The sequence below is a fragment of the Pinus tabuliformis genome, chromosome 4_2, assembly GCF_031772625.1.
Source record: "Pinus tabuliformis cultivar Carrire ecotype Pingquan chromosome 4_2, CPIR1, whole genome shotgun sequence".
Taxonomy (NCBI): domain Eukaryota; kingdom Viridiplantae; phylum Streptophyta; class Pinopsida; order Pinales; family Pinaceae; genus Pinus; species Pinus tabuliformis.
In genome coordinates, this window is record NC_142304.1 from 133,760,995 (window position 1) to 134,049,352 (window position 288,358).

General features: G+C 40.2%; 2 protein-coding genes across 6 annotated transcripts; one reads left to right on the forward strand and one right to left on the reverse strand.

The window, feature by feature from the left end:
• Nucleotides 1–45,763: 45,763 nt before the first annotated feature.
• On the reverse strand, nt 45,764–233,500 carry LOC149168589 (GTPase activating protein 1-like). Of its 5 annotated transcripts, none has more exons than XM_089428322.1 (4): nt 233,478–233,500; nt 232,979–233,108; nt 183,862–183,957; nt 45,764–46,309 (listed from the first exon to the last, which is right to left on the reverse strand). In XM_089428322.1, exons 2-4 carry the CDS (start codon nt 233,096–233,098, stop codon nt 45,992–45,994), a joined length of 534 nt encoding a protein of 177 aa, XP_089284448.1. In that variant the 5' UTR covers nt 233,099–233,108; nt 233,478–233,500; the 3' UTR covers nt 45,764–45,991. The 5 variants fall into 5 exon arrangements, with proteins under 5 accessions (XP_089284448.1, XP_089284447.1, XP_089284446.1 ...); XM_089428321.1 differs by lacking the exon at nt 233,478–233,500 and adding an exon at nt 233,376–233,419 and having other exon boundaries at nt 232,979–233,106; XM_089428320.1 differs by lacking the exon at nt 233,478–233,500 and adding an exon at nt 233,192–233,354.
• A 5,528-nt stretch (nt 233,501–239,028) lies between these two features.
• LOC149168590 (uncharacterized) lies at nt 239,029–240,060 on the forward strand. Its single transcript, XM_089424930.1, has one exon. It carries the CDS (start codon nt 239,029–239,031, stop codon nt 240,058–240,060), a length of 1,032 nt encoding a protein of 343 aa, XP_089281056.1.
• The last annotated feature ends 48,298 nt before the right edge of the window (nt 240,061–288,358 follow it).

Genomic DNA, 288,358 nt, shown 5'->3' on the forward strand with positions numbered 1-288,358 from the left:
CATAGTACCCTATAACCCTATTTTGAAGAGCTACCCAACTAATCCTTTCATTAATCATGTGCATACTTGTGAAGGATGATACAGGAATCATCAACCACCGAGATTTACAGTTCCTACACCCGATGGTACAACTAGATACGATATTAGACATCCCTTCTTATTTGGCATATTCTATTAACCTCCAATTTCAAAACTTCAACATATTAGGGTATTTTAGATATCCATCTTTGTTAGTCTACCTTTTCTTATACACTCACGATGATCAATTTAGTGATTTAGGTTTAAGTATCTCTGATTCTAATAAACAAAAGAAGTTTTTGATTAACTAGACCAGCATTGTCAAGTTAAAGGAAAATATGAAGGATTCTCTTATTATATATTTTCCTTTATGTCTATAGTGTACACGATTATGAATAATCAACATGCTCCTAGAATTCTATCATAGGAAAAATCTTTGTTGCAATTAAATAAAGATACGAGGGTTGGGGACTGGTACATTTTTTAAGATTACTTGGAAATAAGGTTGTATGGAGCAGAGGACCCCACCTTACAGGTTTCCTACATTTGTACCCATGAGAATATTTTCTTTGTAATTCATCAAAAAGAGTTTAAATGTTGAGCAGGTCCATTTTGTTCAAGCTCGTAAAGGTTTTTTGTTCAAGTTACCTAGAACAGTTGGCCCTTTCAATATAAACAACAAACAAGTTGTACAAGAATTTGAAGGGATGATGAAAGAGTTAGGCTTTGGACAAGGAGAGAATTGGAACTACGATCCTCAACATGTCATTTCTAAAAGAAGAGTAGAAATAACTTGAGCGCCATATACTAATCTGGAAAAAACAAAGCTAGAAAAGTTGGCAAATTTGGATACAGACTTCCACAAAGATCTGTCATCCTTCATTGGCCTTAGACATGATTTACTTACTTGCCTCAAACCTCAAATGCTTGCCTCTATGGAACTTCGGGCTTATTCTTCTATGAATTTAGTGCACATTGGAGCACACTCTTTCCACAGTGTTTTGGAGTAAACCTTGTTACTATTAGGAGAAAACAAGTCTGTGACATTTCATGACACCCTGAAGCAGAAATTCTAAGCTATCTTATGGCACTTTGAAGCAAGTTCTTTGTGTTTATTTGTAATTTCTTGGATCATTTGAACTGTCCAACCCTCACTGTTATAGACATATTTGGGCACTGCAACCCCAATCACATATTTCAATAAACCAAGGGCTCTCAAACCCCTAAAAGTGTTGTTTCATACCCTAAAGGATCAAGGTCAACTGATTACATCATTTCCCAGAAGTTCTCCCTTAAAAACTGCTCAGAACTAGTCAAAACTGGACCATACAGACTGCTCCATGCTGAGGGTGTGATGCATCTCACCTGCTACACACAAAGGGTGCAATTCATACTGAAAAGCCCTTCGATAGGGTGCGATGAGTGAGAGCAGACAAATGGCAGAGGTAGTTTGCTAGGTGGAAACTCAGAGAATCTTCTAGAAACTGCTCATATGACACTTGCCTCTCTGAATTTGGCTAGAGATGAGTAAGAGATCATGAAATCTCCAAGTGGAACCAAGAACTATCAGTGAAATGACACTAATCAAAATCCCAAAAGCTGACTCACTCCCCTACAAAAATCTATATATGGATTCCTCATCCTAGAGATTCAAAGGATGGAATTTTGTAATTTGTAAGGAAGTGTTGTTGGTTTCTCTTTGAGAAATTGTATTGTTGGGTGATCTTGCTTTTCATGACGTGAAGAGGGCTTTCATGCTGGAAGGATGATGCTAGATCAGACATCTGGGTTGTAATCCTCTCTTCTACTACTTTTATCAATAAAGCTATTTGAGTTTTCCTCCATATACTTGTATATTTCTTAATCTTGTATTTGTGTATGCATTTGTATGGTTAATGTACATCTAATTCTACATTGTTTATGGTTATAGATCTCTATGCTTTGATGTTATTTTGTTGCTTTGACTCTATAGGTGTTCTTTGAAGCGGGACAAGTGAGAAAGGAGTGGCGAAGCTCTATCAAAGGAGAGAGGAAACAAGCAAGGAGCCAAGCGAAATACTGAGGTTGGTACTCTCTGTTTTTCTCTCATCTATCTCTCATAAAGGAAAACACAAGTTACTTTGAATTGTTTGTTTCTAAGATAACTACTCGTCTTAGTGGGACTAGCAGCTCTGAATGGACACTAGTTTTCCTGGAAACAAAATGGCGACTCGACTGGGGAACGAATAGTTTGTTTGTTTATTACTATCGTTTGCTTTATAAACCACAGATGGAGCCTGAAGTTAAGCCAGCTAGCCTTCGAACTGCTTTTGCTATGCAACTGCAAAGTAGATCAACGTTGCTTCAATCAATCTCTGGGTTGGTTTATGAACTAAACATCTAACTTGCAAACATCCTAAGTGCCCTAGTGGTAACTCAATAACCTCATTAGATCAGCCCCTATATTTTGTGTTTACTGTCTATCATAAGCTCAACCTAAATCCCTGAACTTAGCTGCAAACTGTGGGTGAAAACCAAGCTCAGTCTCGTCCCTGGACCATCGCACTGTCTCTCATTGGCAGTCTGGATGCATCGCACCTCCCGTGTGCTGCAAGTGAGATGCATCCCTGTTTTCCTTAAGGACAGGTGCGATGATTGAATGAGACTGTTTCTACCTCCAGATTTTGGTTTTTTCTTCATTGTTTTCAGCTCTATTCAGTAGTTTTGATGTCTATGATCAATATATCACTGTTGAAACCTTCTTCCTGCACATTATTCAGCCTACATTGATAAGGAATTGTGGATCTTTTTTATGTATTTTTCATCATTTACAGTCTCCTTTGCAAATAGTAGCTTAATCGAATTGTCATCTTTTGATTTGAAAGTGTCGCAACTGTCGTTTTCAGTCAAGAAAAAGAGTTTCGTAAAGTCTTCCTCTTTTAGATAGTCGATTACACTTTTGCCATTATATTTGATTTGAATTATCAATTCTTTGAAGTGTCGAAAACAGTTTTCCATTCAAAAGAGAAAGTGTCGTCTTAGTCTTCCTTTCGTTTTTTTTTAAAGAAATTGTTAAAGTGTCGCTTTGAGGAAAAGTAGTTCAGATTTGTACTTAGTTTTCTTTTTGTCATTCTCACATTAAGGGAACTGAAAAACAAATACATGCATGTGCATTTGCATTTAGACTGCATGTGGAAATTGATTTAGGAAAAGTGCATTTAGTGTGTGCTCTCTGCTCTATGTTGAAAGAATCATATTTTTCTTTCCTTAGTAGCTAGGATTTTCATTGCTAAAAGAAAATAAACGACTGTTTATCATTTTAGATTGCATATTTAGGAGTTGTACATCTACATCATGCGGTGAACCTTGAAAGGCAAACTTCTTAAGAAAGATCAACTATAAAATAAACCTCAATGAACATAAAAATGCTTTGGAACCTAATGCACAACATCTAGAAGTCTAGGCTAGAGACGTATTCCGGCGTCGTAAAGCCTGGTAACTATTGTTTTCATTGTAGATTGGGTGATTCCTCCTCTTTGATACGACAAGTGTCAGTACGGACTTGTGCTCCTACGTACCGTTGAGTATATATTGGGAGACCACAATAGGCTGATATCCTTTATCCTTAGGAAGTTGTGTCTGCCGCCCTATCGATCGCAATGCACTGAACACAGCATTCGGGAAGATTGACTGCCATACATAAAGTCCTCGATAATTTCTCTATAATTTACCACCGAGGTGTATATTGCAGTTTTGTGATTGGTTTGGTAATCCCTCTATCTAAATTTCCAGAGTAGTCACTTTCGTTTCTTTTCAGATTCATTAAAATAAAAGGTCCATCTGAGCACTTGTCACTTCGTGCTCATTAAAAATTGAAGGCGACTAGAGTCATCTTTAGCTTTTTCTCGACTCTTAAAAATTGAAAAAGCAAGTTGTGTCAAAGCGTCATAAAATTCATTTAATTCGGAATAACATTTTCCCCCTTTTTATTTTGAGTTGATCGAGTAATCCACAATCGTGGAAGAAAGTCAATCAAAACCCCGTGTTCAAGGAGACTAACGAGTCAACCGTCTTTGACTCTGAAAACAAAACCATTCCGGGCCAAGCAATCTCGTTTAACTGGGTCGAAGTCTCTTGGTTTATTTGAAACTTGTGTTTCAACATCCTCAGAGACTCTAGTTACTCCAATTATTTCTAGTACCCCTGCCTCTACAGAAGAAGTTCCACAATTACAAGAGGACATTAGAACTAATCCTAGTTAGGGAAAATTTTAAGAACGCCCCCTAAATTTATAAATATAATAAATGGGCGAATCTCCATGGTATATAGGAAAAATGAAAGGCGATTTTATCAATAATATAATATGTATATATAATTTTTTGGCGAATCTCTCACCATGCATGGCGAATATTTTACTCAATTATAAAATCTTGTAAGATCTTGGCGAGTCTTTCACTAAATAATAAAACTTTGTAAAGTCCTAGTGAATCTTAGCATAGGCTACATGCTGATTTAATTCCCCCATTTAAATAGGCTACATTCCAGGTGAATACCATGGGTCAATACCATGTGCCATTTTGGTGAATACCATGGGTCAATAACATGTGCCATTTTTATTTTTATTAATTCTAATATTAGGGTTAATAATGGTTTTTTGCATGGTATTAATAATAATCTAGTTCATGGTATTTGTCCCATAGTATTTTGGCCATAGGTTTCACCTAAATATAACCCATTTTTTGAGTGTTCGTAAATATAAGGTGACTTATGGAGTAAATATAAAAAAATGTTTTATTTGTTTACCATACCTCTCGTTTATTTATATTTTTATTAATTTACCATACCTCTTTTACAAATATGGTATTTGGCCCATAGGATTCACTTAAATAAAACCTCTTTCTTGAGCCTTCATAAATAGAACGAGGGTTATGGACTAAATATAAAAAGAGGTTTTATTTATTTACGATACGTCTAGTTTATTTATATTTTTATTTATTTACCATACCTTTTGAGTAAGTATAAAAAGACGTTTTATTTATTTACCATACCTCCACTTTACTTATATTTTTATTTGTTTACACCCTTACATGTATATAAGGTGACTTATGGAGTAAATATAAAAAATGTTTTATTTATTTACCATACCTCTCATTTATTTATATTTTTATTAATTTACCATACCTCTTTTATAAATATGGTATTTGGCCCTTAGGATTCACTTAAAGAAAACCTATTCTTGAAAATGGGCGAATGGATTCACTTAAATAAAACCTATTCTTGAAAATGGGCGAATGGAAGGTTGTAAGTCCTAATTTCAAGGGCTAAATTTACCTTTTTTACCCTCTCCCTTAAAATAAGGTGGGCTATTTGAGGTGATTTGTAAAAATGTACTATGATACAAAATATTCACCCACTAAAAATTTAAAACCCCTTAATTTCGCCAAAGGGCGAACATTCACCCCTAAAATTATCCTTGATCCTAGTGTAACGGTAAACACTTCTATTCCTGAACCAGCTCCATCTAGGGCTGATTCGGAAGGTGTCACCCCTCCAACATCTATCACTATAGAGTCTATACCTTCTTCGACACCAGAAATATTTTATAAACATGACGGTCTACCTCTTCCACTCGAACTGATTGCTATAGAAGAAATTGTGGAGGATCTTCCATCCAGTACCCCATTGCATTTTGGAACTGGGATCCACCTATATTCTTCTACCATAGAAGTTAGTTCTTTTGATCACCCTTCATCGCAAGTTCCTGTCGAATCACTAGGAAATATTTTGGATAGACTCAATATGTCTGAACAACCATCGACATCTAGAACTATGTCCTCTGATACAGCAACAGTAGAACTTCCTACCGCTACTTTGACAATGTTCGTTGGTATACCATCTGTCCCAACTAGTTCTCAACCACTAGATGGAGTCCACCCAGGGACTATTTCGACAGCATGGTCTGTTCCTATTTGTTCATCTGGAATCTTATCTGGAGTTTCTTATGTTGAGACTCAACAAATTGATCCTTCACATCAGTATCAATTTGGGCAGTCCAGTCTCCAAAGACCAATTTACCCTTTGAACACTGGATTGCCACCATATGGGGGGCAGTATGCCTTTTCATTGTTCCCTCCGGGAGAGCAACCATATGAGAGTTTACAACAAAATTCGGGTCAAGTTGGAATTACACCTAGTGATTGGGTGCTAATAATGCCTCAACAGCCAAGAGTTGTATATTCAATACAACAAAATCAACCTGTGTCGAACATTCCCACTACACCGGCTATTGTGATGGTGCCGCAAGTACAATCATTGCCTGTTGTATGTCAACCTCAAGTCTCTCAGGTCATAATACAACAACCTCTTGTCCCCACGACTCAATCCCAACCGCTGATTAGTGGCTTCTTAACTTAAGCGACTCAGGCTCAAACGGGTACTATCACCCCTCATCTTGGTCAAACATCCAGTATTGGACAACAGCAAATGGTCTTACAGCCATGGTTGGTGCAATATCAACAACCGTAATTCTAGCAAGCTTACCGAGGACCTGAGCAACAAAGCTTTGCAGGTAATGGGCAGCCGTATATTCAAAACGGTTACCAACAATCATATTATAATGGTTATGCCCATCAACCTATCAAAGTTATCAGCATCAAATACATTATGCTGGTATGCAAAGACCCACTGCTTATGCGATCCCATCTTATCCTGGGTATGCTTCGCCAAACCTAAACCAACAGTTGCCCTTCGTAGAAACTTTAGAATTACCACATCTGAATCGGCTAACAAATGATCCAATTGCTTACGCCCCTTGGTGGCCAGCAATTCCTCATACACTTCCGTCATATATTCCTAAATTCAATGGAAATCTGGGTGAAGATCCATCGAATCATGTGATGACATTTCATCTATGGTGTCCGTCCAACACCCTTATTGATGATTCGATTAGGCTTCGCCTTTTTCAGCAAATGCTAACTGGTCCGGCAGCAAAATGGTACATCGAATTGCCTAGAGCTTCATTCGATAACTTCAACGCCCTTGCCACCACCTTTTTAACCCATTTTCAGTTACCCATAAGGTATGAAACAGGAACGGAACTCCTTACCAATTTTAAACAGACAACAGCCACTCACATATCTGATCATATTCATGAGTGGCAACGTCGTCGTCGAATGGTAAAGACATATGTTCCTGATCAGCTTCTAGCTGAATGGTTTATTAAGTCATTGCTACATTCTATTACAGAAGATGTGTCCAAGGGAGGAGTCGTCACTGAGTAGCAAGCCATTGCTCGTGCACAATATCTAGACTTGATCTATACTCAGTCTGGCATGCTCTATGACAAAATTCTTGATGCTCCTAGACCAGAATTTTCCATTCCTCCTCCTCCTAAATCGAACAGGGACTCTCATGCCAGTGACGGCGTGATTGGCACCTCAAGTACGCAAACCGCAAAGGCCCCATCTGGTAAAGCCCTTGCAGTTTCCAGTAAAAAGGAAAATGACAAACTTCCTGCCTCAGAGGTTAATGTCGTGTCGACCGACAAAGGCAAAGAACCGAAGCAACTAGGGGGCAAGAAGAAAGGGAAAAACAAAAAGAAGAAACAAGAAGATTCGACTCCTGAAAAATCTTCTGGAAACCCTTCTGGGCAAAAGAAACCTAATCGGCCATGTCTCATATGCGATGAGGACCATTGGACGAAAGATTGTCCGCATAAAGCTAAGATTAAGAAGTTCTTTAAGAGTTCAAATACCTCAGCGGTGTTGACTAATCTGTTTCCAAACCCAGAAACCAATCTAGTTGCTAGCGACAATGCTTCCCCATCCCAAGTGCTTATGTTGTCCATTTCGAAATAGCAAAATGATGCTTTGATATCAACAAGGAATAAAGATTATGGGAATCCACAGATGTCGAACAACAAGGCTACAGATCAACCTAGTAGTTCGACAACAACTTTGACAGAAGTTGTGCCACCCATCATTCCTGAGCTAACAATAAAGCCACCAAAGGGAGTAGTACACAAATCGACATTTAATCCTCGTTCTCGAGTAGCACAGAATTATAATATAGTAGAGGATCTGGCCCAATCACCATCTGCTATGTCGACGCTTGAAGTACTGCAAAATTGCCCCTCCTAAAAGCAGGCTCTATTATCAGCAATAGGTGGGATTGACCCAGCGGATTCTAATCTTGTGGCCTTTAATCATAAAGGATACGAACCTCAGTTACCAGCTCAACTCGTTTTTCTCATACAAGTGAAAGCCCTCAACAAAACTGTTCATCGAACAATTATTGATGAGGGGGCATCTACCTGCATTATGTCGATGAGTTGCTGGAAAACTTTAGGCTCACCACCCTTGTCAAGATCATCAACGACATTAAAAGCATTCGATGGACGAACATACACCCCGTACGGGATTTTAAGTAACTTGCAAGTTGAACTGGGGGGGAAAAAAGTAGAAATTGACGTCGAAGTTATCAATGGAAACCTCGATTACAATATCCTACTCGGAAGGCCCTGGATTTATGCTATGGCTGCTGTTGTGTCAACATACTTTAGAAAGATTGCATTTCCCTTTCAAGGAGGAATTACAATCGTTGATCAACAAACCTTCCTCCCCAACAGTTCACAAGTTACAGGAAGCATTCCAATGATCCATGGAAGCTCTCATTCGCTTCAAAATGTCAGAGTAGGCCTCCTAAAAGACCCTGCCTTAATGGGTACTTTTGCCTTACCGCCTCCAAGTAATCTGGCGAAAGTGGCCACGATGGAAACCTGCAATATGATATCTTCCATATCTACATGGATTTAGAAGATTTCCGAACATTTTGTTAGCATGGATCATCAACAGGTATTGCCTCCAAGCCCAATAGAAATTTTGTAGCAATCAATTTTCTTGGCCTGGGCGGCAAACCCAAATCAATGCTCATCGAGTGTTTGGATAGATAGGTCTAAGGAATATGGCACCTCTTCAGATCCTTGGTTGCATGTACATTCTACAGACGAAGGAATTATTCAGTCGATGATGATAGGAGAGGTACCATGGGAAGATTACCACCATCATTCCCATCTTCTGGATTACAACGAAGATTATTCCAGCGACCTTAATCATCCTTCAGTTTTTTATTTTCTATCAAATACTGTAAATATGGTGGATTCCGAGTGAAATATGTCCAATATTGAAGAAACTATCACCATAAATATCTCGACCAAACCTAATGTTGTAGAGAATATTCATGTCAGCAAATCTTGTTCTTCTGCAGAACTAGAAATATATTGCGCTCTCTTTCGCGAATTCAGAGATGTCTTTGCATGGTCATATGAAGAAATGCTAGGCATAGACTCAAGTATAGTTGAACACGAAATCAATATGTATCCAGATGTCAAACTGGTACGACAACGGCTTTGGTAAGTACACTCGAAGAAAGCTGTTTCCATCAAGGCAGAAGTTGAAAAACTTTTACATGTTGGTTTCATTTACCCGGTTCCTCTAACTGATTCGGTATCGAATATTGTTCCTGTGATGAAAAAGCAAGGAACGATTAGAGTGTGTGTCGATTACAGGGATGTAAATCAAGCTTGTCCAAAGGACAACTACCCTACACCCTTCATCGACCAGATAATTGATCAATGCGTCGGATGCGAAATCTTTTCATTCATGGATATATTTTCCGCGTATAATCAAATAAATATCCGCCCATAGGACCAGTCGAACACTGCATTTATATGTCCGTGGGGCACATTCGCGTACCGCAAACTACCTTTCGGTTTAAAGAATGCAAGGGCAACTTTTCAGAGCGCTATGAACCATGCCTTCCATGACATCAAGAACATCGTTCAACCATATCTCGACAATCTACTAGCTCATTCGCGAAAGTGGACTGACCATCTGCAGCATTTGAGAGCTATATTTATACGTTGCCGACACTAAAAGATACGACTCAATCAGCACAAGTGTGTGTTTTGTGTCATTTCTGGTCGTTTACTTGGTTTCGTGGTTTCTAAGCATGGGATCCAACTCAACCCATGTAAGGTTCAGGCAATCATCGACATGCCTCCACCTTCAAATTTGCTTCAGATTCAGAAACTCCAAGGGAAAGCAAACTTTCTGAGGAGGTTCATTCCAAATTACGCTGAACTTGCTAAAGGTTATACGCGTCTTTTGAAAAAAGAAGTGCCCTTTAACTGGGATCAGGTTGTGCAAGCTTCCTTTGATGCTCTAAAGGAATCCCTAATAAAAGCATCATTAATGTACGCTCCTGACTATCAAAAAGACTTTAACCTGTATCTAGTTGCAGCAGATATGACCATCACAATGGTTTTAGTTCAAGAAGACAATGGAATCGAACATCCTGTCTATTATTTAAGTCGAAACTTAAATGATACAGAAAGCAAGTACTCCTATGTTGAAAAGCTGGCTCTTGCAGCTGTTCAAGCAGTACAGAGATTTCGACACTATATCCTCTTTTGCAAAACTACCATTTTGTCAGATTGCAACCCTATGACTTACATTCTGTCGCGTCAGTTACTTGGGGGAAAATATTCGAAATGGATAGCCATTTTGCAAGAGTTTGATCTGGAATTCGTAAAATCCAAATCAAAGAAATCTCTAGTATTCACGGAGTTACTATGCGACTTACCATCGTCGTCCAACGATTCAACATCCAAAGCATCAATCGTGGATGAATCTTTGTTTCTGATATTGTCAAGCGATCCGTGGTATGGAGATATATTGATCTATCTCCAAACCCAAACATTTAGGCCTAATACCTCTCGCTCCGAACAACGACATACTCGATACCAAGCAAAAGACTACATGATCGTTGGTGATACACTTTACCGTCGTGGTATCGATACAGTTCTGTGAAGGTGCCTCACCCATGAGGAGGCCGAAAAAGTCCTGAATGATTGTCATTCAGGCACGTGTGGGGGCCATCAATCTGGTTACGCTACGGCACAAAAGATCTTACGAGCAGGTTACTTCTGGCCTACTATGTTCAAAGATTGCATAATCGCAGTCAGAAGTTGCCATGCTTGTCAAATCTTCGACCATAAAACCAGACTACCACCCGCACCTCTGCATCCAGTAGTTGTTGTTGGGCCATTCGCCAAATGGGGCATAGATTTCATGACATGTAACCCCACCTCGGCCGGGGGGCATGGGTATATCATAGTCGCAGTTGACTATTTTACAAAATGGGCCGAGGCGATGCCTACATTAAACAACAGCGGTGAAACGGTTACTCTTTTCTTTTTCAATCATGTAGTCTCTGGATTTGGTATTCCACAAGATATAGTCACAGATCATGGATTGCACTTCCGCAATCACATGATGGTTGAATTGGCTACCAAATTAGGACTGTCCCATGACTATTCTACTTCGTATTATCTGCAAGCTAACGGACAAGTTGAGGCCATCAACAAAGTCCTGAAGCGCATGCTGCAAAGGATGATTGGAGTCCACAAATGGATTTGGCACCTAATCCTGTACTCGGCCTTGTGTGCATATAGGACACCGGTGAGAAATGCAACCAGATTTACACCCTTTCAGCTGGTGTATGGCCTAGAAGCGGTCTTACCGGTTCAGTGTCAAATTTCATCTCTCAAGCTCGCATTCGACCTTCTCCCCGGAACTTCAAAGGAAGAGGCTCGTTTCTTGGAACTAATCCAACTGGATGAAACCCATCGTGACGTCGCCTTGGCTAACGAAGCTCATAAGAAACGATTCAAGGCGCAATTTGACAAAAATGTCAAACCCCGTGTCTTCTCAAAAGGTGACCTGGTCTTACTTTACGATCAAAAATTCGATAAATTGGGAGCAGGTAAGTTCCAATCATTGTGGATGGGTCCCTACATTGTTAAGCGAGTATTAGCAAAAGGAGCCTATGAGCTAGTAGATTACGATGGGATTCCACTGTCGCAACCCCGAAACGGGTTGTACCTTAAGCGTTACTATGCTTGATTAAATATAGTAATCTCTTTATATGCTTTTGTTACGTTTTTGTTTTCGTCCAGAGTGATCATTTTTGTTAGGTAATCCACTTTTAAATTTGTTGCAGATGTCGAACCTATTGGAATCATTTGTTGGATATGCCGACGGAGCTAGTCGTAGTATGCGGAACCTATCTTCTGTAGCCTGGGCTATTTTTGATCCAAGCGGTGAGTTAGTAAGTTTTAGAGAGGTATGTATTGGTTAGTCAATGAACAACATCGTTGAATACAACGCGTTGATAGAGCTTCTCTCTGATGCCATCACACATGGCATACGCCGACTTGTTGTCAGGCTAGACTCACAACTCATCATCCTACAACTTACTGGCATCTATTCCGTTCGGAATCCAGCTATCTATCGTATGTTCCTAAGGGTCAGGATTTTGAAAAGGTAGTTTGATTCTATTCAATATCAACACATTTCCAGAAACTTAAACACATTAACTGATTCATAAACAAATTATGTGTTAGATAGACATTTGCAGCATTTATAAAAGAAAAAGCATGTCAATCAACATTTGCATCAGGATCATATAACTTAACCAAAATAAAGCTCCGAAAATCAAAAATATATATAACTGTTTATAGTCTTTTACAAAATGTTCTGTGTCTAGGACAAGATCGGTCATACGACCCAAAAACTCAAAAATGTGGGGAAGCACCCTAGACTAATGGTGCTGGTGATAACAAGTCATCACCGTGCGATCATATGTAAAAGCCTAGTCCATCGACTCGGCACGCCAGTGGTATGGCACTGTAATCTCAAAGATAACTCGTCGGTCCTCACATCCTGAATAACAAGGGTGAGACCCTCGATCTAATCCTACAATACTGCAAGGGTCTCTGCTATGTCCAGATCGCAAAGGACAACCCTCCCTACAACCTCTCCTACTGGAACGGCAGCTGCTACCCTCGGACGCGCTACTAGTCGCACTGGTCCAATATCTGCACAAATATATGGGTTTGATTAGTCTCGATAACATTTAAAATACACGAGAACATTATAAAATCAATAAGCAGAGATATGGTCAGATCTTTTTACCTATAACACCCCACTGCTCGCCAGTCGACAGCACCAAATCTGGGTCACCCCGGAAATCCATCCCAACATATGGGTACTCGACAAAGACCATCTCCTAACGGTTGAACGACTCAAAGAAGGCATCAGAGAATGAAATCTACGACTGACCGGCATGTCTCGCCATGAGATCGACCCATCTCTGCATCCGTGGTTCCCTCGGCGCTGGCAGTCCGAGTGAAATGTATTGTGGCTGCATCAGTGGTATCCTCTCCAAAGCGAAAGCGGTCAAAATGGAACCATAACCAAAGTTCTTGGATCTTCCATTCTTCACCTTGGAAAGTTGTTCTTTTATAACCGGAAGTACTGCATCACACTAATTGAATACCTTTGGTTCAAGGCATTCCAAAGCATACTGCATATAGGACCTATTGGCCAAATGAAGAGCTGCACTACCAGCCAATCTAGCGAAGGTGAATAAGATAGTCCTCAAGGACCGGTCAGTGACATCTCGAATACTGATCTTGTCGTCCCTGCTCGGCTGAGATCCATCTCTACAGAACCGGTGAATATAATCCCTCACGGATTCACCCCCACGGGCAGATCCTGATAGTGAGAGAGGGGCACCACACCTCGATAAACCGGTCAAGAAGTAGATATCCTCAACTGTCAAAGGGATGGATTTACCTCGAATCTGGAACACTTGGTTGGTAGGATCCCATGCATCGAGAAAATATTGCAACAAATTGATTTGTTGCCTCATGCTGGATATGCGGAAGAATTTGAGCAAGCCACAGTTCCGCAATGCAGTCACCATACCCAGATCATGTAAGGCAATCATATCCTCTTCTTCATGCTCGTGTTCACGCCATGTAACGACCATCTTGATCCGATGAATCTCTGAAAAACAAACAAGAGAAGAATTAGGATCCTGATTTGGGCAAAAACAGGCAAAATTTCCATGAAAAAACAGTGCATAAACTTTCCTCCTTGCGCCCATCGCACCCTAGCTGTGTACTGGGTGGGATGCATACTGATTGGCCAATGGCCAGCTCAGTATGCATCGCACTTTTCAATGTATACTAGGTGCGATGGGGAGAGAACGAATTGTTCAAACCCCTGAGGCCCAAAAAAACAGGAAAAGATGCTCAGAATTAGAAAAGGAAAGAATGCAATTGAAGAGCTCAGGGTTAGCTCCTACCTGGTCCAGACAGCGCCAAAAATAGTCCACCAAATCTCCCGGAATCAACTGATGAAAATCGAGGGGGAAAACACCTCCAGAGCTCCAACAATCCCAAATTTGAATGAAATGGTAAAAATGAGAGGTAAAAACTACTTTTATGTTACTATTCACGTAATTCAAGTAAGATGTTGGTGTTTAACTCATTTTTCAAGCATGTATTTACATTTCTAATCAATTTTATGGAGCAATTGAATAGGCAGTATGACTGTCAAGAGAACATAGTGTTAATGGTGAATTGAACATCTCTGACTATTATCATGAGCAATGTTTCCGCAAAGTTCAAGCTCGTTAAAAAATAAATCCAGCAATGAGCATATGTTCCCCCAGAGTTCAAGCTCATTAAAAAATGAACCCACCTTCGGTAAATAACCTTTGTGATCGCATTGCTATCAGCTTTTGAGCCTTGGTCGTGTTCTTACCATCACCTCCACCTTTTTAGTCGATCATACGCCTCCAATTGATTGTTTACCCTTTTGAGGAACAGATGCGATGAGTGATTCTATTAGCCACCTTCTTTACACTACTGTGATTGAAAAGTTCCAAACTTACCTGGAACCAGTTGCTATCCGAAAACATCACTCGTTCCTCAAAAATGAGTCTCCTTTAAGCTCTTTTTAGACTCGTAAAATACGAAAAGATAGCCGAGCAATTGGCCTCTCCAACTCATTAAAGTGATTGGAAGTGCCATCCCTCCTCTATATTTTAATCTTTTTGGACCTGAGGGATCATTACACAAAAAGATCGAGCACTTGTCTTTTTCGGCTCGCTAAAGTGATCGGAAAAGTTATCCCTTTCGTATTATTTTATACTTTTTCGGACTTAAGGGATTATACTACGAAAAAGGACTACTGGAGTTTCTTTTCCGTCTCTTTTCAGACTCTCTAAAACGTAAAAGGATCGTGTTATATTTGTCATTAAACTCGTTAAAACAATAGCGACAAACTTGTCCATACGGACAAGAGCAAGTTTCACTGTCGCTAGACTCGCTAAAACATAGCGACAGGTTTGCCCAAAGGGCAAATTGTAGAACAAGCATATGTTATCCTCTTCAAGCTTGAAAAAAATAAAGAGGTACTGGTCAATAATGACTGGGGAAAAAGGGAAGAAAACTTGGAGAACTTCATTAGTAGAAAAGTGGCTCTTGAACATGACACTTTCACTCCATCACCATGATTGAGTCGAGTTGGGTTATTCCGTTCACTGGTCATATCACCATTGGTCCTCCGTACCATCCATTTTGGGGTTAATGCTACCAATCCATTCCAGTGTCTCCGATATGTTCAAGAGAAGTTGCTCAGAGAATTCACCAACCTAGTTAACACCTCATCCGCTGCAATACCTTCAGTGCTCCATTTTTCATGACCGCCACCCTAAACCTTGTATCATCAGATCGTTTTCACCTCCACAAAATAATTTGCTCCATTCCGTATCGTAGGTGTGGGATTCATTAAGGCCCTCCTACGACGGGTCACTTTTTGTCGACATCAGCTTATTATCGAAGAAGTCGACTTAGGAACAACCCTTTCAGTACTTTGAAGCTTGCATGCCTCAATGGCAAGTTTCTCACTTCCGGCGATAGGTTTACATCAATGGCCTTCGACCGAAAGATTTTATGTGGTGTTCGACATCGACTCATGTATTCACACCACGTGAATTGTACTGCAGTACCTTGAGGGTCATTATCATTATTAGTGATTCCTCTCACGCCTGTTAACAGCTTATATAATTGGCTGGTAATCAGGCGATGTCTTTCCATGTTCGACATCAGAAAATCTTTTCACATGGATTGACTTGTACATCGGGCAAAGATTGAACGAGTTTGAAGACCCTAGATCTAGTTTCATCCATCCGGGCTGTGATACATTTGGGAAAATAAAAACATCAAATATACTCCATGGCTGCACAGATAATCATCCAAGCTAAGAGATGATGGCTCTACCAGAATCATCAGTCTGCCACACAGACGATTGTTTGTCCTATGTACATGAAAATGAATTTATAACGTTGAGCATGGCAATGCTTGCCTCAGCTAGATCATGAAAATAATATGAAGATAATGTATTGTATTGTATTTTATACAAGTCACCTTCCAGTTTGAAAAACCTTGAATCCTCATGATAAAGCATTTCACCCGACATCAGAAGATTTACGACCTCATGCTTTAGGGGGCAACTATTATAGACATATTTGGGCATTGCAACCCAATCACATATGTCAATAAACCAAGGGCTCTCAAACCCCTAAAATTGTTGTTTCATACCCTAAAGGATCAAGGTCAACTGATTACATCATTTTCCAGAAATTCTCTCTGAAAAATTGCTCAGAACTGGTCAAAACTAGACCATATAGACTACTCCATGCTGAGGGTGCAATGCATCTCACCTGCTACACACAAAGGGTGTGATGCATACTGAAAAGCCCTTCTGTAGGGTGCGATGAGCGAGAGCAGACAAATGGCAGAGGCAGTTTGCTAGGTGGAAACTCAGAGAATCTTCTAGAAATTGCTCATATGACACTTGCCTCTCTGAATTCGCCCAGGCATGAGTAAGAGATCATGAAATCTCTAAGTGGAACCAAGAATTACAGTGAAATGACACTAATCAAAATCCCAGAAGCTGACTCACTCCCCTGCAAAAATCTATATATGGATCCCTCATCCTAGAGATCCAAAGGATGAACTTTTGTAATTTGTAAGGAAGTGTTGTTGTTTTCTCTTTGAGACATTGTATTGTTGGGTGATCTTGCTTTTCATGAGGTGAAGAGGGCTTTCATGCTAAGAGGATGATGCTGGATCAGACAGCTGGGTTGTAATCCTCTCTTCTACTACTTCTATCAATAAAGCTATTTGAGTTTTCCTCCATATACTTATATATTTCTGAATCTTGTATTTGTGTATGCATTTGTATAGTTAATGTACATCTGATTCTACATTGTTTATGGTTATAGATCTCTATGCTTTGATGGTATTTTGCTGCTTTGACTCTGCAGGTGTTTTTTGAAGCGGGACAAGTGAGAAAGGAGTGGCGAAGCTTTATCAAAGGAGAGAGGAAACAAGCAAGGAGCCAAGCGAAAGACTGAGGTTGGTACTCTCTGCTTCTCTCTCATCTATCTCTCATAAAGGAAAACACAAGTTACTTTGAATTGTTTGTTTCTAAGATAGCTACCCGTCTTAGTGGGACTAGCAACTCTGAATGGACACTAGTTTTCCCGGAAACAATCATCCCCTTAAACAAAACCTTTAATCCTATGACAAGACTTAATTCGAACCTACTGCAACCTTTGACCTATGTCCAAAGGCATACCTCTACAATTTTAGGTCTCTATCAAGTCTGAAATTTCGACCTTGAACATGACAATACTCGGACCTCTCTTGGAACAAACCACAAACACCTGTTTGGACAAGACCTTGAGCAATCGAGAAATCATATTCAAGCCTTATTATGATCAGAAATTTGGCCCTTGTGTAGATAGTTTCGGCCTTCATTTACAGACCTACCTATGGGCACCTTGAACCTGTGACATGTGATTGTTCAGACCTATGGCTTAAAGACAATTCAGACCTGTGACTCGTGTGACAGTTCGGACCTGGGGCATGTGAGACAATTCAAACATGTTTAACCTATGATAATTTGGACCTGCAGAAAGTCTAGACCAAACCTCTATAATTGCTACTCTAAGTTGTAGACTTAACTTAATCTTGAAGAAACATTTGTGTATATTTTTTAGTAGACTTTTGAAGGCACTATTGAAGTAGTATCATTGCATTAGGAATGGACTCTTTGAAGTTGAGTTGAGAGCATCCTTTGCTGGAAATCAGAAAGGTGGTAAAGACTTTCTCAATCTTGATAATTACTTGCGATGTTACTTGTTATTACGATTATTTGTATCTTCTTTCTTTAGTTCATCAAGAAATTACCAAAAGCACCAGCACATTAAACAATGAACACAACATGTCGGCACATGCCAGGGAAAAACCCCCCTCGAGGGGAAAACCCAATCAAACTAATTATTCCTTTCAATAGTATTCTTTGAGACTCTTCACCCTAGACCTTGACCAGACCTTCCCTTCACACCAAGTCAGCTTCCAGAAGATTGATCTCTTTCCAACAACTTTGACTATGCAGCAACTAACAGCTTCTGGCAGTAGTCCAACTTGGGAGACTTCATTCTCCCAATCTAGATCATGAAAATGAGTGAGACCACCACCAAAATTTTGATTTTCCTTAACTCTTTAGACTCCCCCAAACTCGCATTCACTTCGGCTTCTCGACAGCAGACTTTCCCAGCTTCCTACTTTGCTCTTCTGCCCAGCGAACAGATTTTCGCACTTCTGTCCAGTAGAGAGAAAATGAGAAGTGATGCACCAAATTAGTTTGATGTCCTTCCTTTTATAGGCTTCTTGCAGGGTCGAATAGGTTCTTAGACCGACTTGATCTTCCCTTTAGCTGACATGGTGTGGAGGTTCCATAATTCATATTTTACTCAATACTAAACCTTTTTTACATGATTCAAAAGCCCAAGAAGGGTCCCTTTAAATGTACAATAATTATATAGACTCAGAATAAATCCTAGAAGTCCTCAATGGGGACTTTGACCTAAAACATGGTGACCCAAGCATGAAACCCATGCTTTAATAAGTCACAATAATAATAATAAAGATTATTTTCTTTATTCATTTGACAAATACATTTCATGATGACTCAAGTACATTATTCAAGACCGAACATAGTTATTTTTTCCAACACTCCCTCTTAACTAGGGAGGTATTCATAATGTACATATGCTAAGTCCCTATAATACTAGTGATGCCCCCATTAATATTGTAGTTGTATCCCTTATTAATATTTTTGTGCCCCTATTGTCACCATATTGTTATTATTGTGCCCCATAGAATCCCTCTATTGTTATTTTTGTGCCTTTATATTATTATTGTTAGGTTGGCTTGGTTATATTGTGATCCCTTAGACTCCTATATATAGAAAGGAAGTTTTGTCATTTGAATCATCCAAGAATTGTTCTTTTGTGTAATGTAAAGGAGGTTGCCCCCACGAAGAGGCTGAATTCTAAGGCATTCAACTATCTTTTCTGTCTTTTTGTGAGCTGGTTTCATAACATTTGGTATCTGAGCTTTGGATTCTAGGGTTTTGCTGCTCCAAATAGGTCATCATGGCATTTTCGCTATAAATTTTTTTCTGCGACGTTTTAGAAGCGAAAAAAAACCCATTTGAGACGAAATCGCATTGAACCTCGGATCCGAATTTCAAAGCTTTTTGCACTATATTTGCAGAGATATGATCTGAGGAATTTGGTCTTTTTGCAAACTCCTGAATTACATTCGAAACAGGTGACCTGGGGAAAATCGTCATAACTTTATCTCTAAGCATTGGAACGAAATTTTGTAAGAAGGTACAGAAAGATGATGGACTGTAGTTTCTTGTATATATTTTTCAAAGCCAAAGGTCGAAATAGTGACACGTGGCACTTCATACAAGTTCGCTCTTCTAGAAAGGTCTATAATCAGGTCATCTTGGGAGATTGTCCATAACTCTTCCTTCAAGAATCCAATTTGGATCAAACTGGTGGCATTGGAAAGAGGACGCAGAGAGCTACTACAGGTCGCAATTCTAGAATTGGATGATCCGAAATTACAGAGATACATCAGATTCAATATCAAGCTCCTACAAACGGAAAAAAGGTGTGTAGGTTTTTTTTTAATTTTTGCATAAGCTTCGTTTGAAAAATTAGTTTGAAGGAATTCAAAGGGCATATTAAAGCATTATTATTGGTAATTGATGCTCCGAGGAAAGAAAATGCAAACACCTAGTACTCAACCTGAAAGCTCTAGCATGACTCATGAAGAAGAGGAAGAAATGCAACATGATATATCAAAATTACAAGACCAAATGCAACAAGTGTCACTTGCACAAAAAGTAACAGAACCTAAGATGGATGGTTTAAAAAAAGGTGTAGAAGCTAAGATGGATGGTTTAAAGAAAGGTGTAGAAAATAAGATGGATTTTTTAAAGAAAGGTGTAGAAGCAAAAATTGTACCTGTCCTATCAGGTATCTCAAGTTCTTGCAGCTCATACTTATTCTTGGAGTTGAAGAAGTGGATGATTCTTGCAGCTTCCTCTGGCATATCTCCAAGTTCTTCCTTGGCCCTCTGAATGGCTTTTGTAGCCTGCTTTATCAAATCAATCTGTTCACAAATAACCTGGACGAATGGCCAAATATCATTGACAAATTCAATGATATTGGCCCACGATTGCTCTTTAGCCTTACCTATTGGTTCACCTAGTGTCAATTCCTTTTCTAGGCTTTTGATTCTTTCAGTCATCCTTGTGACCTTCTGTTGTTCTTCTTTATGCATGATTTGGGCCAATTTGTAATTTGTCTCCAGGCTGGTGACTTTCTCCTTAAGTTTGTTCATCTCATTGGTCTGAATGGACATTTCTTCCATTTCTTTGACCAACCTATTCGCTTCATCTCATGTGGAGCCTGTTGTTGTTGATCTTGTTGCTGATGTAGTAGCCGGTAATGCAGTGGCCATTGGAGCAGTGGGAGCTAAGGATGTTGCCAATGTAGAAGGTACAGCAGTGGTAACTATTGGAATGACAGTTGCAGGAGCATTATCCAGACTAGCTTGTTTGAGCTGCATCAAGCTATCTAGTTCTTTCTCCATCTCCTTTAACTAGTCATTCAGCTGCAGCACTAAGTCTATCATTTTCTCATGATTGGTCTGGCTTTCCAGGACTTCCTTTGTCTATGGGTATTGCAAAGGAGGCAAATTAAACTGTTTCTTGAGGGTTGTTATGTCATTCTTCTTCTTGATTAATTTCTTTGTGGCCTTAACATCACTTGGATCATGGCCCAGTTCAATGATCAAGTCCTCCAAGGATTTTATCCTGGTGCCTTTGGCCTATGAAGAGGTCTTCTCCAACTTGAATTGGGTTGTCACATTATCCAATGAATCTTTCAACTTAAAAGCATCCATTGCCTTTTTTGTGAGGGTGGAGTAAATCATTTCTCTAGCTTGCTTGTGAAACTATATCTGATCAATGGGATGAACATCCCTGGCCAACAAATCAAAATTTGTTTTCTTGTGGTCTGTTGAGGTCTTTGGTCCTTGTACAGTGGGCTGCAAAAATGATACCTGCATTTTCCCTGCTTTGATGTCAAAGGTTGACATCAGTCTAGTCTAGTTTGGTGGTGTAAGCTTGAAGTATTGGGCATATGTCTCTACCTTCAATTTTTCATTCCTCATATTTATCTCTTTGAATCTGTCTTTGATATCCTTTTCCTTGTCAGTCGACCTGACATAGGCAGAAACCTCCATATTCTGTTGTTTCTCTATCATCTGTGTGTTGGAGGTTTATGGTTGTTGTGTTTTCTCTTATGCAATTGTTTCAACTGTTCCTTTACTTATCTACCCCATTGCCTCAATGTCAGTGATTTCCTCTGAAGCAATGTTCTCTTCCTGTTCAAATACAGGATTCAACTTGGGCCTCTTGCTTGACTCAAATATCTCATCAGTAGTCTCCATGGCAGAGCTAGATGCCTCCTCCCTCTTCCTCTTAGGATTCTTCTCTTCATTGGCTGGGGTTTGTATGACAAGAGGAATGTTCATTGGTTCCCCTTGTTCTGGAACCTGCATGAAAGAGTTGTGATCAAATTGTCTTTCAAGACCAATGAGTGTGTTTTCTACATCCACAACAGTGTTGTCCATATCAATCAAGGTGTTCTCCACCCACTCATCTTGGTTAGCACACTGTTCAATGTCAGGTCTTGGGTGGTGTATGTATGGTCCCAACTTGACCTTGAGTCTAAGCTTGTTTATGACCCCATGAGGGTCATAGTGCCACATAAAACTATCTCTGAATTTCATTTGTTGAAGTAACATGTCAGCCTTTGGTCCAACATCTCTGTTGTTGCCAATGAATGGGCCCATTTGGTTTTTCACTTTAAACTGGGTTTTCTTCCTATAAGTTAGGAAGTGGACCTCATCAGAGTTGATGATTTGTCTAAAGTACTCAAAGAGCAAATATCCTCATAGGGTGGTATTTGGACAACTTATAGGGGCTAGATCATAGCCATAAATTTTGATCTCAGTGTGGTTTTGGTACAAGTACCAATCTCCCACCTTGTTGATCTTGGCCAATTGCAGTACACTCTTGATCTCTGGGCTGATTCTAGGTTGAGTCTTAGAAGTCAGCATGTTCATGATTGGGTACACAAAAGAGTCTATGAAGTCTTTGTAGGTGAATGTTGTGGAAAACTTCTGGACCAAGGCTGTCCAGTAGATGACTGATCTCTCCTTTCCCTTGGTGTCCAATTTCTAGATCCTCACAGGGAACTTGTCTATTTGGTAATACAAAAACATATAAAACAACATTGAATAGTATTTAAAAACTCTTTCAACGGGCAGTCTGGTGAATTGTTCATGCATTTTGTCTGCAATGAACTGAGCATAATCATACATAATAGCAGGAGGCTCGCCTGGAGTGAAAATGGACAGGAAGGCCATGATGACCTCATCCACATGCTCATCTGATTTGTATCCTAGGATGCATGAGAGCATGGTGATTATGCGCCTGCCAATCTCTGAAAAAATAGTGACAGCATAGGGTGGAATGTCTATAGGAGTATGGCATTCTTCAATGATGAAATTCTGGAAAAATTTGTATGATTTTGACTGGGTCCAATGTGATGTACAGGTCCAACAGATTTCCAATGGACAAAGGGGTCTGATTAGAGATAGGCTGGATTTGAAGCATATAGTTGATTGACTTAGGTGTAATGGTAAATAATAACGCATGGTTTGGGGCAACAATAGCCCTTTGGCTAGGGATATAGCAGGCATGACAAATATGTACAATGTCTGGGAATGGGTGAAACTCTGGGAATGTATAATTGGGCAAATTTGATTCCCAAAGGTGAATGTCATCTACATGGTTTAGAAACCTATCCTTACTCCAACAATGGATTTTCAGAAGGTGGCTTGGAGTAGCAGTGTCTTTAATTTGGAAATCCCTGTCTGCTAGGGCCAAATGGTCAATGTCCAGGTGAGGGGTTGATACAGGTTTGACATCCAAGGAGGTCTGGGCAGCCATCTTTGTGATAAAATGTGGAAATTGGGCTTATACAGCTCTAGAAGTGAAGTCTGAATGTGTCTGGTTCAGAGATAGGGTATTGGCAGTTTGCAGGATAGGGGTTTTGGTATTTTAGGGGGAAATACTCTCAATTCAAAGGGAAATCAATTAAATTCAATTAATTATTTCTTGAATTCACTGTACATTTTAAACTGAGAGGGTCGTTTTGGTTCTCTGTTGAAATACCTGGAATTTGTGGTTCAAGATGCAAACTGGTTTTGAATGGTGGCTGCAGAGGGTTCTGTGGCTTCAGTCGCGCACTGGAGAGCTGAACTGGGCTTCCAGAGCGTGTTCGGGAGGCAATTGGTGGTCAGAACTGGTTGCAGAAACTCAGGTTTGCGTAGGAATGCTTAGGAAGATTTCGCAAAGCAAACAAGTGAAAAGGGTGAAAATGGGGCTCTATAGCCTTTTAATCAACAATGGTTAAAATTGGCGCGGAAACTCGTTTAGTGAAGAGTGATGGTTTTTGCTTTCGGCGGGAGGTGTTTTCGGGGGCCATCGCATTGTTTTTGAGTGATAGGTGGTTTTTTCCCGAGAGCACGCGACTTAACGCAGTGCCGCCACGTAACCCATGGGGGACCGAGCAATACCGCCCATATCGTGTGCTCTCGGGCCGGTAAAGGTCGGGAGACGAATGGACACAATATGGGTGAGGGTGTAGGATCTAGTGGTGCAAGATCCAACGGCCATCGCATGGCGGAGTTGCACGGAGGGAAATGGGCGCAGATATTAGAGGGGCCCAGGGGTTAATTACACTTAAGTGTAATTAATCAATGGATAATTGCAGTGTTAAACTGTAATGCAGGTTTATGGAGTAGAACTGGGGTTAAACTGTGGAGGGGTTTACTTAACCGCACCAAGGGGGTGGGTTAAAGGGATTATAATGGGAAAAGTGAATTTGCGGGGTTAGATGGGTTTGGCGGAGGTTTAACTTTATAAAGCGGAGGGGGAAATAATAGTTAGGATAAGAGGTTTTAATGGGTTTTTTAGGGTTTTTAGGAAAATTAATCAAGAGAAAGTGAATTTTTGCATGGAAAAGGGTTTCACACTAGGGAAAAGAGTTATTGGGTAGGGGAATGAGTTTGGAGAGTATTTTGCTAGGGAATTGTGTGAAACCAAGGGGTAGGAGTCAAAATGAAGGAAAAGGGGCTTGCATAAGAAATGAAGGGCTAAAAGGGGAAGTTAGTAAGTATTTAGTGGGGGTGAAACGAAATGAGGAGAAGTTAGCGAAATAAACTTGTGAACATCCTTTTGCTTTCATAACTGCTCCTGCACACTGAAACACATGATTAAACATGATAAGTGTGCTTTTGTTTCAATGAACTTTGTACTTTCTACAACCTTTCTTCTACTTACCCTTTTACTTACCCTAACATTTTTTCTTCACTTTGTTGGGTGCATTTAAGCTAGCAGACCCTTTCCTTTCTTTTTTCTTTTGAAAAGTAAACTATCTACTTCTAACCTTATATCTTCCAATGGCTCAGTTTAGGCTTATGAGCACATTTTATTTCTCTACCTATGCACTGATATGCCAAGATGAAACAGTTTGGCCAGATCTTTATTCTCTAACTATAAACTGGAAATTTAAAGCATGAACTAGTCAAGATTAAACATTTTGACTATCATGGGTTGTGGCATGTATGACAATCTGCAAACAACCATTATTTTAGACAATAAAGTAAAGAGTAGTGGCACTTGGACTTACACACTTTCATGATCTTTTTTTGTTTGGGGTTCATATTTTTTCATTTTCTTGATCTTTTCTTATTCTTTTTGTCCTTTCATATTTCTTTTAGAACATACCTTTTCACATTTTTTTAATTTTAATATGGAAAACATTTGTATAAAGAAAAGGTATGTACAAGATTACAAGACTTAACCTCAACCAATTCAAAATTATGAATCCTATCACTATAAGACTCTAACAGTGGCTCCACATGGGGATGGCATTTGTTGGTGAAATGTCAAGAACTCTAAAGATCAGTAGCCTTTGAATTTTGACTGTAGTTACCTTGTGAACTGTCCTTCTGTGATTCTGCTTTATTGATACTTATGATGGTGAATCCTTCAAAGCTTAGGGCCGCCTCTCTGGGCTTCAACTTCGAAGGATTACCATCCAATCCAATCTACACTCTGCAATGTTATGTACAATGATGCAAAGTAAAGTGAACTATTATTAGTCAATGGAAAAATAATGCTTCAGCATTCTACCATTAACAGGTCCTCCTGGTAGATCTGATCCATCTATCTCTCTCAAGAAAAAGGCATTGTTGCCCCTTGCTTGATGCGCAAATACACGTGCTTTTCATCCTAAAACTCCTTTAATGCCCTATGCTGGTCCGCATAACTCTTTTGTCTATCTTGTGTTTCCTTCATATTCTTCTTTATAACCTACATTTCATGTTCCATGTCTACCAACATATCCGGTCCAATAAGTACCATGTTCACTGGATTACTCCAGTTGATGGGAGTATTACAACTCGGCCCATACAATTCCTCGAAATGACTCATCCTCAATGACTCCTAATAACCACTGTTGTATGCAAACTCAACCAATGGAAGATACTCCTCCCATCTTCTCTACTGGTGCATCACATACATCCTCAGCATATCCTCCAAGATCTTGTTGACCCTCTTTGTATGTTCATCTGTCTGCGGATGATAAGTTGTATTGAAGACCAACTCTGTACCCAAACCTGCAAATAGATCCTTCCAAAACTTGGAAGTGAACTTCGCATCCCTGCCTGAAACGATCTTCTTCGAAACACCATGTAATATTACGATCTCCTTGATAAAAACATGTGCCACCTCACTAGTTGAATATGTAGTCTTCATTGGAATGAAGTGAGCTACCTTGCTCAACATGTCGACCACGACCATAACATAATCATGTTGTCTCACTGTCCTTGGAAGACCTGTAATGAAATCCATGGATATGACCTCCCATTTCCATTCTGAAATCGCAATAGACTGTAGCAGTCCACCTGGATGCTTACACTCTGCCTTCACCTGTTGACAATCCCATCACCTAGCCACAAACTCTACCACTTCCATTTTTAAATTCGGCCAATAGTATAATTTTTTCACTGCCATCAACGTCTTTTGATATCCTGAGTGACCTGAATATGGCATCACGTGAAACTCCCTCAAGATAAGCTTCTTGAGTTCACTACAATTCGATACATAGATCGTGTCCTTGAATCTCACCAAGTCTATGCATCCTAATCATCTATACTTGTACCTGTACCTACCTACACCTGTACTTATACCATGTTGTAACTTGTGCATAATCTCCATATACTTGTCATCATGTTGTCATGCCTGCAAGATCCAATCATGTAACTCTATCCCATAAGAGCTCATAGCTACTACATGATTTACCTGTGCCTTCCTGCTATGATCATCTGCAACCCGGTTGTCCTTTCCCTTAATGTATCTAATCTAGAAGTCGAACTCACTAAGGGTAGTCAACCATCTAGCTTGTCTGGCATTTAGATTCGGCTAGTTAAACAAGTATCTCAACCCACTATGATCACTCATCAATACAAACCTCCTGCCAAAAAGATAGTGCCTCCACATCTTCAACACATGTATGCTCGCCGCTAGCTCAAGATCATGCGCTAGGTTCTTCTTCTCATGCTCACTCAATTTTCGTGACTCATAGCACACTACCTGTCCTTCCTGCACAAGGACTCAACCAAGTCCAATCTTACAAGCATTTGTACACACTACAAATTCTTTGTCCGGATTTGCAATTTTAACATTGGTGCATTTGTCAACAACTACTTGAGCTGCTCAAAACTGGCTTCACGCTCCTTTGTCCATTCAAACTTCTTACCTTTCCTCTGTAATGATGTGGTAGGATATGCAATGTGTGAGAAGTTCCTGATGAACCTCCTATAGTAACCTGTCAATCCCATGAATGATTGCATTTCATCCACATTCTTAGGAGCTTCCCACTCCATGATGGCCCTTATATTTTTTGAATCTACTGCTATGCCTTCCTTGGAAACAACATGTCACAAATAATGCACCTCTGTCTAAAAGAAGTTTCACTTGCTAAGCTTAGCATACAACTGATGTTCTCTTAGCAATCTCAACATTGTTGCTAAATGCTCGACATGCTCTTCTTCATTCTTGAAGTATATCAAGATGTCATCAATGAATATAATAACAAATTTGTCCAAATAAGGACACAACACACTATTCATCAAACACATAAATGTAATTGGGGCATTAATCAAACCGTATGGAACTACAAAAAACTCATAATGCCCATACCTGGTTCTGAACGAAGTCTTGCAGATATCCTCTTCCTTGATGCGTACCTGATGGTATCATGATCTCAAGTCAATATTAGAGAACATTGTTGCTCCCTTCAGTTGCTAAAACAAATCATTAATCCTCAGCAATGGGTATCTATTCTTGATCGTTACCTTGTTCAGCTCCCTGTAATCAATGCACAATCTGAGATTACCGTCTTTCTTCTTTATGAACAACACGAGTGCACCCCAACATGATACACTTGGTCTAATTATCCCTTGTCAAGCATCTCCTTGAACTGCAATTTCAACTGTACTAGCTCTGGAGTACTCATCCTATAAGGTGCCTTCGATGTTGGTATTGCCCCTGGCACCAACTCAATAGAGAAATCTACTTCCCTATGATGAGGTAACTCTGGAATCTCTGCTGAAAACACATCCTGATACTGTTGCAATACAGGGTACCTCTGGAAGATTTTTGCATCCTCAACATCTTTACCCCTATCACTAGATATATGTACTGCAAACATTACACAACATATGCACCTACACTTAGTCTGCATAGCGGTAACCATCCTCACTGATGTAGGTTTCTTCTTTCCTTGCAAAACTCTCTTTTCCCCACTATCATCCACACACTCAATGGCCTTGTCGATACAATCCACTTCGGTCCTATGAAGGTATAGCCAATCCATACCCAAAAGCATACTATACGATCCCAATGGTAGTACATTCAAATGTGTTGATGTAGGCATACCATTTAAATCAAATGCACAAGCTCTTACCCAATGGTTAACTCTCTTTTTTGTACTTGTAGCCAACTATACCAACCAAGATCCTGCATGCACTTATTTTCTCAAACCACACTTATCCACGAAGTCAGGATTAATATATCTATAATTGGATCCAGAATCAATCAAAATAGAAACAACTTGATCACAAAGCTTACCATCCATCACAATGATAGGTGTTTGATGATTCACCTGCATGTTGTCCACAGTTGCATAGATTTGAGGAATGCTATGACCAACATCACCAACTGTATGCGCCTCCTGAGCATTATAGATCTGAGGTCTACCACCTCGAGACTGTGGACAATCCCTCTTATGATGATCCTTGCCACATATCCAACACTGCGACGGTGCTCTACCATCGCCTCTAGTCTGCTGCTCTCCATGTCCCTTCTCATTTGTATTGAACTTCTTGTAAGGGACGACATTTTCTTTCTCACTTGCATCTTGGGGTCTTCCTCGCTTTGGAACCATTTTCCTTTAACTTTCTCATTTCCTTTCAAGTCGCGTTTATGCTCAACTTTGCGCTTTGGCTACTCATAACAACGTTTCAGCTTTTGGATGGCCTCCTCCAACGATCTAGGTTCATCAAACTCAATGTGGTATTTGTATGCTACCAGCAGTCAACTGATGAATATTTGAACCTTGGCCTTCTCCTCCTTGAGGTAAGGCACATATCTCAACAACTCCAAGACCCTACTAGTATACCCATCATCTATCATGGAACCCATCTGCAACTCATAAAACTCCTTAGCTCTGTCATCATAGTACCTTTTCAACAAATACTTCTTCTTAAAGAGCCTCTCAAACTCATTCCAATTCAAGTCATCTTCATGAATACCTTTAACATTCTTCACATCTTCCCACCAAATATCTGCTTTACCTTTGAGACTGAAAGTGGTTATCTTTGCTTTCATGTTCTCTAAATAATCATGCAATTTGAAGAACTTCCTCATACCAAGCAACCATGCCTCTGCATCCTGTGATTTCTTCATCTCTCCATCGAATGTAGGTGGCTTTGCTTTCTTAAACTCATCCAGTAAATATCCCTTGTCACTCCTCCTATAAGGATGATGATGATGACGATCATAATGCCTGTCAGAACCAGAACTAGAATAATACCTGTCTATCACCCCTCTTATTCAAAGTATCCAAGGACCTGCCATCTCTGATCATGTCCTCTCCATCCAACCTGTACTCACCATGAGACCTGCTACCATATGCCCCATTAGTTTTGTCCTCTTGCTCATGGCTGATCTGAAGTGGTCCCTGTCACTGCAATTCTGACAAACTCTAAAGTATCACTGCATTTACCTCTGCTTGTTTCTCCTATGCCTGTATGATTATGTCATTGTTTGCCTTACAACTCCTTATTTCTACCTTTAAGCTTTTGAGTGCCTCTACCAAATCAAAAGTGTGCCCAACACCACGTTGCTCATTTGATCCATAGAGAGAGTCTCGGGAACTGTAGTCTACCATCTTGCTAGTCATCTTTGTTATTCTTCTTGCAAGGTATATCATGTTAGCTAAACCAAATCACAATAACCAACGTACCTTAGTATACTTCGGCGAGGATACCTTGTCTGCAAGATCAACAAATCAGTGTGATATATGTACAACATAATCATGACAACGTATAGAAGCATAACACGTAAGCATGTAACCATACATCTGTCATTCTAACTAGAGTCCAATCATCAATGCATGACCATATCAACTACACATACCATGACCTCATGCATGACAACAACAACCATATCACCGTACACTGACAGTACGCAAGAATAAACAACATATAACCAATCATACACCCACGACAACACACTTCACAACAACAACATTTTTGTCAACATGGTTACATCACTACAACCATGACCAACACCATGCATATGCAACAAGCACATAGACCATAAGCATGATTAACACACGTGCAACTGACATGAATGCATGACCACACATAGCCCATCCAATCCGAGGGGTGAACCATGCTCTGATACCACTCTGAAACACCCTCCTCCCACATATACCCAAGTAACCGGCCAACCGGGGTAAACATGTGACAAGAAGTTACTATGATATGATTCGACCTCCTAAGCCACCTTAAAGAAGTGGAACCGACATAAACACATCATACAGACCTTCCACATCAGCAACAAGACCCTCAGGAACCATCCCAACCTCTCAAGTAATCAACCCCCAAGTCCCACTAAGTTTTTGACCAATTAACCCTTGGACTCTCCCATGCTATGGGCATGCCAGTGTCTAGAGGGCTTTGGACGCTCCCACAGCATGGCATGCCAACGTCCAGGGACTATTTTGCTTAGTGTTTGAGCCACTTTTCATGCCCAAAGCCCAGGTCACTACCCAGAATTCAATGACACTTTTAGAATCCATGATTTACATAATAACAAGTCTTACAAATCATAAACTAACTCCAGGACTAATCCTGACCATCCCCAACTGGGACTGACACTTTTTCAAACACTTGGCATCAATGTAATCTATAAGAAATCAATACAAGACAGAGCATAAATGACTGATAAATCATATGAGACTTGACAAGAAGGATCACCACTCTCTTCCCTTAACTGTTTTGACATCAATTAGGTCGTGCATCCATTATCCTTTCAGTCACAAGTAAATACATGACAATAATCAATCATATAACCAACATTAAACCATGAAAATAACAGTGAGACAACAGTCATTAAATCCACATATTATTAAGCACAAAAGCAAGAGAACTTAGCTTTTATTAAACATAGGCAAATCCGACCAGGTTCAGGACTTCCCCGTACCACCCGACTATAGACATGGATGAACCAAATCTTTCTTTCAACCAAACACCCTCGTGCCATATTCCAAGCATGAATGTGGTATCTCATAGATAAACCAATCCAAAAATAACCATGGGAGTCCAAAGGTTAAACCACCTCCACCCTCACCAAACAGTGATCTCACCAAAACCAGCACCGAGATCACAACACCAAACCGAGCTAGGAATGCCTCTGGACTCCATAACTATCCTTGAGGAATTTTATGTCTCCTTGTCTCGCAGGACTTACCGCAATCACACTGGATCACTAGTCCCTAAACCGAGACTCCTCCCTCAGGCTTTACCATGTATCTCGCCAAAACCGATCAAGGGATTCCTAGGCCTTCGGGATTTTCCTGAGACCACCTCCGCTCCAGATTCTGAAACCATCCAGCAATTTCAAAGCTCAAAACCAAGAAAACAATCCCATCATACCATGGCTATCCGAAAAGCGCAAGGCTACGCTGACAACCAATGTCATAACCCGACAAAACCATGCCACCGACAGCAAGAGAACCATACACTAGCATGCAAAGTCATGCATGTCAAAACCAACTAGGAAATCACACATGCAGTATCTTACTTGCAATTATTTCTGTTGAAGTTGTTTGATCCTTTCTTTCCTTCCTTTCCTATGCTTGTTTTTCCTTCCTTGTTCCAAGGCTAGAGTGCTCCAAGAAAACTCTAAGTGTCCAAGAGTGTGTGAGAGAGAGAGAGAGAGAATAATGAGAGAGCTCCAAAAATGCATTGACAAAAGGTTACAAACTGATCCTCAGAAACCTTTTTATCAATTAGGCCTCCATTTTCTTCATTTTCCATTATTTTCCTTCAATTTCCTCCTCACATGCAACTTGTAACCTTTCAACTCCATTTTCTCCTATTTTCCTTTATTTTCATAAATAAATGTGCCAAAAATGCCTTTTGCCTTTTAATGTCTTTGCCTTTGCTAATTTCCTTTAGCCATAAACACATCGAGTGATGCCCACTAGGATATCTTTGCCCAACATTCAACTTGGAATAAGTGTCCCTTAACCGTGGTCTTATTTTTATCTTTATTAACTTTTATTAAATGGAATTTTCACCAGGATTGTTACAATGAGGGGAAGACAAAGGGTAGAATTATAATGAAATGGTACATTAAGGGATTTTAGGATTAACATGGGCTTGTATGGGGCTTAACAATTGCGTCAAAGGCCAACAAAACACCCCACATTGAGGGAATTAGCATTTCAAGGGTTGTAACCACCTCCCTGTTAATTTGGCAGCTCAATGACAAATTCCAACAACTGGACTAAATTCCTCTTTTCAAGAGGACCAAAATTGACTTTTGAAGCACTCAATTTGGAAAAGGAAAAATATATTTCTAATGATGAAACCCACATTGGCACATTTGTTCAGTTTAGCCCAGAAGCTCAACAAGCCCTCCTCCAACGCATATAAATACAAGTCAAGTTCTCCTCATTTGGCATCACAATCACACAACACATTTTCTCTCTCCTTCAATGATTAGTTCGTACAACTTCAAGATTACAAGGTTCTCTCACAATTGTGAAGCGACAAGTGTCTTTTTCTGATTGGCCAAAATTATGATCTGCTACGCGACATTGACCATCATTGACCGAGGGTATTTTGACTAAGTTTGATTGTGATTTTTCTTGGGATATTTCTATTTGACTAGGCCGCATTGGAGGGAAAAAAACACTAAGAAAGTCTGGGCACTTTGACCACAGACTGATTTCAAACTTCAACCACAGACTTCATCATTGCATTGACCATGTTTGACTACTTAGATTTGGATTGTTTTGACTTCTAGTTGACTAGCAAAGAAGGCTGAATTCATTAACTATTCACTGAGCTCTTGGAAGACTAATTTGACTTTGGATTGTTGACTAGTTAGGGTACTTTGATAGTTGTTGTCTTTGGACAGAACAATAGAAGTTCATATTTGACTTTTGTTGATTTGGATATTTGCATAAGCATATTGATTTGATTGAATATTGGATATTGGTTTTAGATATTGGCTAGTCAAAACTTGACTTTAACTCTTTGATGATGTACTCTCTTTGTGAACATTTAAAGACAATCTAATAAAAGAAGAATTACAAAGGGTTTTCCCCCTTGTGGGGTTTTTCCCTAGCCATTGACCAAACATTGTGTCTCTTGTCTCTTGGTTGTCTTTCATTGTGCATATTGAATAATTGTTCTATCTATTATTGCTCTATTGTTATTGGTTAATTGAAGAAGTGGAAAGTGTAAATTGGATGCTATTGGAAATTGTTGAAGTGATAGTTGCAGCATAGAACAATAATTGAAGAAAATTAACACTCCCTTCCACCCCCTTAAAGATTCTTAGGCTGAGGAAGGTGTTACTTGTTGTTTAACCTGATCCCCAAGGTTTGTTATGAAGATGGGGTTAGCAAAAATACTTGTTTTCCCAAGTCTAGGAAATTATCTTTTGATACCACTATTACATTATGCTTATTGAGAGCTTTATGGCGATATCAAATTTACCTTGATACAATCCATGAATCTAAAGTTACACTCAATTAAATTTTTGGCCTACTAAAAGGGGCCATGTCAACATATTGGCCACGTGATTCCCATGTGGCCTCCCCGTAACTCTGACAGATCATCCTTGTGGAACCTATCGATCAGGTCCACGTCATGCCATAGTGGGTTATCACTACCTACGACATTCGACATCAAATAAGAAGAACGAGATTATGGGCGGCAAGTGGTGGTAAGGTTCCACAATGGAACCACGACTCAGGCCAATTGAACTCCAGCGGCATGCTCACATACATTATATTATGCAATGACCACCGATGGAAGCAATGAATGGTGGGCAACATTCTGACATTCCAAATTCCTCCAGGACCCCACCCTTAGAACTTTCGTTCGCTATTAACCAACGTCGGGCTAGGAGTATCAGCGCCCACATGTTCTTTAAATTTACCCACTACGATCGATGGTCAATGGCTAATGTCTATTCATGTGGCACAATTCCGTTGGGGCGTTGTTCCACTAACACCTACTTGGTGTCGACCCAACCAACATAGAAATGAAGTTACGCTCTTCTAATGCCTATCGGTCCCAACAATATAAGCATATATGAACTAAAATAGCTTAGGTTGGGTTTATAAAGAAAAAAGGAAATAGCTCCCTCCCTAGCCTTGGTGACTTACATTCTAAGGGCCTAATACCCAAATTCTCAGTTTTGTTGACAAGATAACCAACATAGGGACTGGTTAAGCTAGGTATACTCATGAGTTTGGAAATCAACTAATTGGACATAAACACATAATTTCCCATTCACCATGTATGTAATAATGAATAGCATATTCCAAGCATACCTTGAAATTCAAGAGCATACAAGATATCATTATAATCATGAACATAGCAGTGAGCCTCATAGCTTAGGCATTCATTTACATTTACAAACACATAAGATCTTTGCATCATTGATGACGGCAAAGCCGACAATACCCACATTATGCAAATAAATCTGCATGTCACTGGTCCCACGCCTTAATCACCTGATCCATGGTGAAAACCTTCTCAAATAAAGGGTTAAAGCCCCTTAATTAAATCTCATGCGGAACCGTTTATTTGACTATTCAATAGTCTGAAGTTTAGTCAACCTTTCCAACGGAAAGGTTGTTTTAAGTTAGAAATTCCCCAACTCTACGTGCCAACTCATCATTTATCGCAATCACGGAGATTCAAAGGACTCTTAAGAATATAGCATTCAGAACTCCCGATTTGCGATATGTGATTGCTCTTTCTGCCATTCCACGACCTTGCACATTTTTCGACGCTCACCTTTATCGCATTCAGCCTCCACCATTGATTTCACTCCATCAGATCAACGGTTGCTGCATGATTTCCATTCATCCTCCGGAACTCAAACAAACTTAACTCACGTCCATAAACTTCTTGAGTCCGCTCAGGCCCAAGTCCTATCGGCTTCAATCTCCGTCGTTGATCTCATCATTTAATCTGACGGCTGAAGGTTCACCCGACCAACAATCCTAATCATCGATCCTCCACCATTTGATCAAGGCACACTTGATCTAACGGTCAGTAGTGATATCAGACGAACTACTTGCGTGACGTTTACCCGACCTTACCGAGCCGATAAGGAATATAAATCCTTGATCTATAAATGTTCGGGTCCAATTTTGAACTTAAAGTTCGATCATTTTATGACCCGATATCCATTGGATATACGAGGCCATCAAATCTACGGGTTTGCGGGAATTCAACCAGCACACGGATTAAAACAGGCTTAACCCCCGCAGTTGATTGTGATCTAAGAGTCGAATATGAGATCGATGGCTAGGAGCGATTGCGGGGCTTCAACCACGAACAAGAAATCTGTACACTCCTACCTTCGCAGTTGTTGATCATCGTTGATCTAACAGATCTGTCAAACTGACGATCCAGATCTACTTCCGCGATTCACCTTCCGCTAACACTTAAGTTAATCTTCGCCGTTCATTTCTTTTACTTTATGCTGCATGACTTAATCTTGACCGCTCATCTCCTTCAACCTTGTTCTTTGATCTCATAGATCTAACGAAACCTGTGCACATTTACTTCCTTCCTTCATGCCTTTACTTTCTTCGGTTTTATCCCATTGCTTCAGTGTTCTTCTGTGGTTTCGAGTTTCTCCAGGGTTTCTGGTTTTTGGTTGTTCTGCAACACAACTCTCTCCTAAGCTTAACTATGTGTACTCTTATTCACTGCCATCCTTGAACTTCACTTGGATCCTTTGATCAGATTCAACGATCAAATCTCGATCCTACATACTCCCCTTCTTCTCTGTGTTTTGCTCGAACTTCACCTGCATACATATACTATGCAGAAATTTCTAATTCACACACAATTCATAACTCCACTAATCAATACACACCACACAATTCAGAATCGAGTTCTCTATATTGATAAATAAATATTTACATACGAGTCTCTCTCTCTTTGGCCTGATATTCTAATCAGTGGCCTCTGTTTTCCTACCTGCCCATAGGCTTATAGTCAAACCTCTAACTCACAACCTCTAACTAGCTAACCAGCTAACTATCTAACTTGACTATGCCTTTTAGGCTTACATTTATACAAAAGTATTCTACAACCAATTCCTGGTTTAGATCCTTAATAATTTCAACTAAAACCTAAGAATCCTCTCAATCCTATAAATCATGAACTAATTATTAATTCAAGATCTACAATTAATTCCCAAAGATATCAATTCCCATGCACTCTTAACTATCCCGATTCTCTCATGTTCCCCTTCATTTGAGAACATTTACAATATGCCTCACAATACTTGATTAATTCCTATTGTCATTAAAATCACTCAAAATCCTAAATAATTACATTAATTTAACACTTAGGAAACCAACTTCCTTAAAATACTAGACCCCCTTATGTCTACTAAAGTATAATGATAATTCTGAGTTGAATGCTACTGCATCAGACTCCCAAGGTAGAAAATATTCATGATCCCCTGATCATGTGTCTTCATATGTTGATAGAAAACCTCCAAGGTCCCAAACATTATTTTGTAACTACCCAAATGCCTTGCACTTTTGTTGTTGTTGTATATCTGTTGTCTTCTCATTCATCTTCCTCTCCTTGTTAATCAGATCCAAATTCTGATTGATCATACTTCCTGTTGTCATTTTCCTCAGCCTGGATTGTTTCATCATCAACTGCCATAGTTCTTCAATCTCCATTTCCAGCACATCCTTGGGCTGGTCCATACTTTGCCATTTTCTGTTATTTCTTTCTCTCTGCTTCAGGTTGTTGTTGTTGTCCACTAACTTTGGCACCTTCACATTCTACATCTCATTGCACATTGTCCATTCATATTCAAACTGTTGATTACTTTCCTCAACCTTTTCTACTTCAGCTTCTGCTATCACTCTTGATATTTCTCCAGGTATTGTTGTAGATATTGCTTCCACCCAAGCTCCCTGAATATCCTTGAAGATATCTTCCTCTGCAACATCTAATTTCTTCTCCTTGCCTGCAACAAAACCTGTAATCATAAAACAATTGTTAAAATAAAAATCATAAGGCTTATGTGTCTTTTCTTCCTTTGGCAACAATTCAGCGTGCTGCTCTAATTCTTCATCCTCTGTCAGCACATCAGTATGTTGTTTTGAATTCTCAAAAGAATTCACGAGACTGTCAGCTAGTCTCTCCTCCACACCATCTGTTTCAATGATGCCTTCTTGTCCTTGTCCATTGTAGTAAAATTCTTCATTCTCGTTCAGTTCTGATTTTACAACCTAAACACTTACTTTTTGGTTTTTTAGCCTTTTCTCCAAAAGATTTGATTCATGCCATAAATTTGCCATCTCACTTGGAATTTCTCGTAAAAGCTCTGTACAATCCTCACTATCTTCTTCTTTGTCACAAGTATAACTTCTTGTTGACACTACTTCTTCATTCTTGATTAGAATAAAATTCTAATCCTCCATCTCTGTGATAGTTTTAGATGTTTGTCCATCACTCTCCCTTTGGCCATTTAAGAAAATCAATTCTTCATTGTTCTTACCAATAGCAAATTTCTTATCATAAGAGATAACTGTCTCATCTCTACTGAAGATATTTCCTCCACTAAGCAAGGAATCTATGAACTCCTTCTGCCATAGTAACTCAACTTGATCTTCATTTGAAAGACAATCATCATCATACTTTGCTTGGCAACTTTCAGCTTCATTCAAGACAATTCCATAAAATGGCTTGTCTTTTGCAATCCCTGCATTCATGCGCAACTTGTCAGTTGTAAAACCACAACACCTCATGATCTCATTTGATGATTCAATCAACAAGTCCTCCTGCTATTCCAAGTCCTTTACATGACTGAGAAATTATTTCAATGGTCTTCTCTTCAATCTCATCAAGTCCTTCACTTCATTGCTTGATATCCTTCTCTACCTCTTCTTGCTTTTGGCCATCCTCATGAGTCCAACTTCCTCTACTTTCTGTATTTGCAATATGTTGAAAACTAAAACCTTTTCCCAACTGTGTACAGGTATTTACATGAGACCTATCTATCTCATCTTCTTTCAAAACAGAATTTAGATTATGCCTTTCTTCTTCCTCTTTTATGTCAATATCAACAAATTGTCCTTCTTCACATGTTTCACCTGCAAACATACACAAATTATCAGATTTAAAATCATCTGACCCTTTGGTCTCACTTGAAGTTTCAGTCTTCAAGTCTTCATCTTCACCCTGTTCTTCTTCACAAATGGAAACTTTCATTTCCAACTCAACTTCTCTGAGTTCTTCCACCAAGGTCTTCACTTGCCTCTGTTGTAGCCTTCTCTATAACTTATGCCACTTCACTAGCTTTTTCTTCAAGACCCAACCTTGTTTCTGGCTTTCCTCTAGGATCATCCTCAATACATTGAGGTGTTCTTTTAACTTAGCAATCTCTTTGTCAATTTCCTCTTGACTCATTTTCTTTCCATTTACCTTGGCATTCTCTTTCTTCAGTTTTCTTCTGCTGTGGTCTTCCTCAGAACCTCCACTATGACTATCAGTAGTCATCTTCTTCTCCATCTCTATGAGTTCCTCACTCACTCACTATGAGCTGCATTAAAGCCTCTGCAACAGCAAGTCCTCCCTGTTGCCACTTACCTCACCAAGCTCCCCTCTGTACTCGGTCTTTTGACAAGCACTTGGTTCTCTGTCTCTGGAACCTCTTTTGAGCACTTTTCTCTGCTCCTTCTAGGCTTCAACTCATCTGCACCTTTTAAGAACACAACTATCCTCTTTATCCAACCTCTGTTGGAATTCCTCAAGGTTCTGCCACATTCTGCTTTCATTCAGAAACTTTTACCAGCTTCTTTTATCCCTTAGCAATTCTACCCACATCCTCTATGGAATTGCCTTTGTGAGTTGTAACAATACCTCTGCAATAACAAGTCTCCTTCTTGCTACAAATGCCTCACTAGGCTTCTCTCCTCTTAGCTCAAACTTTTATCATTTCTCTAGTTCTTTCCTCTGGAACCAATTGAGCACTCCTTACGATAGGTTGCTGCAATCTTCTCACCTTCTTATGTTGCTTCCTTAAAGATCTCTGCATGATCTTGTTCTACCATTCTCCTGCATTTTGAATGGATTGTTCTCTGTTTCTTGCATCTGTAAATTCTGTGACACATTATCTCTGTGTGCCTACTGCTTGTCAGATTAAAATCTGATCTCCTCTTACCTGCATACACATCTTAAAACATAACTCTGTTCTAAATTTCCCAAATACCTTTTACGCAGAATTTCCTTATTATGCTCTAACACTAAATGATGACGGCAAAGCCGACAATACCCACATTATGCAAATAAAATTGCATGCCACTGGTCCCAGGCCTTAATCACCTGATCCATGGTGAAAACCTTCTCAAATAAAGGGTTAAAGCCCCTTAATTAAATCTCATGCGGAAAGGTTGTTTTAAGTTAGAAATTCCCCAACTTTACGTGTCAACTCATCATTTATTGCAATCGCGGAGATTCAAAGGACTCTTAAGAATATAGCATTCAAAACTCTCGATTTGCGATATGTGATTGCTCTTTCCGCCATTCCATGACCTTGCACATTTTCCGACTCTCACCTTTATCGCATTCAGCCTCCACCATTGATTTCACTCCATCAGATCAACGGCTGCTGCGCGATTTCCATTCATCCTCCAAAACTCAACAAACTTAAACTCACATCCATAAACTTCTTGGGTCTACTCAGGCCCAAGTCCTATCGCCTTCAATCTCCGTCATTGATCTCATCATTTAATCCGACGGTTGATGGTTCACCTGACCAACAAACCTAATCGCCAATCCTCCACTGTTTGATCAAGGCACACTTGATCTAACGGTCAGCAGCAATATCAGACAGACCACTTGCGCGACGTTTAACCGACCTTAAGGAGCCGATAAGGAATATAAATCCTTGATCTATAAATGTTCGGGTCTGATTTTGAACTTAAAGTTCGATCACTTTATGACCTGATATTCGCTGGATATACAAGGCCATCAAATCTACGAGTTTGCGGGACTTCAACCAGCACACGGATTAAAACATGCTTAGCTCCCGCAGTTAACTGTGATCTAAGAGTTGAATATGAGATCGATGGCTAGGAGCAAGTGCGGGGCTTCAACCACGATCAAGAAATCCATACACTCCTACCTCAACAGTTGTTGATCACCGTCGATCTAACAGATCTGTCGATTTCACGATCTAGATCTACTTCCGCGATTCACCTTCCGCTAACACTTAAGTTAATCTCCGTCATTCATTTCTTTTACTTTATGTTGCGTGACTTAATCTTGATCACTCATCTCCTTCAACCTCGTTCATTGATCTCATAGATCCAACGACTCCTATGCACATTTACTTCCTTCCTTCGTGCCTTTACTTTCTTCGGTTTTATGCCATTGCTTTAGTGTTCTTCTGTGGTTTCAGGTTTCTCCAGGGTTTCTGGTTTTTGGTTGTTCTGCAACACAACTCCCTCCTGAGCTTAACTCCGTGTACTCTTATTCACTGCCATCCTTGAACTTCACTTGGATCCTTTGATCAGATTCAACGATCAAACCCCGATCCTACATACTCCCCTTCTTCTCTATGTTCTGCTCGAACTTCACCTGCATACATATACTATGCAGAAATTTCTAATTCACACACAATTCATAACTCCACTAATCAATACACACCACACAATTCAAAATCGAGTTCTCTATATTGATAAATAAATATTTACATACGAGTCTCTCTCTCTTTGGCCTGATATTCTAATCAGTGGCCTCTGTTTTCCTACCTGCCCGTAGGCTTACAGTCAAACCTCTAACTCACAACCTCTAACTAGCTAACCAGCTAACTATCTAACTTGACTATGCCTTTTAGGCTTACATTTATACAAAAGGATTCTACAACCAATTCCTGGTTTAAATCCTTAATAATTTCAACTAAAACCTAAGAATCCTCTCAATCCTATAATTCATGAACTAATTTCTAATTCAAGATCTACAAGTAATTCCCATGAACTCTTAACTATCTTGATTCTCTCATGTTCCCCTTCATTCGAGAACATTTACAATATGCCTCACAATACTTAATTAATTCCTATTTTCATTAAAATCAGTCAAAATCCTAAATAATTACATTAATTTAACACTTAGGAAACCATCTTCCTTAAAATACAAGACCGCCTATGCCTACTAAAGTATAATGATAATTCTTAGTTGAATGCTCCTGCATCAATCATTCATGCATAACAAGATTCATCACAATCCATGAGACAATATAAATAAGCAATTTATACTTATTTGTTTATTTAAAGAGAGTTGACCAATGGAGGGACTTCAACTCTCCACCCAACTGTAGGCCAACCACACTGCAGTCTCTCTTGCAGCTGACCACCCTTGAGCCAGATCCAAATTCTGAGGGGGTACATATTTAGGAAAATTCACGACCAAGGCTTAATCGCATACCCAGGAGGATTCTAGGTAGTTTATCAACTACTCTCTAGCAGTAAGCACCACAATGACTCGTTGTTTGGGTTAAAACATAGGGCTTCCCCCAAGATCAAATAGGTTATCTTAGTTCTAGGAGGTGAAAACAACTGCTTTTTAGTGGTTTATCAGCCGCCTATTCATGGCAAGCACCACAGAGGTTCACAGCCTGAGTGGTTTATCAACCTCACGGCAAGCACCATAGCGACTTAAATTGCCATGTTCCAGTGGCTTATCAGTTAGGCAACAAGTGCTGGATGGTTTATCAACCTCACGAAAAGCACCACAATGGTCCAATTCATCCATCGAGTTCACCACTAATCCTCTAGGCTTAAACACAGCGTCCAATGGCATTCATAAAAGAGATGCAAGGAATATGACCCCCAACTTCTGAACACTGGCTCTCATACAATCCAATTTCGTTCAGTCATTTCTTTAATGTAGGTGCTTCCTTCCTTTTTCTCTACCAGGTTGTTTCTTCTCCTTCGGCGTGTCCACCACTACCTTACTTCTTCGCTTTAGTTCTTTGTCCACTCTCAGACTCTCGGACAATCTTACTCTCCGACTCTCTAACTACAAAAATTGTCTCCTCCTTCAAACCTCCAGCTTTTTGGTTTGCAACTTTTGTTCTCTCCACCACATTCCACGAGGAAAGGAAAAGCATGGCGCTACCTTCACCCAGGTTGCCCACTCCACAACTTCGTTTCCTATCAGTGTAGGTCAATTTGTGGTTAGGAAGAAGGCATGATAATTATGGGGGTTTTGGTATGGAATGCTCACAGCGCGCCATAGGAAAACCAAACAAGCATGCAACAACCTTCCACGAGCCTTACCCTCAAAGCCTTGGATCCGTATGTCCCCCCGTTCAACAAATCATCAGTTTATTTTTCACACAGATTTACATGTCTATAATTAACACAATTGTAATCACACATATGACGTGTTATGAAGAAGGGTTGTTAGAAGGGTTAGGTTTCATTTCTAGGGAGGGGTGATTGTTTCCTTTTTTTTGCTACCTAGGCCCACAAGTAGGAGGACCAATGAGTAGTATTAGACTCGACTAGGTCCTGTCTAACTTGACTAAGTGGTTGACTGACATGACTCGATCGACTCAAACACAGATTCAATCAAGTTGGGTCGAGGGAATCATTGATACGTTCATTTGATCAATTTTTATACCAATATAATCTAAGCTAGTTGATTCTAAAACATTGATACCAACAATTCTATATAACTCAAGGGCCCTTTAGTTTGGGCTAGCATGTGATAAGGAATAAAAAGAAAATATGGAGAGACTAAATTGTATTGGAAGAAAAAACAAGCACCAACTTAAATTTAATGTAACACTGTGCAAGATTTATATTAATGTTATTATAATATGTGTCAAAGGTGATGAGGAATGTTAATATAAAGGTGAGGCGTTTAAACTACCATAACCAAATGAAGGTGGTATATATGATGTCATGAGAAATGATTAACTTCCATGAGTTAAAATGTAAAGAGTGGAATGATATGTGGGTTGATTACCTTGGCTTCTCAATGATGTATTTATTGCACAAATACTATATTAGACTAATATTTTCAACACATGCATTTATCAATCTTAACATGCATGCACCTAAGGATTAGTTGTCAAACTGACATTGAGTTTCATCTACTCAATGTTATGAATTGGTTTGTTTGTGATAAAACTGGGAAATCTAACATTACATAGTGAATGTTTTGAAAGATTCCAAATCTTTACTAAAAATAAAAAATATTTAGTTTTGTAAAATGCAAATGAACTATAATTTAAGGACAAAAAACATCATAATGACTTAGTAAGAGCAATTATCAGTTTGCAAGATCACTAATTGCAATGAATAAATATTTAGTAAATTCAAAATATAAAATTTAAAATTTTCTATAAATTTGATAAAAAAATACCAAGCAATATTCTTAATTAATTAAAAAATAAATAAATATAATATTCTTGTGAGAATAAAAATTGAATATATATTATATTACCATGTCATCTAGATTGGTAAAGATTCTATGTAAATAATACTTAATAAACCACCCATCTTATAACTGTTTCTCGTACGAAATTCTTCACCACGTGATAATGCCAACACACGTAGCCAGGAGTAAATGAAACTCACATATTCTCGAAAAACAACTTGTTAACGGAACCGAGAATTAATCTCAAATTTGTTCTTTGGACGTAGCATATTTTATGCTACCACATGATCTGGCAATGTAATTCACAAGTGGGCACTCAAACATGTGAGATAATTAATTCCAAAAGGTTGTACCGGTATGTGTATGCGGGTATCGTGCTGTGAGCTCTGGATGGTATATTTGTGGCCATATTAGAAATTCGTATTTTCTGTATACATGCATGTGTTATTGTCTATGTTGCAGCCATAAAAAATTAAAATTGACAAATTGTAAAAATCCATTCATCCACAAAATACACGGAAAACAAGTAGGTAAATAAGAATTCCCTACTGTTCTGTGTTGTGCGGCTGTATGTCAAAGGATATTGCTAAGCTAAACACGTTCCCGTATACCCATCAATGATGGGTAGCCTGCAGGTTCCATTATGACCCATAACTACAATCACAGGCCCTCTCTCTGTTCCAAGTTACCTACCAATTTCCATTTGAATGACCCAACCACTATCTCTGCTATAGAGGTTTGCAAACCACGTCATAACGTACAACTTTAGATGGTTAGAATTTTATTTTTTTAGTTTTTTTGTTAGGATGGTTCAGGTAAATTTGACTCAATTAAATTACTAGTAGTTTTTTGGGCTCCAGGTTTATAAGAAACCATCGTTTTCATCTTTAATGTAGCCTATTTAATGGAAAAAAAAAGATTCCACTCTCCAGCCGAATATGGTAGAGATGTTGTAATGTTTAACATTTTTAAAATTAAAATCAAATCGTTTTTCCCATGATATTTTTAATCCATAGTATTTCTCATGGTATTTTCTGTAATGTAGACTATTTTTCCCATGGTATTCTTAACCCATAGTTTTTTTCATGGTATTCTTCACTAATGTAGCTTATTTAAAGGCTAATAGTTAAATTAACCTAGATCCATCTTAACTCTTGATTTACCAAGTGTCGAGAAAGATCAAATTTATTGACTCTACAAAATATTTGCATCTCAAGATATTTCATCCCTCTCAGCATTTGGTAAATCCAGAGTTAAAGATAGACCTAGACTGGTGACTAATGAGATCCCAGCAACTGTCTTTAAACACCACCACTTCTGATGCTGACCCATATGAACCAACCACATACAAAACTTTGTAATAATTCTTATGGCGTTCTTCCTCGAATTATTTATCACATAAAGCAGCAAGCGCTAAGTTCTGTCATATTTATGTTTTTTTAAAGTAATACAAATAGTATCATGTCAACCAACACAAACAAATAAACTATAACCACCCAGCTACTTTGATCCTCCCGTAGGTGGTTTGCTTGATAAATATGTCACATCAACTCATTGTAGGGTCTACTTGTCACTAAAAAGTTGTCAAAGACGTTATCAAGTTCCAAGAGTGACTATATGCAGAATTGAATACCATTCAATATCATTTAAATCTAGACACATTAATGAGCAAAATAATCAGTTTTTAGATGAGATGATGAAACTTATACAAGTAGTGATTGTGAGGTTAATATCTGGAGAAGAGTGTCCCCCTCTTGGGTGCCAGCTTCACCATGACCATCCGGGTGTGTGCATCTACAATGCAGATGCACTAGAAGTATCACCAGCCAATCAATTTTAGTTTGCCAGTTAAACATATTTGAAGTACACCGTTTGAGGGAAAGGAAGAAAATTACAGAGAATTCTTAAACTTTTCATTTTGTATATAACCTCCACACTAGAGAAGTAATGATAGCATTTCAGATAAAAATGAGAAAAATTATGAAAGTTGTTTAGATATCTCCTGCACAACGCAATATGTTAAATTCATGTGCACGGTGCTAATGCAAATATATTTATATATTTATGATGTCTGTATCTGTCTATGCCTCTTCTCATTCCTGGACAACAAAAATGCTGAAGCCTAAACTTCAGGCTTCAGCATTGTTGTGGTCAATGATCATATTTTATTTAGTATTCAGTTTAGACGTTGACAAGATATGAGATATAATGGTAGTATGAAGTGTACAAGGTGAGACCCTCTGTCTGTGTGATCTGATATTCCTAGTGCTAGTCCCGAGGAAGATCAATCCACTTGAGCTGCAATTCCAGTTCACCGCACTCAACATTCTGAAGCCTCAAGCATATGTCCTGAACTGTTTTTCCATCAACATGCCGAATGCAACTATCTTTCACAAGGCAGTTGCCTTTGCATGCTACCATTCTGTGCAATTCTGTCTCAGATTTGCTTGTCAATGTTAACGGCAACGCATTTCTCATGCTTACAGCCATGACTAGAGGTTGCAGATCGATTACAGCATCTCCCATCTTGTCATCTCTGCTTAATTTATCCTTATCAAATACTTGCTGCATGCACAAAGGAAAATCCTAATACAGTTAAATTCAGGGGTTAGGGATATCAGTGGATTACTTTATCACTGCCTAGCCAAACTATCCATCCAAGTTAAAACATGGTCGTAGGAAATTAATTTTGCATACCCATGTCGAAATTTTGATAATAGAACTCAGATTTATGCCTAATAAAGAAAAGAATTGCTGAATATGAACCTATGGTGAACTTATTACAGATGGTGAATTTTATCGTTTCCTGATGTATTTCATATCAGAAGAAACTAGTGATAATTATTACAGAATTAAATATACAAACTATTGCGGAGGAATTGCAGCATCCAAAAAGTCTCTAAAATATTTCCGGTGCTTATCATGAAAATTTCCACCTTATATTCCATGGTACTGTAACTTCATTATGCTCATGGCACAATCTTTCTTCTGCCTCATATTTGGCATCTTTTACTATTGCATCATTGGAAATGGAAAGGTATTTTTGAAACGCTTGGTTTAAATAATAAATGAAATGGTTTTTTTTAACATTTTTTTTTTGGGTCAATTGTTCAAAATCTGGTGCAAATTCGAAAAATCACAAGTTTCATTTTGTTCAAAATCTGGTACAGATTTTTACAAATCATAAGTTTCAGTTGTTTAATTTACAAAGATGAGTGTCTGTCCCTGGGGTCTCCACGGTACACGGGGTTTTTCAGGGCGTTGAATCCATTTATGCATTCAAAAGTGTATTTTAATCAACAAGAATCATTGTCAGATTCTGGCCAAAAAACCATTTCATCTATTAATTAGACTACCTCTTTTCAAACTGCATCAAACACACACCTTGTTTGTACATCCAAGGGAAATTCAATAGTCACAGTGGTTTCAAGGGGAAATTCAATAGTCACAGAGTCATTTCAAGGGAAAATTCAACAGTCAGAGAACTATGTAACCGGATTTGTTGGAAACCCCTGTCGAATCTGAATCCTGCGAATCAGATACGATTCGACAGGAATTCGAATACCAGAACAGGATTTGACGTGTCCGTACAGGATTTGTACGAATCCCGTATGGGCACAACGAATCCCGATTCTGGGATTCGAACCCCAAGAAAATGACTCAGAATGCAACGCTTAATTTTCCAAAAAAATCACTCAGAAATGCAGAGTTTTATTGTTCTTTCAGTTTAAAGTTTATCTGTTAATTATGGAGGAGAATCTCTTGAATATGGAGGTCAAATATGCTGTTGATTTCAAACATTACCTGAAGATTTGTGTTGGAGGTAACATCAGTCTTACACACTGCGGAGGAAGTGCCAGAGGGCTGCATATGGAAAAGAAGACTGGTGGTTTAAAATACCTTTGACAAAGTTTTCTTCATATAAATACTCTGGTATTGACATATCCCTCTTTTGGATGATGGTGAAACACAGAGGTGGAGGGCATTGCACCTTGAAAATTTTGAGATGGCTACATTGCATTAAAATAAATTATGAATTATGAATCATGATTTATGTGACCACTGACATGTATTTGAATTTATAAATTATGAATTATGAATCATGATTTATGTGACCACTGACATGTATTTGAATTTTGTATGTACTATGCATGCTATAGCCTATAGATGAAGATCTATGTTTGAAATCAATGAATTTGTATCATTATTTAGAATTTGTGTCAGAAATATCTAATTTTTAATATATATATTTAATAAAATAATATATAACGAATCCTACGTGTCCTATTCCGGGGGGTCAACGTGTCCGAATCCGACACTCGAATCCCCGAATCCTACGAATCCCGAATCCCTGTGTCAAGGGACTTAGTCACAGAGTCATTTCATTGGAAATCCTTAGTCTTATCAACGAAATCCCATACATATACCCTATTCTCAAAAAGAGCCCTTGGGTATTGACTCCCAATTAAGAAGCTTTGGAAGCTTAGGAGGTCATCTGAGATTCATATTCTTTTAGGGCAAGTCCTTTGTCTTCTACATCCATTCCCAGTAATGTACATTACATGACACTTGTTTCCCTTAGCCAGTTCCTTTGGCTATAATCTAGAATGCACCTAAGGCTATGAATGGCATTGTCACGAGTCTGAAATAAAGCGTTTTGTTTCTTTTATTCAAACTCCATCAAAGAACATCTGAAAAAGTGAAACTATGAAACAATCATACATTTGTAGAGATCACAGGTTTCGAAAACAAATCAGTATTGTGCAATATAACCTTCGTTACCACGTTTGGCAAATTTTGAAAAATTTGCCGAACTTCAACGGAATTCGAACTTGAATATGAACTTCAACTCGAATTTCAAGGCCAAGTTATTCAAATGTTAAAAAGAAAAACCCTAATTCATAAAACCCGATTTAAACCTCTAAATTTTTAGTTATGGTTTTTTTTTAAATATGTGTTTACTGTGAATATGCAATTTTCATTTCTATCATATATTTTTAATGAGGATATGGAATGATCATTATTATTCGCAGGTCTGGTCAAAAATAAGACTCAAAATTATTATAACAATATGCTTAATATGACATCAATATGTCACTTACAAAAATTAAACCCAGATTGGGAGGATAACAATAATTTTGAATTCTATAGTTTCTAGAATTTGATGCCAAATTTTATCATGTAATTTTGCACTTCCAATTTTTTGTTGAGCCTCGTGTTTGCTAAACTAGATTATGAACTTGAACCAAGTGACTAAGGATATAACTCTCAACTTCTTGGAGTATCAAGATATGAATAATTCACCCTACAATACTTCTATTCTACTTTTAATTGCTTTCTTGCCCCCAAGAGAATAGGGAATGGTCTTTTTGGGTTAAATAATGTATATCTTCTTGTCAAAGTGGATTGTCATCAAATGGTCAAATCAAAGCACTTCCACTTTCGTTTAATGGTCAAATCAAAGAACTTTCAGTGCTCAAGCCCCAGTTCAAAACCCCCAAAGACATGTTCTCAAGTTCATGACAACAATTGAGTTAACAAATGCATTTAAAACCAAGACCAAGTCCAAGTCCTAGGATAGACAACCCTCTCTAGTGGCATCTTAGTCAAAGGTAGAGCCCAATTCGTCAACAAAGGGTCGTTTACCAACCCACAAAATAATGGATGTTTTTGAAAAAAACAAGATTTATCTCCAAAATAATAAAAGAAGGCCAAAAATATTTAATTCATGAATATCAAGATTACTTAGAAAATGGGAAAACTAAATGTGCCACTAAATGCATTAGATGTCCTTGTAAAAGGTAAAGCCCAATTTGCCAACAAAGAGCCATTTACCAACCCACAAAACAATGGACAAGATTTATCTCCAAAACAATAAAAGAAGGCCAATAATATTTAATTCGTGAATATCAAGATTACTTAGAAAATGGGAAAACTAAATGTGCCACTAAATGCATTAGATGTCCTTGTAAAAGGTAAAGCCCAATTTGCCAACAAAGAGCCATTTACCAACCCACAAAACAATGGACAAGATTTATCTCCAAAACAATAAAAGAAGGCCAATAATATTTAATTCGTGAATATCAAGATTACTTAGAAAATGGGAAAACTAAATGTGCCACTGAATGCATTAGTTTGACAAGTCAAGGATCCATAGTTATACACCATTACAATTGTACTATCAAAATGAGTATTGATCATCTCAAAGACTCAACAAGGACAACATGAGAAGTATGAATATCAAAATATGTTATCATGCTTTCTTAGAGCCCTGGGACCTCTATGTTAAGGGCATAATAAGCATTCATTATTATTTTATTAGTTATGGTTAGGTTAGCTTATTGGTGGGTTAGATCCAATGTACAAGACAAGATATGATGCCTATACAAATGAATCTCTTTTATTATAAATAGGAGATAAAATGACATCATGTAAACTACCACTAGGCCAACCTCACCATAACTGATAAACTAATAATAAAAAGATATTAAGGGCTTAACATAAGGCCCTAGGGCCTTGACATGATTCATCTAATGCATAGAAGAATTTACTATTATTTGAGTCAAAAGCATGGAATCAAGTTGTAATGTTCCTAAGTAGGAATGCAAGTGATATTAAATAAACTGTGCAACAGAATATAAAAATGAAATACACATTAAACATCCATGGAAATGCTGCAAATAAGGAATTGTTGAGCTATATTATTAGAAATCTGCAGGCTAAATACAATATATATTGGAATGGTGCACCTGGGCTTGTCCCAATGAACAAGCAAGACCAACCCCAGGTGGGAAAATCGCTGAGTTGAAGGCTGCCCAGCTACTGCACCACTCTGCATTGCGCTGCCCCAGCAAACCATTGCAGTGCTGAACTTCGACTAACTAGAAAGTTCTCAAAAACCACCCAGAAAATTGTGTGCTTTTAACCCTGGACTCCTTGGACAAAACCCAGAAAAACCCATAACGGAATTTAGCTGGTTTTGAATTATGTTTTTCGGCCCCTTTAAATTCGGCCCACTGGAAACGACATGCAAATCCCTTTGCAAACTCCTCCAAAATGTTGGATTTACCTATGCTATCCAACTCCTAACTCCTCGGATGGCTCTTGGCCAAGATCAACTACTCCCCAAGTCACCACGAATCACTGTTGGATGGCCTCTGTGCTGTCCCTCTACTCAGAAATACGATTAACTGATGTGTTCATCCAGCTAGCTGCAAACTCCAATGAAAATGCCTACACTATGTTGCTTCCTCAGTTCCTGGATCTCCCAACAAGCAATGAATCCCCTACTGCCCTTCAACTCCTCCTGCGTGTTTTTTGGTTGCCCAGGAATACGCAGTTCCCTTTCTGCGTTGATGACTGAAGTGTGTTGTTGCCCCTGACTCCCTGAAACTCCTGTAGAACAACCTCCCTAGGGCGTGCACGGATGGCGAAGAAGTGGGCAAATTTGGTCAACCTGTCGACCACTACGTATATGCAATCCTTCCCCTGTATTGTGGGGAGCCCAATGATGAAATCCATCGAAATATTTTCCCATTTCCCCTCCCGGATGAGAAGTGGCTGCAAGAATCTTGCAGGGTGGGTTAACTCCCCCTTGTTCCGCTAACAGGCCTCACACTCATGTACGTGTTGTAGCACGTTCTCCTTGAGGCCATTCCACGTGAATCTCTCCCGAACAGCCATATAAGTCTTCCGGAACCCCTAGCATCTGGACAATGGTAAATCATGAGCTGCCTGGAGTACCCTCTCCCTCAACTGCGAGTTGGGCACTAAGTAAATGTGCCCCTTGTATTAGATGACCTCATCCATCACACGGTAATGCTCATCTGCATGTGTCCCCTCTAATACCTCGCATGCCCTCTTGTCCTTGGAGTACTCCACCAACAACTGAGCCTTCCAATCATGGCAAATGCTCATGAGAGATAACCCAACTGGTCTCCGAGATAGAGCATCGGCCACCACATTGTGCTTCCCTCGCATATACTCTATGTCGAAATCATAAGCCTACAACTTGCTGACCCATCTCTATTGCTGTCATTGAGGCCCCGCTGCCCCATGAAATGTCGAAGACTATTGTGATCAGTCTTCACTCGGAACCGGTTGCCCACCAAGTACTGGCGGAACTTGGCCAATGCATGCATAATGGCTAGCATCTCCTTCTCATATATGGAATATGACAACTCATGCGGTAGGAGCTTTCGACTCTCGAAAGTTATGGGATGCCCCTCCTGTGACAATACTACTCCAACTCCTACCCCAGCTGGGAAAAGTCCAAAAGTGCCAAAACAGGGCAACTGCTCATCACTTCCTTGAGGCGATCAAAGGGGACCTGTGCTCCATCATTCCATGCAAAGGCCCCTTCTTGGTCAAGTCGGTCAAAGGCGCTGCCAGCTGCGAGAACCCTTTGACAAACTTCCTGTAGTAGGTGCAAATGCCTAAGAAGCCCCTCAGCGTAGTCATGTCTCGGGGTACTGGCCAATCCCGGATGGCCCGAATCTTCTCCTCGTGGACTTTCACCCCATCTGCTCCAATGATATGCCCTAGGTAGAGCATCTTTGTCAACCCAAACTCGCACTTGGAGAGCTTGGCATAAAACTGTTGCTCCTCCAGAATGCACAATACCTCCTCCAAGTGTTGGAGGTGCTCCTCCCATGTCCGGCTATAGATCAGAATGTCATCGAAGAACACTAGCACGAACCTCCTCAACTGTCCCTGGAAGACATGGTTCATGCATGACTAAAATGTGGCCGGAGCATTGGTCAGCCCAAATGGCACAACCAGAAACTCAAAGTGCCTATACTGGCACCGAAAAGTTGTCTTCGGGATATCCTGATCCCTCACCCTAATCTGGTGGCACCCTGAACGCAGATCAATCTTAGAGAAGTACTTGGCTCCTCTAAGCTCATCCACCAGCTCGTCAATACGGGGAATAGGGTACCAGTTCTTTAGACTCTAGAGTCTTCTGGTTGAGGGCCTAGTAGTCAATGCGCATCTGAAGGGTTCCATCCTTCTTCTTCACCAACACCACTGAAGAAGCGAAAGGACTGGAACTTGGTCTAATATGGCCCAATGCAAGCAGCTCCTTGATGGCCTTCTCTATCTCGTCCTTATAGGCTTTGGGATGCCTGTACAGAGTAGTGATCACTGCCTATACACCCAGCTCCATCTCAATGGTGTGCTCAAATCCTCTATTTGGTGGTTGCCCTAGTGAAACGTCCCCAAACACTACTGCATACCTGTCCAGCAAAGCCTGTATGTCTGTTGGTGGTGGTTTTGCTTGTCCCCTAGCCTTTGAGATCCTCAGCTCAACTGCCCATGCAATGTCCCCATGTAGTAGGTCTACCTCCATCCTTTGGGCCGAAACTGTCTGAGGTGGGTAAGACTCCATGCCTCTCAAGACTACCAGTTTGCCATCTGGCCTAATGAACTCCATCTCTGGTTTCCTCTAATCCGTTGTGACTCACCCATGGGAATACAGCCACCGGACACCCATCACCACGTTGGCGTTTGGCACATCGACCACAAAGAAGTGGTCCGTCATCAAGTAGTTCCCCATAACTACTGTCAAGGAGAGCACGTATCAGGTCACTTGGCACTAGGACTGGGAAACCCTCAAACTCTGTTGTGGTGAGGCGCCTCCTCTGGACCAACTGGGCATCTATGAAATTGTGGGTAGCCCATTGTCCACCAGCACTGACACCCTCTATCCCTAGACAGTGCCTCTAATCCTCAGCATCAAAAACTTAGGAATCCTGCATAAAGAAGCAAGGACTCCTCCTGTTAGGGTAAGAGATGCCCCTCCCTATGGAGGTGGTGGTGGTGGTCCTCTGTCTGTCGAACTCTCTCCATCTGTCCCACCGCAATCCTGCTCTACTTCATCCTCATGGTCACTGTCAGAAAAGACCTCAATGTAGTGTGCTCTACCTGCAGTGCAACTATGGCCAGGTGTTCAGGACTCTCTGGATGTGAAGCACAGCTTCCTCTTCCGGAGGTCCTTCCTTGTCTCCTCATCTAACTGCCCCATCCCCTGTGTGGTCCTCGGCGGTGGGGGTCTAGTCTCATGCCCCTTCTGTGGGAAAGGGGTCCGTGCAAGAAATGGTGCTCTAGTCTTGGGTATAGCCCCCTGTAGATCTCTGGCACACAAGACTGCTTCTTGCAGCATAGAGGGTCTACGTGACTTCCCAGTCCACGCAAGGGCTCAAGAAAGCCCTCAATGTAGGTATACACCCTCCTTACCTCGGATAGATCTGGAACCATCACCGACACTTGCAAAAAATATGAAAAGTAATGCTTCGAGTTGCCAGTTTGGCGCAGTTGTGTCAGCGCTCTGAAATAAACCTCCAGATCCCTCTGATCAAATCGCTCCACCACCCTCCTGGTGAAGTACTCATAGGAAACTCTTTGGGCATGCCCTAGGGTGGTCAAGCCATGAAACCACCAATCATGGGCTTTCCCCTCCATGTGCAGCATGGCCATCTTAATGGCTTCCTGCTTTGTCGTCCGGTTGAGTTGAAAGTGTGTGTCCATCTTTTTAACCCAAGCCCTGTCCTGCACTTGGCAGTGCCATCAAAGTAGGGAAATAGTTCTCTGTCGCTCATAGTTTTGGGTCCCTTGTCCTATGTACCCCTTGTTCTTCTCACTCTGCTTGAGCTTGCAGTAATCTCTAAAGGAGAGGGCTTCTTTGAAGTCTTCATCCATAGGCTACCACTCTCTCAAGTAATCCCCCATCTGAGGGGGGTCTTCCCCCCTTGCAGGCTCGATTTGTGCCACTGGCACGAAAGAAAGTAGTGTAGCCCGAGTCGGCATACTGACTAAAGGGCGTTGCGCTACTAGTGAGGGGTGATCGAATGGCTGAGAGGCCCCGGAAGTTTCCCCACATAGAAACCCTCTAGGTGTGGTCCTTTCTGTGTTATGTGACTTGATCTCCTCTAGCATGTCTTTCTGCCCCTTGGGCAAGTCACTCAAGGCCCCCAGGAGGTTGTCGAAAGCCATCACCTCCCTGCTGTTGGGCTTTATCATTTCCTCCTCTTCGGCCACTGCTTTCCCCCGATCCTCCATGTCTGGAGTAATCTCTAACTCCCTTTCTCTGCTCCTGTACCTCTGTCTACAGTAGGTGATGTTCTGTTGGTCCCCTTCTCTCATAGGAGACAATCCCCATAACTGAGCCAGGAACTAGGCTCCGATACCACTGTAATGTTCCTAAGTAGGAATACAAGTGATATTAAGCAAATAAATTGTGCAGCAGAAAATAAAAATGAAATACACATTAAACATCCATGGAAATCTATGTCACACGGTTCGAGTTTGAATTCGAGTTCGACAATGATTAAGTTCGATTCGAATTCAAATTTTTCGATCAGGTTCGAATGAGGTTCGGCATTAGGTTCGACTATACATACATATTTTATCTATATATATATATATATATATATATATGACAAAATAATAGAAAATTCAAAATCGATCCATAAACACATGAATACAAATTCTTATTAGTAAACATACATGAATAATGTAATCATTCTAACATCTAGTTAAATGTAAACATACACAATAGTAGTTTGCAAAAAGAAATGACATAATTTTCAGTCTTCAAAATTTAAATGAATGTCAAATACTAGTAATCTTTTAAAAAATCACATAACCAAAACATGATCAAAATTTAAACATACACATCATTGTAGGAAGTTAAAGTTTGAACAATGCAAATAACCTTCCAATTATATAAGATGACGACTGATTAGTTTTTAGGCCACTGTTAGATGTATTATGACTGTTAAATTGGCAACTAGGGCAAAACTCCATGTGGGTCAACTTATTTATGGCAGCTGATAATTTTATTGGATCCCTCTCGTCGAGAGGTGTAAGATTGATCCAAAGATCATCCGATTCCGATAAGTATTTATGGAGATATGAATTTATTTTGTTTATGTAATTATTATCAAGCCGACCAGCACTTATGTAGGCTCTAGAAGCCCAAACGTCATTTCTATTCAACCTCTAAGTTTTTAGTATAAATAGAAGAGAACTTGAAGACATTTTACACACATCTCTTGTGATCTCTCTCCACGTGTTTGGGTTTTGTGGACAGAGAGATCTAGAGGAGAATACGTTGTTCTAAAGGCTGATCTAGCCTTACCCTAACTGCAGGTCAATCAGCAGCCCTCATCTATGCAAGTCAAGAAGGCTTCCTAAACGCTTCTACAACATAATCTTGTTCACGCAAAGGAGACAAGGAGCCATCCTAACACACATTATGAAACCTGTTACACTCAGTCATGAAGAAGCTCATATACGCTTAAATATGGAGGGCCAAACGCTACTGTAATCCTAACGCAGTCAAACCCTAGCCGCAGTAAGGAATGGAATTCATAACACAGTCATAAGTCCACAAGCAATGGAGATGATACGTGAAGGGCAGCCGCAGTGGATTCAATCACTGTTCAATTATGCTGGTCAATGAATCTATAAGATACGCTGTTCATGATTCAATCATTGTTCAACTACGCTGGTCAATGAATCTATAAGATACGCTGTTCATGATTCAATCACTGTTCAACTACGCTGGTCAATGAATCTATAAGATACGCTGTTCATGATTCAATCACTGTTCAACTACGCTGGTCAATGAATCTATAAATCCGCAGTTCTAAAGGTCCCTTATACGCTGTCCCAAGAGGCCCTTACAAGCTAAGCAGAGGTGCCCTAAATCTGCAGTAATTTTTTGGAACGCTATCTCATATGCAACAGAAACAAGTTCGGATGACTATTACAGAGACAAGTTCGGATGACAATTGCAGAGGAAAGTATTTTCGGTAAAGGAAGTCGGATAGGTGATCTCAACTTTAGTGATATCACAGTAAGCAAACTTCAATGTTATCACAAGCTCGTTGTTACCACAGTAACCAAAGTAACCACAATTTTGATGCTACATTTCAGTGCTATCACATGTATGGTTCAGTGCTCTTTCAATGAGAATATTTCGGTGCTACTAAACAAGGGTTTTTAGTGCAGAATCGCAGACACAATGATGAAGTCTCACCACAGCGCCACAGTCTCGATGAAATCTCAGTAAAGGATTTCGGTGCCATCTTAAGGTCTGGAATCAAGGTCGGTAAGCTAATGTCGTAATGCATTGAAGAAATCTGCCTCAAGTCTTGGATCAATACAGCACAGAGCTAAGATACTTATTCGGATTGGATCTTAACATTAAGCTGAGATTTTGTAATCTATTGTGTTGTGTTGATGATGTTTATATAACTGTTTTGAGGAGTTGCTATGTGCTAGGCCATAGGCCATAGCACCATAACCAGGACTGCTTAGGGCTGTCTAGATATAAAGAAGACTTACTCTAGCATATGTTGCAACTTCTGGAGCAACAAGTAAACAGAGTAATGCTACATTAGTGTTATGTGGAAGGACATCAGTTTGATGATCTCCTATGAGGGTATGCTACAACACTCCTTGTGAATATTTGAAGATTGTCAGTGCTGCATCCTAGAACAATCATCATTATCAGAATGATGGACTTACTGCTGCTATCATACAATATCTGATTTGTATATTTGTACTATCTCTCTCTCTGCTGAACTTTGAAGAACATAAAAGAAGAATTGATCAAGGGTTTCCCCACACATTGTGGGGTTTGTCCCTGGCTTGCGCCACATCCTGTGTCCTCTTGTCTTGGCTTGTCTTCTGCGTTTTATATTTATGTTCTATCTACAGTTTATCGTAATGCTGATGTGATTGCTAACTGTGAAAATTTAAATAAATTGCTCTAGCATAGAACATACCTAATCTTAACATGGTATCAGAGCTGAGGTGAAGACAATGCCCAAGCAAGAGTGAAAGAAGCAATCACCGAAGACAGTTGGGACAAGACAGAAGGATCAATGGGTTCCTCATAATTCACCTAGGGTGAAGTCAAAGCAGAGAATGTTATCAGAATGGCGCAGCGGAAGATTATGATGGTCCATCTTAAGATCACCTCATTGGGAAGTTCGGATCTAAGGGTGGAAGGAAAGGCGGATGCCTTGTTGAAATAAGTTCGGTCGTTATGCGAAGGAGTGTTCGAATGGCACAGACACATCTCTTGATGAAGACAACAATCATTCTTGGGACATCTTCAATGATCAAAAGAATGAATGGTAATGCAGGGCATCAAGAAAATGGTCGACTCTTCTAGGAAAGCAAGGAACCCCAAAATCTCTTTTATGTACCTGATTGAACCTGATGTCCATCTCGGAAATGGAAGTCAAAGGTTACAAGGTGGCACTTATCGATGGAAAGGTACGTGTTTGAAAATAGATTTTTTAAAGATGTTTTTGAGTTCAGGGTTGTATCAAGTTGCAGGAAGTCCACTGGGGACCATGTCCATTGACTCAGCACCGGAGGTCTGTGAGACAAATGAGAAATCTAGGATGCCTGAATTCAAAAAGAAGCATGAAGGTACATGTCTGAAATGTACCGAAGGAAAATATTATAAGGGGACCATTCCCCTCATGCAGCAGGTTCACAGGTTTGGAACAACCTGAGGAGTTTGAGAATCATGATCGATGAATCTCATGTGTACAGGTGGAAGAAAGCCCTCTATGGCTTGAAGAAAAACACCTCAGGCATAGTATGAGAGGATTGATAGCTATCTAATGCAGCTGAGATTCACTAGGAGTGAAACCGATCCAAACCATTACTCGAAGGTTGTGGATGATAAACCTCTCATACCGACACCTATGTCTGACAGGTGCAGACCCTCTCATTTATAGGAGACAGAGGGAGTTGGATTTTGAATGTGGAAAGATAAGCTGCAAGCTTGTGACTGCCTCGAGGATCTTAACTTTCAGAAGTTATATGGTAATGATGTCGGACCAGATTTGGGAAATGCCTCTGAGTTTCATAAACTCATTCGTGTTGATGTTCTTGGAGAACCTTTGTCCGGACATCTGTGTTGCAGTTAGCATGGTGAGCTCATATTTGGTTGAGCTTCACTAGATTGGTGCCAAGAATCTTCTAAGATATCTTCAGGGCACAATCTCTCATGAATTGAGATACACTGCCGGAAATATGAAACCACATGATTATTTGAATGATGAGTGGGCAGGCAGTATGGAGGATCACTAAAGCACTTCTCAGTGTTGTTTCTCTTTGCCTCGATATCCTGGATGAGCAGGAAGCAGAAATCAGTGACTCTGAGCACCTCCAAGGTAGAATACATTGCTGATAGTATGGCCTTCTGTGAGGCAGTCTGGTTGTTGAAGCTCTTCAGTGAGCTGTTTGTACACATGATGAATACCTCTGTGATCCTCTGTGACAACTAGGGGTGGGATTCGATTATTGAGGAATCTCATATTCGACAATTGCTCCAGCAGATAGACATCAAATACTGCCCTATCTGGGATATGGTAAGTTGATGATTAAGGAGGCTCCATCGCACTAAGATGATATACAGGATAGAGCCCTGAGGAAAGATCAAATTTGTGATTTTCCCGAACGACTTGGAGTCATTGTGAGACCTTTGTAAAAGGGTCCTGCATGTTGCATACATTGAGCTCTGGGAGCTCTGGGGGGCTTGCAGTTCTACTGGAGCAACATGCGACCACAGGGTGACTCACCCTCCCCTGGTGGTGCGCGCTGGAACGAGATGATTCGCTCTCTTGTGTAGCAGGTTTGATGTGTTCTCTTGTGAGGCCTGGATTGATGTGTTCTCCATGGCGATTGTAGCAGGATTGATGTGTTCTCCTGTGAGGCCTGGATTGATGTGTTCTCCATGGCAGCCTGGATTGATGTGTTCTCCATGGCGATTGTAGCAGGATTGATGTGTTCTCCTGTGAGGCCTGGATTGATGTGTTCTACATGGCAGCCTGGATTGATGTGTTCTCCATGGCGTTTGTAGCAGGATTGATGTGTTCTCCTGTGAGGACAGGATTGATTAAGTTCTCCTATCGAGGCATCCTACCCATGCAGTCTGGGACTCATGGGAAGGACCTCTCATCTGATCAATGAGCAGGGAAATGAAGTTAGGGACCATAGTAGTACCGATGGACGCATCGTTGTATCTACCATACTCCCTACGCTAGGATGTCCTCCATTGATCTGGGATCAATAGTACTGGTCTGGGACCAGTGGTAGGAGCTGTACATACTATGACGCTGACTTCGGGTCGGTTGAGACTGGTCTGGGACTAGTGGTACATACTCCGAGACTGACTTCGTGTCAGTGCAGGACTGGTCTGGAACCAGTGAGAGTGTTACATACTATGACGCTGACTTTGGGTCAATTGAGACTAGTCTGGGACCAGTGGTACGCACTCTGAGTCTGACTTCGGGTCAGTGGAGAATGGTATGAGACATTCTCGATCAATTCTTCTTCTTCATAGTTCAGCAGAGCTGAGCAGAGTAGGGCTGGCAGAACCAGCAGCGCTGAGCAGAGCTGAGAAAGCCAGAGCCAGTAGAGCTGAGCAGAGCAGAGCTGAGCCAGCAGAGTTGAGCAAAGCAGAGCAGAGCTAGCAGAGCCAACAGAGCTGAGCAGAGCAGAGCTAGCAAAGCCAACAGAGCTGAGTAGAGTAGAGCAGAGCCAGCAGAGCTGAGCAAAGATGGGCAGAGCAGTGCAAGGCACTGATGGCAGAGATAGTACAGTCGGACATATGGATCAGCAGATGGAGTTCCCCCTAGTTGAGAGGGAGTGTTAAATTGGCAACTAGGGCAAAACTCCATGTGGGTCAGCTTATTTATGGCAGCTGATAATTTTATTGGATCCCTCTCGTCGAGAGGTGTAGGATTGATCCAAAGATCATCCGATTCCGATAAGTATTTATGGAGATATGAATTTATTTTGTTTATGTAATTATTATCAAGCCGACCAGCACTTATGTAGGCTCTAGAAGCCCAAACGTCATGTCTATTCAACCTCTAAGTTTTTAGTATAAATAGAAGAGAACTTGAAGACATTTTACACACATCTCTTGTGATCTCTCTCCACGTGTTTGGGTTTTGTGGACAGAGAGATCTAGAGGAGAATACGTTGTTCTAAAGGCTGATACTAGCCTTACCCTAACTGCAGGTCAATCAGCAGCCCTCATCTATGCAAGTCAAGAAGGCTTCCTAAACGCTTCTACAACATAATCTTGTTCACGCAAAGGAGACAAGGAGCCATCCTAACACACATTATGAAACCTGTTACACTCAGCCATGAAGAAGCTCATATACGCTTAAATATGGAGGGCCAAACGCTACTGTAATCCTAACGCAGTCAAACCCTAGCCGCAGTAAGGAATGGAATTCGTAACACAGTCATAAGTCCACAAGCAATGGAGATGATACGTGAAGGGCAGCCGCAGTGGATTCAATCACTGTTCAATTACGCTGGTCAATGAATCTATAAGATACGCTGTTCATGATTCAATCACTGTTCAACTACGCCGGTCAATGAATCTATAAGATACGTTGTTCATGATTCAATCATTGTTCAACTACGCTGGTCAATGAATCTATAAGATACGTTGTTCATGATTCAATCACTGTTCAACTACACTGGTCAATGAATCTATAAATCCGCAGTTCTAAAGGTCCCTTATACTCTGTCCCAAGAGGCCCTTACAAGCTAAGCAAAGGTGCCCTAAATCTACAGTAATTTTTTGGAACGCTGTCTCATATGCAACAGAAACAAGTTCGGATGACTATTACAGAGACAAGTTCGGATGACAATTGCAGAGGAAAGTATTTTCGGTAAAGGAAGTCGGATAGGTGATCTCAACTTCGGTGCTATCACAGTAAGCAAACTTCAATGTTATCACAAGCTCGTTGTTACCACAGTAACCAAAGTAACCACAATTTTGATGCTACATTTCAGTGCTATCACATGTATGGTTCAGTGCTCTTTCAATGAGAATATTTCGGTGCTACTACAACAAGGGTTTTTAGTGCAGACACAGTGATGAAGTCTCACCACAGCGCCACAGTCTCGGTGAAATCTCAGTAAAGGATTTCGGTGCCATCTTAAGGTCTGGAATCAAGGTCGGTAAGCTAATGTCGTAATGCATTGAAAAAATCTGCCTCAAGTCTTGGATCAATTCAGCACAGAGCTAAGATACTTATTCGGATTGGATTTTAACATTAAGCTGAGATTTTGTAATCTATTTTGCTGTGTTGATGATGTTTATATAACTGTTTTGAGGAGTTGCTATGTGCTAGGCCATAGGCCATAGCACCATAACAAGGACTGCTTAGGGCTGTCTAGATATAAAGAAGACTTACTCTAGCATATGCTGCAACTTCTGGAGCAACAAGTAAACAGAGTAATGCTACATTAGTGTTATGTGGAAGGACATCAATTTGATGATCTCCTATGAGGGTATGCTACAACACTCCTTGTGAATATTTGAAGATTGTCGGTGCTGCATCCTAGAACAATCATCATTATCAGAATGATGGACTTACTGCTGCTATCATACAATATCTGATTTGTATATTTGTACTATCTCTCTCTCTCTGCTGAACTTTGAAGAACATAAAAGAAGAATTGATCAAGGGTTTCCCCACACATTGTGGGGTTTGTCCCTGGCTTGCGCCACATCCTGTGTCCTCTTGTCTTGGCTTGTCTTTTGCGTTTTATATTTATGTTCTATCAGCAGTTTATCGTAATGCTGATTGGATTGCTAACTGTGAAAATTTAAATAAATTGCTCTAGCATAGAACATACCTAATCTTAACAATGACACTGTACAGTGGCTACCAACCGGATGCATTTACATATGATATAATGATTAATTATGCTTGCAAAGTTGCAAGACAAGGAAGCTTGGAGGCGCACTTCAGTTCTTGGATAAAATGAAAGAAGAAAGGATTAAGCCTCTGTATGGTACTTATGCTCATCTCCTCAAGGGAATCCTCTTCGACAAAGATTTTGAGGAAGCATATTCATTCTTGATTCAACAGAGTGGAACGGATCCCAATTTGGATTCAGTAAACTATGAGTATTTGATCAGGATTTGTCACAAAGTAGGCCTAGAGGAAGAAGCACGCCATCTTTTCACAGAGATGAAAGCTAAGGGTTTGGAATTTCTAGATGACAAATTGTACACACAGATTTTACATGAGAACAATGAGCCAAAACCGATTTGAAAACAATTTAGTACAAGTGTTGATTTTCCATTTAATATGGATATCCATCATTGCTATACCAGTAGATTCAGTCGAGTTTACTGTAGGAATGTCACATCATTTTAGGTATGCGCCAAAGGCGTTTCTCGTAAATAGGTTAATAAAACTGCCAAAAAAACCATCGAACCTAAAAATGTTAGGATATTCCGACACATAGGATATAGTTAAGTTCAACTTGGTCTAGTATAGAGTTAGGTTAGAGTTAGGTAAAGTGTGTTTCTTTACCGTTGTACATTTTGTAACTTACAATCCGACGGTCACGATATGAAGTGATCCGACGGTTCACTCTCACCTCGGTATTACCGACACTTGATCCGTGGCTTGACACCTGATTGGTCCATGAGTTCTATTTAAAGCGCATGGAGGGTCATTGTTCGTGTAATCCGTGCATGAGAGAAGCTTATGTAAATTTTCATTCTTTGATTAATAAATTGCCTGTAGTACCCACGTTGGGACAGGCCGTGGACTGTTTCCCTCCTTGCACTCTAAGGGTTTTAACCACGTCAAAAATACTGGTGTATTGATTTGAGATCTGGTTGTGAGCGGTGTCCTTTTGGTATTCTTTCTGTGGAACTTACCCTGTAAATTCCTACATGGTATCAGAGCTATTTGAGGGCCGCGTCCGTTGGTGATCCAAATCTGAAGCCGGTAGAACTGCATGCGGCTGTCGTTTCCTAGATCTGCTGTTTCTGACTGCTTTCGGGCCGAGAGGACTGCTCTGTTGCGTTCGGAGCATCTGTTCCAGTGAGGAACCCCTTTCGTTTCACGCGAAAAGGTTTCCGGTAGCCCTAGCTGCGTCATTTTTCAGATCGGGAGGTATACAGTGTTTTTTTTTGCAGTTTATTGTTATTTTCTCTCTGCTTATTTCGGTCTCAGTTTATTTAGCCTTTTTTTTTAACCGGATCTATACCTTTCATTTCTGCGTATGCTCTTTGCCCTGCGACTCTGTGCGATCTGGGCAAATCAGAAACAGAAAGGAAGGATTTTTCTCATGCGTATGCTCTTTTCCCTGCACCTTAGTGTGATCTCGGAAAATCAGAAACATTGAGAAAAATATTTAGTTTTTCGGCTAAAGCTAACTTTGAGATTTTTTTTTTAAATTTCTAGTTTTTTGGCTAAAGCTAACTTCGAGCCGCAAGGTTCGTTTTTCTTTGCATATTCGTGTTGGGTTTTGTGTTTTGTGTTTTGTAGGGAAAAAGAGCTTTCTCAAGGCAAGCACGCAAACCGAGGCCCCCCCCCCTCCCCTCTCTCTCTCTCTCTCTCTCTCTCTCTCTCTCAAATTTTTTGTATAGATCAATTGGTTCAAAGATATTTTAAGAGAGTAGAGGTCTTGGGTTCAAGTCTCCATTTTGTGGGGGCAGATTTTTTCATTCCCGCACATTCGCGCACTTTGCCGGCAACTTCAACAATTATTTTTCAAAAAGCCATAACTTCTTCATCCGGAAGCCTTTTTCAGAGCCGTTTTTTTTAAAACCGCCTATTTTTTCGAGATCTATCCATTGGAACACCTACTTTCAGCATCTTCAGCTTCAGTTTTTTTTAAAATGGAAAGCCCATGCCAAGTCATTCTTGACAGCACTAACTACTTCCAATGGGTAGCCTACATCGAAGATTTACTTAGAAGTAAAGGTCTCTTCAGAATAGCCACAGACCAAGAGAAGAAACCAAAAGATGAAGACAAGGCGGCAAAATGGGAAAATAGACAAGATCAAGCACGTGGTTTGATAGGGATGTCTATTTCTCCTGATCTTAGATTCCACATTGCAGAACTTGAGACTCCTCATGAAGCATTAGAAAAACTTGCTAAAGTTTTTGGGATTAAAAATGAAATTAGAGCCCATCAACTTGAAAATGAGCTGCTTACTTTGGATCCTAATAATTTTTCTTGCATTGAAGATTTCTTGTCCAAATTCAAGAACCTTAGATATCTCCTGGAAGGTGTTAAAGTTAAGAAAGACGATGGTAACCTTATTTATTCCATCCTTACTAAGCTGGGACCAGCCTACTCTGTATTTGTTTCCACTTTCCATTCTACAAGAGAAGCTTTCATTTGTCAAGGACAAGACTACAAGCCCCCTTCCTTTGACTCCTTTTGTGATTCCTTAATAAGAGAACAAGAAAAACTCTTACACCTTGGTCTTCTTAATCTTGGAAACTCTTCCACGAAAGCGTTAGCCGCCCAGCAGCAACCAAATTCAAAGAATCCTAAGAAGTCATATCCTCAAAAGAATGGTCCTAAACCATTTCAGCCTCAAAATGAAAGATCATTTCAGCAAAATGATAAGACCAATAAAAACAAATGGAAGAAGACTGATAGACATTGTAACTTTTGTAATCGAGATGGCCACTTAGAATCTAAATGCTTTAAGAAGATGGAAGCCTTGGAAGCCGCAATGAAGAAACATAACATCCATGTGGAGCCTACTTCAACTTCAACTTCCGGAATGGCACTTTCTGCATCTCATTGTCAATCATCTCAGTCTGGTTATGCATTAAATGTATCTTCTTCTTCTTCTCATTCTCATGAGTGGCTCATTGACTCTGGAGCCTCTTGTCACATGGCCAAAAACCAAGCCATGTTTTCTTCTTTAAATGATTGTAACACCAAAAATATATATATTGGTGATGATAGATCTCTTAATGTTGTAGGACTGGAACTGTTCATCTAGACAATGGTCAGTTTAATGATGTATTATGTGTTCCAACCTTATCCTGCAACCTTCTATCTGTCTATCAGATAACTCATTCAGGTGAAGGTAAAATTGTTGAATTTTCACCTCATGATGTTGTAATCAAGGATCTAAAAGATCCTAAACAGATTCTAGCTACTGGTCTTGCTGATGATTCCAAAAGGTTGTATAAGTTTCACAACTTTGGGTCATCCAATCTTCCCTCAGTATTTGTTGCTCATAATGATGAAGTGAGCAAACTCCATCCGCCTTGTTCTTTCCCTTGCTGCCTCTTTAAAATGGGAAGTCCATCAGATGGATGTTAAATCTGCCTTCTTGCATGGGGACTTGCAGGAAGAAATCTATATGGAACAACCCATTGGCTTCATACAAACAGACTCCAGCCTTGTTTGTCGACTTAAGAAATCCCTTTATGGCCTCAAGCAAGCTCCTCGCGCTTGGTATGCCAAAATGGATAGCTTTCTTTTAGAATCTGGCTTTTCTAGGTGTCATTCTGACAATACTGTCTACACCAAGAAAGTGGGCAACTCCCTCATCATCCTTGTTCTTTATGTTGATGATCTTATTCTTACTGGTAATGATCCCAACCTTATAAACCATGTGAAGTCCAGCCTTAAAAAGAAATTTGAAATGACAGACTTAGGACATTTACACTATTTTCTCGGTCTTCAAGTCTTGCAATCCCAAGAGGGAATTTTCCTTTCCCAGTCCAAGTATGCTTGTGATATTCTTCGTCATTTTCACATGGAAGACTGTAAGCCAGCCCCTTCTCCCTTTCAGTCTGGAGTCAAACTTTTCGTCTCTTGTACTTCTCCTGAAGTTGATGCTACCTTATACCGTCAACTTGTCGGAAAACTCCTGTATTTAACCCATACTCGTCCTGATCTTTCCTTTGTTGTTGGCCTTGTTGCTCGTTTTATGCAAAACCCCCGTGAAAGTCATTGGAAAGCAGCTAAAAGAATACTTCGTTATGTTCGAGGTACAGTACAGTTTGGGATTCATTACAGTGCCAAAGCAGCTCCTCTGTTAGTTGGTTTCACTGATTCCGATTGGGCTGGTGACCCTGATGATCGGAAGTCTACTGCCGGTTATGTCTTCACTCTTGGTTCAGGACCTATTACATGGGCTTGTAAGAAACAGGCTGCCATTTCTCTTTCGTCAGCAGAAGCAGAGTATCGTGGTGCCGTGGAAGCTAGTAAGGAAGCCTTGTGGCTTCGTCAGATCCTATCAGAGTTTGGCTTTGAGCAGCAGCATTCAACCACACTTTGGTGTGATAATCAAAGTGCCATTCAGCTATGCAAAGATCCAGTCCAACATCAGCGCAGCAAACACATTGAACTACACATGCACTTCATCAGAAAGCTCATTCATGACCATGTTCTTGAAGTGCAATATTGTCCAACAGATGATCAGGTTGCAGACATCTTCACAAAGGCTCTCACAGAGGCGAAGTTCACTAAACTTCGATATATGCTTGGAGTTCAGGAAGTTGTCACTAAGGGGGGATAGGCTCTAGTGCCTCCTTCCTTCTCCTATTGTGTCATATTTGTAAATCCTTCAATCCTATCCCAAGTTGTTCTTAAGGGGGGATGTTAGGATATTCCGACACATAGGATATAGTTAAGTTCAACTTGGTCTAGTATAGAGTTAGGTTAGAGTTAGGTAAAGTGTGTTTCTTTACCGTTGTACATTTTGTAACTTACAATCCGACGGTCACGATATGAAGTGATCCGACGGTTCACTCTCACCTCGGTATTACCGACACTTGATCCGTGGCTTGACACCCGATTGGTCCATGAGTTCTATTTAAAGCGCATGGAGGGTCATTGTTCGTGTAATCCGTGCATGAGAGAAGCTTATGTAAATTTTCATTCTTTGATTAATAAATTGCCTGTAGTACCCACGTTGGGACAGGCCGTGGACTGTTTCCCTCCTTGCACTCTGAGGGTTTTAACCACGTCAAAAATACTAGTGTATTGATTTGAGATCTGGTTGTGAGCGGTGTCCTTTTGGTATTCTTTCTGTGGAACTTACCCTGTAAATTCCTACAAAAAAAACACCGTTGAAATTCGCATTAAAATACGTACAGGTTCGATTTTTCAGGTTCAATCAGGTTTGACTAGGTTCGAATTCGTTCAGGTTCGTCGTTCATGTTTGACTTTCAGGTTCGGCGAACCTGAACGAATTTCAAATTTTTTTCAGGTTCGCCGAATTTCGAACCTGAAGCTTCAAGTTCGCCGAACCCCGTGACATAGATGGAAATGCTGCAAATAAGGAACTGTTGAGCCATATTATTAGAAATATGCAGGCTAAATACAATATGTATTGGAATAGTGCACTTGGGTTTGTCCCAATGAACAAGAAAGACCAACCCCAGGTGGGAAAATCGCTGAGCTAAAGGCTGCTCAGCTGATGCACCACTCTGCACTACGCTGCCCCAGAAAACAACTGCACTGCTGAACTTCGACTAGCTGGAAAGTGCTAAAAAACCGCCCAGAAAGTTGTGTTCTTTTAACCTCTAACTCCCTGGACAAAACCCAGAAAAACCCAAAAGGGAATTTAGCTGGTTTTGACTTCTATTTTTCGACCACCTTGGAGCCGCTCCCCAGCTATGGCTGCCAAATTCGACCAGCTGGAAACTGCCTGCAAATCCCTCTGCAAACTCCTCCAAAATGCTGGATTTACCTATGCCATCCAACTCCTAACTCCCCGGGTGGCTCTTGGCCAAGATCAGTTTCTCCCCACATTGTTGTTGGATGGCCTCTGCGTTGTCCCTCTGCTCAAAAATGCCACTAACTGATGTGTTGGTCCAGCTAGCTGCAAACTCCAGTGAAAATGCCTACACTATGTTGCTTCCTCAATTCCCGGATCTCCCAACAAGCAATGAATCCCCTACTGGCCTTCAACTCCTCTTGTATGTTTTCTAGCTGCCCAGGGATACACAATTACCTCTCTGCGCTGATGACTGAAGTGTGTTGCTACCCCTGACTCCCTGAAACCCCTGTAGAACAACCTCCCTAGGGCGGGCGCGGATGGTCCCCCAAAGTAGAGGTTGAATCTCCCCCGTGAGAGATTCGTTGCTAAATAGCGGGTAGACTTGCTAAACAGCAAAGCGTACAAGTGTTTGTTTGCAAATGTAGAAGATAGTCCAAGTGAGAGTTGATCCCTCCTTATATTCCCTTAGGCCTCCTTAGCCTCATGTGGGCCCCTCCATCCACGCATTAGATTTCCCTCCAAGCATATCGAATGACCAAGTTCGAATTCCTCCATGTGGGTGGCCCCCACATCCCACTAGCAGCTAAATAAAGTTGAATTTGCCCCAAAGTTCCTAAGTCAAAGTATGGGGTCCTCCTCCTAAGTCAAAATTGTGCCAAAAATGTGTAGCTACACCCTGTGACTAATGTTTGTGAGAAGGGACATGACACAAGTGACCAAGAACACTCACTAGAACATATTTGAAAAAATGTTAATCATTTTATTGGAAGGGAAAAAACAAAGGATTATAGAAATAAGAGCAGAATTTGAGCAAGTATGAACTAAGTCAGGTTCTACTATGATCCTTAACCCTTAAACTTGAATCACAAACAAGATACTAAAAAATTCTCAAACTATTTATCAAAATACTCTTAGTGTAGAGCAACACCTTACAATGATCCCTTTACAAAAGGAGTCCACTTTAGCTCAGTTGCCTCCTAAGATATGGCAACCTCTCAATGAGCTAAGCTCCAACACAAAATACTCTAATACATGCCCATAAGGAGAACTTTGTCGTTATTTATAGCTAACTAGAGAACTTATTCATGACCACCTCCTAACTACTTCATGGACCTTCTTTAATGAGACCACATTACATGAATTCCATGCAAACTAACTAGTGGGCCTTATTTAATAATAACATGCGTAGTGGAACCAATCCATTTTACATTAAATGGTTATCATAACTGCCATATTTTTACTCTAGTAGGCCCTTTGGCCTCCATATTACACCCATAAGGAGGAACTTGGCACATCATCCCCTTTGGGAAAACATTGCCCTTAATGCTTGTAATGAGGATTTACAATCATGAACCAAGGTCCCATGTACAAATGCTAATAGCAATGATCAAGTAGTGTAGAGAACTTGGATCACATGTACAAGGGCTAGCCACAACACTGAAGTAGTCCAAGAAACTCATCTATAAACCTAGGTCCCATGTATGAGTGTTAAACACCATGTTGAAGTATGCATTATCCCATTTTCAAGGACTAGCTATAATGTTGAAGGAACCCATGAAGCTCATCCAGAAACCTATATCCCATGTTTAGGCGCTCATGTTGATGACCAATAGCTAGCTCTTGAGCTCAATCAATGACCTAGTATTGTATTCCAAATCCCCCACCATGGTCATGTAAATCCAACTAAATAGAATCCACAATCTCCAAAAGATCATCCACACAACTGTAAAAGGTTAGTTTTGGATCTACAGGGAACTCTATCACTAGAGAATAGGTAAGTTGATCATTGGTAATCATAACTAGCTCCTGATAACCCTTGATGGTGTTCTCTACAAAAGGTGATCTAGAGTCATCAAATAGAAGGTGAAAATAGTTATGTTTCCAGAAATGACATTGTCCATATACCAATCACCATAATCATCTTCTAAAAAGTGCATATATCTTTGTTATACTCTTCACTGATGAAACAATATGTTGCTTTAAGCAGTTTGATCTCTCTCATTTGTTACATGTAATGTTCCAAACTTAAATAAATAGTGATATGCAAAGAAAAAACGATTTACAACACATAAATTTTAAACAAACAACACATGCTCATAAAAACCCCAGAAGTAGAACCAGCTGAGCCATTTTATTAATCAATGGAGCAGTACAATAGCATGGATGAATGCACCTAGGCTTGCCTCAATGGCAAGCATGACAGAATCCAGGTGATGAGACAATGATATCAAGTACTAGAAAATGTTTGCTCCTCTAATGCTCTGCGCTGCCCAGAAAACTACACTGCTGGCTTGAAAGGAACTGTAAGAAACTCAAATTCCGCTGCTCATAAAATGCTACAAATTTTGCCCCAAGTTCCTTGACCGAAACCCACAAAAACCCAAAATGGTTTGGCCCGATTTTGACCTCCCAAAATCAACCCCCAAAGGCACTATGCAATGCCCAGCAATTATGCACTGTCTGCTGCAAAGATACGGTTGGAAACCCCACTTCCGGTGCTCAGAAAATTCTGAAACTTTATATTTCGAATCCTTGTCAAAAACCCAGAAATGGTTTGGCCGGATTTTGACCTCCCAAATTCGACCTCTTCTATGGCCCACACCCTCCAAACAGCGCCAGAAATACGGCCTGCAAGAAATGACAACAAAGTCCTCCTCCAAGCTCAGAAATGGAAGCAAACACCACTCCAAATATCTCCTCTAACCTCCACGGCAAAGCTCAACCTCAAGGACTAATACTCTACCCACCAAATCAGCTCCCACATATTGCCTCTGCACTGGCCCAGATAGTGCGAAAGTCACACTGCCAAGCTAAAAGCTCAATTAGCTCCCAAACTCTCCCAAATGCCGACAATCCTCCCTAGCCTCCTCTCCTAAAAATCTCACATCAAATCTCCACTACTAAGCACCACCAATGAATTCGGCCTCCTCTCCATTGTGTCCCCCAGTAATACACACAACCTAGAAGGGAATGCTACTGCTGGTAATCAAAATGTGGTCCTCCTCTTGAAGAAATGAAGAAAACCTTCCTAGGGTGGCACTCGAAGTCCCCCGGAGAAAGGGTGAGCTCTTTGCCTGGAGAACTTGTGCTAAACATCCAGTGACTCGACTAAGCAGCTCAAGCAACCAAAGAGAAATCGATATGCTCCAATAAGATGATGAAATGAGGAGAGTTGCCTTCCTTATATAGATTTTGTGGAGCACTTTTCCTTCCATTTTCCCTCCATCATGGGTCCCTCACTTAACAATCGATTTCCCCTCCATGAAAATCGAACTAGGGAATGTGTATTCTCCTAGTGTAGACGGTCCCCACATATAACTTAACCAAATCAAAACAACTTCTACTAAGTCTAGCCTCCTAATAAAATCGAATGGGCCCCATCACCTCCAAAATTGGCCCCAAAATGTAGAAATTAATCTTGTTCCAAAATAATTTGGGAAGGGACATTATAGTCCTCCCCTCCCAAATGTTGCTTGTCCCCAAGCAACTTCAGTGCTAGATGATCAAGTATGTTCTCCCCCTCCCAAGCAGCGTTCTCATCCGGCAAGCTCCTCCAATGTACCAAAAATTGCTTGTCCTCAAGTAGTGCCTAAACAAGCGCCCTCTTTGACTGTTAATCCCCACTGTCTCTACAAACTTCACCAGCATCCCAAACATGCCATTGGATCGTCCCTGATTGTTGTACTATCCTATAGTGAAGGAGTCCCTCAATACCAGGATCCCAAGCCAACCTAATCAGCGTGAAGCACCCCTTGCTCCACTCACTATCTTGCCAGATAGGGGCATTAGAACCCCTCTATCTACTGCCAATAAGTAGAGCATCCTGACGATGTAAAACTCTGTCCAAATCCTCATGAAGCTGCCCTACCGAATAGTCCATCTCGTGCACTACAAGAGTAAACTCCTGAAGATGCAATCCAATCCTGGTGGGATTGAACCCTCGTCTACCCGGGCCTTCCCCGATCTCCTCCTATCGATCACCCTGCCACACCGGTAAAGTTCCCCACACCATCAACGAATCACTAAAACCAAATGGAGGATCTGGATGACCCTCCCCTGTAGAAACCAACTCACCTCTATGGGTAGTTGAACTGCTCAGCCTTGTTATGCCAGAATCCCCTGCCCTTCGCAGAAGGAACCTATCTTGTTGACATCGTGACACTCTGGTCATGACTAACTGCCTAGCATGCTCATACCAAAGCCTCCTCTCCCATAACTCTCGACCATAATCTATGCAATGATCGAGGCTAGGCCAATCTTGCCAAAGCGACTCAACAGTGCCAGCGTCTATCACTCCATGGCTAGCCCAAATCCTGAGCAACAATCAGCCTTGTCATATAGTGAGGACTTCGATGATCGCCCATGTGTCTGCCTGTGAATGAATCAGTCTGCTTGTTATCCCGATCATGCTCACTGAGGAGTGGAGTATCCCACCAATCCAATGGATCCCTGGATCCCATAACCAAACTGGAGCTCCACAACCCCCAATCCTCTCTGTTTGTTGCTGTGATATGCTACTAGCTATTGGGACCCCTCGGTGCCCCGTCTCTGCCTCCTATAGCTATCTAATAAGTAGGCACTGAACATCAAGAACCTATGCCGCAAATATCCAGCTGCTCTACGCCTGCCAAATCACACAGCGAGATTTGCTATCCCATCTCCCGATGATGTGCTTGGGTACTGTCAGAAGCCTAGGCATCATCCTACCAACAAGGACTACCGTCCTCCACACCTCATCCTCCCCTAACGCCTTAAGTTGTCCAAGTGAAAAAACACCATGTAACTCCCTCTCAGTCACCTCCCCAAGTGTGAGCCTAGGGGTGGAACATATGCTACCTCAACAATCAACCATGCCATCCCTAAGTCTTTAACTGTCAACTCATGCACCTACCAAGTGTCTCAACTGGAGAGTCTCCTCCCAGCCCATGACACACAATGTCTCATCCAAACTGCCTAGGGTGAGCCTCCCATGCCCTGCTACCCGAATGGAGAGTGTCAGAAGGTAACAACCAAACTCTCTGCGGCTGTAAGAAACACTGGAGGATGATGGGTGGGTATGTCCCAAAGGGTATGATCAAGAATCTATTAGAATACTCAAGAGTAATCCTGTGGATGACCCTCTCTCCACCTCGAATCTACTGATAACCCCCTCGAAGCCTTGTCTCCACTAAACATGGTGTCCCCAGATGCTCAACATTGTCCTCATTGATCCTAGGTGAGTCGTATCCAATGGCACACCTATTGCCCCTACCCATAGGCCTCCTTGGAGGCAACGCTCCAAGATCTCGTTGCGTCGTACCATGTGTCACTGCACACCACCAAGCAACACCGCATTCCTCGACATGCCACTGTATGCTGCAACCTGTCCCTGTACACCACTGGATACCCCCGGCTATAGCTATGCCATCCTATACCGTCCTGTGTCCCACCTGTGTCACTGCACTGGTCACTCCCCGCATGTGCTCAATGCGATGTGAGGCACTCCCACTCCACAACGCAATCCAACATACTACGGCACACCCCCATGCATCTCCATGCCCATCTACAGAACACTGCTCCACGCTAGATGCTCCTACCCATCCCTAAATGAGATGGCCTAAAGTTGTGTCCCTATGCATCAGCCCACATCCAACCTGTATCATCACCTCCACCCTCGCATCACCATGCTCTCCGATAAAGGAACTTCCCCTCAAAATCCTCCATGAGGGACCCCAGAAGTGAATCTCTCTAGGTACCAGTAGTGATACCACCACTACTTTGCTCCTCTGTGTCCTCCGTACCCTACGCAAGTGTGAGGAATCCCCAACTCCATACAAGGCACTGTCTGGTGGCCTGCCAATGCCACCTCCTCCGAAAAACTCCTGCCATAGTAGGCTGATCATCCTGTGATCCCATGCACAACCGTCATACCAAGACAACCAAAGGAGTCTGCCCATAAGTTGGTTGGCCACTGGTGCTGACCAAAACTCCCCTAGCGAATGCGTGTGCTCAGCTGCTAGGTCAACTATACCATCCAGGCTGTAGTCAACTGGTATACCTGGGAAATGATAGGTGGTCCCTCCCGGATCCCAATGCCAATCGGGGCTTCTGGCATCCTCAGTGCCTGGAAACTCTTGCTGAGCTCCACCTGGGTCCACTACCATCTCCATAGCCCACTCCACCGAGTACCAACTCAGAATCTTTCGCCAGGGATTGAATGTACGAACTCTCATACGCAGGACAAGCCCTCCATCCTGCAAATGTTGCACCCTACACTACTCATGTCGCCTCACCTCATCAGCCTAGTCAACACATAAAATATGTTGAGGTGGCTCTACTTCTCTCTCTCCAAGGTGCAGAGGTAAACTATTGATGCTACAAGCCCCATCTATGTATGTCTAAGGAGGGATGCTCTGATGCTCTAAAGTGAACTCTAGTTGTACCATTAGGGAATCCAACCGTACCCCAACACGAGTCAGTTTGGTCGCTGACTCAGCACAAACCACTCTCATGCCCTCCAACTCCTCGTTTTGTTGTAGAATGGCCTCTCGTACTATCGTGGCCTTCTTTCTTAATGCTAGAAGGTCGGCCTGGAATTGATGAATTTGCCGTGGGTATCTATCACCTGCAGACTCTATCACAACTCTGGACACCTCATCAACTATCGGCATCTCAACCATGGGTGGCACCTCCTTGACAGATGGCTCTATGTGTAGGCTCTATGCTCTCCACCAAGGTGCCAACTGGGGCTATCAAAGAGGTCTCGAATAATGGTGACTCCTGCGCCACACCGGGTAGATCGATGTGCTCCTCACCATCTTGTGGGCTCTCAACATCATGCTCAACCTCCTCCTCAGGATCCTAATATCTAAATCCAAGTATCCACCAGCAAAAGCATCCCCTAGTCTCACCCTCTAATTGTCCCTGTCCTTCCTGCTCCTTTTCAAGAGATCTAGTGCCCTGATTTTGTTGACTTCCCCATGTGATGTAGATGGTTGCACCCCCACGACCTTCTCACCTCTAGCGTCTTTGTTGTAAGGGTGAGGATGGGTATGGTTTGTCAACCTCCTGAACTGGGCCAACCTCTCATCATCCCAATGGATTCCACCCCAGAATTTATGCATATTACATTTCCCTTGAGCCATGGGTTTGTCTCTGGTTTCACCCGTCACTGTGCACTTGATGCAGGAGCATTCAGCTAAGAAGAATCATTGTATTTTAGTAGACATAGGGGGGTCTTGTGTTTTAAGAAAGTTGATTTCCTAACTGTTGAATTAATGTAATTATTGAGGTTTTGAGTGATTTTAATGAGAGAAGCTAGAATAGGGATTTAATTAAGTATAGTGAGGCATATTTGTAAATGTTCTCGAATGTTGGAGAACATGAGAGAACCAGGATAGTTGAGACATTTGAGAATTAATTGTAAAACTTAGATTAAGAGTTAGTTCATGATTTTGTGGATTAGAGAAGATCCTTAGAGATAAGGACGAGATTTTAGGATTTTGTTGAGAAGGTTATGGATCTAAGCCAGGAATTGGTTGTAAAATCCTTTTGTATAAATGTAAGCCTAAAAGGCATAGTCAGGGGTTAGCAAGTTAGTCAAGTTGGATAGTTAGAGGTTATAAGTTAGAGGTTTGATTGTAAACCTACGGGCAGGTAGGAAAACAAAGGCCACAGATACAGAAGATTAGGCCAAAGAGAGAGTTCTTGTGTAAATACTTGTTTATTAATACAAACAACTCGATTCTGAGTTTATGTGTGTGTATGGAGTAATTTAGTTATAATTTGTGTGTGAACTAGAGTAAGTTCTGTGTAACATAGGTTGCAGGTGGAGTTCGAGCAGAACACAGAGAAGAAGTGATATGAAGGATCGTATTGGATCGCTTGAATCCATTCGAAGGATCATAGTTGAGATTCAGGAGTGACAGTGATTAAAGTATGCAGAGTTAAGTCCAAGAGGGGGTTGTGTTGTAGGACAACTAAATACCCTAAACCCTGAAGTAAACCAAAACGAGAGAGAACTTTGAGAAACCACGGAAAGGCACGAAGGAAGGAAGTAACCGTGCAAAGGAAAATCAGATCGTTTAGATCGACGGATATTAATGGCAGAAGAAGAATGGCGGAGGAATAGATCTGGATCATCAGATCGACAGATCTGTTAGATCGATGGTGATCAGCTACTACAGGGGTAGGAAAGTATGGATTTTCTTGAACATGGCTGAAGTCCCGCACTCGCTCCTAGCCGTCGATCTCATATTCCACCTCTTGGATCACAGTTGATTGCAAGGGTTAAGCCCGTTTTAATCTGTGTGCTAGTTGAAGTCCCGCAAACCGTAGATTTGATGACCTCTTATATCTAACGGTCATCGCACCCCAATCAACTCATACAATAGTCAAGGAAGAAAGACAGGTTTATAAGCGGAAGCTGTTTATCGGGTGGAGAAAAAGTGGTAAGTGGTAATTCGGGGTAGTCACCCGATTCCATTTAGGACTCGACACGTAGCACATCGGAGGAGAGGAAACCGCTTTATCGGATGGGTAATCCTCGTGCAAGTGGCTCGCCCGATATTGTCGTTAACTGTTGGATCAAATAGGTTTTGATCAACGATGGAGGATCACCGATTAGGTTTGTTGATCAGGTGGACCAACAACCGTCGGATTGAATGGTAAGATCGACAATGGAGATTGAAGCCAATAAGGCTTGGGCCTAAGCAGACCCGAGAAGTTTATCAACGCGAGTTAAGTGATTTGAGTTCCAGCGGGTGAATGGGTTTAAGTTGTGATACAACGCGATAGTCGTTGATCTGATAAAGTGAAATCAACGGTGGAGGCTGAATGCAATAAAGGTAGAGCGTCAGAAAATGTGCAAAGGTCGTGGATTGGCAAAAAGGTAAGGCTTACATGTGTTTTATGTGTATTTCTATTATATAAGAATTATAATAGAAATAAAGCAGATAAAGGTTTTATGGGTTAAGTTCGAATATAACCAAAGTTAAGAGTGGGGTTTGGTTAATATGTGCGGGGTATAGAATTAACCAAAGTTTATGAGGGTGAAATAAGTTCCGCTGGAAAGGTTAATGAAGGTTTAGACTATTGAATAGTCAAATATAACGTTTCCGCAAAAAACTTAAATAAGAACATTAAACCTTGGTTTAAGAAGGTTTTCACCATGGATCAAGTGATTAAGGCCTGGGACCAGTGACATGCAATTTTATTTGCATAATGTGGGTATTGTCGGCTTAGGTTGGCATCATTTGGTATCAGAGCAGAATTGTGGTTGAAACATTTGGTATCAAAGCAACAAAGAAATTCTGTGTGAAAATTTCTTTGAAATGAGTTTAGAACAAAGTTATGTTTTAAGGTGTGTATCCAGGCAAGAGGAGATTAGATTATAATCTGACAAACAGTAGGCACACAAAGATAATGTGTAGCAGAATTTACAGATGCAAGGAAACAGAGGACAATCCATTCAAAGTGCAGGTGAATGGTAGAACAAGATCATGCAGAGGTCTTGAAGGTGAGATGATATGTTTTGTTTTAATTTGATTTGAAGATTGGAGAGTTTGTGGTCTTTATATTGTTGCACAGGTAGCAGCATAAGAAGGTGATAAGATTGCAGCAACCTAGAGCAAGGAGTGTTCAACAAAGGAAAGAACCAGAGAAATGCTAACAAACTGAGCTCAGAGGAGAGAAGCTTAGTGAGGCATATGTAGCAAGAAGGAGACTTGTTACTGCAGGGGTTTTGTTGCAGCTCACAAAGGCAATTCCACAGAGGATGTGGGTAGAATTGCTAAGGGATGAAGGAAGCTGGTAAGAGTTTCTAAGTGAAAGAAGAGGTGGTCAGAACCTAGTATTTCATTAGTGATTGAAATACAAGAGGACAGTTGTGTTCTTAAAAGGTGTAGATGAGTTGAAGCCTAGAAGGAGCAGAGAGAAGTGCTCAAAAGAGGTTCCAGAGATAGAGAACCAAGTGCTTGCCAAAAGACCAAGTACAGAGGAAAGCTTGGTGAGGTAAGTGGCAACAGGGAGGACTTGCTGTTGCAAAGGCTTTAATGCAGCTCATAGTAAGTGAGTAAGGAGCTCATGAAGATAGAGAAAGAGAAAATGACTTCCAATAGTCATAGCAGAGGTTCTGAGGAAGACCACAACAGAAGAAAAGTAAAGAAGGAGGATGCCAAGGTAAATCGCAAGAGGATGAGTCAAGAAGAAATTGACAAAGAGATTGTTGAGACGAAAGAACAACACAATGTATTAAGGATGATACTTGAGGAAAACCAAAGACTAGGTTGTGTATTAAAGAAGAAGCCCGTGAAGTGGTCTAAGTTACAGAGAAGGCTACAACAAAAGCAAGTAAAATGGATGATGGAAAAACTCAGAGAAGCTAAGTTGGAAATGGAAGTTTCCATTTGTGAACTAGAGCGGGGTGAAGTTCTGGGTGAAGAAGAAGGATTTATTGATGATTTTCTGAACTATTGGAAAAATGCAGACCAACAGGAGAATGTAAAACCTTATATTGTTGAATCTAATAATTTTGATGTGATTACAGGTTTTGCAGAGGATGAGCAATCTTTTGAAGTTGTCAAAAGTATGGAAGAGTATCTTTCAGAAGATAAAAACTCTGAAGTAAAGAATGATGGAGAATGTCTCTTGAATGAGAAAAGCAGTGAATTATTGCAGCAGAAAGAATTTAGTAATACATTGGTGTTTGAAGTTGTGACAACACAAGAAAAATTTCTTGTGAAAGGAGATGAAATTCAGTCTGAAGAACTGATATGTGAAGCAACAGTTGAGACTGTTGAACCTTGTAATTTTCAAACTGATAATTTGTGTATAAATGCAGGAATCATAAGTAATGATGAAGTACTTATGAAGTGTCACAGAGAAATTGAATTGTTGGAGTATTTGCTGGGAAATTCAGAGTATGATAGTGTGATTGCAAAGGAAGGAGTTCACTACAATGGACAAGAGCAGAAAGACATCATTAGAGCAGATGATGTGGAGGGAAGACTAACTGATAGTCTTGAGAGTACATTAGAGAATTCTTTAGAGAATTCTGTAATACGTTGAATCAACATATTGATGTGCTGATAGAAGAGGAGAAATCAGAGCAGCATACTGAAGTGTTGCCAAAGGAAGAAGAGGCACTGAGGCCTTATGTTTTTTATTTTAATAATTGTTTTGTGAGTGCAGGTTTAGTTGCAGATGCTGGAGGAAATTTGGCACAGATGAGCAGCCAAGTAAAGACAGTAGAAGAGGATTCTATGGAAGATTTTAATCCATGGAACAGAGATGTTCAATTGCTGGAGAGAATGCTGGAAAGTTAGGATTCAATGCAGAAAGAGATAATCATGAAAGAGGGTAAGGATGAAAGAGAGGCAGAAAAAGTAAGAATAAGCGAAAAAGAGTAAGAGTAAGAATTCGACAACTTCAAAGAGAAGAACAGCAGTTTGAAGAGTTAGTGAATAGCAGCAACAACCTGAAACAAAGAGAAAGAGGTAACAGTAAGTGGCAGAGTATGGACCAACCCAAGGATGTTCTGGAGATGGAGATTGAAGAATTATGGCAGTTGATGATGAAACAGTCCAGGATGAGAGAAATGACAGCAGGAAGGATGATCAATTAGAACTTGAATCCAATTGACAATGAGAGGAAGATGAAACAAAAGGCAGTAGACATACAGCAGCAGCAAAGGTGCAGAGCATTCAAACAACTACAAACTAAAGTTTGGGACCCTAGAGGTTTTCTATCAACATGTGGAGACACATGATTAGGAGATCATGAATGTTTTCTACTTTGGGAGTCTAATGTAGGAGCATTCAGCTCAGAAGAATCATTGTATTTTAGTAGACATGGGGGGGTCTTGTGTTTTAAGGAAGTCGGTTTCCTAAGTATAGTGAGACATATTTGTAAATGTTCTCAAATGTTGGAGAACATGTGAGAATCAGGATAGTTGAGAGATTTGAGAATTAATTGTAAAACTCATATTAAGAGTTAGTTCATGATTTTGTGGATTAGAGAGGATCCTTAGAGATAAGGAAGAGATTTTAGGATTTTGTTGAGAAGGTTATGAATCTATGCCAGGAATTGGTTGTAGAATCCTTTTCTATAAATGTAAGCCTAAAAGGCATAGTCAGGGGTTAGCAAGTTAGTCAAGTTAGATAGTTAGAGATTGTGAGTTAGAGGTTTGATTATAAGCCTACGGGCAGGTAGGAAAATAGAAGCCACTGATACAGAAGATCAAGCCAAGGAGAGAGTTCCTGTGTAAATACCGGTTTATTAATACAAACAACTCAATTCTGAGTTTATGTGTGTGTATGGAGTAATTTAGTTATAATTTGTGTGTGAAATAGAGTAAGTTTTGTGTAACATCGGTTACAGGTGGAGTTCGAGCAGAACACAAAGAAGAAGTGATATGAAGGATCGAATTGGATCACTTGAATCCATTCGAAGGATCATAGTTGAGATTCAGGAGGGACAGTGATTAAAGTATGTGGATTTAAGTCCAAGAGGGGTTTGTGTTGCAGGACAACTAAATATCCTAAACCCTGAAGTAAACTGAAACCACAGAGAACTTTGAGAAACCACGTAAAGGCATGAAGGAAGGAAGTAACCATGCACAGGAGCATCGGATCGTTTAGATCGACGGATATTAATGGCAGAAGAAGAATGGCGGAGGAATAGATCTGGATCGTCAGATTGACAGTGATCAGCCACTGCGGGCGTAGGAGAGTACGGATTTTCTTGATCGTGGCTGAAGTCCCGCACTGGCTCCTATCTGTCTATCTCATATTGCACACCTCTTGGATCACAGTTGATTGCGGGGGTTAAGCCCATTTTAATTCTCTGCTAGTTAAAGTCCCGCAAACCGTAGATTTGATGGCCTCTTATATCTAACGGTCAATGCGCGCCAATCAGCTCGTACAATAGTCAAGGAAGAAAGACGGGTTTATAACGGAAGCTGTTTATCGGGTGGAGAAAAAGTGGTAAGTGGTAATTAAGGGTAGTCACCCGATTCCATTTAGCAGTCAACACGTAGCACGTCGGAGGAGAAAGGAAACCGCTTTATTGGACGGGTAAACCTCGTGCAAGTGGCTCGCCCAATATCGTTGTTAACCCTTGGATCCAATAGGTTTTGATCAACGGTGGAGGATCACCGATTAGGTTTGTTGATCGGGTGGACCAACAACCATCGGATTGAATGGTAAGATCGACGGCGGAGATGAGGAGCACCAATTAGGTTTGTTGATCGGGTGGACCAACAACTGTGGGATTGAATGGTAAGATCGATGGCGGAGATTGAAGCCGATAAGGCTTGGGCCTGAGCGGACCCGAGAAGTTTATCAACGCAAGTTAAGTGATTTGAGTTCCAGCGGGTTAATGGGTTTAAGTTGTGATACGACGTGACAGCGATTGATCTGATGGAGTGAAATCAACAGTGGAGGCTGAATGCGATAAAGGTAGAGCGCAGGAAAATGTGCAAAGGCCGTGGATTGGCGAAAAGGTAAGGCTTACGTGTGTTTTATGTGTATTTCTATTATATAACAATTATAATAGAAATAAAGCAGATAAAGGTTTTATGGGTTAAGTTCGAATATAACCAAAGTTAAGAGTGGGGTTTGGTTAATATGCGTGGGGTATAGAATTAACCAAAGTTTATGAGGGTGAATAAAGTTCTGCTGGAAAGGTTAATGAAGGTTTAGACTATTGAATAGTCAAATATAACGTTTCTGCATAAAACTTAATTAAGAACATTAAACCTTGGTTTAAGAAGGTTTTCACCATGGATCAGGTGATTAAGGCCTAGGACCAGTGACATTCAATTTTATTTGCATAATGTAGGTATTGTCAGCTTAGGTTGGCATCAGCACTCATACCCAAATCTTTCATGATCTATTGGCTACCCATAGTTGGGCCAAGATCATGCTCTGATACCACTGTAATGTTCCAAACTTAAATAAATAGTGATATGCAAAGAAAAAACAATTTACAGCACATAAATTATAAACAAACAACACATGCTCATAAAAACCCCAAAAGTAGAACCAGCTGAGCCAATTTATTAATCAATGGAGCATTACAATAGTATGGATGAATGCACCTAGGCTTGCCTCAATGGAAAGCATGAAAGAATCCAGGTGATGTGACAATGATATCAAGTATTGGAAAATGTCTACTCTAATGCTCTGCGCTGCCCAGAAAACTACATTGTTGGTTGGAAAGGAACTGCAAGAAACTCCACTTTCGCTGCTCAAAAAATGTTACAAATTTGGCCCCAAGCTCCTTGACCAAAACCCACAAAATCCCATAAATGGTTTGGCCCGATTTTGACCTCCCAAAATCGACCCCCAAAGGCATGGTGCAATCCCCAGTAATTATGCACTGTCTGCTGCAAAGATACGGCTGGAACGCCCACTTTTGGTGTTCAAAAAATTCTGAAACTTTATATTTGGAATCTTTGTCAAAAACCCAGAAAAAACCCAGAATGGTTTGGCTAGATTCTGACCTCCCAAACTCAACCTCTTCTATGGCCCACACACTACAAATAGCGCCAGAAATACGGCCTGCAAGAAATGACCACAAAGTCCTCCTCCAAGCTCTGAAATGGAAGCAAACACCACTCCGAATATCTCCTCCAACCTCCATGACAAAGCTCAGCCTTAAGGACTGATACTTTACCCACCAAATGAGCTCCCACACACTGCCTCTGAACTGGTCCAGATAATGTGAAAGTCACACTGCCAACCCAGAAGCTCAATCAGCTCCCAAGCTCTCCCAAATGCCGACAATCCTCCATAGCCTCCTCTCCTAAAAATCTCACATCAAATCTCCACTGCTAAGCACCACCAATGAACTCGGCCTCCTCTCCACTGTGTCCCCCAGTGATACACACAACCTGGAAGGGAATGCTACTGCTGGGAATCACAATGTGATCCTCCTCCTGAAGAAATGAAAAAAACCTTCCTAGGGTGGCACTTGAAGTCCCCTGAAGAAAGGGTGAGCTCTTTGCCTGAAGAACTCATGTTAAACAGCTAGTGACTCGACTAAGCAGCTCGAGCAACCAAAGAGAAATCGATATACTCTAATAAGATGATGAAATGAGAAGAGTTGCCTTCCTTATATAGATTTTGTGGAGCACTTTTCCCTCCATTTTCCCTCCATCATGGGTCCCTCACTTAACCATCGATTTCCCCTCCATGCAAATCGAACTAGGGAATGTGTATTCTCCTAGTGTGGGTGGCCCCCACGTATAACTTAACCACATCAAAATAACTTCTACTAAGTCTAGCCTCCTAATAAAATCGAATGGGCCCCATCACCTCCAAAATTGGCCCCAAAATGTAGAAATTAATCTTGTTCCAAAATAATTTAGGAAGGGACATTACATTACAATTGTACCGTAGCCTTGTAGGATTTTATCTAATCCACCTTCAATTTTCATTACAAATATTGCAAGGTTCTTAAATGGGCATTTGATCCTCCCATGTCATATTCCTCGACATGGCCATTCTTTGATTACATAAGGGTTTGAGGTGGTGAATTTGAATTGGCTTTAACTCCCTCAATATTGATTGGAATATTCACCATGACATAATGACAAAATCCCACAACCAATGTGCATCCTCTGGCGTTGGCATGGTTGCAATCTAATGACTACCCTTTCTAGTCTTGTCCCCTTGTCAACTCTCCCTAGGTTTGGGTTAAGACTTTTTACAATCAACTTCTTTCTGTGTTCATATCCTTGATGAAGAGTTTAATAAACCTATGCAAGAAAAGCAATAGTAACCAAATGTAAAACAAAAGTATAACAATAGCACATTCACATAGTATACACAAGATTTACCTTGGAAACCCTTAATTAGGAAATCGACCTGCCTAAGAGATGCACCTCTCTCCATGTCCTTATATTAATTCAATTGTTCACCATATCATATCTTAGGTATTTTGCAGCTTCAATTAACCCTAATCCCTTACTGAGATTAGATTACAACACGTTGAAACCGTTGGCCTAAAATTCATTAAAAAAAATCCTAGAGGGCTCAACCTTTGAACCCTTAGATGGGGAACTTGCTGGCTGCCCATGCCCTTCAACCAAGGGGGGCAATCCCCATCAAGAAGTGCTTTAAATCTACATGCAAAGAATACAACACATATCCAACATTCTTCCACTTGTTGAATGAGGGAAAGGCATTCATATAATCAACTATTAAGACCTAGGGGCAGCTATGCCCATTGACTCTCTACATCATGAGAACTTCTCAGTGCCAATGGAATTTGACAATGAGTTTCAATATTCTTCAAAGCATCAACCTTCTCCAACAAACTTTGCTGTGTTCAACCATATCTTTAACAAAATAGTACTATACATCAATTTGGTTTGTTTGAGAATGATAAGCAAGATCCTTTGATAGAAAAAATGCACTTTAGCTATCACAATATATCCTTATGATTTATAAACACAAGCAATATTTGAACACAATCTTTGCAACCACACAACTTCCTTACTTCCATAAGTGCCTTCCTTGTACTCGACTTTCGTAGTTGACAGTGCAACTATAACCAAACTCTTCTCACCCAACAAATTGCTTGATCAAATAGGTTAAAAAGATAATTTGTTGTAGATCTTCTACGTTCAAGATCTCCATCTCACTCTAAATCATCAAAACCTTGTAAACCTATCTCTTTGTGCAATTCAGATCATCCTTGGTGGTAAATTGCATAATGAAGTGTTATGCAAATAACTAAAGACCCCCTTTCCAATTGTCCAATGTTCCTTCCATAGTATTGACATATAGCTACTCAAAACTCCCATTGCATAGGCAATGTCTAGTCTAGTACATACCATAGCATACATCAAACTTCCAACAATACATGCATAGGGTACATTGGACACATCCTCTACCTATTCTCGTGTCCTGGGACAATAATCTACAAGCCACTTTACACATACATCAATAAGAACCTTGACCAATTTACATTCATGCATATTAAACCTTTGCAATACTGTCTCAACATGTTTCCTATGATTCAACAAAAGTTTCTTGTTTTCCTAATCTCACTTAATTTCCATACCCAAAAATAAAATTTGCAGCATCAAAGATCTTTCAAATCAAACTCTGAGAAAACTAGGTTTTGACATCCTTAAACATACAAGACCATATAAATAAAATGATCACCAACTGGCTTGGAGTAATGACCAAGTTTACTTCTAGAGGAACCAAGTCCTAGTATATAAGTAGCAAACTTTTGATATCACATTCCTGAAGACTTAAAATCAATGTTACAAGAAGCGCCCTCCCCCAACTTTAGGGTAAGATCCACGTTTTGAAGCAAAGCATACTAGAAGCTCACTCTCGAAGCACAAGTCAATTTTTTGAAGTGCGCTTATGCCTGCAAAAATACGCTTCCTAGAAAATCGGAGTTCACGAAGCACACATGGAAGCACAGTTCCACGTCGCTTCAAGCACGCTTCGGAAAAGCTTGACGATTGCTTCCATGGGGCACACATGCACTTCGGCAAGGAAAATTAAAGACATTGTTGAGCCTAGAGATATCAACCTATATAATCATATTTGTACAGAGGTGGAGAAACGATGGGAAATGCTAAACATTCCACTACATGCTTTATCATACATTCTTACTCCTAAATAGTATCATCACGGCTTTCATCTCCAACCCCTAATTGGGGGACCAAGAAAAAACCACACCAAGATCCAGAGGTTCAAGCTAGTTATTTGAAAGCATTAGAGAAAATGGTCTCTAATGAGGAGTGTGACACCATACGGCAACAATTGAGCCACTACATCACTTCCAATGTTGCCTTTGCGACCAATCATGCAATCAGAGATCAGAGGAATCTATCTTCTCTTGAGTGGTGGAACATGCATGGCAGTGCTGCTCCACATCTACAAAGTTTGGCAATGCAAATGCTCTCACAAGTCGTGTACACTTCTTTTGCTGAGAGGTGTTGGAGCACTTATAGTTTCATCCACAATGTGAAAAGAAACTGGGTAAATGTAAAACAAGCGGAGAGTTTGGTTTATGTTCATTACAACTTGTGATAGTTGTCCCATTATTGTGAGGAGGAAAAGACAAATTAAGACTTGAAGGTTTGGGACAAAAATCCATAGGAGGATAATTTAGAAGATGGAGTGTTGTATTTAGAGCAATTGGAGGATGCTCTGTCCGGGATGATGATGATGATCGTGTTGAGATGCCACCTCCATCCAGTGCCATAGTTCCTATGTCTAGGACTTCAGTTGCAACAAGGGCTTCCTATTATGTTACACCACTACCCGCTGCTTCACTCCCACCACATGGAGGCCCACACAGTGGTCGTGGAACCATAAGGAGGAGAGAGTAATAGATAGATTCTCTATTTTATTTGTCATAGTATGTAGATGATAGATTAAAATTTAACGTTTTGAATTTGGACTCGTCATTTTTCCTGCTTCAGTGAGTAGAGGGTCTGATGGCCTATTTTGTAAACATTACTTTCTGAACTTTGGAACTTTGGTTATGTTGGCAATTGCTAGATCAATCATAAACTATTTCAATGTTTTAATGGTCTACAATCTACTTTCTATTATATAATTAAAATTTTTATGTTTGTTAAATGTTTCTAATTGCTACAATCCATATGAGTGATGCTCGAATAATTAATCGTCAATGTACTATGGATGCCATTTCTATCTTGCTTTTTGTACAAATATGCATGTTTTCATATATTCTACAACTAATTTGGCATTTTGAATATTTTTTTTGAAATATATATTCACACACACACACACACAGACGCTTCCAAGGATTTTTGGAAAATGATGCTTCCTACGCCTTCGTGCAACATTGATTTAAATCCATACAAGGACTGCTTCAACTTGCAAACTAGCCAATTCTTTTTCTTCACTACAAAACCTTCTCGTTGTTTCATGTAGATTTCTTCTTCAAAATTCCATGTAAGAATATTGCCTTCAAATTGATCTTCTCTACTTCAAAAGAAACAACAACAATGGCAGTTAAAAGAAATCTAATAGAAGTAAATTTAGTTACAAAAGAAAAAGAAAAATCACTAAAATCAATTCCCTCCACCTGGGAATACCCCTTCGCTACTAGGCAAGCTTTGTACTTCTCCACTTTTCCTTCTACATTAAACTTCTTAAATATACATTTTCTACTAACAAGTTTTCTTCCAACTAGCAACTTAACCAATTCTCAAGTCTCAATTTTATCCAAGGCATTCATTTCTTCAACCATGACCTTCTTCCAAACTTTACTACCTTCTGAATTCACTACCTCCTTAACAATTCTAGGATCATCATCTATGAGAAATAAAACAATACCATAACAAAAATTAGTTGGGGCATTAGTACACCTTTGTGTTTTCCTTCTTTCCTAAATTGATCTCTTCAAGATTAGATTCTGAGGTTGTTCCTATTTGGTTCAACTTTTTTTATTAAATCAAAACATTCACCCTTTTTGACTTGAGGCAATGTTTGGTCTTGTCTCTTTTCTACACCATGTTTTCACTCTTCGCTGATACAGCAAAGGGGTATGACCAATATCCATACTCGGCCTATTGTTCATCAAATCTCATTGTAGCAACTAGTCCTTCATCTTGATCTCGATGTTGGTACACCGAAGTCTCGGATATTCTTCCTTCGATTGGTATTATGATAGACCAACTTCTTCCATTTAGATAATTTCCTGTGTGCACCTAGCCACCTCTTACCAACCAAACATGAGATTAATAAAATCATCCAAGAGGATATCTATAGGAAATATGTACAAGTCACGTTTTTTATCCAACTAACTGTTGAGAAATCTAGGGTAGCTACATTAGTTGATTTCTCTTCTTGATAACTACTTGTGATGTACTTTTACTTTACTTGATTAACTTCTTCTTTCCTTTATTATTATTAGTGTTCTCTATCATCAAACAGCTACCAAATCATAAAAAATAGGACACAAGATGTAGGAGATCATCTAGGGCCTAAATGTCTCCAACTGAGAGGAAAACACATCAGAATTCTTCTCTTCTTATAGAACTTCAATTGATGAATTCCAAGACCTATAACCCTTGACCAAGACCCTCCAAGACCAAGTCAACTTTTTCCTTCTTGAACGGCTTCCAGCAACAAAATTCGACCCTCCAGCAACTTCGACCCCAGCAACAATTTCTGCAACTTTGACCTTGATGCAACTTCAGCAACTTCGACCTAGCAGCTTCACAACTTCGACCTTGCAACTTCACAACTTCGTCCTTGTAGCTTCACAGCTTCAACCTTGCAGCTTCACAACGTTGATGCAGCTTCATAACTTCGATGCAGCTTCAGCATTTTCTCTTGCCTAGTAACTGTAGAAACCCTAACAAAAGAGAGAGAGAGAGAGGCTCAAAGCTTCGAACTTTTTCTTCTTCTCTTTCTTCGTCCTTTTCCAGCTTCTATCTTGAGGAGACCAAACTAGCTTGAGTGAGTGTCCAAATGAGGTCGAATTCCTTCTTATTTATAGGCTTGTGAGGGGTATGAATTGCCCTCTTCAGACTGACTTGTCCCTTCATGTAGGCAGACTTGATCTTTGTGCCATGACGAGGTCTTGGAGAGTCTTTTGACTCTATTTTGACTCATAAATTTTCTTTACAATATGTAACATGCCCAAATGGGTCTTCAATACATTACAATGACTCAATTGACTTTAAGACAAACCTAGAAGCACTCAATGGGTGCTTGACCTAAAAATAAATTTCCCTTGAGCATGATATGCATGCCTCAAGAATAACAATAATAAATTTATTTTTCTCTTTTCATTAATACATAAAAATCATGATTACGTGTGTCATTATGAAGACCGAACCTAGTTACATACTTCAACACTAGCAAGGTTGTTAAGGTCCTGGGAACCTTGTTGGATGGACACGCACAAGGCAGGGACCCACTAAAAACTCAGCCAAAGCCCCCACTCTTTAGACCTAACTAGCTCCTAACTTGTCAAGGGAGAACTCCCAAAGGTAACCCCAACTAACTCCAAGTAAAATTGTTGCCTTAAACGGGGTCAAGAAAGAGTAGAGCAGTTGATATATGGGGGTGCCCTAATGTTTCTATGTATGATTAAGCAGCAGAAAACTAAGCAACAATTAAAGTAACATCAAATGGCAAAAATATATTATACAACTAGTCAAAATTGATTTACAAAAAAAAACCTAACCATATATGCTCTTACTTTTCAATTTAGACAGTTGGTTAGGGGCTTATGGGTCAAATAGCTTGTTGTCCTATAAAATAACAATATAAAGTCTGTGTAAATTGATAGGGGCAGCAACCTCTTAGGTCTGTTAATTGTTAACCACCCAATGAATGCCAAAGCACTCCTAAATTTTAGATATAGGGGTGGGAAGGTTGGAGGATGAAGATGAGGCTTGTGAGGCCTCTCGTCAACTTGTGACAACTAACAAAGACACTAGCAAGCTGAAAATTGTTTTTTATGGAAATGGGATGAAGCCCTTCTGGGCAAATTGCCCAAAAATTTCCAAATCTAAAAGTACTCTTTAAGGTTGGAAATTGAATAAATTTAACTCTAAACAGTAAAATAAATAACTATAAGCATATTTACTAAAAAAAATTCTTGATGATGAATTGTATAATGTTGGAATTTGATTTTAGTGCAGACCTTGTGTGCTACAGCCAATGGTAGTTCGCATCTGCAAGGAAATTTGACTAGATAAAAGTGTAAGATGTGGTCTAAGTCACCTAACACGGGGACATGAGACACGCAGGACACGAGGATTTGAGTGTCCGACATGGGCATGTTGACCCCCCGGAATAGGTCACGTTAGGACATGTTATTTATTATTTTATTAAAATATATATATATATATATATATATATTAAAAATTAGATATTTCTGACACAAATTCTTATTCATGATACAAATTCAAACATAGATCTAGAATCTACATTTTACATTTAAAATTTGTTTTTACAAAATAACACTATGCATACAAATAATATTGTGACAGATTCATCAATGATCCAATAGGAGAAGGACAAGCAACTGCAGCTTTCTCATTAAGTCATCAAAATCAAAATGTGTTACATAGGTAGTAGCAATGCCAATAGCAAATAAACAACTTCAAGCCTCAAGGCAATAGGTAGTTCATGAGTCATCAATCATCATCATCAAAATCAGCATCACTATCATCATCATGGTCACCACTGCTCTCCTTTGTTGCATCCTCTTCCTCTGTATCCAATGTCATCTTTGCATCTGTTGGTGTGGAGGATGACCCCTCAACAGCATCACCATCATCAAAAGTGACAGGCTCTAGCACTGGCTCATTAAGATCCAAGTTGTCCAATGTCAACTCAACATTGTTGTCCCAACCCATATCATCAGGGAAAACATCCCACATCTTTGTCTTTCCCTTCAACCACTCATCCCTCTGCCTATAAATAAGATGAAGGTTGGTGTGCACATACACCATTGTCTCTGCCCTAGACTACTCAAGTCTGCTCTTCTTGACACTATACAAATTCCCATATGTGCTCCAATTCCTCTCGCAATAAGAGGATGAAGTCACCTAAGAGATGAGCCTCATGGCTAACTGTTATAGAGAAGGGCTTGTTGCCCCATGAGTTGCCCACCAAGAATAGGGCTTCTTAGTCCCTGTCTCTAATCACATCATATCCTGGAAATCAACAAATGCCAGTCGAAAACTCTACGGAGGCATTCTCCACCTCATCAAGGGATGCTCTATCTTGAAAAATCTGCCTCAATACATGCTTCCTCCACTGTGAAATTTCACCATCCATGAGAGGAGGGAATCTGCAGGAAGTTCCACCATTCATCCACTCATGGTTGTAGAATTTTGGGTTCAATGAGTGAGCCAAACAATGCAAAGGTGTGCAATTCTTGTCCCATCTGCAGACAAGAATATCCTGTATGGTGGTGAAGAAGGCCTCCGATGATGTCTCACACTCAGGGCACTCACTCTGTAAAATAATGGTCGTCACAGATTCAATCATGGAATCCCATCCCTCATAATCCTCTCCTAGGATGGATTAGTCTATATCTACAAATCGTAGCAAAGCAATGATAGGGTCCATGATCTTAATAAGTAGATCTACCCTCTCCCACCAAGCATCATCTAACATTGTGTCCTTGACTCTTTTTGAGGTTGCTTGATCTGTCTTCCTCCAAAAAGACCAAAACTTTGAAATAACCATGGCTCCAAAAGCGGTCTTGACCTCGCTCAACCTCTTCAACATGATGAATGAAGAGGCAAACCATTTATCTGCAATCTTCAACAATGATAGATTGGTGTACTCCCTGTAGATTGTGAGGGCATTTGTATGATTTTGTACGAAGTTGTGGATATGTCGTGCATCCTCAATAATACTTCCAATCTAAAGCACATTAGAAGCAATAGATTTAAGTGCTAAATTCAAGGAAGAAATTTAAAATTTGTTTTTACAAAATAACATTATGCATACAAATACAATTGTGACAGATTCATCAATGATCCAATAGGAGAAAGACAAGCAACTACAACTTTCTCATTAAGTTATCAAAATCAAAATGTGTTACATAGGTAGTAGCAATGCCAATAGCAAATACAAAACAACTTCAAGCCTCAAGGCAATAGGTAGTTCATGAGTCATCAATCATCATCATCAAAATCAGCATCACTATCATCATCATGGTCACCACTGCTCTCCTCTGTTGCATCCTCCTCCTCTGTATCCAATGTCATCTTTGCATCTGTTGGTGTGAAGGATGACCCCTCAATAGCATCACCATCATCAAAAGTGACAGGCTCTAGCACTGGCTCATTAAGATCCAAGTTGTCCAATGCCAATTCAACATTGATGTCCAAACCAATGTTGCACGAAGCGGAAGCGTTTTTTGGAAGCGAGGACGCGGAAGCGTCATTTTCCAAAAATCTAGGAAGCGAAGCGTCCACGGAAGCGTCTGCTATATATATATATATATATATATTTTGCATTTATACTCAAAACAAACATCCCAAATACCAAATTAATTGTAGAAGACATGAAAACATGCATATTTTTGCATAAATCAAGATAGATATAACATCCATTGTACATTAATGATTAATTATTCGAGCATCAACCATTTAGATGCATCAACCATCTAGAATCTAGATTCTTCTCCTCTTGTCTAGCCTTTGCCTCTACCTCGATTGTCTAGGGATATTAGTCAACATTGCCCAATTTTGATCAAACTACCTAATTCAAGACTTAAAATATGGTAGAAAAAGCTTAACATGCTTGATCGATGATTTTGACTTGATTGAAAGGGGTAATTTTTTGCTAAGGGCGTGTCGCGTGACAAAGGAGTTCAACAATTAACACCACCAACACTAGGGTACATATAGGGCTTGGTGCTCTTGATTAAATGCTAATCGCATACCTTCATACTTGATATAATCTAATGAAATGCCACAATCCCATTGATCCTGAATTCCTGAAAACTGTTAAGTTTGTTGAATTTTGAATAGGATATGAAATTCTATTTTCTCCATATGAAGTCCAATGAGGCTGGAACCACTCTCAAACATCCTGAGTCATTTCATGGTAATGTTAAAAATTTAAGTAAAAGGATGAAAATCAAAAATAAAGGAGAATGTCACTTTTACTTTAAGAATTTAACATTGCCATGAGGGAGCATTTGCTATATTTATATTTTTTTTTGCCTTCATTCATCACCCTAACCCAAGGTGGACCCACCCCCAACAAGCAAACTCACCTAAAATTAAAAAAAAAAATTGAAAAAAAACGATTTTCTAAACGCTTTTCCGGAAGCGTACGGGAAGCGTATGCTTCCTCCTCCGAAGCGCCACGCTTCCGACGCCTGAAGCGCCGTACAAAGCGCGCTTCAGCGCTTCCGTACCACGCTTTCGAATTTCCAGGAAGCGGCAAAAAATTCGGAAGCGGCGCTTCCGAATTTCGGAAGCACGCTTCTGGCCAAGCTTCCTAGGCGCTTCCGTACGGGATGCGCTTCGGGGCTTGGAATCGTGGGGGGGGCGCTTCCTGCAACATTGGTCCAAACCCATATCATCAAGAAAAACATCCCACATCTTTGTCTTTCCCTTCAACCACTCATCCCTCTGCCTGTAAATAAGACGAAGGTTGGTGTGCACATACACCATTGTCTCTGCCCTAGACCACTCAAGTCTGCTCTTCTTGACACTATATAAATTCCCATATGTGCTCCAATTCCTCTCGCAATAAGAGGATGAAGTCACCTAAGAGATGAGCCTCATGACTAACTGTTGTAGAGGAGGGCTTGTTGCCCCATGTGTTGCCCACCAAGAATAGGGCTTCTTAGCCCCTGTCTCTAATCACATCATATCCTGCAACTCAACAAGTGCCAGTGAAAAACTCTGCAAAGGCATCCTCCACCTCATCAAGGGATGCTCTATCTTGAAAAATCTGCCTCAATGCATGCTTTCTCCCCTGTGAAATTTCACCATCCATGTGAGGAGGGAATCTGCAGGAAGTTCCACCATTCATCCACTAAAGGTTGTAGTATTTTGGGTTCAATGAGTGAGCCAAACAATGCAGAGGTGTGCAATTCTTGTCCCATCTGCTGACAAGAATATCCCGTATGGTGGTGAAGAAGGCCTCCGATGATGTCTCACACTCGGGGCACTCACTCTGTAAAATAATGGTCGTCATAGACCTAATCATGGAATCCCATACCTCATAATCCTCTCCTAGGATGGATTGGTCAATATCTGCAAATCGTAGCAAAGCAATGATAGGGTCCATGATCTTAATAAGTAGATCTACCCTCTCCCACCAAGCATCATCTAATATTGTGTCCTTGACGCTTTTTGAAGTTGCTTGATCTGTCTTCCTCCAAAAAGACCAAAACTCTGAAATAACCATGGCTCCAAAAGCGGTCTTGACCTCGCTCAACCTCTTCAACATGATGAATGAAGAAGCAAACCATTTATCTGCAATCTTCAACAATGATAGATTGGTGTACTCCTTGTAGATTGTGAGGGCATTTGTATGATTTTGTACGAAGTTGTGGATATGTCGTGCATCCTAAATAATACTTCCAATCTAAAGCACATCAGAAGCAATAGATTTAAGAGTTAAATTCAAGGAAGGGACAATGCAAGTTGTCCAAAATACTTGTGAATATTTAACTTCCACAATCATGCCAACAACCTTGCAAACAGGTGCATTATCTGTAATGATTTGCACACAAGAATCAACACCTACATCTTCAAATAGTTTTAATGAACAACTCACCCATATATTGTGCATCCTTGTATTGTCCAAGTGCATCCACTGATTTCAAGAAAACTGGACCATTCAAGGAAGACACCATGAAGTTGATAAGTGGGTGGCGTGTTGGATATGTCCATGCATCAGAAACAATACTAACCCCAAATGTTGGCCATGTTGATTTAATAGGCTAAAGCATTTTGTCCACCTTTTTCTTTGCCTTAGTCAACAATGTGGTTCGAAGATTCTCTTATCCAAGAGGCACATACCTTGATGGAGCCCCTTGAGTTAGAGCTCGGCACATCTCAATAAATAAAGGTGAGTGTGCAACATTAAAGAATATGAAGTTCTAAAAAATCTTGTCCACGGGACCAAGTGCCACTGCCTTTCTTTTTGTTGCTTGCCCCCCACCAAAACTCTCAAATGGAAATTTGTTGCTACTTTTCCTCAAGAATGGACGGGGATCATCATTCTTAGTAATGTCCCAAATGCAGAAAATTTGGAACAGACACTTCACATAAAACTAACGATGCATTTAAAAGAGAATTACCATGCAAAAATAGACAAATAGAGCACTGCAATCTCATAACATAATAAATAAGAAAACTCTCAGCTTTATTATATTATATAACTGGGGTTTTACATGCACATACAACCCATACAACTGTGATAATCTAGCCTCAAACAGATCTACAACAATGCCACAAATCGACCTCCAAACAACTGAAAAACAATACACCGCAACCTGTGAACCCTGAATGGATTCACCGAGGGAAGAGATTAGTGCTCGCCCACTCTCTCTATATCACCCGAAGGTTTTCGTTTGGGGCTACCAATGGAGTAGAGAATCGCGTTCTCAACCACTCATCCAAGAAACAATATCAAAACCAAGATGTCCTCCAATGGCCTCCTCCTCCTCCTCTTTTATAGATCTAATGGACCGCTCTACAACCTTCTATTTTATTATTATTTTAATCATGGAGAACTTTTCCTTCTTTTCCCTCTTTTATTTTAATTAAAATATCCTTTTTAATGCGGGAAAAAAGGTAAATTGGCCACCATGTCTCCTCAGGTCACTGAAACTCACACCCAGAAGTCCCATCATGTAGATTTTCTCGTTCCGGTTCCAACAAACTATTACACTGAGGTGTTCCATCAATTAATCTCCCCGGAATGCCACCTCGAGCATAATTAATTAAGTTATGCTCAATAATAATGTTGATTTTTTAAAGTTGTCGGAATGCAACGGAACGAAAGGAAAATTGTGTTGATGATGGAATATGCTAAACAAATGCCATCAAATCCCAAAAGAACTCCTCAAAACTCCGTCGGGACCCCTGATGACATAAACCTGCTCCACTACCCTGGCCATCCCCTGTCCTGGAAGTTCACCCTTGTTGTACTATGAAGAAAAATAAAAATGGGGACATGACAACCCTCCCACCCCAAGATTGCTTGCCCTCAAACAATTCAAATCTATGGACCAATCTGGTGGCCTGACGCAACTGAGACCCAATGCCCAGATCCCATACAAAACACTAGGTGATGCTTTGCTCCTATGTCAACCCATCATGAATAGACCCCTCAATGCGGTGTTGATTTGGGGTAGCATCGGATGTTCTCTAGCCACGAAATTTGGTGGAGAGGTTGGGGCACATGAGATCTCCAATACCCAGAAAGGGTTTGGGCAGATTCTAAACAATTCAAGAGATATTAAAATAATTAATATTTGTAATGGAGTCCCTAAGTCTAAACTTAGGGAAATTAAATAATATAAAACTGTGTTAGAATGGTCCAAAAGACATGGATCAAGCCAGATCTAATGTTAGCTATTAATTAGGGACTTAATCTCGGTCGTTGATATGTCAACGAGAAAAATATAAGAGGAGGCTTGAGGATCACTTGGAGAGTACACCAGATGATCAGTCATTTTATTCTCTAGAGCAGGATTAGCTAAAAGAGATAGAATCAGTGATCGGAGTTGCAGTTGAAGGGCATTGAGTACAGAGAGACAGAGAGGCAGAGATAGTGCTAGGAGAGCAGCGCAGGAGCCAGAGAGAGTGACACAAAGCAGCCAGGGCTCACGCAGGGCTACGCAGAGGCAGCCAGGAGCTGCACAGTGCTTCAGAGAGGCCAGCATTGTTGACGCAGAGAGCCAGAAGGCTGACACAAGGCCTCCCGAGGCTGAAGCAAACCCATTCAGGGTGACGCAGGGCCAGCGCTGGGCAGAGAGAGACTGGTGCAGTACAGAAAGGAAGACGTTGGGGTTTCTGGGGCAAATTGGAGCTGAGGAGCTGCCGGAGGGTTTATCCGGGGTTTCAACTGAGACATTTGTCTCAGACTGAGAGGTACTACTGCCAAGGAAATTCTCTATTGGGTAAGCCGGATTTGGCACCCACATTGTACTCTGAAATTGCTTAATAAGAAAACCCTCAAATAGTTGCACCAGTTTTCTCGCATTGGGTTTTACCGAGGACATTGGTCCAAAAATAATGGTGTCATTTGATGTGATTGTTTTTGTTTCCTTCAGTTGATGATATGTAATATGTTGAGCATGCACTAGTGTTTATTTTCAGTAGTTACATTATGAAAAACTTGTTAAGTAACGGAACAAGTAAGTAGGAATAAATCAGTAAAGTGCATGGAGGGTTTCTAACTGGTAGACTTAGAAACTTCAACATTATATCAGTGGGTGGCTGCAGATCACAGGAGAATTGAGGACATTAGCCGAGCAGAGCAATAGCAGCAAAAAACAGTTGTCCCAAGTGACAGAAGTTGTTTCTAGCATAGCAGCAACAAGGGAAGGGTGACGCAATGCCTACGTCATCAAGCCAGGAAGAGGCAGCGCAAAGGCTAAGGGAGGCAAAGGCAGAGCCACGCAGAAGCTAGGAGCACTGACGCAATTGGCTGAGGAGGCCGGGTTGCTGGTGTCAGGATTGCATAGAACCTAGGAGCTCTCACCTTCAAGCTGTTGGGGTTTAGGAAGCCGTGGGAAAGTTGCAGAGTGGAGTTCGTTAGGTATTGTAGTCAGGACAGTACTTGACAAGGCAAGGCCAAGAGGAGGGAGTTGCTACCAAGGTTTTCTAGCCGAGAAATCCGGATCAGTGGTGCGATTGCATAGACGATCAGAGTAGGGGGCATCTCGACATCGGCAGAAGGATTTCTAGGAGGGAAATCGACACTCAAAAGGACTCTCATTGAGAACTTCCAGGAGGGAAGTAGAAGAGCATCATGGCACTACACGGAGTAAGAGACTAAGACAGGTTGGACGAAGCGTCAAACTTCACAGTCTGGAAGGCCAGAAACTTATCCATACTTGACAGAAATCGTGTCAAGCACTTCGCCTTGAAGACGATAGTTATCCCAGTCGACCCAGCTGAGAAGGACAAGTACGAGGAGGCAATGGTGAGGGCCAAGAGCATCATCCTTGACGGGGTCAAGGACCATGTAGTACCACAGATGGTGAGGAAACGGTATATGAGATGTGGGAGGCCCTAAAGAAATTGTACCAGCATACTTCTGTGTAGAGAAGGATGTTACTAGAGAATCACCGAAGGTCATATCAGATGAAGAAGGGAGAACCGATTGACACCTTCCTTGGAGGACTGAATGAGATCCGAGATCAGTTGACTGCAATAGAAGCCATGTCGGATCAAGAATTCATGGTGAGGACAACCTTGAATGCAGTCTCAGAAGACTGGGATGTATTTGTCCAGAGTATACTAGGCAGAGAGACACTTCCACCTTGGGATGAGATGTGGGTGGCTCTTCGCCAAGAAGAGATCAGACAGCAGTCAAAGGCGAGAAGCAGCAGTAAGGGGATCGGAGTCAAAAGGAAGAGGAGGAAGATGTTGCCCTAGCATCTAAGGGAAAGCAAGAAAAGCGGAAGAAGAAGGATCTCTCCAAGATCAAGTGCTTCCACTGTGGGGAGTTGGGTCATTATGCGACCCAGTGTCCAAGGACGAAGAGTAAGGGAGAGTCTTTCGAGACTAAGGCAGCGCTAGCAAGAGCAGAGAAGGAAATGGAGACAGACAATGACTGTGCCATGAGTGCACACACACCACTTGAGCGGAAGTGGGGAGACATCGAGTTGTAGTCAGGCATACTACAGGCGATGAGGGTAGCATCCTCGAGGTGCCCAGCCTCTTGGATTAGACCTTGCTACGGGAGTCCCGAAGAGCAGTAGCAAGACTGGCTGATGTGGGTAGAGATGGATGCGGATGAAGCGGCAGAGAGAGCTACAGTGCAAGAGTCCCGAGACAGCACGAGGTTAGCAGGCTGCAACAATGCGAGAGGCACGTGAGTGTTGCACCAGTGCAGGATGGCACAGAGAGGTGTGCAACGATGCGAGATGCAAGGAGTTGTTGCAGCAACGCAGAGGTCAGAGAGGGAGCACTTGTCAGCGGCAGAGGGAGCTTTAGCATGAGGAGGGTCTCTAGCCCAACAGAAAGGTCAGAGTTGGGAGATCAATTACTTACTTCTCAGTAACTGAGTTGCAGTGCAGCAGTGGGTAGCACGATGCAACATGATGAGAGGAGTTGCAGTGTTGGGAGAAAGGACCAGCAATAGCACAGATGCAGAGGGAGTTGTCGTACAGATACAGCAGTGGCAGTGGCAGAACCATGGGTAGTAGTATAGGATATAGCAGTGCAAAGGATGGTGGGCAACAGGCCTAGCATTAGCACAGGGACCGATGTCGAATGATCAGAGTAATACTCAGAGAGGAGTATTGCTAGAGCACAGTCCTCGCTAAGAGGAAGTGTTGATTTGGGGTAGCATCGAATATGCTCTAGCCACGAAATTTGGTGGAGAGGTTGGGGCACATGAGATCTCCAATACCCAGAAAGGGTTTGGACAAATTCTAAACAGTTCAGAAGATATTAAAATAATTAATATTTTTAATGGAGTCCCTAAGTCTAAACTTAGGGAAATTAAAATATTAATGTGGATTAATATAAAATTGTGTTAGAATGGTCCAAAAGACATGGATCAAGCCAGATCTAATCTTAGTCATTGATTAGGGACTTAATCTCGATCGTTGATATGTCAACGAGAAAAGTATAAGAGGAGGCTTGAGGGTCACTTGGAGAGTACACCAGATGATCAGTCATTCTATTCTCTAGAGCAGGGTTTGCTAAGAGAGATAGAATCAGTGATCGGAGTTGCAGCTGAGGGGCATTGAGTACAGAGAGACAGAGAGGCAGAGATAGTGTCGAGAGAGCAGCGTAGGAGCCAGAGAGAGTGACACAATAGCAGCCAGGGCTCACGCAGGGCCACGCAAAGGCAGCCAGGAGTTGCGCAGTGCTTCAGAGAGGCCAGCGTTGCTAACGCAGAGGGCCAGAAGGTTGTCGTAGGGCCTCCTAAGACTAACGCAGACCCATTCATGGTGACGCAGGGCCAGCGCTAGGCAGAGAGAGGCTGACGCAGTCCAGAAAGGAAGATGTTGGGGTTTCTGGGGCAGATTGGAGCTGAGGAGCTGCCGGAGGGTTTATTCGGGTTTCAGCCGGGACATTTATCTCAAACTAAGGGTTTATTCGGGTTTCAGCCGGGACATTTGTCTCAAACTAAGGGTTTATTCGGGTTTCAGCCGGGACATTTGTCTCAAACTAAGAGGTACTACTGCCAAGGAAATTCTCTGTTGGGTAAGACGGATTTGGCACCCAGATTGTACTTTGAAATTGCTTAATAAGAAAACCCTCAGATAGCTACACTGGTTTTCCCGTATTGGGTTTTTCCGAGGACATTGGTCCAAAAACTAAGTTGCACGAAATGGGGAAACGGGTACGAGTTTTTGAAACAGGCACGGGTACGAAACATGACCCCCCCAAATTTTGGAAACGGGGAAATGCAATATATATATATATATAGTAGGACATTTAAGAAATATGTGCAATCATAAAGCATATATGATACATTCTAATTTATTACATTATGATTAAATTGTCAATTGTCAATGCATAAACTTTAGTCTCTAAATTTACATCACATTACTCATGAATGATCACATAATGAAAATAGCAATATCCAAAATTAGCCACAAGAAATTTCTAATTTCTTGTCTCGTGCTTGATTGGGAGTCTCCTTCTACATAGTCAAACGACCCTAGTGCTCTTGATTAAATACAAGTTCCATACCCTAATATCCTACGTGTTCTTGATTATTGGGAGTCTCCCCTCCCTAAAGGGCTTGGGTCTCTTGATTAAATACAAGTTCCATACCCTAGTACATGACAAAATCCAATGGAAACATTGCAATCCCCCCAATCCTGATATCCTACAAAACAAATAAGTCTGTTGGATTTTGAGTGAGATCTAAAATTCTACTTTCTCCATATGAAATCCAATGAGGGCGAAACCACTCTCAAACATCCTGAGTCATTTCATGGTAATGTTAAAAATTAAAGTAAAAGAATGAAAATGAAAAATAAAGGAGAATGTCACTTTTACTTTAAATTCTTAAACATTACCATGAACTGCATATACACACTAGGGCCATAGGCTTGAACATTAGGCTGCCCCACTCAAAAAAATCCTCTTTTTTATAACTTGAGAAGCATCTAGAAGCATCCATAAGATATTTTTAGTTGCCCAATAAAATATTAGAAGCGAAAAAATTAAAAAACAAATACAAAAAAAAGTCAAGTTAGAAGAGGAAACTCTGTCGTACGGCCTGGAAACTTGTTTCCGATCGTACTAGCCACGTTTCCTCCTCGAGAAACGGGCCAGTACGGCCAGAAATGCGTTTCCAAGCTATACGATACGAGTTTCCTCGTTTCCGTTTCATTTACAGCCGGAAACGGACCCTTCTCCAACGTTTCCTGCAACTTAGTCCAAAAATAACGGTGTCATTTGGTGTGATTGTTTTTGTTTCCTTCAATTGATGATCTGTAATATGTTGAGCATGCACTAGTGTTTATTTTCAGTATTTACATTATAAATAACTTGTTAAGTAACGGAACAATGAGGTAGGAATAAATCAGTAAAGTGCATGGAGGGTTTCTAACTGGTAGACTTAGAAACTTCAACACGAATCCCAGACCAATCTTTGGCTGAACCGGTCATCAACGAATCCTGCTGGATCCCAATGCCACCAAGAACAAATATCAAGGCTCCATGGCTCCTGTTGTGCTATAACTCCATCCATGAATGCTGCTCCACCCACCGCATACCAACTCCTCACGTCTCTCCAATCCAACCCTTGGCATAGACCAAGGTCAATCTCATCATGCTGATGTCATGCTAAAATACTGATGAATGGCCAACCCAATTGTTAAACTCACATGGACAGTGAGACAGATGGAAAGATAAATCATTCAGTACTATTTTTATTAACAACTCATTTACATTTATAGTATATATTGTGACTCTTGGGATTCAGATCCCAAGGTCTCTTGGACTGCTTTGTCCATTCAACTTCCACGCTAACCCATTAGGATTAGGTGTCCAACATTCCCCCCCTTAATCCGAAGGGTTATGTATGAGTCCAAGAAGAGAGCTGTAATACAACATGTGCAAAAAATACATGGCAACACTAGGCTGAATGTGCTCTATGAAATGTTGGTATAAAGGGCGGTGGTTTAAGGATGACCACCAACACTGGAACGCTTAGTGCAGTTCCCGAAACTCTTCCAAAACTGGCAAGAAACTGAAGTTTTCTGCTAGAGGAAGTGATCCTATTGTTTTAAAGAGGGAAACCTTCAACCATAAAAGGGAGGTCTCACCCCGCATAAAAGGTAAAACTTCAACCTGAAAAGGGAAGTCTCAACCTGTGATGGTTTAAGGATAACCAACAACTCTGGAATGCTTAATGCAATTCCTGGAACTCTTCCAAAACTGGCAAGAAGCTGATGTCTTCTGCTAGAGGAAGTGTTCTCAATCTGTGATGGTTTAAGGATGACCAACAACTCTGGAACTCTTCCAAAACTGGCAAGAAGCTGGAGTCTTCTGCTAGAGGAAGTGTTCTCAATCTGTGTTCACGGGCATCTTTGTCTCTGGCTGCAACTCTGAAACTGGTGTGGCAGGTTGTAGCTCAGGCTCGCTTGATGTGACTTTGAAGCTTGTAGATGACCATCATTTCCCCCCCTGTCAGGTACAAGGTGAGAAGATGGAGAAAACTCAGCTGCAAGACTGTTCAATACTCTGGAACAGGTTCTGACATGTGTTTGGAATATCTTCTTGGCTGTTGATGCCCATTGCCAAGAAGCGATCCATCCAAGATGAATCTTTGTTCTTGCAGGATGTTTGTTTTTGAAGCATCTGTGTGAAGAATGGCTGGTTTTATGACAGTGCTCACATGGATGAAGATCAAAACAGTGATCTTTCAGATGGCCAACTCGGTCACAGTGTTGGCATTTCACGATCTGTTGTTTTTGTTGTTGTTGTTGTTGTTGCTGTAGAAGAGGGGCAGAGTCTGGAACAGCTGAAGGTGAGCTGTCATGAGAAGCAGGTGAACTGTCATGAATGAATCCAGCACTCTGAAACTGAATGGGCTTGGCATAGTCTGGAATATGAAAGGACAAGTCCTTGTCATATCCAAGACCAGTTCTGTGCTTGTTGTGGACAAGCTGTTCCCAAGGTCTGATGATGGGCTTGGGAAGTGCAAACTGAGTTTCTGCATCTGCATTTACAATTGTTGCTTTACTTGAATGAACAGTAACATTATTGACATGCTGCTGATGGGTGGTTGTCTCAATGTTCTGAACAGAAACAGGTTCAGAATGGTGTCTATTTTGATGTAGCTCTTCTTGCTGTAGCTGTGATTCAAGCTGCAAAAAATCGATCTTTTCTTGTGCATCATGCAGGCAGGTCTGAATGTCACAAAGAGTGTCTTTGCTAACATTTACCTTCCCACCAATAGTGGAGTGTATTAGTGTATTCAGTAACTCTAATACATCATGAAATCTAGCCATTGTCTCAACAAAGAAATGAACACTCAGCAAGTCTAGACAAACCCCAGCTATTGAAGATTTCAAAAAATCAGTTTGAAAAAGGCACTCAACTAATTCCAGCTAAGAATTTAGCCAATCACTAACAGATTTTTCAATTATCAAGTTTTCACTGGTAAAACTACCAAGGCTACATATTGGCACCCTTTAGATGAGAACATCATTCATGTTTACAGTTCTCACATTTTGTGCTTGAGAAATTAGTCATGCCGTCAAAGACTCAAATGTACCAAATATATCAGAATATTTACACACAATGACTGTAGGCTGAACCTGTGTACTTTATTCTTTATCGCAGCAAAGTAGAACAGAATACAAATAGAACCGAAATTTCACACTGTAGAGATCAATTATAATCTTCAGAAGCTATTAAGTATATACTTTCGAGCACCTGCAAAATCTTGAACTTCAAACTTCTTTTCTGCAATTTCTTTTGCTCTGAGGGCTTCTTCCTTATTGCATTCCATATCTGCTGACAACTCTTATATCTGTAAATATAATTCTCACGCACACTTCCAATAGACATCTAACCTGTCAAGACTCACATCTAAGCAAATGGCAAGCTCCCTTCACTTCAACACTAACAATAATATTTTTGGTGCTGGTGGCGCTCCTGTTCCTTGTCTTTTACTTTCTGCGATTATGGAGAATTTTGTGGCTTGATTCGGAGTTGCAAATACAGATACAGGGGACAGCTTCAATCAAAATCAAACAAAGTGTCTTGTTCATACAATCCTTTACAGAGATTCATGGCAGTTTAGACAGCGGTTTTTTTTTTTTTTTTTTTTTGAAGAAGCAAGTCCAAATGTACTCTAAACGCCACTGAATGGATACTCAACCAACGGTCCGAGAGCCAGAAAGTGCAACCCGTGATATCTACGAATGCATCCCGGGTACAGCACCAAGCACGAGTAGATCGATTCTTTCAAGGGAGTTCCCAGAAAGCTTATTAAACTCACATCAAAATAGCCATTGTCTACACCTCCATTGTTGTTGAACATCATCAATTGTCATCTTCATAAACTACAGGCACCAACTCAGCAAATCAAAAGAAATGGTTTTCCACGAACACTAGAATCCCTTCATTGATCATCGCCAGAGAATCCAAATAGATCTACTGCTACTGCCCAATCTATTCAAATGATTTTAAATGATTTTTAAAAAGACCGCAGAGCGCTGTATAGTTCAATGCATATACCAAGGCGGTGTATACCCAAATAAAACCGCAGAGCCCCTTCAACACATTCAACACTTTGCTCTGGACTTCGTTTTACAGCAAAGCAGTATTAGCAGAAGAGAGAGCCGGACGAAAGTAGACTTAGACTTTATAATAACGGAACAAGAAGTTCAGTTGATGAGCATGAAGTGTATGATGGAGTAATATTGAAGACAGCATTCAATACACGAAAATAGTGTCCAACATACGCAGAAGCCAGTCACAGTTTCAACACTGGCAGCGTTCAAAACGCACCAGCGTACAGCACACAGCAAAGAACAAAATGCACCAGCGTATAGCCCTTCAAAAAACTTTCAAAACGCACCAGCCCGTCAATGGTCCCTGCAGAATTTACATTTCTTGGGTACACACTTCAAAGAATTGCCAGGTGCCATTGGAAATCTCATGGATTTAGAATTTCTCGTTATAAAATGCCCTTTCCTGGAAATACTACCGTCTTCGTTGGGTAACCTTACGAACTTGAAGGAATTGATGCTCCAGCATTGCAAAGCTTATTAATGAGAGAGCAAATTTGTATATGTCAGGAGCAAAGCGTATTAATCAGAATACGAAACGACAACAATATCTGAACAGTTTCAAAATTTCTAAGTCTCCACACTTTTCTTTATGATTTTCAACAAGCTGAGATTATTTCCCCTCTTTACATTTCCAAAGGCAAATTCGAAACCTTGTATTTCATGTACCTAGGACTATAGTGGTGCAACGCTTCATAATTTACATCTGACTGAATTTAATCCATTTTATTTGGATGGAGAAAACCCAGATTAGTTTGAAACGTGTTGGCATTTATATTTGATAAGGCTGGCAATTTTGTTCACCTTGGGTTTCCCACACATGGGCAGCGTTCAACATATGGGTGGACAAAACTATGCAATAAGCGTAAATGCGGTAAAGATAAACAGTGGTAAATGGCAGTAGTGGTAATGGCGATATTACTTATTACAACCCAGCAACATCATAAAGAATGGTATTGTGTATTACAACCCAGCAACATAATAAACCAAACACTGTTTTCTCCAGCGCAGAGCGTATTCATACCAGATAGCTCGGTCTCACATTTGAGTAATCTTACCAACTGGAAATTGCATTCGTTCCTTGTTTCAGATCCGGAACAATACCACGGTGATCAGCAAAAATGTTTTGCTTCAAATTCTGCGTGGACATGCAGCAAGGGAAGAGCAAATGCACCAGCAGCAAAACGAATCAAAACCCAGTAATGCCATCGGTTTCATCTTGTTCTTAATTCAGGCCATCGTCCAATGCTCAGATGCAGTCTGACAGTCAAAGCACGCAGAAGACGCAGATAATGAAGTATTTAGACAGTGGCAGCGACTGTGGAGGGGGCAGGTCGGAATATATGGAATATTGCAGACAGAGAGCGGAGTACGGAGTAGAGAGACTCCACAGGAGCAGCTAAAGGGTGGATGCAACTCAGAATCTAAGAAATAACCGTTGCTCTGCTCACTAACAGGTTATAATGAGGTGCAGAGATGACAGATACGAATATGAGGGAGAACACTCATGGTAAATCACAGCACTGTTATACCAGTGGTAGGAATACAATGCCTAGTTGCAGATCTGATGGGCTCAGCTAAAATAAATGGTCAGATAATGAAGACTAGGCCAGCATTATTCAAAGCAGCTTAGACCAGTTGCTAAACCGTGAGAAAACTACACAGGCCACACATCATGGCTCTGATACCATGTTAAACTCACATGGACAGTGAGACAGATGGAAAGATAAATCATTCAGTACTATTTTTATTAACAACTCATTTACATTTATAGTATATATTGTGACTCTTGGGATTCAGATCCCAAGGTCTCTTGGACTGCTTTGTCCATTCAACTTCCACGCTAACCCATTAGGATTAGGTGTCCAACACCAATGTTACTTGGGAGCGGGAGCGGGAGCAAAAACGGGAGCAGGAGCGACCATTTTCAGAAGCTCCCGGTTTGGGAGCGAATCCGGGAGCGATTTTTTAAAAATATATATATTTTTTATATTTTTTAATTTTTGATACATATATGTCAACAAAAACATGTAGAATGATGAAATAGACATAAAAAACATAAATTGATCATTGAACCACATCACATCAATCATCTAGAAATTATAATCGTCATCAACCATGTCCACAAGTTAGTAAAATACATATTACAACTGCAACATATTCAGTCTTATAAATCATGATTCATCAAATTCAATATTAAAGTTTCAACTTCAAGCTTTCAGAATTGAAAATTCAATAACATTTATCATCATTGATCACCAAAGTTGTACTTGTAAGCCAAGTTTAACCATTACAAGAAGTAATATCGAAGATATTTCTAAGTCCTAACTTCTAACTGTTAACATGATATGAAATGTTAAAAATTTATAAAATGAAACATGAATAATGAGATGAAATGAAACAACTTTAGTCTTTCACAAAGCATCATATTCATAATTCACAATCATTACCAATGAGTTATAATTGCCAAGGCCCAACTTCAAACTTCAAATTTTCATTGTCACAGTGATATAATGTTTAATAATGATATGAAAGAGTCAAGAGTCAAGAGTCAAGGACTCAAAACTCAACAGTTATGAAAACTAAAGTCTAATAGAAACTAAAAAAGACAAGTAAACTGTAAATCTACATGTGGCCCTTGCCACGAGAGTCTCCAGGAGTATAAGCAGGTCGTGGTGGTCTTCTAGGAGTCTCCCGCACAGACCGACGACCAGAACTAGAACCTCCACGCGAGGGTGTAGATGGAGGTGGCGACAGCAAAGGAACAACACTCGGACCTCGAGCACTGCTACTGGATGGTGGACGTGGAGGTGGAGGTGGCATGGCTGCTGCTTCATTTTCATCCCTTACAAGTTCCTCTTCTAGTTCTTCAATATGTACAATGCCATCCTCCAAATTGTCATCCTCTGGATGATTGTCCCAAATTTTACATGTGGGATCCTCATTAGCCCGATCACAGTAATGACTCAACAACCTCAAGTTGTAGTGCACATAAACCAAGCTTTCTGCTCGGTTTTCATTGAGTCTGTTTCTTTTCACATTATGTATATAACTGTAGGTGCTCCAACACCTCTCTGCAGAAGAAGAATTTACAACCTGTGAAAGAACTTTTTTTGCCAATTTTGGCAAAAGTCTGTGGCCACCATATGTTTCCCACCATGTGAGAGAATCAAATTTATCTTTGTCGCCCATTGCATGGAAGTTACCATACAAACCAGTGCCACTGAAGTATCTGCCTATTTCAAGGCGCACAGCTGCACATTGCTCCCTGTCAGGCACCAACTTTTCTAATGCTTCCAGATATCCTTTAGTTACCTCTTGATCTAAATGGGGTTTGGTCCTAACCCCACCCCCTGCTGCAGGTTGGCCCAACCAAGATGTAGAGTAGTATTTTGGCGTAAGTATATACGCCAAGCAATGTAGTGGAAGGTTAAGCGTATTCCACCGTTCACACACACAATCATGAATCAGTTTGTACAAGTTGGGATCTCTATTATGAACAATGTCTTTTATTTCCCCCAACATGGTATCCATTTGCTCATACACCTCGCCAATCACTGGTTTGTCTGTATCTGCAAACCGAATCGTGTGATAAATTGGCTTGGTGAAATCCAATACCTGCCTCACAGTTGTCCAAAACTGCCCATCAAGAGCGGCCTCCTCCACCATTTCAAAACCTGCCATGTCAGCTACATTTGTAGCCCTTTCCTTTAACACCTGCCAATGTGGACTTGATACCATGCTAGCTAATGCCTCTCTTACCTTCAAAAGGCGCCTGAAGGTGAGGTAATAGCTACCAAATCTAGTCCTCGCAATCTTCAGCAACTCCAATCTCGAGTGACTGCGGAAAAGGCCATGGGTATTGCTATGATTTGTAATAAATTTCATCATTTGTTTTCCTTTCTTGTACAAATTACCAATCCATTGGTATTGTTCATTTTTGTTTTTGACAATATCATGCAACAGAAGGTTCAATGTGTGAACCAAACATCCAGACCAAAATATGTTCGGGTATTTATCCTCAATAATTGCTCCTGCTGCCTTACAATTAGGAGCATTATCAGTGATGACTTGGATGACATTGTATGGGCCAATACGCTCAATTGTTTCAAGTAATGCTTCTGCAATGTTGATGGCGGTCTTGAACTTGTCTGAGTAATCATGTGCAGCTAGAAAGATGGGACCACTAACAGACACAGCAAGAACACTTATCAATGGCTTGCCTTTTACATTTGTCCATCCATCAGATACAATGGACATCCCATTGTCAGTCCAAGAACTTGTCATTTTATTCAAAGAATGTGATATTTTTGCTTTTTCATGATCAAGGCCAACAGTTCTTGCCTTGTCATACCCAGGGCTCTTGTATCCTTTAGGGGCATCATTTATGGCAGAAACCATTTCGTGCCAATAAGGTGAGCGTAGAACATTGAATGGTATCCCACATGCATAGAGAAACCTGTAAACTTTTGAATCCACATCATTCCTACACCCCTCATCAAGGAAATCTGATATGGTTCTACGCCTTAAAGATGATGACCCTGTGCCTCCATGTCCATATCCACTCCCTTGGGAGGATGCTGAAGGAGTTCTTTGTGATTGTGAGCTTGGTTCAAAGAAACCCCTTGATCTTTTTGTTCTGTATTGGGCATCCTCCTCTTCCTTTATGTATTTGGCTCTATCTGCTATTGACACCGCTGCACAAGTTTTGATTCCTATTTGTTTCTCTCCATCCCATGGCCTTTTCCCGCAGAGGTGTCTTCTAGCACGGGTGTATGAACCTATGTAATCAGTGTTGCAATGGGGGCAATGAAATTTAGTGGTTCCACCCCCTCTCCCTGTTTCAGCCCTGTGAACATATTTCCACAATGGAGTTTGGTCTTGTTTAGTTTTTTGAGGGTCATGTTCACCCTCCTCCACCTCCTCCTCACTGGGGTTTTCACCCATTTGACTTTCCCCGGCTTCTTCATCCCCCTCTTCAGTTTGGGGCCCCCTCCGTTTCCTACTCTCCAGCACCATAATAACCATAAAAGGGACCAGGAAGAGGAAAATGCCAATAAATATCGCCAGGTCCATGGTGTTTGATGTTTGTAGGGTTTTGATTCTTGAATCTGCAAATTAATTTAATTTATTGGGATTAATTAATTTAATTTAAATACATGATCTTTAAACAGTTAAACTCAAACAACTAAATTAAATCAACTAAATTAACTACCTAACCAGCTAAACTAACTAGATTACTAAGTTACTTACCTCTGCAGGCTTGCTCCTCGCTCCTTGGCACTTGCTCCTCGCTCCTCAGCACTTGCTCTTCGCTCCTTTGATCTTGCTCCAACTCCAAACCTTGCTCAATGAAGTTATAATGAATGTTTTTTGGCCCATTGGGCTTATAAAACAAAAAAAAAATTCTAAATTTTTTTATTTTTTCGGGTCCGGTGGATTTTTTTTCCGCCGAACCGCTCCCGGCCCGGCTCAAATCGCTCCGGGAGCGCGGGAGCGATCGCTCCTTGTGTCGCTCCCTAACAGACCAGGGAGCACAAATTTTTTTAAGGGAGCGCGCTCCCAAAAATCGCTCCCGTCCGGGAGCGATTTTGGGAGCGCGCTCCCGAGCCGCTCCCGCCCGGAGCGCGCTTTGGGAGCGGGTTCGAAGGGGGGGGGGGGGGCGCTCCCCCACAACATGGGGCCAACCTACATCCTGCTACCAACTTAAGCATGTGATACCCCTCACCTCTGAGGGCTCCTGCAATATAATGCTCCTGACTAAAAATGATACTCCACCAAAAGGATACCAACTCATGATCTCTTGTCAATCCAATGCATGGACACCTGTGCAAGGAACAAGTCTACTACGCTGATATGGGTCCCTGCTCAATAGGTGATGCTCTATCTGGTCAATCAACCAGATCGGTCTAAGGAAATCTACCCCTCTCACTATAATAGGCAAAAGTGGGCAAGATGTGCTACATGTTTTGTCTATGTACCCCTGGAGAGGGTTGCGACCTAGAAATATTGCAGCTCTACCAGCTGCCTGTGCATCTACCTGCACCTCATCGGTGGGTCAGCCCAAAGATGGATGCACCACCATCTCCAAAAGCTCCTGCCGTCTACTAGCTTCCTGCAAAACTAACATGTCAATCTCCAACACCTCCTGAGGACAAGTGTCTGCAAATACTGCCTCCCTAAAGGCTGCCTGCACATATGTCTGCTCCACTCCAATGGTTGGCCCCAAGGTGTCTGCTCATCCTCCATCATGGGCTCAGCATAAGCCACTAGCTAACTCTCCAAAAATGGCCCATCACACATCCTATGCTCCACTGTGGGTTGCCCATGCTGAATGAGTACAAGTTGTTGCTTATCAATCTCCTCCACCAAACATGGCCGCATCGTTGAGCCACTGCCAACCTCCCCTGACTGCTCATGCTCCTCAGAGGTGTCCAAGGACTCAAGTATAGAAGAAGAATCCTCATCCTGAGAGTCAAAAGGAATCTCCCCCTGATCTGACTCATGCTCCTCTATGTCCTCTCCATGCCAAATCCTCATTGGGAGCTCATCTCTCTGAGCGTCTCCTCCCCTCACAAGGACAATCTGTTGTGCATCATGTTCACCCATTAAACATGGATGCACATAAAAGCTGCTGTCAACATTTCCATATGATGGTTCAGGAGAACCAATGGACTTCTCTATAACAGACTCTTGTTCAACTAAGGCTCTTGTTCAACTAAGGGCCCTTCAATCTTCTTCATAATCAATTGACTTGAGTTCCTTGTCAGCTCTGCTTCAATTTTAGCAGTCTCATCTGCTTCCTGTCCCCTCTAATTTTACATTTGTGATATAGTGTCCACGCTCCTTGACATGTGAAACAAATTTGTTCCCTTCTCATTTGATTTTCTCTTTTTCTTGGGAGTCTGGGACACTGTTTTTCCTTTGGCTCCTCATCCCCCCAGATTTGAGCCCTTCAAAAATCATCCTCATCAGATTTCTTCTGACGAGAGGTTCAACACAATGGGCTACAAACTGCCTCAATGATTCATCCATTCTTCCTGATCTTCTACAATTTCTCCTCTTCTCTGCAACAATATGTTAGCGGACAGTAATATAGGGCCTCATTATTAGCATGGCAAGGTTCTTTGGTATTTACTAACAAGGCAATATTCAGCCAGATCTATACTAACATACAAGACAATTTGTTTTCGTAGTAGTGTATATAAGGATGACTTGGTTTAACAACTCCACTCAACTTATCTCTGCCCAACAGTCTTCAATAATGCTTAACAACAATAAGCTTACATGGTCTGTAAAATTTTCACTGATTTTTTTCTTAATTTAAGGTGCTATCCACAAACTGTTTTGCTCATGAGGATGATTTGCAGACTGTTGTAGATGTTTTATTTTTAAAGAAAAATTGGCTAATATATATGCATCAGATCCATCACATTGCAATCCAAAAATTATACAATGCAAATAGAGAGATAGGACTTGATATGTGAGTGGGAAAAATATGTTGTGTAGATGTCGTCGGTTGAGATCGGCTACAGGAGTGAAATAGTCCAATATTTCAGCATTCGTCCCCAAATAGAAAACTCAGCCTTCAGAAGAGATATGGCCCTTGCTGTATTGCTTCTACACTGATGGGGAGAAGTCCTCTGCATGCTCCCTCAACGTAGTGAAAATTAATACACTGTCTCAAGCCCAGAAAACGCTCAGATCAAAGGGACAGTAACACAACCAACATTATAACAAATTCGGTCTCTTTTTAGCGAGTTGCGGTAGGCAAGAATAAGGAGTGCTTTCAAATCCACTGTAATATCCCTAAACATCTTCAAGCAAACCCTGTTTACAGTGCAATGTATTGCTCAGCCTCGACAATTTCACCACCAACGTGCCACACTATGTTGTCAATAGCACCAGGCGTCTTGCACCTGCTCTTTCTCCAATGGGTGAGCGCTGACCTCTTTTGAAGTCTGTTCTACACTGGTATCGGTCCTGACTTCCTATTCAACACACCAGCAAACACGAGGGCTCAGTGTTAACTAGCGAGAAATAGATACTTGCACAGGCACCTGCAGTAGACACAAACTCCTCCACGAGGATGAAACTCGTGCCCCAAATCTCCTAAACTTGTTATGCCTAAAAAAAACTAGGAGAGATTCTTGTCGTTCTTCAACTATAAGAATGGCTTCAGATTTTGCACGCTCTTCTGTTCAAAATTAAGAAAAGTTCCTCGGATAGTTGCTCGGGAGGTGTAACAAATACAAATTCCAATTGAATTATTTAACCTTCACAAACCGATCCTCAGAATGGTTATTTGGATGCCGCCTTTGGAGACTTACTTCACGACCCAGATAAACATTTGCCTTAAACGGCTGCTCAAAATTCATGAAATTTGCGTTGTTGAATTGACCCTGGCCCTTCTAAATATTAAAATAAGTCAGCCCCCTTTAATAAAACTTTTGGCACATAAAATTAAATTTTTTTGGCCAATGCATAATGATTTCAACTTGCGGCCTAGCGGATAAAAAAAATCAGTTCAGCTTGAGCTCGATTGAATTCTTGCTTCTCGGCTCTCAATATATGATGGTTTCGATATTAACTTTCCAACATTCCAACACTTCAGGCTCGACTGTTTCAAGTAATATGTTCTGCCAATAAATGTGGCCTCTACAAGACTCGTTCTCTGGATGGAGAATTCGCAGCAAAAATATTTTGGAGAGCCCTTCTTCCGCCAAAAGGAGTACCACAACTCTACGTATTCTATGTGTTCCGGCCCGATCAGACCCACACATTAGCACCAGACTGCACCGGTCGACCAACACTCTGCCTATAGGTAAACAACCATTGCTCTTGACTCTAGTGAAGAAGCAGTTGGTCGGATCTCTAATGACAGCTCGCCTTCTACGTTCAACATACAAATCAAGAGTGTTCACGTGCTTCGTCCGCCACGAATTTCCTGACAGAAGGGATGACAAATCTATGTGGGCAAAGATATATCCTACGGACCATGAATACGCCAAGTAAGTAAACACGAGCTAATTAATTCACTCGGCCCCTGCAAATCCGCCTGGAATTTTTTTCCTCGAAATTTAATTTTGCTATTTGATTTACAAGTTCGAATTCCAAGTGGGGCCATAAACTGTGTTATAAATTTGAAACAACAACATTAGCTCCTCTTCCGCTAATCAGTGTGAATACTCGACCCATAACTATTAGCTCATATTTTATTTTATTCTTCCTTCCACTGCCGCGTCAATCGTCAAATGGTCTCTGAAAAATTTAGAGCTCGATTTCTTACGCTAGGGATATTCAACTCGCTAATAGACTGGGGTTTTCATTATTTTGCACAACTGTGTACTCGGCCACCAAGCTCACTTCCCTACACATATACGCGGCTCTTGCAACTAGCTGATTTTTATTAATATATTGTCTCCCCAGAATTGATATGTTGATCATGTAGTCATTTCGACCACCAACATCCCTGACCTCAACCGTAGCAACATGAAGTGTGTTCACGACATCAGTTCTGCTTCCATTTCCGTTGACTCCCGCAGGTGATCGCACACTTGTATTAATGCGTTCCTGTTGTGAATATGTTCTATCTACCTCGAGGAGACCCACTATCTCTTTTGTTCATTGATACAACACTGTAGCTGCAATAAAGATGCACAACGCACTATCTCCCAGTAATGCGCACTTGAAAGCTTCTGCAGTGCAAATAGCCAAACTTTGATCTTCTACTTTCAATCAATCAGTGCGCTTGGCAAATAATACGCGTGACAAAAGGTCATCTTTTGTATGCACAACGATATTTGACCTTCCATCAATCAGTGCGCTTGGCAAATAATACGCGTGACAAAAGGTCATCTTTTGTATGCACAACGATATTTGACCTTCCAGGCAACTCGGTGTCTTCAGTATTAGACTCCTCCTCAAAAGGATCTTTCCCAGCGATAAAGTGAATTCGGCCTTCTCACGGCTTGACCTTTAGAAAACAAAATTGATCTGCCTATAGTGAATTGTTCCTCATCCTCCAGCAGCGTTATCAACTTGGTTCTAATAAATTCAAGATTTTCCCTCCATAGAATATTGGCAGCCACAAATACTTATGAAAACTCTGCTTCCTTTGAAGTTGCTCTGCAGTAAAACCCTCAAGCTGGGAGGACGACCAGTTCTGATACCACTTGTAATGTTCCAAATGCAGAGAATTTGGAACAGACACTTCACATAAAACTAAATGATGCATTTCACGGAAGATTGCCATGCAAAAATAAACATATAGAGCACTGCAATCTCATAACGTAATAAATAAGAAAACTCTCAGCTTTATTATATTAGATAACTGGGGTTTTACATGCACATACAACCCATATAGCTGAGATAATCTGGCCTCAAACAGATCTACAATAATGCCACAAATCGGCCTCCAAACCACTGAAAAACAATACACTGCAACCTGTGAATCCTGAATGGATTCACCAAGGGAAGAGATGGGTGCTCGCTCAATCTCTCTATATCACCCGAGGGCTTTTCTCCAAGGGCTGCCAATGGAGTAGAGAACTGCGTTCTCAACCTCTCATGCAAGAAACAATATCAAAACCAAGATGTCCTCCAATGGCCTCTTCCTCCTCTTTTATAGATCTGATGGACCGCTCTATAATCTTCTATTTTATTATTATTTTAATCATGGAGCACTTTTCCCTCTTTTAATTTAATTAAAATATTCTTTTTAATGTGGGAAAAAGGTAAATTGACCACCATGTCTCCTCAGGTCACTGAAATTCACACCCAAAAGTCCCATCATGTAGATCTTCTCTTTCCGATTCCAACGAGCTATTACACTGAGTTGTTCCATCAATTAATCTCCCCAGAATGCCACCTCAAGCATAATTAATTAAGTTATGCTCAATAATAATGCTGATTTTTTAAAGTTGTCAGAATGCAACAGAACAAAAGGAAAACTGTGTTGATGATGGAATATGCCAAGCGAATGCCATCAAATCCCATAAACTCCTCAAAACTCCATTGGGACCCCTGATGACATAAACCTGCTCCACTGACCTGGCCATCCCTTGTCCTGGAAGTCCACCCTTGTTGTACCATGAAGAAGAATAAAAATGGGGACATGACATTCTTGTTATTTTTAGATGTTGCAGCTACCTTTACCACACCAACATTGGCCTCTTTTTCCATTTCTTTCCTCTTAGCTAAAGCCACCTAGGCACATGCTCCAAATTCACAACCAGGTAAAGCCCATAGATGAGCTTTCACACGGTAATAAGTGCTCATGAAATGAGTGTTGCAATAGTTTCATTTCCAAGAAACATTGTCTCCTCCCTTCAACTCGTTGCCTAGCCCTTGCTCTCTTGTGACATACTTCCACAAGGGATATTTGTTTTCTTGAGCCTGTTGTCTTTCTAAATTAATTCTTCCCTCAACATTTGAAGTTGTTGTTGTAGCCCCACTTCTAATAGAGGGAACACTTGCAAACCCTAATGAAATTGGAACAGGAGGGGCATCTCCAATGGGGACATTCTTCCCCTTCCTTTGCCTCTTCCCTCCTGCCCTTGATTGAGCCATGAATGTTGTAAAAAATTAAATAAAAAATGCACAAACTTGTAAAAAAATGCACATGCAAAATGTTGTAATAAAAATGCAAAAAACAGAAGCAAAATGCACTTACTTGTTGCTTGAATCGCCTCTAAAATGCTCCCAAACCTTTGCTAGTCGCTCCCACACACCCACAGCAAGAGAGACCGACATTAGTGAGGGAGAAATGACCCAAAATCGACCTTTATGGGCTGCGTGCCACACAATTCACACGTGTCTCGAAATTGGGACACGCTGGGACACTTTTGGAGGACACGTATCCCACCGAATCATGTCTTATTTGTCCGATTCGGGACACGTCAAGGGGTTTCAACGAATTTGGTTTCTTAGGATGTGGTTAATCAAATAGTATATCTATCCTTGGTTTAGATCTAGCATTTAAATCAATTTCTCCATGGTGAAACTTACTAACCTGATATAACAAATGAAAAACCAGCGAGTAAATAGTCCTAATCTAGGAAACCAGATTCGTCCTAAACCCCCTGCGAATCCTGAATCCGGCGAATCCGACACGATTCGGTCCGGATTCGTGTCCAAATCACAGGACACGTCGTGTCCGAGGGCGTGTTGCAATTTTCAGGGGCGTGTCACGATTTTAGGACACGTGTCCGGTTTCTAGGACTCACTAAGCTCAGCGCGGGTATGAAAAGGGCGTGTTTGCTCATTAATATTTTCATTTGGTAAGTGATTTGTGCTATTGCAGCAAGGAGTAGAGCATTTTGGCAACTTCATAATCAAGTCTAAGCCCTAGTATTGATATGGTATTCATGGTAATGTTAAATTTTTAAAGTAAAAGTGACATTCTTCTTAATCTTCATTTTCATCCTTTTACTTAAATTTTTAACATTACCATGAAATGACTCAGGATGTTTGAGAGTGGTTCCGGCCTCATTGGATTTCATATGGAGAAAGTAGAATTTTAGATTTCATTCAAAATTCAGCAGAGTTATCAGTTTTTCAGGATTTTAGGATTGGGGGATTGCAATGTTTCCATTGAATTTTGTCATGTATTAGGGTATGGAACTCGTATTTAATCAAGAGCACCAAACCAAGAGCTTCTGAATTTGTCGCTCCCGCTCCTGTTTTCGCTCCCGCTCCCAAGTAACACTGTTCCTGATGATATGGGTCTGGACACCATTGTTGAGTTGGCATTGGCCAACATGGATCTCAATGATCCAGTGCTAGAGCCTGTTAGATTTGATGACTTAGAGGGGTCAGCCTCCATACCAGCAGATGCAAAGGCGACTATGGATACAGGGGAGGAGGAGGATGTAGAGGAGAGCAGTGGGGACCATGATGATGGGGACAGTGATGCTGATTCTGATGCTGATTGATGCCTTGAGGCTTGTATACCTGTAGTTGTTTTATATTTTCTATTTCTATTTGCCATTGGCATTGCACCAACACTACCTATGTAACAGATTTTGATTTGATGACTTAATGAGAAAACTACAGTTGTCAGTGTGTTTATCTTACTATCTTGTAGTTGTAAGTTGTCTTTCAGTTATGAATTATGAATCATGATTTAAAGTTTTAATAGATTTATCATTTATGTGACCAGTACCACTGACATTTATTTGAATTTTGTATGTACTATGCATGCTAATAGCTATAGATGAAGATCTATGTTTGAAATCAATAAATTTGTATCATTAATTAAAATTTGTGTAAGAAATATGACAATATCTAATTTTTATATATATATATATATATATATTTTAATAAAATAATATATAACGTGTCCTAACGTGTCCTGTTCCGGGGGGTCAGCGTGTCCCGAATCCGACACCACGAATCCCGAATCCTACGTGTCCCGAATCCCCGTGTCAGGTGACTTAGGTCCTAATCTAACGTTGAAAATAAAATTTCGGATTTTTCTAAAAGAGTAGTTGTTGGATTATTCCTTATACCAAGATTACCTCACTTTGTTGAGATGTGAAACTTATATCTCCTTAAATCGATCTTGTAATGGTTAAGGGAATGGACTTGGTCTCTGTTACCACTCAATCTAGTAGGGGTCCTAGAAGGGGTTCTAAAGGGGCAACTAGTAGACCAAGGGGGCAACAATGGGACAAAGACCCATTGTCACCTCAGTCAATGTCCCCTGCTCTTTACGGACTTTCACCAATGGGAGGAGTCCCGGTATATGGGAAATCACTAAGAATGATATATCAATGATGGAAAGATAGTGATTTCAAGAGCCCATTCATAGGAGAGACTCAGATGATAGAGCTTACTTGCTCAAGAAGCAAGGTATATGGCTCTCCAAGAAAGGCTTAAAGGGAAACCTAGACCTATGGATGAGGGATAATCCTTGATAAGGGAGGCCCTAGACCTAAGATTCCTAGGAGAAGAGGGTTTCTAAGATGATCCTTGTGAAATTAGAGTGATAAAGGGTGTGGGACCACAAAGAAGCCCAAGTGGACCCAAACAAGGTCAAGGGCTTAGGGTGAAACTTCAAACAAAAGGTCTTGACCAAGTAAGGGAGGAGAAGAGGATCAAAGAAATTAGATTTAACTTGAGTTTTTGATGCAATGATCCTTAATGAAGCCACTAACCAAGGAAAACTAGGGTTGAAATTGGAGTTGGGGCTAGGGCATAGGATATCTCAAGATCTAGCCATGGGATTTCGTTGAAACCTGGAGGGCACCTAGAGAAAACCCTAGCACAGTAGTGGACCAACTTGCACTTGAAAAGGAGCTCCCTAATGCAATTCGCACTAGGCCCTAGAAGACCTCTAGGGTTAGGGCTTGGAAAAGAGGAGAGGAGGTGAAAAAGATATTCGTTTAGGTGATCACCAAGGATTGATCAGTGCCTAGTCTATCGGGAGAATTGAGTCCCCCTGCTTTCAACCTTTGGAGTTTATTACCCAATCAAAGATTCCTCTAGCTACTTCGCACAACCCTAAAGGCAACTACTACGTTACCAAAGGAATTTATACTCTTGTTGCGAAAATTTGATGACTTCTCAAGGCAGTTATGGAGATACTGTACCCATAGGAACATTCATTCACTATACCAAAGCATGTAACATATGCAATTCCCTCACAAGATCAATATTTGATTAGTTCGCATTAAATTAGGGCAAAATTTCATATTTCATGACCAAAAATTCCATATGTTATACATGTATAAAAGAGAGAGAGAAATAGACCATGAAAAAACACTTACAAGTATAGCGAGTATATCCAATCATCAAAGAGAGACAAAATCGAAGCTCCAAGACCAAGAGAAGATATCCAAACACTGAAATGCCTCAATATTCATCCAATCCGTCCATCAATAGCTATAGCGAAATTGTTAAGAAGAGAAAGATATAAATCCAACTGATGAGAGGAATAGAATGACCTCTAAGGGTTTGATTTGCCTGATTAGGCCGAATGATGCCCCTACTAATAAAATAATGTGCAAAATAACATTCCTTGGTGACAAGCCCACCAAGATAGCTCCATAACATGAAAAATAAGCCTCTCAAGAGGGCCAAAATGATAGATAAATAGCTAGGAGGGCCATTGGAAGGCCTAGTGGAGTCCAATATGTGCCAAAATGAGTGGAAGGACTCCAAATATAGTGATAAAGGGGGTGGTCCCTTTATCTCCAAGCAAATGACCTATGGTGCTCCCTAGTGGTTGTGGGGGCACAAAATATCTTCATGGGTCTCCAAGTAGATCGATCAAGCTTGTATCCCATCTGTAAGGGCTGGAACAATGATGCAATCCCTCCCTTTGTCTCCCATGGTGAGACACAACCCCATCTAGACCTTGGATCAACTGCCAAGTGTGTGGTGCAAGTGTGTAGTCGGCTGGAAAAGGTGGTCTAGGTGCATCATCATCATCAAATAGGTGGAACATGAGTGATCAATGGATGGTACTAAAGGACCCCATGGCATGGCTATCTACTTTCTTTTATAGTGGAGGCCCATGGCTCTCAACGCACAGCCTACAAATACCAATATGACCCTCTGGAGGGCTTGGACCCCGTATAGGGAGACCAAACCCCAAGATGAAGACCCACTTGTAATCCTACATAAGATCCAATCTGTCTCCTCACCTTCCAGTACAACAAAGCATTAGTGTAATTGAGTAAATGAGCTTACAAATCATGGAACCAAGTGGGCACTTCATGGTGGCATGCCCTTCCATAATGGGATTTAGAGTGTACAGGGGTCTCCAAGTTCAAAAATGGGGTTAACCAAGTACCTTATTAGTACAGAGTGGGGCATCAAGGGAAGGCTCCAAGCCACATGCCATAGTACAAGGGTAGCTAAGATAAGGGAAGCCCACACTTGGGTGTATGAATGTAGGAGGGAGCAATCGTGGTACATGAGTTACCCCGACCTTTGTTTTTCCACCCTTCTTCATATGCCTTTTGCCTTTTATTGATCTCTCTTTTAAAATTGCTCAGGGCTCTAGGGGATGAGAGCATGATGTGAATGATGTAATAGTGAATACTTCCTTAAGGTTAGGGGATTCATCGACCAGTAGGGATTGGGACAATCATGGGTTTCTTAATGATGCAGGGGGGGCCAATATAGGGGACCCTGATGGCCATGATGATGGTAGTAGAGCTCATGTTTGGCTTTTGCCCACATGCTAAATTTGTATGTCTTGGCCATCTTTTGCATTTTATGGTATATTTCTTATTGAGAGTGGCCAAATTATACTTTTTATTTTCTTCTTTAGTTGCATCAACCTCCGAGGAATCGTTCCAAGCCTGACCCAAAGTGTGGACAAGGGGAGGGGGAGGCTAACTCCTTATGGACCCAATGGACAAATGTGGAGTCGAATGGGAAATATGTGACAAGGGGTTATAATGAGCAAAGGGGGGTGATGTGTGTGGTATTGGGAAGCGGAACCACACAACCAAATTGGGATTTCCCATGTAGTGGCACTCCTAAAGCTAATAACCAATAAAGGAGATCCCACGGGACTAGGATAAAAGGTTAACCACTACATTGGACAGAGGGGACAAGAGTACAAACCAAGCCCATTCTTTCTGCCAAATCACCCCACCAATCCATGCCCTAAAGTGTCCATGAGAGTGGCCAAATTATACTTTTTATTTTCTTCATTAGTTGTATCAACCTCCGAGGAATCGTTCCAGGCCCGACCCAAAGTGTGGACAAGGGGAGGGGGAGGCTAACTCCTTATGGACCCAATAGACAAATGTGGACTCGGATGGGAAATATGTGACAAGGGTTTATAATGAGCAAAGGAGAGTGATGTGTGTGGTGTTGGGAAGTGGAACCACGCAACCAAATCGGGATTTCCCATGTAGTGGCACTCCTAAAGCTAATAACCAATAAAGGAGATCCCACGGGACTAGGATAAAAGGTTAACCACTACATTGGACAGAGGGGACAAGAGTACAAACCAAGCCCATTCTTTCCGCCAAATCACGCCACCAATCCATGCCCTAAAGTGTCCATGATAAGTAAACAAAAGTACCCTACTACCTAATGAAATCCATACCTTTGGGCTTGGAAGGCCCACCTTCAAACATACGATCATGACAGATGGGTGAGGGTGCATAATGGTCAGCTCAGGTGGTGGAGATGATGGCACATCGAGCTATCTAGTGGCTGAAAGGGGTTGTTGGATGTCGGCTGAGGACCATCTAGGAGAAAAAAAAAAATCTCCTATGGGTGTCACCCACAGGTGGTCGGTAACAGTGCCTTAACAAGAATTCACTCCCACTATTGACCTCTCTAACTTTCAAACCCAACTAGGAGTGACCCCCTTTTGTGGCATTCTCTAATCTTTAGATTGAGTCAGAGATGAATGTGAACTCCTTCCCAAATTGCAACTTCCCTCTGGAATGGCTCAATTGATTGAAGTAATCCACTTGCAAAACAAAATAACAAAGTGAGATTGCCTCCTAGTTTGTCCTCTCCTTGTGACTTGTAGCCCCTCAGTAGCTCAACCTGTTAACTTTGTGTAATTTTACTTATTAAAGAGATTATTAGATTATAGCCATGATAACACAATTAATCAAGAAAAGAAATACAAATAAAATCATCCCACACAATGAACAATAAAATGTTGAACAAGGGTTTGTACAAATGGATCTCTTTTATTAGATGGCACTTATCTCACATGACAACAACTATTACAAGAGGGGAGGCTAGCTTTTTATAGAACGATTTTAACTAAATAATAGCTAGTGAATGGCTAGTTGGACGAGTCCTCAAATAGTCATTTTTACTGGTCATCCACAAGTTGGAGACTTAGTAATTTTCATAAAATGCTACATTACAATGAATAATTTGACCACTAGGGGGTCCACTTGGCTCACATTGCCAATTTGGTCCACAATTCTCTCTACTAATGGCCCAAAACGGTCAACAATAAGAATAACAAACAATAGTAACTCAACATTCCACTCATTTGTCTTTGGGAGAATTCCACTTGGTCCTTGGAAGGATGTGACTATCGGAATTCCACTTGGTCCTTGGAAGGATCAATGTGACTATCGGAATTCAACTTGGTCCTTGGGGAGAATAATTTATGTTGTAACAACTATTTTCTTGGTCCATAGAATAACTTTTTGGTCCCTTAAGTCTCTAATGGTTGGACCACCCAATGGCTAGTTAACTTCACCAACTGCTAACTTGACTTGACCTTTCTTCCTTTACTAACTCAATTTGGCCATCTACTCACTAGATCTCCAATGCCCTTGACCCTTAGACAATTTTGGCACCTAGGTATGCCTAAATCAACCATGATCTGAACTGGGTCTCTCTCAGAATCTTCATATTTTGCCTTGCCACCTCATCTTGTTCCTATTGAAAAATGCAACTAGGTTCGGTCTTCATAATGACATGTGTAATTGTGATTTTATGTAAGCATCATATTCATAATTCATTACCAATGAGTTATAATTGCCAACTTCAAACTTCAAACTTAAATTGTCATATATCGTTTACAAAAAATATCATAATAAATATGAAAGAGTCAACAGGTATAAAAACTACTAGAAACTAGAAAAGACGAGTAAATCTATCATCTACATCTTCCTCTTGCCACCACGAATAATGTCTAATTTCTGAGCAGGTCGTGGTGGTCTTCTAGGAGTCTCCTCCCACACGGACCCACGACTAGAACCCCAAGGCACATGCCCTCCACGTGAGGATGTCCATGGAGGTGGCAACAGCAAAGGAACAAGACTCGAAACTCGAGCACTACTACTGGATGGTGGGGGTGGCATGGTTGTTGCTTCATCTTCCTCTCTCATAAGTTCTGCTTCCAGTTCTTCAAGATATATAGTGTCATCCTCCAAATTATCATCCTCTGGGTGGTTGTTCCAAATTTTATATGTTGGATCCTCATAAGCCCGATCACAGTAATGACTCAACAACCTCAAGTTGTAGTGCACATAAACCAAGCTTTCTGCCCGGTTTTCATTGAGTCTGTTTCTTCTCAAATTATGTATGAAGTTGTAGGTGCTCCAACACTTCTCTGCAAAAGAAGTATTTACAACCTGTGAGACAAATTTTTTTCCCAACTTTGGCAAAAGTCCCTGCCCGCCATATGCTTCCCACCATGTGAGAGCATCAAATCTGTCTCTATCTTCCATTGCATGGAAGGAACCAAACAAACCAGTGCAACTGAAGTATTTGCCTAATTCAAGATGCAGATTAGCACATTCCTCCCTATCACGTATCAACTTATCTAATGCTTGCAAATATCCTGTAGATAGCTCTTCATCTATATGCAGTTTGACCCTAACCCCACCCCTGGGTGCAGGTTGGCCCAACCAAGATGCAAAGTATTATTTTGGCGTAAGGATATACGCCAAGGCATGTAGTGGAACATTAAGTTTATTCCACCGTGTACACACACAATTGTGAATCAGTGTATACAAGTTGGGATCATCTTTTTGAACAATATCTTTTATTTGCCCCAACATGGTATCCATCTGCTCATACACCTCCCCAATCACTGGTTTATCTGTATCTGCAAAACGAATCATGTGATAAATGGGCTTGGTGAATTCCAATACTTGCCTCACACATGCCCAAAACTGACCATCAAGAGCGGTCTCCTCCACCTGTTCAAAACCTTGCTTGTCAGTTGCATTTGTAGCTCTTTCCTTTAATACCTACTAGTGTGGACTTGATACCATGCTAGCCAATGACTCTCTTACCTTCAAAAGGCGCCTGAAGGTGAGGTAATAGCTAGCAAATCTAGTCTTCACAATCTTCAACAGCTCCAATCTTGAGTGACTGCGGAAAAGGCCATGGGTATTGCTATGATTTGTAATAAATTTTATAATTTCTTTGCCTCTCTTGTACAAATCACCAATCCATTTTTGTCGCTTGTTTTTGTTCTTAATAATATCATGCATCAAAAGGTTCATTGTGTGAACCAAACACCCAGACCAAAATATGTTGGGGTATTTATCCTCAATAATTGCTACCACTTCCTTACAATTAAGAGCATTATCAGTGATGAATTGGATGACATTGTATGGCCCAATACGTTCAATTGTTTCAAGTAATGGTTCTACAATATTGATGTCGGTCTTGAACTTGTTTGAGTAATCATATGCTGAAAGAAAGATGGCACCACTAACAAACACAACAAGAACACTTATCAATGGCTTGCCTTTTACATTTGTCCAACCATCAAATACAATGGACACCCCATGCTCAGTCCAAGAATCTGTCATTATACTCAAAGAATGTGATAATTTTGTTCTTTCATGATCAAGTCCAACAGTTCTAGCCTTGTCATACCCAGAGCTCTTGTATCCTTTAGGGGCATCTTTTATGGCAGAAACCATTTCATGCCAATAAGGTGAGCGAAGAACATTGAATGGTATCCCACATGCATAGAGAAACCAGTAAACTTTTGAATCCACATCATTCCTACACCCTTCATCAAGGAAATTTGATATGGTTCTACACCTTAAAGAGATGTTTGGTGACCCTGTGCCTCCATATCCACTGCCATGGGAGGATGCTGAAGGATTTCTTTGTGCATGTGATTGTGAGCTTGGTTCAAAGAAACCCTTTGATCTTTTAGATTTCTATTGGGCTTCCTCCTCTTCCCTTACGTATTTGGCTCTATCTGTCGCTGACACACCTATACAAGTTTTGATTCCTATTTATTTATCTCCATCCCATGGCCTTTTCCCGCAGAGGTGCTTTCTAGCACGGGTGTATGAACCTGTGTAATTATTGTTGCAATGGGGGCAATGAAATTTAGTGGTTCCACCCCCTTTCCCTGCTTCAGGCCTAGTAACATATTTCCACAATGGGGTTTAGTCTTGTTTAGTTTTTTGAGCTAACTCATGTTCACTCTCCTCCATCTCCTCCTCACCAAGGTACTTCTCTCCCGAGTTTTCATCAAATCCACTATAACCCACTTCTTCATCCCCTTCTTCATTTTCAACCCTCCTTTTTCTACTCTCCAACACCATAATAACCAAAAAAGGAACCAAGAAGAAGAAAATGTCGAGCAATATAACCATGATATTTGAAATTTGAAGTTTGAATCTAAAAAAATATGGAATGGGAATGGAATGGGAAATAGAAAAAAAATATATTTATTTATTTAGCAATGAACATAAAAACAAAAATTGCTAGATTAGAGTGTAGATCCTACCTCTTTGGCCTCCAATCTCCCCTTGCAAGCTCTTCAAACTCCTCCAATCTCCTCTCTCACCAATGTCCTCTCCTTGCTTCAAACTCTCTTGCTCTCTCTCACTTAGGATGAAGTGAATAATGAGAGGGGAGAGGGTTTATTTATTCCCCCCCCCTCCCATTCCCTTCCTCCCTTTTTCCCTCCCCTTCCCTCTCTCTCCACGTCGTCGTCGCCTCTCTCTCAGTCGCGCGCTCTCCACCAGTCGGGAGTGATTTTTTCAACCGGAGAGCAGTCGAGAGCGATCGCTCCCCGACCGCTCCCTGGAGGGAAAAATTGCTCCAGGAGCGACGGGAGCGACATCGATCCCAAAAAAGTCAGGGAGCGGATTTTTTGGGTAGGGAGCACGCTCCTGACCCGCTCCCGATCGGAGCGCGGATTAGGAGCGAGATCGAGGGGGGGGGGGCTCCCCGTAACCTTCAGATAAACCTATCTCAATTTCTCCAAATTCTTCCACAGCTTCCCAAAAAATGATCTGCAAAACAATGACTTAAAACAAGAAATTTACGAATTGTGAAAAATGAGTTTTGAAGATGCATTCGAGAATCTCGATCTATTACACCTGTGCAAAAACTGGAAGAGGTTATTGTTATTTGGCATGTTCTTGAGAGAAATATCTTTCAGTTTCCCAAAATTCTCCTCCATGTGGTCGGAAACCATTCTGAAAAATGGTGGCTAAAACAGAGTTTTTGTGCAGCACTTGGGAAGAGAAAACAAGGCTTGCGCAGCAGATTCCCACAGTGAGTGTGAGGTATGCGAATGTGATTTGAAATGATGACCATTAGGGGATAGAGGGGATGGAGACTCAGGGTAAATGGGTAGTATTCATACATGATGCGATATGATGGTTTTTAAAGGGGATTAGGCTTATAGTAGGATCGGAAATACAACAATTGTATGGAATGAGGGATGAGGGAATAGGTGAGATTAAAAGGTAGAATACGGGGATAGGGCAAATGAGGAATATTAGAAGAGGAAAAGAAGTGCAGTATCCCAAAAACCATGCTGCTTTGAACAACAGACCCTTGACTATATTTGATTTTCAGATGAAACCTTTAACAGACCTTCACTATGACAATATACCCCATGACCCAAAAATTTGTGACGACCACTCCCAAAGACTCAACACCACTTCACGTTATCAACCAAAAACTTTGACAACCAGGTTCATGGCAATTTTCAAGCAATGATCGGTCGAACTCATGATAGTAAAAATGTTTGTGAGTTCGACTTATTCCATGACAGCAAAATTATGGATTCAAAGACATTCGACAATTGAAAACTAACTCTAACATCGGTTCCATTAGGGATGGAAGCCTCCCTGTGAGGTGCCAAGAACGACAACACAGACCAAAAGCCTATCCATTGGGCAACAAAATCAATGTACAAAACTGAGAAAATGACTAACAGACTGAAAAATTTAACTGACTAAACTGACTGAAAATGACTACTGACTGACAGAAACTTATTTAACAGATTGTCTTATTTATGGTAGCAAAGCATTGAGACCTTAGGGCCTTCACTTCGGGCTTCAAATCCCAACGATTACAGCTCACACCTGCTGAAGATATATATATATATGTATATATATATATACACTCATGTGAGATGATCCCTCCAATGTAGCCAATCAAGCAAATGGCTACTTACTCGAATTCTTCTCACACCCTCTGTAAGCAGACAAAAAAATGTAAATGTTGGCAACTTAATATGAAACCTGAGTCCAAAACTTGTGCTGACGAACAAAACGAACTCCACCTTTTCTGATGCTTCCAACAGACTAACCAAAGGATCTTGAAAAACATGAAGGATTTCTTCTTGTTGATCAACAAAAGGAGAAAAATAAACATCATTCCTAACTGTTGGTTGTTCTTGTTCTATGTTATCAGTTTCAAGACCACTCTCAAAATAAATGGCAGCAGTTTGTTTATCAGTCTTTCCATGTACGTCAGAGAAAGGAAAAGTTTGTTCTTGAAAATCTTCAATTGAGGCAACCACATCAGCAAAAATGTCCACATCCACGGGGTCTTCAATAACCTGCTTTTCATGATTTTCTTCATTGGCTGTAAACTGAGACAAGGAATGACATGAAGAATAAATTTCTTCCTCCGCCTGAACATTATAGCAACTATCCTCTACCATTTCCTCCTGCTGTTGGAAAGGATTCTCATACTCTTGATCATGAAAAGACGGACAAGACTGTTGTAAATTATCATCAAACTCAGAGGATGGAACATGACTGTCATAATTAAAATCCTGTTGGGTTTCATTTTCATCCAAGAGAGAGGCTACCATTTCTTCTTGGTGATGAAAGGGATTGTCATGAAGGGCCTCTACAATTTCCTCATCCATGAACTCATTATCTTCATACAAGTTTTCCAAATTTTCAATGAAACTCTCAAAATGTCCACAACAATTTTGAACCAGCAATAAAGACGGATAAGATTCTTTAAAATTTTCAAAGAATACTGTATGAAAATGATTTAAAGAACATAAACTAGTTGTTGGTAATTGTTCATACCATGACCTTGCCTTTCCTTCCAGAGTAGCCATGAACATCTTCATGAGACAATCTTCATGCCATTCAGCTTTAAGCCTCCGTGAATGCATATGAAATTTGATGAGATGTAAAGCAGCATCATCACCCTTCTCATCTTTGAACTTTGGCAAATACGATTGCCAATCTATAGAAGGCATGCAATTTGGAAATCCTGGAATATAATCTTGATTCATGGGGGCATACCTCGCAGCGGAATTCATTTTGAAAACGTGGAGACACCACTAGAACTTGAAAATCTGAGTTATGCTTGATTGGAGTCGCTAGGTGAATGGTTCAGCCTTTGTAAGTCTAACTGTTGTCCACCATCAACAGCCAAATTTGAAACTTTGAAAATATTTCCCGAGGAATATGAAACCTTTCGATCCCCGACAGCGACGCCAATATGTTAGCACTCCATGAATTCTACTAGGCTGAGAGTAGATTCACAAAGGTAACCACAAACCTCTTTGGGTTGAGAGACTGGTCTTCTCCAACCGGAGGGGGCTCCCTCAACTTATGAAAACTAAAGATTTCTACTATCTGGCATACAGAGACTAGATCTGAAGGATTCTTTGAAATATCTTGTTGGGGATTGGTGGAAATTTCTGAGATATGGTGTAGGTGATCCCAATTTTTTGTCCATAATTCCTAATCATATACTCAGTCAGCACAAAGGGCTCTTGATACACATTTTGGAACAAATAGAGAGTATGTAGTATAGTGGGAAAACTGACAAAACATTCTTTTAAACATGTAGGAAAACAGTGAGAAACGGATTCAACATATACTTATGAGACAATATTTAAGAGAAACATATGATGAATAAGGAGGCAACATGCTCCATTTGCAACTGAAACACAAGAACACAGTGAACACTAGAGCAAATTTAATTGAATTCTAGAATTACTGAGTTCTATCTCCAATTTTAAAGAAGAATTTCAACATAAAAGACACACAGGAAAACACAGATCCAAAATGTCATACCACAGTATCCTTTGCAATGATTACTGGGAAAAATTGTGCATTTGAGCCTTTCTTTCATTAAACTAAAATCACCAAAAACTACACCAGAGACTCAAAGTCGATACCAATATTGTCCAACCTCCTTTCATTCCAGTTTACAATCTTAAATAAACATATGCTAGAATACCAAAATATGTTTGGATGCAGTGCACCCTTGATCCATGAAGTGGATCAAACCAAACTAAAAAGAGGAAACTTGATGTTGTTTACAGTCCTTTTTCTTAAATAAAAACAAAAAACATCGTGCTCATTATCACCTTATCCTATTACAAAGCATCTAAACCTATAACAATTATCCATATCCTTGAATCATGTATTTTTGGAACAAAAAAAAGTAAAAGCAACGAACTGTTGGATTTGTGCTACCATGTTTTCCTCCCAAAGGTGACACCTAGCTGATGAATGGTTGTCTGACCTGGATCCCAACTCACCAACACCTCATTCCACTCAGTCTCTAATAGTTGGCAACTTGGCACCCTCCAAAAACTCGTGAAGCCCTGTGTGCAGCAGCTGCGCAGCAACTGTGTAGCTCCTGTACAGCGGGCCAATGTTTTGGGTATATCTCCCAAACAGTAATACCTGTGTAAAAATTGGAGGTTATTGTAGATGATATTTTTGTGAAGATAAAACTCTCTCAATTTCTCCAAATTCTTCCCCAACTTCCTAGAAAATGCTCTACAAAACAATGACATAAAACAGGAAATTTACGAATTGTGAAAAATGAGTTTTGAAGATGCATTCGAAATCTCGATCTGTTACACTTGTGCAAAAAATGGAAGAGGTTATTGTTATTTGGCATGTCCTTAAGAAAAACCTCTTTCAATTTCCCAAATTTCTCCTCCATGTGGTCGGAAACCGTTCTGCAAAATGGTGACTAAAACAAAGTTTTTGTGCAGCACTTGGAAAGAGAAAACAAGGCTTGCGCAACAAATTCCCACAGTGAGTGTGAGGCATGCAAATGTGATTTGAAATGATGACCATTAGGGAATAGAGGGGATGGAGACTTAGGGTAAATGGGTAGTATTCATACATGATGCACTATGATGGTTTTTAAAGGGGATTAGGCTTAAAGGTAAAAGGTAGATAGGGGGATAGGGCAAATGAGGAATATTAGAAGAGGAAAAGAAGTGTAGTATCCCAAAAACCATGTTGCTTTGAACAACAGACCCTTAACTGTAGTTGATTTTCAAATGAAACCTTTAACAGACCTTCACTTTGACAATATACCCCATGACCCAAAAATCTGTGACGACAACTCCCAAAGACTCAACACCACTTCACGTTATCAACCAAAAACTTGACGACCAAATTCATGGCGATTTTCAGGCAATGATCGGTCGAACTCATGACAATAAAAATGTTTGTGAGTTCGCCTTATTCCATGACAACAAAATTATGGATTCAAACACATTAGATAACTGAAAACTAACTGACTCTAACACAGTCAACAGTCAAACAACCCTTTAAGAGCTCGGTCAACATCATTCAACTTCGGCCTCAATTGTTGGTTAGAGTCAGCCCAAAACAGTAGTCAAAAAACAAGTCAAATGGGAGAGAAGGTCTGCATTCCAAATCTGCAATTTTCTACTATCAAAGCTAGTCAAATAACCCAGAAAATTCCGGTTTGTGTCCCAATGAACTCAGCGTGAAGAAATTGGATCTTTGCCAGTCAAACGAATTCAAATGGTGGAGTCAAACTCGGTCAAACTGATGCCAAAACTTTCAGCAAAAAAATCAAAGATGCCTAAGAGAACCTTGCACGTGTGAAGAGAATATGGCTGCCTCGGACCTGTACAAACCAATCAAATCAAGAGAGAGAAGAAGAATGTGATGATGATGATATCCAAACGAGTCAAATGGTGGAGTCAAACTTGGTCAAACTGATGCCAAAACTTTCAGCAGAAAAGTCAAAGATGCCCAAGAGAACCTTGCACATGTGAAGAGAATATGGTTGCCTCAGACCTGTACAAACCAATCAAATCAAGAGAGAGAAGAAGAATGTGATGATGATGATGTCCAAATGAGCTTGAGCTCACTTGAATTTATAGGAGTTGGAGAAGAGCTAATTTGTCCTTAGGCCAACATTGACAATTTGAGTACCTGTGGGCTTCACTTCAAAAATACACTTTCCCCTTCCCAAATAAAGTGCTTCAAAGGTCAAATTTGGTCCTCCCGGAAAAAGGAATTTAGTCCAATTGTTGGAATTTGTCACTGAGTTGCCAAACTAACAGTTTCATCATGGGTTGGGCAACTTAACTGCGGCCCCAACCCACCAGAGGATCATATTGACACTTGTAGGGGAAGCATTAGGAGCCATGGGTTTCCATCGTGTGACAGAGCATTCTCATGCCATGGGCAGCCTCAGCACCTCTAGCATCTTGTTTATCGCTACACATTATATGTGAGATGATGCACTTGGACCAGCAGTGCCCCTAGTCGACTTAGCAGTATATATAGGGTTTAGCAGTTGATCTGAGGCCCAGGGGAGGTTTGTATCATCCTTGAGACATGGGAGGGTAAGCACCATCTTTCGTGCCCTCATTTGGAGCAACCTACAGGCTTATTTTTCACCAAAAGACCCATGAGATCACTTTTGAGCCCAGAGCTATTTTGGAGCACCACATGATGTTTTAATTGGAGATCAAGGGGCAACCCCCTTGTCTATCATTTATGGAACCCTTGCTCTCATTGGCACCTTGAGGACTCAACGAGGCCCTCCAACAACCCTTCTACACCATCATTTCATCATTTCGATGGCTTATTCTTCACTTTAGGAGCTACTTGGTGGGCTTGTCACCAAGAATATGTTATTTTGCACATTAAAATAATTTTAGGGGCATCTTAGGCTAATTCGAATAGGATAGAGGATCATATATATTTAGATCTCTCCCATTGAGAGAGATCATCATCATCACACTTGGATCTATTTCTCTTGGAGAATTTCGCACTTTTTCCTTGGATGTCTATTGGAGATCTCTTGATGCATTTCAATATTTTTGGGAGCTAAATTTGCTTTCTCTTGGAGTTGCTTTCTTGATCTTGGATTGGATATATCTCTTGTTATCTTGTAAGTGATTTTTGTTGAAAATTTTTCATGAATAATGTCTAATGTGTGGAATTATTGCAACTAGCTAGTTCTTTTGTGCCCTAATTTATTGAAAATCATTGTGAAGATTGTTAGATTGTGGAATTGCACATGTTACTCATTGAATAACAAGTAGATGAATGTTCCTAGTGGATTGAAACTTGTTTTTCTTCCATGAAAGTCCATAGATCTTGGGTGGGTAATTGTTGAAAAGTAGGTGCTAGGGCATCACTTTTTAGCCTCCTTGAGGAAGGATTTAGTGGAATTTCGAATCACATAGACTCCATAGCCCAAGGGTAAGGCACTAATCCAAGAAAATTTGGTGATCACCCTTACTTTCCTTCTATTTTTCTCCTCCCAAATTTTTCAACCCCTCTCCTAGACAGCTTAGCTAGGGTTGTCGACGAATTGCATTAGAGGATTGTCTTTCAAAATTGTTTGGATAAACATCTGCACTGGTGTCTTCTCTAGTAGCCCTCCAGTTTTGGAGTAATTCCCATTGTTGGTTTGTGATAAAACTCAAGCCCTAGCTTGGACTTTGGAAGCTTATCTTCAAAGTCATAGGTTGAGAGGTCTACTTGAGGGTCATTTGCACACAAAACTCAAAGAAGTCAATCATTCTTGACCCTTTATCTATCTTAGCTTAACCTAGTGATCACATTGGAGGAATTCCTCCCACGATTACTCAAAAAGCCTAGGTCTTGTTTAGCTCTCTTTCTAGGTCTCTCTAGTAGAGCGAAAACCCTAGTTTGGAGAAGAATCATCTTGCAAAGCTCATAGAGAGGTCTTGCGTCATCTTGGAAGTCTTACTCTTAGGCATAATCATTATTATTGAATATCCCTAACCCTAGGTCTACGCCTTCCCCTTAGGTCTATCTTGGAGAGCTTTTCCTTTCTTAAGCCATAATTGAGCATCTCCTTTGAATCGGCCTTGGGAATCACTTTCTATCTTATCATTGATCCGATCTTTACAAGTGATTTCCTTCATACTGGGACTCCTCCCATCGGTGAAAATCTGTAAAGAGAAAGGGACACTAACTGAAGTGTCAGTGGGTTTTTGTCCCATTGTTGTCGTTTGGTCTAGCAGTTGTCCCTTAGGTACCCCTCCTAGAGCCCTTGCTAGATTTCGTGGCAACAAGCCTCTTTGGTAAAAGGTTCTCTGCCCCCTTACCAAGTGTGTTATGGTCTACTAACTTGGTAACAAAAGTGCCCAAAAATACAAGTATTTTGTACTGCCAAATAATAACAATAGTGCCCAGAAAATTCAATATAATCTTGCCTGCCAATTTGATAATAATAATGCCCAGAATTATAAGAGATTTTGACCTGCCAACAAGTGAGATCACGCCCAAAAGATTAAATGTTCTTGGCCTTTATCACAATGGCAGCTCCGGCAAATCAAATACAATAAATCAGCCTCCTGGAATTGATAGAACTGCTAGAGTAGCTCGGCCTTTTGGGGAATAGAGAGATTGTTGAAGTTTCTAAGTTTACTTAGTTAGAAACCCTTCATGCACTTTATCTGATTTATTCCTACCTACTTGTTATTTTCCTTAACAAGTTATTTACAATGTAAATACTGAAAATAAACACTAGTGCATGCTCAACATATTATAGATCAGCAACTAAAAGAAACAGAAACAAACACACCATATGACACCATTATTTTTGGACTAATGTCCCCGGAAAAACCCAATGTGGGAAAACCGGTGCAGCTATCTGAGGGTTTTCTTATTAAGCAATATCAGAGTACAATCTAGGTGCCAAAACTGGCCTACCCAACAGAGAATTTCCTTGGCAATAATACCTCTCAGTTTCTGAGAAATCTTCTTGCTGATACCCAAGATAATCCTTCCGGCAGCTACTCAGCACAAATCTACCCCAAAAACCCCAGCATCAACCTCTCTCTGGACTGCGTCAACCCCTCTACCTCACACTAGCCCTGCGTCACCCCGGATGGGTCTGCGTCAGCCTTGGGAGGCCCTGCGTCAGCCCTCTGGCCCTCTGCGTCAACAACGCTGGCCTCTCTGAGGCTTTGCGCAGCTCCCAACTGCCTCTGTGTGGCCCTGCGTCAGCCCTGGTTGGCTCTGTGTCACTCTCCTTGGCTATTGCGCTGCTCTCCCAGCACTATCTCTGCCTCTCTGTCTCTCTATACTCAAATGCCCCTCAGTTGCATCTCCCAATCACTAATTCTATCTCTCTTAGCAAACCCAGCTCTAGAGAATAGAATGACTGATCACTCTAGTGTATTCTCCAAGTGACCTCAAGCCTCCTCTTATACTTTTTGTGTTGACATATCAATGGCCGAGATTAAGTCCTTAATCAATGGCTACGATCAGATCTGGCTTGATCCATGTCTTTTGGACCATTCTAACACAGATTCATATTAATACACATTAATATTTTATTTTCCCTAAGTTTAGACTTAGGGACTCCATTAAAAATATTAATTATTTTAATATCCCCTTATCTGTTTTAGAATCTGCCCAAACCATTTCTGGGTATTGGAGATCTCATGTGCCCCAACCTCTCCACCAAATTTCGTGGCTAGAGCACATCCAATGCTACCCCAAATCAACAGAGATCGGCACCTGCCAATAATATAAACCCCACAAAAATATTTTCTTTGGTATTTGAGGATCATCTACAAATCCAAACTCGATAAGAAAATAATTCACCTTCTGCAATGGACCAACTAGGGTGGCATAGGGAACCCATCGAACTTGACATCGTACTAGCTAGGGTGGCAAAGATTGTCCACCGAAACTAGCTGAGGATCTCATCCGAAACCCTCTTGTAGGAACTCACTTAAGCTCGAACCAAAACACAATGAGAAATTACCAAGAATAGAATGATCCTGAATGGCCTCCATCCTCCCATTTAAAAGAATTTGTCGAGTCTTCTAGAAATTTCCTTTTTATTATTTTATTGATTAATTCACTTATCTTCTCCACATAACTTTTGCCCCCTTTTATTATTAATAATAATTCTGCTCCTTTTTAATAATAATAACTTGCCCCTTTTATTATAATAGTAATATCAAAGTGAGTTGGGAAAATGCTCCTTTTGTCCCTTTATTAATTTCCTCTTTTTCTATCCTAGAGGGGACGAGTTAGGCTAGTGGGAGGATATCACCATGCGCATGGGATTGGGGACATCACAATTTTGGCTAGCATTTGTGGAATTAAATTAATTTTGTAAAAGCTACTAGGTCGGCTTGTGACCTAGGCCTTTACTTGCACATTATTTTATTGTTACAAGGGATTCTAGGCTAAAATAAGACATGTTAGAGCACATATATATTAGAGAAACCTCATTTGATCTCTCGTTATCATCACACTTGGAATTTTGGCCTCGTAGCGGAACTCACACTTGCTCTTTGGTGGACTATATTGGATCTTGGAAGCATTTTGACATTTGGAGCTTATTCTTGGATATTTCTTGGAGCTATTCTTTGAACAATGGAAGGAATTCTTGCATGTTGTCTTGTAAGTGCTATTTATTGTTGAATATATGTTTTTCTATGCCTAATGTATGAAATTATTGATTCTAATTTCTAGGTCATGGTAAAATTGGGCCCTAATTTGTTGAAAATTAATTGAATTGCTATCTAAATGAAAATTGCATACATTACCCATGCATAACATGTATTGAATAGTCCTAGTGGGGAACTCCATGGTAGCTCTCACATAAAAATCCATTTTTCATTGAGTGGGTAAAGCCTTGAAATTTGTTTGCTAGGGCATCAAATTTGGGCCTCCTAAAAAATAAGTTTAGCTAACCTAAATCATCCTTGACTCCATATGCCCAAAGGACAAGGCACTAGTCTAATTTGTTGGTGATCAATCTCATATCTTATCCATCTTTTCTCTCTCCTAAATTCGGTCCTTTCAAGGCTAGGGCTAGAAACTAGGGCTTAGGGTGAAATTCTAGGAAAGAGGTATTTTGGTGGTTGGAGAGCCTAAACATAAAGTAGATAGGGTTTGCCACAAAACCTATCAATTTGGTGGGCATTCACTTCAATTTCATCCATAAATTTTGTTGCCCTAAGTGCTTTCCCTAAGAGGGAAACCCTAGGTTTTCTTCCCTCAACTTAAGGACTTTATTGAAGGTTTCATGAGCCTTGGCTTAGCTAATATTTATTGTAAGAAACCTTTGCTCCTTTCCTTGACCTTGAGTTACCCCAAGACTCGTTAAATCAATTAAAACCTAGCTCTTGTGCCTCCATTTCTAGGAACCTTCATAGAAAGTGAATTGCTTCCTTGTGAAGCCTTGAACCCAAAACTGCATCTTTCTAGAAGACCTCCTAGCAAGATCATTTCATGTTTTAACCCTAGAATACCTATTATAAGTGATCTCCTTCCTTCGAGACTCCTCCATCAAGAGCGGAGGGTTTTGGCTATGGTGACAGTGAGCTACTAAGCCATTGTTGCTAATAGGTTAGGTTTATACCTTGTAGGGTTTCCCTCTCCAAGGTCTGCTAGAATTTGTAGCAACAAACCCCACTCTAGAAAATCCTCCATGCTCAACCCTGGCTTTAGTTATAATGGCACAATTTCATTGGCTCCAAAATTCGGCCTCTAGAAACATTGAAATAATTCAGCCTTCGTCTAGACTTCCTTCCTCACTAAGCACCAATGAAGAACCTGAAGTTGTTCCCCCTCGTGACTAGCTCTGGCGGATGTTTGACCACCGAAACTAGTTTTGATCCCTGGGGAGGATAGTTTCACCCCCAAAGAAGATCTACACTTAGGTTTAAAACCCTCACGTAAAGCTCCAAGAGCCCAAGAAACACAATTCACCAAATATCCAATCACGTCCTTGAATGAACTCCTCTACTTTTATTGAAATGACTATCCAAATACCATGGGTCATTTTCTTCTTTTAATAAAATGACTTATAATATTCTTTTTCATTAGTCACTTTTTAACTAACTAATTCCCAGATATTTCACCATTAGTTTTAATTTGTATCCTATGGGAATGGCTAAGGTACTGAGTTAGTCTTTGTTCCCAATGCTAAGAAAAAGGGACGTTACATAAATAGCCTGACTTCAATAATTGTTGATTTCTTGGTTGGAGGATTCTCTTTCTAAAAGGCCCTCCTAGTAGAATTTTGGTTCTCTTACTTGTCTTGTTTCCATGCAAGGGTTGTACACTTGGTGTTCTACCCATCATTCCAAACCCTCAACCATTGAGATACCAAATCAAGAGAAGACATAATTCCCTATCCTTGGCTCTTGTGGAAGAAGGATCATATCCTTATTCCGACAATTTACAATCATTTTATTTACAAAATTATAGCTCAGAATTTCTTGTATTTTTTGTAAATTTGTAATTAATCTTCAAAAAAAAAACAGAAACATATATTTCAAAAAATCAATTATTTCTTAAAAAATTCCAAGAAATATTTTAATAGTGAATATCTTCACTCAATTGTGGTTTGCATTGCATTTACCAACTGTATCGTTGGTAAAATCACCACAAAATTTGCAAATTTTGGAATCCCCAAGCCCTAAGGTTGTACAGCCCCTTTTGCTTTGTCCTGTATTGTCGTAACTAATTGCATTTCCAAGTGTTTTGAAGTTAATTACAGATCCTAGAAATAATATACAATAATTGGGGGTGATTGGAGGCACACATTTCGCTTGGGAATCTGGGATACATGAAAACAAAGATAAAATCCTTTATATTCATTGATATTGATCTAAACAGGTTTTTCATTGATTAATTATTACCATTAGATAATATATTGGTTGTCCAAAAATATTTGCAGGTCTGATCATTTTTTTGGCCAAGTCAATCTTCAGAACTCACGATTATGGGCTCATTTATGGATAGTTGTATTGCAAATAGAATATATTTCTACTTACTCACAATTAGTGATCTTGTTCTCATTAGAAAGGTCTTTGATAGTACTAACTCTTCCAATCAAGTCCTTTGAGTTTCAGGCTTACAAAAAGCTATTTTCAGGCCTCTGAACTGACCCTTTGCTTGTTGGTCTGCCGCACTCTTCAAAAATATTAAAGTTACAAGTCTGAAGAGTAAATATTTTGTCTTCTCATAGGTATATGGAACAGGTATAACAACTCCACTTTGTCTTATATTATGGTAAGAAGCTATCATACTCAATTTGTGGTGTGTTAAGCCCAATTTCTTAGCATATTGAGTGCATTTTCATCATTGATCTGCAATATTAATTTGTTATTACATCATAAATCGTATCAGAATTTGGTTATTTAACTAACTCCTACCGCTTCCATATATTTCATTTAGGCATTGGTCTATCATTCCTTTGGTTGAGTTGTGTGTAGAGATACCACTCGTGGCATTTAGTGGGAGTTGGCCTAAAGTGAAAGGAATACGCTGAGGTGACATTGGGTGTACTTCTAATAATGTTTACTGTGTAGCAGTCTTGGTTGAACCTTGCCAACAGTGCTAATTTGAGCAGTAACAAGTCATATAAAAGATCCACTAAAAACAAATTGCAAAGGTGGCCCTACTAAAGAGCATCTCCAAACACATGTAATCTAGTGATATAGAATTGTAATGTTTTCATCTTGAAGATAAAGGATACAAAAGGGAGATAAGAGAGAGAAAACCATTACCCTACCCTTTCCATTGTGGCATTGTGCTCTCTATGGCCCTTGATTTGCCTTCGTCATCCATACACCCTACAAACTGCTAGAATTTACCTAAAACTAGCACCCGGTATTTAATTCCAAGCAATTAATTACTAAACAAATACACGGCTAGGTTCCCAACACATAAAATTATGTAGAAGCAAATTACGATCTCAATCACATGAATTACAAATAGATTTTTACCCAAAAATCTGTTCTTCATTGATAAAAACTTGAAACTTATTGGGGCTCCCATCCTGGGATAATGGACCAACTGAGAAATTACAGATTACAATATGTTGGATCTAATCTGACAGATCTACTCTCTCTTGCAGATTTGGATCTCCAACCCCTCTTCACTCTCTTAGACCCAGCGCACGCTCATTGAGATGCCACTCTCAAACTTGTGTTGTTGTTATGTGTCTTCTCCTCGCCTTAGCATTGCTTTTATAACTTTACATTGAGCCAAAATCCTAACCCTAAACCTAATCTCAAAGTGATTAACGATCGAGATTTGATCTCGCCTCACTTAAGATCAACTACTAAGATTAAAACTTATTCACTGAAGTAAATAATTTACTTTTTCTAAGTTTTATTTTAGCTCAATAAGCCAACATATTAATATGTGAATTTTTCCTAAATTAAACTTAGGCTAAGTTACAACAGCAACTTGCTCAACCTAGAGCAAGTGTTCCAAGGTGATGTGGGCAACTTGTGCACACCTAGCCACAAGGCATGTTTATCCCTTATCAGGAATATTCCTCAAACACAAGCAAACTCCAACCAGAGATGGACTGGGAGGGCATTTACCAGATATGTCGCCTCTGAAAAGAGGACGAGATCTGGAGGCTACCTGGCCCTTTCCAGACTCTGTCTAAGAGTATAGGAGAAAACACACAAGTGGTATAGTAGCCGGGAAGCTCAAAGAGATAAAAATAACAATGGTGCAACATATAACAATATAACCATAAGCAGATACTCAAGAAATGCAGAGAGAAATGCTAAGCCATTTTATTATACTGAGTAATAGAATGAGTACAGGAGGTGATCAGAAAGATGGCACCTTGACTTGCACAAGGCAAGTGAAGAAATACATTCAGAATAGCAAAGGAATGGCCTCTCTCTGAACTATGTCCAAGCTGCTGGAGAACTGTCGTGCTACTGTTGCTGCTAGAAATCAAATGAGGATTTGGGGTTGTTCCCCTCCTTAGAAAATGTTGAAACTCTGGAATCGGATTCTACTCAGAAAACCTAGAAAAACCCAGAAAGCTTTTCTGAAATGGCCGACCCCCGAAAATCACCCCCTTGAGGACCCACGCAATCCCTCAAGGCTCTGCGCTACTATTGAAACGAACCCACCACAACTTTGCCTGAAACTCAGCCAAAATCCTCCAATATGCAAGGGTTGATCCCCTGCTCAACCTCCCAGCACAAATTCCCCTACAAAACCTCAATCCAGAACTCCTCCCAGAAAGGACTGCGTCATCCCTCTCAAGACTGCGCAGTCATCCAAGATGCTCAACCCTCCTGCCAAAATGCTGATGAAACTACTGCAAAATACTGATGGAAATACCTTACCCGAACAGGCACTCGAAGTCTCCCGGGGCTAAGGGTGAGATCTCCGAACAAAGACACTCAATGCACTAAACAGTGCTGCAGACTAGCTAAACAGCCAGCGTGCTCCAAGTCGAAGTGACTAGCTCAAATGCTCATAATCGAATGACAAAATGAAGGGGCTCCTCTCTCCTTTATAGCATTGGCCTCTTCCGATCCCAAAGCTCACCTCCTCCAACGTAATCCCCTCTTGCCACGTGTTCCCTTTCCATCTGCGCAGTCCCTCCAAGTGTCTACGTGGGCCCCATCTATGCGTGGTCCTTTGGCACCCCTTGGCTCCTGCTCCATATCTGCCTCTCCCTGGTATCAATAATAGCCTCTGGCTGCAACACCAAATGCACCTCATCATTCGTGGATGGTAGCTCATCTGTCACTGTCACACACTGTCCCAATGCCTTTTTCAGGCATGATACGTGGAAAACGTTATGATTCTTGCTGCTTTGGGGCAGCTCCAACTCATATGCTACCTATCCAATCCTGCGTATCACCCTGTATGGCCCATAAAAGCGGGGCTTGAGCTTTTCAGCCCCCTTCTACTTCAGTGACGACTGTCGGTATGGCTGTAATCGTAGGTAGACCAAGTCCCCTACCTCGAATTGTCTCTCCACCCAACCCCTATCAGCATACAACTTCTGCTGGTTCTGCGCTGTAGCCATGTTATTCTTGAGAGCTCGGAGAATATCCTGACTCTCTTGGACCCAAATCTTGGCTCTCAGAGCCTTGCTAGCACCAAACATCACGTCAGCGAAAGATCAAGGATGATATCCATAGAAAGCATAGAATGGTGACATACCAATGGACATGTGATGTGTAGTGTTGTAGCAATACTCCCCAGATGCAGCCACTTCAGCCATGCTCACTGTTGTCCACTAACATAGTTAAGCAAGTAGCCCTCCAGCCACTTGTTAACTATCTCTGTCTGCCCGTCCATCTGTGGGTGATAATTGGTACTCGGTGTCAACTCCGTCCCCACCAACCAGAAAAGCTCTTGCCCAAATCCGCCCATGAAACGGTTGTCCCTATCACTGGTGATGGTCTTGGGAAGACCATGTAACCTGAAAATCTCTCTGAAGAACAGCTCGGCCACCTGCGCTGCTGTGTAGTGTGCGGATATGGCGAAAAAGTGTGAGTACTTTGTCAGCTGATCAACGATGACAAAGATGCAATCCTTGCCCTGTACCATGGGCAACCCTGTGATGAAGTCCATCGAAATACACTCCCATTTCCCCTCCAGAATGGGAAGAGGCTGCAATAGTCCTGCTGGATGGTTCATCTCCCCCTTGTTCCTCTAGCAAACATCGCACTCCCGGACATGCTAGAGTACGTCCTCCTTGAGGCCCTTCCATGAGAACCTCTCTCTAATGGCCCTGTAGGTTTTGGTAAACCCCTGATGACGTGCCAATGGTGAATCATGTGACGTCTGAAATATCTTCTTCTTGAGCTGAGACGCCTCAGCCAAGAAGATCTTGTTCCTATAGTAGATGATCTCATCGACCACCTTGTACCTGTCATCCGCCACCTGCCCATCTAGAACCTCACATGCAAATTTGTCCTTGGAGTACTCCACTAAGAGTCGAGCCCTCAAGTTTGCGTCCAAGCTCATAAGAGACAACGTGGTTGGCCTACATGAAAGGGCATCTACTACCACGTTGTTCTTACCCTTGACATACTCAATGTCAAAGTCATATGCTTGGATCTTGCTGATCCACTTCTGCTGCCTCTCCTGTAGTTGCTTTTGCTCCAAAAAGAACTTGAGGCTATTGTGATCAGTCCTCACCCTGAACCTGTTACCCACCAAATACTGTCGGTACTTGGCCAATGCATGCATGATGGCCAGCATCTCCTTGTCGTATATAGAATACAACCTCTCGTGCGGAAGGAGCTTCTGGCTCTCAAAGGCTATAGGGTGACCTCCCTGCATCAACACTGTGCCGATCCCCTCAACCGATGCATCACACTCCAAAACAAATGGCTGCGTAAAATCTGGCAACACAAGCACTGGGCAGCTGCTCATAACCTCCTTGAGCCTGTCGAAGGCTCGTTGCGTTGTATCCGACCAACTGAATGCCCCCTTCCTCGTCAAATCTGTCAGGGGTGCAGCAAGCTGTGAGAAACCCTTAACGAACTTCCAATAGTAAGTACAAATGCCAATGAATCCTCGAAGTTCCATCACGTTTCTCGGCTCCGGCCAATCTCTGATGGCCCTGATCTTCTCCTCGTGGACCCTCACTCTGTCCACTCCTATGATGTGTCCCAAGTATAACATCTCCGTCAACCCGAACTCACATTTGGAGAGCTTGGCATAGAATTGTTGCTCCTTCAAGATGCGTAATACTGTCTCAATGTGCTAGAGATTCTCCTCCCAAGTCCTGCTGTAAATGAGAATATCATCAAAGAACACCAACACAAACTTCCTTAAGTGACTGCGAAAGATGTGATTCATGCAAGACTAAAATGTATCTGGGGCATTGGTTAGCCCGAAGGGCCTGAAGGCGGTCTTGGGAATGTCCTGCTCCCTCATGCGAATCTGATGGTACCCATATCTCAAATCAATCTTTGAGAAGAACCGTGCTCCTCTCAACTCGTCCATCAACTCATCAATCCTGGGTATGGGGTATCTGTTCTTCAGGGTCTTCTTCTTCAGGGCCCTGTAACCAATGCACATCCTCAATGTGTCATCCTTCTTCTTCACCAACACCACAGAAAAAGCAAAAGGACTCGTGCTCGGCCGAATGTGCCCAAGAGCCAGCAACTCCTAAATGGCCCGCTCAATCTCATCCCGATAGGCCTTGGGATGCCTATAAGGGGTAGTAATCACTGCCTGTATGCCCTGCTCAAGCTCAATGGTGTGCTCAAACTCCCGGTCTGGTGGTTGTCCCGATGGAATCTCCCCAAACATTGTGGCATACTGGTCAAGGATGGCCTGTATCTCTGGGTGCACCGTCTACCCTGTAGTTCCTACCTCTGATGCACGCAGCTCCACTGCCCACTCTACATCTCCCTTCCGAAAGACTGCCTCCATCCGATGAGCTGAAATAGTCTGAGGTGGGTATGTGTGCTGCCCCCGTATCTTCTCATGCCTCCCTGTCTTCTCATCATCCCACTCCATCTCTAGGGCCTTCCAATCTGTAGTGACCTTCCCTAGAGTGATGAGCCACTGAACACCCAGTACTATGTTGGTGTCCGGAATATTGACCACGAAGAAGTGGTCAATCAGTGTGTAGGTGCCCATCGTCACTGATAACTCTGGAACATAACGAGCACACACCATGGTCTGATCTCCTGGGACCAAAACTGAAAATCCATCGAAGCTCTCTGTCGATATACCTCTCCGCTCAACCATCTGTGCATCGATGAAGTTGTGGGTGGCCCCACTGTCAACCAAAACTGATACTCGCTGGCCACGTACTGTCCCCGTACGCGCAGCGTCAAATACTTGGGAACTCCTCGCAATGCTGCAAGGGCTCCTCCGGTAGGTGCAAAAGTTGCACCACCTGCTGCTGCTGGTGGAGGCGGCAAGGGACCCTGCATGGCATGACTATCTCCGACCTCCACATCACCCTCCTCATCCTCTTCCCCGCTGCTCTCGGAGAAGACCTCAATAAAATGTGTTTTTCCAGCAGCACATCTATGTCCTGGTGCCCACGGCTCCTGACAGGTGAAGCACAACCACTTCTTCTTCAACTCCCTCCTGGCATCATCATCAATCTGTACTTGTCCTGGATTCCCTTCGGAGGCAGAATCCTCAAATCCTTCCCCTTAGGCTGGAAAGCCTGTTGCTAGGGGTAAGGTATCTGGGTCCTGAGTAAGACATCCTGTAAGTCCCGGGTCCTGCTAATAGCATCCTAAAGGGTGGTTGGTCTAGCGGATCTAACTAGACCCCAAAGTGGCTCTGCTAACCCCTCAACATACATGTAAATCCTTCGTGCCGTGGATATATCTGGCACCATCACTGAAACCGTCAAAAAGTCCGCAACGTACGTCTCTGGGCTCCCTGTCTGTTTGAGCCTCGTCGACTCAACAAAGTGTTGTTCCGAATCCCTCCGGTCAAACCTCTCCACCAATCTCCTGGTGAACTCGGCATACGTCGTCACTGTGGAATGCCTGAGTGTAACCATCCCATGGAACCACCAATCCTGGGCCTTACCATCCAAATGTAATGTCGCCACCTTGATAGCCTCTGTCTCCGACATCTGGTTAAGCTGGAAATAGATGTCCAGCTTCTCCACCCAAGACCTTGCCAAACTATTTGATGAGCCATCAAACGTAGGCAAGTGAAATCTACTTGCAGTGCGGTGGTTGTCTCCATCATAATAATGTCGGTATCCTCTCTGATGGTCGCAGGGTCTACTATCCCACTGGAGTTGAACAAAGTCTTTAAATGAGAAATCATCCCTGAACTCCTGCCCATAGGCCTCGTACTCCGCAAAATAATCGTCCATATGACCGAGCTCTACCTCTCGCTGTGCTCCGGCCCCCGTATCTGCTAATAGGAAAGTGGGCATGGTAGAGCGTATTGGGGCCTGTGAGGCCACCAGCTGAGTAGTATCACGCTGAGTGGCACCCTGCTCTGGCAAATGGTGAGATGCACCCGATCCCTCTCCAACCTGGAAAACTAGTGGGCTCTCACGCTGTCTAGCCTCCACTGCCGTGAATCTCTGCCCCATCACCTCGATCTGCCTCGATAGATCCTGCACTGATTTGAGGAGCATGTCCGCAATTTCTTCCCGTCATCATCTGCCATTTGATCCTCCTGCTCTGCGTCCACCACAGGGTCCTCCTGTCCTGCGTCCACCACAGGCTCCTCCTATTTTGCGTCCACTACTGGAACATAGTCTCACTCTCCGTAAGTGTTCTCCAACCTACACCCAGTGTCTCTGTATCTCCTACCTCTGTAACAGATGTAGGGCTTTTCCCCCGGTGTCATAGATTGCTCGCTCCACAGGCTGAGCCAGGTCTATGCTCTAATACCACTGTAATATCCCTTATCAGGAATATTCCTCAAACACAAGCAAACTCCAACCAGAGATGGACTGGGAGGGCATTTACTAGATATGTCGCCTCTGAAAAGAGGACGAGATCTGGAGGCTACCTGGCCCTTTCCAGACTCTGTCTAAGAGTATAGGAGAAAACACACAAGTGGTATAGTAGTCGAGAAGCTCAAAGAGATAAAAATAACAATGGTGCAACATATAGCAATATAACCATAAGCAGATACTCAAGAAATGCAAAGAGAAATGCTAAGCCATTTTATTATACTGAGTAATAGAATGAGTACAGGAGGTGATCAGAAAGATGGCACCTCGACTTGCATAAGGCAAGTGAAGAAATACACTCAGAATAGCAAAGGAATGGCCTCTCTCTGAACTGCATCCAAGCTGCTGGAGAACTGTCGTGCTGCTGCTGCTGCTAGAAATCAAATGAGGATTTGGGGTTGTTCCCCTCAGAAAATGTTGAAACTGCGAAATCGGATTCTACTTAGAAAACCTAGAAAAACCCAGAAAGCTTTTCTGAAATGGCCGACCCCCGAAAATCGCCCCCTTGAGGACCCACGCAATCCCTCAAGGCTCTGCGCTACTGCTGAAATGAACCCACCACAACTCTGCCTGAAACTCAACCAAAATCCTCCAATATGCAAGGGCTGATCCCCTACTCAACCTCCCAGCGCAAATCCCTCTACAAAACCTCAATCCAGAACTCCTGCCAGAAAGAACTGCGTCATCCCTCTCAAGACTGCACAGTCATCCAAGATGCTCAACCCTCCTGCCAAAATGCTGATGAAACAACTGCAAAATACTGATGGAAATACCCTACCCGAGCAGGCACTCGAAGTCCCCCGGGGCTAAGGGTGAGATCTCCGAACGGAGACACTCAATGCACTAAACAGTGCTGCAGACTAGCTAAACAGCCAGCGTGCTCCAAGTCGAAGTGACTAGCTCAAATGCTCATAATCGAATGAAAAAATGAAGGGGCTCCTCTCTCCTTTATAGCATTGGCCTCTCCCAATCCCAAGGCTCACCTCCTCCAACGTAATCCCCTTTTGCCACGTGTTCCCTTTCCATCTGCGCAGTCCCTCCAAGTGTCTGTGTGGGCCCCATCCCTGCATGGTCCTTTGGCCCCCCTTGGCTCCCCTTTAAGTCACAACGTTGTGCTACTAGAAAGTGACTTTTATTCTAAAAGTGAGTTATGTCCCCTTTTCCTCACCTTTTTATTTACAAATAACTATAGAAGGCAAAATTGAGCAAAATCGAATATTCTAATTAGCCATGGCTAATTAGGAATATTACAGCAGAAGAAGTACATGCCCAAGCTAAAAACTTCAACAGTCCCTCTTAGCAAGGGAGGTATTTCTGGAAGAACCTTCTCCACTTGGATCTGTCTCCAAGCCCATCTCAGTATCTATAACTGCTCCCTCTGACCCTAAAGCCTATCCTGCTGTAAGGCTTTGAGTCATTTAACCAGAAATGTAAAACTCTAAAACATAACATGTGTTTTCTTCAAATCTGCTTGCAGCTTAAATGACTTAACCAACATTCATATAACTAAATTACTCAGTTTGGTATGGAGTACCTACCTGTATTCCTGTGATTGATGATGCCTCAAACTGCTCCCGCCTCTGTATTCCTGCGGTTGATGATGCCTCAAGCTGCTCCCGCTTTGGTTACCAAAAGACCGAAACCACCCAGCCAAACTGGCATAACCTCGATACTCAGTCCAATAAGCTTCTTAATTGAAGCAGACTGTTCACCCGTGCCTAGAAACCTCAGAACAACAAGGCTCTCCTTTTGTTGGGAACTCCGGTTTATAAATTTCGCCCCTCTTCAGTATGTCTCTTCCCTTGGTTCTTTCTTCCGCACCCGATGCCCCTCCAAAACTATTCCCTACCCCCTATATGTTGTTTCTTGGCGGTGGCCGCCCCCTCCACCAGCAACCCACCGCTTCTCCTTATGGTGACACCCTTCCTATGTCACGTGATATGTATTTCTTTTTAAAGGTATACTGATACGTCTTATGAGTTTTGGTTTAATATTCTTCTTCGTTTGTTTTTAATATAAAAGTCCTAGGTTCATACTAGGTACTTTATCTTTACTTTATTTTTTTATTAATTTATTAATATTCTAAGATATATAATTATATAACCATCTTTTAAGATTAGCTTAATTTTTAACATCTATCTCTTTATAATTATTTTTACGTTATACATTTTAAATTTATATCATTGGTATTTGCCCATTAATCATGATGCATTAAGCATTATGCGTGTTGATGGGTGAATATAACTTATATTTGAAGGAGTGTCATGATATTTAATACTTATTGTTAATTTAGTATATAAATACTAGTACGGTGCATGCGATACATGCATATGTAGCTATTATATGCATGCATCTTATGCATGCTAATATTCTTGTGTTCTCTATATTATAGATAGGTCATTACATAGACCCCCCTTCATAGCAATTAGTACATTATTCTTAGGATTGTGTATCGAGGTTAAATTATTACTTAATTTGAGGACACTATAAAATTGGTGTTTTGAATACTTCTAGGTTTATAACTTAATGATCATGCCTTACTTCAATCAGGTCCCCAAGCTATTACAAAATCATCATATGCTTCCTAATCTTTTCCGGCCCCATCATATCCATCCTCTACTGGAGTATGCCATGGCGTCAGTTATACTGACCTAACCATTCATAAACTCTAAGGATGGCAGTGTCGGCTATATTGACCTGATTGCCAGTAGGCATCCGGCAGTCATCATCACACGTCTAGAGGAGCGTGATTCGCACAGTCCTCCCATGACTCCAGGATTCGGAGGATAAACGGTGGGCAACACCTCCACCCCTCCCAGTAGAATCAAGGTTAATACCCTATCATGGAATCTCTTTGAGCCTTAATTGTTCTGCAGTTTTTGTCATCACGTGGCCATTTCCGTAACGGATATTATCTGCAATCATAAACGCTTGTCCATGCATTTATAAAATGTGCATTAACATATTCAAAAACAAATAGCTTATGTATAATTCATACATGTCAACTACAGTATAACATACTTTGCCATATTCTATTCATGTCATTAGCTTTCATATTAAAATGTAATCATTCTTTGATTTCTATCTCATCAATCATATTGATGTGCATAAATGAGACAAAATTATAATATCTTAACTTTCATCTGCAGCAAAATTACTCAAATATTCGAACTTTACCCTGATAACTAAGATTGAGTAAGAACAATAAAATATTTCGTCTTGGTATCCATGTACTAGCGGAATTAAACAGAGATCATGTCATAAAAGTTCATGTTTATATATGGTCATTCTAAAATGGTTCTGAGTCTCTGATTTAAAGTAAAATAAATATATACAAAACATGGTTTAAAGTTCTTCAAAATTGACACAAGTTGGGGTATTTTTGACATATGATCTTCGTATCTTCCCAAGTCGCTGATCCAGAACTATACTTGTCCCACTGGACCTTAACTTGGTCTACCAGACGATTCCTAAGCTGTCGTACCCTACGTTCCAGTATACGTAATGGTTCAACCGATATGATTCTTTCGTCCGATACTTGCAGTTCCTTCCATTGAAGGTTATGAGATTGGTCAGCTGTGTAATTCCTTAATACAAATACATGAAATACATTATGAACTTTATGCAAGTGAGGTGGCAGTGCAAGATGATAGGCGACAGGTCCAACTCTTTCCATGACTTTAAATGGTCCAATAAATCGGGGTGATAACTTTGTCCCTTTTCCGAATCGAATAGAACTTTTATTCGGTTTGATGCGGATGAAAACCTGATCTCCTACCTCATACTTCCTATCAGTTATGTGAGCATCAGCATAACTCTTTTGTCTATCTTGTGCTTTTTTTAACCATTGTCTAAATTGTTTTACCTGCTCTTCCATTTCTTGGATTAATTCTGGCCCTATTATCACTCGATCTTCTAATTTGTCCCAACTTAATGGTGTTCTGCAAGGTCTGTCGTATAATGCTTCAAATGGAGGCATTTCGATTGAACTATGATAACTGTTATTGTATGCAAATTCGACTAAAGATAAATACTTTTCCCAATGCGATTGTTGATCCATAACATACATTATCAACATATCTTCAAGTACTTGATTTACCCTTTATGTTTGCCCATTAGTTTCAGGATGATAAGCTGTGCTTAAATTTAATTGAGTTCCTAAGGCTGACTACATGCAAGTCCAGAATCTTGAAGTAAATCGTGAATCTCTATTTGATATAATCTTCTTAGGTACTCCATGAAATCTAATAATTTCATTTATGAATACTCGAGCTACGTTAGCAACTTCATAAGTATCTCTTACAGGAATGAAATGGGTGTTTTTCGTTAATTTATCCCCTACTACCAGAATGGCATTGTGTCTTTGAGAAGTAAGAGGTAGCCCAGTGATGAAATCCATAGAAATGATCTCCCATTTGGTCATAGGAATGTCGTGAGGTTGTAAGAAATCCGCTGGATGACAATGATCTGCTTTTACTTGTTGACATTCCAAACTTTTTGCAACAAATTGAACGATATCACATTTCATGCCCGCTAAGAAGAAGAGTTTCTTGGTATCCGTATACATTTTCTTTAATCCAAGATGTGCACAATATACTGCTCTGTGAGCTTCCTTAAGGATGATGTCTCGAAGATCCCTATTATCAGGAATATACATCCTTCCATAAAATCGTAAGATTCCATCATCTTCTAGTTCATATCCTTCAAACCTAGATTCTTTTGGCCTTTTACTATCAAGACTAGATCTTACCTTTAAATACCAGCTATCTTTTATGAGATGTTCTAGTACTCGTTGCCTTAAGTCTACTTTGATAGGCATGAGGGAGAATATCCATGGTCTTCTGCTTAAAGCATCTGCTACTACATTTTCTTTTCTTTTAATATATGATATTCCAAAGTCATATTCACTTAGGAATTCACTCCATCATCTTTGTCTAGCTCTCTTTGGGTGAAAAAATATTGTAGACTTTGATGATCGCTTTTAAGCATAAAACTTCGCCCCACTAGATAGTGTCTCCAAATTTTTAAAGCTAGTACTACAGCGACTAACTCTAAATCATGAATAGCGTAGAGTTCTTCATGAGGCTTTAACTTTCTTGAGACATACACTATTACTCTATCTTGCATTAATACTGCACCTAACCCATATTTGGATGCATCAGTACATACCGTAAAATCTTTGTCCATATCAGGGACTCTTAAGATTGGTGCATTGGTCATTAGTCTTTTGAGTTCAGAGAATGTTTTATTACATTCCTCAGTCCATTAATACTTAACATCTTTACGCTGAAGGGTTGTAATCGGCTTTGCAATTTTGGAGAATCCTTCCACAAATCTTCAGTAGTAACCAGCTAAACCCATAAAGCTTCATACTTCATGTGCGTTTTTAGGTATTGGCCATTCCATGATTGCCTTTACCTTCTTAGGGTCTACTGAGATCCCTTCACCGGATATGATATGACCTAAGTAATGAATCTTTTTCTAAAAGAACGAACACTTGGATAACTTTCAGTATAACTGGTGTTCTCTGAGACAGGATAATACTATCCGTAAATGGTCTTCATGCTCTTCCTCATTCTTAGAGTAGATGAGAATATCATCTAAAAAGACTTGTACAAATTGATCAAGATATTTGCGAAAAACGTTGTTCATAAGATTCATGAATATTGTTGGTGCATTAGTTAATCCAAACGGTATCACAGTAAATTCATAATGCCCAAAGTGTGTTCGGAATGCAGTCTTCAAAATATTGCTTTCGGAAATCCTTAGCTGATGATAGCCTGATCAAAGATCAATTTTTGAAAAGACAGCAGCTCCTTTCATTTTATCGAAGAGGTCATCAATTCGAGGCATAGGATAACGATTCATTACTGTAGCTCAATTTAAGTCCCGATAATCTATGCATAATCTTAAGGATCCATCTTTTTTCTTGACAAAAATTACAGGAGCACCCCAAGGTGATATACTGGGTTGAATATGTCCCATATCCAATAGTTCCTCCAATTGAATTTGTAATTCTTGAAGTTCCGGAGCTGTCATTCTATAAGGTGTTTTAGAGATTGTTTGAGTACCAGCTTTCAATTCTATTGTGAGGTCTAGCTCTCTTTCGGAGGGTAATCCTGGTAATTCCTTTGGAAATACATCTGGAAATTCGGCTAATACCGAATATTGTTCTAAGGATGGCCCTTTTTCTTTACTTACTTCTTGAATTATATAAGTCTGACACCCTTTCCTTAAGAAACGCTTCATTTTCATTGCAGATATGCTGCGTAAAGATATTTTTCTCTTGATACCTTGAATTTGGATCACTTCTCCTTCATCATTTATACCTAGAATTCTTTTCCCATAAAAGTCTATCCAAGCTTGATGAACTTCTATCCAATCCATACCTATGACAAGATCATAAATCCCTAAGGTTGTGACATAAACTTTCAATTTAATCAAACAGACTCCTAGGTCAATTTTGCATTGATCCACACTTAAGTCTACGAATTGGAGTTCTCTTTAGGCCATTTCTACTTGTCTGCTAAGTCACCTGACACGGGGATTCGGGACATGTAGGATTCGAGATTCGTGGTGTCGGATTCGAACACGTTGACCCCCCGAAACAGGACACGTAGGATTCGTTATATATTATTTTATTAAAAAAATATATATATATATATATATATTAAAAATTAGATATTTCTTTCACAATTTTTAATTAATGATATAAATTTATTGATTTCAAATATAGATCTTCATCTATAGCTATTAGCATGCATAGTACATACAAAATTCAAATACATGTCAATCTATTATCTATTTCTTATGCTTGGCCCTCTTGCCACCACGAGAAATGTCTAATTTTTTAGTCTTGTTGGAAAATCAGGATCTTTGTCATTAATATCACCTTCTAAGCATTAATAGCCAGAGGTATTTTTGTCATTACCTCTGTATCTGTATAGGGATCTAAAATCCTGAAATCCTGAAAAACTGATAAGTCTGCTGGATTTTGAATGAAATCTAAAATTCTACTTTCTCCATATGAAATCCAATGAGGCCGAAACCACTCTCAAACATCCTGAGTCATTTCATGGTAATGTTAAAAATTTAAGTAAAAGGATGAAAATGAAGATTAAGGAGAATGTCACTTTTACTTTAGGAATTTAACATTACCATGAATAGCATATCAATACTAGGGCCTAGACTTGATCATTAAGCTGCCAAAATGCTTGCCAAATGAAAATATGGGTGGCTGTAATGACCAAATGCGGCCTTTCCATACCTGTGCAGGTCACTTTTGCCACCTAACGAGTCCTGGAAAACAGGACACACTGCCAAAATTGTGACACGACCTCGGATTCGACGAGTCAGGAAAGGACACGACGTGTCATGGTTTTTGGACACGAATCAGGGCAGAATCGCGTCGGACACGCTAGATTCGGGATTCGTGGGGCCTATAGGACGAATCCGGTTATCTAGCTTGTCTGAAATCATTTTGTCTACGAGCTGCCAACCCACATTTGTTTAATGCATATGACGAAATGAAACTATCTGTGGCACCAGTATCAAATAAGATTTGAGTTTTATACCATTAATAATACCTGAAGATTCCACTATAGTGGATTGATGTGCTGCTTGATTGTTGTTGACTAATGCATGAATTCTATGATTGGCTTGGGTATTTGGTATTGGTTCCTTTTTAGTCCTATGCATTATACTTGATGAAGTTTCTAGACAATCTCGTTGAAAATGCAGTCCTCTGCATCCCCAACAATTAACATGGGTCAGTCCTCTTGAATCATATTGTGAATTTTTAGATAAAGAGCTTCATCCTCTCACGCTGCTTCCTCTCAAATTTCTTCCTCTATTAGCAGTGCCACGGGATTTCCATGGACTTATGTTTGATGATTCAGCGGCTATAGTATTAACTACCATGGAAGCTCTTGTTCCTACATTTCTTGGGATAAATCTATTACCAAAAGGTGGTCTTGAGCTACCTCCCATGAAGAAATTTCAGGGAGCCTTTCCTGAAAACCCTGATTGTAAAAGTTCTGCTTGCCCGACATCTTTTTTAATTCCTAGATGTTCTTTTGCATAACGGCCACATTCTACCGCCTCAGCTACTGATGATAGTTTTCACATCCTCACCAAGGCCCTGATGCGAGGATTTAACCCAAATATGAAGCATTTAGCCTGACGTTCATCAAAATCTAAGTAGTGGATGTATTTCACAAGCTCCATAAACCTTATCTCGTATTCCTCCATTGTTTTATTACCTTGAACTAATGTATGAAAGGCTCTGGCTTCTTGTTCTTGAAAATATGGAGGTAAATACTTCGCACGGAATCTTTCCTCGAACAATTCCCAAGGAACATTATCCGTTGTGAGGTGTAGTTGTTTTTCCAAATTTCCCCACCAAATCAAGGCACTTTCCTTTAATTGAAATACAATAACTTTTGTTTTTGCAAAAGAAAAGTATTCTCTTAATTTAAAACATCTGTTCTTTCCTTCTAGCCATGCCTCAGCACGTTCTCCAGCTCGACCTCCTGAAAATTCTAGGAGTTTAATTTTCTAAAGCTCCCTAAAAATATCTTCCTTTGATCTTTTATACTCAAAATTCTTTGGTTCCGCTGAATTGGTTGCTAAGGGTTGTGGTTCTTCTTTGGTCTTAGCCATTGTTGACCCTTTTAATGTTTCCAATAAGGCTTCTAATGAATGCATTATCACAGTCAACTCTAGTGTTGGAGCGATTGGTGTTGATGATGGTGTTGGCGATGGAGATGGTGATGACGACGGTGGTGGTATTAATGACGGTGATGCTTCCTGATCACGTCGTCGTCGCTCATATGTCCTTACCATTGTAATGTTTCCTGTATACATAATAAAATTTGTAAAAAATTTGAGGTATACATTCGGATTTAACATATAGTTTTTTGCAATTTCACATTTACAAACGGGTTTAGTATTTTGCTATTTTTACTTACTAGGCAAGTCTTACTAGTAAGAGAGCGCCTGGAATGCCCTTTGAAGTGGGAGGGTGCTTTTAGTGAGGGCTTAAACATAAAATATGACATTGTGTCGATTCTTTAACATGTCTACCTAAGCCTATTTGAGATTTGAGTTATTAGTATGACCATTATTCCCTCCTTGTTGATATTTGGAGATTAAACTACCAACTTGATTATATTTAAATTAATTGTCAACAACTAATTATAATCTCATATATAAAATGACAAAGTTATACTTTAAATTTCCAAAAATTCATTTAACAATATTTAATTAATATCAATTAATTTTATAGAATCCAAATTATTTTATGCATTGGCTTTTTAAAAATAACGATAATTATATAAAATTATGTAGAACTCATTTAGTCAAAATGGTAAATACATATTTTGAACTTCCTGGAAAATCAACACACTGTACATATGATATATATATTTTCTCGTAGGAGCACACGCATCATTGAAACCACAATGACGTCTTGCAAATATTTGCCCAACGTACATACATTCTGACAAATATGAACCAGCTTAAAAAGCGATGTTTTAACCATCGCAGAGAAGGGACCGCTTGTACCATTCAACATAGAGAAGGAAAATCACAAGTGGAAAACGTACAGATGGGCTAAACAATAGTCTTTAAGAATCAACGCATAGAAGGGATAATTTGAGATGTAACCAGCGTATATATATCAAGAGGGACCCGCTATCAAATGCACAGAAAATAGGGACATAGGCTATAGTTTAATGAAACGGCCAGACGAATAGTGGACGCTGCAAAGGAAGAGCATTTGACAATTGCAAAGAATGCCTAGAATGACAAAAAAAAAAATAGGTTTACGTAGGGAAAGCCCAAAGTGTCTACCGACAGAACCAAAAGATAACAAATGTCGGTTAAAATGCGGTGAATGAACCTTCCAATGAATCCGCGGGTTGTACATCTGAGTAAACAGAAATTTATAAGATGCCCAAAGTATCTACCAACAAAACCAAAAGATAACAAATGTCCGTTAAAAATGCGGTGAATGAACCTTCCAATGAATCCACGGGCTATACATCCGAGTAAACATAAATTTATATGATGTGTAGGGCCTATGAGGTCGAAAGGGTTTTAACTTGTTTTGATACCAAAATGTAAGGCTCTGAGTCATTTAACCAGAAATGTAAAGCTCTAAAACATAATATGTGTTTTCTTCAAATCTGCTTGCAGCTTAAATGACTTAACCAACATTCATATAACTAAATTTCTCAGTTTGGTATGGAGTACCTACCTGTATTCCTGCGATTGATGATGCCTCAAGCTGCTCTCGCCTCTGTATTCCTGCGGTTGATGATGCCTCAAGCTGCTCCCGCTTCGATTACCAAAAGACCGAAACCACCCAGCCAAACTAAGCATAACCTCGATACTCAGTCTAGAAAGCTTCTCAATTGAAGCAGATTGTTCCCCCGTGCCCAGAAACCTCATAACAACAAAGCTCTCCTTCTGTTGGTAACTCCGGTTTATAAATTTCGCCCCTCTTCAGTATATCTCTTCCCTTGGTTCTTTCTTCTGCACCCCGATGCCCCTCCAAAACTGTTCCCTGCCCCCTATACGCTGTTTCTTGGCGGTGGCCGCCCCCTCCACCAGCAACCCAACGCTTCTCCTTATGGCGACACCCTTCCCATGTCACGTGATATGTATTTCTTTTTAAAGGTCTATTGATACGTATTATGAGTTTTGGTTTAATATTCTTTTTTGTTTGTTTTTAATATAAAGGTCCTAGGTTCATACTAGGTACATTATCTTTAATTTATTTTTTTATCATTTTATTAATTTATTAATATTCTAAGATATATAATTATATAGCCATCTTTTAAGATTAGCTTAATTTTTAACATCTATCTCTTTATAATTATTTTTACGTTATACATTTTAAATTTATATCATTGGTATTTGCCCATTAATCATGATGCATTAAGCAATATGGGTGTTGATGGGTGAATATAACTTCTATTTGAAGGAGTGTCATGATATTTAATACTTATAGTTAATTCAGTATATAAATACTAGTGCGGTGCATGCGATACATGCATATGTAGCTATCATATGCATGCATCGTATGCATACTAATATTCTTGTGTTCTCTATATTATAGATAGGTCGTTACACCTGCTACCTGAGTTGATAATTTGTCACAACAAGCCATGCTCCAAGAAGTGCTATCACACTCTTGTGCATCTATCAATTTCATATCATACAAACTTAATCTCCTACCAATACCTAAAGAATCACTCTTCCTAGCCACGTGTCCCCTCTTAGTAACTGACATTGATCCTAAGTGTTGAAGTTTGTATCTCGAGCAAGTGCTTCTGCACAGGCCTCATATCTAGGCATGCAGAAGTTGCCCACATCACCTTAGAACACTTGCTCTAGGTTGAGTAAGTTGTTGATGTAACTTATCCTACATTTAAACACATTAATATGTTGGCTTATTGAACTAAAATAAAACTTAGAAAAAAAGTAAATTATTGACTTTAGTGAATAAGTTTTAATCTTAGTCGTTGATCTCAAGTGAGGCAAGATCTAATCTCAACCATTAATCACTTTGAGAATAGGGCTAGGGCTAGGGCTAGGGTTAGGATTAGGGTTTTGGCTCAATATTAAATTTATAAAAGCATGGCTAAACTGAGGAGAAGACACATAACAGCAACACAAGTTTGAGAGCGGCATCTCAGTGAGCGTGCGTTGGGTACAAGAGAGTGCAGAGGGGCTAGAGATCCAGATCTACAAGAGAGAGCGAATCTACTGGATCATATCTAGCATATTGTAATCTGTAATTTTTGAGTTGGGTCATTATCCCAAGACGAGAGCCCAAGTAAGTTTCAATTTTTTGTTAATGAAGAATTGATCTCTTGAGCATAAATCTATTTGTAATTCATGTGATTCAGATCATAATTTGTTTTCATTGAATTTTATGTGTTAGGAACTTAGTCGTGTATTTGTTCAATAATTAACTATTTGGAATTAAATAATAGGTGCTAGGTTTGAGTAAATAATTACATGGTATGAGAGCTCCAACACTGAATTGATTTCAGAATTGTAGGTGTCGTGTTCATACTAGATCACTAGAGCCAGGTTTGGTTGGGATCATACGAATTGGAATTTATTTTTTTTAAAGTGGCGAAAGTTTTATTATCTGGGACGAATCCTTTTGGTGGGCACAAAAATAAATAAATAAATAAAATTAAAAGAAAAAAAATAAAGAAATAAAAAGAGTGAGTAGGGTCTTGGTTGTGGCCGACAGCCCTTACAACCTACCAGCCGCCAAGGGTAGTCTCCCGGAGCTACGATCGGCGAACGACAGAAAAACAAGTTAGGTGCTACAATGGAGGAAACATTCGGCCTGCTGCCAAACCAGACCAACAACGGGAGCATGATGTCCTACATAAAGGAGTGTTAGTCAAGCTGCTGGCAAAGGTAGCAAATCACCAGACCGGATGCAGACGAGAGTTGAAAGAGCGGGCTAAGGACTATTCGAGGGTGGCAATTTCATTGCCAGCCAACAGAATCATGACTGGCCAACAGTAACTGTTGAGAGAGGGCCAAAGTCGTTGATAAAGAAGTGTCGCAGCGGTATTCAGGTGAGTCATTGCCACCCCAGCCACATGAGGACAGTGGTCGATGCAAGGTGCAGAAGACGCGACAGCTGAAGAGGTAGCCAACCGCTAGAAAATCTAGTCGCCAAGGGAATTGGAACACTGGTCACATGAGTGGATTACTCAGGGCACAATATTAGGAATGTTGCGGAGGTCAACGCTAAGACAGAGAAGCACTAGCGGAGGTGCAATGAGCACGTGTAGAGGAAAGTGGCAGATTGAGCCCGTCGATAAATAGTTCGAGCGAGCATAGTGCACAAGCATGAGGGCCAACATCTGTGGAAGCCCGTTGTCAACCCAGTCAAACCTCCAGCCGCAGAGTGTAGGCCGGCAATTGCCAACTGTGGGCCGCAACCAATCGGGTGTCAGGGCAACACGAGAGGAGTAGCAACCAAGCCACAGTTCGCAAGGTGCAAGGGTCGATAGATTTTTTGGGGGGTCAGCTAGGAAATTAAATTTAAGAAAAAAAAAGTCAATGGTCAAGAGGCCTGCTAAGAACATATTGCAGGGAGTGCAAGGGGTTGTGTTATGAAAAAGTGAAGGGAATGTTATTGTTGGTCAATGGGGCTAGTTGTGGCTACTAGGGTGCATTATGAGGATAAATTGGATGGCGCAAGAAACTTCATCCCATGGAAGGAACGAATTGTTCATTGTTTGAGGAGCAAGAGTTCTGGGATATTGTAGAGAAGATTGTCACTATTCCTACAGATCCTACTCAGTTGGCTAAGTTTAATAAAAGGAACGTGAAGGCCAAGAGAATAATCTTAGATTCCATTAAATACCATATTATACCTCATGTGACAAGGAAGAAGAATGCCTTTGAGATGTGGGCATCCTTAACCAAGTTATACTAGAGTACAAACCAAAACAGAAAGATGGTGTTGAAAAAGAAACTGAGAAATGTTGAGATGTTTGAAACTAACACAGTCGCATCATACCTGACCAAGATCACTCAGATTAGATATGATTTGGCAGTGGCGGAGGAAACTATTGATAGCAAAGAGTTGATTAGATCAACCTTGAGTGGTTTTCCTCTAAAATGGGATGCCTTTGTTGATGGGATTGTTGCACAGGCAATCTAACCAGTTGGGATAGATTGTTGGATTATCTCATACTAGAAATGACCAGAAGAAGTTCCAAAAACGCATGCCAACATGATAGTGGGCATGACGAACATAATGTTGCTCTTACTGCAAAGGCAAAGGTAAAGGTAAAGTAAAGGGAAGTGGTGGATCTTCTTCTGTGAAGGACATGAGCAAAGTGAAATGCCTTGCAATTCATAAGACTAGTCACTATTATTGAATTTTCTACAAGATGCATAGTAGAAACCAACCTGATAATCTGATAATGACTACCTAATAATCTTCATACAATTTATCTTATGCCACTAATATTATTGAGCAATTATACACAGAAGATTTCAACAGTAATGCAATGAAAATAGTAAGATCATAAAGAGATAGCCATGCACAATAGAGACAACAAATTTACCCTGGGAAACCCAAACTTGGGAGAAAACCCAACAACTTTTCTTCTAGGAGAAATTATTCTTCAGCAAGGTTTACAATTCCAAAAATTGTCTAGAAATTTGTGCCAAAATCCAAATCTAAATACCAGTCAAACCTAGTCAAAATTCTAGCCAGTCAATGCTAGTCAAACCACTCAAATAGTCAAATTTGGTCAAACTTTTAGCCTAGTCAAATGTGGTCAACTTTGGACCTGTGGTTGACTCATGTGGTCAACTCAGACCTATAGTCAAGTTGTACTCTTTTGCGATCAAAGTCAGCCTCTTCTACAGTCAAACTCAACCAGATATCTCGGTCAAACAGCAGGTCAAACTCAGTCAAACAGTCAAGAAATAGCTCGGTCAAACCTCCAAAAATCTCCTTCTTTGACTTCACACGTGTGGCTGGAATAGAAGAGTGAATGTGTGATGATTTCGAATTGGTCAAAGTGGAGTAGCACATCATGTATTTATATAGGTCAAATGGGTGAATTTTGACCAAGGGACACACCCTTTCATGGTGGGGCCAACTTGACCATTTTGAGCCTACATGATGCCCAGAAAATAATTTTTTTATTTTAATTTCCATAATTATTTTAGGCCGACTTAGGAGGTCTCTTGGCATGCAGGAATACCTCCCAATGTTACACTAAAATAAACACTCCCTCTTAGCGAGGGAGGTATTCTCCTTGTCTACAACAGATTTCCCCTTAGCTGAAATTTCTCCTCCACAAGAAAAGTTCATGAGCTTGCTATGTTGATGCATATCTATAGATAACCTCATCCTAGGGTGGGCAATGTAACTCTTCACATGCATGTCTATAGATCACTCCATCTTAGAGTAGACAATGTGAGTATCTAGGGCCTTTTACCTCTGGCCAAATTCTTTTATGGCTCCTTAGGTAAATGTATCAAATTTCAATCTCCTATGGTCAAAGTCCTTTATGACACAACCAAGTCCTCCTGGCTTCTCAAGAGAAGATCTCTCCAATCCTATAATTTCCTTGGGCCATTCATCTCTGGTAAAAGTCCTCTGTGACCCAACCAAGTCCTTCTGGCTTCTTAGGTGAATGTATCCATCTCCCCCAGTCAAAGTCCCTTATGGCTTCAAGAGATGGTCTTCCCTGATCATGCAAAGACATCAACCCCCCTCTCAACGAGGGAGACATTCTGCATCATTCCAAGCTTGTCTCTAAAGTATACAACTTCGCTCTAGATAGAGGCATGGTGAGAATGTTCACAACATGCTCGTATGTGGATATGTATTGGAGCTAATCTGCTCCCTTTTGCACCAAGTCTCGGAAGAAGTGATATTTGATCTCAATGTACTTCGACATGATCAAATAGCCTTGCAAGTAGCTTTCGAAGCCACACTACTTGTAACTCATATTTCTAAATTTTATAACTTTGGAAATTAATATTTCTTTTTGGCCGGATCAAAAGAAAGTGATAACATCAAATTTCGGCCTTCGATCTTTTCTTTGAAAATATTGAGGAAATAGGGTTATGAAAGAATTTATAAATTGCTAGAATGAGTGGATGAAAGACACAATTTGGAGATCACATAGAGTGAGAGAGAAGAGGGTTGATTTGGGTAAGAAGAAAGACGGTCAAGCAACTAAGGAGAAGGGACCAAGTTCGCAAATAGAGAGGGGTTGTGTTCAAGCCGTCATCTAATGAAGACATGGGTGGTGCCCAACCCGAGTTCACAAAAAAGAGAGGTTGAGTCTTTAGGGCCAACTACTCTACTGCAAGAGAGACTATCTTGGGTCGAGTTTGCTGAAGATAAAGGAATCATACACTGCAAAGAGAGGCCATTCGTTGGGCCATACTGTGCAAAGGAGAGGGGTCATTTTCTAGGGTTGTTATTGGCTATAAATTCTCTAGAATTGTTGCTGTAATATTTTCTTCATTTAATCTTTGAAGCCTTATAAAATCTCTCTTTGCTAGTTTTTCCCCACAATACACATCTTCCACATGCCATTCTTCTTTTTCATCAAAACTATCGATGAAGTTAATGGGCATGAGTTGGGTCCGAAGCGGGGCATAGCTAATAGTTCCTGTATTGCCTTTTTTATTTCATCTTTGAATTTCTTTGGGTATCGGTAAGGCATGGTGATTACAAGTTTAGCACCTTCTTCCAATTCTATGGTATGTTCAAACCCTCCTTTGGGAGGTAGTCCTAGGGGAATCTCGCCAAATACTTGATCATGCTTATTCAACAATAGTTGGATGTTCGCCTAGTATTGTCGACTTCTTTCCAACATCTTCCAGCTAGTAATCATACATTCTACTGCATAAGCTACATCCCCATGTCTAAATATGGCCTCCATCCTCTTGGCAGAAACAGTTCGAGGGGCACCATTAGACATACCTCTCAATACTACTTTGTTGTCATTAGATGCTTTGAATTCCATCTCCATCACTTTGTAGTCCATTTTGATTTTTCCCAATGAGTGTACCCATTGAACCCCCAACACAACATTAGTTACATAAAAATCATTAGTAACATTGTAGTTACCTAGTGTTACACTCAAACCTGGAATCATTTGTGTGCAAAGCAAGCTATACCCATCTGCCATCATGTCGAAGCCTTTGAATTCTTTTGTGGGAAGACCTCTTCTTGCTACCAAAGTCGCATCGAGGAAATTGTGCATAGCTCCTCCATCAACCAAAATTGTGATTAATTGTCCCTTGATGACTCCCCTACTCTTGAAAGTGTAATACTTGGGGGTTCCTGAAAGAGAGGCAATAGTGCCAGGTTAACTTTTAGTTGGGGCTTCTCCTCCTCGTGGAGCTTTTCCTCCACTTTAGCCTCCTCATGCAACTGCTCTTCTCATTGTTTAGTGTTGGTGTTGAATCTTCTTCATTCTCACTGTCGGAAACTACTTCAATGTAGCGGATTTTTCCTTTGCCCAAGCATCGATGCGCTAGTTCCCATGGTTCCTTGCAAGTGAAGAAAAGTTTATTTCTACTTAACTTGCTTCGAGTTTCATCATCCAACCTATGCTTCCTAGCCAAATAATGTTGAAAGGGCTTTGTATCCTTGTCTTCTACGGGATGAATGGTTTGGAAGAAGCTTTAGCTTTGGGTGCTGCATCCCCCATATCTTGTACCCTAGTGATGGCATCTTGTAAGGTAGTGGGCCTTGTTGCACTCAAATTGTCAAAGTTCCAAGGAAGCGGAAGTACCAATTTTTTCAACAAGGATCAGATCACATATCAGCAGTCCCCGTGTCATAGTCACCCCATTCTGCAAGTTATATATTGGAAATGATCTTAGTAAAACCATGAGACTATGTAACGACCTAGGTAAGCCTATAATTTGATGATGAATTCCATCCTAGGAGGTTTTCTAACCTCACTGATTAACTTTGTTTTTAGACACCGCTAATCAGAAGAGTTTTTTCCCTCCAGCTTAAACCCCCAAAGCTAAGGTGAAATTATTGTCGAATTATTAGGTGATTCCTAGTGTTTTAGTCAAGTCTGATGTAAAAGTGATTTGGGAATAATTTAAACTAACTGGCTAAATTATTTTATTACAAATCACTTAGTTTACTAAATCATATCGAGTCACAGATGGGTTTTGTGTCTTGAGGGTCTAAGACAAATGTGTATTCCCTTTTTTAGTCTATAAAAGAAAAATCACAAGTAATAGAGGGTTGGAAAAATAATTAATCCCCTCATTTGTAAATTAATTAATTTTTCTGGCAAAATAAAATTAAATCCTAAGTCAGAAAATTAATTAATTAGAGTCAAAATTAAAATGTCTAGGAAAATAAATTCTCCAAATGGAAAAATTCGTGGGTCTTGAAAGAATCAATTTTTAAAGGTCCTCCACCAAGGGAATATTGTCTTTTTCAAGAAAATTTGGACACTTTGACTTTGGTGGTTAAGTCAAAGTCAAATTTTTGAGGAAATTAACTCTAAATAATAAATTTTGAGCTAATTAAATAGAATTAAATGATAAATTCGAAAATTCCTCAAAAATAAGAAATCAAGGGCCAAGATTAAAATACCTTGAAGTATTTATCAACACCCAAGATTATTTTGACAAGAATCAAAGAAACTAGCCGTTATTTTTCCATTTGGAGAATTTATATATAAATTAGAGTCATTTGAGTCTCTCGTCATCTTGATCTCTGACTAAAATAGTTGTTGAAGCATTGTGTAAACTATTGTCCCGCTAGGAACTATTTTTTTTATCATAATAAAAGACTTTGGGCTGCAATTCAAGGTGTTCTTGCTTATTGATTTGTGGTATGTGCTGACTACGGCCATCTCTATGTTGTGTTGAATATTGGTAAGATCTGTTTTTTCATTAGATGGAGATAAAATCATACTATTGATAGTTTTGGACTAATCTTAGGTGATTCGATTCCCATGTGATCTAACATATAATTTTTTAGATAAATACATAGTTTTTGCAGGTACTTCAATCCTTGGCCTCCAAGTTCACAAACTTGGGCAAGAATCACTGTTACTTGGATCTCTAGTTTTTTATATGGTGGATTTAATCTTCGCTTGGGCTATAGTGAATCATTAATTTTTCTGAAGCATTTTAGTCATTCTTTCAAGTAAAAAATATTGAAAATTTTATTTTCTCAAAATCCATTTAAAAACCCACGTATATTTTTTAAATTTAAACTGTTATTTATTTTTTCTAGCTTGGGTTGGGGTTTTAGATCTATTTTGTATATATTTGGGGTTTGGGTGTTTTTATTTTCATTTTTTGCAGGTTGGATCAAGGGATCAAGTGAGAGAAGAGCTAGATCTAGGCCCTTGAGGGTAAGATCTAGTCTCTAGACAATTTTGCAGGGCCATTTACTGAAGATTTGACGGCAAAATTCAGATCTAGAAATTTTCGAGACACGGGTTTTCAATTTTTGGCCTCCTCTTGCCATTTCAACCCCCGATCTATCATTTCAGCCCTTTTATCCCCACAAATTGGCTTTCCTTAGCCTTGTTCTCCAATTCTTGGCCTCTTTTGCCCCAAAATTGACCCGAAACCCTAAGCTGAAGTTTTAAGGCTAAATACTTGGCGGTTTTGCAGGATTAAGGTCTCAAAATTCATATCTAGCAAGCGGCAAGGTAATCCCAAAATTTCAACGATTTTCAACGGTGGGATCTTCAAGGCCTTGGGCCTAGGGTTTGACCTCCAAACCCTCATTTTGCTTCAGTTTCATTACAGCAGTTAAATCACAAATAATTAGGCCCTAAAATCAAATTCTATATGGTCAAAATTGTTTAGAATTGCAAAATCTTCGTTTTCACAATTTTTGTCAGATAGGCATCTCTAATTTGACCTAGATCTAACATTTTAGCTTGCTGGAAATTTCTACATGACTGTAAAAAATCAGATCTAAACATTTCTGAATCACATCCTAATTGAAGTCTAAAAAAAGTTCATTTTCATTTTTTCGGCAAACTTATTATTTTTAGACATTGTTGGGATTATCTGTAGTATTTTCAGTTTGTTGATCTATCATTAATATATTGTTGTCATAAACTTATTAGTTCTAAAAATCGTTGAATTAAACTCTCCTAAAGCCCTCAAATTGGCAATTTTCAAGCTTTTATGTATTTTGCCATTTCTAGAAATATTGGTTATCTAGATTTGGCAATTTTATCTTGTTGATCTGTCACTGTTTCACTGCAGAAATAAGTATATCAGATCTGAAATTTTCTTAGTCAAGCCCTAAAAAAATCCTAAAATTTGATTTTTCTCAAGTTTGGCAATTTTTACTATTTTAGGCATTTTTGGGCATTGGTGCTGACATTACTATTTGTTGATCTGTGGATTAACTTACTGCTACAAATTATACTTCAGATCTGAAATTTTACTAAAAGATATATCTTGAGAAAGCTAACATGCATATTTTCTAAGTTGGCATATTTTTGTGATCTTGGGCAAGCATAAGCATTGTTGGTTTAGCATTTTCTTATTGTTGTTATAACATTGATCAAGTCTGAATTTTTTGAATATTTATTGCTGAGATACACTGTCATAAATCTATGATCAGCATCTTGATTGACTATTGTTGGCATTTGACATCTTGAGTATCTTGATATCTTGGTATATTGTTGAAATTTGCACATCATATAGGTTAGTTAATCATTCAAGCAGCGAGTGTCCATCCGGTCATTTGGTTTCAATTCATAAGAAGCAAGAATTTGTGACTCCATTAAGGCACTGGTCTCATAATAGAAAATCTAATTTAATCATAATCTTGCTTAATTCCAACCAAGTGGCTAGGCCACTCATCCGTGTCTCCCAGGTAAGTTGATTTCTCAACTTACTTTCCTTCACCTCATTCCATAGGGACTACCCTCCATAGCCTGTTGTTTGGATATAGCTAGAATAAAGTGGGCGGGGATCAGAGTGACAACCCCTATCTTGACCGTTGTTGTGGTGCCTGTACAATCTGGGCGACAACATTTTTTGGCGTCGTTGTTGTGGACAGATTTTTTCATTCCCGAGGTTTACAACAATATCTCAATCTTTCAATCTTTCCATTTTTCTTCATCCCTTGTCCCGTCAAAGCAGCACAACATTTTTTGGCGCCAATGTCGGGGACCAATTTATTGGACCTTGTTGTTGATGACATTCTCATTAATCTTCATAATCCTCTGGTCCATTTTCATCTTCTTCACACCGCATTCACTAATCTCCTTATCACCTTTTTCACTCCTCTATTTTCACTTTAGCACCTGGACATTTGGGTCAGTTTCCTATTCGAGTGGCGACTCCATTGTTTCATCCATTCACAAAGGCTTACATTAGAAAGAATCTTGGTAGCTTGCTTAACCCTGTTCTCAGAGCTCGGTTAAATAAATTACATTCTAGTAAGCATTCATTTTTCTCAGACAGGAAGCCTTCCTTGATATCCACCTGCTTTTCCCTAACTAACTTTTCGGTTTTTGCCTTCTAGATTTTGGAGACAGATTCATGTTCAAGTGGCGACTCCACTTCTTTCATTTTTTGCAAGAATTTCTGTTAGAAGCTCGCTTCTTGTGGATCTCTTGATTTTCTTGAACAAGGATCTCTCTCTCTGACATCCATTAGCAAGTCATCATGGATGACTTGTCCATCCCTTTCGTTGTACTAACACTCAAGGTTATCCTCATGATCCTCTAGAAGAGGAAGACAAGGTTAAAGAATTAATAGAGATCGTTAAAAGAATACAAGTTAAGGAGGATAAACAATTTGCTGATATGCAGAATCTCATAAAGAAGATGCAAGAGAATCAATTACACCATGTTAGTGATCAAGAGAATGTGCCATATTGTAGATATTGTAATCACTGTCATGATGAATCCACTTGTGCCATCGCAAGAAGAATTTTCGATAGTACAGAGGCAAGGACCAGTAACCAGATTAATCATTTTGACAATGAAAAGGAAAATGATAAGCGTCTTGTTAAGGAATTAACTCAAATGATTAAAGACATGCAGTCTAGTCAAGCAAAACTAATAGCAGATCACGCCAGAGAAATGACTTCCATGGGAAACAGGTTACAGGCAATGGAAGTTGCTCAATATAATCAAAGGATCAACTTTCAGAACATGGTGGATACCATAGAAGAGGAACATGTTGAGGAGCTAAGCTCCATAAAAGAAAGTCATAAGAAAGAAATCAACTCTATTCATGACAGGAGGTCAGTCTTCAGGACAGATTATTAACCATAGAAGAGCAACATGCTAAGGAGCTGAAAACCATGGAAATTAATCATTCTAATCAGATGGCCTCCATGCAAAGTTATCTGATCACCATGGAAGCAAATCATAAGGAAGAAATGAATTCTATTCAAGTAAATCATGATAAAGTGATAAAGGACATGGAAATAAGTTTTCAGAGCAGGTTGTCAGCTATAGAAGAAAAGTGTGCTCAAGAGATGGAAGCTATGATGTCCAATATGCAAGATCATTTGATTACCATAAAAGCAGATAATGACAAAGTAATTAAGGATATGGAAGCCAGTAATATATGCCTTCAGGATAAGTTGTTCACCATGGAGGAAAGCCATGCCAAAGAAATCAATGCTCTAAAGGTTGAACACTCTAACCAAATGGATGTCGTTAGAATTGAAAAGACCATTCTTCAGAATAAGCTGCAAATGATGGAAAAGATACAGATTTCAGGACTTCAGCTCAAGCCGAAGGATCCAGAGGGGAAGCACAAAGGGTTTTTCACGACTCACAGGTGTCCGGGTCCGCTAGAGCAGTTCTCATCTCATTGTCAGGCGGTTACTTCCCCACTCAATACAGGTCAACTCGAAGTACCAAAATTGAAAAAAAAGCTAAGAATGATCAAGCTTATGTGTCACCTTTGACCGAGTACATACAGAATAGGATTGGGCATACTTCAGATTCATCAAATCCTTCATCCAGGCATTCTCAAAATCGGGACAAGAAATCTACAGTGATCTCAATATTGACATCACATCCCAACAGGAAGAAAAGTAAAAGGCAGAAGAAAAGAAAAAGGAAGAAGTTTGATGCATCTAATAGCTGAGAGCAACTTGATATTCGGATGAGTCACAGTCCTAACATTTTCAAAACTCAGCGTGGAACATCCGAGAAGCAGCCCACAGACTTGCCGAAAAGTCAGCAGAGGCTCAGTATGCACTATGTTGAGGAGCTAGATGTTGCACTCAAATTGTCAAAGCTCCAAGGAAGTGGAAGTACCAATTTTTTCAACAAGGATTGGATCACATATCAGCAGTCCATGTGTCATAGTCATCCCATTTTGCAAGTTATATATTGTAAATGATCTTAGTAAAACCATGACTCTATGTAACGACCTAGGTAAGCCTATAATTTGATGATGAATTCCATCCTAGGAGGTTTTTTAACCTCACTGATTACCTATGCTTTTCGACATGGCTAACCAGAAGAGTTTTTCCCTCCAACTTAAACCCTCAAAGCTAGGGTGAAATTTATTGTCGAATTATTAAGTGAGTCCTAGTGTTTTAGTCAAGTCTAATGTAAAAATGGTTTGAGAATAATTTAAGGTAATTGGCTAACTTATTTTATTACAAATTACTTGGTTTACTAAATCATATTGAGTCACAGCTGAGTTTTGTGTCTTGAGGGTCTAAGACAAATGTGTATTCCCTCTTTGAGTCTTTAAAAAAAAAATCATATGTAATAAAGGGTTGGAAAAATAATTAATCCCCTCGTGTAAATTAATTAATTTCTCTAGCAAAATAAAATTAAATCTTAAGCCAAAAAATTAATTAATTACATTGAAAATTACAATGTCTAGGAAAATAAATTCTCCAAACAGAGGGAGATTTCTCTGAAGCAAACGGCGTATCTAGGGTTTCGAATGGACGTTTTCGGCTTTCGCTTCCTGGGCAAGAATGGCCTGCTCCAAGCCGCCACAGAATTGGATGGAAGCCTGATGCCCGTGTACACATGGTCGACCGAAGACCACAGGCAGCAAACGATAGATCTGAAGGGGCGGATGCAGATCGATGGGAGAGATAAAACGCCGCGGCACAGTCTTAATCTCAGCATGCTGAGCGGAGGCGAGGCATGCGTGTGGGCCAGCGATGCTCGGAACTGGGTATACGCCTCCACTCACCCCGATTTCAACGAACTTATCAAGCGCATCACGATCTGCAAGGTGAGCATCATGAAGAAGGTTTTTCTAGACAGGTATCAGGGTTTCCATGGTCATAAATCCTTGATGGATGGTGACGGAGGAAGTGGATACACGGAGGCAGAGATAGCTAGATCTTTGCAGATAAGAGGTAACAAGCCCTCAAACTCTAGAATTACCACAGATCCGCCAGATCTGAAGAGCAATAATATAGATCGGGGTTTGTACAAGGTCGGATCGTCAGATCTGAATCAAATATTTGTCAGATCTGTCGAAGGTAGACACCATTGTGTACAGATCAGGGAAGGGATGGATGTCTTAGGGTTAAAAAAGGTGATCCAGAGCAGATTGGGAACTCCAGCAATATACCAAAAACTCTTATTTTTCGGACTTTGCATGCAGGACCACCACACACTCCAGCACTATGGAGTTGCAAATGATTCAACCATTATACTCAATTTGAGATTACGAGGCGGCTGTAAGGGAACCAGCTCAAAAACCACAGGATCCTTCCGCGATGCAGTTAAAGGAAAGGAACCACTGAATCACAGACCAGCACCCACATCCGAGCTTCCAGGCCCATACATAGTGGAACAGAAGCAAGAATCACCTTTACTTACTGTAACACTGCCGGAGGTAACAGATCTATACTCAGATTTAATACATAATGCCGTTATATGCAGATTTAATGGTTATTGGCCCAAAGCGGATGCATTGCATCAATGGGTATATACATCATGGTCAACCAAATGTGAAATATACCTATGCCCTAAGGGTTTCTTCATAGTCAGATTTAACACAGAAATGGAACGAGACAACATCATAAATCAGGGGCCTTGGTTTTGGGGCAATGCTGGCCTCTTTATCACCCCCTGGTTCCCGGATTTTGATGCCAACACCATGGTTGTTTCGACGATACCTGTTTGGGTAAGGCTGCATAACCTCCCACTACATTTTTGGCACTGAAAAGCTTTAACAGCGATTGGGAACTCTTTAGGAAAACATCTTAAAACAGATGAAGACAGAGCTATGCGCGGAATATTCACATATGCTAGAATATGTGTAGAGGTGGACCTAAGTCAAGGACTTCCAGATCACATCACATTGAATTTTAATAATTCACTGTGGACGCAAAAACTTGACTACGAGAACACGGCTTTCAGATGTCGCAGCTGCCTGCAGACAGGGCACCTGCAATACGCATGTCCATTGACAAGTAGGGAGCCAAAAGGGAACAAGAAACAACAGAAAAAAACCAAAAGGTTGGCAGCATACGGAACCACTGGAGGAGGAGGCACTAAACACAGAACCCACAGATGTACAAATGGGACAAGGGAAAGAGCCTAATGAAGGCACTGAGAGGCCCAATTTGGAGACACATAGCTTGGTACAGCAGCAAGAATTACAATTGGAAATAAGCGGTGCCAAAAGAGCACATAGCCCCGAAGGATCGGACTCAGATAAAGAACAACCAGTGTACACAGAGGAAAACCAACTTGCTATAATTGATCCTACTATCAGCACTGGAGTCTGGCGCAAAGTAGAAAAGAAAAAAGGCAGGAAAACATCGGCCTGCTGCCACAACATTTTACTATTATGTTTTTTTGTCTTCCTGTCACCACAGGAACTGTCTTGTTGACATTTTGTGCTCTTATTTTCTTTCTGCTGCCTGATATTACAGGTTCATTGCTCCTTGCGTGGAGACAACTTGTGTTTTTTTTATTTTGACTATCTATTCCAGCAGTCTATGTACTTGACAGGCACAGCTGCCTCTATATGAATGCTTCGGCATCTACAAAATGTAATTTCTTAACTCTAATAGAAATTACGACTTTTTCCCAGGGGAAAAAAAAATAAAAATAAAAAAAATTCTCCAAACAGAAAAATTCGTGGGTCTTGAAAGAATCAATTTTTAAAGGCCTTCCACCAAGAGAATATTGTATTTTTCAAGAAAATTTGAACTCTTGGACCTTGGTGGTTAAGTCAAAATCAAATTTTTTAAGAAATTAACTCTAAATAATTAATTTTGAGCTAATTAAAATGGAATTAAATGATAAATTCGAAAATTCCTCAAAAATAAGAAATCAAGGGCCAAAATTAAAAGATCTTGAAGTATTTATCAACAGCCAAGATTATTTTGACAAGGATCAAAGAAACTAGCCGTTATTTTTCCATTTGGAGGATTTATCTATAAATTAGAGAGTCATTTGAGTCTCTAGTCATCTTGATCTCTGACTAGAATTGTTGTTGAAGCATTGTGTAAACTATTGTCCCGCTGGGAACTATTTTTTCTATCATAATAAAAGACTTTGGGGTGCAATTCAAGGTGTTCTTGCTTATTGATTTGTGGTATGTGCTGACTATGAGCATCTCTATGTTGTGTTGAATATTGGTAAGATCTTTTTTTTCATTAGATGGAGATAAAATCATACTATTGACAGTTTTGGCTAATCTTAGATGGTTGATTCCCCATGTGATCTAAGAGATTATTTTTTGAGATAAATACATAGTCTTTGCAAATACTTCAGTCCATGGCCTCCAAGTTCACAAACTTGGGCAAGAATCCCTGTTGCTTGGATCTCTAGTTTTTTATATGGTGGCTTTAATCTTCACTTGGGCTAATAGTGAATCATTAATTTTCCTAAAGCATTTTAATCATTCCTTCAAGTAAAAAATATTGAAAATTTTATTTTCTCAAAATCCATTTAAAACCCATGTATATTTTGTAAATTTAAATTGTAATTTATTTTTTCTAACTTGGGTTGGAGTTTTAGATCTATTTTGTATATATTTGGGGTTTGGGTGTTTTTATTTTCATTTGTTGCAGGTTGGATCAAAGGATCAAATGAGAGAAAAGCTAGATCTAGGCCCTTGAGGATAATATCTAGTCTCTTGTAGTGCCATTTACTAAAGATTTGATGGCAAAATTCAGATCCTGAAATTTTCCAGACACGGGTTTTCAATTTTTGGCCTCCTCTTGCCATTTCACCCCCGATCTATCATTTCAGCCATTTTATCCCTACAAATTGGCTTTCCTTAGCCTTGTTCTCCAATTCTTGGCCTCTTTTGCCCCAAAATTGACCCAAAACCCTAAGTTGAAGTTTTAGGGCTAAATACATTGTGGTTTTGTAGGATTAAGGTCTCAAAACTCATATCTAGCGAGCAACAAAGTAATCTCAAAATTTCAAGGATTTTCAACAGTGGGATCTTCAAGGCCTTGGGCCTAGCGTTTGACCTCCAAACCCTCATTTTGTTTCAATATCATTACAGTAGTTAAATCACAAATAATTAGGCCCTAAAATCAAATTCTATATGGTCAAAATTGTTTAGAATTGAAAAATCTTCGTTTTCACAATTTTTGCCACTTGGGCTGCAGGCATCTCTAATTTGACCTAGATCTGACATTTTAGCTTGCTGGAAATTTCAGCATAACTGTAAAAGAGCAGACCTGAACATTTCTTAATCACATCCTAATTAAAGTCTAAAAAATCTCAATTTTCATTTTTTTCGGCAAACTTACTATTTTAGACATTGTGGGGATTATCTGTAGTGTTTTCAGTTTTCTGCTCTGTCATTAATATGCTATTGTCATAAACTTATCAATTCTGAAAATTGCTAAATCAAACTCTCCTAAAGCCCTCAAATTGGAAATTTTCAAGTTATAGTGTATTTTGCCATTTCTGGAAATATACGTTATCTATTTTTGGCAATTTTATCTTGTTGATCTGTCACTGTTTCACCACTGAAATAAGTATATCAGATTTGAAATTTTCTTAGTCAAGCCCTAAAAAAAATCCTAAAAATTGATTTTTCTTAAGTTTGATCATTTTTACTATTTTTAGGCATTTTTGGGCATTGGTGTTGACATCACTATTTGTTGACCTGTGGATTAACTTACTACTGCAAATTATACTTCAGATCTGAAAATTTACTAAAAGATATATCTTGAGAAAGCTAACATACATATTTTCTAAGTTGGCATATTTTTGTGATCTTGGGCAAGCATAAGCATTGTTGGTATAGCATTTTCTTACTATTGTTATAACATTGATCAAGTTTGAATTTTCTGAATATTTATTGTTGAGATACAATGTCATAAATCTGTTATCAGCATCTTGATTGACTATTGTTTCCATTTGACATCTTGGTATATTGTTGAAATTTGCACATCATATAGGTTAGTTAATCATTCAAGCAGCGGGTGTCCATCCGGTCATTTGGTTTCAATTGATAATAAGCACGAATTTGTGACTCTATTAAGGCACTGGTCTCATAATAGAAAATCTAATTTAATCATAGTCTTACTTAAGTCCAACCAAGTGGCTAGGCCACTCATCCATGTCTCCTAGGTAAGTTGATTTTTCAACTTACTTTCCTTCACCTCATTCCATAGAGACTACCCCCCATAGCCTGTTGTTGGGAGATAGCTAGAATGGAGTGGGCGGGGATCAGAGTGACAACCCCCATCCTGAGCGTTGTCGTGGTGCCTGTACAATCCAAGCAACAACAAGCCTTAAGGCCTTAACCCAACCATGTAGAGGTTTGGCTAACCCTTATGTGAAAAGCATAATTAACCTTTGTTCGAATATGTTTGTCACCATGTCTGTTGTCTATTCGAGTTTTGCGATGTAAGCCTTTGGTGTTCCAGTCTATTTGAGTTGTGCCAACTCTCTAAAATATATATCTGAGTCTCTTTGATCAAATAGATCTATCAACCTCTATGTAAAGCCTGCATAAGAGGTGATGTTTGTGTGTCCCAAGGTGACCAATCCATGGTACCACCATCCATGTGCCTCCCCTTCCAAATGTTATGTGGAAAATTAGATAGTGCCTGCTTCCTACATGAGATTAAGTTGAAAGTAGATGTCCAACTTGTGTACCAAGCCCTTGTTGAGCATTTAGATGATCCATCAAAAGAGGGAATGGATAACTTTCCTACCTTGTGCATCAAATCCTGATTATGTTGTCCCCTACGTCTACTTTTGTATTTAATAATGTTATACTCCTGGAAAGATGTGGTTGCTCGTGTATTTTCCTCAAATGCTACATACTCCCCAAAATATTTATTAAAGGGTCCATTATGTTTTGTCGCTCCTTGGGTTGTCGTTGTCGTACCGTCTAAAAACCAAGTAAGGGTCTATGATTACTTCCATTGGCTGCCCTAGCATTAGATTGTGCAAAAGTATTAAAAGAGCCAGGATCATGGTTGTTGCTTGCTTCAACACTAGCTCTATTACCAACATTCAAACCATTAGCAACATTATTAACTAGATTGTTTATGGCCTGGACAATCAGTTGTGTCATTTGTTGTTTTCCTTGGGATAATTGTTGCTTCCCTTGTAATAGCAAATTGGTTATTTCAATCTGGCCATGGATTAGCGTAGGAAATATGTTATTAGCATCCTTGCCTATCCTCCATAGTTGTACTGTGGATAATTCTTTTCTTTTTTACTGTAATGTTACTTGTATCTTCTAGAAGCATACAAGGCGCATACACTCACAAGTTGACAGGATGCACAGCCTTGATACCACTATAATGTCCCAAAGGGATTTTGCCCTTAAGTTATTCTTTTCGACTAGGGTTTTCAGTTAATTAGAAAGAGTTATACAATAGCAGTGCACATTCATCCATTCATTGAACAGTAGGTACGAAATATATAAAAATACTTTCAACAGTAATATAATCTTCACAAACTACAATAAGCTAGGATTGATTGCCAAATGAACAGTAGGTTTATTTAACCAATAATCCACCAGTGTAATTCTGATTTGAAAAATCAATATTCAGCACTTCAACTACTTATCCAATCCTACTATTTCTACACTATTGCAAACTCACTATCTAATGCCTAGCAGTAATTAGTGCACTATTGACAATTCACTACCTTATCTAGTTGTAACAATATTTGTTGTTCCAAGGTCTAACTTCACTATTACAGGGGTTCAAGCGTCCCGTTTTCTTTAACGAACTCATAACATGTCCCTGTAATTCTCCTTGAGCCTTGCAACCAGTTTTTGGCCTGTGGCTGCAGTGCTACAACCCCCTAACAAAAAAACTCCAAATGCCTCACTGCTACATAATCGACTCGCTATGCCTATCAGACACATAGGAGTGATTTCTCTTTGAAAGATTATGCCAGATGAATATGAAAAAGACTAAGTAGGGTAAAATGTTTCACCACCGAAATCAGTAGAGACTAGCTAGGGTAGGATCACCTCCACCAAAACTAGACAAGGGAAAAAGGGGTCTTAAAACCCATTCAAACTTGATGATGATCAATTGATACTACCTTTCCTTTATTTAAAGATTTCTCATGGGGTTCTCTCTAATGTGAGGGGTTACAAGTGCAACCACCAATTTGGGCTTTTTGCCCCAGCTACCTCAAAATTTACCCAATGTTGCCCCAAAACATTGGATAATGGTTTTCTCCTTTATCAATGACTATAGCCTACAGGGTTGGATAGGCTACTTCATCCTCCCTTGGCCAATAAATTGGAAAAGGACATTACAAAGCCCACCTTCGTCCATGTGCTCTTGCCAGATGGGTGAAAAGCATATGGCTAATGCAAGTGGCAGAGATATAGTGGCATGTTATCAACTAGTGGTGGTTGTCAGGGATTATTGGCTACATGGTTGGTCGGCTAGTTGTCACAAATAGGAGATAAGTTTTCTCCTATAGGGTTACCCATTTTGGTGGGTAATAGGACACATGCACCAATTTAGAAATGAGTTAGCACTTTTCTTGGAGTTAACTACAACATGTGCATGCATGGGGAGATAATTAAGTGTGTAATCCAGTTAACTAGGCACATGCCTTTGTCTCTACCACTTCACAGCAGTTTGACATAAGAGTATCTCCACTAGACTAAGCGCATGCTTCTTCTCTCCACTTCTACTTTAGTTGAACTCAAGCGTACTCCCTTAGCCATGCGCATGGCCATCTCATCCTAGTTCACCATCAGTTAACCGAAATGCATGGAAGTTGAAGGCAGAGTCTTGCATGGATAATTCAACTTCCATAATTGATAAAAGGAGAAGGTCGCTTTGATAGCTGGGAAAGATATACATTGTGATTTTTCTATTCTATGTTGTTGTAACTTTGGGCTTAAGGTCTAACAACCTTCAATAGCCCTGGTTTCGGAGAGACATATGGGCTCCCCCTAGTGAGAAGGGTGTGTTTCAGTGGAAGAGCTTCGGTCTGTGATACCCTAGCACATCATATTTTTTAGGCTTAAATCATTCATTTAGCTTGAAGGCCGATTTAGAGATAAAATATAGAGGACAGTTTCATATTTGTGTTTATTTCAGTAAGTAATTTTCATAGTTGTAATTCCTGATTTTATATGCAAATAAAATTTCAGATTCTGATGTGCCCTTGTTTTAAAAAAAAAAATTCCAGTATCTCTATTTGGTGATATTACATCTAGCCAAGAATTTGAAAGATAAAAGCTATTGTGAAAGCAAGGCACTTCTATAGTTGAGACAGTACAATTGCTTTCCAATAATGTCCTTGAAATCATCTCATCCACTGATACGTTGTTGGCTGGAAGCTACTAACTATTGAGGGCTTTCAGTTCAAAGTGAACTTCAAAGGTCATGATCTATCCATGTCTGCCCATGTTGGTCCAAGCCTTGAAGTATCCCTCATAATTATGGATCCACGCTTCCATCTTCATGCCATTGAGGGAAACATCAAGGAAGAAAATAAAAAATTTGATGTCTAATTTAAATGCCTTTTAGGTGAAGGGAGGAACAATGGGCATCAGTTGGTGCTATTTCAGTTGTTGTGGATGGGTGTGTTGACCACTACGTGTCAACAGCCCATAGCAATACACCCCCTTTTTTCGGAAAAGGGGTAGCGCCTGATCGATGTGTCTGTGCCGTCCAGCTACCATCATCAGCCTGACTTCCAAGATGTTATGTAAACCCATTATGCATGTTTATAATGTAAATAATCTCGCCAGACCCGTGTCATGTATGTAACGACCTAGGTAAACCTACCTTTCTAGTGACAATCTCCATTCTAGGAGGTTTTTCGTATTATCGATTCATTTTTGAATAATCAGCAGAGTTTCTCCCTCTAGTCTTACCTCAAAGCTGGAATGGATTTTGTCGCTAGGATCTTAGACAACTCCTAGTGTTCTAGATCGAATCTATGTAAAATCAATTTGGGAATAATCCTAAATATTTGGTTAGGTTATTTTATTACAAATTGCTTAGTCTGCTGGATTATATTTGTGTCGAAGAAATGGGTAGGCTGTGAGGGTCTATTACAAATGGGTTTCCCTCTTATGATGTAAAAAATATGAAAATCATGATGCAAAGTGTCTCGAGGAATGGAAAAATAATTTATCCTCTCAAAGGTCAATTAATTAAATTTTCTAGCCCAAAATTAATTAAAATCCTAAGCCAGAAATTTAATTAATTCTGAGTCCTAGGTAAATTTAAATTCTCCAAAGGCAAAATTCGTCGGTCCTAAAAAATTAAATTTTAAGAGGTCCCCGGACTAAGATAAATTAATTAATTTGATAAATTTTAAGCTTTTAATTCCTAGGAATTAAGTCAAAGTCAATTTTTTGGGGAAATTAACTCAAAATTTCTATTTTTGAGTTAATTAAATGCATTTAGATGAAAATTTCGAATTTACTCAAAAAATTAAATATTCTGACAAATGAAATTAGAAGAAATTTTGATCTTCATCAATGATCGAGATTACTTTGACGAGGATCACTCGAACCAGCCGTTGGAGGATTTATCTTTAAATAGGAAGTCATTTGTCAGTCGATCCATCCGATCTCTGAGTCGTGTGCTTAGCAAGAAGCTCTTGTGTAATCTTTTTCTGGATAATAAAGAAAGACTTTGGGGTTAAATTCTGCTGGTATTACTCTTCATGGGAATACTGTAAGACGTTTTATTTTCATGCATGATTTTTTTTAAAGCCATTGATGATAGCTTCTGAAGAATGATTTGAGTACAGGCAACTTGCTCAGTGGTTAGGGTTTGAATAATAATTTGAATTTTGAACATAATAGCAGGGATCTCTATTTGTCTGAATTTTATTTTATTTTCTCACTCTATATTTTATGGTTGGATTGAGTTTTACAGAGAAATCTTGAGATAGATTATCGAGCGTTAAGGGAAGTTTTCAATTCAACCAGCCAACTCCCGATCTTTGTTTCTTGAAGAGCCTAGCGAAATTAGCTACGGGCTTATCATAAAAAATTTGTTTTGTTATGCATGAGGGTTTCAAGTTAGCACCTCCTTTAAAAAAAAATGGTTATTTATTTTTTTATTTTTGTGCAGCATAATGATAGATCTGGCTACCTAGAGCCTTCAGCTTGTAATTATTGTAATTATCTAACTGGGTTTTTGGGGTTTTTAATTTCATCATTGTATATATCGTTTGGGTGTTTTGTTTCTATTATTGCAGGTACAAATGTGAAAGGAAAAATTTATTTGAAGCCGAATCTAGGCCCTAGATGGTAAGATCTATCCTCGATATCATTTTGCAGGGACAGTTTTTCAGAAAATTTTACAGTCTGAGCGTTTTAAAATTTAAATCTGGAGATTTTATAAGTACTTCAAGGACAAATCTGAAGCAGAAGAATATCACTTTAATCAAAAAATTCTGGGAAATTTTTTTAAAGGTTTTGGGCTACCAGCGTTTGGTTGTGTTTTTCTTTCTTTGGAAAATTTCGAACTTTATTTTGCTGCTTGGGGTTTTTCATTCTTTATCTGTAATCTTCCCTCCATCTTACTACATTTTTTTCTCTAGAAAATTTTCGTAAATTGTTGTTGCCTGTGTTTTCCTTTTCTCTGCATTTTCTTCTCCTCCTCGAATCTGCAGCCTCCTTTGTTGCACCTACAAAACCCTCTCTGCTCTTCTTCCTCGAGTTTCCTTCACTATTCATGTCCACAACCTCTGCGTGTCTCTTTCCTCATTCAGCATCCTCCTTTCCTCTCCTTTGTCGTCGTTCTCTTCGACCTGCCATCCCCTCGCAGCCTCCTCTTCAAGCCCGATTGTTGCTCCATCCCATCTCCCTTGCTTGCAGTCTTCTTTTCCTCTCCAAACTTGCATCATTCTCCCTTGCATTCGCAGCTCCTCGCTCCTCCGCCTAGGCTCCTCTACCTACAAACCTGTGCGAGTCCACTTCCTCCATCCTTGCCACCACCAGTCCAACCTGCACACGCACAAACAACAAAACATTTTAATTTCCCTTTACCTTTTTACTTTTTTTTTGTATTTCATTTTAGGGTTAGGTTTTGACATCATTTCGATTTCTTTTTTTGTTTGTGGCCTTTAATTTCTGACTTCTTATTTTTTTGTTTTATTTAAATTAAAAAGTCTCAAAATTTAAATTTTTTACTTCGATTCTTTTTAATTTCAAATTTCATTTCATTTTTTTATTTTTATTTTCTTTTATTTTGATTTTCATGATATTTTGTTTTTTGTTTAAAATAAAAACTAAAAAAAAAAAATCATTTTTTGTGACTTTGAAATTGCCAATGAAATAAATCAAAAGCAGAACTTAAGCTTTCACATTTAAAAAAAAATAATTTTTATGTGGCCTACGGCCCATTAAAAATTTAAATTCAATTAAGTTCTTTTGATTTTTATATTTGGTCACATTAAACAAATTTTAATTTTTGCCACATTAAATTTGCTTCATAAGCTTAACACATTAAAAATTTACCTAAGGGATAATTAAATTCTAGTCTAAAGTTCCTTGGTGTCTTTTTGTGTTAAGTATAATATTTTAAAGAGAGAATATTATGGTATTGATCTCTATTGTCAAACCCGATTAATGTTTCAGAATCATATCTAAAGATTGACTATAGGAGAAAGATAATTTTTTCTAGATTTGGGTTATTGAAGAAAATCATTTTAAATCTACAATCATTGCTTAGCAAATAAATTTCATAGATCTTCATGTTATTTAATTGCTAGAATATCTTGCATGATAAAGTTTTGAGCATTTACATTTAATCGTTCATGATCGTCACTTTCATCACATTTATAAATTGCTCTGGATAACTTGTTTTCATTTAGTTTATGGTTAATTGAATATTAAGGCACTGGTCTAAAATCATTTCTATCTTGTGATAGTGCTTTATTTGTCTTAATTGTTTGATCTATCCATCTTGGTTAACCAAGACTTATTCTATATTCTACAAGTTGTTCATCCTTAAGTCTCCTAGAGCCTATGTTCAACAGGGTATCCTCATTCATTCACCCTAGGGACTACCCCTTTTGACTTGTCTAGGAGAGAGTCTAAACAGAGTAAGTAAGGATTAGAGTGACAGCCCTTACTCTGAGCGTTGTCGCAGTGCCTAGACACTTTGTGCAACAACAAGGCGATCATTATCTATCAAAAGATTCACATAATGTCCTGCATGAGCTTTGCCTGGACCTCATTTTGTTGTTTTCGCTACTAAATCAATTGTTCCATATGCTCAATGAGATTTCAACATCATTCTGCCAACTAAAGTCATTCTTCTACTGGTTGATCTGATAGGACTTTATTCTTTTATCATTGTTCTTCAGCAGAAAAGATTGATTTTTGAACTCCTACAAGGGGTTCGTGTCACACAGTGGTGCCATGTGACAAACAAACTCCACTAGTCTGGGAAAATACTCCACCGGAAAGGAGACAGAATAAGCAGAATGGGTCCAAAATGAAAAGAAATGCAAGTGTCCAGAAACATTCTACAAATTTTGGCACTGAAAATTTGTATTAGGACAGCCATGGAATTTCATGTGTTCCAACTTCTGGTATCCCTTCCAATAGTTTTGGAAGATTGCTCCTGGATGAGAATTTCATTGGTCTAAGAGATTCTTCTGTTGGTTATAGAAACTCTTTGAATGGAAAAAGACCAAAATGTGCAGAATTGTGTACAGCGAGAGAAGAAACCTATATGAAAATTTTTAGACAGAAAAAATCAACTAATCAAGAGAAATTTGAATGATCGTAGAGAGGATGTGCCAATAATCTATTGTAAGACTTCCTAACAGAGACCACAAATAAATCTTGCGAACACTACTCAATCGAAGAAAACATGACAAAGATTGGCAGAGACACAGGGTTCAAAGTTTAATTCTGGAGAAGGAGAAAGCTCCAGGATTGCAGCACTCCATAAACCTGGCCTAGGTTTTAATACCAAATGATATTTGCACACAAACAACAATGGGAATGCTCTCACAAACAAGACAATGCAAAAGAGAAATGTCGTAAATGTGTACATGTTGTACACTCTATATGTTACAATATTATAATCATAAAATGTCCAAAATGGATGTCCATTGGGTTAGGTCTAGTGGCTGAGTGCTGTGAACTGTAAATAAGAGATCTTGTGGTCAAGCCCCCAGGCCAGCTACATGTGATATGTTAAAACTTAATACTTGATGTCCTTAGCGGTTCAGGTATACTATAGTAGACAGCCAATGGTTTAGCCTGGTTACCACCCATCAACGGGAGTGAAGTCTCAATAAAGTGATTGATAAGAAGTCAACGAGATGATTCATTGAGTAGTAGGAATGATTGGTGGGTGTTTTCCTCCAGTTATTTTAGGATACAGTAGCACTTGCCGCTTGTCACCTCCTAATATTCTAACCAATTACTGCAAGCAATGAAGTGGTGCACCTTCCTTGATGGATTTATGAGGTGATTGACCTGCTACAATAGCGATAAGCAGTTGGACAAGTGCCACTTGTCAAGTCAATATGCACCTCTCTTACTTAGTCCAAAAGCCATTAGAATCACTTGTCCTTTTTCTTTAATTTATTTCATATCAAAATCATGGACCTTGCCCAAAGTGCATATGTTAAAAAAACTAAATATTATATTGCATCATTCAAGGGGGCCCTGACCTTGAGCTCCCTCAGAGCTGCATTCCCATTACATGAGCCTTAATATTGACATGCATTTACATAGCCACAATCAGGATACTACAAATTACCTGCCAGTTATCTCAATTCTTCATGTAGCAGAAACAGTAAACTTTAACAGTTGATTTAGCATTGAATCTGATGGTTCTTGAACATGGACTTATTTGCCCTTCCTGCCAATTAAAGAAGGTTCAAGCTCTAATTGGAATGTTAAGAGAATAAAAGCGATTCAAAAATCAGCCACCTAAGAAGTACTTGAGAATTTTTTATAGGACGCCAGATTATTGGAAGGTATCAAAGGTCTTTAATATTACAATTAACCGAAGAGGATCATCTGGCTACTTATTACTCATCCCAAATATAAATGTTCGGACTGATCCCTCCCTTGTCAATGATTGCAGAGAGTGAAAGTTGAGGTCAGACAAAAAGGCACATTAATTAACATGTCGTAGCCATCGTGGTGTCTTCGTGTCTTCCCAGGGAACTCTATCTCATCATGGTGAACAAGACGATTCCCCAATCTCAAATACTTCTATGAGGAGCATATTCTAAAGGAAGGGTCCTCTGTTGTTCACCTGGGGAGTAAGAACTATGATGTAGGAGAATATGCTCCTGCTATGCTAGCTCCAACTACAGGCACAGTCTCTAATGCTGGATAACAGGATAAGCAGGGTGTAGACCTGGTTGAACAGGAATGTACACTGTAATGATTGAAGCAGTGGTTCAAGACTGCTCTCAAAGTAGTTGCAATTCCTTGAATTGCAAGATCCTAGAATTAGTGAAATCAACTGTCGGTGAATGGCATCTAGACAACTGGTCAATAGGTTTAGAAAACGGCATTAGGAAGGGATGTGGAAGGCCCTTGAGAAACTAGAATCCTTCAATCCAGTTATTAGACATACGTGATGTCAATTTGAGGAAGAGACACTTGGTAAACGTGAATTCTGCAAACAGTAGAATCCAAGTAATTGAATCAGACCAACACTGAGAATATAGATGGACTCATATGGAACTCCCTTGTAGCTGAGATCTGTGATGAACAACCATGATTCGCAGAAGACAGACACAATAGATAAATATGCTCTTCTCAAGTTTCTAATAATTTCAGTCAGTTTGAAGTTTTTTTCTTTTGCTTATATGTAAGATGTAGTTGTAGTTGTAATCATTGCAATTGAGTAATTAGGCTCCTGCCCACCAGCTATGGCAGCTTGCTATTTCTTTTGAAATGTTATTCATAGGTCACACAACACTTCTTAGGATACAGGAGCTTGAAAATACCCCACAGTGAAGTTCAAAAGCATAACTCTATTTATTACATTATGTTGTCAAATTGTACTGCTTATGGTCATTAAATAAAATGAAGAACTTACCAGTTTCAGTGGTGGAGTTGGATTTGGTATAGATAGCGTTAATTCTTCATCCCAAAATGGATTAAGGTCCCTCTTAATTACTCGTGTCTTAACTGTCTGCACAAAATGTTAGAACACATCCATGTAATTATACTTGGCAGAGTATCTGGGCAAGCTTTTTTTCATTTTTGAAAAATCCTGACAGGCTTTTTATTTCTTAAATGAAAAGTCAGTAGAGAGAAAAAAAACACAAAATATCTTTTTAATATAAAGAGTAAAGAGAATGAAATTTTGTGTTCGAGTCAAATGACAAAGATGAAATCATAACAACAAAGAAATTAACAACTTCTATTGACATGTCACAGTGTCATCGAAGTAATCCAATATAAGGATACACGTGAGAAGCTCCTCATAGCTATTGTCTTGAATCTAAGAAAACAAACCAGTTAGAAAGAACCCTCTGATCTCAGTAAGAATCATTCATGTAGGCAGACCGAAAGTAATTTGAAATAGGCAGGACATTGATATTGTTTAGTAGAATATTGCTTACTAAAATTAAACCCAAAATATCTTATTTTGAATAGCTACTTTTGTTGAATAAATTAAAGGTTAAAGCAGTCATGTTCAGGTTAGAACGAGATGAAAGGAAGCCTGGACTTTATTTATCTCTGCTCATAAGTTTTTAGGGGCAAAATGCTGGATGGATGAGAGTTGTCTATTAGTACAGATATTTACAAGATCGATATCTGCTCTGTGATATTACATGGCATTGACTTGTTGGAGCTTATGGATCTATTTTGAATTTCTTCAGTTGTTGTCTCTAGTTTATTGGGAAAGAGAGAAACAATGAAGGAGTTAGAAGGGGATTCACTAATTTCAATTACAAAACGATTTTTTTCCGTATCTCTGTGCAGGTCTCTGTAGTGTCACCATTTTCAGTTTCCGTTATGATGCAGTCAAGATGGACTTCTAGGGTTGGTGACAGTCAGTTTATAGGAACGAGATTACATCCTCAGAGGACCCGGAGGGTTTTGGAGGAGTTTTATGGGTCCAATGGAGTTCGCTTACTATATTTCACCATCGGGAGCAGTTCCACGCAATTCATTCCTGGTTTTGTCGCATTCTGACGACTCCCGTAAAACAAAGTTATTTTCAGTATATTTTAATTGTATACAGTAAAGGTGTTGTTGAGAGCAGGTTATCTGGAGAAACACTTTAGTATAATAGCTCGTTGGAACCGAAATGAGGAGATCTACAGGATGGAATGGTGAAAAGTGACCTTCAATGGCCAAAGAGATCATAGAGGCAGATTTACCATTTTCTTAGATTAAAAGTGACTTTAATTAGTCACTCAATTAATTAAAAAGGGGAAAATGCTTAATTGAAGAAAAAGGCCAAAAGGGAGAAAAGTGACTTAAATAAAATAAAATAAAAGTCACTTAAATAAAGTAAAGGGGAGAATATTCTAGAATGGAAATAAAATAATAAAATAAAGTACTTCTAGAAGGTTGGAGAGAGATCCATTTGATCTTTAAAAGGAAGGGAAGCAAATCATTTGGGACATCTTGGAGTTGTGATATTTTCTTGTTGGAGAGATTTTGGGAACGTTGTTCTCAACTTTAGTAAGCCCCATGACAAAAACAATTGGGTTTCCTATTGTGACTTGAACGAAAACCCAACCCACTGTTGAGGAGATTTCATCCAGAAATCTCACGGAGTTTCAGTGTTATCAGCAGAATGGAGTGGGGATCACACAAATCTCCAATTGGGTGTTATTTCCATTAGTTGTTTTGGAGGCCAGGACCAGCATTGTAGCATTAGTTCTTGGAGGTCATATTGTCTATTTGGGAGTAGATCTTCAGCCATTATCAGACATCTCAGATTTTTGCCGTTGTTTCTCAGGTTTTGATCCAGATTTGGCATGTAATATCTTATTCCAGTAAATAAAATAACGCTGATTTTCTGATCTATATTGTCTTTGTATTTCTTTGCTTAGTTGTTGCAAAGTGCCATGATGTAAATTTTTTGCGGCAAATTATTTGTGAAATTTTCTGAAGAATGCTAAAGAAGAAAAAATTATTGAAATTTTAGAAAATAAATAAATCGGGATATTACAGTGGTATCAGAGCATGATTTTGGCTAGTTGTGGGTTAAAATCAAAGTTGTTGTATTGCTCCTAAAAAAAATAAAGGAGCCAAGTTCATCAGTTAAATTTCTTAATCTATTTGCTGGCAAACAATTGTTGTAGGTGATTTCTCAAAGTGCTAAAGAGAACATATTGGACAGAGTAATATTGGTTTGCAGAGCTAAAATTAATGATCTTGCTTAGACAAATTTATTTATTGGGCCGAATTTATTCTACTACGCCAAAATTATTTTGCTAGGCCGAAATTATTTTGTTGGACCGAATTTATCTTGTTGTGCTGAATTTCTCTTGCAGGGCCAAAATTATTTTGTTGGGACGAATTTATCTTGTTGTGCTGAAATTCTTTTGCAAGGCCAAAATTATTTTGTTGGGCCATATTTATCTGGTTGGGCCGAATTCATTTTTTTGGGCCAAAATTATTCTGTTGGGCTGAATTTATCTTGTTGTGCCAAATTTCTCTTGCCAAGTTGAATTTCTCTTGTTGGGTTGAATTATTTTGCAGCAATTGAATTTATTGATGAAGTCGTTGATTAAATTTTCTAAGTCAACGAAAAAAAGAGAGATTATTCCTCAGTATTATTAAAACATTTGGTTGGGTTTCCCGTTGTGACATTTTTCAATGAAAAAATTGTGATTAAGTGGTTGTCTTTATTAAAATTTCAGCAAAATCACTTCTGGAGATTTTCTGAAGAAATTTTATTTGTTGAAGCCGTATTATTGTTCCATTTATCATAATTATTTGTCGAAGCCAGATAGGGCTATTAGGTCGAGTTTATTTACTAGAGCCAGATTTGTCTATTAGGCCAAGTTTATTTGCCAAACCCAAATTTATTATTGGAGCTGAGTTTATTTGTTGGGCTGAGTTTAATTGTCACAGCCCAATTTATTTGCTGGAGCCAGATTTATCTATTGGGGCCAAGTTTATTTGTTGGGATGAGTTTATTTTTCGGAGCCCATTTTATCTGTCGCAGCCAAATTCATTTGCCAAAACCTGAATTTATCTATTAGACTGAGATTATCTGTTGGGGTCGAGTTCTACTTGAAGGCTAGGTTACTTTTTGAGACAGGTGTTATCATTTCCTAAAACCGAATCAGACTACTATATTGTTGGAATTGTGTCAGATTCCTCAAACTCATTTGAGCATTTTAATTCTTTGAAGTATTTGCCTCTCATATTTATTTAAGTTACAAGTGTTTCCACTTTATCTACAAAGTCTTTGACGAAAGTACTGCTTGCTAACTATTTGTTAAAAGTTCTCAAAGGAAGTTTTTAATGTTTGTTGGATTATTGAGAGTGAAGTGTCTGTGATAAAGATATTTCCTTGTATCACATATGAAGCCTTGTAAATTCGTGAGGTCGGGGATCATGGTTGAGCATGTATTTGTCATAGTCATGAGGAGTTACCAATCTTAGCCCATTGCCAGCTTGATATATTTTTCATAAGTAGAGTTTTGTCACTATGGATGATTGGGACAAGGCCTTCATAAATGCCTTCATAACTTAGTAGTAGTTGATTCTTTGGGCAATAATGCTTCCATGGGCCAAAGAACAAAACCAAACAGGAGGCCGTTTTCAAAGGGGGTACATTCTACCCTACTGTTGGAGCAAATAAGGGATTTGAAAAAAGAATTGGAGGTAAGAAATTGGATTTATGCACTTGGATCAGACTTGAAGAACATGAAGGTGACTATAAAGGCCCTCATTAATCTGGAGAAATTAGACTCACAACTTTCTAAGGTGAGCCAATCAAATTTGAGGATTCTAAATTGGGCTCTAAAGCCAACGATACTTGCCTTGATACAGCGAAGATTCTTGGAGCACCCTTGTGAGGAGGTGAAACTTATAGTTGCCTCCTATTTGAGTGAATTCATGAGGATAACTTCAACTATACCTCCCTACAATGATGATATTATGAGAAAAAAATTCCAGGTGATAGTGGAAGGCTTCCAAGACTTGGATAACACTTTGGGTCCTACCTTGGGAAAGAAGCTTAAAATCTTATAAATCATGGTCGAAGTCAAATCATATGACGTCATGCTTGATTTAGAATGTAATGATTTGATTCTTCAAATGTTCGAATGTTTCTAAAGCATTAAGTAACATCATCCCGACACTATCAAATCAAACATGCAGCTTATTTTTTCTTTAGTTATGGGAGACCGTGATTCCATTTGCAAGAAGCTGCAATCCAAGCTATTGGCCATTTGGAGGAAGGAATTGATTGTCTCACCTACTACCTATGAACTAGCTAAAAGGTTGGTTGAGCGGAACATGAAACTATTTAGAAGGCAGCTAACCAAGGAGGAGTTGAGGAGGATGCAAGTTTGTAGTGAAGACAAGGATGAGAATATTTAGACCAACAACAAGAATGAGCTAAGGAGGAAAGGTGTTTGTTTTATCTGCAAGGGACCTTGGGGGCCTAACCACTCATGCTTGAGTGATACGGAGGAGATGACAGAGGTAGAGCGGGAGAAGATTCCTTCTGACCATTCTGGTGAGGATTCTCTTACTATAGTTGGGTCCATTGATTCACGAGGCTACCCTTGAAGAGAATGAGCAATCATGTGCAGCCATTGATAACAGCTCACCTAAGTTGCACGAAACGGGGAAACGGGTACGAGTTTCCGAAACAGGCACGAGTACGAAACGTGACCTCCCAAAATTTTGGAAACGGGGAAACACAATATATATATATATATATATTAGGATATTTAAAAAATATGTGCAATCATATAGCATATATGATACATTCTAATTTATTACATTATGATTAAATTGTCAATTGTCAATGCATAAACTATAAGTCTCTAAATTTACATCACATTTACTCATGAATGATCACAATGAAAATAGCAATATCAAAAATCAACCACAAGAAATTTCTAATTTCTTGTCTCGTGCTTGATTGGAAGTCTCCTCCTACATAGTCGAACGACCTTAGTGCTCTTGATTAAATACAAGTTCCATACCCTAGTACCCTACATGCTCTTGATTATTGAGAGTCTCCATTGCATAGAGGGCTTGGTTCTCTTGATTAAATACAAGTTCCATACCCTAGTAGATGACAAAATCCAATGGAAACATTGTAATACCCCCAATCCTGGAATCCTGAAAAACAGATAAATCTGTTGGATTTTGAGTGAGATCTAAAATTCTACTTTCTCCATATGAAATCCAATGAAGGCGAAACCACTCTCAAACATCCTGAGTCATTTCATGGTAATGTTAAAAATTTAAGTAAAAAGATGAAAATGAAAAATAAAGGAGAATGTCACTTTTACTTTAAGAATCTAACATTACCATGAACTGCATATCAACACTAGGACCATAGGTTTGAACATTAGGCTGCCCCACTCAGAAAATCCTCTTTTTTATAACTTGAGAGGCATCTAGAAGCATCCAGAAAATATTTTACTCGCCCAATAAAAAATTAGAAGCGAAAAGATAAAAAAAAATACAAGAAAAAGTCAAGTTAGAAAAGGAAACTCCACCGTACGGCCTAGAAACGCGTTTCCGGCCGTACTGGCCACGTTTCCTCCTTGAGAAATGGGCCAATACGGCCGGAAACGCGTTTCCAGGACGTACGGTACGAGTTTCCTCGTTTACGTTTCGTTTCCGGCCAGAAACAGACCCTTCTCCAACGTTTCTTGCAACTTAGCAGCTCACCTATACATCTATATTTGATGTTTGGGAATGACGGGCAGCAGATCAATCCCATGTGTGAAGAAGGCCCAGGAAAGGACACTCAGGAAGACTTGAGGAATGAGGCGCTATTGATAGTTCAACATGGAGAACACTTAGAGGAGTATGAGTCAGAGGAGTACGACATTCAATGATGAGTCACCTTTGAGGATCCAGTTGAAGGCTCAAGTTGGAGACATGGTGGAGATGGTTGAGCATCCATCTTTGGGTCCGCCCATTGATGTGGTGCGAATAGATGTAGAGGTAGCTAGCAGGGTTGTAGTCCTTTCAAACAATAGCCGTCAAGAAAAGATTGAGCATTTCAGGACCAATCTTCAGGACCGATCTTATGGCATCGAAGCAAAAGATCCAAACATTACAAGGAACCATCTTGCGGCAAACCAGTGAAATTGAGGAGCTTAGAGTGGTGTGTGCCAAGTTAGCAGCCAAGTTGTCTAGCATTAAGGGATGGCTAAAATTCCTAGAGAGGTAGCAAAGGAAGTATATTTTGGAGATACAAAGTGGCCTTCTCTAAGAGTACATAGACAGGGCTTGCAGCAATGTTTGCCCACCTTTGTCCATTAGGGAGAGATGGGAAAGGTTTTCTAGTTGCATTTTATTGGTTGATCAGGTGGAGCAATATCTGTTGAACATGAAGCAGCTTGGGCATAATGTACAAGTATCTTGTGCAGGTGATCATGCGTTCGATACTTCCCTCGGGATGGATTGGCGAGAGATTATGAGTTGGGATTCTATTGATGGAGCAACTCTTAGGAGGATATTTATAGTCGAGGGTATAGCACGACAAGAGCCCTTAGGCATGGGTGATGAACGGCTTTAGTGGCATTGGGATCCAAGTGGATCTAGTAATGGCAAGATGGGTCAGAGATGGGTTTGAGATCCAAGTATTAAGGGATCCATTCATGTTTGGTTAGCATGGAGGCATGATGTGACCCAATGGCTCATATGGGATCCTGGTATCAGTGTACAAATGACTTTATAGTGGACAAATGCGGATTGCTTGAGGGCAAGCAATCTTGGGGCAGGAGGATTTGTAATGTCCACATTTTCAGTTTCACTTATGATGCAGTCAGGATGGACTTCCAAGGTTGGTGGCAACTAGTTTATACGAGCAAGATTACATCATTAGAGGACACAGAGGGTTTTGGAGAAGTTTTATGGGGTCCGATGGAGTTCGCTTACTGTGTTTGACCATTGGGAGCAATTTCGCACAGTTTGTTCTTGGTTCCATCACATTCTAATGACTCCCATAAAACAAAGTTATTTTCAATATATTTTAATTGTATACACTAAAGGTGTTGTTGGGAGCGGGTTATTTGGAGAAACACCTTAGTGTAATAGCTTGTTGGAATTGGAATGAGGAGATCTACAGGATGGAAAGGTGAAAAGTGGCTTTCAATGGCCAAAGAGATTGTAGAGGCAGATTTACCATTTTCCTAGATTAAAAGTGACTTGAATTAGTCAGTGTTGCAGGAACTGTCCCCCCCCCTCGAAGGATCCAAAGGCAGATCCACGTCCCGTATGGATCCGGCGCCGATCCTTTGGCAGAACCGCAGATCGGAAAATCGGATCCGCGGTTCCTCCTTTTTTTGGCGATTCCTGCAAATTTGGATTCATGGGGGCCCAATCCGCGACTCCTACTGCCCGATCCGCAGTTCCTATTTCCTGATCCGCGGATCCGGAAAGGATCGGGTGCGGATCTGTGGAGGTTCAGGCGTGTATCCACCGCGGATCGCGAGTGGATCCAAGAGAAGGTGGACAGTTCCGCAGGGCTTTTTTTGTTTTTTTTTTTGTTTTTGGAAATTTCGAACTGTTCTGTGAGAAACTACACTTTCCGAATACTCCCAAGGTGCCCCTTGATGCTCCCTAGACGCTTCATAGATGCTCCCTAATGGTAATGTTAAATTCTTAAAGTAAAAGTGACATTCTCCTTTATCTTTCATTTCCATCCTTTTACTTAAATTTTTAACATTACCATGAAATGACTCAGGATGTTCGAGAGTGGTTCCAACCTCATCAGACTTCATAGGGAGAAAATAGAATTTCATATCCCATTCAAAATTCAGCAGACTTAACAGTTTTCAGGATCAATGGGATTGTGGCATTTCATTGGATTATATCATGAATGAGGGCATGTGACTAGAATTTAATCAAGAGCAACAAGCCCTATATGTACCCCAATGTTGGTGTTATTGATTGTTGAACTCCTTTGTCATGGCCTTAGCAATTATGTATCCTTCACTCAAGTCAAAATCATTGATTAGGCATGTTAAGCTTTCTCTACCATATTATAAGGCTTGGATTACATTGTTCATCAAAATTAGGCAATGTTGACTAAAATCCCTATAGAATTGAAGTAGAGGCAAAGGCTAGACAAGAGAAGAGGAATCTAGATTGTAGATGGTTGATGCTGGAATAATTAATCATTGATGTACAATGGATGCCATATCTATCTTGATTTATGTAAAAATATGCATTTTTTCATGTCTTACAACTAATTTGGTATTTTGGATGTTTTTTTTAATATAAATGCAAAAAAAGATTAAATATATATATATATAGTAGACGCTTCCGAGACACTTCGCTTCCTAGATTTTTGAAAAATGACGCTTCCGCATCCCCGCTTCCAAAAAACGTCCCCGTTTCGTCCCCACTTCGTGCAACATTGGAATTAGTCACTCAATTAATTAAAAAAGAAAAAATGCTTAATTGGAAAAAAAGGGCTAGGAGGAAGAAAAGTGACTTAAATAAAATATAATAAAAGTCACTTAAATAAAAGGGGGGAATCTTCTAGAATGGAAATAAAATAATAAAATAAAGCACTTCTCAAAGGTTGGATAGGGATCAATTTGATCTTTAAAAGGGAGGGAAGCAAATCATTTGGGACATCTTGGAATTGTGATATTTTCTCGTTGAAGAGGTTTTGGGAATGTTGGGATAAGGTCCCCTGGGGTCAATTTTGCAAATAGTTTTGTATTTTTGTAAAGTCTCCGCATTTTGAGGAGCGGAGCGCGAAGGTCGTTAGGATTCAAAGGGGCTTTAGGAAGGTCAAAGCCCCTTAGTTTGTTAGAAGTTAAGTGTTTTATGACTGCCCATGGTTCGCGGACCATGGTATTGTAAAAAGAAGATGCTATAAAAAGGAGTCATAGAGAGTCACAGGGGAGAAGCTATCGATTGAATATCTATGTATGGGCAAGTGATCTAAGTCAGAAGAGTTTGTTTCTATACTTACGTGAAGGGGAAGACTCCTGCAGTTGTGCGCAGAGACCTTGGTAAGTCGGCAACTGAATGCACGGGCCCCTGTAGCTGTGTGCGCAGGGAAGAAAGAGTTTGTAATAGAAGATTTGAATATAATAAAGACCATTTTGGAGCAATATCTGTGTATCTGCGCGTTTATGTTTACTTCTACATTTACTGTGAATTTGCTCTGTTTATTGTAGTTATAATAAGAAACACTTAATGAAAGCGCGAAAGTGGTAGATCTGTTAATTTACTTGATGTTATGAATGATTAAAGCAATCGGCGCAAAGTTAGAATATGTTATCTGTAAGTGACTGTAATTTCCGCGCTCAAGAGATAGGGTTTGCGAAGGTCGGTATAAAGCCCTAGAAGTAACAGAAACCCATCACACAGACCTTTGGATGCAGAAACCTGGTTTTGTCATCCACCAATACTGCCTCGGGTGAGACTACAGCCTGCGCTACGCGGGTTGTTGCCGAAAGGGCTGGCAGCGTAGGGTTTTGTTGGTTGGCGCAGCTAACTCTGAACCTGGGTCCAGACCCCCTCAAGCCAAAAAATGGTTCCATTGTCAAGACCGGGATCTGTCTGAGGAATGTGTGATGTCGAATAAATGGTTCCCAACTAAGAAGGAGATCGAAAAGTGGATAGATCGGAAGCTACACGAATTTGCAGCCCAAGAAAATAGGAATTCGCGCCTGTTGAAGGAAGAGTGGTTGAATAGATACCTATATACAGACGAACACGAAATTTTCTTTTGCTCTTTTCTATGCGAATTACACAAGTAGTTGTCTAAATTGGCAGACAATCAAGGTACGTGGAAGTTGGATAACCCTATTGTGTGGACTCCAGAGTTGGTGAAACGCCTGGAAGCTTCCGAAAACAAAATCGCGAGGGCTGTCGATCACTAGATCAATAGCATTTTGGATGGATTCATCACTAAATTAGCAATCGATACATCTGTCAGTTATAGTGAAACTGAACGCCGGTTTTTCAAAGGACCAAGAGGTAAGTATCTGAAGTCCTTGAAAACTTGGATTAAAATTCTATTGTGCAAGAAAAGGGTTATGCCACTGAATTAATGTTTAGAAGAGACTTGATGGGAACTATGCGAAGTGGAAAGACGTTCGGAGGAAATCTCGATTCGAGCGCTGAGTACAGTCCTCTGTTGGGGTTGTCTGATAGTGACGAAGAAAGTAGTATTCTGAAAACACCTCCAGGTGTGTTGCAGACGATGAATCAGGGTATCATGAGAATACCACATCCATCCACTCCACCTCTGCCATCACCTCCACCTCACACACTTACACCTACACCTCTGCCTCCGCCTCCACCTCCACTATTCAACATGGCAAATGCTATGAAGATGCCCATATTCAAGGGTCTAGGGACAAAAGACCCTGAACAGTTTTGGTTTGTAGCAGATGCTATGTGGAAGTCACAGTAGATTACAGATGATGACCTGAAGAAAGCATAGTTGGTCACAACGTTGCAAGATAGAGCACTACGCTGGTATATTAAGTATTGTTTGATTCATCCAAATGCGACGCTGAAAGAAACAAAGGAAGCGCTAAATAATGAATTCAAGAAGCCTAAGTCACAAGCCCAGTCAGTAACAGAGGTCAAAGAGATCCAACAAAAGGTGAATGAGTCTGCATGGGACTTTGATTAGAGGTTGAAATGTCTGCTCTAGTAGGCTAATATGCAAATCACGAATGACCAACACAAGGACTGATATATTGCTTCGTTATTACCCCATTTGAGATTGCCACTATCACAACAGAAGATTGGAACGCATGCCGAGGCACTAGAGATTGCTATGAAATTGGAAGTCTCACCTATTCAGGATACGAATCTGGGAGTTCAGCAAGTTCAATCGCAGTTGGCTAGCCTACATATGGAGTTGCAGAGCCTCAAAAAGGGAAAAGAAGTTCAGAATGAGGTCTGCGCGGAAGTATGGTGTTTGAAATGTAAGGGCCATGGTCACGACAAGGACCATTGCCTGATGTATCAAAATTATCTTGTTGGGGGAGGTCCTGTCCCCTTGAAGCCAGAAAACATTGTTGGGCCAAGTACAATCGTGGTACCTTGGTGCATTAATTGTCAGATTACAATAAAACATATGACGGACAATTGTCATTTGCTGCAAAAGTTTGTGCAGACTCCCTAGCAGTTGTTCTGTAATTTCTGTAAGTTTGTGGGTCATGACGAGCGCAATTGCTGAAGTTATGAACTGATGATGGACAGAACACCCACATATAGAGTACAGATGGAGGCCCGTCCTCAGGATCAAGGCGCAACTACAGCGCGCGGAGGGTTTCAGGGACAAGGAAGAGGACGAGGAGGAGCTGGAAGAGGTTGTGGCCAGATCATTTGTTACAATTGTGGAGAACCAGGTCACTTTGCGCGAGATTGTCAAAATCCAACGCACCCCTCATGTCAATATTGTCGATAATTTGATCATGTCATAGAAGATTGTCTCGTGCTCATCACGAAGATGCAAGAAAAGAAGACTCAGACTCAACAGCCTACCCAGAACATCCAGATGATGAGATCAGAACCACACGAAGAGGGTCCTAGTGTTAATATCGTCACGCGAAGTGGCATAGCTACCAAGGAGGATAAAGGGAAGCAACCAAAGGAAAATGTATGGGTTCGCAAGGCTGCTGACAAGGAGGCTGGATTCGATGTGAATAAAGTAAAGGAAACGTTTATGGAAGCAAAAAGGAGCTTCGCGGATGCAGGAGCTTCTACATCAAGGACTCAAAGTATGTGCACGAGGAAGCCTGAAGACGTCAGTACTGTGCAAGAGGCAAACCCCTCATTATTAGCATCATTTTTACAAACCTGCATGAAGCTCCTAAGGGATAAGAAGGCAGTAGAGGGACTGCAAGAATTGATAGATAACTGCACTAGCAAGAATAAGCCACTGTCAGAATAGCACGTGGTACATAAGGTGGACAAAAGTAAGAAAAGGATTGGTCGCGAAATGAGATTGACTGCCCAGATTGGAGAATTCGAAATGGACCAGGTAATTCTTGATTTAGGGTCTGATGCAAATGTTTTGCCGAAGAAAACCTAGGAAAGAATGGGAAGACCAGCACTACAGTGGTCCCCGATCCAGCTGAGAATGGCGAATCAGCAAAAGATTATTCCTATGGGGCACCTACATGGGGTGACTGTGGATATTGAAGGGGTGCGCGCCATAGCCGACTTTGAAGTGATCGAAATAGTGGACAACAGTAACCCATACCCAGCACTGCTTGGAATTGATTGGGCATTTGATATGAATGCATTCATCAACCTTAAGAAGCGCAGTATGACATTTGAAAAGAAAGAACTAAGGGTTATTGTTCCATTGGATCCAGCCAAGGTTGTCTGATATACTGAACCAGTCGCAATTATGATGAGGAGGACGATATTGAGCAAATCTATAAGCTGACTGCGCGAAATGAGGATTGGATCAACCCTACGATGGATGGACGAATTACGTGGGAGAAGGACAGCTCCTACAATTCAGAATCAGATGAGGAGCTCGAGCACTGGCAAAACAGGTTGCATGAGGTGTCGTCGCTGCGATGCGACAGGCTTACAAAGTCACTATGATGTATATCCATTAAGGTACGCAACTTACCGTATTATGATGGTTTATTTCTAGATAAATTTGAAAGGGATGTACCGGAGGAACATTGGTTCCAGGCATTAGACATCACGCTAAGAGCTACGCCTACAAGATGGTGGGTACGCATAAGAACAGCTTTGCAGATTGGAAGGAATATCAACAGATGATGAAGCTCCGGGTTGGGTATGCCAATACCCGCATTACAAAGAAATATATAGGGAAGGACGATCCGCGCGAGCATCTGGCTCGATGGACGAAAGCATGGGGAGAAGAACCACAGCCAGAATGGGTTCATATATTCTGCCACACTTTGGATACGATTCCAATGAACTGATACCTAGAAACGGAGCTGCGACATGGAACCGTGAAATGGGATGTTCTAAAGGAAAGTTTTATGCTCACTTTTAGCTTTGAAGATGGATTTGAGTGTATTGATGAAGCGTTACAGGAAACCAAAGTTGCAATATTCAGAATGCCTGAAGAACCTGTTGCGTGGATACAACCAGATTGGAGTACACAGCTGCGCCATGCACTCGAATGCTACAATGTGACCACTGAGGAAGACGAAGAAGATCCTAGGAACATCAATATTCCTTAGTCAGAAGAACAGCGCGAAGTCATAGGGCCTAAGGCAGAAGCCCTTGATATCTCTCAGCCCTTGAAGACTAAGCAGGTGAATATTGGATCGGAAGAACAACCGAAGTTCGCAAACATAGGCGACTATTGGGACGAAGACACAGTGGACAAAGTCGTGGACTTACTACAGGAGTATCAGGACTTGTTTCCCACCAAGTTCTCTGATCTAAAAGGGATAGTAGGGGATCTGGGCATTATGAAGATCACTTTGAAGTCAGATGTGAAGCCAGTAAAGCAGCACGCTTATCGCTTGAACCCTAAGTACAAAGAAAAAGTGCACGAGGAATTAAATAAGATGCTTGCAGCTGGGATTATTGAACCTGTCGAGGAATCAGACTCGGTTAGTCCTATGGTGGTTCAAGAAAAGAAGACGCAGGGTGAAATTCAAATATGCGTAGACTTGAGGAAGTTGAATGATGCTTGTGTCCATGATCCGTTTCATACGCCATTCACAGACGAAGTCCTGGAAAATGTTGGAGGACAGGAAGCCTATTCATTTACTGATGGGTTCTCAGGGTATCATCAAATCAAGATCGCATTGGAGGATCGAAGTAAGACCACCTTCGCGATTGAATGGGGTTGCTTTCAGTGTACAATGATGCCTTTCGGAGTTAAGAACGCCCTTGCAATCTTCTCTCAGGTGGTAGTCGTAGCTTTCAAAGAATTTATTCACAAGTTTTTGGAAGTTTATTTCGACGATTGAGCAATGTTTGGGTTAGTAAAGAGACATGTTGCCAGTCTTCGCCTCATGTTGGATACTTGTCGAAAGTATTAGATATCCCTTAATCTGAAGAAATGTTAAAATTGGCAACTAGGGCCAAACTCCATGTGGGTCTTCTTATTCATGGCAGCTGATATTTTTCTTGGATTCCTCTCGTTGAGAGGTGTAAGATTGATCTAAAGATCATCCGATTCCGACATGTATTCATGGAGATATGAATTTATTTGTGTTATGTGACAATTTGTCAAGGTCAACCAGCAACCAAATTGCCCCCACCTGCCCTCAACGTTTTACTATAAATAAAGGTGGCCTTCAAGTCATTTTCACACACACTCTTGTGATCTCTCTTCATTTTCTGTTTTGGGTTTTGATGAAGGAGAGATCTAGAGGGAGTGCCCTTGGCTCTACGTTGCCCTAATGGAGAAGCTCTACGCTACCCTAATGGAGAAGCTCTAATGCTACCCTAATGAAGAAGCCCTAACGTTGCCCTAGCATTCATGAAAGAAATACCTCAACACAGTCATGGAGGAATCCTACAAGTAGCCATGAGAGAAGTCTAATACGCTAGCCTAATGATGCCCTAATCCGCAATAAAAGGAAGTCTAATACACAGTCTCTTAACGTTGCCATGGAGAGCCCTAATTACAGTGAATGAAGCCAGCCCTATAGACGCAGTCATGGAGGATGAAAGGTAGACACTTATGTTGTTCTAAAGGAGGCTCCTACACAGTCCTAGGAGAGGTCTTCTATCCGCAATCTTTAAAGAAGCTAGGCCACAGTTTAAGGAGGGTTTTATGTACCCTAACCGCAATCAATACAAGCCCTAGCTGCAGTCATATAGTTGGCTCTCAAACGTTGTCTAATTCCGCAGAGAAAGGAGGTTTCAAATGCAGCTTGTGCACAGTCCTTGAGGGTCCTTAATATGTTGTTCAAAGGAAGCCTTAATACGTTGTTAAGAAAAGCTCCAATACGTTGTTAAGTGCGGCACTTATTCACACAAGAGCCAGGACATCTAGCCGCTGTCAAGTAAGCTTAAACGTTGTCCAGAAGTGACCTCTCCACAGCTTGTGAAGTTCTATCTCATAGCTAGAAGAATGCCCTATCATTACAGTCATCAAGGAGAGGCCTCAAGACGTTGTTAAGGAACCCTAAATGCAGCTAGAATCGTTGTAGGTGACAGCGTAGTATCAAGGTCATGAATAGCCATGAATTCATGATTTGACTAGGCATGTTGTAAGATTCTATAAGCTACAACTAGCTGCTTTGCTAGGCTGCAAGCCATAGCAAGCAGCTAAGGTTGTTCCATGGGAGTATTGCAGTATGCATTGAGTGTGGGCGGCAACGTGGACTTTCCTAGGTGGTCTACATCCCTTTGAAGGGCTTAGTTATCTAACAGCTATGTAGCATGATGAGATGCATGATGAGAGGCAACATGATGGATGCAGCATGATGAGATGCAACATGGTGATGGATGCAGCATCATGAGATGCAACATGATGGATGCAACATGGTTGGATGCAGCATGATGATGGAATCACCTTGGAATAATGTTTGCCTTCACCCGAGTTCAAAACTGCAGTCCATGTCCTCAGATCTGCAACCCCTTTATGTCATCTTCATGGTGAAGATATCTGCTCTTATTTTGACAAGTCAAAGTGTTGACTTCTGATGTATATGTACTATCTCTCTTTGCTGAACTATTGAAGAGTATAAGAATTGATCAAGGGTTTCCCCACATTGGGGTTTGTCCTTGGCTGGCACCACATCTTGTGTCCTCTTGTCTTGGATTGTTTTTTGTGATTTATGTTTATGTTCTATCTGCACTATACTATCATGCTGATGTGATTGCTAATCGGAATATTGTCATTGGGCTAATATGAAAAATTGAAGTAAATTGCGCTAAGCATAGAACATACCTAAAATTAACATGGTATCGGAGTTGAGGTGAAGACAAAGCCCAAGCAAGAGTGAAAGAGCAATCACTGAAGACAGTTGGAAAGGACAAAAAGGCTCAATGGGTTCCTCATCCCTCTTCAAATTCACCAAGGGTGAAGTCGAAGCAAAGAAGATTATCAAAGTGGCGCAGCAGAAGCATCTGGTGGCCTACCTACAGGTCACTTCAATGGGAAGTCCGGATCTAAGAATGGAAGGAAAGGCAGATGCCTTGCTTGCAATAAGTTTGGCCATTATGTGAGGAAGTGTCCAAATAGAAGGGACACATCACTTGATGATGATAACAATCATTCCAGGGGCATCTTCAATGATCAAAGGAATGACAGGTACAATGGCAAAGGAATAAAAGGAATGCAGGTCATCAAGGAAATGGTCGACTCTTCAAGGAAAGCAAGGAACTCCAGGTATGAAGAATCAAATGTTGTTTCTGAGTATTATCTTATGTCGGCCCTCTCCACCGGACTCGTTGGGAAAATTGATAGTGGTGCCTCAAGGCACTTCACTGGATTCAAGGAAGCTCTCTCTAATTTGATAGAGAAGGAAACAATCGTGGAGATTATTCTTGGAGACGATGCCACCTATCCCAGAAAGGGTGTAGGGAATGTTTCTCTTCAAATGGATCAGGGTAACTCGCAAGAAGTTCTTTATGTACCTAATCTCAAAAAGAACCTGGTGTCCATTTCAGAAATGGAAGTCAAAAGTTTCAAGGTGGCATTCATCGATGGAAAGGTACGTGTTTGAAAAAAGAATTTTCAAGATGCTTTTACTCATGGTTTCAGGGTTGGCAATTTGTATCAAGTTGCAAGAAGTCCAATGGAAGCCATGTCGTGTGTCACATCTCTTATGGGGGATAGATGGTGACAGGGATGCCTGAATTCAAGAAGAGCATGAAGGTACATGTTCGAGATGTACCGAAGAAAATCTTACAAGGGGACCATTCCCCTCATGTAATAACAAGACCACAGATGTGGATCAACCCAAGAGGTTTGATATTCGTGATCGGGAATCTCATGTATGCAGGTTGAAGAAAGCTCTCTATAGTTTGAAACAAGCACCCTTTGGCTTGCTATGAGAGGATTGATAGCTATTTGATGAAGCTGAGATTCACTAGGAGTGAAGTCGATCCAAACCTTTGCTTGAAGGTTGTGGATGATAGACTTCTCATACTGGTACCTTATGAGGACGACCTCTTTCTGACAGAGGTGCAGACCCTCTCATTTGCAAAAGTAAGAGGAAGCTGGATTCCGGATTTGGAATGGTAGCACTGCCGGACCTGATTTGGGAAATGCCTCTGAGTTTTGTCAACTCATAATAGCATTGATATATGTTCTTGGTGAACTCCCATCCAGATATATGTTTTGCAGTTAGCATGTTGAGCTCATGTATGGTTGAGCCTCACTGGATTGGTGCGAAGAATCATTTGAGATATCTTAAGGGCACAATCTCTCATGGATTGAGATACGCTGCCGAAAATGTAAAGTTGTATGATTATTCTGATGTTGATTAGGCAGACAGTGTGGAGGATCACAAGAGCACTTATGGGTGCTGGTTTTGCTTCAATATCCTAGATGAGCAGGAAGCAGAAGTCGGTTGTTTTGAGCATCGGTGAGGCCGGATACATAGTTGTGAGTATGGCCTCCTGTGAAGTTGTCTGGTTGTGGAAGCTCTTATGTGAGCTGTTTGGACACGTGTTTGATACCATCGTAATCTACTGTGACAACCAGAGGGGGATTCGATTGTTGAGGAATCTTGTGTTCTATGATCGCTCCAAGCATACAGACATTAGGTGCCATTTATCTAGGATATGGTACAACGGGGAGCAAGAAGGCTCCATCACTCTGGGACTAATGTGCAGGTCGTCGATATACAGTGAAGCCCCTGGGAAAGGTCAAATTCTTGACTTTCTGAGAACGACTAGGAGTCGTGGAGAGAATCTCTCAAGAAGTTCCAGTATAATATGGACATTGAGCTATGGGAGCTCCGGGGGGCTTGGGGGTACTTCTTGGAGCGATGAGCAACGATAGGGTGAGTGGTTTGGCCTTCCCCAAGTGGTTTGCTATGTAGACAGGATGAGTGATTCATCCTTCTCCTGCCGAGATACAATCATAGGGTGAGTGGTTCAGCCTTCCCCTAGTGATTTGTTGTGTACAGGGTGAGTGGTTCAGCCTTCCCCTAGTGATTTGTTGTGTACAGGGTGAGTAGTTCAGCCTTCCCCTGGGATACCCCATGGCGACATGTAGGCAAAATGAGTGGTTCATCCTTCTACTGAGACATCCTACCCATGCAGTCTGGGACTAATGGGAAGTACCTCTCATCTGGCCAATGAGTAGGGAAATGAGGATATGGACCATAGTAGTACCAATGGACGCAATGTGTTACTACCGTACTCCCTATGCTAGGATGACATTGATCTGGGATCAATTGGAACTGACTTCGGGTCAGTAAGAATGATATAACTCACTCTTTTGGAACTGATTTCGAATCAGTAAGAGTGGTATGATACACTCTCTTTATTTGGAAATGATTTCAGATCAGTAAGAGTGGTATGATACACTCTTTATTTGGCACTGATTTCGGATCAGTAAGAGTGGTATGAGGCACTCTCTTTTATCTGGGATTGACTTCGAGTCAGCAGAGAATGGTATGATACATTCTCAATCACTTCTTCTTCATAGTTCAGCAGAGCAGTGCAGGGCATTGCGTTGATGGCAGAGATAGTACAGTCTGGCAAATGGATTAGCAGATGGAGTTCTCCCTAGTTGAGAGGGAGTGTTAAAATTGGCAACTAGGGCCAAACTCCATGTGGGTCTTCTTATTCATGGCAGCTGATATTTTTCTTGGATTCCTCTCATCAAGAGGTGTAGGATTGATCTAAAGATCATCCGAATTCGACACGTATTCATGGAGATATGAATTTATCTATGTTATGTGATAATTTGTCAAGGTCGGCCAACAACCAAATTGCCCCCACCTGTCCTCAACGTTTTACTATAAATAAAGGTGGACTTCAAGTCATTTTCACACACACTCTTGTGATCTCTCTTCATTTTCTGTTTTGGGTTTTGATGAAGGAGAGATCTAGAGGGAGTGCCCTTGGCTCTACACTGCCCTAATGGAGAAGCTCTACGCTGCCCTAATGGAGAAGCTCTAATGCTGCCCTAATCAATGTTGCAGGAAGCGTCCCCCCCCCGGTTCCAAGGCCCGAAGCGCATCCCGTGCGGATGCATCTAGGAAGCGTGCTCGGAAGCGCGCTTCCGCCTGTTTGGACGCTTCCTAGAAATTTCAGAAGCTTTCCTCCGAAGCGCGCTTCGTACGACACTTTGGCAGTACGAAGCGTGGCGCTTCGAAGGGCAAAGCGTACGCTTCCCGTCCGATTTTGGAAAAGCGCCACATTGTTTAGAAAATCGTTTTTTTTTTTCAATTTTAGGTGAGTTTGCTTGTTGGGGGTGGGTCCACCTTCGGTTAGGATGAGGAATGAAGGCAAAAAAATAATAAATATATATATATATATATAGCAGATGCTCCCTCAGGATGTTTGAGAGTGGTTCCAGCCTCATTGGACTTCATATGGAGAAAATAGAATTTCATATCCTATTCAAAATTCAGCAGACTTAACAGTTTTGAGGAATTCAGGATCAATGGGATTGTGGCATTTCATTAGATTATATCAAGTATGAAGGTATGCGATTAGCATTTAATCAAGAGCACCAAGCCCTATATGTACCCTAGTGTTGGTGGTGTTAATTGTGGAACTCCTTTGTCACACGGCACGCCCTTAGCAAAAAATTACCTTTCAATCAAGTCAAAATTATCGATCAAGCATGTTAAGCTTTTTCTACCATATTTTAAGTCTTGAATTAGGTAGTTTGATCAAAATTGGGCAATGTTGACTAATATCCCTAGACAATCGAGGTAGAGGCAAAGGCTAGACAAGAGGAGAAGAATCTAGATTCTAGATGGTTGATGCATCTAAATGGTTGATGCTCGAATAATTAATCATTAATGTACAATGGATGTTATATCTATCTTGATTTATGCAAAAATATGCATGTTTTCATGTCTTCTACAACTAATTTGGTATTTGGGATGTTTGTTTTGAGTATAAATGCAAAAAAATAAAAAATAAAAAATATATATATAGCAAACGCTTCGCTTCCTAGATTTTTGGAAAATGACGCTTCCGCATCCCCACTTCCAAAAAACGTCCGCGCTTCGTGCAACATTGGCCCTAATGAAGAAACCCTAACGCTGCCCTAGCATTCATGAAAGAAAGACCTCAACGCAATCATGGAGGAGTCTTACAAGCAGCCATGAAAGAAGTCTAATACGCTAGCCTAATGATGCCCTAATCCGCAATAAAGGGAAGTCTAATACACAGTCTCTTAATGCTGCCATGGAGAGCCCTAATTACAGTCAATGAAGCCAACCCTATAGACGCAGTCATGGAGGATGAAAGAAAGACACCTATGTTGTTCTAAAGGAGGCTCCTACGCAGTCCTAGGAGAGGTCTTCTATCCGCAATCTTTAAAGAGACTAGGCCATAGTTTAAGGAGGGTTTTTATGTGCCCTAACCGAAGTCAGTACAAGCCCTAGCCGCAGTCATAGAGTTGGCTCTCAAACGCTGTATAATTCCGCAAAGAAAGGAGGTTTCAAATGCAGCTTGTACACAATCCTTGAGGGTCCTTAATATGTTGTTCAAAGGAAGCCTTAATACGCTATTAAGAAAAGCTCCAATACGTTGTTAAGTGCAGCACTTATCCGCACAAGAGCCAAGATATCTAGCCGTTGTCAAGTAAGCTTAAACGATGTCCAGAAGTGACCTCTCCACAGCTTGTAAAGTTCTGTCTCATAGCTAGAAGAAGGCCCTATCATTACAGTCATCAGGGAGAGGCCTCAAGACGTTGTTAAGGAACCCTAAATGCAACCAGAATCGTTGTAGGTGACAGCATAATATCAAGGTCATGAATAGCCACGAATTCATGATTTGACTAGGCATGTTGTAAGATTCTATAAGCTACAGCTAGCTACTTTGCTAGGCTGCAAACCATAGCAAGCAACTAAGGCTGCTCCATGGGAGTATTGCAATATGCATTGAATGTTGGTGGCAGCATGGACTCTCCTAGGTGGTCTGCAACCCTTGAAGGGCTTATTTATCTAATAGCTATGCAGCATGATGAGATGCAACATGATGGATGCAACTTGATGAGATGCAGCATGATGAGATGCAACATGATGGATGCAACTTGATGAGATGCAGCATGGTGATGGATGCAACATGATGAGATGTAACATGATGGATGCATCATGGTTGGATGCAGCATGGTGATGGATGCAACATGATGGATGCATCAAGGTTGGATGCAGCATGGTGATGGAATCACCTTGGAAGAATGTTTGCCTTCACCTGATTCAGAACAGCAGTCCATGTCCTCAGATCTGCAACCTCTTTATGTCATTTTCATGGTGAAGATCTCTGCTCTTATTTCAACAAGTCAAAATGTTGACTTCTAATGTATATGTACTATCTCTCTCTGCTGAACTATTGAAGAATATAAGAAGAATTTATCAAGGGTTTCCCCACATTAGGGTTTGTCCCTGGCTGGCGCCACATCTTGTGTCCTCTTGTCTTGGATTGTTTTCTGTGATTTAAGTTTATGTTCTATCTGCACTATACTATCACGCTGATGTGATTGCTAATATGAATATTGTCATTGGGTTAATATGAAAAATTGAAGTAAATTGCGTTAAGCATAGAACATACCTAAAATTAACAAGAAATGCATATTCTACGTACCGTATGGGATACCGTTGAGCCATGTAGTCTATAAGAAGGGGTTGATGGTAGACCCTGCCAAAATTGCAATGATTATTAATCTGGAGCCTCCAAAGAATGTCAAACAACTGCGCACGACGTTGACCCATACAAGATATTATAGGAAGTTCATCAAAGTATATGCGCAGATCACTGCGCCCATGGAAAAATTGTTGAAAAAGGATGCGACATTTTGTTAGGACGAGGATTGTCAGAAGAGTTTGGATGTCTTAAAAGGAAAAAAATGGATACAGCGCCTATTCTAGTGTTCCCCGACTGGAAGAAGGAGTTCCATGTACATGTAGATGCATCCTGCATAGCACTAGGTGTTGTGCTAACCCAGCGTGGCGAAGGTGATATTGACCATCTGATTGCATTTGTGAGCAGGAAGTTATCGAAGGCTGAAAAGAATTATTCTACCATAGAGCATGAAGGATTAGCAATGGTGTATGCGCTCTAGAAGTTCAGGGTCTATTTGTTGGGTGTGCACTTCAAGATGTACACAAACCATTCTACTTTGAAGTACCTAGTCACCAAGCCTGTGTCGAGGGAGCGAATTTGTAGATGGCTGCTACTCTTTCAAGAATATGACTTTGAAGTAATTGTGAAGTCGGGGCAATTGAATGCGGGACCATATCACCTCTCGTGGATTAAGAATGGTGATGAACCTACAAATCTGGAAAAGGATGCGACATTTTGTTAGGACGAGGATTGTCAGAAGAGTTTGGATGTCTTAAAAGGAAAAAAATGGATACAGCGCCTATTCTAGTGTTCCCCGACTGGAAGAAGGAGTTCCATGTACATGTAGATGCATCCTGCATAGCACTAGGTGTTGTGCTAACCCAGCGTGGCGAAGGTGATATTGACCATCTGATTGCATTTGTGAGCAGGAAGTTATTGAAGGCTGAAAAGAATTATTCTACCATAGAGCATGAAGGATTAGCAATGGTGTATGCGCTCTAGAAGTGCAGGGTCTATTTGTTGGGTGTGCACTTCAAGATGTACACAAACCATTCTACTTTGAAGTACCTGGTCACCAAGCCTGTGTCGAGGGAGCGAATTTGTAGATGGCTGCTACTCTTTCAAGAATATGACTTTGAAGTAATTGTGAAGCCGGGGCGATTGAATGCGGGACCAGATCACCTCTCGTGGATTAAGAATGGTGATGAACCTACAAATCTGGAGGAAGGATTGCCTGACGCGCATCTCTTTGTTGTGCGCATCACAGATGACCATTTTGCAGACATAATCCAATTCTTGTCTACAGATACAGCTCCTGAAGGATATATACGACACAACAAAAGAAGGAATTAGTGGTCCGGGCTGCAAATTTCTCTGTTATCGTAGGACACTTATATTAAATGGGATCCGATGATATATTGCAGAGGCATGTCCCGAAGTATGAACGACAAAGCATCCTCGCTAAAGTGCATGGAGGGGTTGCGGGAGGACATTATGCGGGAAGAGCAATTGCGCAGAAGATCCTACGAGCAAGACTATGGTGGCCAACTGTGCATAAGGATTCTAAGGCTTATTGCAGGGCATGTGATGTTTGTCAGAGAACAGGGAGACCATCGCGAAGGGATGAATTGCCCTTGAACCCGCAAGTGTCATTACAAGTGTTTGATAAATGGGCGATAGACTTTGTAGAGCCAATTCAGCCACTGGGAAAGAAGACAAGGGCCAGATACATCATTACAGCGACCAAATATTTAACCAGGTGGGCTGAGGCGCAGCCTGTAAAGGATTGTAGCGCAGCAACAGCTGCAAAGTTCATTTTTGAATATATCCTGTCTCGGTTTGGCTGCCCTAAGATCTTGATGAGCGATAGGGGTTCACACTTCTTGAACGAAACAATTGTGGCTTTGCTCGAATAATTCCAGATGTATCACCAGAAGAGTACGTTGTATCATCCTCAAGCGAATGGCATAGTAGAAGCATTTAACAAAATCTTGGAGAACGCCTTAACGAAGATTTGCAATGCGAAGCGAAATGATTGGGATGTGCACATACCAGTTGTTCTATGGGCGTATAGAACTACCTGCAAGAAGTTGACGGGACAAATGTCGTTCAGACTAGTTTATGGACAGGAAGTTGTAATGTCGATGGAGTACATCGTGCCAAGTTTGTGAATTGTTGCAGTTACAGACATGGTCGATCGAGATATCATGGAAGAACGCCTCGCACAACTCGTTGAACTGGAGGAAGATCACTTATTGGCGGGTTTTCATCAGCGAGTGCAGAAGGTGTTGATCATTGGTTGTCATTGATGTCAACCCAAGCAGCACCAAGGGCTACCCCGATCTTGCGTGGGCATTTTGACTTGACAACTTACTCTATTCCGAGTCAAGGATCTTCTAGATGGATTCTACTCGTCGAGATGTTTTCGCTGATATATGGCACGCCAAGTAATTCATCACTGTTTGAGAGATATTCATGTTTGAAGATAGTAACCCCAATTAGTGGGGTGAAACCCTATGGGATTGTGGCATGGCACTCATAATTGGTTGTGGTCATTGAATAGTCAATAATTAATAATAAAAATTGCTCATAAAATCCCTCCAACATTCACTTGTTGAGGACCCTCTCAACTCAAGACATTCATATAAATAATGGCCCTCATATCCTCCTGTACTAGGGATTTTGTGGCATCAAACAGGCCATCGTGGCATTTTTGCTATAACTTTTTTTCTGCGAAGCTTTAAAAGCTGAAATTAAAACCCATTTGAGCCTAAATCTTGATGAACCTCGTGACCGAATTTCAAATCTTGGTTCGCTATATTTTTGAAGATATGATTCGAGGAAGTTAGGGTTTTTGCAAGCTCCCGAATTCCATGTCAAACAAGTGACGTTGGGAAAATCGTCATAACTTTCTCTTTGAGCATTGGATTCAAATTTCGTAAATAGTCATAGAAAGAGGACAGACTGTAGTTTGTTGAGTAGCGTTTTCAGGGCTGAAGGTCACTACAGTGACACGTGGCACTTCGTACAAGTTAGCTCTACTGAACCAATCTATAATCAGGCCATCATGGGAGATTGGGCATAACTTTTTCTTGAAGAATCCAATCTTGATCAGACCTGTGGGGTTGGAAAGAGGACTCAAAGGGCTACCACAAGACGAAATTTCAGACCCTGGAGATATGAAATTACATAGATACAACAAATTCAATATCGAGCTCCTAGAAGGCAAGAAAAAGCATGCATTCAAGGATCACTGCAATAAGGACCACACATCAACAGTCAAGGGTAAGTCTCCTATAGCAAGGTATGTGTGATTAGTGTTTACATTTGAAATATGAGTATCATCTCCGACATATGTTTTTGCAGGACAATGTAAGTACATACAGGGTCTCAGTTATATCTCTCTCTCTATGTCACAGTTAGTTTTGATACCACATTTCGGATGTCCTATTCTTGATACTACACATTTGATGCTACACCAAGTCTGCTAAATCTATATGATGTTGTAAGTTCATGTTACTTGTCTTGTCATAGTTGATAGAATGGTCTCTATTGTTGTACTTAGGACTTGGTCCATCATAAGTCTAGGGTTTGTCATCAGTTTTTCTTGTATATATCTTTAGGTCAGTTTTGGATATAGCCTTGCATAGAGTCCAGGCCTATATCAAGAGTGGGAGTCTTTGTCTACCGCTACAGTAAGTCAACAACAAAAGTGACAAGCACACTTCAGGTACGCATTGTAATTTTTAATTTGTATTTATTCATTATTATGCACTTACATGTGTTTTGCAGGCAGAGGTAAGTTGAAGGGTATTTTGTTTTGTTTTGGGATTAGTTTCGCCAGGCAAATTTTGCATGCAGGTAGAAGAAGATTCAAGTACAACTTCAAGCAAGAATTCAAGAGCAGAAGTATCAAATCAAAGGAAGCATTGCAACGGGACATCCTTTAAAGACATGACAGCCATCCGTATATTGTGAAGAAGTGTCAAGGCCAAGTGTCATCATTGTAAAGTTGTAAAAGAGTCATTTGTAAAAGTGTCATCATTGGAAGAATCATTATTGTAAAAGAGTTAATCTGCCTAGAGTCGAAAAGGCATTATTGGGAGGTATAGGAGCCTCTATTGGGATGATGTCATAGTTGGGTTGCAGGTCATAGTGTGATTGGGTGTTCAGTCAAAATCATTGTAAATCATATTGTATCGTGGATCATTGTCCATGGTACGGGAGTCCACACTTTTGAATTTAATTTTTGTCATTATAGGGTGGCAAGGAGGTGCTAGGAAGGTGTATGAAGTTGCCTACAGGTTGGGACATGTGAACACTTCAGGGTGGTAGGGTGGTGCTAGGGCGAGTTGTGGCTCGCTAGGGTGTTGGGGCATCCATTCAGTTGATTACTGAAGAAACCAAGGCGTTGGGGCATCCTTCCAGTGGGAGTTGGAGAAGAATGTTTTTCTAGAATTCTAGGAAGTTGTTACTTTCATTTCAGTTGGGGTTGAAGATTAAAGAATTTATTAGAAAAGCATTAGGTGGTTTTTGACCCGAAGAGGGTTTTCCACCTAAAATTCTTGTGCCTACTATGTTCTTTTATTTACTATTATTATTGCATAGACATTAATAGTAATTGAAGATTAGCTAATGCCCTGAAAAGATTTAAAAGTGTTAATTGCTAAGGAATACTAATTCATCCCCCTCCCCCCCCCCTCAATATTTCCAACAATTGGTATCAGAGCTTGCTTCCTTCAATAACAGTCTAACAATTGGAAGGAGATCATGGAGTATATTAAGAATAGAGTTCCTTTGTTCAATGGAAATAACTATGCACTTTGGAGTGGAAGAATGCAGGTTCATTTGTTGGCGCAAGGATACGAAGTATGGGAAATCGTTGACAAAGGCTTCACACCGACCCAGGATGAACAGGGTAAGAAAAATATGGTATATGATGCAAAGGCTAAAGATCTTATTATCAGTGGGCTTATCAAATCTGTTTATCTTAAGGTATTGAGTTGCAAAACTGCTAAAGAGGTATGGGGCAAGCTTGAAAATATATATGCAGGTGACTCAAAGGTGAAAGAAGCAAAGCTTCAAATTTTCAGGGCAAAATTTGAGCAACTCAAAATGAGGGAAGATGAAGATATTGCTGCATACTTTCAGTGTGTTGATGAAACAACAAATACATTGGAAGGTTTGGGAGAACCTGTTGAAACGAAAATTGTTGTCCGAAAGATCCTCAGAACCTTGCCAGCAAGATTTAACCCTAAGGTATCTGTCTTGGAAGATAGATCGAATCTGACCAATCTCAGCATAGATGAATTGCATGGAATTCTTACATCATATGAAATGAGGATTAAAGAAGAGGATGGCACATCTCACTTAGAAACAGCATTTGCCGCATCCAAGAAGAATAGTAAGGACAAGCAGACTCAGGAAGCAAAAACTTGGAGTTGTAAGGATGAAGAAAAGGAAGAAATGCTCTCAGATAAAGAATTCGCCTACTTCACGTGGAAATTTGGAAAATGAGAACAGGTACGGGAAAATTCAAAAGTAAACTTCCATTAATATGTTTTGATTGTGGTGAGGTTGGGCATTTTGCAGCCAAATGTCCTCACATTAATGAGGTTGTTATGAATTGAAAGAGAGGTCCTAGGAAGTTCAACAAGCAAGGCAAGAAGAAATGGTTTACGAAAATTTTATTCACCAAAGAAGATAGTTCCTCATCCGAAGAAGACAGTGATAACGAAGAAGAATTCAACGTAAGAGTATTGTTTATGGCCAAGCACAATAAGCAAGAGGCACCTGACGAAGGAGACGAAGAAGAAGAAATGACTGAGGTTGAATTTCAAAACGAAGTGATCAGGGTTATCAAAGAGCTCAAAGTCGAGAAGAAGCATGTCAACACTCTTGAAGATGAATTGAAGACAAAAAGAGAACATGTCCTCAACCTTAAAATCAAGGTTGAAGAATACAAGCAAATTGAAGAATCTCTCAGGAAAGAATTAAAGGAAAACAACAAGGAAAGAGAAGCATTGGAAGCTGAAATAGTTGCTCTACGAAAGGAAGTAAAAAATGGAAAAACTTTTCAAAACTACGCCAACAGTTCAAAGACTTTGGACAAACTCATCAGCGACCAATGATCATACAACGACAAGACTAGTCTTGGTTACAAAGAAAAATTCGAAAAGAAGTCAAGTCATTCTATGACAATTAAAGAAGATGGATATGAAAAATCTACCAAGCAGATAGATCTCTCAGCGAAATCAAGAGATCAAGACTCGCAGGAAGAACCTTGGAAGACAATTCCTCGAAGAAGATTTCCTCCCAAATACCAACCTATCTTTTATGGTCATTGTTATTCATGTGGAAGGTTTGGACATAGAGCTGCAGAATGTCGCATGTATGTTTGGAATGAATATAATTCCAGTAGATCCTTCAGATATAGATATTCCAGAACTCAGCATAATATCAACAAATTTGATCATTTGAGAGATGATGTGAAATGTTACAAATGTAACAATTTTGGACATAAGGCTAGGGATTGTGAAGTTCCAGATAGGTACAACTATTATCGACAAAACCCTAGAAGCAAATTTGCAGGATCACGAGATAGACACCAAACGAAATCTTCTATGAATAACATCGAATGTTACAAACGTCATAACTATGGACACATAGCTCATAACCGCAAGTACAAGATGGAATCAACCATGAATGAAAGGATTGCGACGAGAATAAGAAGGTTTGGAAAGGAAAACAGGTACACGATGAACAAGTACAAGATGAGCAAGAAAAGCAAGAAGGCAATAAGGTCCCAACAGTTATGCTTTCACGATTCGTAATAGATTGTGAGGAATCAGCAGCTGCTTCGGTTAATGACTCGAGTCAAGACGATCCGTTAAATGACACACTATTCTGAACAAATCAACGTATTGACTCCTAGAAATTTGAAGATGAGGAGACTATGCAACAGTATATGACACAAGTCTACAATTGACAGACGAGTAGTTTGAACAAGATGGTAGTTTCATTACAAGAGAAGAATAGTTGAAGTATTACAGATTCAAGAAAGGAAGCGCTGACAAGCAATCTCTATGTAAAAGTGGATCAAGACAATCTAACGATTATCGAGATATCTCAACAGGGTAAAGTAATATTCATATTTTAAATCAAGTACATCAAGGAAATGCTCCAGAAATTCAAGATGGAAGATTGCAAGTAATCCTTACCCCCATGGCAACAGGTTGCAAGTTAAGCTTAGAAGACTCATCAAAGGATGTGGACCAAAGGTTGTATAGATCCATGATTGGTAGTCTCCTATATGTGATAGCCTCCCGGCCAGATGTGATGCACGCAGTTGGACAAGTAGCATGATTCCAAGCAGCACCAAAAGAATCTCATATTATTGCCGTCAAAAGAATTCTTCGATATCTTAAGGGCACAGCGAAATATGGTCTATGGTATCCCAAAGGAAATGATCTGGTTATCCAAGCTTATACAGATGCAGATTGGGCAGGAAGTGTTGATGATCGTAAGAGTACCAGTGGAGCAGCATTCTATCTAGGTGGTTGTCTTGTTTCATGGTTAAGTAAAAAGTAGTCTTCAATCTCGTTATCCATAGCAGAAGCAAAATATATCGCGGCAGCAGCTTGTTGTACACAAGTTCTTTGGATGAAGCAAACTTTGCAACATCTTCAAGTCAAGTTTGATGAGTCTATTCCCATATTTTGCGATAACACCAGCGCCATCAGTATCTCTAAGGATCTTGTGATGCATTCCAAAACGAAGCACATTCCAATTAAATATCATTTCATTAGAGAGCAGGTTGCCGAAAAGAATATCAAGCTTGAATATGTTGGCACAAAGGAACAAATTGCCGACATCTTTACCAAACCATTACCTCGTGAAGCATTTGAGTATCTTCGCCAAAAGCTTGGGATTCTCCCAAGTTTTCTTTAGACTCTTTCTCTTATCTACTCGAGTAGAAAAGGGGAGTGGAGGTGTGTACAGGTCCGCAGGATGGTTGTTTGTCAGGGGAGTTACCCTTTGCCACTGATGACAAAGGGGGAGAGAAGGTGTTGGAAATAATACTGAGAAGGGGGGTGAATCAGTATTATCAAATTCTTTTCAATATGCCTTCCAGATTTATACTTTAATTAATTTGTATGTCAGTGCCATATAAAAAAGAACAAGAACAAGAAAAGCACACCAAGGAACACCAGATATAAGGTGGAAACCCAATGTGGGTGAAAACCACCTGCTGCAATATGTCTCTATCTTCTTTCAATTAGAAATTTCTTTTACAAGGATTTTGTACTGGTGCAGTCCTTTACCAGTACGCAGGCAGCAACCTGCAGAGAGCTACAACTCTCTCTCATTTTCCAGTCTCTCCTGGAAGGGAGCTACAACCCCCTTACTCTTCTACTTCTTTAAGGACCACGTTTCATTAATTTTCAGACTGGATCCAAGAAGATCAAATAATCATCAAGTACATGCAAATCACCCAATCTCCTTATACAATCAACCAATGAATCACCCAACTTCTCAGAATGTTGTAAACAGAAAAGTAATACCAGAAATCTAAACCCAAAACTCTGCAGCAATAGATAAAAGACAGCCAACAAATGTTTCAAGACAGGTCCGCAACTTCACCGATATAAACCTGCAGATATCCGCAGTCTTTCTGTGCCTGAACTGCGCAGATCCACACCGTATCCTTCTGCTGCTCTGCGTACCACCGCACTTTCTCCTTCTGCTGAACTGCGTACCTCAACTCAGATACACACTGTACTCTCTGTCTGACCGCGTACCTCCGCACTGTTCCTTTTGTGCCTCTGCGTATCTCTACAGCTTGTTTTCTTCTGCGCTGCGTACCTCGCACTGCGCCTTCTGTTGCACAACGTACCCCCGCACTGTGTCTTCCCCTGCACTGCGTACCCCCCAATTACACCGTGGATCGCCTGCGAACCTCTGATTAGGGTCAAATTAACAGTCCTCCAATGTGCCACAGTCAGTCAGATCCACAGATCTGATCATGCGCCCGAGAGTTCACGATTTATCAATAGATTCGCCTTAAATTTTCTCCTTGATTTAGATCTAGCTTTTAAAACCAATCACCCAAACATTCAGATCTTAAGATATTCAAATTTCACAAGTGTCTAGCCAAGTGATCTCCTTCCTTTTTTATAGTCAAACCCTTATCCACACCATGGGACAAAACCATCGAAAACCAATACAAGGGATCCAAACCGGGGTTCAATAAATTAGATCCTATACCACGGGCCAAAACCATAGGATCGTAAAAGACGGGCTAAATACAAGGGCCAAACATAGGATACCCCACATGATCGTGCTTCTCTGCATTGGAGTGAGTGAACTGGGGGACCGCACCTTATGAACGGTGAACCTGCGGGTATGTCCGCACTCCCTGGACGGCGAACCTGCGGGTCCGCACCTTTTGAACGATGCACCTGCGAACCTCTTATTTTCCATCATTTTAAGAGCCTAAATAGAGATTTGCCACTTGAGTGAGTTGCCATCAAGTACAACACCTGTACCATAGAGCCAAACCAGAATCATAATGCCAACAATCTCCCCCTTTGGACTTGATGGCAACCTCAAGATCCTCATCGTCATTCTCCCCCTTTGACATCAAGGGCAAAGGGTTATGCTCCCCCTGAGACCATGCTTAATTCTTTGATCATGCTCCACCTGACGGTAAACCAGATCTACAAACCATAATCCACCATACACCATAAGAGAAAGAGATAGAGACATATTGCAACAATATTTAGATCAGCATCCATGTTCTCCTTCTGTGCTACCATAATGCCAACAATGCATTATATGTGCTCCCTCTGAACCTGTGCCATTCGATCTTCGACCAATCCATAAGCCAGCAAATGTACGCGTATACCCCATATGAACCTCGCGTACAACCAACAATCTCTGAAACAGCTGAGATTCAACAACAAGATGATACATCAACAACCCCCAGCTTTTACCTGAGGTATTCAAAGGTCTCCCTGGGCAATGGTTTGGTGAGTATATCAACAACTTGTTCCTTAGAAGGAATATACTCCAACTTGACCTTTTCTTCAAGCACTTGTTCCCTGAGAAAGTGATACTTGATCAGTATGTGCTTGGTCTTTGAATGCATGACTGGGTTCTTTGAAATGTTGATTGCACTTGTATTATCAGATAAGATGGAGATAGGTGGAGTACAAGTGATTTGAAAATCCTGCAAGGTCTGCATCATCCAAAGGAGTTGAGTGCAACAAGATGCAGCAGCCACATATTCCGCTTCAGCTGTGGATAAAGCAATCGAACTCTGTTTCTTGCAGAACCAAGATACTAATCTGGAACCCATAAAGAATGCACCACCACTTGTGCTCTTCCTGTCATCCACGCTTCCGGCCCAATCTGCATCTGTATAAGCATGAAGTGTGAGATCTGTATCTCTAGGATACCATAAGCCATAGTTTTGAGTTCCTTGAAGGTACTTAAAAATTCTCTTCACTGCCTGAAGATGAGTTTCTTTTGGATTTGCCTGAAATCTTCCAACTATTCCCACTGCATGCATGATGTCTGGTCGGGTACCTGTTAAATAAAGTAGACTTCCAATCATAGAACTGTAGGTTGGTTGGTGCACTGCTGCTGATTCATCATTTGCACTGAGGCTACATCCTGTGACCATGGGGGTACATACTGGTTTTGCATTTTCCATGCCATATTTCTTCAAAGTCTGCTTGAGATACTTGGTTTGAGACAAGAAAATCCCGCCTTCATTTTGTTGGATTTGCAATCCAAGAAAATATGTCAGTTCTCCAAGCAAAGACATTTCAAATTCTTTCTGCATCACCAAGGCAAAGCTTTGACTCATAGCTTCTTCATTGCTGCCAAAGATAATATCATCTACATACACAACAAGTATTAGTAATTTGTCATTTTCAATTTTTATGTAAAGATTGCTATCTGCTGATCCCTTTGAAAAACCTTGTTGATGAAGATAATTGTCTAAACGGTAGTACCAAGCCCTTGGAGCCTGTTTAAGACCATAGAGAGCCTTCTTTAGTCTGCATACGAGATTTGGATCATTCCCAAGGATGAACCCATCTGGTTGCTCAATGTACACTTCTTCTTCTAAGTCCCCATTCAGAAAGGTTGATTTCACGTCCATTTGAAAAACTTTGAACTTCTGAAAGCTTGAGAGAGCAAGGAACATTCGGATGGCCTCAAGTCTAGCAACGGGAGCAAAAGTTTCTTCGAAGTCTATTCCTTCTTGTTGAGCATACCCTTTACACACAAGTTTGGCCTTGTTTCTAATTACTTCTCCATTTTCATTCAACTTATTTTTGAAGATCCATTTTGTCCCTATGACATTCTTATCTTTTCGTCTAGGAACCAACTCCCAAGTTTTGTTCTTTTCGATCTGCTCAAGTTCTTCATCCATCGCCTTGACCCAGCATTCATCTTTGCATGCCTCTCTTACATTTTGTGGTTCAGTGGAGGAGAGCAATGCCAAATAGCTTGAGGCTTCTGCAATTGTTCTTCTTGTTTGTACACCTGCTTCTTTCTGCCCCAAAATCTGAGATTCTGGATGATTCTTTTGAACATACCTGGATGGAGTCTTCTCTTCTATCCTTATTTGCTCCTCAGGTGCCTCTTGAGGTTCTTCTTCATCAATTGTCTGATTTGGAGAGTAGTCTTCATCCTCTTCGATATTTTCATGATCTACTTGCCTAGGGATGTATCATTTTTCATCAACCACTACATCAATGTTGTCAACAATTCTTCCAAGTCTTTTATTGTAACACTTATATGCTTTGCTGTGGGGAGAATAACCAAGGAGAATGCCTTCATCTGCTCTAGGTTCAAGTTTGCCAAGCTGTTCATCAGTGTTCTTGATATAGCATTTGCTCCCAAAAATTTTGAAATGCTTTACCGAAGGAGTCTCACCATACTAGAGCTCATGAGGAGTTTGAGTGTTGTTCACTCGGACGTTTGTTTTGTTGAGAATAACAACCGCAGCAAATGCAGCTTCACCCCAGAAGGTTGCGGGAGTCCCAGATTCATCAAGCATAGCACGAGCCATTTGTTGGACAGTTCTGTTCATCCTTTCCACTACTCCATTTTGCTGAGGAGTCCTAGCTGTAGAGAATTCCCTTCTTATTCCATGTTCCTCACAGAAATCGAAAAATTCATTTGAGGTAAACTCCCCACCTCTGTCGGACCTGAGGCACTTAATTTTGTGATCTGATTCGTTTTCAGCCAAGGCTTTGAAAGATTTGAATTTTTCGAATGCTTCATCCTTGTGTTTCATAAGTCCCAACCAAACCATCCTGGAGAAGTCGTCAATGAATAATATAAAGTATTCTTCTCCTCCAGGTGACCTTGTCCTAAATGGACCACATACATCTGTATGGACTAGTTCAAGAGGCCTGTTGGCTGATCCTTCCTTCTCAGGGAAGTTAGTTCTGGTTTGCTTACCAAACTGACATGATTTACATATGGTGTTGTCTGGAATTTTGATATCTGGAAGACCATGAACTGCCTGGTATTTGCATGCTTTCCTTATTTGTGAAAAGCTTAGATGCCCCACCCTCTGGTGCCATAACCAATGTTCATCATCCTTGCTCAAATAGCATTGTTGTTGTCCTTCTTCAAATATGTATATATTATTTGGAGTTCTTTTGCCTTTGATCACTGTTTTTCCTGTATCAAGATCACGAATGCTACATCCATTTGATCGAAATATTACCTCGGTTCCTTGATCGCACATCTGACTGACACTCAGTGGATTATGCTTCAAACCATCAACATACAAAACATTTCCAGCTTTGACCTTTTTATCAAATGACCAATGCCTTTTCCTTTTATGGCTGCAGGTATATCATTTCCAAAGAAACTTTCTTACCCTTTTCTAAAGCAGTATATGATTCAAGTTTTTCTTTATCACCTGTCATATGCTTCGAACATCCACTGTCGATGTACCATAGATTTTCCTGTCCTTCTGCATAAAAAGCTATCCCACATCTTTCTGGTTGTGGTTCCTTTATTCTCCATGTTCTGGTGCTTGAGGCTTGTTCCTTTGTCTGTCGAAACCTGCTCCTGCATTCAGAATCTTCATGACCGAAGTTATTACAAATAGAACATTCAATTTCATTTTCAAGTGCCGAAAAGTTGTTATAGGTCCTTTTCGTAATCCCAGTCATACTTCTTTGTTTTTGAGCTTCTCTAGTCATAATTGTCTTATAAGCAACACATTGAGCAGCTTTGTGACCAAAGTTATGGCAAGAGAAACATTGGCCATTGAAGAAGCTTCTGCACTTATCAAATCTACCAGCCATATGATTGTAATTTCTATTGTCATCCATTCTTGAAGCAAATTGAGAAGTTTTTACTTGTGGCTGATTGTAGCTTTTGTTCACCCTTAAGATGGATTGCCCCTGGTTTACCTGGTAGTCTTTGTTTGTTCTTGATGTAATTCGTCCATGCCTTACCTGGTGATCTCCATTGGGTTTTTGCTCATTCCTCCTTGCTGCATCAAGATAGCTCTTTGAGGTGGATGCTTGAGATGTTTCTCCATTATAACCCAGACCTGTCTTGATAAGTGGAGAATGTTGTACATTGATAATCTCATCCAGAGTTTCAGATCCTTTAACAAACTTAAGATTAAGAACCTTTGTTTTCTCAATTTCTTTTCTAAGGTCAACAATTTCACATTCTAACTTCTCAAGAGATTTTTCCTTTTCATCAAGTTGGAATTGCAGAGTATCAATGATCATATCTTTTTCTTCTAAACATATTTTGAGTCGAGAAATCTCTTCATAAAAACCATCTACATCTATAGCATCCATGTAATCATCATCTTCAAAGGCCATTAAAAGTTTATAATCATTACCTCGTTCATCTTCGTCACTATTTGATAGACCATCACTATCTTCATGAGTGTAGTAACTTTTCTTAGTTGCATTCTGTTTCTTGTTCCATCTAACAAGTTCCTTCCCTTTGTCGATCTTATCCTTGTGAGGACATTTGGCAGCATAGTGACCGACTCTTCCACAAGCAAAGCATTTGAAAGGTAACTTACCTCGGAAACGACCAGTACCCTGTTGAAGATTTCTGACAAAATTTGATTCTTCTTCCTCCTCTGACACGTGTCCTGACTCATAGTACTCTCCTTTGCTTGAAGCCTTGAAGGCAGCTTCTCTCCTGTCCGATGGACCTCCTTTCCTCATTTCATAAGCAGTTAGAATTCCGTGCAGCTATGACATTTTAAGGTTTTGTAGATTCTCCTTTTCTTCTATTGCAGAAACTTTAGATTCAAACCTAGGGGACAAAGATCTTAGAACTTTTTCAACCACAACTGCCTCTTTTATTTCTTCACCCAAATTTTTCATACAATTAACAATCTCATCTACACGAAGAAAATAGTTAGCCACACTTTCATCATTATACATCCTGAGATTTTCATACTAAATCCTGAGTGTTTGAAGTTTTGCTCTTTTTACCTGATCATCTCCTTCATAGCTCAGGACAATCTTGTCCCATATCTCTTTTGCAGATTTAAACTACATTACCTTGACAAATTCTGATTGAGATAGGCATCCTAATAGAGTATTGACCGCCTTTGCATTTGTTTCATATTTCTTCTTCTCAACCGGATCTGTAGGAGTTGCTGATGGAAAAGTATACCCTGTATCTATGATATCCCAGACTTCTGTACCAAGAGATTGAAGATAGGCAGTAACTCTTACCTTCCAATAAACGAAGTGTGTCCCATCAAAAATCGGTGGCCTGATTGATGCTTCCCTCTCGTAGTTGCTCATGATGCAAGATCTTTCTTCAAGCGATCAAGCTTCGTCTGAAGAACCTACTCTGATACCAATTGTTGGAAATAATACTGAGAGGGGGGTGAATCAGTATTATCAAATTCTTTTCAATATGCCTTCCAGATTTATACTTTAATTAATTTGTATGTCAGTCCATATAAAAAAGAACAAGAACAAGAAAAGCACACCAAGGAACACTAGATATAAGGTGGAAACCCAATGTGGGTGAAAACCACCTGCTGCAATATGTCTCTATCTTCTTTCAATTAGAAACTTCTTTTACAAGGATTTTGTACTGGTGCAGTCCTTTACCAGTACGCAGGCTGCAACCTGCAGAGAGCTACAACTCTCTCTCGTTTTCCAGTCTCTCCTGGAAGGGAGCTACAACCCCTTTGCTCTTCTACTTCTTTAAGGACCACGTTTCATTAATTTTCAGACTGGATCCAAGAAGATCAAATAATCATCAAGTACATGAAAATCACCCAATCTCCTTATACAATCAACCAATGAATCACCCAACTTCTCAGAATGCTGTAAACAGAAAAGTAATACCAGAAATCTAAACCCAGAACTCTGCAGCAATAGATAAAAGACAGCCAACAAATGTTTCAAGACAGGTCCGCAACTTCACCGATATAAACCTGTGGATATCCACAGTCTTTCTGTGCCTGAACTGCGCAGATCCGCACCGTATCCTTCTACTGCTCTGCGTACCACCGCACTTTCTCCTTCTGCTGAACTGCGTACCTCAACTCAGATATGCACTGTACTCTCTGTCTAACCGTGTACCTCCACACTGTTCCTTCTGTGCCTCTGCGTATCTCCGCAGCTTGTTTTCTTCTGCGCTGCGTACCTCGCACTGCGCCTTCTGTTGCGCAGCGTACCCCCGCACTGCGTCTTCCCCTGCACTACGTACCCCCGCAATTACACCGTGGATCGCCTGCGAACCTCTGATTAGGACCAAATTAACAGTCCTCCAATGTGCCACAGTCAGTCAGATCCACAGATCTAATCATGCGCCCGAGAGATCACGATTTATCAATAGATTCGCCTTAAATTTTCTCCTTGATTTAGATCTAGCTTTTAAAACCAATCACCCAAACATTCAGATCTTAAGATATTCAAATTTTACAAGTGTCTAGCCAAGTGATCTCCTTCCCCTTTTTATAGTCAAACCCTTATCCACACCATGGGACAAAACCATCGAAAACCAATACAAGGGATCCAAACCAGGGTTCAATAAATTAGATCCTATACCACGGGCCAAAACCATAGGATCGTAAAAGACGGGCTAAATACCAAGGGCCAAACATAGGATACCCCACATGAGCGTGCTTCTCTGCATTGGAGTGAGTGAACTGGGGGACCGCACCTTATGAACGGTGAACCTGCGGGTATGTCCGCACTCCCTGGACGGCGAACCTGCGGGTCCGCACCTTTTGAACGATGCACCTGCGAACCTCTTATTTTCCATCATTTTAAGAGCCTGAATAGAGATTTGCCACTTGAGTGAGTTGCCATCAAGTACAACACCTGTACATAGAGCCAAACCAGAATCATAATGCCAACAGAAGGCAGTAGGAAGAGGTTGTTGGTACCATCCCATGACCTCCTTTTTCCTCCAAAAACATATCGTTTGCCTACTTCTTTTCATCATATATCTCTTAGATTCCTTGAAAATTGATTAGTTAATAGTCCTATAGTTATTAAAATGCATTGAAATTGATTTAGGAGTTTTATGTTAAAGAATTAGAAGTTTTTGGTAAAATGGTTACAGGAAGTTCCAACATCCTGTAATTAGCTCATTGTTTGACATGTGGCACAACAGCTAGGCTAGAGCGAAAGGCAAGGATGAAAAATAGAATGTCCAAGCATGGACGAATACCTATCCTACAGCAGAATTGACCCTCCTACATGTGCGGTCAACACAGGTCAAAGCATGGCATACTGGCGACAAAGGCAGCAACAGCAGAGCATTCTAAAATTGATTTAGTTTTTGTTCTTTTTTTGAAATCAGTTTAGATGGAAACATTTCAAAAATCTCGACATAGTAAAAGCGGCAACAGCCATATCATGTATGTACATTCGTTTTTGAAATGTGTTGTAAAAAGACATATGTAAATACAGTCCGGTGTAATGAACGGATGGTTAATCGTTGTATCATTTGAAACAGTCTTTTGAACTTAATATCAAGAATCCAGTTACAGTCACGACCCTTGTCTTGTTGCATTGATTTGATAACCGGTTGAACACGTATACCTCTGGAACGCGGACGGGCCCTGCGTTAAACTGGTATACTGTCCTTTTCGTTTTATTCGCACTTAGGGTATTACATGGTTTGCACAGTAGTTAAGATTGGTTTCCGATTTCAATAGTTCAGATTGGTTGTTGATTTCAATCGAATGCACATGGTTTGTGTTTGTGATAATACTTGAACAGTCATCACTGAGATCGTGAAGCGCGTCCTGTAAGGGATTCGATCCCTGTGTTGTCTTTTAAAGCAATGTCATGAACTTCGTTTTCATTTCAAAATCTGTTTATGATCTCTGTATATTTTTATCTTGTAGGAATATTAGTGAATGCTGGGTATTTGCTAAACAAGGGTTTTATGTATAATGTCTCTGTAAGGAGATTGAAATCTTGGTTTGCAGTGATACACAGTGTTTAATTTCAGTGTTTAATTTGGTAAATGAATTTAATGACAGTATTGTAATTAGGTATATTAGCAGAGTGACTTGAGTGTTTGGATGATAGGTGACATACCCCAATCTTCCGTAAAGAAGTTCTGTGACCTACATCATAACCACTTAGCTAATAATCCTTTATGTCTATATACTTTAGACGCATGCCTCTAAGCTTACGCATCCTGGTCGATAATAAATATGGTCTAGTCTAGTACCCTAGATAGAACACTATAGAGGTGTCATGATCGCAAGGGGAGTACTTGCGTTGCCATCAATGCCAAAGGGGGAAATTGTTGATCAATGGTTGTCATTGATGTCAACCCAAGCAGCACCAAGGGCTACCCCGATCTTGCATGGGCATTTTGACTTGACAACTTACTCTATTCTGAGTCAAGGATCTTCTAGATGGATTCTACTCGTCGAGATGTTTTCGTTGATATATGGCACGCCAAGTAATTCTTCACGGTTTGAGAGATATTCATGTTTGAAGTTAGTAACCCCAGTTAGTGGGCTAAAACCCTATGGGGTTGTGGCATGGCACTCATAATTGGTTGTGGTCATTGAATAGTCAATAATTAATAATAATAAAATTTGCTCCTAAAATCCCTCCAGCATTCACTTGTTAAGGACCCTCTCAACTCAAGACATTCATATAAATAATGGCCCTCATATCCTCCTCTAGTAGGGATTTTGTGGCTTCAAACAAGTCATCATGGCATTTTCGCTATTTTTTTTTTCTGTGAAGCTTTAGAAGCTGAAATTAAAACCCATTTGAGCCGAAATCTTGATGAACCTCGTGACCGAATTTCAGATCTTGGTTCGCTATATTTTCGGAGATATGATCTGAGGAAGTTAGGGTTTTTTCAGGCTCCCGAATTCCATGTCAAATAGGTGACGTTAGGAAAATCGTCATAACTTTCTCTCTGAGCATTGGATTCAAATTTCGTAAATAGTCATAGAAAGATGACAAACTATAGTTTGTTGAGTAGCGTTTTCAGGGCCGAAGGTCGCAACAGTGACACGTGGCACTTCATACAAGTTCGCTCTATTGAATGAGTCTATAATCAGGTCATCATGGGAGATTGGGCATAACTTTTTCTTGAAGAATCCAATCTTGATTAGACCTATGGGGTTGGAAAGAGGACTCAGAGGGCTATCACAGGATGAAATGTCAGACCCTGGAAATACGAAATTACATAGATACAACAGATTCAATATCGAGCTCCTAGAAGGCAAGAAAAAGCATGCATTCAAGGATCACTGCAGTAAGGACCACACATCAACAGTCAAGGGTAAGTCTCCTACAGCAAGGTATGTATGATTAGTGTTTACATTTGAAATATGAGTATCATCTCTGACATATGTTTTTGCAGGACAACGTAAGTACATACAGGGTCTCAGTTATATCTCTATGTCTGTATATGTCACAGTTAGTTTTGAGACCACATTTTGGATGTCCTATTCTTGATAGGACACATTTGATGCTACATATTCTTGATGCTACACCAAGTCTGCTAAGTCTATATGGTGTTGTAAGTTCATGTTACTTGTCTTGTCATAGTTGATAGAATGGTCTCTGTTGTTGTACTTAGAACTTGGTCCATCATAAGTCTAGGGTTTGTCATCAGTTTCTATTGTATATATCTTTAGGTCAGTTTTGGATATACTCTTGCACAAAGTCCAGGCCTATATCAAGAGTGGGAGTCTTTGTCTACTGTTGCAGCAAGTCAACAACAAAAGTGACAAGAACACTTCAGGTACGCATTGTAATTTTTAATTTGTATTTATTCATTATTATGCACTTACATGTGTTTTGCAGGCAGAGGTAAGTTGAAGAGTATTTTGTTTTCTTTTGAGATTGGTTTCGCCGGGGCAAATTTTGCATGCAGGTAGAAGAAGATTCAAGTACAACTTCAAGCAAGAATTCAAAAGCATAAGTATCAAATCAAAGGAAGCATTGCAGCGGGACATCCTTTAAAGACATGACAGCCATCTGTATATTGTGAAGAAGTGTCAAGGCCAAGAGTCATCATTGTAAAGTTGTAAAAGAGTCATTTGTAAAAGTGTCATCATTGGAAGAGTCATTATTGTAAAAGAGTCAATCTGCCTAGAGTCGAAAAGGCATTATTGGGAGGTATAGGAGTCTCTATTGGGATGATGTCATGGTTGGGTTGCAAATCATAGTGTGATTGGGTGTTCAGTCAAAATCATTGTAAATCATATTGTATCGTGGATCATTGTCCCTGGTACGAGAGTCCACACTTTTGTATTTAATTTTTGTCATTATAGGGTGGCAGGGAGGTGCTAGGAAGGTGTATGAAGTCGCCTACAGGTTGGGGCCTGTGAACACTTCAGGGTGGTAGGGTGGTGCTAGGGCGAGTTGTGGCTCGCTAGGGTGTTGGGGCATCCATTCAGTTGATTACTGAAGAAACCAAGGCGTTGGGGAGTCCTTACAATGAGAGCGGGAAAAGAATGCTTTTCTAGAATTCTAAGAAGTTGTTGCTTTCATTTCAGTTGGGGCTGAAGATTAAAAAATTTATTAGAAAAACGTTCAATGGTTTTTGACTCGGAGGGGGTTTTCCACCTAAAATTCTTGTGCCTATGGTGTTCTTTTATTTATTGTTATTACTATATAAACATTAATAATAATTGAAGATTAACTAATGCTCTAAAAATATTTAAAAGTGCTAATTGCTTAGGAATATCGATTCACCCTCCCTCTCAGTATTTCCAACAAAAGGATCGCGAAAAGGCATGGCATGATTGCCATATCAAACAGCGCACCTTTAAGAGTGGAGATTTGGCATTACTATATGACAATAAGTTCACGAAGTTTCCGGGGAAGTTCCAAATGCATTAGCTACGAATGGAGGTGCAGTTCAGCTCGCGAAGTTAAATGGGGAACTGTTTCCGGGAAAGGTCAATGGAGTCGGTTAAAGTTGTACAGGGGTGATCCTACCCCTGCGCAATGACTATATGGATGTGGGATAGTCTTAGTACTCCAGGCAGTTGCAAGGGAGTGCGGGACTATAAACTACACTACCAAAAGGATGGTTGTGCGAAGTGATTGGGTTGCGCAACGAATCAAGGGAAGGCGCAGAGGAGAGTTGTGACGAAGGAGCTGCGCTAGGATGGTGGGTCCCGCGCAGCCCGGCCAAAAAGTGACCATTGGAAGCACTGTAGTTGATTGGATGACGATTTTTCTGTTAAAAAGAGCAAAGGGAGAGCATTTATGGAGCATATCTTTGGAAATTTGTCGCCAAAGACACATTAATGACAAGAATTTGGAGGGAACGGATGGATTTGAATTCAAATTGACCTATAAATACGACATGTCGCTCCACATTCAAACACTTTGCTTCCTAAGAATTTGCCTTAAGTTGTTGCGCTTTCATTTGTGTCAAGAGCAGTGTTGTATGTTTGACAAGGATTGGGAGAGAATTAAGGAGCAGATTTCACAGCCGGGATTCGCAAATTTAACCGACTGGCAACGCGAGATATTCATCAAGAGAATGACTGCAACTCGACCTGAGACGGAGCCGGCCCAACCTGTCCCTACAAGGTTGCCTACTACAGCGCCTAGGTCGCCAAGGCCTAATCCATCTGCTTCCACGGCAGGAGATAAGAAGCAGAAGAAGCCTCTACAAGCACCGGTGGGGCAATCATTGCGCAAAAATCCGATGGAGATCCGGCAGAAGGGAAAGATGGACCGATCTAGGCAGCTGACAGAGCCCCTAGATTTAGATGAGGAAGAACTAGCCAGGGGTGTTGAGGAGATTGATGCAAAGGAGGTTGAACCGATAACTCGACTACCGCCATATATCCCACCAAGAAAATCCACGGCTAAAGTGCCTAAAGACCCGAATTCAGCGAAGTTCATGGTCTCCACACCTTTGTTGCCAAAGAATGTGTCGTTTGAGGGAAATTTGCTGACCCGGATACCATACTTGAAAATGGAGGATTGGGACCTGGGGGACCACGCGAAGTTCCCGCAGTTGGAGTCGAGCAAGTACCTGAAGAAGGTATACTATGAAGATTTGGATGTCACGCGGCTTGAGCCAATGAAATGGGTAGCCGAAGTTGGGTGCGCGGGGCTACTGAATATGTTGTGGGTGTCGCACTTTAGTCACAGTGCTATAAACACAGTTTGTGTGCGTCAACTTTTGACATTGGTGCATGATGGGTGCCTCTAGTTGGGAGGGCCCATCTTGATCATTGATATGCTAATCCACAGAATAACTTTGTTGCCATATCAAGGAGTGGACCCTGTAGAGGCTTTCGTGGGAAAGTTGCAGGAGAAGAAATTGGTAGATCAAATGAAGAGAGACTTCAAGCTGACAAAGAAATCGCGCAGCTACGCAATCAGTTCCATATCCGATGGCGCAGTGCAGTTCGCTGCACAAATATTGGTTGGGAAAATCATGCAGAAGTGCCGCGTGGATGAAGTATTGGCGCCAGTAGTCTCTTTGGCTTCGTAGTGCGCCAAAGGAGTCCAGTATAACTGGGCTCAGTACTTGTGTCATGAATTTTTGGAGGACTGCAGAGAGGCCTAGGATGAGGGCAAGGCATTCCACTACATGTGGTTGTTGTTGTTGATCGTGTTGGTGGCATGGAGGACGCCCGAAGAAAGTCAGTTCCCTCAGCATGATCCAGATCTGCCTGAGGCCGCAAAGTTTGCTTCGTTGTGGGTCACCAAAGACCCCGAGCACGTCATGGAGACGAAAATATTTTGGGTTTTATTTGAGTCTGAGCAGCGCATGGTGATTAACCAGTGGCCGAGGTTATCACCAAGTTTGCACGCGCAGTACCACAATGTTGCAAATTTCAAGGCAGATTTCCATAATCTGCACATCCGCGCAAAGAAAGACGCCACGAGCACATGGCACAAGTTGCTATACCTAGTCGTTGAGGACGATATTCTGGGAGTCGTCAGTAAATGGCCAATTGACTGGATAACCCCCTCTTATGTCAGTGCGGGAACTAGTAAGGTTGCTAAAGGCGAAGCAACACAGACCACAGCAACAATAGCAACAGAAAAGAAGAAGGACGCACAGAAGGCTTCCGCAAAAGAGAAGGCAGTGGCAAAAGAAAAGGTCACACAGCAGAAAGAAGTTGTTGCAAGGGAGAAAGCAGCAACCAAAGGAAGGGTCTTTGCCAAAGAGACCAATGCGCCAAAAGAAAAGATTGCCACTACGTCACAAGGCATTATTGACCTCGGCGAGTCAGACGCAGAGCGAACAAATGTGGAGGAAGAGATAGAGGGAGAAGAGGAAGGGGGCACGGGTTTGGAGTCCCCCTTCATCGTCAAAAAGAGGCAGAAAAGGAGCTCTACAGGGCCGCGCAAGAAGCATAAGTCAGACAAATCGACGAGCGCGATGCCTTTGGTCCTCACAGAGGGGGACCTAAATGAGATTAGGGATGTGGTCCGCAATGCAACAATGGATCTTTAGGGACACACCGAAGAACAATACCATCAAACATTGAATAAAGTGCAGCAGGGCCTGCGGGAATTGTAGGTCCAAACAGGTATCATTCAGGCGAGCGTGGGACAGGCAAGCCTGCAACAAGCGAGTGGGTCGACCTTAGTAGCAGAACTCACCGCGGACCTCCGCACAGTGTCGTTACCAAAAGGGTCTGTGCGCATCGACGCAGCAGAAGGTTGGGCGCACCTCTTACACATGAAAGATTTGAGTCTGAATCTAGCGGCGCTTCCTATTTAGACACTACACGAGCTGCATCAAGGGGTGTCAGATGAGCTCAAAATTCGGGAACAACACACCCTGCTGATCATCAACGAAGTCAAAACCAGTAATCAGCCGATGTTTGAGCAAAAGGTGTAGGCCCTCAAAGGGAGGAAGTGATGAAGCGCAGTCAGCAGTTAGAAGCGGCAATAGCACAAGCCTGTGATGAGCTTCCCGAGCTCCAGATCCCAGCAGAAGCTGCCTCTGCAAAAAAGATTCAGAAGCTAGCTGTCGCAGTCAAGGAGTCAAAGGCAGAAATTGGCAAAGTCAGATTTGAGCTACAGCTGCAAATCCTTGACCACTCCTCCAACAGTCAGAGAGCGGCGCGAGGCTGCCATTAAGGAAGAAATGGCTACCTTAGAAGTTGCAAACAAGGGTTGCACTTAGTTGTTTGAACAGGCTATGGAATTGTGGACCTCACTGCAGGAGGATCCAACTTTGCAGAAGATTCAAGCCGGTATCAGAGAAAAGCAGAGGCAGTTCGACGAGATCAGATCAACAGCGGGAACCTTAGCACCAAGTGCAAAGGTTCGCAAGATTACAGGAGGGCAAGCTCATCCAAAGCGAAATTGACAAGCTACGTCGAAAGGAAGCAATCATATCTTCAAGGGCGCAGCCCTAGGCGGATGAGGCAAGTCAGTTGACCCTGTCAGTACAGAGCGAGTTGAAGGTGATGCAGCAAATGCAGAGAACCATGGGCCTTGCAGTCGAAGGCCCAACCACAAGTATTGAAGATAGAGTTCACTGAGTTGTAGGCGAAGATCAAGGCGCCACCAGCAGAGTGACTTGAGGACAAGTCACAACTTTGTGTTGGGGGCCTCTTGGGACAGGGTCCCCTAGGGTCAGTTTTGTATTTTTGTAAAGTCTCCGCATTTTGTGGAGCGTAACACGAAAATCGTTAAGAGTCAAAGGGGCTTTAGGAAGGTCAAAGCCCCTTAGTTTGTTAGAAGTTAAGTGTTTTACGACCCGCCCATGGTTCGCGGACCATGGTATTGTAAAAAGAAGATGCTATAAAAAGGAGTCATAGAGAGTCATAGGGGAGAAGCTATCGATTGAATATCTATGTATGGGCAAGTGATCTAAGCCAGAAGAGTCTATTTCTATACTTAGGAGAAGGGGAAGGCTCCTGCAACTGTGTGCGCAGAGACCTTGGTAAGTCCGCAACTAAGTGAGCGTGCCCCTACAGCTCTGTGCGCAGGGAAGAAAGAGTTTATAATAGAAGATCTGAATATAATAAAGACCATTTTGGAGTAATATCTGTGTATCTGCACGTTTATGTTTACTTCTGCATTTACTGTGAATTCGCTCTGTTTATTGCAATTATCATAAGAAACACTTAATGAATGCGCGAAAGTGGTAGATTTGTTAATTTACTTGATGTTATGAATGATTAAAGCAATCGGCACAGAGTTAGAATCTGTTATCTGTAAGTCACTTTAATTTCCACGTTCAAGGGTTAGGGTTCGCGAAGGTCGGTATAAAGCCCTAGAAGTAAGAGAAACCCATCACACAGACCTTTGGATGCAGAAACCTGCTTCTGACATCCCCCAATACTACCTCAGGTGAGACTACAGCCTACGCTACGCGGGTTGTTGCCGAAAGGGCCAGCAGTGTAGGGTTTTGTTGGTTGGGGCAGCTAACTCTGAACCTGGGTCCTAAACTTGGGTCCAGACCCCCACAAGCCAACAGGGAACGTGGTTCTCAACTTCAATAAGCCCCGGGACAAAAACCCTTGGGTTTCCTATTGTGAGTTGTATGAAAACCCAACTCACTGTTGAGGAGATTTCATCCAGAAATCTCACGGAGCTTCAATGTTATCAGCAGATTGGAGTGGGGATCACACAAATCTCCAATTTGGGCGTTATTTCCAGTAGTAGTTTTGGAAGCCAGGGCCTACATTGTAGCATCAGTTCTTGGAAGCTGTATTGTCTATTTGGGAGCAGATCTTCAGCCATCTCAGATATTTGTTGTTGTTTCTCAGGTTTTGTTCCAAAGTTGGCATGTAATCTTTTATTCCAGTAAATAAAATAAGGCTGACTTTCTGATCTATATTATCTGTGTATTTCTTGCTGATTTGTTGTAGAGTGCCATAATGTAAATTTTGCAGCAAGTTATTTGTGAAATTTTCTGAAGAATCCTAAAAAAAGAAAAAATTATTGAAATTTTAGAAAATAAATAAATCGGGATATTACAGTCTCCTTCCATTCAGCTATTGATGACAAGGTTCCTTAATTCTGGTGCCCTTCCTCCACATTTTGCTATAATTAACGAATTGGGTTAGGAGTTAGATGAACACTAGGTTGGAGACAGAAGTGGGACATTTGCTGTATGTACACCAGGTATCCACTTTGAGTTGCATCTTGCAGAGACAGAGTCGGTGAAGAAGAAAAAGAAGAAGATGACTTGTGTATGCCAGAGGGTCCACATCCTCACCTACCATGCAGTTTCAAAAAGGAAACCCGGCTGCAGGAGGGGCAGCTCCGGTGAGGGGTGAAATTTGAATGTTAAAGATAGATTGACTGTTGATTTATGGTGGGATATGTGGTGGTGAGTTATAGCAGGATATGCACTGGAACCTGGAACAAAGGAACAATGAAGTAGAAAAGAGAATAGTAGGTTAGAGACCCCATCCAGCTCCCCAGGCTCAGTCTCTCAGGCTTTCCAAAAATCTGGAGGAGGATATTCAGCAAGCTGATTATGGTAGCTTTCAAGGTAATTAAGTTGGAGTTTTGATGTCTTACAGGATAAACTGGTAATTCTGTAGAATCCGAGCATTGTGGTCAGCATTACAGCCGATGCTATAAACCCTGCAGTACATTGATAAACTTCCAGATGGTTCTATAAGGTTGGCAGGTCAGGTTTTCTTATTTATTGTGGTTTGATGCATTTTGGACACACTCTGTATGGCCTATTGAACTATAAAGGATGCATATGTACTAGTATGTTGGCTTTATTGATCAGTGCAAGTTTTTCTCCCAAAGAAAACCTCACAGGGAAATCCAAGGAGTGCTTCCCCACATTCGTGGACGGCATCCCTACTAAACCTATCAGTGTGCATCCCTACTAAACCTATCAGTGTATACTAGTACACCTCGCCCTCGGGAATTTGAACCAGGCACCTGTTGGGATGGCACGTGGTACTAGAAAATGCCCAGCAACATTGGTAATAAGTTAACCAATTGAGCTAACTCCTTGGGCTTATTTTTTAAAAGATGCATACAACAATATACTTGGAATTTTAACAACTGAGTTTAGAGTATCTTTCAGGTAATGAGGGGTAGATTGTTCGAAATAGTAAGAGGATGAATAATTATGGGCAAATTTTGCTAAAATAATGTCATTTATTGGCCAATATATGGCCTGCTTTCTTATCTTAATACATTGTCCATTCAATCTTTAAAAAAAGGATATTATCGGTTATGGAATCCCCGTGTACTATAACATTTCATAGACAAAGTGTCTCCATAGACAATTCAATCTCCTAGATCTACCCAATTCAACCAACAGATATGGAATTTCACATGAACTGTATTTGATAAAAAATCTCCAGAACTAAATATCAAATAACAGCTCCAACGACAACAGGAGCTTCGAACTCAATCAGGCCATTTATCCTGGCCACAGTCGCAAAGAAAGTAAAAATTGAGCAGAGCCAACTACCCGTTTGTCAGTGAACGCCCATACAACATTGAACTTGAGACAAATGGAATAAGATATGTGCCTATGTCACCCTTCCTCCGTGACTAGATCATAAGTTGTCACTACTTCAATGACTGGGTTCAATAGCTTTCCTATCGTGTTAAACATATGGCAGTCAGATAGCATTCACCATTACTATCATTCATGGAAGGGAGCAAGGCATCTGGAATTTCTATCAGCTCAATCAATGAGCAATTGTTGCCTTTAGTGTAAATGAATGCAGAATCTTTGTACATAGCACATGAAACCGGAATACAGAGTTGACTCGGGGGCATTATGAAATGAATGAAACAAAATATTAAAAGATTCAGACACTCAACCTGGAAAACAAACGTTCGTTTGCTTCTCATCGTTAAAAGGAAAAAAATGGAAAGCATCAGTAGTATTTACTCACTCACTTGATTACCCAGCTTGACTACAACATAGGGATCACTGCTATTCCGGTCCCGAATCGCCAAATTACTCCCTTTTACCACGCGGACTTTCAGAAGACCCAATATCGTCCCTAATATCTCCATTTCTCACTCTCTGCATTCGAATACAAATACCCGCTCGTCAAAACCATCCGTCCATTGCATTTCATTGATTATGTAATTATAAACCAAACCCACCAAAAATTCTGTAAATTCTCTAGCAACAAGCAGACAGGGACTGGGTCTCCTGAAATTCTCTAACAAACAGACAGGTCTACAGATCTGTAGCTCTCTCTGTTGTTAACCAGAATCATGAGAAGGATCGCGACTGAGAAGGACACTATTTATATAAGTTTTAATAAATTAGTCTTGACGAAATTACTCTGTTGTTGAATTGAAAGTCAAACAGTTTGGTTCCACTCATCACAGTGAAATGAAGCCCAAAATGAATCTGAAGACCCGTGGTTGAGGTTCCTCCAATGACCTTCTTGCATTTACAAGATTTTCACATCCACTTCTGCTCCCAATAAAGGAGGAGGATACGACGCATCTCCACAGAATCAAAATGAGGCAATCCCATCCCAAAAGACCGGGTCGGCACATGGATACACAACCACCTTGCATTTTTACTTATATAATAAATATTTTATTTTATTAATGCCTCCACTAATACACTCTTAATGGCGCCCCACTCACAACCACAAATCCCGAGGACAAACCCTCAACAAAGCGATTCCCATTTTTGTTTTAAGTTAGTTGAGCCGTGGAAAAATAATTTATTCATCAGTCAAATTATTTCTCTATTTTTGTTTTAAGTTAGTTGAAAGTCTCAATTTTGAATAAAAGAAGAATTTATTTATTAGTAAAATAATATTATCATTAAAATTATACTTTTAAATATATCAATAGTTGAATTTCCCAAATATAACTCTCATTTTCCATCTCTAACCCATAAAATTTGAATTATAACCTAATAAACACTAATCATTTGTAGTAACATTTGCATCGTTACTCCCCGGATACGGGTGATTGAAATGGTCTTAAACTTGATAGGACTGGGGTGGGGCGAGGCGGCTCGACACCTGCCCACCCAGTACAAGGTGTTAAATACTGGCGATAGGAGTTACGCCTGGCATGCGCGCGAGCAGGTGTATACCATCTCCCCATCAGGTGATTTGGGCTCATTCTCTCTGCCCACTGCAACAGATCCTCCCTCCGCACGCTGCTACTTGCAAGAGATGACGGCGTTAATCAATGAAGAAGTTATGAAGGTGGTTGTTCGTGACAGGTTGGGCAAGTTTAAGGAGGGGCAATGCCCTGCGCTCAAGCTCATTCCTTGTGAATTGTTTGTTTGGGATCATCCCATTGCCTCTATTCGAATTCCGGTTCTCTTGGAAGTTTTTGAGCCTTCGACAAGGAAGCTCTGGCTGGCCCTTCAAGGGCAGCTCCTCTAGCACATTTCTTTCCATGGGAGGGCTCTGGGTCTGAGTCTGAAGATTCTCGGGTTGGTTTGTTATTTTGTTTTCCCTGTCCTGGGCACCGGCTCTCATGGAATGAGTCTGAGTAATCCTTTTACTATCTGCGTCCCTCTGTTCCTCAATTCCGCCTTCCGTCTGGTCTTCAATTTGGGAGGGAGGGAGATTGGTCTAGGCAATCCATCTGGTATTCTAAGGCATTCTCTCGGGTCCTCGCGTATTAGTTGTTCTGAGCTCCAAGCGCACTGCAACCTTCCCATTACCCCCTCTTCAATGGCTCGTCTACGTCAGAGAATGGGGTGCCACAGAGGGCAACCCCGGCGCGCTCCAACTAGTTCTTCCTCGGACTCGCCCGCCCCCACCAGTGAACTCTTCACTGGTCGTTATCCGGGAACCCGAAGTGGGCGAGGGAGACGGCAGACTTCCAGCCATTATCGCGGGCCTCCATCCTCGACAGGCTCAGCCATTTTCACATTCAATAGCTCTCTGCATCGGCCTCGGATAACTACCCACATTTCTGTGTTCTTCTATGAAACTACTCAGCTGGAAGGTTCTAATTCCCATCCGGAGGGCTCGGGAGCGGTTGTTGGTCCCTCCTCTGCGATTCACTTTGGCATTGGAGTGGCGCCGCTGCAGGCTCAGGAAGCCCCAGGATGCAGCACGCAGGATGTTGAGATGGTGCCAGCAGATCCCGGACCCTCCAATCAGGTAGCTGCTCCTATTGATGATGTGCCAGAGTTCGGTTGGTGCCAAATCGTGGAGGAAACGCCTGCTGACTAGTTTGTTCTCGCTGACGTGGGTTTGTCTTTTGGTTTTTGTAATGGTTTATTTCGGGCATGTCGACTATAGTTCTGGTGTAGAAAGGCAAAGGTCTGCCTATGTTTTTGTTGTTTGGGTTCATGTGGTTCTCCAGATAAGCTTCATCCTAATCCCCTGCGTGGGTTCTGTTACTGGTTTCACATCTGCTTTCTTGGGAATTTTGGCTCTTTTCAGAGCTTTGTGCTGACTATAGTCCCTATGTAAATATTTTTCCTCTTTTTTAATAGATTTAGCCTTACTCAGAAAAAAAAAAAAAAAAAAAAAAAAAAAAAAAAAACCACATTCACATCGTTACTTCGAATTTTAGACTCCTTTAAACCATTGTTTCTTATGCTTCATAAAGAACCATGATGAGGGAGCGAGAGGGTGCACCGTCATGGCGGCCAACCAGCGTCCCAGCACTGATTTCCAACCAATGGTCGGCATGTTTAGGGCTCTAGGTTCCTCGTTGAGGTGGCCATGTCTCCTCTAGTCTGCTCTACATGTCGCATGGAGGTCTTAATATTTCAGTAGCCCTCTAAATCCTATAGTGTCAGCGTTTCTTCCATTAATCTTTATTTTACAGGTTCCAGTGGCTTATTGCATGCGTTTCCACTTGTCTACTCCTGGAGCCTTTCTGCAAGTGACTCCATCTGTCTCTTCCCGAAGCCTTCATTCGCATGCAAGCCTGTACTGAACACGGTGGCAGTCATAACTATATCTACCTTTGTCTTCTTCCAGATTTGGTTTTGGTCTCCTCTTTCCTCTTCGCGCTTTTCCGCAAGGGGTCTGTTACATTTTCCCTCCTGTGCACAATATGATAGAGGAGGTTTCCTATCCTTTGATCAGATGTTTGGGGAGAGTTGAGGAGTTTCTCCTAGTTATATCTTGCATTTAGCTGGTTTTTCTCTCTCTATCTTTGTTTTTATTGGGTTGCAGCAATGATGATGCCGAACTGGTGCTACTTCATTGGCTAGGGCGGTGCACATCTCTTTGTGGTTGCAGTATCGAAGGTTAGTTAATCTATCCAATAATTTCTTATTAGATGTTTTTGAGATGATTTTACTTTCTGATATGGTGTAAGTAAGGATATTCAGTATGGGATGGAATTTCTATGTATAAATTCCTTTATGTTATGACTATATCTACATCCTTATGGTTTATGAACTTATCATCCTGAATTACAGTTTTTCTGTTTTTCCGTTTACATCCCTGGATGTTAGGTTGGTCAATCTCTACATGTCGGTCTCTTACATATGTAGTTCTTTCTTCTGGACTATATTTTATAGTTGGATTTGGGCTCCTATCTTGAACTTCAAAAATTACATAGTTCTGTCTAAGCCTTGTTTTGAGTTCAGTGTCAAAATAGGGCCATGGTGGTGTAAGTGTCGACATTGTTACTGATGTTGCATCATATTTCCAGACTCGTCATAGTTTCCCTGTGGCGGTTCTTTGTCTCTTTCACTTTTCCTGGGTCATATCCCTCTTGGGATCGGTTCTTCGAATTTTGAATTTTCTGGAGATTTTTCTTACCTAACGACGTATAGGTAGAGTAATTCATATCATCAATGATTGTCGTCATTTGGCTTTCCCGAAGCTCTCTTTCTAACGATGAGTCTCTTCCATTTATGATGGATGTCAGTCCCGGATCCATCCTTTTAGTTTTTCCTCATTTTGGTCAAGGCATATCACGTGTTTATGACATTCTCTGTCCTTTTCTGTAAGCCGCCATTCCTGATATATCCTCTTGGGATTTCTATAATATCTTTCGGGATATTGGGTACTCTGCTCCCATTGGATTTTTCTGGGCTGTATTTATTGACCCTCGTCTGTCTCTTCAGACCTTTTTAACTTCTCTCTCCTATCCTTGGTATTCTAGTTGTTTCCCGCATTTGATATGGACGCATTTTCTGACGCTTCTTTTGCATCGGCCATGGTACGGGCAACTATGGACGCTGAGCAAAAAGGTGGTACGTCATCATCGAAAGTTCCTTGGAAATCTACATTGTCCGACCATCTTTTTCCTCACACATACTTTCCCAATCCTGACTATCAGAATGTTGATTTTTGCTATCAGTCACGTAATGGGAATCAGTGTCTTACCAAAACTTTCGCCCTTCCTTCTGCTGTGCATTTGGATAGTTCCTTTTTATCGGACAGGATTGTAAGTCTACAGAAGAGAGCATTGGTTGGTCATTGGCACTTTCCACCTATGGAGGATGGTCAGTTCCAGATTTGGATTGGGAATAAATGGAACGCTTTACTGGGCTATATCCCCACTATGGCTAGATTAATGAACAACTGGTATAGCTTCCATTTTTTAAAAGAACGTGATCTCGAGAAGATATTCTCTATTCCCTAGGTTCGAGATAAAAGCTTTCTTGCATTACATAAATGGTACATAGGTTTTAACCCATTAAGATCCACACCTCAAAACAACTATATTTGGGTTAAGATTCTAGGCCTTCCCATAGAATTATGGTCCAAAGAAACCCTTGCTATGATCGGGAACGCCATTGGTAAATTTATCTATGTAGATCCAAAGTGCCTTGGAGCTAAAGATAAATGTATGGCTTGGATATTAATTGATACTGAATGTGGGGGGGCTTTCCCGATCATATCGAATTATTCTAGGATAGTCTTGCTATTCATCAACGCCTTGACTACTGGGGGGGTTCCTTTCAGATGTGTTATTTGCCACAAAACTGGACATCTAAAGGTTTCTTGTCCACGTCGTCAGGTTGGCAGGAAAAAAGGTAAGGATCATATCAGATTATCCTCTAGGTCCAAAACTGTTTTAAATAATTTTGAACCCACTGGTGACTTGGAGACTGACAAAATCCCCAATGTGGATTATATTCATCCTCCGACTTCTCGAGATACATCTCTACAAAAATCATCATGTAGTCCTATCAGAAAGTCTAAGTCTTTGGAAAACATCAGGCAGGATCTCAATTTCCCTGTGGAGATCAATTATTCCTCTCCTCATAATACATTACTTATTAACACATTATATGTCTCTCCATCAGATAGGAGGTCTCTTTTCTTGGCGGTTCCCTCTCCTCCTAAGCCAGAACCTGATTGTGCCATTCCTCCTCCTCCCACTGTGCCTCATCCTCCATCGGTTTTAACTCCGGCTCCCATTATCACTTATATATCATCTTCTCCATAGTCACCCGATCATTGCTCTGGTGTGCCTTATAGGAAGGTCTCTCCTATCCCTTTACCATCCTCCTCCGCTATTCCTTCTTCGATGACTGTCAACAAAGGCAAGGCACCGAAATTATCCTACACCCCACATAATTCCCCTGGCTCCTCCCCGAATAATTCATTTGATGAGGATCTAGATTTCCTGTTGAAACGAGATACACTTAACCTTCGGCCCTTGTCAATATCTAAACCACAAAATCCTTCTTCTCCTCACATTAGCCCAAATTTGGCTGCTAATATCACTGTCAAGAGGACTCAGAACGGGGGCAACAGACACTTCAGGGGTAGAAAGAGTAGAATGGATATGCATATTCAAGAACTTTCTTTGGTTGATGTCCCCATTGTTGACCTTGTTGGTAACGGGTCGCTTAGAGCAAGTATACCTAGCGAATGTTCAAAATGACGAGCATAATTTCTATGAATATAAGGGGCCTTGGTGCAGGTCCGAAATATTTAGCACTTAAGGATCTTTTCATATCTTCAAACTCTAAGATTGTTCTTATTCAAGAAACCATGCATGGTGGTTAGGATACAACTTCATATTTTAGACGTATGTTTCCCTCCTGGCATATAGTTGCTATAGATTCATCTGGTCTCTCTGGTGGGTTGGTTGTTTTATGGGATCCACTTTGGATCACAGCATTGGCCTTCAATTACTTTGCAGGTATTCTTCTCCTGGCAAAAATCAGAGGATATAATGGTCCTTTTCATATCCTCAATATATATGCTCCGTATGAAGACCGGTTCCCTTTTTGGGACCAATTCATATCTTCTGAGTTATTTGACATAGACCCTTTGACCATTGGGGGAGACTTCAATTGTACACTAAGCATAGATGAGGTTTGGGGGAACGACAGGAAGATGGATCATGTGGGTTCCCGGCTTAGAGATGCCATTCTAACTCATAACTTTGTGGATATTCTTCCTTCCAAAAATGGGCCTACATGGGACAATGGGAGATCGAATGAGGCATTCCTTGCTAAGAGATTGGATCGTTTTATCATACATGAAAGTTTGATTGAACGTCTGGGATTTCCTTATGTTTCAAACATTCCTAGTTTCATATCTGATCATCGCCCTATATCAATTAAATGGAATATGGTGGGTCATAGACGGGGTTATCCATTTAAATTTAATAGGGTCTGGCTGGAGGATGAGCAATTTAATTTGATTGTTAAAAATTATTGGTCATCTCACTCGTTTGTTGATTCTTCCAGGAAGACACAATCATTTATTGACCGTTTGAAGGGCCTAAGATCCTGTGTCAAACATTGGCAAAGGAATAGGGTGATTTCCAACAGAAAAGAACTCAAGAAGATTATCGAAGAATTGGGAGTTTTATCTGATCAACTTATTTCATTTAATTTTTCAGCTGATTTGAGGGCTAAGATTAGGGCCCTTGAGAGAAAAAAGCAACACCTGTTGGCTATTGAGGAGGCTACTTGGCGGCTCAAGAGCAGAGCCATTTGGCTCGCAGAAGGGGATAGGAATACTAAATTTTTTCATAGATATGCGAACAAGAGGAGAGATATTAATTCCATATGGGAGATTCAAGATGAGAAGGGTGCCTTAGTTTACTCTTAAGAAGACATATCTAGAGAGGTTGTTAAATATTTTCAACAGGCTTATAGCAGTAATGGGGGATGTGAATTTCCAGATATATTATGGGGCACTGACCCATATCCCACTATGTTTAACATGGAGTAGAATGATCTTCTCTCTTCCTCGGTCACTAAGGAGGAACTCTTGGTCATTATGAAATCTTTTCAAAAAGATAAGAGCCCGGTTCCTGACGGTTGGACCATTGATTTTTTCATCCATTTCTTTGATATTATGAAATCTGATCTATTTAATATGATGGAGGAATCCAGGACAAAGGGCTCTATTCCTCATTCAATTACATCTACATATATTGCCTTAATTCCTAAAAAGAAGCTATCACTCTCTTTCAGGGATTATAGGCCCATCTCTCTCTGTAATACCATATACAAGATAATTTCTAAAATCATTGCAGTTAGGATGAGGAATATGCTCTCTGTGTACATTTCTCCTGACCAACATGGCTTTCTGAAGGATAGGAACATTATTGAGGCTGTTGCCATTACTCAGGAAGGTCTGCACTCTATGCACATGAGGAAAGTGGAGGCTGCCTTTTTAAAAATTGATCTCAAGAAAGCTTACGATTGCATAGATTGGGGCTTCCTCAAATGCCTTCTCATCAAAATAGGCATTAATATTAATTGTTTGAATTGGATCATGGATTGTGTAATTGATGTCAATTATGCTGTTTTGGTGAATGGTATCCCTACATCCTTTTTTCAAGCAGCCAAGGGTCTACGACAAGGATGTTCATTGTCCCCCCTCCTTTTTATTTTAGTAATGGATTCGCTCAATCTTCAAATTAGGAGGGCCATTAGTGATAAGGTTTATAAGCCGATGGTAATTTGCAGAAACTTCTCTTTCTCACATAATCTATTCGTAGATGATATCTTATTGGCGGCCATGTTATGCAGAGTTACTTGGGACTGTCTGCACTCTATCATGATGAAATTTCATAAAGCTACAGGTCTTTGCATTAATGAGGATAAGTCATCTTTTTACATGAAGGATATAAACTCTAAGATGGCTATGTATCTCTACAATCTTTTTCATATTCAGGTATCTCCCCTACATGAGGGTTTGAAATACCTTGGTTATCATCTCAAGCCTGTCAGTTACTCCCCAGTAGATTGGACTTGGATTCATGAAAGATTCATCAAGCATATTGCGGGCTAGGAATTCAAATGCCTCTCTCTAGCAGGTAGATATATATTATCACAATCGGTCCTGGTTCAGTTATTAGTTTATTGGGCACATCTTTTTTATATCCCTGCTAAGATCATCCAGAAATTGAATCGGAGTATGGCTAATTTCATTTGGGGTGCTAACAGGGATCATAGAAAACTTCATTTGTCTAAGATTGTAAACCTTACTCGGCCAAAAGCCCTTGGGGGTGGGGTATTATGAATATAAGCTTATTTAATTCTGCTCTTCTTTGCAAATCTCTATGGAAAGCAATTTTCGGGTCCAACACTTGGAGACATTATCAAGGCCAAGTATTTGCATAACATAGATATTCTTTTTTGGTATAGACTGGGTTCTTTTGGTCCCCTTAAAGGCTCTGCCATCTGGCGTAGTTTACATAAGATAGAAGGCTTTTTTCTTAAGAATCTGGCATGGAATCTTCAATCAGGTAGGAAGATCTTAATTGGTGTAGATCCATTGGTGGGTGAGCCTCCAGATTTTTATTTTCCTCATCAGCTGCTTCTTCATCTTTAGAATAAGGGTATCTTTTATTGGGATCAGGTTATTGAAAAATGGGTGGGCTCTGTTCCCATTTGGAAATCGGCTGAATTGGTTGGTCTATATGGAACTCAGTCTTCTCAATGGAACAAGATAATATCTTATATGCAACATAGGGTATTCTTCAAAACGTTGAAGGAAGATCATCTTTTATGCAATGGTCCTAAAGGGAGATCAGTTGTTTGTGTTAAAGATGCATATCTCATGTTTAAGATGGAGTTCCCTATTCATCTAGATAATATTTTCCCTGTTGTTTTCTGGAAAGCACACTGCCCTACTAAAGTGATTATATTTTCATGGTTGGTCTTTAACAATAAGAATTTGATGTGGGACAATTTGCAAAAAAGAAATTGGCAAGGGCTAGCTATTTGTCCTTTATGCAAAGCTAATGAGGAATCAAACTATCATTTATTTTTGGCTTGTCCACTTGCTATTAAGGTATGGAAAACAATCGCTGATCTTTTTGGATTGAAAATGATAACATTCTTATCTATAAGAGAGGCATTTCACTGGTGGAGCAAAATGAGACAAGGCGGGAGGCCTATTCCCTTGATCACTATTTGGTACATTTGAAAATGCAGAAATAGGGCATTGTTTCAAGATAGGAAGGTGATTATTGCTCTTATTATAGATTCTATTATATCTCTACTTCCTTCATGTAAGGATCCACAGATTCTCCATCTTACAAAGGATCATATAGGCTGCTCTATGGACCTTTCCGTTCTTCCCCGTGCATACTTTGATGGGGCTGCCTCGAATGGATTTTGTGCTTGTGGAGTTTTCATTATTCCATGTGTGGATCAGTGTATCAAAATATTTTGGAATGGTGGCAAGGGATCGAACAATAAAGCGGAAGTTATGGCATTAGTTGGCCTCCTTTGTTTTTGTGACTTCCTTGGTATTCCTGGTCTGCATATATTTGGTGACTCCAAGCTGATCATTGATCATGTGAAATCTGTTCATCACATTTAGAATATCAATCTCTTGGGGTGGTTGGATAGAATTTCATCTATATGGCATGCTCACCATGATTACTCTATTCAACACATTGGAAGGTCTCACAACATGGAAGCAGATGCTCTGTCAAAAGCAGGTCTTTCCACTTCAAATCAATCCTGGCAAGTATTTATCATTGTTGGAGAAATTCAGCATAATATCCTAGAGTTTCGTCTCCCTGGTACATAGCATACACATTTCTTTTCACAATTCTGGTACGTTTTGAATGCACCTTTTTGTTCTATTAATATGAATCTCTATATTAGGTATGTAGATGATCCTGTAAATATATTTTCCTCATGTTTCCATCTTTTTACTATCATCTTCTCCGATTCTGATGTTTTTATATGCAGTAATCCTTAAATATTTTGTAATGTCTAGAGACTGTACTCGGTCATATATTGTCCTATTGGGAGCTTTTCATCCCATTGTCATGCTTCAGGGATATTATAAGTCTTATCTCAAGATTCTTCATGATATATGGATTTCCATATACTATCTGCTACATGATGTATGTTCACAACTTATATGAATATAATGCAGTTTTTTTTCTTACTGAAAAAAAAAGAACCAACACGTTGTCTCAATTTTTTTTTATTATCAAAGATTACCATTTTCGTACATGTTGTCTCAATGTTTTACAAAAAAGTTATCATTTTCGTACGTGTTGGTTTAATGTTTAAAACAAAGTATTATTATTGATGATGATGATGGTTACCGTCCATTGAGACCAAATTGGTCTATCGGACCTATAATTTTCTTTCGTAGTTTCTAATTGTCTGGCTCCTTGTCTTTCTTGGCGAGATTGGTGCTATAGCTTTCTTTTATTTCTCTACGGTCTTCCAACTTTCTTTATCTTGCATCTCCTTCATCTCTTCTGATTCTTGGGACATTGGTGTCTTAGCTTCGCGATCTATTGTGTTCATCCTTTTGAAGATAGTCGGAGAACAAGTTTGGTCTAGGAGATCTGCTTTGCTGTTAAATGGAGATTTATTTTGTGCGGTATTCAAACCCTCATAACTTGAGGGATTGTCGAGTTCACTCTTTTGTTTTTGGGTGGGGCTTTCCCCCAGCTTGTCTTGAAAGTTGTTTCTTTCTTTTCTGATTTCTTGTGATTCAGAGTTTTTTGGAGAGTATTCTTCTTTGATGACAGTGTAGTGTTCCTTTTGTGCTCCTTCCCACCATGTAGATCTGTGGTGATTTTTTCTAGCATAATTTTTCTGGGAGGCTTTTGGGCAATTTTTGGCTAGGTGGCCTGTCTCAAAGCAGGATCGACATCTGAAGAGGACACTTTCATAATCGAGTTTCTGGTTCCACACATAGTCTTTACTTGTTAGGTGTATTTCAGCTGGGAATCGACGCTGAAGTCCATTTCCACACAGATGCGTGCATAGGTGGTTCTGGCATATTCCTCTGTTTCTGGGCACCTGTAGTAAAATTTCCCAATTGAATTTCCAATGGCTTTTAGCGAAGAGAAATTCCAGAGATGCAAGGGTAGGTTTGGCAATCTCACCCAAACTGGTGCTGAGGTTATCATTGTTGTTGAGGGATCGAATGATGGGTTCCATGGCCTCATGAATAGGCCTAATTTTTCCCAAAACCAAGGGTCAGAATCTAGAATACATTGTCTGCTTTCAGGGTTTTCAAAATCTACTATAAAGAAACCCCTAGCACAGGGGTAGATATTAATTGCATTAGGAATTAGAGGCTTCCATATCTCTGAGATCCAACTGTGGAGAGCTATCAGCCGCGGCCAAAAACCATTGAATCGGCAGATTAGGGCACTTTTAGAGAACTTCAAAGCCTCATCGAGTGAGGCGTGGACCATCTGGACAGTGAGAGCTTGGGCTTCACTGACGATATGGGCAGGAGCTTGCCCCCAGAGGCGGACGACACTGAGCCAACAACTATTTTCGCGAAGCTAGGAGCCATTTGGAGAATGCTCGCTGAGTATAGAAAATATTATGGTGTAGTTTAAAGTAAAAATATTATTATTATTATTTTCTAATTTTAAAATTAGAATCAAGCCGAACATCAAATTAAGAGATTAAATATATATATATGAAATTTATAAAATAAAAATTATCAAATTAGTATACTTGAAATATAATAAATTAAAAGTTATATTTTTGATACTTCAAATTTAGTAAATAAAAATTTATAATTTTGATAGTTCAAAATTTGATAAACATTTATAATTTTGATTAGTTCAAAATTCGATTAATTTTATATGGATATTTAAATACGTGTTGTGAAATAAAAAATATGAATTTATTCATCGATGTACACTTTAAGAAGTAAGGTTGTGTAATAAATTAAAGTTATAGTTTTGATACTTGAAATTTAGTAAATAAAAAAATTATAATTTTGATTAGTTCAAAATTTGATTAATTTGCATGGGTATTTAAATACGTGTTGTGAAATAAAAAAATATGAATTTATTGATCAATGTAGACCTCAAGAAGCAAGGCTATGACATGGTGAAATCACAAGCTTACGCTCTTGATGTTCACGTTGGCCGACGAATCCTAAAATAAATGCAAAGTTCGCGATGACATAAAGACCTAAAAGATAGGGGAGCAAAGGAGAGGTGAGTAGTATTATTAATTAAAAGAGTGTAAATTATATATATTGTTCTTTTTGGTTTTAACTGAGTTTATATTAATTTTTATGGGGTACAGAAGAATTTAAATAATAAAAATATTCTAAATTATTTTAGGTTGGGAGAATTTTTTTTTCAAAGTTGTATGTTTTTTTTAATAAAAATAATTAAAAATATCAAAATTGCAATATTTGAATTTAGGGTTTTGTGATTTATATTATAAATATTGGGAGTATTTTGGTAAAAATTACATAAAATTTTTAAGTCTATATGTTTTGAACCATCTTGTGTGGTTCATTTTCAAGATAAATGAAGAATCAGATCATGGCATTAGATTAAATAGATGAAGAGAGATGCTTTCTAGTCATTAAAATATAGTAGTTAGTTAAAATATAAGTAAGTGTTGGATACCTGCCTTGTCTTCCTAAATTTTTATTTATTTTATTTTTATTTTTTGATCGGAATCGTATTCTTTATTTCATATTTATTTACTGTTCACATTTTTTTTTGACCATATTATTTTGTTTTTTGTTTTTTCTATAGCTCCTTCTTTTTTATTTAAATAATAAAATTGAGTTAATTCATTATTTTGATTTATAATTTTGATTTATTTATTTTATTTTTTCATTTCTTATTACTCTTTTTAGTTCTATGGTTTAGAATAATTAAGTTTGATCTTTTATTTTTATTTTATTTATTTTTTCATTTTCTGATTAGTGTTCTTTAGTTTTATTGTTTAGAATAATTAAGTTTGACCTTGTTATTACTAGACCTTAGTTTTGATTAAAATAATATTAATAATAAAATTAATTTTATTCTTTATTTATAACTAATTTCTATCTATTACTTTATTTAAATTAAAAATTTGTTTATTAACTAATGATATCTCTTTAGTCAAAACTAGATGTTATATTCTAATGGCTAAAAAGCAATGAATGTCTATTTTCATCTATTTAATCTAATATCATGATCTAGTTCTTCATCTTGTCCTGAAGTTTGAATTAAATCAACATAAACTTTTTATGTGATTTTTAAAAAAAAACTCTCAACATTCAAAAAATAAAATTTTAATTAAAAATAATAACTAAAAAATAATTAAAAAAAAAACAAACAAACAAAAAAATAAATTCTACATTTCATTTAAGGAATTTAAGATTATATAGTTTTAAATTTCAAACTTCTATGAATTTCTTCGCTAACATTTGTTCAATGAATATCATTGCTTTTCTCTTTAACCCGCTAAAAAGAGGCAAATTTGAAATCCCACTAAACCTTATTAATGAACTTAAAGAGGCTTAACGTCAAAATCTTCTTTAGAGAAAATGATGGTCATTTTATGAAAAGGGAAAAATATAAGTTCAGAGGAGGGTGAATCTACCTCATTTTCCCTTTGTTCAAGGTAAGACAAATTACAATGGCTTGGAAATATGTTGAGGAAGTTTGGGAGCAATCTCTATTTTGAGTTTCATGGTAATAAAGAAAATTATAATCTAGAAAGAAATGACATATTCTCTATTAATTACAAGTCTTAAGTTACATAGTATAAGTTTATATTTTTATATTTTAATTTTAATCATTAATAAATTAACATCATGTGTTTCCTCCTAAGAGGTCACATGTTCAAAACCAGAGGGGGTAGAGTATGTATGTTATCGTAGACTTAGCAGTCAAATCTGCGAGGAGGTGGGTCCCTTGTCCCACAAACAAGGGGGTCTCATACACCAATTTGGTGTCTGGCTTGGCTGTGACCTTAAAAATGGATTATTATTATTATTATTAAATAAATAAATTAAAGTAAATATTACAAACAATTTACTAATCTTAATTTTGATTATCAAAATTATCTTTCAAAAATTATAAAATTAAAGAACAAAATGAATATTGTCTTAATGCTCATGATCTACAAAGTAAACTAAAACCTATAATAACCTAAAAAGTATTTTTAAATAAATGAATTATACTTTTTCTAATATAAAAATAATTTGAAATCTTTGAATAAATGAATTATATTTTTTCTAATATAAAAATAATTTGAAATCTTTGAATAAATGAATTATAATTTTTCCAATATAAAAATAAATTAAATGAATATTATTTTTTACTATTTTAAAAGATAAATATTCTTCTCAATATTTCTATTTATTAAAAAAAATTCATTATAATATTGTAATTTTCATATTTAAAAAATTTTAAACAATAATTTTAACTTAATTTTTTCTAATAAAATTTAAAAAGATTCTCCATCTATTTATAAATAAAATATATATATGTACATTCTTGCAATTATTTATCATTTCCGGCCAGAGGAGATCACTTAAAACTAAAGAAGAGGTCACATTTGAGTGATGTTTTCTTAGCTTAAACTATTTGTAAAAATAATTGTTATTAATAATATAACATTTAATCTATTTTTTTAATTAATTAATTTAATTAAAAGTAAAAAAAATTATAATTGTTTTGAATTTTTTTTAATGAATATTACTAAAAATATGTTAAAATATTATGTGAAAGTTAAATCTTTTTCATCCACACAATAATTATTGGTAATTAAAATAAAATTTTAGAAACTTTTTTCTAAAATAGACACGCCTATCAATATAAATATAGAATATTTAAAAATAATTAATCTTCTATTTTAACTTAATTTAAAAAAATAATAAACAATATAATGATATATATAATAAAATATTAATAAGTCTATGGGTTCATTTGAATAGTTGAGTAATGTGAAATTAATATATAAAATCTCAAAAGGACTTCTATGATATAAAGGAGACTCACTCAATATCCCTCTTAAATTAAGTTGTCAAAACTATTAACAACTTATTTACTCTAAATACCATCCTTAAAAATAAAATTATAATTATTAAATAAAACTTTTAAAAGTAAATTATTATATTGAAATCCAATATAAAATACACCATATACACCTTTATAAATTATAATTTATTTATTTTATAATTAGAAAGAAATTAGTTGACTTATGGAGTTTATTTTTATTAGTTTATAATTGATTTGTAGTAACACTCTACTATTTTATTTAAGAAAATTGGATCTATATTTAGAGGAGGGTGAATTTGCCTCATTTTCCCTTTGTCCATGACATAGGCAAAGGTAAGACAAACTACAATGGGTTTGGGAATATGTTTAAGAAGTTAGGAGCAATCTCTACTTTGAATTCCATAGTAATTAAGAAAATTCTAATCCAGAAAGAAGTGACATATTCTCCATTAACTACAAGTCTAAAGTTACATAATACAAACTTATATTTTTATATCTTAATTTTAATCATTAATAAATGAATAAACAAAATTAAATATTACAAATCTTAATTTAGATTATCAAAACTATTCTTCAAAATACAAAATTAAAAAACAAATTCAATATTATCTTAATCTTCATGATCTAAAAAAAACTAAAATGTATAGTAACCTAAAAGTATCCATGTAAAAATTAAAACCTATAATAACCTTGAAAGTATCTTTGAATAAATAAATTATAATTTTTTCTAATATAAAAATAATTTAAAATCTTTGAATAAATAAATTATATTTTTCCTAATATAAAAATAATTTAAATAAATATTAATTCTTAATATTTCAAAAAAATAAATTTTCTTCTAAACATTATCACTTATCAAAATAAAAACATGATAGTATTGATATTTTCATATTTAGGAAATTTTAAGCCTGCTTTAAACTTAATTTTCTTTTTCAAATAGAAATTATCTCACTAAAAAGTAATGAAGGTTTAGAAAAATTCTCCATTTATTTATAAACGTATGATTTGTACATTCTTGCAATTGGTTATCATTCCCACTCAGAGGAAATCACTTAAAACTAAAAGACGAGGTCACATTTGAGTGGTGTTTCCTTACTTAAACAATGTGTAAATATAATTGTCATTAATAATACAACATTTCATCTAATTCTTTTTAATCATAAAATTATTACTATTTTTTTTTTAATCAAATCATTTAATTAAAAATATAAAATATAATATATATATATACAATTGTTTTGAATTTTTTTATTTTATTTTTTTTATAAGAATATTATTAAGAATATGTTAAAATATTATATAAAGGTTAAATTTCTTTCGATCACGAAATAATTATTGATTATTAAATTAAAATTTTATGAGTCTTATTCTAAAATAGACGTACCTATCAATGTAAATATAGAAAAAATTAAAATAATTAATCTTCTATTTTAACTTAATTTTTAAAAATAATAGACAATATAATTATTGATATAATAAAATATTAATAAGTCTATTGGTTTATTTGAATAGTTAAGTGAAGTGAAATATATATCAAAGGTCAGAAGGTCAAGCTCTCATCCTATATACTTCTATGGTATAATTGAGACTCACTCAATGTGTGTGATAGATTGTTACCAAAACTATTAACAACCTATTTACTTTAAATACCATCCTCAAAAATAAATTTATAATTATTAAATAAAACTTTTAAAAATATATTATTATATTGAAATCCAATATAAAATACACCATATACACTTTTATAAATTATAATTTATTTATTTTATAATTAGAAAGAGATTAGTTGACTTGTGGACTTTATTTTTATTAGTTTATAATTTATTTGTAGTTGTGTTTTATTTAAGAAAATTGGAACTATTTATTTTAAAAGAGGAATGGTAGTGAATGATGGGAAGGGAAAAGAGTAAATGGAGGTATGGGGATTTACATCGGGTGGATAACATTATTGTTAAACAATTAATTGAAAGGAGGAATCACAAACACAACCTCTTTGTTTTGAGTTTAAGTAACCAACTTTCAAGTTTAATGTTAAGTCATTGTCATGTCATTGAAGAGAAACTTGTTCTCACTTTGTTGAAGTATATATAATTCAAGGTTATAACTTTTTTGAGATTGAGAAGAAAAGTGATGATTGGGTTTTGTAGGTGCAAGCCAAGGTTCTCACTAACTCATGTTAGGGCCAACTAAGGGTTCTAGAAAGTGGACAAAAGGGTAAGATTGAAGTGGCACCAATGCTAGAGGGCTAGTTGATTTGGACGAATCCACTTAATTTCACAATTGGAATTTTGTATGGGTTCAGGGAGGAGCTAACCTATAGGGGTGCATATGTTTAAGGAGGATACAATGACCATTATTGGCAAGCTAACTCAGGGGTTATCCACTAACTAATCTAACGTGGAGACTAAGATGTAGGAAAGGGAAAAGGGTTGTGGTATTGGTTTCCCTAAGGGCATTAGTGTCACCACAAACATTCCACCTATGGCACATGATAAAGAGGATAATAGAGTCCCTAGACTATCACTTCCCAAGACTAAATAGGTTGGAGAAATTGATCATCTTTATGAAAGTGAGTCATTGTCATGTCATTGAAGAGAAAATTGTGCTCACTTTGTTGAAGTATATACAATTCGAGGTTATAAATTTTTTGAGATTGAGAAGAAAAGTGATGATTGAATCTAGGGGTTTTGTAGGTGAAAGGTGAGGTTCTCACTAACTCAAGATAGGGCCAACTAAGGGTTCTGGAAAGTGGACAAAAGGGTAAGATTGAAGTGGCACCAATGCTAGAGGGCTAGTTGATTTGGACAAATCCACTTTATTGCACAAATGGAATTTCTATGGGTTCAAGGAGGAGCTACCCTATAGGGGTGCATATGTTTAAGGAGGATGCAATGATCATTATTAGCAAGTTGACTCAGGGGTTATCCACCAACTAATCCAATGTGGAGACTAAGATGGAGGAGAGGGCAAAGGGTTGTGGTATCAGTTCCCCTAGGGGCATTAGTGTCACCATAAACATTACACCTCTGGCACATGATAAAGAGGATACTAGAGTCCCTAGACTATCACTCCCCAAGACTAAAGAGGTTGGAGAAATTAATCATCTTTACGAAGGTAATGAAACTGATGTCCCCTTGTTAGCCTCCTATGGGGAGTTTCAATCACCTTTATGTGATTCAATTAGCATTTTCAAAGCACAACCAAGGGTAGGGTTTATGAGAAATATCTAAATCATACCCTCAAGAGTGATTCCACTACGGTTGAAGTAAGAAGTTGAGGGCATCTTTCTTTGATAGTGTAAAGGATACCCAAAAGTAATAAATGCATAAGAAAATGGAGGAGTTAGCAAGCATGAGCCTAAGGACCAAAACTAAGCTTAATGATCTCTTAGAACTAGAAGTAGTGGTAGCCAAATTCTAGGTAGAAAGATGGTTGATGATTGTCTTAACGATTGAACGAAAGCAAATTTTGAGCCTTTGGTTGGTTAGCATCCCCTCATTATGACTCTAGTAAAGGGTTGGATAATATGAATCTTTAGAATAGTGGTTGAGGTAAAAAAATCTTACACAATCGATGGAAGTGGGGTACTCAAAATTTAATTATGAAAAAATGGTATGTGTATCTCAATACCAGAACTTGTTGTGTTGATATCCCTCCAAGTTGGGTTTGAATTCTAGGTATTCCACTAGTGTTATGGTTCCAAGATGTGTTTGAAGTGATAGGGAATGCTCTCAACGCGTGTTATGAAGCTATCTACTCTTTTGGGGATACATGGTACTTTGATATGGCAAGGATTCTTGTTGTATTAGAGACAAGAAATGGTTTGGTGAAGGAAATGGTTATTAAGTGAAATGTACTAGGGAGGATAATATGGGGTACCTAGGGAGGTACCAAAGCACTACGATATATGGTGTATAAATATGATGGATGGTTTTGATGATATGGACAAAATATACCATTCTATCAAAATTTACTAAAAAATCATCAAGTTTTGGGTATTTTTTTATCCTTGATTCCCGGACATTCATCGGATTTCCTACTATGTCTAATCTTCATCAAACTTTCAACTCATATTCGATGAATGACAACGGACACATGGCACCCTATTGTGACCCACCACCACCCACTATCATGCCACCATGGTCCAACATCTGACACTATTGTTTCAACAAAGTATTCATTTTGTGGGTGGTTTGGCACCTTGGGGCTTAATTATTCCTTCTAAGGTGGAATAGTGGCAAGCAGTAAGCTAATAAATAGTTTACTTCCTTTTAATATTTTCTGTTGAATCCTCAAGTGCTTGCTTCACAACACATCATCAACCATTAACCATTACTCCTGCTACTCTCTTCTCACCTAGTGGCAAATTTCCATACTACACTCCATATCTTCCATCAAACCAGTCGGTGCACTACCAAGTTTGGAACCACCTTGTGTCAAGTAATTTGTTTATATAACACCCAACAATGCGAAGTTAATGATTGGATCAAACACACTTTTAAGTATAGAGTGGGATAACTAAATGGCACCAACAAGGTGGAGTGTGCCTGTAGTAAGCATAATAAGAGTCTTACTCAAGCAAAGAGATAGGAAAGGAGAGGCTTGTTAGAGAGACCTTAGGAGAAATCTTTGGAGAGAAGAAAGATCTTTATAATGAAGATTGTAACTATGACATATTTCATGAAAAGATCCTATTATTATGAGGAATTAATGGAAGACCAATAATGTTTAACTATACTTGTCTTATATGTGATACTTGTGGTGACCTTTAGTGTTTAAGATCCACAATCTTTAAGAAGTTGTCATTCCTGGATTGACTCCATTAAGGGTCTATACCAAGGTAACAAATGGAAGTTTAGATAACTTCCCTGCTTTAGGTCCTAAGTTAGTCATTGGACCAGAGGGGATAACCTTGAATATGTCACAAATGATAATTGCCCTGAAACTACCTCAAAACAATCACTTAAACTATTAGATTGCCAAGTTAATAATGGTGTGTATGACAAAAGATGAAGAGTTAATAATAGAGTGGAGATAATAAACACTTAAATTAAAACATACTAATCAAAGCGCCTCCAACTAGTGTCATCATCCCTATAACACAAATAACTCAAGATAAATATGTGATAGATTAAGAATAAGGATATGTCCAAGTGAATAACATTGGTATTCACGGGCACAAAGAGGGACATATATTAAACATTAATGGACATAACATTAGTATTTCCACATTCCTTTAATAGCAAAAAGCATACTAAATTTATATCAAGCAATTTGTTATATGTGTGAAAACAATGAATCCACCATGTAATTTAATAACCTACAAAACAATTATAAACCCTACGAGATCCAACCTTTGACATGTATCCACCATGACATATTAGTGATAATGAATATCCAACCAAACTAAAAGTTCAAAGAAGATACATTAATCAAAACCTAACATAAATATTAAAAATATTTAGGAAATATTGTACATGTCTCTATAATAAATTAATGATTGGTTAAAGTTGTCAAAAAAACATAAATACATGATCAAGGTTTGTGAATAATTTTTTCAATGAATAAATTGTGATCATTTACAAAGTTGCATAATTGCATGGAAACAAAGAAAAAGTTTTGAATTCACGTAAGAAAATTTTTTACATTCAAAATAGGAAAAGTTGGATCGAATTTGCAGGGTGGGAAATAAAACTAATGGCTTATCTTTGATCCACTACTTAAAATTTGGCACTCCAAACTCCTTTGAGTGGGGCCTTCTTTCCCTGCGTGACAAACTCCAAACTCCTTTGAGTGGGGCCTTCTTTCCTTGCATGACAAACTCCTTTCTTTTGATGAATTTGAGTTTTTTTATTCTTATTTCATTGAAAGTTAGTCAATGCCCTTTTTATTTCTACATAACCAATCTTTAAACATTCCATTGTTTTAATTTTTATAAAGTTATTAAATTATATTTATATCCCTTTTAATACCTCACCACAAGTTATTAAATTAGATTGATATCCCCTTTTAATATGTCACCACTTGTAAATTTCCCTTCACTTTAAAATCAAATGTGCTAAGCATCTTCATGTGCACATATTATTATTATTATCCAATTTTAAGGTCACGGTCAAGCCAAACACCAAATTGGTGTATGAGACCCCCTTGTTTGCGGGACAAAGGACCCACCTCCGCGCAGTGATTTTACTGCTAAATCTACGAAGACATACATACTCTATCCCCTCTGGTTTTGGACCTCTGAACTCTTAAGAGAAAATATATGATCTTAAAACATAGAAAATTTCGTTAATAATGTGATTTAAATAAATGAGATTCATAACTCTATGATTCTTCATTTCAATCTCATATTGAGTACGATGTTGAATCACGTTCGTTTATGTATTTAATGTTTACAACATAGATGAACATTACTTAGTGAATTCGATGGAGCTCCCTATATTGCCTTACGAGAAGTATCTCGTCTCTTCCCATAATTCGATGAGCATATAATAATATCGTAACTTAAGATGCATGTTTTTTTTCCGGGGAACTTAAGATGCATGTTGTTCAACGTGAAGATGCAAGTCCCATGAGATAGAGAGGTATAGGCTCATTGTAATTGACCGTGATTATTATCACCGAGTTACAAATTTATAACAAAGGATAAAATAATGTGTGCTTCCATGAAATTTATAGGTCTTTAAGGTCTTTAATTGTGGGAATGGTTTATAACAGAGAAGTCTACCGAGGCGGAGGAATTCTGTGGATGGCCACTTTTGGCTGGAATCTGGGCAATTTTTTTTAACAAATTTTGCAAAAGGAGTGTTTAAATCATTTTTTTGAAAGTGGAAATAGATTTAGCACCATCAAAAACTTCTAGGGCACCCAAAATCTTGAAGTTTAATAACTGTAACTTGGATTTACAAAATTCTCAGTTGGAATTTATCAAAATATTGCCAAAATTTTCATGATTTTCAGGGAAAAAAAGCAGTCTCGTTAGACTATGGCATTTATAACCTTCACATAATATTTATGTGATTAAAACTTTATGGTAACATAAGAGGGTAAGATGGAAGGGAATTAATATTAAATAAAAATAAACCAGGAAAAGGATCCACATTTGATACCATTAGTTATGATTTAAGAGTGGTTTGGTTGCTTCGGGTGATTATGATTTTATGTGTTATTACACGTGTTATTTAATTTTAATTTTTGTATTAGGTTCTTTCTTTATTTTATTTAATAAAGTTTAAAATATCTTTTTGGAGCAAGAAAATAGAAACCATCTCTAATAAGCCTTTTTGGATCACATAAAAATGAGAATTAGTTCCTTAAAGGTTACATAATGACTTTGACACAAAAGAAAGTTCTTTTCCAGCTTTGTGTCAATTCATTTTCTTACCTCATTACATAATTATTTTCTTAAAATAAACTTATGATAAAATTATTCAAGTTAATTTAATTTTAGGTCTTTATGTTTTTCGCTCAACAAGAAAAATTGCTTCCAAAATTCACTTTGTTGACTACTTGCCATGTGAATTTGAAAATATTATTGCTTACTAGATTTTCTTTAAATACATTCCACATTCAATAAGTTATACCCAACATACATTATAAAAAATTTGTAATGTCGAAGTTAACATTTTTACTATAACTTTGAATATGTAGCATTATGTCGACGGCGCTGGAAACTGCCAACACACAAGGGGTCTCCTTATGAAAAGTCCTAATTAGACTTCGCATCATTTGGCGTAGGAGCCCTTCTAGAAATAAGGCTCGACTACTATATATTCTTAGAGATTTGTCTTGGCTATGATAGTCAACACAAGAGAGTAATGTACATGTACTTTTAGATGAACAAGTGAGTATGCCTTGTGGAATGTTCAATTGCAGAAAGTATCAAGGTTTTTCTACCGAAAGGGAGAGAAAAGTGAGCCTTTAAAAGAAAAGTAATAGTATTAATCTAGTAAAGGAACACAAGCATATACATATGAATGAATTGTTTGAAAACTAGCGAAATAGTTCACATAGAAGCAACAATTATTAAAACACATACAACACACCTTCAATAAGTTAAGTATCAAAAGCACCGAAAAAGTGCAATTTCCTTAGTAAAAATGAAAACAACATACATCACATACATTCAAAGAATAGGCTTACAATATCTATGACATACGCATGAAAGTGTGCTAGATCAACGAGATTCAAAATTAAGCAAAAGTTCCAAGATACATTAGTACAATGAACACTACTAACTCCAATAGCAGAGCGTTAGAGCAACCACTTGCTCCTCCAAAAGAACTATTTTCCTCTCTAATGCCTGGTACGATGAGCTAAGGTGAAAATTCCTTTGCATGAGCTATGAGGGTGTATATATAACAAATGGGGTGACCATTAACCTCCCTTGTGACTCTTGGACTACCCTCATGATTGTTTGACTTCTATATGACCTTTTGACTCCTTCATGACTTTTCACATTCTATAGATGAATCTTGAACTTCCACTTTACATTACATTTCTCACATATTAAAATTACATAATCCACAAATGTTGTGGCAAATGATGACTCATATATACCTTGACATGACATGACATGACATGACATTGATGACATGGACTGCATGATGATATGGCAATGTTAAGCCACTCTTGTTGTTGCAATCTTTGTGTATTCTTGAGAGATGGAACATATTCTTTTTCTTCCTCCTCCATAAGGCTTGAAGGTAAGGAGTCTTCAATATGATCTTCATCTCCAGATGTTGTCACAATTTGGTGTCCCTTTGTCTTTTCTTGATTGATCAACTTGACTTTGCAGCAACAAAGGTGTCTTCTAACAGGGTCTCCTTCTTCATCTCCTTCATCATCATCCTGTCATAACTTAATACAATATTTGCAACTAAAATCCACTCATGACAAGAATAAATCAGTGCTATAAAACCTTAGTCTAACATGCTTCATGGAAACCATTAACTGAGTTGGAATCGGGTGCTAGGCTGAGGGATTGGCTCAAGGATTACGCAGTTACACAACTCGGGAGATCAGGGGCTAGGATTGAGCCTTGAGACTGTGCAATGCATAGTTCAGGCTAGCTAGGGTAAGACAACTGCGCATTTGAGGCGATCAAGTGGGTAGGCTTGAGGCTTAAGTCTACCCATTGTGCAGTTCTGGAGGGAAAAAGACCATGGGCTTATGCAATTGCACAATTCAAGAGGTCAAGATGGAGGCTTGTTGCTTGAGATTGCACAATATGTAGAAGAAGGTGACTGGAAGGCAGGGGTTGCATAGTTTTGGAGCTCAAGGGTCGAAGCTAAGCACTGAGACTGAGCAGTGCATAGTTTTGGAAGGTAGGATATCCACATTACATAGTTGCAAGAGGCAAGGTCTAAGCTTGAGGGCTAAGACTGCGCAATGCACAGTTTAGGAAGGTTGAGTGAGGTCAAGTTGCTCAGGAAGGCACTTTACCATATTTAGTTAAGTGTGGGATCAATAAGGCCAAAGTGAATAAAGAAAAAATTTGAGCATGATCACACACATAGAACAATTGACAACATATTATTGATCGCTCAAAACACATGAACAACATAATTCCCTCAATGCAATGACGATGCAACAACTTCCCCAAATGCGACACTAAAGGTACACTTTGCAACGACAGTGATGACACTTGTGCGACAATGCTCGAAACTTTGGGAATGAGTGTGATACATGTCTAGATGATAAACATGACTCATTAACATCAATATTAACCCTCAAAACAAAACAAAAAATACATATGTGCAATATGTGACACTTGCCATGCTAAAAGAAGACACTTTTATTTTCTTCCGAAAGGGACTAGGATATGTAGAGAAACTACATGTGATGACTCTTAATACTGGAAATGACAACATGCAAAGTCAAAGTAGGCTTCGAAATTCGGATGTAGGCCAAATTTTTGAGGGTGTTGTAGCAGTGACAACACTTGGCGACATACTGGTTGAATTCCAACTTCTCTTCCTTGGTCAAATATTTTGTGCAGATTACTTTGGCTTCCCCATTTACCCTATGTATAAACATAGTCCCCTTCATCCTTTATTGATTGAACACGATCATAAATCCACCCATATTGTAATGTTTCGATTCAGGAGAAGGGTAATGTAATTCACAATCTTAATATATTCAGAGTACGAGTTTTCATCTCTGGCGTTGCTCCGCTGCGAGCAGGCCTGGACAGTACCCTAGCGAAGTCACTTCAGGAACAAAAGCATTACTTCGCTGCCAACAAGCCTAGATAGTACCTCGATGAAGTTACTTACTTCACCTCCCTGTGCAAGAATCCTTTCTCTTCCTTCACCCTTTCTTTATTTATTTTATATAGGATTGTGCTTTGACGCTTATTTATTTCATGGGGTGAAAGAGGGATCCCGACTTATTGAGAGTAGAAGAGATTGTTCCTTCAGAGAAGCATATAGAAAACCTCTGATATTATTATGTTCATTAAGATTTTCCCCTTGTCCTTCTCTACTTGATCAGATTAGTGTGGAAAACACCAAAACATAAAGAACTGAGTGTAGGCATGAGGTTTCTAGAATAGACATTGATATCATGGTTCGACACAAAGCTTTCCTTACGCAAGGATCGTATTCTCCATTAGAACATCATTAACCAAAAGGTGTAACCAAGACAAAGAAGAAGGATTGAATGTTAGCCAAAAGCTGCAATGTCAGAAAGACCTTTTCAATTTTGCCACATATATTGGAACCATAAACACACTTACACACGATGCTTATTCACATGAACAAAAAGATTGAACATGGAAAACAAACAAAATAATGGACTGTGTACATAGGATAGGGCACAACCCTAGATTGTCATTGAAAATATTGTTTCAAATCTTGGCCATTTACAAGAAGATAGTTAGTCTTCTTGTCCAAAGATTGGAGACGATAAGTGTGATGGCCAAGCTTCTCGTGAATAACAAATGGTCTGATCCACAAGAACTGGAACTTGTGTGTTTCCCGTTCTCTTCGTGGGATTTGTCCCACTTTAATACCAAGTCACCAACACTGAATTCCCTTTTCCCCACATACTTCTTATCAAACCATCTCTTGATATTATTTTTGTGAAGAACAAATTTTTATTTTTTTTTCTTTCTTTCTTCTTGTAACTTAAGGAGAGTGTTTATCCTACTATGAACCAAGAGAAAAGGATTACCCTAAGATTCATGTGAGAGTTGAAGGGTAGGCAAGTAAATGTTCGGAGGTAGGATGGGTTCTTTTCCATACACAAGAAGTAAGGAGAATTATTTAGAGAAGTTTTAGGCGTGACACGGTTAGCCAATAGATCGTTCACCAAAGCAGTGTGGCAGTTCCTTTGTTTAGAGAAGATGGTCTTTTTAATGATGCAGATAAGGTTCTGTTAGGTCCCTATACTACTAGTGTAGCCCCTTATTATTATTAGTGCAACCCCACTATTGTATTGTTGTGCCCATGTAGTCCCCATATTGTTATTATTGTGCCCCATAGAAGCCCACTATTGTTATTTTTGTGCCCTTACATTATTATTGTTATGTCAACTCTAATTATATTGTGACCCCTTAGACTCCTATATATAGAAAGGAGGTATTGTCATTTGTATCATCCAAGAATTGTTCATTTAAAGTAGGTTTCTCCCTCGAAGAGGCTTATTTTGAAGTCGTTTATATATCTCTTCTTCTATTTTGTGAGCTGGTTGCATAACATTTGATATCAGAGCTTTGGATTCTAGGGTTTCACTGCTTCAAACAAGTCATCGTAGAATTTTCGCTATAAATTTTTTTATACGAAGTTTCAAAAGTTGAAATTAAAACCCATTTGAGCTGAAATCTTGATGAACCTCATATTTGAATTTCATATCTTGGATCGCTATATTTTCATATATATGATTTGAGGAAGTTAGGGTTTTTGCAGGCTCTGAAATTCCCTCGACTGCTAAGGAGAGGGTATTTCCGATCAGATTAGACCCTGAGAATCTTACCCGCAGTTGGCTTTGTTCGGTGCTCTCAGGTGCAGATCATAACAAGAAATAAGCGGTAGGTGTTAGCCTCCCATGTCTCAGTTGTGAAAGGGGTAGTTTGACCACGCTTGCTTAACTTTGACGTCAAGTCCGCATGGCCCTTATGGGCTGGGCCACACACGTGCTACAATGGCAATGACAATGGGAAGCAAGGCCGTAAGGCGGAGCGAATCCGGAAAGATTGCCTCAGTTTGGATTGTTCTCTACAACTCGAGATCATTTCAATGGATAGTAGGGTATTAGGGATCCTGGCCTGGGTTTGAAGCCTGCCTGGGAATACAGTGCCTTTTCCGTCAAAAGGATGGAGCTCGTCAATGTGCGGAAAGGGCGGAAAAAAGAAGAAAAGAAATTCCGGTTATTGATTTTCTGATCGAGCAAGATCTTGCTGCCCGGATCTCTCTATCTGAGATCTTATCTATTGATACTCCAGGAGAGGGTGCATCTCAAACATGTGACGTTGGGAAAATCGTCATAACTTTTTATATGAACATCGGATTCAAATTTTGTAAGAATTGAAAGAAAGAGGACAAAATGTAGTTTTTTGGATATCGTTTTCAAAGCCTAAGGTCAAAACAATGACATATGGCATGTCATACAAATTCGCTCTACTGAACAAGTCCATAATCAGGTCAAAGCGGGAGATTGGGCATAACTCTTTCTTGGAGAATACAACATCGATAAGACTTGCGGGGTTGGAAAGAGGACTCAGAGTGATACCACAGGACGAAATTTCAGACCTTGGAGATCCGAAATTACAAAGATATAACAAATTCAATATCAAGCTCCTAAAAGCAAGAAAAAGAATGACCCGAATCAAGAAAATAGAAACACCTAGTAAGCAAAATTGGAGGGATGATGTGAAGAATGTGATCAAAGATATGATAAATAATATCAATGGTATAGAAGCAAAATTGAATGGAAACATGGAATATTTGAAACAAGACATGAAAGGTTTGAAGGAAGGCGGGACAAAGTCGCTACAAGAAAGTCTTCCTAATGGCGAAAAGCTAGTAGAGGAAACTCATGATGAGAACAAAAGAGATGTTAATCATGATTTCATAAAACCTAACATTGGATTGTGTAGAAACTTTTTTCTACAATTATCTAGCTCTGATACCATGTAGAAATTTTGAATAATTTAACACATATTCACAGAGATTATCCTGATCATACAATTATAAGCGGAACATGTATAATACATAATCTCCTCTACGTTGATCATCAATTTACAGAAGCAGAAACATTCACAGGCACACATAGAAGCATCAATCAAACTCATAAACACAGTATGTATCCCAGGGAAAGCATCTCGCTAAAAACCCCACACTATCTGTATATTATATTGATTGAATCAGGTAACATTACACAGCATAATACTTCTCACAAGTATCTCCACCTCTGTTACACACAATACAGCTCAGATTTGATCTCCAAATCTATTCCACTGCTTGCCTGCCTCCACTGCTCAATACCTGCTCAAGAACTGATGAGAATTGCTTCCCAAACTCGATTTTCACCTGCAAAATAGTCACTCACTCTTTGTGGACGTGAGCAAAGGCTAAAATGCGGGCCAAATACGTGAGCAAACTCATTGGCATACTCAATCCTTTGATTGTGCAAGATCTGGTGCACAACTATAGTCACAACTAACTGAACATGCACTGACATGCAACTGAGTTAACTGATGTATTCTTTAGTTGTATTATGAGTTAATAATTAGTTTAACAACTCATCATTAGTCTATCTGCAGTTAGACTAACTACAACCAGTTTAACTAAGTTAAACTGAACACAACTCCATCAACTGTACCTCCAGTCCACTAAACTCAACTCACTTGAGTTCTAACTGAAGTCATGCATGCAACAACTCAACTGACTCATAAGAAAAACGAATTTCCTTCTGACAGCTGCATGTGCCACTTCCATAGCTCACACTGAAGTGCTCCAAGAGAATAAGATTAAGTTTATAGTCCAAATATTATTGTGAGATAATAATATTTGACTTTTCTATTTTTTGACAGCCAATCTAAAAATAGACTTGATCACTCACACTGTGATCACTCACACTTTCATCAAAAATAGAAGTCCATCTATTTTCCCAACTTGATCAATCATCCATAAACATAGACATGATCCATATGTCTAAAAATAGACATAGTCTAAAAATAGACTTGCGCCAAAAATAGCCTGCGGGCCCACTTAGTGAAGGCGACTCTTTTCACTAAGCTCCATCATCTTGTTGCAATCTCAACACTCCCTCTCGACAAGATATGGATTATCAGCAACCCCTATCCTGCCTCGGTGGTACTCGAATTTGCTCCTGGTGAGAGCCTTCGTCAGAATATCAGCATCCTGATCCTTCGTTGGAATGTACGAAAGTAACATGATCCTCTGCTGCACACAATCTCTGATATGATGGTACCTGATGTCAATATGTTTAGATCTATCATGAAATACAGGATTAGCCGAGAGTTTAATGCAACTCTGGTTATCACAGTAGGATCCAAATGAGAACCGAACAAACCAACCAGGATCTTCCTCATCCATATAGCCTCGCATGCAGCCAAACTTGCTGCCATATACTCGGCCTCCGCTGAACTGAGTGCCACGGATCTCTGCTTCCTGCTGTACCAAGAAACTGCTGTCGATCCGATACTGAAGACCCCTCCTGATGTGCTCTTTCTGTCTGTTGGGCTCCCTGCCCAATCTGCATCCGTGAAGCCACATAGCTTCACCTCATCCTCCTGTTTGTACCACAAACCATATCCCGATGTGCCTCTCAAGTAGCGCAATACATGCTTGCCCGCCTTCCAGAAGAGCTTGGTAGGCTTAACCATAGCTTGTGAAAGCTGGTTAACTGCATAGCATATATCAGGTCGTGTATTGACCAAATACATCAGCGACCCCACCAACTGTCGATAAACAGTGGCATCCACTTCTTCTCCCGAAGTGGCATCCTCCTTCCTCCAACCTCCAGGAAGAGGAGTATCAACAGGCTTGCAGCCATGCATGTTGAACTTCTCCAGTATCTCCCGAGCATACTTGCCCTGAGAAACAAACAGTCCACCACTGCGCTGCCATATTTCCAATCCTAGGAAATAGTGAAGGAGGCCCAAATCCTTCATCTCAAACTCTGTAGCAAGATCCTTCTTGCATGACAGTATCAACAACTCATCACCCATTAGAATCAAATCATCAACATACAGTACAATGATAAGCAACTTACCCTCCACCACAATCTGGTATAGGTTCGGATCCGCCTCGCTCTTGGAGAATCCAAGTCCTGTGAAATAGCTGTCTATCCGTGTGTACCAAGCACGTGGTGCTTGCTTCAACCCATACAGCGCTCTCTTGAGCCTGCACACATGCGACTCGCTGCTGAAGACTTCAAAGCCTTCGGGTTGCTCAATGTACACCTCCTCCTCAATGACTCCGTTGAGGAACGCAGTCTTCACATCCATCTGATGAATGTGCCATCCCATCTGTGCTGAGAGAGCAAGAATCGTCCGTATGGAAGAATACCTTGCGACAGGTGCAAAGGTCTCCTCATAATCGATCCCCTCAATCTGTGAAAAGCCTCGGGCAACAAATCTTGCCTTGTACTTCTCCACACTCCCGTCAGCTGCCTGCTTAACTTTGTAGATCCATCTCGAACCTACCACTGATTTCCCTTCCGGTCTAGGAACAATCTCCCATGCACTGTTTCTGACAATAGAATCATACTCTTCCACCATGGCGTCTACCCATGCGGGATCCTCCACAGCTTCCTCGAAAGAGGATGGCTCAGTCACAACACACTTGCTCATAAGAGCCATGTATCCAGTGTACCGATCAGGTGACTGTCTCTGCCTGCGTTGGGCTGTAGGTGGTCCTACAACTTTCTCTGCATCTTGAGCCAGTCGCTCAGCTTCTGTCAAGCGCTTTTGCCCTCTGATGGTTGGCGCTGCATGAGTGGTCTCTTCCACTCCATGAACCTCGTCCTGTGGCTGATCCACATCCTGAAGCTCATCCTTAGGAACTAATAGCTCCTCATCTGCATGCAAGTGTAGCTCCCTCTCAAGCGAACACTTCATGGCTTTCTCCTCCTGAAATTTTATATCCCGTCGCACAACAGTTTTACCATTGTCTGGCAAATACACACGATAGTTGTGGGGCGTATCAGTGTACCCCACAAATATCCCAACCTCTGTAGTCGGTTCCAACTTCTTTCTGCATCCTTCGTCACATGCATGTAAACGTTAGCACCAAAAATCCTCAAATGAGAAAGATCAGGCTTCTTACCAGAATAAGCCTCCTCGGGTGTACTCATGCCAAGTATCCTATGAGGACAACGGTTCTGCACATAAACTGCTGTATTGCATGCTTCCGCCCACAAGTGAAGGGGTAGGCCCTGATCATGCAACATTGCCCGTGCAGCACCCACAATCGTTCTGTTCTTCCGCTCAGCTACCCCGTTCTGCTGTGGGTTATGGGGAGCTATGAGCTCTCTACGAATCCATTCTGCCTTGCAGAAATCCTTGAACTCGTCCGAGATGTATTCACCACCATTATCGCTCCTAAGAGCCTTCACCTTCTTCCCCGACTCCTTCTCGACCAGTGCTTTGAATTCACAGAACTTTGAATATGTCTCGCTCTTCTTCTGCATGAAGAAGATCCAGCACTTACGAGAGAAATCATCAACAAAAATCACATAATACCTGTGTTTTGCTGTCGAAGCAACTGAGAAAGGTCCACACACGTCTGTGTGAATTCTCTCAAGGATCGTCGTGGCGCGACTATCCTTCTCGTGAAAGGTGGCTTTCACAAACTTCCCCAAAGTACACCCCTTGCACTGATCTGACTGCGCAAGTGTGCCTTTAGGAAGCCCTGTAGTGATCTGCTGCAGTATCTTCAAGGCTCCATGGTGAAGGTGACCCAATCTCCTGTGCCACAACTCGCCATCATCTCGGCTCACCAATCCTTCTGCCTTGCCTGCCATTGCTGCGCATCCATCTACATGCAACTGATAAAGGTTCCTCACTCGAACCCCTATCTTCCGGGTCTCACCAATTGTCTTGCTGCGCAGGAAGGCCTTTCCCTCGCTGAAAACAACATCATACCCCTTGTCTTCTAACATCGCCACTGAGATGAGATTCTTCTTCAATCCTGGAACATGCATGACTTCCTTCAATACAAAGGGTTTACCAGACTCCCTCTCAAAGGAAATGGTACCGATACCGGTCGCACTGTATCTACCATCATCGCCCATCTCGATGTGCACTCCAAGATCTTTGTCCTCCAGATCAGAGAACAAATCTCTATCTCCCGTCATGTGAAAAGACGCACCACTGTCCAAGAACCACACTGATCCCATCACACTTGAAACCAAGCATGCGATCAATGAAAAATCAAGCTCAAACTGAGAAGCTAAGGCCTCTCCCCCTGCAGATCCAACAGCTTGCTTGTTCTTCTTCTTCTGCGGACAATTTGTGGCATAGTGTCCGTGCTGGTGATAGTGAAAACACTTCTCCTTGGACATATCATGCTTCTTGCCTTTCGCACCGGAATGAGAAGCTTTCTTGTTCTTCCCCTTCTTTGCTTTGGCAGCCAAAGCATAATTCTCTTCATCAGATACCTTTGATGAAGATCCATTCTCACCTTTATTGTTTCTGAGTTTATCCCTGAGCGCCAGGTCGCTCTTGCTTTGGAATAACATTTGCAATCCGTTGAAAGACATTTCAACAACACTGCTGCAAATTCGATTTTCCACCAGCAACCAACTCAACTGCTTCCGATCAACCCTCGCTTGATATCCTGTAAAAATCTCTTCTACAAATCAAGCTGCTCCGATACCATGTAGAAACTTTTTTCTACAATTATCTAGCTCTGATACCATGTAGAAATTTTGAATAATTTAACACATATTCACAGAGATTATCCTGATCATACAATTATAAGCGGAACATGTATAATACATAATCTCCTCTACGTTGATCATCAATTTACAGAAGTAGAAACATTCACAGGCACACATAGAAGCATCAATCAAACTCATAAACACAGTATGTATCCCGGGGAAAGCATCTCGCTAAAAACCCCACACTATCTGTATATTATATTGATTGAATCAGGTAACATTACACAGCATAATACTTCTCACAAGTATCTCCACCTCTGTTACACACAATACAGCTCAGATTTGATCTCCAAATCTATTCCACTGCTTGCCTGCCTCCACTGCTCAATACATGCTCAAGAACTGATGAGAATTGCTTCCCAAACTCGATTTTCACCTGCAAAATAGTCACTCACTCTTTGTGGACGTGAGCAAAGGCTAAAATGCGGGCCAAATACGTGAGCAAACTCATTGGCATACTCAATCCTTTGATTGTGCAAGATCTGGTGCACAACTATAGTCACAACTGATAGCAATCTGATTCTCTACCACCTGTCCCTGTTGAACTGAACATGCACTGACATGCAACTGAGTTAACTGATGTATTCTTTAGTTGTATTATGAGTTAATAATTAGTTTAACAACTCATCATTAGTCTATCTGCAGTTAGACTAACTACAACCAGTTTAACTAAGTTAAACTGAACACAACTCCATCAACTGTACCTCCAGTCCACTAAACTCAACTCACTTGAGTTCTAACTGAAGTCATGCATGCAACAACTCAACTGACTCATAAGAAAAACAAATTTCCTTCTGACAGCTGCATGTGCCACTTCCATAGCTCACACTGAAGTGCTCCAAGAGAATAAGATTAAGTTTATAGTCCAAATATTATTGTGAGATAATAATATTTGACTTTTCTATTTTTTGAAAGCTAGTCTAAAAATAGACTTGATCACTCACACTGTGATCACTCACACTTTCATCAAAAATAGAAGTCCATCTATTTTCCCAACTTGATCAATCATCCATAAACATAGACATGATCCATATGTCTAAAAATAGACATAGTCTAAAAATAGACTTGCGCCAAAAATAGCCTGCGGGCCCACTTAGTGAAGGCGACTCTTTTCACTAAGCTCCATCATCTTGTTGCAATCTCAACAAATTGAAGACCCAACATATTCCAAAGACCGATATGAGGAAGTTTGATGACAAGGATCCCGTAACATGGATACTACAGATGGAGCAATATTTTGATCTACATGATGTGCAACCGCCACAAAAGGTACGTATTGCATCTTTATATTTAGAACCGAATCAATTTGTATGGTATAGGGGGATTTTTTCTCATAAACCACTTGTCACCTAGTCAATTTTCACAGAGGAAATGATAGCATATTATGAGGATACAAAGAGAAACAAATTCTTTAGCCAATTGATAAATCTCAAACAAAAAAGGGTTCAATGCCAGGGCACATTAAGGACTTCCAAAAATTGAATATAAGGGTAAATGATATTCCAGAGAAGCATAGGATTTAAGTCTTTATAGGGACTTTAAAGGATAACATTCAACATGAGGTTCGCCTTTGGGAACCTGATTCATTGGAGAAGGCATACAGGTTGGCAAGAAAAACTGAAAGCAAAATTATGACAACAAGGAAGCCTACTGTGGTGCAGGTAAATTCTCAGTGCGGACACAAACAATTCCTCTGGCCCGAGAGAGCGGGTCTAGTCACAAACAAACAATCTATGAAAAATCTCCTTAAGATAGAATCAATTAAGAGGGCCTACCTCTTAGAACATTATTCTGCTTGATGATGATCCTGCTTCCTCACTCCAGCTATCTCCTGTTTCCTTCCTTCGAATACCTGAAACAAGCAAACAACAACAACAACAACAAACATGATAGCATACAATATTGTATTAAGCCTACTTAAGAGGTCAAGGAACATCAATCCATAAAGATGTAAAATGACACTTCATGTAGGAAATCAATCAATAGTTGCATTTATATAAATCAGAAAGAGATTACAATCGGTGCCTTAACGTTGTTGGTCTCCCCCGAAGTATCCGAGTTCTCACACTTCTGCTAGCACTTCATGGATAGCCCCAACAATGGAAGTTTTAAGGCCTCTTTCCCTCTAGTTTCAAACCAAACCAAAATCACACTATTCTCCCTCAATCATACACTAGAAAGCTACAAGCTATAGATGACTTATTGATTATTCAAACTTACTCCAAAAACTCCAACTAGCTTTTGCTTGGGAAAAAGAGAGGTTTATATAGCTTGTATGGATGGGAGATGGTTCCTCTCATCATGGGAGAAGGTCTTATCTATTGAGGTTGTTCCATCATAATAGGGGAAAGGAGCCCAAACTGACTTCCTCGGCTCCATCCGGCCCAACCATCTACCAGACTTCCATTATGAAGCTTCAAGACATGGAAGCTTTGGCTCCATATTTAAAAAACCTTCCAAAAGAGGATCGACGTGACTGAAAAAGGGTTTAGTCTCTCCGAACGATGGGAGGGATAGTTTTAATCTCTGCAAATCAACGTGAGGAGAAGATTGGTTAGTAGTGTCGGTCTTGTAAACTAGGATAGAAAGAAGATTTTTGGGAAATGATGCAAAGGGAAATTATTCTGCTCATGAAGAGGGACATACTGGGAGTTTCTTCATGATGTGAAAGCATGTCGGGTACGCTGTAGAGGTCCTCCAGGATTGTAGACGAGTAGTACAAGTACAAGAACAAAATGTTGTGTAAGAGATGCCCCCTAAAGCGTGAAGGTCGAACTAGAGTGAGGGGTGAAATGCTTTACAAGTGGAAGCGGGGAACTAGAGTTTGTCATCGGAAAACCTACAAGCAAGCATAGATACATATATTGATCTAAAAACTCTGAATAATGATACATGAATCATGGTATGGACGCAGCCATCCAGAGAATGATCATGTAAATGGATCTAAGGCATGGGCACAACCATCCAGTAGAAAGGATCATAACGAAACCAAGGTATGGTCACAGCCATGAGAGTCGAAGAGACCTTGGGATGTGGAACCCAAAGGTCACACGAATGTACTATAAATGTATATCATTGTCAATAATAAAAGCATACTCATGTTTATCTTTCATCTTTTGTTGTTGCCATGTATGTGTCTAACATGGTATCAGAGTGGGCGATCTCCTGCCCTGCTCAACTGTGAGCCACTTGTTTTTGTGGCCCTTTTGTGCATGCTTGTCCTGCAGCTTTGCCCATTTTCCTGATATAGAAAAACTGACATCTTTCCCTCATACCCAGGTGCGCAGGTCTCAAATTAATTTTCTGTATTGTAACACCTATCAGATTTGTCCCTCTGTTGTGCATCTTTTGCAGATTGAAATCTCTCTCAACCAAGCATTATTCCCATGACAGTTTTCTTTGCTCGACTGCTACCTTGTCAGAATACTGACACTTAATGTTTCACTGGTATGGACCCCAAATCTCAAAAGCGTTACTGTGGCCTTTACCTGTGTATCAATTCTTCCCTCCACCCATTGAAATTGCTGTCATACCTTGCTTTCTCATCATAATTGTTGCCACGACCATTTATATTTTGGATTCTGCCTTGAAGAGCGATTTGTGGTATGTGTTGTTTTTCTGTGATGAATGTTAAATGATTTGCGTTTAGGAAATCTTCTACACAGAGAAATGCTCAACTTCAAAGCAACTCTCCAATCTGGATCATTAGATTCTATCCAGTAGCATTGTATTCTTCTCCAACTGGCAAATCATTGGTGGGAGATAGATTGTCTACCGAGCCCACAAATGTCCATTGATGACAAGGATAATCCTCATTTGAAGTAACCAGAGTAGTGTTTGACACCAAATATCATCATTTTCTTCCATAGAAGTTGTTGCTAGTGTAGGGCTGAGCTCTCTTGTTGGATTTCAAACTTCAAGGCATTTGTCACTTCATTCGACAGGCACTCTTGGGCTATCGGTATCTCTAAAAGATGGTTTCGTCAATCTGTCAAACACATGAACTATTCTCTGAAGCAAGCGTGCTCATACCCATTTTACCACTTGCCATGACTCCTTCTAGATAGCCATTTTCAGGAATTTGTTTTCCATCAGAATTCATCCGAGACAAAACTCCTGTAGGGGAGCTACTATGATGAACAAGGCTACTCTTGGTCACTGACAGTGGTAGGCTATTTGCTCTTTCACCCAACGAATCAATAACGTTATAGAGAACTGGATTCTATTTGAACGTGTTGTTAATAAGTTGTTCACCAGACTGCGGGCATTGTGCCTGACACATCTAAGAGCTGCAAAAGCTGTTTTGGGACGTCTCCTTTCCATTTTCAAGAACTGAAGCAACGTGATTGTGTTTGCCCACATCCTCCTCTGCAATGCTACCTGAGCTTCTCTTTCGATGGGAAGAGCTATGAACAATGATTCCAGGATATTTTTTGTGTTCCTCTAAGTGTTTAAATTCTGCAAGATATCGATGGTAATCACCCGTCATCTTAAGATAAAATACCTTGGACTCACTAGATGTGGATGGTGGGATAAGATGTGTATCTAGAAGATGTAGAATGCCATCACAAATATTACTGAGATCAGACTCAAAGTAATATTCAATCGCAGCAAGCCTTGCCACTTTCAAAAGCCATACCATCGTTGTGGAAGATTATTCGTGGATCAATGGCATAAATTCCTTAGCCTCCCACTATTATTGTTGACGAATGGTGATGTATTTCAACCAACTTGGAGGGATTATGTATTTCTAAAGGCTTCGATAATGCCAAAGTTAGGGCCAAATTTGGGAGTGTGGATTCTCCTACAACTGGTTTCGATATAGTCACGTTAGAATCTGGAGGTATAAAAATTTGGTGAGTTTTTTCTTGCTGAGAGACCGATCATTGAAACCTCAGGCCGATGGTTCGAGTCTCCTCAAGTGAACTATGCACACATCCTTTAGGATTTTTGATGGGTTTTGAGTTTTGAAAATTATGTGAGCAGTGAATTCCTTTGTTCCATATTTTTTCTCTGTTTCAGTGTCTGTTGCATTCTAGAGGCTCCCAACGTTAAAAGTGCATATGTGCTAGCGTCGTTGATTGAAGTGAAGTCCAAAGTCGAATGATTTAAGTTGATTTTGGTTGTTTTGCACCTGCAGTTTTCTGCCATAGATCTGGTCACTAAAACTAGTAGCCAACTTTATTGTTTCCTGGAGAAGTAACTACCATAGCTCGCAACTGCTCTTTGCATAGGGAATTTCTAGTTTTCTAAACAAGGACAACCAACCACTGTTTTGTTAATTTCTAGTGCTAACACTAACATCAACTGAAGACTCTGAATGCCTGAGGAAAGTTGTTGAATATGTTTCATTATGCTGAGCAATGTGGTTAATTTTTCAAATGGCGAGGCACGAATGAGAATTCAATCATACAAATATTAGGACATAGAGCTGCAACACAACACAAATTCATTTGACAAAGTTATTTTCGGAATATATGAAGAGGGTCTCTTGAAGCGACTAGAATCTCTTGAAGTCACTTTGAAGTTGTATTTCGTTGGGTATTGGTGCATTAGCATCAACATTTGAATGTTGAGCGTTGAGCATTGAATAAGGCAATCTCTTTGGCATTGTATTGTTCAAAATTGAATGGGGGTGGTTGAAATTCCACGACCTGGAACTACCGTATGCTGCTTTAAATACGTTGAACGCTTGCATATTTCATATGTTCAATCATATTCAATTGTGATTTTAAACTGATTATATATCTTTACGACTTGGCTTATTTATATATGGCTTGAGATCAAGAATCTGTATTTGTGAAATTCACCTTATTTTTTCAATGCCAGAAACAATGAAGTATTAGAGTTCCTCAGAACTCTAATATTGTCTACTACTCATGATACATTAAAAGTCAGCAAAGTTTCTCTCACAGACATTCAGGTCTGTCTACAAAATGCACAAGAGAAAATTGACTTTTTGTAGCTTGAATCTCAGCTATAGCGAACATAATTACAACAATGGAGTCATCATTCTGAACCTGTTTCTATTCAGAACAATGAAACAGATTCCCATCAGTAGCAAGTCAATATTGTTGAAATTGATACAGATACAGTGCCCGATAAAGCAACAAAGTTACATGTAGATGCAGAAGTTCAGTTTGCACTTCCCAAACCCATCATCAGACCTTGGGAAGAGCTTGTCCACAACAAGCACAAAACTGGTCTTGGATATGACAAGGACGTGTCCTTTCATATTCCAGATTACTCAATGCCCATCTAGTTTCAGAGTGTTGGATTACTTCATGATAGCTCACCTTCAGCTGTTCCAGATTTTACAGCTCTTCCACAGCAACAACAACAGATTGTGAAATGCCAACACTGTGATCGAGTTGACCATATGAAAGATCACTGTTTTGATCTTCATCCATGTAAGCACTGTCATAAAACCAGTCATTCTTCAAACAGATGCTTCAAAAACAAACATCCTGCAAGAACAATGATTCATCTTGGATGGATCGCTTCTTGGCAATGGGCTTCAACAACCAAGAAGATATTTCGCTCATACAACAGGATTTGTTCTCGAATATTGAAAAGTCTTGCAGTTGAGATCTCTTCATCTTCTCGCCTTGTATCTGACAAGGGGGGAAATGATGGTCATCTACAAGCTTGAAAGCCACATCAAACGAGCCTGAGCCATGACCTGCCATACCAGATTTGGAGTTGTAGCCAGAGACAAAGATGCCCTTGAGCATGCCTTCAGTCGGTGATACCTCTTCAAAGCATTGGGGACACTTCCTCTAGCAGAAGATTTCAGCTTCTTGCTAGTTTCGGAATAGTTCTAGGAATTGCATCAAGCATTCCAGAGTTGTTGGTCATCCTTAAACCATCACAGGTTGAGACCTCCCTTTTCAAGTTGAGGTTGTCCCTTTTATTCGGGGTGAGACCTCCTTTTATTGGTTGAAGTTTTCCCTCTTCAAAACATCAGGAGCACTTCCTTTAGCAGAAGACCTCAGCTTCATGCCAAACTTGGAAGAGTTATGGGAACTGCACTAAGCATTCCAGTGCTGGTGGTCATCCTTAAACCACCACCCTTTATACCAACATTTCAGAGAGCACATTCATCCTAGTGCTGCCATGCATTTTTGCACATTTTGTATTACAACTCTCTTCTTGGACTCATACATAACCCTTCAAATTAAGGGGGGGAATGTTGGACACCTAATCCTCTATGGGTTGGTGTAGAATGTGAACATCCATGAGAGTCCAAGAGACCTTGGGATGTGGATCCCAACGGTCACACGAATGTACTATAAATGTATATCATTGTCAATAATAAAAGCATACTCATGTTTATCTTTCATCTTCTATTGCTGCCATGTATGTGTCTAACAATTTCATGACAGGACTGTCCCGGAGAGGGGAGCCAGTCAATCTATATGCGTCAAGGCCAATTGGGGCAATTGTGACCATGCTACTTGCAGAACACTGCCCATAAGCACTCAAATCAAAAAGTGGCAAGATCGAGATTTTGATTGTTTGGGATCTTGTGTTGAGAGTGTTACTACTGACCATCCATAGAGTGGCTAGGTCCCAAGCGCCGGATGAGACCAACAAGTTGAAGTTTCAGTATGCTATCGATTGCACGACACCCACTATCTTCAACTAGGCAGAAGCTATGAAAGTCAACATGAAGCGCCAACTATCAAAAGCTAAGGCGGGAAACCTGAAGCAATTTTGCTACGGGTCTGTGCTAGTGACCTTCTTCCTGGAGTGGGTTCCGTTGTTCCACTACTAGCTGGATGAGGTGGAACTATCGATGCCACGAGACCCACAGATGGTCCGTTGGAGTGATTTGATGCCCAGGATTACTAGGGGCCAACAGATGTCCTATAAGCCTGTCTTTTTCTCATGGCTACAACGACAACTGATTATAGTGGAGGATTGACCTTACAACAGTATCGACTTTTGCGAAGATCCGAATATGCCGCTCCCAAAGGGGGAGGATTATGATGATGGAGGTAAAAAACAAACAATTTTTAATTTTTGATGTTTTTTATTGTTTTTGAGATATATGTGTTCATGACATTTTGATTTTATGAATGCAGATGTTGGACCAGAACGCCCTGTCGAGATGTCCCCGATCACCAGGTGCATTGCTCGGTAGTTCGAGGTCACTCCTTATCAGGAGGGAAGCGACAACGAGGAGGAGATTGCATGGAATCTCGAGGGTTTGACCCATGGGATCCCAGAGTATGCCCGGATGGGTGATGTCCCATGCTAGTACCAGAGGCATACGGTGGGGGTATCAGATCAGATCCACCGACTGCTGACTCGCGTAGTCTGAGGAGTTACATGTTATCATGTGTATCATGCTGTTTAGTGCATAGGTCTAGCATTCCACATTTTTGAGGCTTGCGAGCCACATATCTATAAGGTTTGCGAGCCATTGATGTATTTTGAACACACATATTATTTTTGGAGGTTTTGATGTATGACAAACATTAACGGCACACACACACACACACACACACACACATATATATGTTGTACTTCCTTGCTTACTATGGTACATTTTTTTTTTTTTTTGAGTTTTACATGTTTCGCAAATGTCTATCCAACAAATAATTAACTAATGCATTTGTTAATGTATTCATGTGTTTAGGAATATGATGATATGTAATGTAATCAAAATTTCTTTCCAGTAGACGAATACGTAGATACATTATCAATATCTGAGGGTTTTTGACAGAATATTGCCCATTGAGTTGAAGGACGAAAAGTTGTGATTCAAGGTTGACAACCAATTCCCAGAAGCCAAGAGTGATAGATTATGACAACAATTCGATAACTGTGTTATACTCAATGATGTTATTAGTTGTTCGACCTAAACAAATACCTTCAAGATCAATCAACTCACCATGGGGGTCATAAATGGCCCATTCCATGGATGATAGATTCTGGGTACTATGGCAAGCACCATCAGCGAAACCGATGTGAGGAGACACCGACATCTACAAAGCAGGTAAAAACATAATAAGTAGGAAAGCTGCTTGCAAAACAACACACCAAACCACACTATACAAAAATGAATAACACACTATTGTACAAAGTAACCATGCAAGATGACCTAATCATAGTACTTTTTGAGATAAAGCCCATTATGGGGCTTGTCTAAGGGATTGCCCTCATAGTCAATAAGGTCATAGGCTCCTTTCTGTAACACACGTTTAACAATGTAGGGCCCATGCCACATGGGTTCGAACTTGCCTACCCCCAGCTTATCATTAGCATGATCGTATAGAAGAACCAAATCGCCCTCCGAAAAAGCTCGAGGGGAGACAGACTAATCAAAATGGGATTTGACCCTCTTTTTGTGTGCTTCGACGACCAAAGCAGCAATATGACAAGTCTCATCAAGTCATTCTAAGTGTTAGCGCTTGAAATTTCACCTCAGGCTGAGAAAGGTAAACTCCAAGGCAACATCAAACCACTTAGCCTCGTAGCTAGCCGTACGGGGCAGGAGAGGGCTCTCTCCGGTCTATCTCGGTAGGGATCTTCAACGGGCGAGATAACCAATGAGGAAACACTGATTTTAGTCTAGTAAACTGATAAAAGGTTTGATTTGGGAATTTTAGGGTTTTGGTGGAAAGTTGGGGAAAGGCAATTTTGGGTGCGGGGATTGGACACAGTTTTTGCAGGGGTTTCTTTGGGGCAAGGTAGGAGACTGTACTGATGCCTTTGAATTAAGTGAATGGATAGGAATGACCGGTGAGGAGCTAAAGAGAGCAAGAAACCTTCAAGGGTTCTCTTTAGACAGATGAAAACATAAATATTAAGCAAACTTAAAAGCAGAGCATGACAATCATGGATTCTACTTTAACACTTCATTTGCCTAATTTGCAGAAGGAAAAGTAAGGAGATGATTCACATAACAAACTTACAAGTACAAAGAGAAACACACCATCAATACATGTAACCACAGGAATCCCAAAAAGGACTGCAAAACCCTGGTCTTTCTTCCTTTGCCAAAATTGTAGAGATACAATGAGTAATACAATAGAAGCTTTCTCCCTCAAGAGTCCAACCATGAAAATGACCAAGAAAGTACATAATATAGGCAATATAACATATTTCCTTGCCTCTAGGGATCGAGCTCACTATCGTAGGAGCTGTTTCAACCAATTCTAAACTGAGCACTAAAAACTAGGCAGTCAAAACAACTTGCCTCTATAAACTAGGAAACCAATTCATTCATTAAATTTTTGCCTATCACATGAAAGAATCTTCTAGAAGAGATAAATAAGTGTCAAAATATCATAAAGTTACATCATTTACAACAAGGAGGATCAAAATTCACTCAAAAAAGTCAAATCCAGTCAAAACTGCGTTTTGCTGAGCTGTAGGTGGATTTCTGTGAAAAACTGCCCAACAGGTCGCGCTACTTTGGAGCTACTTTTGAGGCACTTCCAGGTGTCCAAATGAGGCAAAAGTGGGCTTGTTGGAAAGTTCTGGATGTCTACTTTCCAACCCAATTTGAATTTCTAAATTTGGTGGCCATTTTCCCCTCCAAAATTGCAATCTCCCAAGACTGCTTCCTGTGTGTCAAAAAGGTGGCAGAAAGTCATTTTTTGCTTGTTTTTTTGACCTCATGGAGGCTCAAAACTTGATGAAATCTCTTGGTAATTGCTGAGAAGGTGTATCTTTGCATGAAAAATCCAAAAATTCTGAGTTTTCTCGAAATGGAGTTGCCCATCGAATAGGTCGCGCGCGGCGCGCGACCTGTTGGGGAGGAAAACCTGTTTTTTGCCCAAAAATTCACAAGTGACCAAAAATTCTCAATTTTTTTTTTTTTTGAAATTTGTGCTGAAGTTAAGTCATTTAGTATCATGCTCCTTCAAGGAAGCCTCAGCCAAGATGTGGAGGGGATCGGGCCTTTTCCGTCGTTTTAGTGCCTTGGCCAACCTCCTTGGATCTGGCGATTGTATTTTTAACATTTCTTTAAAACCATGACACCTGTGCAAAAAGTGAAGGAGGTTTTTCTTCCTTGGCCTGTTGTGGACAAAAACCTCTCTCAGTTTTCCCAAATTCATCTTTTATTGCTCTGAAACATCTTTTGAGTGAAACTGATCCCGATGTGTGAAACAAGGAATTTCGTGGAAATGAAGCGAAATGAAGGGGATAGGGGGCTTATAAATTCTTGGGGAAATTTTTGGGAGTGGGGAGGGATGTTAAGAAGCAGGGGAAAGTGGAATCTCAAAGATTGAGCGAGGGGAAGGGGTCCAAAAGGGCAAAACACAGGCCAAACCTAGAAAATTGCCAGGTTGTAGCTAGAAACTAGGGTTTGTGCGAAAATGAGGAATTTGGGGAATCTCAGTGATGGAAAGTGTTTGATAAGGTACATGAAGGATAGGGGAAGGTGTATGAACATCAGGAAACAAGTTTTGCCGATGATTTGACCGTCCAAGAGAAATTGCCTTCAAAACCCTAGGAGAGGGAAATGACCTTACCTAGGCGCAACTGAAGCATGAACAAGGTGTAAAATGACTCATTAGACACTGAGATGATAATGAAAACCCTATGAATGATGATAGACTCAGCTGAATAGTGACATAGATTGGCATTTGGGCAACTTTGAAAAGAGTGAGAGCAAACCCTAGACCTAATGCCTAGTGACCAAATTTTGCTTGAAGACTCACTGAAATGACAAAATTTGACGTTGACACTTCAAAATCACTTTGTAAGAGCACGTTTGATCACTGGAGGAAGGCTGGAAAGACTGACACTAACACTAAGTACAAGAGATGCTCTTCCTAAGGTGAGGTCTCGGGGAGAAGTTCGACAACCAACTTGAGGGATGGAATTTCACACTCAATCGGTAAAGTTGCTTCCAAACCATAGACTAGCTGGAACGGTGTGAATCTAGTTGTGTCCTTGGTCAAGGTTCGGTAAGCCCACAGAGTTGAAAAGAGCATGAGATGCCAATTTTACTTGTGCATCCCAATGGTGCGTTGAAGCATCGTAACCAAAACTTTGTTCACAGCTTCAACTTGGCCATTGGCCTGAGGGTAGTACGAGGTTGAGCCATCGTGGCGCAAGCCCAGTGTAGAAGTCAGCTCAGCCATCATGTAATCTCGAAAATGGGAGCCATGGTCAGTGACAATGGCCTGAGGCACTCCAAACCTGGAAATAACGTGATTGAATAGAAATTGAGCCGTCGTTTTACCGTCCGTAGAGTATGTAGGCATCGCTTCGACCCATTTGGTGAAATAGTCCACATCAATAATAATATACCCATGCCCCCCACCGAACGAGGGTTACAGGTCATACAGTCGATGCCCCATTTGGCAAAAGGACCGATGATAATAATGGGGTGTAGGTGAGTGGGTGGGGTGCGCATCTTACGTGGATAAATTTGGCACTCATGGCACTTGCGGATGGCAATGATGAAATCCTTGAAGATAGAGGGCCAAAAATAACCAGCACGAAGGTTTTTTTGAGCAGTAGCATATCCAGATAGGTGACCGCCACATGCACCAGAATGACAGTCATTCAAGACTCTCTCAGCCTCCTCGAGAGTGAGATAGCGTCAAATAATTGAATCGACATTGATGCAGTATAAAGTATCTCCAATGATACAGTAAGGTTGAGATTGATGCCGAATGTGTTAACGATCATCCCTGGTCAACACAGACTGGAAGGTGGATGTATGGAGATATACGATGATATCACCGTACCAGGGGTCGAGAGTGCTAATTAAGAAAAGAGTCTCATGATCTAGGTGGATCTTGGTGGCCACCTGCCAAGTCCACTTGGACCCCCACCACTGTTTCTCTCAGCATTTTTAGTTTCCTTAATTGTAGCACAACCTACTATTTTTAGCAGTTTTTCGGGTCCTAAACTTCCATGGACCGATGTTGCCCTTCCCAAAGTGGTAGTGCTTGGATAGATCTTTCTAACGAGCTATTGTACGCGTTAAATGGAGATCATATGCCAAATTTACGACCCCGGGAAGTTGATGTACCAATTTACCCAAACGAGGCCCACAGTTTGGCGTTTCATCTTCTAGGGTTAGGTTTTGGATTTTTAAGGGTTTTCCATTGTTTCTCAACAATAAATAGGCCTTCGAGCCTCATTGTAACACAGTTCAGAGGCATGTAGCCACCACATCTCTTCTCAGAGACAAGCTACCATTGCCATAGCTGGTTTATTTCCATTACTGTTTGTAAGCATATTTCAGTATTTTAGATTAATGAAATGAAGTATTATTTCCGCTGCATATCTATGTTTATGGTTATCTCTATAATTTGTTGTGTTCCTGTTTAAGTTCGGATCAGTGGTATTGGAGCAGTCTGCTTTTTCTCTATTTTTCTTTCCATGTCCCTAATGAGGTCGGGATATAAGGAGTTAGGGCTTGAACTGGTCGAACCTTTGCAAGACCAGCCTCGCAAATCTCGATGGCCTCCCATGGCGGATGAGAAGAAAGATGAGGGGGCAGGAGATCCTATCAAAATCTTGCTCGAAGAAGCCCTCGAGCGACAACGGAACGCGATGATGGACAACTTTGCCCAGATCCTTCAGCGGCTACCCAGAAGCGACGTATTGGCTTCCAACAGCTACTCTGGAAACGCCATGCCCTTTAAGGTACAAGTTAATTTTGAAATCCCCATATTCGAGGGTCAGAAAGACGCAAATGTTGTAGATAAATGGTTAAATCTGCTAGAGGGTTATTTTTCTGTTCATGAGTTTACGAGTTGGGAAAAGATTGATTTTGCTCTTCTCAAAGCAGCCCCCCACGTCAAGGACTGGTGGGAAACCTACTGCGAGCAAAAGGATGAAAGTACCGGCTCACTATTTTCAGCTGCACACACCTGGAATTCATTTCGGGATGCCATCAAGGAGTAGTACTACCCTGTCAGAAGCTATGAGGATGAAAACATAAAGTGGACCACGTTGCAGCAGGGAAGGGACCAAGACGTGTTGGAGTTCACCAATCTTCTCCATACCCTTCGCACAAAGTTGGGTATCAAGGATTCGGAGCAGCATTTCATACTCAAATACCGCGGCTGCCTGCATAAGTACATCCAGGAAGAAATAGAATTCCTGAACATCTCCTCACTCGGCACAGCATACCGATATGTCGTCAAGGTCGAGCAGAAGTTTAAACAAAATAAGCGAGACTTTGGATCTGCGAATCTAAAGCAAGGGAAGGGTGCCCCTAAACCACAAAACAAAGGACAAAGCCAAGGTAGGGCAGCCCAATACAACCTGCCAAAGCTACAAGCAAAGAACAGTGCCGCGAAGCCGAAAAAGGACACGAGAAAATGGTGTGAGTTTCATAAGAGCTCCACTCACAACACAAGTGAGTGTCAGGCCAAGCAGTCACTGGTGGCTGAGCTAAAGGTTTCAGAATTAGATGTATGTTCCGACTCTGAGTCAGAACCCGACAAGGGGAATGAAAAAGGGAATCAGATCATTGATGCAGATCCCAACGCCACTGTTGCTACCGCCAAGATCCGGAAAAATGAACCCGAAGATCCAGAGGAGGAGGAGCGTCTCTTCCACTCCCAGATGTGGGTAAAGGTCTCCCCACTACAGTTCATTGTCGATAGCGGGAGCCAAAAGAACCTCATTTTGGCAGAGGTCGTGAAGCGGTTGGGCTTACCCACCACAACACATCCACAACCATACACCATCGGGTGGCTTCACCAAGGACGGGATCTTCGCTTGAGCCAACAGTGTCACCTTCCATACAACATCAAGCCCTTCATGGATGAGGTATTGTGTGACATTGCTCCCCTTGAAGTTTGTGATGTATTATTAGGACAACCATACTTGTGGAAGCGACATGCTGTGTATGAATCAAGGCCCTGTGCTGTTATTATTACATTGGGAAATAAGTTGTATAGGATACCAGAGGTAGCACCGCCTACCACCATCTCTCTGATTATTGCAAAACAATGTAGTAAGCTCATTTCCAAAACCGGGAAATTTGTTTTCCTGATGATACGCCCTCAAGCAAAGAAGAAGACGGTGGCCATGGCCTCCAGACAGGGTCCCTCTGCACGACAACTACAGATGGACAAGGTCGTGGAGGAGTACGAGGACATCTTCACCTCCCCCGCAGGGGTTCCTCTGCATTGTCAGGTCAAGCATTCCATCGATCTGACCCCAGGTAATGGACCAATTTATCGGCGCTCTATTCTGGAGAACGATGAAATCAAGAGGCAGATTTAGGAGCTCCTGCAGAAAGGTCACATCCGTTCAAGTTCATTGCCTTGTGGGAGCCCGATCGCATTGGTACAGAAGAAGGATGGGACTTGGAGACTTTGTATTGACTATTGGGCGCTGAACAAGATCACTGTCCGTAATAGGTACCCGATCTCGCAGATTGATGACCTCCTGGACCAACTAAAGGGGGCAAAATATTTCAGCAAGATCGATCTGAAGTCAGGATATCACCAGGTACCAATTGAACCCTCTGATGTGTGGAAGACTGCCTTCAAAGCCAAGGAGGGCCTTTTCGAATGGTTGGTTATGCCTTTCGGATTGACGAATGCTCCTACAACCTTCATGAGGCTAATGGAGGACATCTTGCAGCCATTCACCAACTCATTTGTAGTGGTATACTTGGATGACATTCTGATCTTCAGCCAGAGTTGGGAAGAGCACCTCCACCACATCCGACAGGTTCTCCAAACACTGCGGCAACACAAGCTATGTCCCAATTTGGATAAATGCGCTTTTGGCATGACCCAGGTTCAGTATCTGGGATACATTATTGATGAACAGGGGGTGCATGTGGATCCAACCAAGATTCAAGTCATTCGGGATTGGCCAGCTCCAACCACTCTGACAGAGCTCCGCAGCTTTCTAGGTCTTGCCAACTTTTACCGCAGGTTCATGTTGGGGTTTTCTCATATCACTTGGCCCTTGAGTCAAGTCACCAAGCAAGGAGCGAAAGCAAAATTCTTTTGGTCTGAATCTCAGCAGAAGGCATTCATAGAGTTGAAAGATCGTCTCTGCACGGCACCAGTGCTCGCGTTACCATATTTACAACAACCATTTGAGGTCGAGACAGATGCCTCTGACTATGCTATTGGGGCAGTCCTTACTCAACATGGGCATCCAGTGGCATATCACAATGAAACACTTTCAGACACAGTCCGGAAGTATCCCACTTATGATAAAGAGATGTATTCCATTGTGCAGGCCTGCCGACAATGGAAGCATTACATTTTGGGGAAGGAAATGGTCATCCACACAGACCATTGACCCCTACAGTTCATACAGACCCAAGGGAAATTGCAGAATGATCGACATCAGAAGTGGTCTACATACCTGCAACAGTTCCACTTGAATATCAAGTATAAGAAGGGTAGCACCAATAATGTTGCAGATTGCCTCAGTCGACCATCGATCACGGCGTTAACCATCGTGCTCAACTCTTGTGGGCACGAGACTTTTGATTGGCCACTTCTCTACAAAAGCGTCCCATAATTCGGCCACACATATCAGACACTCTTGGAGGCTCGGCATGTTCCAGATTTTCACCTCCAGGATGCCTTGTTATGCCACCTGGGTCACCTTTGTGTTCCTTCAAGCGAGCATGCCAAGATGATTTGGGAAGCACACTACAGTCGGGCTGCTGGGCATTTTGGGGTCGAGAAAACGGTGGCAGTACTGCAAAAGTATTTCTATTGGCCGAATCTTCGACAGGATGTTGGGAAGTACATTAGATCATGTACTGTCTGTGCCATTTCCAAACCGACCATTAAGAAGCAAGGCCTCTATGCCCCGCTGCCTACCCATAGTAGACCTTGGGAATCCATCTCCATGGATTACATGTCAGGCCTTCCTTCCACTAAGCATGGAAATGACTGTGTTTCTGTGGTCGTCGACAGGTTCTCGAAGATGGCCATTATGGCGGCCTGTAAGAAGAATATCACAGCAGAAGCCACTGCTAAACTCTTCTTTGAACGAGTGTGGGTGCACTTTGGAATCCCACAGTCTATCATCTCAAATCAGGACAGTCGGTTCCTCAGTACATTTTGGTCCAGTCTCTGGTCAATGCTGGACACCAAACTCACTAAGTCCATAGCCTTCCATCCTCAAACTGATGGCCAGACATAGGTTGTCAATAGGATGATTGTGCACATTCTGCGCATGTACAACTCAAAGAATCCACGCACATGGGACGAGAGCCTCCCCTATGTTCAACACAGCTACAACCGAGCTCTTCATAGCTCAACTGGCCACAGCCCTTTTCAGGTGGGATTGGGATTCCAGCCACTATGCCCCATTGATGTGGCCATGCCACTTGCAATTACTCACATAGATTCGGCTCATGTCCAGTTCGAAACAAATAAGGCAACCAGCTTCATTGAACACATCCAACATTTTCGCCAGCAGGTCCATGACATTATGGAGAAATCAAATGCCAAGTACAAGCAGCAACATGATCAACATCGTGTGCCACACAAGTTCAGGTGGGCGACAAAGTCTGGTTGCATTTGCAAAAGGAATGCCTTACTGGAGCCTATCGGAAATTAAGACCACTCCGATATGGTCCTTACACCATTACTACGGCTATGGGAGACAATGCATTTGAGCTCAACATTCCCCCATTCCTTGGCCTGCACCCAGTGTTCAATGTGGACCGCCTTCGGCCATACTTTCCACCATTGCTAGACACATCTGACATTGCAGAACAACTCACACCCACAGAATTAAATCCAGATTGAATGGAACAAGCTGCAACTGATCAGATCATGGACACACAGATCAAGAACACTCACCAATAGAATATCCAACTGTATCAAGTTGTCAAAGCAGACCAACTCCTTCACCAGGGCAAGTGGCTCACCAGGGACCAAGTTCAGCAAAAGTTTCCTCATCTCATGGAGGAACTCAATGCAATGGGGACCATTGCTTCCTAAGGGGGGAGGAATGATCCAGGTGGATCTTGGTGGCCACCTGCCAAGTCCACCTGGACCCCCACCATTGTTTCTCTCAGCATTTTCAGTTTCCTTAATTGTAGCACAACCTACTATTTTTAGTAGTTTTTCGGGTCCTAAATTTCTGGAGCCGTTTTGAGGCCCTAAATGACGTTTTTTGGGAAATCTGGGGGTAACATGGGTCCATGGACGAATTTTGCCCTTCCCAAAGTGGTAGTGCTAGGATAGATCTTTCTAACGAACTATTGTATGCGTCAAATGGAGATTGTATGCCAAAGTTACGACCCCGAGAAGTTGATGTACCAATTTACCCAAATACGGCCCATAGTTTGGCGTTTCATCTTCTAGGGTTAGGTTTTGGAATGTTAAGGGTTTTACATTGTTTCTCAACAATAAATAGGCCTTAGAGCCTCATTGTAACACAGTTCAGAGGCATGTAGCCACCACATCTCTTCTCAGAGATAAGCTACCATCGCCCTAGCTGGTTTATTTCCATTACCATTTGTAAGCATATTTCAGTATTTTACATTAATGAAATGAAGTATTATTTCCGTTGCATATCTGTGTTTATGGTTATCTCTGTAATTTGTTGCGTTCCTGTTTAAGTCTGGATCATCTCATTTGAAAGCTGCTCATCGGCACCAGCAGGGAGAGAAGCGGAGGGAAGGGAGCAAATCAACTCAGTGAAGACCAGTGATTCCTTAGATTTGGCAGTAGTAAACACCAAATCAAATTCTTGGAGGATAACAATCCACTTTGAATACTTTCCCCTCAGAAACTGATGAGTCAGGATGTAGGTCATGGGGTTGCAGTCCAAAATCACAGTGGTAGTGCGGGGTAGAATGCAATGCCGAAAGCGTTGAACAACTTGTATGACAACCAAAGCCAACTTCTCTACATGAGCATAACGCGTTTCGGTGTCAAGGAGATTACGACTGAGGTAGTAAATAACATGTTCATTTCCTTCATCATCATCTTGTACCAACACCATAGCGATGGTACTAGAGGCTGCAACTAGATAAAGGAAGTAATCGTGATGATAGTTCAGGGGATGCAGCAAAGGAGCATTGATGAGGACAACCTTTAGGTCATCGAAAGACTTTTGAGCAACCTCATCCCAAACAAATAGGGTTCCTTGCTTGAGCAACCGGGTGAACCCTAAAGCTAGCTCAACATAGTTCGGTACGAAACGACAGAGGAAATTTGCTTTTCCCTGCAGACTCTGCAGTTGATGCAATGAAGATGGAGGGGGTAAATTAACTATGGCCTCGACTTTAAGAGGATCAAGGTGAATGTATTTCTTCGAAACGATAAAGCCAAGGAGTCGTATGGATTTGATGCAGAAGACACATTTACACGGATTTAGTCGGATGTTGTAGTGTCTACAACGAAGAAAATTTTTCGGTAGATGGTCAGGGTGATCATGGTGTTTACGAGAATGAGCGGGGAGATCATCCAAGTAAGGTTGAACAATGTTTCGAATGTCATGGAATGCATAAGACATCGCTCTCTGAAATGTGGCCCCAACATTCTTAAGGCCAAAAGGGAGCTCTTTGTATGCAAAGGTCCCCCACAGATAGATAAAGGTTGCCTTATCTTGATCAGTCGATGCAATGTTTATCTGGGGTTAGCCAGAAAAACCGTCCATAAAGGAAAATAATTCACTCGTAGCACATTCATCAATGATCTGGTCAATGAGGGGAGTGGGGTAATTATCCTTAGGACATGAACGATTGAGATCATGGTAATCGACGCAAATGCGAATAGTGCCTTGTTTCTTTGTCACCGGTACAATATTTGACACTGAATCCATAAGAGGGATTGGATAAATAAATCCAACTTTCAAAAGTTTTTCAACTTCACCCTTAATGGCAGCCGCTTTTCTAGGGTGCACTGGACAAAGCCATTGGCGAACGAGCTTCGCATGAGGATAAGTCGAAATCTCGTGCACGACTATACTTGGGTCAATGCCGGGCATTTCTTCATATGACCATGCAAAAACATCCCAGAATTCTTGGAACAGACGAGTATAGATCTTGATCTCTTTTGGAGAACAAGTTACCCCGATATGGACATTTTCAATGACACCAGGTTTGACAGAAATATCAATTGGCATCGTTTGGGTAATGTTACCCATGTTCCCTTCCGACCAAACTTCATGAGTCATGATCAACATCTGAAGTGGTAGGGACGGGAACTGAGAAGAGAACTCCTCGAGACAAGTAGACATGACCGTCGGGCTAGGCAAGAACGAGGAACGATGATGAGTGTCGTTCCAAGGTACTTCCTCCAGAGACATTACTTCCATGATACTCTCGTTAGAAAGAAAAGTCTCAGCTAAGGGATCAAGAGATTCTAAAGAACCAAGCCACAGGGATTGAGAATATGCATCGAGAGATGTTCTCGAAATAGGATGATCAGAGGATACCGAAGGCGAAGCCGAAACAATTTCCACGTAATCAATTTTGGCGGGACTTAACGACATAACCTCACCCCATGTATCAACAAGATCTAGTGAAGGAATGACCCAAGGATCAGACTTGACCGAAATCATGTTGACAGAGGCAACATGAGGAGGTGGGAGCAGAAATATGCCCATCAAGGCAGGATCTTTAAAGAGTCCTACCCCCATACTCTCATAAAGAGCACCCGTGTGCTTGACATATGGAAAATTTTCATCCGAGGAGGAAGAGGAAAAGAAGGACAGTTGGTTGACTATGACTATTTTCCCTTGATGTTGAAAACGAATCACAAGGAAAAGGGAGGAGGCTGCATCATGCATGGCATGGGTCCAACTCTGTCTGAGTAGAAGTTTGTAGTTAAGATTAGCATCAACGATCTCTACTTCGACGTGTACCGTCTTTCCCTTCAAAGTAATGGCAAGGTTGGGAAGGACACTGAATGGTTGCGAATCACACCAGTCAAAAGCTTCCAGCATGTTAGGGGACTGGTTCAGAGTAGGAGAACCAATTGCCTTTCAACAAGCGACAGACATGATGCAGGTAGAAGAACCTTCATCGATGACGGTCCTATGAATGGTTTTCTCATTTATGATTACCTGAATGAGAAAGGCAAATTGATGAGGTAAACGCGAAACGTGGTTTTCCAGGTCAAAACAGATGAGATTAGAGTCAGCTAGATCAATACCCCAATTAGCCAACAATAACTATTTCCGCTGAGAAGGATAACTTTGAAGGACCTCGAGAGCAGACATAGCTGATGGCGCTTGAGCCAAATATACAACAATGTTATAATGTTGAGTGACTCAAGCGTTAGGATTGTACGAGGACTTTCGAAGCACACCTTGAGAAGGTGGTCGAATGGCAGAATCAAGATTAGGTCGCTCTATATGTAGAGGATCAGAACTTGACGAGGCAGAAGAAGAAGGGGTACCTTCTTTCTCTTTCCCTGTTGATGGGGTAGGAGTTTGATAATATTTTGACCTGGTAGCCACGTTGATCGGGGCACTCATCACGAACACTTGTGAACCTGAGGAAGCGGATGATTGAGGCCGGTCTATCATTTGAGTCTACTAGGACGGAAAGGGCTCTTTCAGGATACTTGGGTTCCCTTTGAGAAAACTACTAACTTCAAACCATTTGGGACAATCCTTAGTATAGTAATCCTCCTCACAGATGAGGCAAAGATACTTGGGTTTTCGTTGTGAAGCATCACTAGCAGATGACTTAGGAGGACCCTGTTTTGGGGCATAGGATTTACCCTTGCCTTTGCCTTTCTTCTTACCTTTAGAGGATTTATCCGTTGCGGTATACTGAACAGTGTGAACCTCTGAGGTTTTTCCAGGGCCGGATGAATTGCGAGAGGAATCATTGGGAGCAGTGTTGGAGACCGAATTCTGTTTGGAAGAAGACTTTACAAGGGCCTAAGTCAATGAACCAAATACTCCATCAACAGGAGGGGTAGCCGGAGACTTAGATGTCGTCAGATTAGATGATGGTCTGGGCGCATCGGGTAGCACATCATATAACGTGCCAGACTATGGATAGACAAGGTCTAGATACTGGGCATGCTTAATGGCTTGTTCCTTAGTGACGCATCTACCCATAATAATGTCCTTAACAATCTTGTTGATGAATGATTTGGTGAACCACTTAGTCAACAACTGATCATCAATTTCAAACTTAAACAGAAGACGTGTACATCTCCATTCATGGATGTGATCGGAGATGTGAGTCCAATGTCTTTCTTGAGCGACGTTAACAGATGGGTGCCAATTTCATAGCGAACCAGCGACTGGAAATGTGTGAGAAAGGCCATGGCAAGAGTGTTAAAGTCATGATAGGTATTCTGAGGT

Bases quoted from the DNA above. Each gene is read 5' to 3' on its own strand.
- LOC149168589 (XM_089428322.1), bottom strand. From the start codon at position 233,098: ATGGAGATATTAGGGACGATATTGGGTCTTCTGAAAGTCCGCGTGGTA. The intron at 183,958-232,978 runs GTGAGTGAGTAA...CATTTTGTGCAG, and splicing joins TAGTCAAGCTGGGTAATCAA to ACAGTTAAGACACGAGTAAT. The intron at 46,310-183,861 runs GTAAGTTCTTCA...TAACTGTATTAG, and splicing joins CAACTCCACCACTGAAACTG to GATTTTCCTTTGTGCATGCA.
- LOC149168590 (XM_089424930.1), top strand. From the start codon at position 239,029: ATGTTTCCCTCCTGGCATATAGTTGCTATAGATTCATCTGGTCTCTCT.